The following is a 232,080-nucleotide window of genomic DNA, read 5'->3' on the forward strand; positions in this document are numbered from 1 at the left end:
CTTAGGCCCATTTATCTAAGGAATAATTATTGATAGTGGAACCACTGACCTACTGGCTGATTGATATGTTTCTGAAAGAATTAACATGAAAGGAAAATAAATAGGTTTTTTAGTAAATAAATAAAACAACTATCCAACTTTTCCTAATTTTATTCCTTTCTTTCTTTTCACTTAAATCTAAATCTAATATGTGGGAAAAAACAACCTTAGATCATATCTCTATTTCAAGTCTTAATAAACAATTTGGAAATTACTAATGAAATTAAACACTACATGTTGTTCATTTGATTGTATTTAGTCATTATAATTCTATTAAGTTATTATTGTGAATTTAAATTGGTCTCAATACTATAAAACAAACATAATGAAATAAATATCAAGTAATTTGTTTAACTTAAAAGAAATCTATAATGCAAGACATATGAAAGTTTGTAAGTATAAAATATACCTGATTGCAGATAATCTCAATCTATCAACCTATACCCAAATTTTATTTTAGAGTAAAAAGATGGATCTTGTTACACAATGCATCATATACTTACATACTTTTATAACCAAAGGATAATTGTTTTTTTTTTAATCTAATTTACTGTATAAGAGTAAACAAAAAGTTAATATAAATCCAATGAATGTGGAAATGCTAACAGATGGCAGTATAGCATCAATTCTATAGTCCCAAAGTCAATAATTATGTCTTATCTTCATCCAAAAGTGAGACCTGCACACATGAATTCAAATAAAAATGACTGGATTTTCAAAGATGCTTAAACTAACCTATCATTTTATATCTTATCTGTTCAAAAGGATTGGATTTTCAAAGATGCTCAATTGATTTTTTTTTATCAAAAGAGTACTAATCTATCATTTTATATCTTGTCATTTAGATATTAGTTATAATTTATTTGTAATATGTATTATTCCAAACTTGATTATTGTTATAAGTTCATAAGCTCATTTCTCTGCTAGGTCATAACACTGCAACTACCTTTTTATAGAACAAATGGAAAGCTCACGGATCAAAATAATTATTATTCAAGATCAATCATTGTAGTGTTTGGTTTTCTTTTCAGTTGAGTTGTTGAAGGTAAAGAGTTTCATGCATCAACTTACCTTGTCAACGATATCGTCAAGTAGCTGCATATCACTCTTGAAGGAGCCTGTTGAATTCTTCAACTTTAGAAAAACTATGGGTGACTGAGGATGGCTTGAAATAGTAAGCCCGGGAACATCGAAAAGACTCGCATTTATCGACCAAGGCATTTAAGAATGGTAAGGAATAATAATTGGCCTTAGTTGTTCATGAAAAATAGTTTTATTGTGTTAAAGATTACATTTCCACGGAAAGAGCAATGTTATTCCTCAATGATGCAAGGATGGTTGGGTTCTCTTCCAAGTAATTGGTGCATTCTCTATGTCCGCATATGGAATTCATGGCTCTATCTCAACTATCATAAACTTTTTTCTTCTTCAACTCTCCAAAGAAAGAAAGCCTTTGTGAACTTGGGAAAATTTTTTAATAAAAGTGAAATCTGGAAGGTGGATGTGAAATCATCATTATTATATATATATATATATATATATTTATATGATATAGAGTAAATGAGAGATCGAAAAATGGTCATAGATTCTCATGTTTCTCTTGACCAAGTGAGAGTGTGGACAAAGTCGGGCTCGGGTGTTTCGTTTGTAATATTTTACTAAAACTTTGGTTTGTTTGGTAGTAATACAAAGTTTTGAAGGCAAAGACTTTTATTCCTTGGTCTCATCATCATGGACAATGGCACACAACCATAAATGATCAGTGGCATCACAATTTGACAAAAATGGCAAAGATTCAAAGATGGCAGACCATCAATAGGGGATAAAGAGAAAAACACTAAAGACATTTTTAAAATTTTTTTCTGTTAACTTCTAGTGCTAATCTACTCGAGATATCAAATGGAACATCATTTGGCAATAACATCGAAATTCTATCGAATTATCGGTTATGGAAATTGAAAGCACAGAGCTTTCCTTCGTTCATTCATTCATTCAATCTTTCTTTCTCATAGAGAAAATTCATTGGAAAACATAATGAAGATGTGAAGAAGAAGAAGAAGAAGAAGAAGGTGCACACCTTTTTGAGATCCCATGAATGATCTCAAAGTCGGTTGCTTTTGCATCACGTATACAACGAACAAATAGAAGTAGTGAAAAGAATAATTTAAAGAGAATCAAAGGACATACCGGAACATCACAATATTCAGCAAGCTCTTATCCATAATAAGCCGAAAATGGTATCTTTCCCAACAATCCAGTGGGGCTACCTGACCAGGATTTTGCAACAGAGAAATACCATCATAAATAAAAGAGTAATCACAACTTAGAAAAGTCCATCAAAAGAAAAAGAAAAGGAATTGGGATGGAGTGTAAGTGAGCATGAGAGAGAAGGAATCAAGAGCTCGAGAGAAGTCACCGTGAACCTGGAAATTGCGGGTGAGGTCAGGTCAAGGAGGTTGAGGGCCTCGTTGACGCGGAGAGAGAGGTCGGTGCTGCTATTCTTCTCGGACTCCAAGATAGGGTTGAAGGGCCGCAAAGGGGAGACGGTAAGGAAGGTTAGAAGAGGGAGGAATGCAGCTCCAACGACGGCGGGAAGGGTGGCCGGGAGGGGAGAGAGAAGAACAGAGAAAATGGTTCACATGTCTCATGATTTTCAATGGAAGTAGAAGGAATGGCCACACATGAGTTGCCTCCTGATTAGTATCAGAGTCTTCAGCACCATGCATCTTCATCATCGCCCTCTCCTTTGGTGTATCAAGGTCCTCTCCATTTTTTTGGAGAGTTAGGGTTATGTCAAGTGTTAATTGGTTGTGTGAGTAAGAAATGGATTGTGTTTGCTAATCTTTAATATTAACCGTCGGATAAGATGGTGATAAGATTGTACTTTTTTTGATTTCAACCCTAGCTTAAAAAAAACGAATAGGAAAAATGTGTTCAATGGTATGCTCACTCGCAGGTTATGAGTGTTAATGTGGACCAGCGGCCAACACACCCAATCACAGCAAGCCAAATGTTAAAACTATGAGAAATAGTGATTTTTAGGGGATAGAATTAAGATGCAGTATATATATGGGATGACTATTAAAAAAAATTAACCATATTATACCAGAAACATATGATTGCGAGCCAACGCAAACAAACAAATACTAACACGCTTAATTGTTGTGGTTTATTTCTTCCCTCTCCGTCTCCGCGGGTGAATCGTGTTCCTCTTCGCGAGATCTCTTCAAAACCCTAACACTAGAACTCGCCCTGAGCTCCAATTCCAGGTTTGTTTCTTCATTGTTTTGGTTTATATTCCAATGTTTTAGATCCTGGATCGCTGATTTGAGTGGGGGTTTCTTATGATTTGATTTGAATCCGTGCTCTTCAACAGCTTTGTTTCTGTTCTTAGGATTCATTTGCTTATCCGATGGAATTCTAATCGAGAGTAACCTAATCCTCTTGTTTTTCTTCGCAGAACGAGCTTATTAAATCTTGTAGGGTTTCTGGATTTGGTTTAGTGATGAATTCGAGAAGGCTGCTTCCCAAATCTCTCCATTTTTCTGTTTTTTGAATGAGAAATCTTGATTTACGTTTTCATTTTGCGATGTATTAGCTATTTGTGTTATATAATCTAACCAAGTCTTTGATTAATGTTGCGATTTGTGATTTTGTTTTTCTTGGTATTGACGATGTTTTGCTAGTTATGCTGATCAATAGGGACAGTTAATAGATGGGTTTCTTGTGTCAAGTATCAGATGCTTAGCTTATTCACTAGTGGATGTTTAATATCCACTGTTCTAATAAATAGTTGTTGATATTGTGTTTTCCGAACTTGAAAATGTGAGGCATGTGTGATTTATATTTTGTATTAATTGATCAAAATGTCACTCAAGTGAATGGAATCTTATGGGAGGATTCTTCTGTTTGACTTGCATGGATCTGATGAAAAATGAATTTTTGGGGTGAGATGTGATAATCTGCGTCAGCATTGTTATTCACCATAAGCTCTTCAATTACTTACATGTGATTTGAATATTTGCAGGGACTACCATAATGGCAGAGCTGCTTTATTTGATGGCATTGAAGAAGGTGGGGGTCAGAGCCTCATCCTATTCTTCTCTCGTGAAATAGATGAGCATGAAAAATAAGAGAGCTATTGATGGGCTCCAAGATTGAGTCAATTTCTCTTAAGAGAGTAAGTCATTATTTCTGTTGTTGAGTCATGCATGTGTTTTGATTGATGGCTTTGTAGAGAATGTGTAGAAATTCTTTAAATTAGTTTGCCTCATGGAATTGTTTTTTCTACTATTTTTTAGTCACCTTTAGGTGCGACAATAAAACTGCTAAGTTTTGTACATTCACTTTTTTTTATTTTTATTTTTATGTGCAGACATTATTTTAGTTTCCTAGTGTAAACTAGAAAATCATGACTTTTTGTTGGAATTGAAGTTAACTTCTGTGCTACTTTTAGTAGCTACCTATTCAGTATGATTTTATCAGTTAATACTGGGATTACTAGCAACTATTATTCGAGAATTGCTCAGTGTAGTTTCCTCATCCTTTATAGATTCTGAGATTGACTATTCTTCTATGATTTGTATCAAATTTGTCAAGGTCGCTATATTGGCTTGAAGTTTCACATTAGGTACTGGACTGCCACAATTGCTAAACGTACAATCAATTTTCATTATGATCCTCTAAATTTAGCTCCCACCCAACTGCAAATGTAAGATATCCTAGCGGTAAACTTTATTGCTTTTTGACTTTTCTTTGTCGACGGAATTGCATTTATATCAGGTGTATTCAAACTTTGTGTGGGAAAGTGTATTATGGACAATGCACGTTAAAGTGTGATGAGCTTTTATAAGTTGATGCCATACCCGAGTAAAGTTGACTGATCCTTTTAGTGCTGACTACATCATTTAGGACTTTTTTACGGATTTGTTAATGTAGGTTGCTCAGCATCTGGGTCAGGACAGAAAGGTTCTTGACTTGGCAGGTATTTATTGTGCATGCATACAGATGATCTGCCTCGCTGTCTTATGGACTAATCACCTTTGTTACTTGAGTGGTAAATTTTTGTTCACTAGTGCCAAGCTCAAAAAGTATTTTTCTCAGAGATTTGAGGTGATATTGTCGGATTTATATCACCATAATGTCGAAATGGAAAGGGTAATAGGTTAGTTGCCAGTTTACAAGATAAAAGTTGGTTCCTAACATGCTAAGAAGATAGATAAACCCTAAGGAAAGCATTTTTATTAAAAATTTTATAGAAAGAACCATTTTGGAATTTTGCCTTGAGTCGTGTGACATTTTATAGGGAGCCAGCTGAGCGCACTAGCTATGTCTAACATGTAAAAATGCCTGCATAAGGATTTTATGTTGTATAAAGATAATTCATATTGTTTATTGATTTATTCATGAAGATACTTGAACTATGTACCACACTTGGGGCCCATGCCCTTAGCTTTCAGGTTTTGTATCTGCATTTTAATTTTATTCAATTATGTAGGAATTGTGAAATGTTACTTTGGAAACAAAAATGGCACAAGTAAAAATTGGTTTTTAAATGTTTGACCATGATTTTTTTGTGAAAGTTGTGATACGCAATCAGTTGGTTTTGAAAGCTTGATATGCAATTACTGAAGTAATGATTTGTTAATAGTATGTTGGAGATAATGGTTAGTCTGCCACAGTTCCACATTAATATAATAGATGAATACCTGGATAAAATTTCAGTTTCTTGTCAGCTACTGTGAATCTTGAACAAGCATATCTGTGGTTTTTATTTCATGAAAAAGTGGAATTTTTCATCTCATTTGCCTGTTTAGTGGGCCTAAACTGAATTATCAAAATAGCTCATTGGGACTTAAGCTATTAAGTTTATATTTGAACGGTTCAGATTGAAACCTGATGAGCTCAGGTTGTTGAACAGTGTTACATCCTGAAATTTGTGATGATTTTCCATTCTTTATCATAAGGAGTAAGCATGTTTTCATCCGGAGATTGATTTTGTTTCATTTTGTCAGAGTATTCTACTGTAATCCTTGTTGACATGTTATGTTCTCACTTCTCACAGTTGACAGGTGATATACATGAGGAGGTGGATAGTCACAACTGTATGCTAGACAGAATGGTACTCTCTCTCTCTCTCTCCAAACAGACACACATGAGTGTGTATATGCTTGTACTTGGAAAAGCATAAATATGGCTAAACTAAATTTTTATCAACTATAATAATATTATTAATTTAGTTTGATTTAACGATTTGTAAAAATAATCAAATTATATAAGATTTGTTTATTTTTTTGGTTGATTAGTTCATGTAGGCCTAGTACACTATGCTTTTATATTATTGAACATTTTATTTTATACAAATTTCATGATTGTGATTCAGCATGTCAAAGGCCCAAAACTACTTGTTCCAGAGCCTTCTCGGGTCCATGGTGGCACGCTCTTGCAGATCTCTGCAATGGTGAGAGGGTCAGTCGTCTTCCTCTTTGTCTCCTGCATCCTCTTCTCCACTCCTCCTCCCTCGCTGGCAGCCGCAGCTCTTCTCATCCTCTCCTCGCTGCTCGTGGTGATTGAGATCTCCACCCGAGGGCTCCCCGCATGCCTCTTCCAATTTAAAACTAGGTCTGATTCCTTACCTGCCTGCGTAATTTGGAAATTTTGTTTGATTTAATTCTGTATTTGTTCGAATTTGGGAAATTTTTTATTCTAGGGCTCGTTTTGTTCTCCCATTGAGATTTCTTTTAATTTTTTATTTGTCAGAGATTGTTGTAGTTTAAATGAGATTAATTGTGAATGAGGGGCGGTGGATTTATTGATTTTATGTGAAGCATTTTGATGTGTATTATTTCAGTTAACTTGTGTTTGAGTTTGATATTTGGGCTTAGTGTAGATTGTGACGAACTGTGAACAATAATTTATGGAGATTGATGCTGAGATTGTGGATAATTTATGCAAATTATTGAAAACATCAACCTTCTGCTCTCTGCGCTTTGACACGTGAGTTAAAGCTGTGATAGTTCTCATTGCTTTATTTAGGGTATGAGATGGTTGCTCAAGTTCTTCCTTTTTATGGAGAGAATTTTAGTGTATGGTCACTTTTATTAACTTATTTTTAAGTTGGATATTGATCTTTTAGAAATCCACCGAGTGCAAGTTTTGAAACCTAGCCATTTGCACTTAGAATAACTTGTGGCTGGTTTAGAGTGGTTCATTTTTACACTCATTTGTCATTATAAATGCTGATTTTCTTGTGCATTTTGTGAACAAAATTTGAGAAATAACTTCTTTTGAAAGCATCACACTTGGAGATACATAGATGTCAAGTAGAGCACTTTCGAAAAACATTTCATTTGCTGCATACAATGCTTACGTCTTGGGTTGGTTGTTTTCATTTAGATTGTAAAAATGGTGTTTATTGTCCATTATTTGATTAAACTAATTATATGAGATTAAACAGTCTGGTGAAGGGTGTAATAATTGTTGAAGACTATGAGATTTATAACTTCTCTGCAGGACTTCTGTAATAAATCTCTTGCTTTTTAGGGCCTGGTGCTTCATCAGGGAATGCTTCTTGGGTCACGTTACAATGCCTGCATGCAATGCTATCACAGTTGATACTGGTGTCTAGGGCAATATCACAACATCATGTTGGATCTGAAGGTATAATTTCTTATATTTATGTAACGCATGGAACTTAATAGTCTCTCAAATTCTACTGTCATATCTGATAAAGTTTTTACTTTTGTTCTCTAAGGTCCAATAACATTACATCAACCATGTACCTTTGCCCCGATCATATATCTAGAGTCAAGCTATTTGTACCTACTGTCTTGTGTCATAGATGCTGTATTATGAAGATTTAACTCTAATGTAACTTCAAATCAAGCATGTAATCAGTTCCTATTGGAAAGTTAAACTAAAAAGAAAAGGATGGAAGCTCTTTCCAAGCATGGCAAGGAATGAATATGAAAGCTAGTTTTATGTGTATTTTGTTGGAAGGAAGTTCCTTAGTGAACTAAATTTTCATGTATTTCACTTGGTTCCTATAAAACAGACATGAAACAATAGAACTTTTGCATTGATTTTATTGTTTCAATACTCAGTTCTGATATATTTCTTAAATACTTTCAAATGCACTGTTATTGTTGTTGTTGTTGTTGTTGTTGTAGTTATTCTATTTCTGTATTCACATTTCCACTTACTATAGTTAGCATCCTATTGTAATCTTACAGTTTGGTTCCATATTTGCAGATTTTTCCTATATGGGCATGCTGTATTGGGCTGTGTCTGCATGCAGCTTTGGTGTGCTAATATTGTGTTCGATGCTGCAAAACTTACCTGGTGATACTAGTTCACGATTAGGGGGAGTTCCGGCCTCTACATGTTCCTTATTCTGCACAATATTTTATATGTGTTCATGCTACTTGTCTCTGACAGCAAAATCATATGCTGGTATGCTTCATATCTCCTTTAAAACCTTTTCATCATTTAGCAGAATAATTATCATAGATGGTTGGTTTACTCATTACCTTGAGTTTGCAGATTAATTGATAATATTTCAAGATATAATGACAATACCTAAGAATTATTTCTGATTATATAACAGCTTGGCATGCAACAATGAATTTTAGCGTGGTATCTCTGCCATGGAATTGCTACTGTAGCACTTATCCGCATATTCTTCATAAGTTTCCATATTGTGCTTCCATAGGTGAGCATGTTCTTTAATCTCTCTCCTTGTCAACCTGTTGAAATTCTCAACAGTTTATGATTTTATTGATTTGATTACTATATTAAGCTTTAGGATGTGTAGGCAGTCATTTTCCAGTGGAATGTGCTTTTGCTTTTTGTATAGATAAAAACATTGGATGTTGGCATGTTATATATCACTCAATTCTAATCATATTATTATTATCTCCTTTTTCTAACAAAAATTTGGGTTGATTTTTCTTTTGTTGGTTAGTTCTTTCATCTTGTTATTCTGTACCTAAGAAGGCCGGAGCAACTTCCGTAAGTATTGAAAGACCCTCAGAGAGCATTAATGTAGCTGAGAATATACCATAATTTAGTGACAAAGAAAAAGACTTAAAGAAATACTTCTCGGTCTTCAAGAATTGAAATTGGTTTGATTTACCCAACTTAACCGGATAGCGTAAGTTAAATATTAGCTCAACATCTTTATTCCATCCATCCTCTTTGTTGTTTTATCACTATTGGCAGCACAATGAAAATCTTAAAGAGTGTTGATGCCAAGACAAAAAGAGAAATAAATGGCTGACAATGTTGTCAAAAGCATCTCGCCACAACAGTTTGGGGGTGTATGACTGCTCTAGGCATTGGCCGATTGATCCTTTATAGGTTAATTGACTGCCTAGAAAAAGGAGGCTGCTGCCTTGGCTATGCCGATCCGATTAATTCCTGCCTACAACTTAATCAGCTGATTAATTAAAAATATTTCAATATAACCCAATTTCAGTCTAATCCAATCCAATTGGGGCCAATTGCCAAGCTGAACCTGTACCCATCTGTCATTTATCCAAATCCATTAACTAACTAGTACCTGTTAAGAAACTTACAAGTTAGTTGATGGAGCATTACTGCTGTTGATAGGTGAAGATCAACAAGGAAGATAGCTCCGTGCATAAAGACTGGAGTTAGCAAAGACAAGAAAAATACCTACAACAATCCAAATGGAAAATGACAACATATGAGCACATAGAAGGTGATTCTGGAAAAATGGAAGAAAGAAAATGATTACTCGTTGAAGGATTATGAGAATGCAAATGGTAATGGAAAATGAGATAGGAGAGTAGACAGAGACACTAGAATCCTTGGATTGATACCTATGGGGTAATAGCTAATGCCCATTTTACATTTTTCTCTTTGGGTAAACTTAAGACCATGGTGAAAGTTTTGTGCTTAAATGAAACTGTTGACCATGCATATATTTCTTAGTTGATGAAATACTTTTGAGAATTGAAGTGTGTTTTGCATTTATTTGCTAGAGTTTTAAAATAAATTTTCTCAATATTGTGCAAGAAACTCATAATACTTTTTAATGTTCTATAAATTTTACTAAAATATCACCGCCTAGGCTCCCTAGGCAGTGCCTAGACAATCAGGGCTTGTACTGTCTAGGCACTGCCCGGCCACCTTTGACAACATTGGACTGATGGCGGCATAAGAAAAATACTATAAATATCATCATGGTCCACCAAGTCGTAAATCTTGCTCCAATCTCTATCTGTCTGAAAATGCAAAAAGGAAAGGGTAAGGATGTATCGTAATAACAGAATTGATGCCTTGGTGGTAATTTCTGTAAAGTACAAAACAACCTCCAGAACACTAATTTGACAATAGAACACATTCAAATTTTCAAGAAATGCCATACTCCATATGGTTCTATCACTTTTATTTTTACATAGTTGATGTATATATGAAAACACCCTCTGGATTTACCAGCATTATTTTTACTTGCTGATTGATTACTGTCTTTGGCTTGATTACTTCAACAGTTGTAGCTATTTGAATCTTCTCATGAGGAAGCACTCCTGGTCACTAGTGGTCTGGTTCTTTACTCTGGTGATATGCTGGCTATTTCCCTTTTCAAAGGTGTTTCTTTTCTTTGGAGTATTGCTGTTCCTTTATTCTTGCTCCCCGTCCTATCTCTTGAATGAGTTTGGAAATAAAGATATTCAGCAAGCTAATTTATTTGTGAACTGTTTGTCAGATTCTGTCATCCTTATTGTTCATGGAACATGCTTTTGTTGAATATGGAACTAAAAGTGAAATTCACATGGTTTTGCAGGTAAGATCCTTTAGAAACTCCCTATGTGAATTATAGTTTTCCTCCCAACATTCACTGCTCATAGTGATTTAGAGATGGTTCCTTTTCAATTTCCTTTCAGGGAATGTTACTTGGGATTCTCCTTTTCCCTTCATTTTACAAATCTGTCCTATACGTTGGATGTCTTCTAACAAGTTCAAACAAGTCTGGAGCTCAGCTAGGGAGAGGATGGGCATATGTAGGGATCAGCAGATCTATGGTGTTTTACTTTTCTCTGATAGCCATGTTGATTCTGATTGTTCCGGCATGGATGATGTTTGCTAGAGGGACTTTCTATATCCATCCTTTACAGTGGTATGCTTCTTTTGAATTTGTGCTAATTGATGTGAGATTCATTTTCCATTTAATATCTTGCTTTTCTAAAAGAGGCTTATTGCACAAGTGAATTTCAGTTTCTTTTTCAATTGAACCATTTAGTCTTACCGGTAGCGTTTTCCAGTTTCTGTCTTGTGAATTTTTACCCCAATTCATATGGCATTCTATTTTTTATGGTAATCTATCATCCTCACTTTGAGCACATGAGGGCAGCTTGACCTACATCTTGTGGTGTACCAACTCACTTACCATGATATGTATATGACTAATTGGCAGCAGTACTGTATGCTGCACTGTAAATTTTTTAAGTGCTTGACATTAGAAGTGCCTATCTAATTTTTAATATAATATGGCTTTTTGGCAGGTGGTGGTCATCTTTGTGTTCACGAACCCCTTAAGCGAACAACATTATGTATTTACTGGATATCTGTGATTTGTGCATCTGTTTTCCGCTTTTACAATATTTCAAAACAAAGCAAGATAGAGAGGATTCTTCTTCGGAAGTATTACCATCTGCGGCTGTGCTTGTGTTTGTGCCTGCTATGAGGTAATATAAAAATAAAATATAACCTGTTATTTATTTATGTGAGGGAGGATGAAGTGGATTGGACCTTTTGAACAACACTAGTACCACAGGGTTTCTGATTATTTTTATGGTGCTGTCATTCTTCAGCCAGCTTTTCTGGACCTTTTGAACAACACTAGTACCACAGGTCTCTATTATTTTTATTGTTCTGTCATTCTTCAGCCAACTTTTCTGGATCTCGATTTGGTGCTGCTTTGGCAGTTTTCCTTGATAATGGAAATGATTCGAGTAAGTTTTCAATAATTTGATGCTTATTGACATTATTAAGTCATTGACAGCTTTCGATCGCATGGTACTTGTGAGATGTTAGTACTTTATTAATGCTTTAGTCTTTACATATAAGGCAAATGCCATTGCAGTTGTAACCTCTGTAGTAGCTGATTCATACAGTGCCTGAAGCAGTTGAGGGTAGGCACATACAGTGTAGTATCCAGTGAGATGTTGTTTGAAGATTCATGCTAGTTTCTCTTGTTTCCCACTGCAGAACATTGAAGTGACGTATATTCCAGGATTCTAGAAGCAAGAAGGAATAAACATAATATAGCGCTTTAAACATGACTGATAAAAATTGTGTGTTTAAGTCCTGATTCCGGTTAGAAGCTGAAAGACAGTCCTGTCATGAGAAACTGATTTCTTGTTTTAGTTTTCTGTTTTCTCTTATCATCATCTTTGTGAGCTATTTCCATTTCATTACACTAGTAACTGCCCCAGCAGGCATATTACACCCGCATCACCTAATGAAGCTCTTTCCTCATAAAATCTTGTTATTCCTTTGTGCAGGTTTGGGCAAATCGCCTTTGGGTCATATTGTCATGCGTGAGATTCATGAACGCTTCTTTACTCGATCACCGTGACTCCAGAGATTCTTGTCATCAGGCTGTATGATATCTTTTCGCTAAATACTTTAAGTAGAGTTGATATCACTTTGCACGATGTAATGTTAATATTCCAGTTGGTCAGCACATTATTTTCCTTTTTAGTCATTTTTCTCTTCCACTGGCGCCTGTGCCCTCCCAAAATGGATGAGCTCTGGACATAATGATAGTAGCGGCTTGGTTCCTTTTGCTGGTATCTTAAGCTTAGGAGTGGGGACACAAATGGCAGGTATTATCCGTTACATGTTGCTCCTTTTGTCTGTATTTTATTCGTTTGCTTTTGAACTCTTTGATGAGCTCAACATTGGTATTTTATCATAAATAAATAAATAAATAATCAACTCAAAAGTTTTGGTTCTTCCAGGCTTCTATGGTTGGCCACAAGTATGGTGTTCTCAGGTGGAGCAAAACTGGCAGTGAGTAAATAACTTAATCCTATTTATTGTTTTGTGAAAATCTTCTTGTTGACTTTGTAACTTTCTTATTCCTGTCTACAGAGAAAAACTATCGAAGGTACAGTTGCTGGCATAGCATCTGTCTTGGTGGCATGTTTTGTTCTCCTACATCTTGCATCCGCTGGCTGCTATACTTCTCCCAGGTTCTCTCTCCTTCCCACCTTTTTCATGAATAAGAAGATAGGTTCAACCATGGACTACAAAATTCAAGTTCCAATATTTGAGCAGTTGTTGATAAATATTTGTTATTTTGTCACCAATATACCGTACTCGGAGTGAGAAAAAGCTCCTTCTTAGTAAACCTGATAGCCAATCAAGGGCTGTATAAAAGATGCTCCAAGAAATCTATACAAAGATAACCAAAAATTTCTCCAGAATATTGGTTCTATAGCTGTTCAATTTGTACCAAGATGAATGTAGTTCTTGACAGGTAGATCTTTGGAACCCTTAAATCCCAATTTGCAGATTTCTGTAGTATGAGTGGAATCAGTGGATGGACCTGATTGCTCCCCAATGCTACTTTGACTATTTGATGTGTTTTATTCTAAATACAGGACATGGTTATAAGGCTGTTTTTATTCCCATGGTTATAGTGGGTAATTTCAAAGGGTCACCTGACCAACTTTGCTTCCTTGTTCTTCTTGTTTCGACTTCTTTTTGGCCACAACTGGCTTCTGAAACTCATTTTCAACGTGTGCAGCACTGGGTGCCATTGCTTCTGGCAGTAAACATTGAGTGGCTTATTGGAGGCGATACTGCACAGCTTGATAATGCCTTTATTCCCTTGTATTCTACAGCCTTCTCTGCCTGTAAAATGTGAAACACGCTAATATTGAAGGTACGCACCCCAGTTTTGTGATATCCCACGCTCAAGGGCATTCCTCAAGCACCATAATGTATATAGGAAAACCTTTCTTTATGCACTAACGATACAGTTATATAGAAGGTTCTATTGTATCATAAGTTGGAACACTGATGGGCATAATATTCTTTTCTGTTGCATTTAATGAAATTCGTAATACAAAATAATGTTGGGACTGCTGTGAATTGTTGATGCAAAAACTTCAGTGACCTGGACAAAAACTTATTTGTTATTCCATCTAACTTTGGATTGCTACAAATATATATATGGACTTTGTATGTACCATTTCTGCTGATGCAGTGGAATAACTATTGTTGCTGGCTGCTGCCTACACTCCTGTGTATAAGAACAACATTAGCACTCTGAATTCTTTGGTCTATTATTTGTATCTTATGATTCCTTTCAAATTTGCACGAGCTTTCTTAAATTAGTTGAACTCTTTCTGCATTTATTGTAAATAAATATGTGATTTTTTTAGATGTTAAATTAGTTGAACTCTTTCCGCATTTATTGTAAATAAAGATGTGATTTTTTTAGATATCAAAATTAGTTGAACACTTTCCACATTTATTGTAATTAAATTAGTTGAACTCTTTCCACATTTATTGTAAATAAAGATGTGATTTTTAGATATCAAATGTTATTAATGGCACTGACATTAGGATTTTTTTGCCTACGAGATTCATTGTGTGCTCTGAAAGCAGAGATAGTGACACATCACTCAAGGGTATCTGGCACATTGCTGTCCCTTTTTTTGTCTTTGCTAGCATGTGATAATTCTAGTGGCCCATTTACAGCTTAGGTCTTGTAGCATTTCCTCCATGGAAAGAGCAAAGAGATATGTGCCATACGTGTTCAGCCATAGCTGTGATTCTGAAACTTTTAAAAATAAATGCAAGTGATATTGGCTGCGCAGCTAAAGCTTCCTATATAAAACGCCACTGCTCATATCTTTGTGCAATTCTCTCTCAGGATTTTTGATGCATTGAAGCTTGAAAGTTGAGGATCAATGCAGGAAGCTCTTCTCAGAGGATTGTGAACAAAGGTATGACCATATGAGCTCTAGTAACCTTAATTTTTTTATGGATATGTGTGCTGGTTAGTGCTTAAGCTTTTGTCTGTTGTGTAGTAATATGGGGCAATCCTCTCTTAAGGCCTTCAATGGTAATAGTAATGGTCATGATGCCATGACGATGGTGAGGATGTTAGTATGAGTTTAGTGCTTATCACCAGCTCATTTCCATTGATGTATCGGTTTCTTTTCAAGATGAGCTTGGATCATAACATAGCCATAGTTTGATTGTAGTTCAAAGACAATTTAGTGCCTCCTGAAAAATTTTGCATGACTTTTTAGAGTTTTTTTATCAGGTGGTTAACTCTATTTTTGTTCCACCTATATTCATAGTTTCACTCTTGGCAAATTTTTTAAATTAACGAGATGGACAGATTGGTCACCGAACCTCGAGCATCGCCAGGGCAATGATCTAGTTAATATACTAATTCAAATTTATTGGTATTTAAATTTAGGGTCTGTCATAGTTTTAAATCTATATAGTTTAATTGACACATGAATATGAACTTCATTCTTACTCGGTGCTTGACAAAGAGTGCAAATTGTGGAGTTGATCAAGTCAGCTAACTGATATTAGTGGTTCTGTTTTAATCACCCATGTGAACTTTTTTTTTATTTTTATTTTTTGTGTGGTTTTGTCTTCTTTTGCTACTAAATAATAATTAAAAAAAACAAGAAATAAAGTACTGTACTGCATAAATTAAGTTCAGCAAGGCACGAAATCTAGAATGTTGTGGCCTTTAATAGAATCAGAATCACTTGCATAGTTGCATGGTTAACCTAACACAAGGCCTATTTATTAACCACCACTATAGTCCATTTAGAAGATATTAAGGCCATGACTGGTATTGGATGTGGACACTAACCTGCCAAGCAAACCAAATTTTATTAGTTAATTGGTAGCCGGTTCCCATTAGAACCCTTCACAAGTGGTGAGAGTTCGAATCATGGGTGAGGGCACATTTCTGGGTGTGTAAGTAGCGGTTGTGTGCGGATGATTCTAGTACCCATGTGTGCGCGGGCTCTATCTCTACTTGATCCGTCGGGATTTCTATCTTTTTTAGCAGTTTAGCTGTTCATCTTGGCCAAGCTAAGCTCCACATAAAACAACAAGCAATAACCACAAGTAAGACATAATTAGGCAAAAGAAAACCACTCCAACTTCAAAGAATTAAAAATACATAGAGAATCAGACATCAGAGGAATAATAACCACCAATTATTCACAAGGGATCATGAGTCTTCGTATCTTCCTCTTATGCTAAATATCCTAGTTAAACAAGGAGAATCACTTATTGTGCTGGTCTGAATTAATCTTTTTCAAGACTCACATAGCACACCACTCATTTAAGAACATTCTCTAGTGAGAAATCGCTATATATATATACACACACACACATTCGAAAGTGATGGTGTTAAGACTTAATCAAATGGCTAAGGCTAAGTCTGTGAAGAAGCTGAAAGATGCAATACAAGCCTTGCAAAAAAGCATGTCATTCTCCCGGGGAGGTCAGTGGCACAGCCGGACGAATGCATGTCGGAGGATGGGATTGTGGTGGTGCCAAAGGATGTGAAGGAGGGGCACTTTGCCGTGTTGGCAGTGCATGGCGAGAGGCCACCGAAGAGGTACGTGGTATCTCACTGGTTTTCTTGCGGTTGCTTGAGATGGCCAGCGAGGAATTCGGGTTCAGCCAGGCTGGAGGTCTTGCTCTGTCTTGCAGGCCTTGTGAACTTGAGAGAATAATTAGTGATCTCTGAGTGTGTTACTCCTAATGCTATAGCTGATGCTTGTGTTTATGTGCCTTACTTGTGTTTATGGTTTTCTAATTTTGATTAGTTATGAATAAAATCTTATTCATTGTGTTGCTAATTTTCCAACAGGCAAAATCTTAATATAAACTTCCAAAATGTTGTTGTTGGCTTTTCTTTTTCAATTTTATTCAAACTACTATTAAAATCTAGAACTTATTCTAAGGCGACAACTCAAATACTCTGCATTTCCTACTTATTTCTCATGTTATTATTATTATTTTTTTAAAAAAGTGGATAAACCACATCATTTACTCTAGAAAAGAAAGAAGTACAATCACAAAAAGTCTAAACTACAGCATGTATCTCATGTTATTCTCCATGTTTTTCTTTATTAGGTTATTATTTATTCATTGAAAAACTATATATATATATATATATATATATATTCAAATATGTATCATTATTCATTGAAAAGATCAACATGGTTGCTCTGTCACATTGACCATCCTTAACCTGATATCATATATATGTATATTGTATATAATATCTGTTAAAAGTCCACAAGGATATACATATAGCTCGCAGATAGTTGCATCTTAACCACCATGCTTGTTTATAGGTGGCAGTACAGAAAATTTCTGGCTTTCTCACGCCGCGTGAAATATATCAAGCAGGACTTTTCAATTCAAAGAACACTTTAGCACAGTATTGTAGCATTCAGCACATATACTATAGAAATTGTGCTAAAATTGAGAATTTCAATATGTAATTAGCACAACTTTTGTACGGTTGTGTTGTTGCCTGTGTTATTCTTAAGACTTTTCTATCATTGTAGCATTGGTACTATAGTACAATGGAAATTTAGAACCTGTGATCAACACAGACTCAGCATGGTTATTGTAGTAGCCATACTAAATTCTAATTTTCAGGATCTCTATTTATCCCCTTTTTGAGTACAAAAACAGGATCTAAGACAAGATACTATCAAAGTTAATGAAACACACAAATAAGACACATTTAACGTGAAAAGCCCCTTCAATCTAGGGATGAAAAACCACGGGATCTTAAGGCCAGCTAAAACATATTCCCACTATGTCAACAAAGGAATAACAAGGTCTTCTTCTAGATTCAACTAGAGATATACAAGCTTAGTGACATCAACACATCAATAAAATGCTCTCAAGCTATAAATGTCATCGACACATGCATGGATAACAAATGTCTTCAAGAAGTGATCAAAAAGAAGATCAAACCAGGTAGATTATGAGAGTCACTTGCAAGATTTCACCACCCAAATTTTGGAAGAAATCCGGCACTAATTTGTCATCCGATCGTCTTGTTTTACTCAACTCCTAACCCTTTTTTCACTTCTTTCATCTTCTTGGTTTTTCACTTCATGTGTTAGCCTCTTACACACCTCTCATATCTTCCATAGTAACTCCAAATGTTGACATTGTTTTTTATCCTGTGTTTTATGTGGGTGGGACCCTAACCCATTTTCACTTCTTTTGTCTTATTGGTTTCTTACTTCATATGCTAGTCTCTCACACACCTCGTAAGTTTCCATAGTAACTCCAAATGTTGACATTGGTTTTTTTTTAATGGATTTTGTGGATGGGGACCACATTTATTAATAGGTTCTCCTAAATGGGGTTGACCTAACAATTATCCCTCTTAACACTATTTGGGGACTCAACCAAGTCTGCTCTTTGGCTACATGCGTAAAGCTTCTCCCTAGGCAAAGTCTTCATCAATATATCTGAACCATTCTCGCTAGTATGTATTTCTCTAAGTACAAATGCTCAGACTCCAAAATATCTCGAATCTAGTGATACCTAACATCAATGTGCTTGGACTTCAAGTGAAAACTTGAATTCTTGGAGAAATGGATGGCACTTAGACTTATAAACAATGCATTTCTTTTGTTGCATACCCAAATCTTCAAAAAAGTTCTTCATCCGCAAAGTTTCTTTGTAACCCTGGATAAAGTAACATACTTTTGTAGCTTTAATTGCTAAGAGATTGTTTCTCCTGCAAAAGTCATCATGGAACCTAATACAGACTTCCTGGAATCAATATCACCTGCCATGTCTAAATCTGTGTACCTATGTAGGATAGGCTCACCACTGGCAAAACACAAACATACCCTAGAAATACCTTGTAGATATTTAAAGATCCACTTCATTGCTGCTCAGTTCTCCTTTCCAAAATTGGAGAGAAATTTACTCTCAACCCCAACTGCATTAGCTGTGCTTGGTCTTGCACACACCATGGCATATATTAAATTGTCAACTGCAGATGCATATGGAAGGTTGCTAATTTTTTCATTTTCTTTTTCACTTGTAGGACATTACATTGCTTTGAACTAAGCTTGAAGTTGCATGCAAGTGGGGAACAATAGCCTTGGTCTTACTCTTGCTAAATCTTTTAAGCAATGTAGGTTTCTTGAGATAACCACAGCTTCCAATTCTTCTTGTCATGGGAGATCTTCATGCCAATTATTTGTTTTATTGTACCTAAGTCTTTTATGGCAAAAGGCTTGCTCAACTCTCTTCAAATCTTCATTCATCCTTGCATCATATCCTACAATAAGCATGTCATCAACATGTGTAACGAGAAAAATGAAGTCATTTATGGAGTGTTTCTTTATAAATAGACATTGGTTAGATGCAGCCCTGGTGTACCCATAATTCATCATAAATGATTTGAACTTTTTGTTCCATTGCCTTGGAGCTTGCTTAAGCTAATACAAGCTTCTTCAGTTTTACACACTAGAGCTTTTCTATCACTAAACATGATGTACTCATTAAATCACTGTAACTATTAAAAGGACGGTGCTTCCTAATAGATCTTCTTAGCTAATCTCAACTGGCGGTAGTGGTAGTGGTTGTTTTGCTTCTTCAGCTGACTTTACATTATTAGCAGGACGGGTTTCATCATTAGCTGTATCATCACCATCTTCTTAGACTTCTCCCCTTTGATCAACATTCCTCACAGGAGAAGGGATATGATCAAAATTAATAAGAATTTCAGTAGAGGAACTGGATATTTAACCCTTGTCGTCATCATCATCAGCCAACTGGTTTTCAAGGAACATTATATCTCTCCTCTTGATAATTTTTTTATTCATTGGATCCCATAATCTGTATCCAAACTTCTCATAACCATACCCCACCAAAATACATGGTGTTACCTTATCATCAAGCTCAAACTTTTCATCCTTAGGAATATGAACAAAAGCCTTGTAGCCAAACAATCTGAGATGATCATAGGATACATCTTCCTAGTCCAAACTTTGTTTGGCACATCATCATTTAATGCTGCTGTTAGAGAAGATTAATTAGGTTAACTGATGCTTTCATAGCCTTCCCCCAAAATGGCGTAGGAAGCTTCACTTTTGACAGCATACATCTGATTCTTTCTTTAATTGTTCACTTCATTCTTTTTGCTATATCATTCAGCGGAGGTGTCTTAGTAGGTTCTTTCTTAAGCCTGATTCCATAGAGTTTGCAATAATTCCCAACTGGCCTTATGTAGTCACCATCATTATCCGCTTTAGCTGTTTTCAGTTGTTTTCTAGTCTCCCCTTCATCCTTGCCATGGAATTCCTTAAAAGCATCTAGAACCTGAACTTTAGTTTTCAAAGCAGTAGCCTAGATCTTTCTTGAGTGGTCATCAATGAAGGCCACAAAAAAGAGTACTCCTCCAAGGGTTTTCTCTTACAAAGAACAGTGTGTATCAAATCAAGTATATTTGAAAAGCAACTCTGTGTGTTTTCCTAAGCAATGACTTTTCATTGATGAGGCCAAGCCTTTTGTGCCATAGGTCAATGTTTGGACTCATTATTTGAACTATGTTTGACTCTCCTTTGTGAAGTTTAACTTGCAAGACAAAATGTATTCGTCTTCATTCTTTTAGCAACCACTAGAGATCTTTCGTGAAATTCCATTTACTTTCACTAAACCAATCAGTGAAGCTCTCATCATCAAGAAGAGTTTTCTTGTGGGAATTAAATTTATGCGCATATCTAGAACATGCCTAAGATCTTTGAGTAGTAACTTGTACCCAAGATTAGTCTCCAACTAAATATTTCTAATACCCACAATCTATGATGCATCATTGTTCCATCTTTACATTCCTAAAGTTGCATCTAGAGTAGGAAGTAAGTAACGCATCATGAGGAGTAACATGGAATGATGCATCAGAATCTATCACCTAGTCACTCTTGTGGCTTACTAGACTAATGCGTTGTCATCACGGATAACACTGATATCACCTTTTGTAGTTACTATATTAGTTTCAATTTCATCTTTACTTTCTTGACTCTGTTTGTTCCCTAGAAATCTGCACTCTTTTTTTTTTCATGTGACCCACTCTATTATAGTGAAAACACTTGATGTTTTTCATGCGCTTTGACATGTCTTTGACTTTATCTCTGTTGTCACTTCTTTATGGAAGTCTGCTTTCACTTTTATTATTGGGCTAGCCCCATTTAGTGGGATCTATGAATAAGTGTGGGTCTCATCTATATAATTAAAAAAAAATAAAAAAAATAAAAAAGAAGCTATGCTAACATTTGGAGTTATTGTGGAAGTTGTGAGAGATGTGTCAGGGCTAGCATACAAAATGAGAAATCAAGACGAAGAAAGAGGTGAAAAATGGGTTAGGACTTGAGTACAGGAAGACGATGGAATGGCAAATCATGTGTTTTTAAAACCCACCTTTGACTTGGTCACCTTTTGAGTTAAACGTTACCATTCCTTTCATGTTCCTTGCATTTTGAGCCTTTGAATTGAATGTAAGCATGAAAATTAATTTAAACATACATGAACAAAAAAAAAACACACAATTAATATTCTCTTCTCTTCAAAACAAAAGACTCAAGGGAGATTTTCAAACATTTCCCCAAAATAAATAAATAAATAATAAATAAAAAGAGTGAAAAAAATACCCATCAAGGAATTCAGCAATGAAGGCAACTATGATACTTTGGAAGGAACTCTTTGAATTTTTAAGCAAATACAAACATTCAACATGTTAATTGCATGTTTTCTTTGACACATAGCATTAATTTTGGACTTTATTATAATTGTGTCGGTGATTGATGAAAGTGCCTAAGAAATATAATATTACTATTTTGATTTTTGTGTTTAGAGTAATAAAGTTCTTGATTAGTGATTAGCATGTAAACAGCATGGAAAGTACTTATAATCTAAATTTACCTTTAAGTTAATTAGTCATGAATAAAAGAAATTGTACACAAAAATTTATGAGTTACACCATTTTAATCATTGATATACTGCTAGTAAACAAAACTTATTAATGAAAATATTTTGATCGTTTAAAAAACCAATTGTTAAACACTGTATTTTAATAACTTATAATGAAAATATCAAAAGGCATGTGGCCTAACTAGTGGTATCTCGGGTCCCTTCATTTGAAAGAGATGCGAGTTTGATTCCCATTAATTGCGCTTCTTAGTTTCAAGAGGGTGAGGACACGTGGCAATTACTCCGTCCGGATACACTCCTGAGAGTTGCTTCTGACCATATCTCAAAAATAAATAAATAAATAAATAAATAAATAAACTTATAATGGAAATAATATCATACAGTAAAATATATTTCATTAACCAAAATAATCTAATCTCTGAAGGAAGTGGATGCCACCTAACATGAATGTGAAAGTTTATAATAACATATTATTATTTTTTCATATATAAATATTTTTTTTAGCAATATTTATACTTTATATTTGAAATTTATTTTTAAAAACATAATAACCAAATAGTTGCGATTATTAAACTTAACGGCTGGTTTAATTATATTTTATTTAAATAGAATTAAAAATTAATTCACAACTAGCCCACAATTTAAAATCTTTTTGCCTTGTCAAAAGTCGTCACCATTATAACTAACTTATTCATATATTTAACTTTTTATCAATGAATAATTAACTAACCAACTACAAGACTGTCTCTTTAATCTGCATATCTATAAAATGAAGACAATATTATATATATATATATATATAATGACGGAGCATCCCACCAAAAACATGCACAAAACTTCACTCTCCTACAAACACATAATATCTCTCTCTTATTGCATGCTTTTCAACTTTCAATGTTTTTTTTATTAAGGTTGAGAAAACTTAAATCTATTCTTTATCATGACTTTGCATGGCCGTTATGATCACTTACAAAGTAAACATGTAATAATGATAATTAAACAAATTAAACATTGGATGTATGCCTTAGGCGTTGAGAAAATTAAGTCAGATATATTATTCCTCACTTCCCATGCATGTCCACTATGATCACACACACAAACACACAAAAGTATAAACATTTAATAAAGCTGAGAAAGCTAGAGAATTGTCTAACATTGATGAGACGCCCACTTTATTATTTACTTTGTCAATCAGGATTCACAGCTTTACTTTTAGAATTATAATTAAGAGTTTTACATAATTGGCATGGAAAATAAAAATAGGGAGAACCATTGCACTATATATACAGTGTTTTCTAATTTTAACAGCTAGCGAGTGGGCTGGTGTGCGTTAAAAACCTCTTACCATTGCATTGTAAAGTACTATTTATTTATCGACCAGTTGCTAAAACTAGATACTGTATATTGAGTCCTAGTATGGATCTGTGCCCTGTGAGAAATTATATTCTCCACCCCTTTAGGTTGCATAGCAGAGGAATTTACTATCAGGAGGTTATTGTCTTTGATATATCATTTTGAGCACAAGTGATCGATCTTCATTATCACACGTATTAACATGTCCAATATGATAAATTTTTAAAAGGTCATTAAACCAGCATAACTAATACACATTTATACCTATCAGTCTTTTGACACTTTCAAGTTGTGAGATTTATCACAAATGTGTAATAGTTATAAATAAATAAATATAGTAATACGTGATTTGAAAAATATATATTACAACAATGGCATAAATATAGTAATACGTGTTTGTGTTTGTGTTTGTTGTTTTTTTTCTACTCTTTTCTTAATGTATGTGATTTACCCACTTTCATTTTTAGGAAAAAAAAAATAATGACAATCTAAAATTAATTACATGAATGTCATTCAACAACTTATAATACATTAAAAAGAAAAATAAACACATCACCGGAAAAAAAAAACAAAAATCCCAAAGCCACATTAATTGTTATTATTATGATTATTATTATTTAATTCTATCTAGATGAACATTTATTTCAATTAGTTAATATGATTTATGCCTTCTTAAAAAATAAGATTGCTTTGCCACATTATTATTTTAGATGAATATCTAACTTATTTTTAAGATATTAATCAATTAATAAAAATGATTAAAATCCGTCACATCCAATTAAATTCAACTAGCTAGGTCTTCATTTAATATCCTATCCTTCTCTCTAGTCCACTTTGTTTCTGAGATGACTTTTCCTTAATTCCTTTAAATATTAAAATAACATAATTCGCCCACCTTATGCATTAAAATAAAAGAAAAAGACAAACACGCAAGGGTTTAATATAAGCATGAGTAGCAATTATTATTTATCAACATGAGAAACTCAACTAGTACATCATCACTTAATTTGAGCTTCACAAGCACATCATATCATTCTGCGAAATTAAGGCATACAAATCATACTTCTGTTGATAATAATTAATCCAAAGACCAAGTCTGGAATAAATTAATTAACAACCCTGCAATTCTTGCGTATCTCTCCATTTGAACCAGTTAGAACGCTTATATTAATTCCCCATTTTGATCATTGAGTTAATGAATTCAGTCATGAAAAGACTACTATTACTACTGTAACTCTCCACCAAACTCTTTGTGGCAGCAACACCATCAGCACTTGAAAACAAACCTTGATCGGATGAAAGCAAACCCTTGTTGTTCAACAAGTTCTTGAAGTAATGGTTGTCGAAAACATCAGTCGAGTTCCGATCTAATCCCGTCGTGACATTGCCGTCACCATTTTGAGGACATAGCGTTTGTAACTCGGCAAGCACGGTAGTGTCCATCGTCGATTCAGGAGCTCCAGTGCCAGATAAATTGAATAGACGGTTGCTGAACACCGCACACCGGGCTTTACCGATTGTGTGACCGCCTACATGAGTTAAATTAATATTAATATAAATATATAAACTCGGGTTTTTCATTCTATTAGTTTTATTTGTGTACCTGAAAGGGAGACAACGACAGCTACATTAAGGCCGACGTTATTGAATTTTGTGATGATTGTGTTGATAGAATCTAAGGGATTAGGGAGGTTGGAGTTAGCACCGGACTGATTTGCTATCAAACCACCATCTCTTCGCCCTAATAATACTTTCCAACTATTGCCACCACTCTGTGAGTGAAAACAAATATACATACATATATATATATATATATATAGAGGACCCATCATCTAGGGACGTCCCTAGATTTCAAATCTAGGGATGTCCATAATAGCCATCGGATGGTAATCTGACGGCTCATATCCTTATGAACAGTAGAAACCGCGTTCTACAGCGTTATACAGTGATCATGAACAGTAAAAAAAAGTGTACAATGTCTATATAGACAATCAACCATTGGATGATGATTCAACGGCTAAGATTTAAAACGTCCCTAGATTTCAAATCTAAGGACTTACCTAAATGATCTTTTTCCATATATATATATATATATTCATATCAATATTTATTTAGTTAAATCACATATGCGTTGACAAAACAGTCATGGAAGAGAAGGCGAAGTAAAGAGGCACCCATTCTCATCTCAGTCTGGAGAGCTTTGAAGACTTCACGTCTCACAACTTTGAGAACGTTTGGACAACTTGAAGAGTAGAAATCAGTGCTCAATTGTGATTGAACACCAAAAACACTTAGAAACAAGACAAGCAATAAAGCTACAAACACACAAGCCTTCTTCATCTTCAATATTCACTCCTTAATTCCTTTCTTCAAGTTTCTAACTGATAATTAGTTTAATTTGATGATCAACTTCATCCATCAATGCGCATTTATAATTTTATAGACGTGTGGTGTAGGAGATTTTGCAAGTACACTCCCAGAAAAACATAGAATATTCTGAGGTATGTGTTTTACTAGAGTTAATTGATTAATAATGGGTAAATTTTTTGATAAGGCATCAAACTATAATTTTTTCTATTTTGGATCCGAATTTTAATTTGAATTAAAATTGTTATCCAACTTTAATTTTATTTCACTATATGGTCACTTCATGAAATATGGTCTTTTTATAATTTAATATTAAAAATTTTTTGTCAACAAATGAGATGGAATTGTTTTATTTTTTTAATATTCATAATAAATATATATAAAGAGGAAGTATATATAAGAGAAAATAAAAAATAATTCCGTGGAGTAATAGTAACTTTTGGGTTTTGTTTATGATGGACGACATAATATTTATTTAATTTGATATATATATTAATTATGTATGATTGATGACGTTAAGTAATAATTAATCTAAAACTTATTGTTGTCATCATTATAATCGCCTACATCGTTTTCAACACAATGCTTAATTGCCTTTCAATCATGTTTAAGAATTTTTTTAAGAATATTTCGGCCAATGCTTTTAGTTTTAGAGAAATAATTAAACAGTAATTACAAATTGATATATAAGTTGGGAATTTTCAATTTTATTTTGATAAAATATAAATGAAGATGATCCTTCAGATCTATAATCACAGCTATTTGGTCATTATATTTTTAAAAACAAAATTTTAAGTTTAAAATATAAATATTATCATTAACATTTTCATTACCAAAATTTTCTCATTAAAAATAGAGCTCTTTAGTCAATAGCATCCCACCTCTATTTTTGAAACTTAATATTTTATAAACTTCTTACTTCTGCATGCATTGTTAGGTGATATCTACTAAAATTAGAGATTAAAATATTTTGATCAATAAATTTAGCATACTACCACCTAAATGAGAAATTAGAATATTTTGACCAATAAAAAATTGTTTATAATTATTTATCATTTTCATTAAGATGTTACTTACTAATATATTTTACTGTAAAATATTGGTCTAATTATTCTCACTGATAACTTTATTTTTAATACCAAATAGTCTAATAATTAATGATTAAAATATAACAAGTAATACATTTTAGTGTACCATTTCTTTTGCTCATGACTAATTATTCTTAGATAAATTTAGATTACATGCTTTCCATATTATTATTCACATATTAATTAAAGGCACTAATCACGGAACTCAAAACCCTAAACACAATTCATTAAAATGGCATCATGTCTTCATGCACTTCAATCAATCACCGACATAATTATAATGACATCTAAAATGAATACAATGTATGCGAAATAGAAAATGTGCAACATGTTGAATGTTTGTATTTGCTAAAATAATTTAAAGAGTCCTTTCAGAGGAATATAACTGCCTCCATTTGTAATTGATGAGTTTAGAATGTTCTATTATTTTATATCATTTTTCTACCCATTACATATATATTACAGTTATATATTGGAATTCGATGTTTAATATAGTGTGTTTTGCATTTTCAAGCTTTAGACAACACTTAACGACGAGAGAGAGCAAAAAAAAAAAAGTATTCTAAATCCTAAAGGAAGAAGATGTAAATTTCTCGACATCAATTGAATAAGGACAAGGCAGATAGGATGGCTTATGGGCAGCTTACGACTTAACTTTACTGCCGTAAACCTCTTCCAGAGAAATTTGTGGGTATACTTACGCCCACAAAGAGGAGTATAAAGCCAAATCAGAAGACTTTATAGGCATGACATATGCCCGTAAAGGGTGACCGTGAAGACCATCTAGAGGAGTTTACGAGCAAAGCTTAGACGTAGGCAAGTTGTGTTGAACTAGGTGACCAATTTATATGTCTCTTTTCTCTTGCTAGTTTGATTTTACATTGAGTGTGTGTTGATAAGTGTACAACGTTCGTCTATTTCATATCAATTTGTATACTCAATTGGCATGTATTAGAACCATATTGTGAAATTTGATGCTAAATATAGTGTTTTGTGCATTAACAGGCCGCTTTATGACAATGCTTAAAGACGAGAGATAGCCAAAAGAAGCATTTCAGATTTTAAATGATGAAGTTGGAGCTCTCTCAACATCATTAGAACATGGACAAGGCAAACTTGGTGGCTTACAGGCGCCTTACGGTCGTCCGTAAGTCAATTCTAGAAGACCTTGCTGGCATGTTTATGGCCGTAAGGGGATTCAGAGCCAATTCAGAGGACTTTACGGGCAAAGGGCTACGCTTGTAAGGATCATCCAGAGAAGCTTACGATCACAGGATACGCCCGTAAGGACGGTCACAATGAGCAAAACAGTGAAGATTACGGTCCAACGCTTACGGCTGTAAGCTGAACCGCAACATAAACAGAAGACTTTACAGACAGTGTTTAGGCAGTGTGTCGTCCCGTAAAGCTCGCAACCATCTTCTCCAACTACCTTAATACCTAGCCTTTACGCCCGTAAGCAACCTGTAAGCAGTCGGATATATATAGAACTTATAAGGATTTTTAGTCCATTCTTCTATGATTTAGAGGCGATTCTTAGAGGTGAGGTTGAGGAAGATAAAGGGCGAATCTCTAGCACCTGGGGAGCAATTTCATAGGGGATTCAGCTCCACATTCAAGGGGATTGAAGATCGTAGTTGTCAAACTCATCTTGGTGGCGTGTGGAAGCTTACCTAGGGCTTCTCTGGCGATTCTTCATTGACGTGATTGAGAAGGGGGTTTTCATGGCTCTTATGTTTTCCTCCATTATTTGTGTCTTGAATGTTTGCTCTCTATTAATGGAGGGCTAATTCGTAGATGTTTGAGCATAGTTGAACTCTAGAGTTTATATTTTTGACTTTGGTTGTTAAATCTTTGATGCTTTAGTTGATTTCTTATTTGCAATCAAATCTATTTTAAGTCTGATTGTGTCAGTGAATGCTTGATTGCTAATGAGACGAAAGCTTAGCAACCATACTTGGTATTTCTACGTGATGAGAAAAAATTCCCACCTAGCATAGATTTACCACAATTCGAGATGATAGTGGGTACACCTCTAGTTAGGGTATCTAGGAGACTTTGTTTCGCATAATCCTTCCGAATAGATTGATGATAATTTATGTGCTCTTTGCAATCATGTAGAGCGGATTTTAGGAGAAATCACATTTCTGCTCTGTGTTCGGATTAGGGGTAATCTTTCTCTTAATAGAGAGATTATCTAAGAGAAAGATTATCTACTTAAGAGATTATCATTAGCCCACAATAAAATTTCATAAAGTGTTAATGTGATTGTGTGGATGTCTGTTTCAGCTTTATACTTATTCAGTTACACTTCACTTGAGAAATCAAGGTTTTGTATATTTTCGGAAACCTTTCGGTTCAAATAAGATTGCATGTTTAGATAACCATTGTCCTATATCTCATAATCCTAGAGAGATGATATACCCTGACATTGTTTTTTTCCTTGATTTCTCTCCTATTACCTCCCGTATTTTCTTATGTTCTTTTGTTTTTACTCACACACACATCACTCAATTGTTTAGGTTATTTTTCGGGTCTAGAGTGATTACTAGTATTCATCTCTTTCTCTATGGACCGACACTCTACTTTACGCACACTTTATTACACGATCAGCATGTACGCTTACATTCCTATTATATGTGCTTACATAGCATGAGAGATTGAGTAAAAATCACTACACTACTACTCCTCCAAAACAAACAATATGAAATGCAATGAGATAGTATAGTAGTAGTAGTTATAGTTAGATTGCTAGTATGAGAAAAGACTTCACACAAAAAAAATCTCATATGAGTTCCCATATGAGATACTAATAGTAGTTGTAGTTCTAGAACAAATAATATTTCAATATACCAGTAAAGAAATTAACAAACGATCAAGTTATAGATGCTTTAATTAGGTAAAGCAAAACACAATTTTATAAGTTACCCACACTTTACAATGTACTCATATTTTTCTAATATTTCAAACATCATCTGAAAGAAAAATATGATATGGTTAGATTATATGTGAAACACCAAAATTTTAAATATTGAATACGAATATATTGAGAACAATAAATATACCAAACCATCTCCCCCTGATAATACTTTCCAACTATTACCATCACTCTCTTCAAATGAAATAATTTTTATATGTATATATATATATTTATATCAATATTTATGTAATTAAATAATTTACAATTATTAAAAACTACATAAAACCAAAACAACAAGAAATATGGCTGCTATGGTATATATAAGTGTATCCCCAAAAGACACTATTCCATCACACTTATTCTAAAATTCGGTTTTTATTGTGCCAACAACACTAAATAAAGACAAATATATCGTACAAACAGAATATTAACATAGTTAATTATATTAACAAACAATATAATATATATGTTTATATGAATGGATGTAATTCTTGAGTCTGATGGTTCTTGATCTTCCAAATTGATGGGCAAGAATTTCCTAGGAGGTTGTCATGTGTTTTTAAAACCCACCTTTGACTTGGTCACCTTTTGAGTTATAAACGTTACCATTCCTCTCATGTTCCTTGCATTTTGAGTCAAGGAATTCAGCAAATGAAGGCAACTATGATCCTTTGGAAGGAATTCTTTGAATTTTTAAGCAAATGCAAACATTCAACATGTTAATTGCATGTTTTCTTTGCCATACAGCATTAAGTTTTGGACTTTATTATAATTGTGTCGGTGATTGATTAAAGTGCCTAAGAGATGTATTCCTATTTTGATTTTTGTGTTCAGAGCAATGAATTTCTTGATCAGTGATTAACATGTAAATAGTATGGAAAGTACTTGCAATTTGAATTTATCTTAAAATAAGTAGTCCTAAATAAAAGAAATTATACACTAAAATTTATCGATTACATTATTTTAAGCTTTGATAGAATGCTAGTAAACAAAACTTATTAACGAGATGTTTTCTTTGACATACAGCATTAAGTTTTGGACATTATTATAATTGTGTCGGTGATTGATTAAAGTGCCTAAGAGATGTATTCCTATTTTGATTTTTGTGTTTAGAGCAATAAATTTCTTGATCAGTGATTAACATGTAAATAGTATGGAAAGTACTTGCAATCTGAATTTATCTTAAAATAAGTAGTCCTAAATAAAAGAAATTATACATTAAAATTTATCGATTACACTATTTTAATCTTTGATAGAATGCTAGTAAACAAAACTTATTAACGAGAATACTTTGATCGTTTTACACACAAAAAAAAAAATCACTGTATTTTAATGACTTAATAGAAGAGAAAATGCCATTTATGGACATTCATAGAACGTCCGCAGACAAACACATTAACCCTTAAGGTGTTACAGTGAGAACTAATTATGACTTAGGTTGGGTTGATTAGTTTAGTTTGGGGTTTTAAAATGTTTGTTGTAGGTGAGTAGAAATAGTGTTGGACGGTTGAAATTTGTTCAGTTACTGTGCATAAATTGATTAAATGGTTCAGATCAAATTACTGTGCATAATTATGGGTTCGGTTGGGTTGATTAGTTTAGTTTGGGGTTTTAAAATGTTCGCTAGAGGTGTAGTAGTAGAAATAGTGTTGGACGGTTGAGATTTGTTCAATTACTGTAAACAAATTGATTGAATGATTCAGATCAAATTACTGTGCATCCCATTTTTTTTCTACTTATAAGCACAGTAATACTATAAACAGAGGTTGTTTGCATGCCATTTGGTAGAGAACTCTGTTTTTTTCTCTTTTTATAAATGTTTTATTAGCAATATTTATATTTTATAATTGAAAATTTATTTTTAAAAACATAATAACCAAATAGTTGCGGTTATTATTTTAACGGTTGGTTTAATTATATGTTATTTAAATATCATAAACAATTAATTCACAACTCGCCTATGAATCTGTAATCATTTTTTTTAAAAAAATAGATAAACGATAAATTTATGAATCTATAATCATGAAATAATTTAATTATTCATTAATTTATTTTTAAGAGAAACTTATTTAAAATCTTTTTGCCTTGTCAAGAGTCGTCACCATTTAACTAACTAATTCATATATTTAACTTTTTATCAAGAATAATTAACTAACCAAGTACAAGACTTTCTCTATAATATGCATATTTATAAAAAGAACTATATATATATATATATATATAGTTGCTTATGACGGAGCATCCCACCAAAAACAGGCACTAAACTTCACTCTCCTTGAGACATAAATCTCTCTCTCTCTCTCTCTCTCTCTCTCTCTCTCTCTCTTATTGCATGCTTTTCAACTTCCAATGTTTTTTTTAAGGTCGAGAAAACTTATCATGACTTTGCATGGCCATTATGATCACTTACAAAGTAAACATGTAATAATGATAATTAAACAAATTAAACATTGGATGTATGTCTTAGGCGTTGAGAAAATTAAGTCAGATATATTATTCCTCACTTCCCATGCATGCCCACTATGATCATTGATCACACAAACACACAAAAGTAAACATTTAATAAAGCTGAGAAAGCTAGAGAATTATCTAACTTTGAAGAGACGGCCACTTTATTGTTTAATTATGGCAATCACAGATTTAGTTTTCGGATTATAATTAAGCGTTATTATATAATTGGCATGGAAAATAAAAATAGTGAGAACCATGCACTACATAAAGTAGGTTCTCACTTTCCAATGAGTGGCAGGAACAGGTTTAAAACCCCGTGTCCACAGCGTTGTATAGTACCAATTACTCATTACTCACTAGAATTAACTGAGTGCTAGTGTGAATTTTCATGGGAGAAATTATATATTTCATCTCGCAAGAATTGTATGGCATGATTGATAAAAGACAAGGTTGTTAGACCCAGCCCGGATATTGACCCGATTAAAGGCAGGGGTCAGGGGTTAATGGGTTCGACCGGATCGAACCGGGGTTGAACTGGGATCAATAATAAAATATAAAAAATATTATAATAATTAATAATGAACAAATATAATATTAAAACTATAATTATAATATAACAAATTACTCAAATTTGATATTTAAATTGATAAATGACCTTATATGCACTAGTGTTTTCTAATTATATCATTTATTTTTAAATTTTTTTAAATATTTATAAATTTAATATATTAATATATAATTATTGAACTTCTCTCGGTGTTTTTTATTTATTTGTTTGTTTATTGGTTGATTTTGTCCTAAGAAATTTAATTTACTAATTCTTATCTTTTATATGGATGATACATTTTATCAATAAATTATGTAACTTACCCAATTTCAATTGAGATTTTATTTTGTTTTAAATTTTCTTATATTTTTTATTTAGTTAGAATATTTTATTTTTATATTTTATAATAAAATTATACTCATTTATTGTTTTATTTTTTTAATAAATTAAATTTTAGAAAGTATTTAGTATTTACATAACATATTAATAAATTTTATTTTTAAATGCTAATTTTTTTGTTGGTATGTTTATGATATATATATATATATATATTTGTAATTCTATTTATTGATTATAAATTAAAAAACAATATTAATAAATATACATGATTTTGTAGTTTCTAATGAGAAAATAATAATAAATTATTAAATATCGTAAAAAAAAAAAACTCTAATATTGTGACCCGATTGACCCGGCCGGGTCAACCGGTTCCCGATTGAACCGCCCGGGTCACCGGGTTAACACCGGGTTTTTCCATATCCGGTTCAATGGGGTATACCCGGGCCGGCCACATGGTCGGTTCCCGGGTTTTCCGGTTGAACCGGCCGAGCCGGTCCGGGTCTGACAACATTGGATAAAGATGATAGTATATATGTCGATTGCGTGATAAAGTATGTGTAAAACGGAGTATCAATCCACAGAGAAAGAAGTGAATATTAGTAATGACTCTATACCCAAAAATAATAAACAACGAGTGATAAATGTGTGAATAAAAGCAAAAGGACACAAGAAAATACGAGAAATGATAGGAGAGAAATCAAAGAAGAAAACGATGTCCGGGAGTATCCCTTTAGGTTTATTAAGCATAGGACATTAGTTGTTTAAACATGCAATCTTATTTGAACCAAAAAGTTTTTCGAAATATACAAAACCTTGATTTCTCAGATGAAGTGTAACTGAATAAGTGCAGAGCTAATACAGATATCCACACAATCACATTAATATATACTTTATGAAATCTTATTGTGGACAATGATAATCTCTTAAGTAGATAATCTTTCCCCTAAGAGAGAGATTACCCCTAATCCGAATACAGAGCAAAATGTGATTTTTCCTAAAATCCGCTCTACATGATTGCAAAAGAGCAGGGAAATTATCATCGATCCACTCAGAAGGATTGTGGGAGACAAAGTCTCCTAGATACCTTAACCAGAGATGTACCCACTATCCTCTCGAATTGCGGTAAGTCTATGCTATGTGGGAATTTCTTCTCGTCAAGTAACAATACCAAGTATGTTTGCTAGGGCTTTCTCCTTATTAGCAATCAAGCATTTAATTACAGATATGATTGCAAATAAAAAATCCAACAACCAAAGTTAAGAAAATAAATCCTAGAGTTCAATTATGCCCAAATATGTACAAATTAGCCCTCCATCAATGGAAGCCAAGCATTCAAGATACAAATAATGGGGGAGAACATGAAAGTCATGAAACCCCCTTCTCAATCTCATCGATAAAGAATCGTCGGAGAAGCCCTAGTTAAGCTTCCATGCATGCCGCCAAGATGAGCTTGAGCGACTATGATCTTTAATCCCCTTCAATGTAAAGCCAAATCCCCCTTGAAATTGCTCCCTAAATGTTGGAGATTTCTCTCTTATCTTCCTCAACCTTGCTTCCAAGAATCGCCCCTAAAGAATAGAAGAATAGAAGATACTCTAAAAATCTTCATAAGTTCTATTTATACCCGACTGCTTAAGGGGCGCTTATGGGTGTAAAGGCTAGGTCATAAAGGAGCTGGAGGAGATGACCGCGAGCCTTATGGGACGAGTTACAGCCGTAAGCCCCATCCATAAGGTCTTCTGTTTGTGTTGCGGTCCAACTTGCAGCCGTAAGCGCTGGACCGTAAGCTTCACTGTTTTGCTCCTCTGGATGGTACTTACGGGCATCTTTACGAGCATAAACCTTACGCCTAAGTTCCTCTGAATTGGCTTTAAATCCACCTTATGGGCATAAACATGCCTGCAAGATCTTCTGGAATTGACTTAAGGCCGTAAGGACGACTGTATGCATGTAAGCTACCCATGCCATTTTGCCTTGTCTTTCTTCTAATGATGTTGAGAGAACTCCAACTTCACCGTTTAAGGTCTGAAATGTTTTTTTTTGTCTCTCTCGTCTTTAAATGACACTGCTCTAAGCCTGTTAATGCACAACACACTATATTTAGCATTGCATTTCACAATATGGTTGTAATACATGTCAATTAAGTGTATAAATTGATATAAAATACATGAAAATTGTACACTCATCAAGGATCGAGGAGATTTATATCATGAGGTTATAATTTATGATATACCATCTTAGGCGCAAGTAGCAGATCTTCATTGCCCACATATTACATGTCTCACATGACAAATCCTTAAGAGGTGATTAAACTACCGTAATTGATGCACTTTTATATATATATATATATATATATATATATATATATATATATATATATATATATATATTTATCTTTTGACATCTTCAGTGGGTGGTGCTTGTAGCCTATTTGAAAAATAATATAAATAAATAAAGTAATAAGTGATTTGGAAATATAACAAGAATGCCAATCCAAAATTAATTACATGAACTTCATTCAACATCTATAATATTAATAAATTAAAAAGAAAAGCAAACGCATCATTGACATAAAAACAAAATCCAAAATCAAAAAGCCACATTGTTATTATTTAATTCTCTCTATAGATGAACATTTATTTAACATGATTTATGCCTTCTTAAATAATTAGATTGATTTGCCACACTATTAATTTAGATGAATATCTAACTTTTTTTTTAAGATATGAATCAATTAATAAAAATGATTAAAATCAGTCACATCCAAATTCAACTAGGTCTTCATCTAATATCCTATCATTCTCTGTAGTCCACTTTGTTTCTGAGAAGACTTTTGCTTTAATTAAAATAACATAATTAGCCCACCTTATGCATTAAAATAAAAGAAAAAGACATTCACGCAAAGTTTTACCAAGTATGAGTAGCAATTATTATTCATCAACATGAGAAACTCAACTAGGACATCATCACTTTGAGCTTCACAAGCACATTATATCATAGTGCGAAATTAAGGCATACAAATCATACTGCTGTTGATAATAATTAATCCAAAGACCAAGTCTGGAATAAATTAATTAACAACCCTGCAATTCTTGCGTATCTCTTCATTTGAACCAGTCAGAGGGCTTATATTCCCCATTTTGATCATTGAGTTAACAAAAGTCAGTCATGAAAAGACTACTATCACTACTGTAACTCTCCACTAAACTCTTTGTGGCAGCAACACCATCAGCACTTGAAAACAAACCTTGATCAGATGAAAGCAAACCTTTGTTGTTCAACAAGTTCTTGAAGTAATGGTTGTCGAAAACATCAGTCGAGTTCCGATCTAATGCCGTCGTGACATTGCCATCACCATTTTGCGGACATAGCTTTTGTAAGTCGGCCACCATGTCAGTGTCCATGGTTGAATCAGGAGCTCCAGTGCCAGAGAAGTTGAATAGACGGTTGCTGAACAACACGCACCGGGCTCTACCAATTGTGTGACCGCCTATGTAAATTAAATTTATATTAGTATAAATATATATAAGCTTGGGTTTTTCATTCTATTAGCTTTAGATGTGTACCTGAAAGGGAGACAACATCAGTTACATTAAGACCGACGTTATTGAATTTTGTGATGATTGTGTTGATAGAATCAAAGGGAGAAGGGAGGCCGGAGTTAGCACCCGACTGATTTGCTATCAAACCATCTCTTCGCCCTAATAATACTTTCCAACTATTGCCACCACTCTGTGAGTGAAAAAAAATATACATATATGATCATGTCATCGTCTATTTAGTTAAATAATATAAATATATTAAAAATTATGTATATATATACCAAAACAACAGAATCTCTTGCAGCTATGGCAAGTATGTCAGCACAAGACACTGTTCCATTGCATTCATTCTCGACGGCGGTTTTTATCGTGTCGACAACATCGAAGCCTCTTGCAGAGTTCAAATTAGGTGCGGCGAGCTTTTCACTGTCACTTCCATCTAGCAAAATTGATCCATCACAACCCTGACCAGCCATAATTCAAAGCAAACAATATTAAAAAGTTCTATAGAAATTACAGTCTAATGTATGTATATATGTATACTTACGTTGACAAAACAGTCATGGAAGTGAAGGCGAAGCAAAGAGGCACCCATTCTCATCTCAGTCTGGAGAGCTTTGAAGACTTCACGTCTCACAACTTTGAGAACGTTTGGACAACTTGAAGAGTAGAAGTCAGTGCTCAATTGTGATTGAACACCAAAAACACTTAGAAACAAGACAAGCAATAAAGCTACAAACACACAAGCCTTCTTCATCTTCAATATTCACTCCTTAATTCCTTTCTTCAAGTTTCTAACTGATAATTAGTTTGATGATCAACTTCATCCTTCAATGCGCATTTATAGACGTGTGGTGTAGGAGATTTTGCAAGTACACCCCTAGAAAAACATAGAATATTCTGAGGTATGTGTTTTACTAGAGTTAATTGACTAATAATCCTTTAAGAAAAGTTTTGCTTCTTTAATATTCATAATAAAATACAAATAAAACTTTCTTGGGTGGAGTAATAGTAACTTTTGGGTTTTGTTTATCTTTGCTTTCAGGTCAAGTATTGCATGGGTTCTTCATCATGCATGCATGCATGGATAGTGGTGGGCGGCTAAGTTCATGTTAATTTATTAATGAAAGGACGATATATGTAAGCTTGCAATAAGAGAATGTTGGGAGAGTTTATTAGGAATGTCTTTGCTTTGAAGGGATAAATATATAGAACAAGATAGTTGTCATTTGTCTTTTAGCATTAGCTAGGACATGCAGTAGTGCTACTAATTAAAAACTACTTGATTTATGTTTGTAGTGTCCAATTCAAAGTTGGCCGCTTGCATTAAGGTGATCAGAAGTTTAAATTAGTGTAAATTAGTGCTTGCATGTGTTCATTGTGTTGTTTAATTGCTTGTCAATTTAAGTAGATGTCCACTTTGTTAGAAGAGCTAGCTAGTGGAATATTCCATGCATTGGAGGTGCATGAATGGTAGAGGATGATTCAAGATAAGGTTTACCTATTTTTGATTCTAATGATTTTTTTTAATATGATAGTTGATCTTATCCCATTTCACAGTTTATATATAAATGAAACATGGATAAATAACTTAATATTTTGATATAATTAGAATGATGTGTGCATGTGATGATGGAAGTACAAATTGATGGGAAAGATTAGAAAAATACAGATTAAAAAAAGGAAAAAAAAAATCAAATTAATGATGGGCAAAGGCTACCAAGAACCAAAGAGTTATTGTAAAAAGGTTTATTTATTTATTTATTCATTTATTTTGAAAAATGCATAAAGTGTTCTCATGAATATGGACATAATGACCCATCATTTTTTTTTATTAAGTAGACAAATCATAAAATCAAAAGCATGCATGAATTTTTTATATATTACCACATCTTTTACTGTGAAGAGATTTAACTCTTTATCTTTGTTAATATGTAAATAACTTAGTGTCAATAGGGTTAAGGAACAATTAGTTATTTCATTATTTTCCTCCAATTAAATTTTAAACTAATTTTTATTTTTTTAATTAATTTTTAATTGTATATGTTGAATAAAAATGATATATATTGTATTTGTATACTTATTTAATTTTTTAAATATTTATTTAAATCGATATTAATCATATCCAAATTTGATCAATTTCAATAAGCCTTTTTCCCTCCCATTTAATGATTATAAGCTTTTACTTCACCAGTGTACTATAAATGATAGAAACAAGTGAAAGAAGCAGCACTCAATGGTGAAAAGTTAATAAGAAAAATCGCTACATTATAATTAAAAACTATTTCTTTTGTTCTTTTTTATCTGTCACAAATGCATGTTCTTCCCTATATGTCATTTTCTAAATATCAAAAATATTTAATATTATTTTTTTAAAAATTACCCTAAACATTTTATTCAATTTTCCTTCTTAAAATTAAATATGAAAAAAAAATACAAAAATATAAATTAATGATGATTTTGAAAAAATAACTAATTTTTTACAAATAAAAAGAACGGAAGAAATAAACAAATAAAACCGCAAATTATAAACACAAATCATAAATACAAATAATTATTAAAAAAACACTTAAATTTCCCTGTGTTTTTTTTTTATCCTTTCCTCTGTTTTCCCTCGGTGCTACAATCACAACAAGATACAAAATTTATCTAATATTTATGCAAAACATCAACTATCAGATCAACAACATTATGCCCATGAATGATCATTTACCTATTTTACATATAAATATAAACACGCAAAAAGACCACAGAGCAACTTGCCACAAAAAATTTCTCTTACAAAATCTTGAATATGCATCAGAGACTAGGATGAACAGATCCATGGCCGGAGCCCGAACTACTCGCCCGCTTCAACTGCCTCTGTTTCTGTCGATACCTCCATGCAACCTGAATGCGTATGGCCGCAATTGTTCTCCAATACGGAGATTTCGACCTGCATTCCAGAGTTAATCAAACATTACTGCAATCAATGTTTATGAATTATTTGTGTTTGGATTTTGTAGTTTCACTTCCTACCAAACTTGTATCAGTATCATCTGTAATTACCTCATTTCCCCTTTAACTTTCGGGTTTCGCAAGACCCGGGCGAACAATGCAGTGACATCTTCAAGATCTGCAGCTCGGAGCGCAAATGCTTCAACATTAGTCAAGCATCTAACCGTTCTACTCGACAGTAGTTGTGTTATTGGAAGCTTAATTTTCCCTTCACCTCCATCTGGTGATTAAAAGCAAATTGAATTTTTAGGAAACTAAAGCAATAGTGTGTGCATAAAATTGATACAAAAGGTAACATCCCAATATATTTAACTCGTACGTTTGCTGATAGAGAAGTGTTCGAGGCACCATGATAACAGCTCTTCACCGCATACATCGCCTTCTGACAAGGGAGCCGGAATTCCATCCTCTCCAATGCTCTCAAGCTTACCTCTCACAATGAAAAGCATTTTTTCAAGTGGTCCTCCTTTATACACAATATGACTTCCACCAATGAATATCTTTGGGATTAATTTCTCATAGATGGCATCAAGCAATGGCTCATCCATTTGAGAGAAAATACGAACCTGCAAATAAGTTTCACACTTGAGATAACCGATTTTGACAACTAGCAAGCAAAACACTGGAAGACTTACATTTTTTAGGAACTTGAAGAAATGTCGACGGATTTCTCTTTGCAAATCATCCGGTAGATTTTCCATCAGTTCTCTTTCATCAACCCCTCGAGTTGCCGCCCAACTAAATCGTTCAGCCTGTCTTACTTGTCTACATCATCATCATCATCATCATCATCATCAAATATAAACAAACTATAGAACTAGTTTACAACTTGACTAAAAGAACAAGAAATAAATTGCTTGTCATGGCTATGGTTAATATTTTAAAATGTGTACTCATGCATTTTTACAAACCTCCTTAGTTCTTCTGGCAAACGACGATGTCTCATCCACTGTTCGACATCACGTCTTCTTAGTTGCATTTCCAATTTTCTTCAAAAACAAACATAATGTATGTATATAAACAAAACAAATGAACTGGTTTGTTTGCATATTTGCCATCACTTGTGTGTAACAATTATCATTACTCTCTTGCCAATAATAATTTGGGCATACCTTCTTTCAAGACCTTGAAGAAAGTTCTGCATATTTCCAATTAGTAATGCGAATAGGAGCAGTCCCAATCCGACAATTGCCATGACAAACAAAACTTCTCCTTCAAAATAACTTGGGGCCAGATTGCCAGCCATTGTGCTAATTTGCTATCCACAAACAGTATCAGTAAAAAAGAAAATGAGAACTGAACTTGGTATCAGAAGAATTTCTAGAAACTGCAGAAATGAAATTCACAAATACGTCTTTCAACAATCAATATTGGCAGGATTTTGATTTCAACAAAAGTACAGTTTATCAATGAAACTAGAAGTGAAGAAATTAGTACCAGAAAACCCCAAAACAAAGAATAAAGGTAACGCCGAATAATGCTACGTTCTGCAGTCAAGAGAACAGCCTGCTGATACACTCCATACTGGAAACTGCCAGTAGTAGTAAAACAAGCACTAGCATTTCCATTATTTCGCCAATCTTGCCAACTCTCTCCTTTTGAATTAAACAAGTTGATATTGTTCCCACGTCCACAATCAATGAACATGTTACAATACTTAACATTAGATCCAGAGCATGCCTCATGTAAGCATTGATTTACCCTCTGCACAGAAGAAAGAAAATTCATAATCAAAATTAAAGGAAACGGGTAAAGCAAAGTTTATCATAGCTAAAATTTTATATGAAAACTAAGCTGGCGTGCTCAGTAACCTGTAAGCCAAAGAGGTACCAACAAGAACCCACAACATGTCCGGCCAAGACGAACAAGAGAAGATTGATGATGAAATTAACCCATGACGATTCGAATATGAAGCCACTAGTTGACTCCCCAGCAAGCAATGGGAAGAATCGATAAATTCTTGGAATATATTGCAGAAGAACAACAGCACGTATAAGATTTTTCGCATAATTTGCAGCTGATGATCCCAGATATCTTGGGATAACGAACAATATAATAACCTTGATCAAGGAAACAAGAGAAGAGATGTTATCAGTTTATCATAATCAAACAACTAATAGGTAATAAATAACATTCAAATTTCAATAGCTTGCAGTGATGAATACAGTCTATAATGAATTAAGTGATTGAAAATGAGAATCAACCAAATAAACTAAAATTCAATTAGTGTTAACTTTGGTGAAATGTTTACCTGAGGAAGGGGAAAGACATTGTACAGATCGAGCAGAAAATAACCACGAAGATAGTGAAGAGCAATTTTCTTAGGTTCAGCGACAAAATCCCCAGCACCAACAACACGAGACTCAGGATTAACATAAGCCAGCCTAAACTGCAGGAAATAATTCACTCATATTCAGAACAACAAAAACACAGAACATGGAAAAAGAGAAAGAAAGAAATAAAGAGTTGAAGAAAGACTATTTAAGAATCAAAGGCTTGAATGACAAAAATAAATAAGCAATTGTTACCTGAAGAAGCATGTGTAAAAGGTAAACAAAATCAGTCACACTTCGGACAATAGCGATGACTATTGCGAAAGACCAGTTAAGAACAATACACATGTTATCCTGTTGGTCATTGAAGACAATAGATGTTTGAAAATCTAACCACAAACAATTCAATGCAAACAAAATCCAAAATGTACCTGTTGTGTCCGAAAGAGGAAGAAGAACAATGGATCAACGAAGACTGCTAACAAACAAAAAATCACAAAACATCGGTTCCATTTTTGGACTACACCTGTGTGGGGATTCATAATTGGCAAATATGGACAGAGAAATGAAAACGATTTCCAAGCCCATTGTTCAGTTTCCCCATTAACATTGTTATTCTTCTGTTCAAGCAAAATCAAACATAAATTCTCAAACATTGTTCCACATCATAAACATGATAAAGTTTGTAATCAGATGAAGAGCATGATTATAATTACCTTATTATCAACCTGACAATTGGTAGCCCTTTTGGTTTTATAAACAGCAGGACATACAACACAATTAGGATCATTACATAAACCCAAAGGACCAGACCTCAAGAGGTGTTCATTTCTTCGGTTACCATTATCATCCATTGTTATTTGATGAATCATTCCGTTTTCCTGCTCTATACAAGAAGTATCACCAGAAGGTGTTATGCGTGATGTTACTCTGAGTAAAGGTCCAGTATGAGACACTAAAGCATTTTCCTCTTGATACAAAGCATTCATCGGTATAGATACCGAAGAACTTCGATGAACTCTTCTCACCATCTCAATATCATTAGCCATTTCTCAACTACCAAAGCAGTATGAAAACACCCAAACAATGAACAACACCTGAACAAATTAAGTTAAGGATTGAAAAATTGAGCATGTTGAATCATCAAAATGAGACTAACAAAGGATTGAACTGAAATAGAAACAAGAACAACATGAAGAAGAAACATGGATTGAAACTAAAAAAATACAAGCAATAAGAACATGAAAAACCAGGGATTGAGCTGAAGTACACATGGATAAACTAAATATTAGCATCAAACAACATCAAAAGCAAGGGAACAGATCAAACCTGGAGCACTTGATGATATATGACAAAGTCCACAAAATCGATTACAAGCAGCAAGCGGAGAGAGGGTTTAGTTCAAAGTAGTTGTGAAGAAATAGACTTATTATTTATTAACAGGAGCTTGGTAGCACTTGGCAGTCTTGTGATATAGGCAGCTTCTTTGGAATCTTCATACCGAGTCAAAGTCCAAGTCAATAAGGCATGCCCTTGCAAGGGGCGGAGCTAGGGGAGGCTAAGGGGTCATGGCTTTTTTTTTCTTCTTTTTTTAAATAGATAAATTATTTGAATAGTTACTTAATTATTGAGCCAATTTAGAAAAAATTAATTGGTCAAATATTGCACTGATTGCGAAGAAGCATAGCCCACAAAACCCTTCGCACTATCGATCAATCAGTTTGATTAATTGCTCGCTTAAAATCATCACCAAAATCCTCGCTAATAGGCTTAGCACTAAGATTGATGATTCGATTAACCCTACTCAGTCTGCTTTCATCAAAGGAAGATGCATCACGGATAATATCGCAACTGCTTAGGAACTCATTTTCTACATGGAAAAGCACCACCTTATGGGTCTTATTCTTAAGGTGGATTTTTCTAAGGCCTTCGACTCCGTGGATTGGGGGTTCCTCTTAGATTTGTTGAAAGCCAGAGGTTTTGGTGAAAGATGGAGTGGTTGGGTCAAAACCATTCTGGCCTCCTCTAAGGCAAAATTTCTCATCAACAACACTCAATGTGGTTATGTGCGATATCGGAGGGGGCTGAGACAGGGTGATCCTCTCTCCCCGCTGCTGTTTGCGCTTGTGGTGGATGTCTTAAGTTCAATGTTTAGCCGGGCCCTCAAATCTGGTGTCCTGCATGGGGTTCCGATTGGGGGGTCGGGGATTAAAATGTGTCGCCTGCAATATGCAGATGATCTTTTGGTTATGTCTACAGGGGGGTGGAGGATCTCAGGATCATCAAGTTGATTCTCTATGTGTTTGAGGGGCTCTTTGGCCTGGGGGTTAACTTCAAAAATACTTGTTTATATACCTCGCAAAGAAATTTAGAGCCTCCGCCTTTTTTTGACTAGGACCTTGCATTGTTCCTCTAGGGTTCTCCCGTTGACCTACCTTGGGATACCTATCTCTGGTAGGAGACCTAGGAAGCAAGACTGGGATATCCTTATTGATAAGGTTAGATCTCGGTTGCCAGCTTGGAAATCTAGATTTTTATCCTTAGGGGGAAGATTAACGCTCGTAAACTCTATCCTTACAGCTATCTCCACCTACTGGATGTCTTTATTTAAGTTGCCTTGCTGGGTGATTAAAATTATTGACAAAATTAGAAGAGATTTCCTATGGTCGGGTCCGGCTCATCAACATCCTAAAACCTACTTAGTGAGTTGGGAGAGATTGTGACCTAGAGATCAAGGGGTTGGAATATTCTTAACTTGGGGGTTTTTAACAATGCTCTTCTAGGTAAGTGGTGGTGGAAGATCATCTTGGGTGGTCGTTGGTGTGGGTAAGAGATTTTCTGAGAAAATTACTTTGGTAGGATGCTGGTCTGGAATCTTTTTCACAAGCAATATGGTAGAAGATCTGTTTTTTTGGAATGATATACTTAAGGTCTTGCAGGCCTTTCGAAAAAATTTAAGTTCAACTGTAAAAGGTGGTTCGTCAACACTGTTCTGGCTTGATAATTGGTTAGAGGGTCGTGCCCCTGCGGACATTTGGCCTCACATGTTTCAGGCATCTAGGGATAAGGAAAGTACTGTTAGGGAGTTGATCACCGGGGTTTTGGATTTCCCTCCTAGGGACTCCCCTAGAGAGCGTAATATGATTACTTCGATCTGTCTACAGAATAGCACTGTGAAGGATCTTCGACATTGGAAACTGTGCCCAAATGGGATTTTCTCTGTCAAATCCTTTTATCAATTTATGAATGATGGTGGGCTCCGGTGTAAGTGGACACCTCTCATTCTCAAAGGTGGTTGCCCTAAAAAGATTACTCTTTTTAACTGGTTAGCCCGGGATGATAAAATCCTCACCTTGCAGAACCTGGCTATCCGAAGATGTAATGTCCTTCATGACATCACTTGTGTGATGTGTCATGCAGAAGTGGAATCTGCGGACCATCTCCTTACACAGTGCTCGGTGGCTTCTCATATTTGGAGCTATTTCTGCTAACTGTTTGGTGCTCATCGTAACCCCAATTCCCTGATGGATCTATGGGGGAATTGGCATTCACAATTTAACAAATCGCTCATCTCTTGTTGGGATCTGCTCCTTCGATCAGTAACCTGGAATATTTGGTTGGAAAAAAATGCGCATATTTTTTACTGTGTCTACTCTTCATTTACTTCAATCATTGTTAAGATTATTCATATGGTGTTTTTTGTGGATGAATGCAGCTCCTGAAGCAAAGAAAGCAAAGTTGGAGGAGCCGAGTGGAAAGCTTAGGAGAAGCCTTGACTTTTTTGCTTCACTTGACTTGGAGCAGAGCGCTTAGTCTGATATGATTCCTTCCCTGAGTGAGGGCTAGTGTTTTTAGTTTGTTTGTGCCCTAGGGGGGGTCTATCCCTCTAGTGGCCTGTTGGTTCCTTTTTGTGAGATGTTGTGTTCGTTGTGTGGTTTCCCACTCCTGGTGGGCTGACTTGTGGCTTTTGTTGTTGGGACTGTATTGTGCTTCTGTGTTTTGTGTTATCTTAATGAATATGGTTTATCCACTTTTTTTCAAACTTAATTATTCGGCTTCTTCTATTTCAGTTACTAATCATATAAAATTTCAATTGAGTACCCAAAACTTATGCTAACAAAGTTAAGAGTAATTTGATATGGAATTACAGATGACAAAATTTATGCCACATCAGACATGTCATGTGACATAAAGTAATAATATTATGAGTCTTCATCTTTATAATATAATTAAAGGTAACTCTGTTTTAAATATGAGTTGAAATCTCACACACAAGAATGTCATAAGTTCTGTAACATGTTAAGCTACATGGACTGAGTATCAGATAAAACTAAAATTTAAAACTTAAATTTGGATCCAAATATCCGATCTGGTTTAAACCGGGTATCTGATTTAAACAGGTTGAATACAGGTCGAGTTTTTACCAATCCAAAAAACTTGACACCCGATTCAATTTTAAAAACTGGATTACTAACCTCTTGTATAAGTGTTTCAATTGAATGTGAATTTAAAGTTTTTGTACCCAATTGAAATTTTTTATAATTCAATTACTGAAATAGGAGTAGTCAAATAGATGGTGACTATTTAAATAATTTTTTTTAAAAAAATTATATATACATATATATTAATTACATATTACGTATTACATATTAATGCATATAATATAAAAATAATAATATTTTAAAAAATATATTTGTGAAAATTTATTACTTGGTTTGTTTAATATTTTATGAATTAGTTTATATAGTATATATTTTTTAATAAAAGTCTATTATTTGACCAGTAAATTGGTTATACAGTAGTAAAAAAAATTTCTATAAAACTTTATTGTTTGACAACTTGATTTTCTATAAATTAGTATATATATTATTAATATATATATATATATATTATTAAAATATTTATTAATTTTCCTCTCTAAAAATTTTTTTTTGCCGTCCTAAAAAAATTTCCTGCCTCCACCCCTCGGGCCTTAGAAAGTGCTAGAAATGGTATACCGAGGATTTTTTTTTAATGAATTTCTATTAAACTTCATGTAATTTTATTTTTGCAAGGAGGTTATTGTAAGATCGGAAGAAATATTGGTGATGGCGAACCAATCATTTTGTAAATTTTGCTTATTTTGACAATTTCCGCCATGTTTTTGGTTGATCTCTAATTATTAAATCATGATATATCCTCTTCAATGAAGACGGTCCCCTAACTTAAGAAATAGTCCCAGTATTATTATAAGTGTCTATTCAGATCATTTCATTTCATGAAAAAAATAAAAAAAATAGTTGAAATTATAAATTCATAAACATTTAACTTAATTTTACTTGTTTTTCTCCCTATCCACAATGCACATGTATTTAAGGTGAAAATACTGAACAATAATGAATTTAAATAAATTTGTTAGATTAAATTTAAAAATTAACCCTTCAATTAGTTATGTGGTTAAATAACTTATGACATATAAAGCTTCTAGAAGTTGACACATATAAACGGACGGAGGAAGTTTTTTTTTAACGATAAAAAATTTAAAATCAATTTAATTTTCGGAACATATATAGTGCATGAATTATGTGAAATATAAAGTTTTGAATTCTAAGGGTGAAATTCAAATCCTCCCAATTTCAATTCTAATTAAAATTGATCAAATGTTTTCTTTTCATCTGCAACATATGATTTGAACAAACTTAAGTTGGGATTCAATGATGATTATCAAACTTTGTCTTGATTTCTTATGTATTTTTTTTCTGGTGTTAGTGGGTGCTCTCTTCTAAGCATAGGCCCAATTGAAGACCCCCTTGACACTAAGACTGACAGAACATATGAATAATGTTTTTTTTTTTTGCAATTACCTCAAAATAATACCTACCGCATTTTCTCATCTCTTGTTTTTTATTATTGTATTGTGATTTTGTGTGCTCTAATAATCTTAAATTACATGTCTCTAACTTTGGTCCTAATTGTTGCATTTGTACTTATATTATTTTTTTTAATAAATTACACACATGATTTATCTATTTTTTTTTAAAAAAAAAATCCAATTTGTAATACAAAAGTTAGATTAAAAATAGATATATATTTAAATCATATTGTTAGTTTACATTGATTGGTGGAGTTATGGAGGAAAATATATCATTCGGTGTTTTCTGTGTTATAGTTATGTAAATGTGGCTCTATATCTCGGTCAGTATTTTTGTTATAATTTAACTAAAATTACATAAGTTTCAAAGTTATTATTTTCTTAAATATCAAATTAACCCAAATTATGTTTCAAAAACCGAGTCACAATGTCCAAACGATTAAGACATTTGACTATTATGAGGAAAATCGACAATTCGACTCCTTCCCAATGCACAATTGATGTGTAAATAGGGTAGGCGAGCATGATGATTTGTTCACATTATAAAAAAAAACCAGATTTTATTTATGAACATAAAATAACAAATAATAAAGAAAAAAAAGTTTTTCATTTTTGTTTTTAAATCAAAATGTTATACATTATCAACTACCTCTTAATATATTGGCATCGGATTCGTGCGTAGGGTATTCATGTCTTGCTAAAGCGGCAGGCTTGAACCTCAATTCACACATGAGGGCAGATATGTGTTGAGGTATTAATTTTATGTATGTGCATATCCCTAACATGTGATTTATCTACATTTTATTAAAAAAAAATGCTATACATTGATTTTATGTTATACAATATAATTTTGGTTTTTAATTAATCAGAAATTATAAATGTGGGTTTAATTAATATGCTTTGATTTGGGTACTTCTTTCTTTATTTCTTTCTTTCTTGTTTTTGTATGTATAACAAAGAACAAAAATTAAAACAGTTTATACACTCCTCTCTTTAAGCATATTAAATGTTAATTAAACATAATATTTATTTAAAAAACAATTTAAAAAAATTACTATTTAAAGTTATAATAAAAAAAAAATAGTTTCATTGAACTTGAGCAATACTACTCCTTTGATGGAGAACACATGTAAGAAGGACGACCAAAACTTTGGAGGAAAACAATGAATATATAGTTTATGAAATGATGAATGATTTTTCTTAAGTATCAAGCAAACCCACATGCCAAAATATAAAGCATATATTTATTTCTCTCAGATCAGATAGATGAAGATTTACTCAAAGATCATAAGGAAAAGTACAAATAAAGTAGTATTAGAATCATAATAAAGCATGTAGAGAAGATCTATGGAAAGATGACCAACAAAAGATAGACAATAACTACATAAAAGTAGAATAATATAGGCCATAGAAGCACTTGACAAGTGTTGCTCATTATCTAGGAGAGAAATATATATAGATATATTCATATATATGGGCAGTGACAAGAGAACCAACTAGCGTTAAGATTTGTACATTATATATGATCATGATCTTTTGTGATAACTTTTACATTAATATTGGAAGAATAATCAAACCTTGCTAGCATCATTCTTATAGAAAGAAGGACCATGATCAAATATATTTATAGTCACCCAAACTTTTATATTTTTTAAAGTATTACAATATTATTAGACCTTGTCTGTGAGATTCCAAAATCTAAGGTGCTAAGTCAATTTCTCCTTATACCATTTGAATGAGACTGATTAAATTCATATATATATATATATATATACACACACACATATATAGCCAGTGAGAAAAGAAAAAAAAACATGAAATACAGCGAAAAACATAGACGAACGTACATACATCAATAATTTCATTCATTCATTCATTCATGAGAGTATGCATAAAAATTTTCATAGAAAATTAATTTTATTCTATATATAATACATGGGAGAGGTTCACAATGAAACCTTCATCTCATCTAAATTAAGTTACACAAGATGGTAAATATAACATCTTAAACAACTACAAGTTCCCCAGATCATTTACATTAAGGGAAATTTGCATGACATACATATATAGTCTTAAACATAGTAATAAATACTGCCACCTTTCTCTATGTTAGGGTTCATGCTTATGCACTATTACATGTCTTGCTAATTAATTAAACACTAATTAAGCATGCTTGCCTTCATATGAATTTCCAACTGCCAAGAAATCTATGAACTCATGAACACCACCTTTCTCATTATCTTCCACCATCTTTTCCTCTTCACTTCTTGAACCATTCTTAGCATGATGATGATCATCACTTGAACCAACTTTCACTTGAAGAAAATCATAAAACTCAATGGAGCTCTCCACTTGATCATCATCTGCAAATTATTAATTAACCATATATAAACATCAAAAACATTGTGAAAAAGATAAATAATGCAAAATATATATTAAACATGTTTCATTACTTTGGATCATGTTTCTTGGATTCATGATCTTCTCCACCATTGAAGCAAAATTATTTCGGTTATCGAATTTCCTTAACTCCCTTTGTTTCATCAAAGTTCTCCCTGCTCTCCTTTTGTAAAACCTTGATCTCTCTCTGCACCTACGAGCCATGATCACATGCCAGTGGTTCTTCACTGCATTGTCCGTCCTACCGGGAAATAGGCGAGCAATCACCGCCCATCGGTTACCATGAATTCGATGCAAGGCCAATAGTAACTCTTCTTCTTCCTCTGAGAAAGGGCTTCGGTTGATCCTTGGATCCAACTGATTGAACCATCTCAACCTACAACTCTTACCTGGTTTTGGTTTAATTTTTTTTTCTCACTATCAACTTAACTATCATTTCAAGAAACTAACCATGATCAGATGTGATCAAAGCATAATTCCATGCATGCATTCATGTACGTACCTGATCTCCCTTCGAGCTTATCGGCGATCGCATTCCAGTTATGCGGACCGAAACGGGTGACTAACTCCTTGAGCTTCTCATCTTCTGTGGGTCTCCAGTGGCCTCTAGTGCACATGATCTAAATATCACCTTCCAAAGAAGAGATCAAGAAGAGAGATGCAAACAAGTTGAAGATTAATTAGGGCTTGCTTTCTAGTTCAGTGCTTGATGGAGTTGATGGGAAGCTTAATTAGAAGGAGAAGTTTGAAGTAGGTTAAAACTAAGAGAGATTTATGTGAGTGAAGGGTATATAAAGAGAAATTTGGAGATAGAGAGGAAAGTAAGACTTGTTGATGTGTTTGATGGTACTTGTAGGCTAACAACAAATGGTATTCTAAAATAGAGAAAAAGAAAGATAGATGATTAGGGTTGCGTGGTGGAGTGTGTTCAGTTCTCATTTCAACATCCTCAATATTTCTAACCTACAACCTCTATTTAGAACCAACCACATCTCCTTCTCTCATATATACATATATATATATATATATATGTTAATTTACTATTCATGTATTAATTTCATTGTTAACTAGTACATTGAAATATTAAACATATTCTAATAATAAATTAATGTTCTAATAAAATGTTTTTTTACTGTTATTATGTATAGTTAACTATTTATAGTCATTATGTTTTATATATATATATATATATTACTATGTATTGTCTAATTTTTATTAAAAATAAATAAATAAGCTGATGCATATATATTATTCTCTAAACTTTAGGAAAATGGTGGAGATCAAGGAAAAATTAATTAATGAACATGAGATGCTATTAGAGTTTCATGGTCTTCTCAAGAAAGAGAGTGTTGATGGAATAATATTGATTTGTAGATGTTGTTGTGTAGATGATGAAGGAAGAAAGTAAGTCTACTTCAATAGTTGGCCTAACCCTCTCATGCAAGGTTAAATGTAATCCTCTTAAAACTAAGAAATGGCTACTTTCTTTCCATGTCTTTAAATGGCAGGGAAAAAACCATTGGATAGTGGTAATTATCACCATTATGGAATAAATCCAAATATAGGCCAGATTAATAATCTTAAGAATTAGAAGGGAAAAGACAACCTAAATGATCCCAACATGAACTCTATCCCAGGTTTTTTATTTCTTTTTTGTTGGAAAAAACTACATATTATAATCTAAATAGGCCATATTTCTTTCTTTTTTTTCTTTTAATTTCTCATACCTTATGGTTATTTATGCAGTTAATTTTTCACAAGGATAACAATGCATTTGTATATATAGTGAGCCATATGTTGGTAAAAAGTTAACAAGTAATATATAACATTATTCACTATAGGCAACCAATTAAGCATGAGTTTTCATAATGAAGATTGTTAATATAAAGATAAAGGAAATTAAAAATGGTTTATATACATTTATATATATATATATATATAAGGAGGAAGGAATTAATGAATATTATAGAATAAACGGTGTACTTATTGAATGGTTTATAAACTAATCAATTTTTTAAGAATAAATAAAAGCATGACCATAATACATTAATATTCCCTAAAATAATCAACTACCTAAAGATATCGGGATGTTGAAGTTATTAATTATAAATAAAACCTAACTATATATATTGAAAAATATTTCTCTTATACCTACCATACCTAAGAATTGAGATTCCTTTCGTATTCTTTTTCAGGAAATAATTACGAAATAAGACCTAAGATTGTATTAATTTTTTCATTTTATATAAAAGTGGATAAAGGTATATTAATTTTGTTTCAATTAAAAAATATTTAATTTGTGGAGAAAGAAAATTAGCATTCTTTTTTTAAAAAAAAATTTGCAATAGATGTAAATGACTGATTTTTCAATGTGTTTGACTTAATCCATTTTATAATCTATCCAAATAAAAAAAAATAAGGTTCTTTAATCATCTTGGCAACTTAAATTTTAAGAAATGTTACAAAGGGAAAACATATAGAATAAAGGAAGAGATGACACCACTTGTAATCTTCAACTATACATTATATATGTAGTTAGGTACATGAAAGAGATTAATGTCTCAATTGAAAAGGATACATGCTTAAGAATGCATACTATACTAACTATGATGGAATCCATCACACCTTTATACTGTTATTATAAATTATCTATTTATAATTACTAATTACCATCATTTAATAGGATTAGACCACATCAAACAATTGATTATAAACTAATATATATATATATATATATATATATATATATATATATATATATATATATATATATATATATATATATATATATATATATATATAAGTCCATTTAAGCGTTGTCCATGTAAATACACAGGGAAGTCAAGAAAGAAAGTCTAAAGAACCAACTTGTTCACAACCAAAATTGATTGAAAATAACATCCACAACCATAAAGAAAAAGACTAACAATTTGTTTATTCTCCAAGTGAATAAATAATATTCTCATTTATATAATTTAAAGGTTTCAACATATGTAAAATTTTTACAAAGCTTGAAGTCTAAGTGATAACAAAATAAATAAATTATAATGTGACATGATTGACATGATAACACTAGTGAAGGTTCTTCACTTATTTGGCAATCTCTCTATATACATGTACATATATAGAATGCATCAAACCATGCATGGCCCTACTATGGAATCATTTATTCATCAAAGGTTCATATTTTTGTTGGGTATTGGGCTCCCGTCCTATGTGGAGAAAAGCCCAAATGGTCCAAGCCCATTAGGGTTCACTTTATTAAGTGTTTTTCCATCATATTAGGGTAAAGAGAATGAAAAAAATCTGGGGATATAGCCGCCGCAAAGATAAAACCGTGATTTTTCGCGGGGTTCGGATTTGTGCAGAGTAGCAAATTCAAGCTGGTGTTTGGAGGGTCAAACAATGTCCGATTGAGCTCGAAATTTGGTGGGCACGTTCGGGACTTGCAGAGCTTGATTTCCACCAGACGGTTTGTGATTTGGATTCTCCTAGCTCAAGATATGAGGGTCAAAACAGAAGCTACAGAATATTTCTTTTGTTTCCAATATAGCTTGTTTTAGCTATTGTTTTTGGTCAAGTTGTATTTTTATTTATGCTCATTCTTGAGACTCTCTTGTACCCTGAATTTGATTATAGTGGAGCTTGGATTGGTCAAGATTGACCCGTGGTTTTTCACCCTTGATTTAAGGGTTTTCCACGTAAAATTTGGTGTCTTGTGTGATTGCAATTTTGGTCTTGTTAGGTTGCTCTCCTTCATCTAGCAAGTCTGGGGATTGTTTATTTGTTTACAATCTATTGAGATTGTTGCTTAATTCCCATCAGAGTGGTATCAAGAGCCAGGTTCTCAATCTTTGTGATCATAGTGGTTTTCTTGCTTGAATGATGGAGGCGAATACAAACAGGATGATTAGTTTGAATGGAAGCAATTATCATCTTTGGAAAGGGAAAATGAAAGATTTGTTGTTTGTCAAAAAAATATGCACTTACAGTGTTTCTCTGCGAAGAGTCGATTCAAAAATCGATGAAGAATGGGCATTGCACATCAACAAGTTTGTGGGTTTATTCGTGCAATATGTTGATGATAATGTTTTACAATCATATTGCTAATGAGGCCCGAAGCCAAAAAAATTGTGGGAGAAGATTGAGTCTTTGTATGCTTCAAAGTCGGGGAAACAACAAAAGTCGTATTTGTTGAATTCCATGATGAATTTGAGATATAAAGAGGAACTTCCATATCGGATCACTTGAATGTTTTTGAGGCTTCTTGATCGGGTTATCGGGGATGAGTATTAAATTTGAGGATGAAATTCTTGGACTTTGGCTACTTTGAACACACTACGGATACATGGGAGACATTTGAGGTCTCAATAATAAATTACTGCTCGGTGGTGTGGTGTCTCTAGAGTCGATTAAGAGTAGTACTCTTAATGAGGAGATGAGAAAAGAAGGCTCAAGGTTCTTCTTCTCAACGAGAGGTTACCTTCATGAAGATCGGGGAGAAATCTTCATAGAAATCGAGAAAGGTAGAGATAAAAGCGAAGCAAGTCAAGTCCGAGATACTAAGGATGTTGAGTGCCATTATTGTCACAAAATGGGGCACATAAAAAGGAATTGTTTCAAATGGGCGAGAAAAACAAGGGAAAGGGCAAGCAGGAGAAGAAGGATCAAGATGGTGATTACGTATCTGCGCTACTTACGATGATTTGGTCTTTACTCTCGAGGCGATATAATTAACATTATATCGATGAGTTAAGGCTGGGTTGTGGATAGTGGTGCTACTTTGCATGTGGCGCCAAGGAAGGAATTCTTCACATCTTTCAAATCCGGAGATTTTGGCTCATTGAAGATGGAGTAGCTGATGGCATTGCAAAGGTGGGCGGCATTGGAGATGTGTATGCCAAACTACCATGGGTATGAAGCTACTTCTAAAAGATGTAAGGTATGCTCCGATGTTCGCTTGAATCTTATTTCGGGTTAGCGAGACTTGATGATGATGGATATGACAAGCTGCTTTGGTGGTGGAAAATGGAAACTTACCAAAAGGAAACATAGGTTTGTAGCCCGTGGAAATAAAGATTCTAAGTTGTATTGGTTGAAAAGGTGTTGTTCCTAGTGATGATGTGAATCTTTGTAGATATGGAGCATCTTACTTGTAGTACACGAAGACTTGAGTCGTATTAGTGAAAAAAAGGGATCTGTCTAGCTTGGCTAAAAATGTGCTTCCGGGGATTGAAGAATGCAAAGTTAGAGAGATGTTCTCAACTGTATGGCAGGAAAAACAAAAGCAGGGGTATCCTTTAAGAAGCATCCCTCTTCAAGGAAGTCGGAGTTGCTTGAGTTAGTACATTCGGATGTTTGTGGACCTTTAAAGGTAAAATCTTATGGTGGTGCCTTATACTTTCCGACATTCATTGATGATCATTCCGAAACTTTGGGTCTATGCTTTGAAGACCAAAGATCGGTGTGAAAAATTCGAGAGAATACCATGCCTTGGTTGAAAGGCAGTCGGTAAGAAGCTCAAATGTATCGGGAGTGATAGCGTGTGGTGAGTATTGATGGATCTTTTGATGCATCACTGTAGACAACACGGAATCAGACATGAGAAGACACCTCCCAAAACTCCTCGACAATAGTGCGGCGAGAGAGAATGAGCAGAACATTGATGGAAAGAGTTAGATGCATGCTTTTCGGAAGCAAAGTTACCTCAAATGTTTTGGGGTGAGGCATTGTGTGCGACAGACACATGTGATCAATCTTGAGTCTGTTGTGGCCTTAAAAGGTGATGTGCCAGATAAAGTATGGTTTGGAAATGATGTTTCCTATGACCACTTAAGAGCTTTTTGGTTGTAAAAGCATTTGTTCATATTCCAAAAGATGAGAGGTCTAAGCTTGATGAGAAGACTAGACAATGTATCTTCAGTGGGCTATGGTCATAATGATGAGTTTGGGTATAGGTGTATAATCCGATGAAAGAAGAAGCTGGTTAGAAGCCGTGATGTGGTATTCATGGAAAACCAAATGCTTGATGGCATTGATAAGGTGAAGCAGAAAGATCCCTTGAAGACTTATGAGTTAATTAATGCAGAGCCAGTTCATGTTACACCAAATCTAGAGGCAGTTGATATTGATGTTCAGAATGATGATCAGCAGCTTGGAGATGAATTAGATGTTCCAAGAATCGATGTGCAAATACAACCTGAGCAACATGAAGATGAACCTGAAGATCCACCTCAAGTTCCACTTAGAAGGTCTAACAGAGAGAGACATGTGTCCACCAGATATCCATCGATGAGTATGTGACCTTCACGATGAGGAGAACCCGGAGAATTACAAAGAGGCCATAGAAAGTGAAGAAAAACATAAATGGATTCATGCAATGGAAGATGAAATGAAATCCTTAGATGACAATCATACATTTGATATAGTCAAGTTGCCTAAAAAGCGAAAAGGGGCCTTAAAGAATAGATGGATTCTGAGGGTGAAATATGAAGGAAATTCAACATCTCCTAGATATAAAGCTAGATTGGTGGTGAAAGGTTTTTAGTCGAAAGAAAGGGGATCGAGCTTTGATGAGATTTTTCTCACTGTTGTGAAAAATGACATCTATTAGAAGCGTGTTGGGTTTAAGCTGCAACTCTTGATTTGGAAGTTGAGCAAATGGATGTCAAAGCGCATTTCTCCATGGTAATTTGGAGGAGGAAATTTATATGGAACAACTTTGAGGGTTTCAGGGGTGCAAAGGCGAAAAGAAAATCATGTGTCGTTGAAAAAGAGTTTGTATGGCTTGAAACAAGCTCCACGACAATGGTATAAGAAGTTTGAATCGGTTATGATTGAGCAAGGCTATAAAAAGACTACTTCTGATCATTGTGTCTTTGTGAGCAAGTTTCTTTCGATGGTGATTTTATTATCTTGCTATTGTATGTTGATGACATACTTATTGTTGGGGAAAGATTTTTCTAAAATTGACGAGGGTTAAAGAAAGCGACTCGACAACTCATTTGCTATGAAAGATTTGGGATCAGCAAAGCAGATATTGGGTATTAGTATTGTGCGTGATAGAAAAGAGAAGAAGCTTTGGATGTCTCAAAAGAAATATATTGAGAAGGTCTTTGGAGAGGGTTCGACATGGGAGCGTCTAAGTGCGTAAGCACTCCTCTGGCGACATTTCAAGCGAGTGTTAGTTAGAGTCCTTCAGGCTGAGACCGAGAAGGTTGACATGGAAAGTGTTCCTTATGCATCTGTCGTTGGGAGTTTAATGTATGCCATGGTGTGTACTAGACACGACATTGCTTATCTTTGCTAGCAATGTTAGCGATTTCTCTCAAATCGGGTAGAGAGCATTGGAATGCGGTGAAATGGATTATGAGGGTATCTTAAGGGAACTTCGAGACTTGAATCTTTGTTTTTGGTGGTGAGAAGCTTGTGCTTGTCGGTTATCTGATTACGATATGGTGGAGGCGTTGATTCTAGAAAGTCCACTTGAGGTATTTGATCAAGTTTGCGAGGGAGTTGTGGCTGGCGATCTAGATTGCAAAAGTGTGTTGCATTGTCCTGGCGGGGCGGAGTTCATTGCCATCACGAGCACGCAAGGAATTGCTTTGGCTTAAAAAGTTCTTGCTTGAACTTGGCTATACACAAGAGAGTCGTCTTATATTGTGATAGTCAAGTGCGGGTTTATCTTGCCAAGAATCAAACCTTTCATTCCAACTCAAAACACATTGATGTGAGGTATCATTGGATACGAGATGCATTGGATGCGAAGTTGTTGGAGTTGGCTAAAGTTCATACTGAGATGACAATGGTCGCGACATGTTGACAAAGACTTTGCCAAGAGGAAGTTTGAGGTTTGTCGTATGATCGTCGGGATGGCGGTCAGCCTCCACATAGTCGTGAGGGGAGATATGTTGGGTATTGGGCTCCCGTCCTATGTGGAGAAAAGCCCAAATGGTCCAAGCCCATTAGGGTTCACTTTATTAAGTGTTTTCCATCATATTAGGGTAAAGAGAATGAAAAAAATCTGGGGATATAGCCGCATAAAGATAAAAAGCAGCAGATTTTCGCAGGGGTTCGGATTTGACAGGAGTAGCAAATTCAAGTTTGGTGTTTGGAGGGGTCAAACAATGTCCGATTGAGCTGAAATTTGGTGGGCACGTTCGGGACTTGCGAGCTTGATTTCCACCAGACGGTTTGTGATTTGGATTCTCCTAGCTCAAGATATGAGGGTCAAAAGCAAAGCTTCTGAGAATATTTCTTTTGTTTCCAATATAGCTTGTTTTAGCTATTGTTTTTGAGTCAAGTTGTATTTTTTTATTTATGCTCATTCTTGAGACTCTCTTGTACCCTGAATTTGATTATAGTGGAGCTTGGATTGGTCAAGATTGACCCAGTGGTTTTTCACCCTTGATTTAAGGGTTTTCCACGTAAAAATTTGGTGTCTTGTGTGATTGCTGATTTTTAGTCTCATTAGGGTTGCTCTCCTTCATCTAGCAAGTCTGGGGATTGTTTATTTGTTTACAATCTATTGAGATTGTTGCTTAATTCCCATCAATTTTGTTTGATTAATTTCCTTCCATCCTTTTCATACTAAGCCATATAATTTATTAAGAACGCTTGAGAAGAGTCTGAAAGTTCCGCGAAAGTAATAGATCTTGATCTTGCCTAGAAGAATCTAGTTAAACTACTTGTCTTGATGCCATTGATAAAGCTACACAAGGAATAAATTCAATAACAGCAGAGCATATCATTGCATGTGGCTCACCTAATGTTATCCTCTTCACTCTTATAAATAGCAAAAAAAATCAAATAAATTTCTTATTCTTTCATTTATGTTTTATTATCTACTTAAATTTAGAGATGTCGAGAAATCAAATAGTTGGTGTTGGCATGGATTACTCTCCGATGAGCAAATTGGCGGTCCGATGGGCAGTTGAGAACTTTGTCAATATCGGTGATCGTTTTGTTGTGATTCATGTTTCTTCTAAGTTTGATCATCCTCAAAAGAATTTGTGGGAGAACTCCGGTTCACGTATAACTACATCTATACATTATTTATTTATTTATTTTAATGATTTTGTATTAAGATATTGAAGTTCTTATTGGTGAATTATGATTGGATCAATGATATCAGCATTGATACCCCTTGATGAATTTAAGGAGATGAACGTGTCAAAACATTATGGGGTGAACAAGGATCAAGAGATTTTGGATATGTTGGACACTGCCTCCAAGACTAGAAAGGTACTCCATTAAGCTACTTCTTAATTATTTATTTATTTATTTATTTTAAATAATTAAATATGATAATTTTTACTGGAAGTAGATAATAAAAATTACTTTTTAAAATTTTTGGTCGATGCTCATATTTGTTGAGTACACTCTTTTCTTTAATTATTAATATGAATACATCATGTATGATATATAATTTTTTTTTTTTAATTTGATAAAAGGTGATAGTGTTTTTCAAGATATATTGGGGGGATCCAAGGCTTAAGCTCTGTGAAGCAGTGGAGGATCTCAAGCTGAACTCTCTTGTAGTTGGTAGTAGGGGTTTAGGTGTGCTCAAAAGGTAACTTCTAATTATCTAAAAATTTATTAAAAAAATAAAATATTAAATATTAACTTTTTTTTAATTTTGTTAATAATTTTAACACAGGGTTTTATTAGGGAGTGTCAGCGATTACATAGTCACACATGCAACTTGCCCGGTGACAGTGGTTAAAGGATCTTTGAAGTTGAAATCCTAAATTTTGTATTTGAGAGTATAAAACTTTTATACAAAGTGATGTAGTTATATGAAAATAGTACAAGCTGATGTAGGTATGTATAAAATAAATGCAATAAAAGACTATCTAGTCATGAATAGCCAATGATTGTTTTAAGAAAACCATATATGATAAAAGCTTGCGTGCAAGTTTAATAAGCATACATACGATATGATTAAAAAAAAAAAATCTTAGACAATACCTTTTTAATAAAAAATTGGGTCAATTGGGAAAATTGCATTTTACTGTGTCAACCTCCAAGAATAAATAATTTTAAAATTTTTCATAACAAAACCAAGAAAAAAATCATAAAATTACTCATTATTTCTCTATCATACAATTATGATGTGAAATAAATATAATTATATATATATATATATGAGGGGTGGTATTTAGAATGTCATAAATTTAAAAACCTAGAGACGTTTCATAACAATTGTTAGATTATCATCTAATGGTTGTTGTTTTATTATAAATATAACTCCAGAGGTGTGGTTATCACTAATCTCATCTCCAGAGTTAGTAATGAAACAACAGTTATTAGATAAATAATCTGTAATCTGTTGTAAAGATGTTTTTAAATTCATTTTCTGAGAATATGTTTAGAAAATATATTATCTATATATATTTAATAAAGTGGATAGATCATGTGTGAATATATATAAATATATATATATATATATATATACCATCAGCAATTCATTGTGAGGTAGTGCACAATATAATTATATTTTCCTCCATTTTTTTATCACAAATTTTTCCCACCCAAAAATATATATATATATAAAAAAAAAGTAATTTGAGCATTGTGTATGATAGAACTTGTGATGGCAACTTAAAAAAAAAAATACATAATTTATTTCTCCAAAAACATGGAAACATGTGTTTGGGTGTTGACTTGAGGAGCTTCCTTGTGGTTGGTTCTGCAAATCCATGGGTTCTGAGGAGGGCTTGGAGCAGAGCTTGTTGTCAGAAGACCAGCACATACAGGTCTATCTATGTTCTCAGCCAATCTCTTTTAAGAGTTTTTTACTTGTTTGTGTGGTGAATGAAGGTCTTGGATTTCATCTTTTTCTAAGTGTTCATGTTTGTCTGTGAAAATAAGTCTAGATTTTTAAGCAAGTTGTTGGCTTTCAGTATGTGTGGCAAATCACTGGATTTTGAAGAACAAGAAAGGATTTTGAACCAATTTGTTGTTCATTATTATATGATAGTGTTTGTGTTTGAATATCATATATCACTCGAGTGAAACTGTCAATAGTTTCCTATTTGACTTTGTTCAGGGTTTCTTGAAATTGAGGTTTGGGGGCATTTATTATATGATGCAGAACTAGTGTTTGAAAGAATTCTTGTGCTGTTCATGCCAAGGGTGTGTGTTTATTTATTTATTTATCTATTTCTCTTTTGATGATATCATCAGATAGTTTTCATGGATGAAGGCTTGAACAAACATTTTGCAACTCCGTTCATTATGCATTTTCCTTTTGGGTTAGGACCGTTCAGATTTTTTTTTTGCCGAGGAGATGAATATCTTGATGCAATTTGGAACTGGAATAAGAATGTTAATTTTACTGTGATCATCATACTTGGATGTACAGAATGAAATTTGCAGACCATGTTCTGGAGATGGATCAGTAGACATCAACGGGAATCCGGCCTTGAGACATCACACTGGAAACTGGAAATCATGTCTTTTCATTCTTGGTATAATTAGCAGGACTACATTATACTTTTTTACTACATAATCTTCAATCTAGATATAATCTCATCAAATGATATTGAAATTATATCACACAGGGACCGAATGCTGTGAACGATTGGCGTACTATGGGATAGTGAAAAATCTCGTCACTTATCTCATTACAAAGTTCCATGAAGGAAATGCTATTGCCGCGAGGAATGTTACTACTTGGCAAGGCACTTGCTATCTAACAACTTTGATCGGAGCTTCTATTGCAGATTCATACTTGGGAAGGTTCAAGACCATAGCTGTTTTTTCAACAATCTACCTCATAGTAAGTTTAAGAAATCATCTACACTAAATTAAGAATAGATTTTATCGGCTAATGATCTTTTCTTTCTTCCCATTTTTTGTATGTGCTTAAGGGAATGCTCATACTGACTCTTTCGGCATCAGTTCCTGCTTTAAAGCCTCCTTCATGTGTTGGAATTGCTTGCCTGGATGCAAGCACAGCACAATATGCCATTTTCTTTATTGGTCTCTATTTGATAGCACTAGGTACCGGTGGCATCAAACCTTGTGTATCATCGTTCGGAGCTGACCAGTTTGATGATACTGATCCTTTGGAAAGAGTGAGCAAAGGCTCATACTTCAACTGGTATTACTTTTCCATCAACATTGGTTCTCTCATTAGCGGGACTTTGCTTGTGTGGATACAAGACAATTATGGATGGGGCTTGGGCTTCGGCATTCCTACAGTTTTCATGGCATTAGCCATTCTAAGCTTTTTCTCTGGCACCACTGTATACAGATTTCAGAAACCTGGGGGAAGCCCTTTTACAAGAAATTTCCAAGTTATTGTTGCATCTATTCGCAAATGGTACATTGCCGTCCCTCATGATAGTTCTTTCCTTTTTGAACTACCAAATGCAACTGCAGGACTAAATGAAATTCGAAAATTGAAGCACTCTTCTACATACAAGTACTTTTCCAACTTCTCTCAATTTTTTTTTTCTTATCATCATTGTAGAACATGACACAGATTGACAGATTCCTCGACAAGGCTGCTACTATTTGCAATCTTGATGTGAAGTTTGAGAACTCTCTAGATCCCTGGAGGCTATGCACAGTCACTCAAGTTGAAGAGCTGAAGATATTACTGCGAATGTTCCCAATATTGGCCACAGGCATTATGTTCTCTGCTATTTATGCTCAGAATTCATCGATGTTTCTCGAACAAGGGATGGCTCTAGACAAAAGAATCGGCTCATTTACAATTCCCCCGGCCACATTATCTAGCTTCGACGTAATCAGTGTGATCATATGGGTGCCTATATACGACAAGCTTCTCATTCCAATTGCCCGGAGACTCACAAGAAATGAAAGAGGGATCTCACAACTACAAAGAATCGGTATCGGTCTATTCATATCAATTCTCACAGTTACCGCAGCTGCATTAGTCGAAACAAAACGTTTACAGATTGCAAAAGCCGAAGGCATTGTACATGAAAAGGTTACGGTACCAATGAGCATTCTTTGGCAAATTCCTCAGTATTCCTTGGCAGGATTATCTGAAGTATTTATTTGCATCGGTCATCTTGAATTCTTCTATGATCAGGCTCCTGATAATTTGAGAAGTCTTTGTACTGCTCTTACTCTTGTTCTTGTTGCATTAGGAAGTTACTTGAGTTCACTGATCCTCAGCATTGTAATGCTGATCACCACAAGACGAGGAAATCCTGGATGGATTCCTGATAATTTGAATGAAGGTCATCTTGATCGATTCTTCTGGCTTCTTGCTGGCCTTAGTTTTTTGAATCTTATGGTTTATGTTCACTATGCCATGAAGTATAAACACAAGATGTAAGAAAATGTTTCAGTTCAGTTTTTCAGTTTCCCAAATGTACAATGACAATGTTGTTATTCTTTGTCTATCATTTTGCAAATTCATATTGCATTGGCTCTGATACTATGATTTATAATAAAGCCATTTTTAATTTTATTATTTTTTTGTTTAAGAAACTGATCTTAACTTTTAAGGTGTTCTTTTTCTTGTGAATATATACTTATAAAAATTCTCCAATTTTTTTTATGTGTAACAGATATTGAAGGTATTTCTAAACAATTAATATTTTACATATAGCTATATAGGTTTTTGGTATTATGTAAATAATTTTATTTTTCAAAAATATATTTATGTGCAAGCTATTACATTTATGTTCCTAATAAAAATACTTAGAAGAATATTGTGTTTTTTATTTTTTTTTATTTTATATTATTTAATTTTATAATAATATAAAAAAAATCACCGCATATCTTATTTATGTCTCAATCACACAAAACGTAAATTTTTATAATATATATATATATATATATAAACATCATAAAAAAAAAATTATATAAAAAAAAAAGCACAAAATGAATCAATATAATATATATGTCTAATTAGAAAATTGTAAATAATAGCACACGATCATCTCTTCTGATTTCTCTTCTTCACTCTGATGAGACCACGAATCTCGAAGTCCAAATGGCACTCGCTTCTTCATCCTCCTCGTCGGCGTGGTTTCCACTCCTCCGCACCGCCACCTTCTCCGGCGACCTCTATCTCGGAAAGCTCACTCACGCCCGCATCATCATCTCCGGCGTCCTTCCGGACGTCTTCCTCTCCAACAACCTTATCACTCTTTACTCGCGATGCAACTCTTTGCACGACGCCCGCAGCGTGTTCGACCAAATGCCCCACAGAGACTTCGTCTCCTTCAACTCCCTTCTCTCCGCGTACGCTCTCCACAACCACTTCCTCCCTGCCCTCCATCTCCTCCGCCTCATGCTTCGCTGCTCTCCATCGCTGCCGACCTCTCTTTCTCTCTCTCCTGTTCTCAAGCTCTGCTCTTTGTCTCCTGACTTCCTCCCGTCCTCGCTCTCCATCCATTCTCTTGCCGTGCGTTCAGGCCTTGAGTCTGACTTCATTGTGTCTAGCTCTTTCATCAATGTGTATTCAAAGAATGGCCTTGTTGTTGATGCTCGGAGAGTGTTCGACGTCATGCCTTATAGAGATGTGGTGTTGTGGAATGTCATGATCAAAGGGTACGTTCAGATGGGATTGCATAAAGATGCGTTCTTGATGTTCTCGGAGTTGCACCGGAGTGAAAGTCTCCAGGCAGACGACTTCAGTGTGCAGTGTGTGCTTGAGGGAGGAGAACCAAGTAGTTTTGTCGAGCAAGTTCGGTCATTTGGCTTGAAAAAGTGTTTGTTAAGTGATGCCATTGATGTTATCAGTTGGAATAAGAAAATGTCAGGGAATTCGAAGGCCGGTGAGCTTATGGCTGTCATTGATTGTTTTGTGAGCATGAGAAGGTTAGATGTGGGGTACGACAATGTTACATTTGTTATTGCTATCAGTGCAGTTGCAAGATTTGAGGGTGTTGATGTTGGAAGGCAGATACATGGATTGGTTTTGAAACATGGATTTTGCAAAGACGTTTCGGTGTCAAACAGTCTTATTAATATGTATGCAAAGATGGGTATTTGGGATAGTGCAAAGAAGGTTTTTGAGGCGATGGAAGAGTTGGATCTTATTTCATGGAACTCAATGATATCCAGTAGTGTGCAGAATGGTTTCACGGATGAATCTGTTGTCTTTTTCTTGGACATGTTAAGGCATAGTGTTGTACCAGATCAGTTTACAATGGCAAGCATCCTTCAGGCCTGCTCAGTGACTTCAAGAGAAGCAACTTTGCATGAAATGCTTCATTGTTATGCTTTGAAGACGGACTTAGTAAAGGATGATTTTGTCCTGGCAGCATTGATCGATGTGTATTCAAAGAAGGGGAGCATGAAAGAAGCTGAGTTGCTTCTCAGAGAAATGGATTGGTTTGACATAGTTTCCTTTAATGCACTAATTGCTGGATATGTATCAAATAATGACGACATTGAGGCATTAGAACTCTTTTCATCGATGCAGAGAAATGGTGAAAAGGCTAATAATTTCACTTTAGCTACAATTTTTAAGGCTTGCAGTGACTTGGTTGCCTTTGAAGAAGGTAGACAGATTCATGCTCATTCTGTGAAGCTTGGTTTGGATTCAGATTTGTGCGTTAGCAGTGGGATGTTAGACACGTATATCAAGTGTGGAAACATTGATGACGCATCAGCTGTGTTCAGTGAAATCCGTGAACCTGATGATGTTGCATGGACAACGATGATCTCTGGATTTGTGGAGAATGGACAAGAGGACTGTGCTCTCAATCTATTCCATCAGATGAGGCGCTCAGGACCACCAGCCGATGAGTTTATTCTGGCATCACTTGCCAAAGCTTGTTCCTGCCTCGCTGCATTGGAGCAAGGCAGGCAAATTCACGCAAATGCTATCAAGTTGGATCATGCATTAGATACTTTTGTTGGAACCTCAATGATGGACATGTATGCTAAATGCGGGAACATCGATGATTCTTACCAGCTATTCAAAAGCATGAGTGTTAAAAGTATCGCATCTTGGAATGTCATGGTGTTGGGTTTTGCACAACATGGCAATGGCAAACAAGCTTTAGATCTTTTCAGACAGATGATAGTTCATGGTGTTAGGCCAGATAAAATCACTTTTATCGCCGTTCTATCTGCTTGTAGCCATTCAGGATTAGTCTCTGAAGCTTATAAATATTTCAATTCAATGCAGACAGATTATGGCATCAAACCAGAGATAGAACACTACTCATGCTTGGTTGATGCTTTGGGCCGTGTTGGTCTTGTCAGTGAGGCAGAAAAGGTTATTGAAACGATGCCTTTCAATGCTTCCGCATCGATGTATAGAGCATTGCTTGGAGCTTGTAGGATTCAGGGAAACATGGATATTGGAAAGAAGGTAGCAACTAAGATACTTGAGTTGGAGCCATTTGATCCATCTGCATTTGTTCTTCTGTCTAATATATATGCAGCTGCAAATCAATGGGATAAAGTAAAAGACGCTCGGAAAAGGATGAAAGGCAGTAATGTGATGAAAGATCCTGGCTATAGCTGGATAGAATTGAAAAACAAAATGCATTTGTTTACTGTTGATGATAAATCTCACCCTGAAACTGCTGCCATTTACAATGAACTTGAAGATTTGATTAGAAGGATCAAAGATGAAGGCTATGTCCCAGATACTGAATTTGTATTGTTAGATGTTGAGGAAGAGGAGAAGGAGAAGGCACTCAATTTTCACAGTGAAAAGCTTGCAATTGCTTATGGTCTTATAAGTACTCCTTCGCCGCAGAGAATTCGGGTAATTAAAAACCTGCGAGTCTGCGGGGATTGCCATAATGCAATCAAGTTCATATCTAAGGTTACTGCAAGGGAAATTGTGTTAAGAGATGCAAATCGCTTTCATTGTTTTAAAGATGGTGTGTGTTCTTGTGGCGATTTTTGGTGATGCTAACAGTTCTTTTTTTTTGTTCAAGTGTAGTCTTTATGACAAAATGTAACAGTGAATCTGAGATGTAGTTCTCATGCAAAAAAAAAAATCCCATTGGAATTGGTCCAGAAATACAACAGCAACATTATTTATCATTCTCACGAGAGAAGAAATAAAGGTACAATTACATACAACGTTTGTTGCTTTTCATGTGCCAGGCAGGGCTTGTTATTCACAACATACATTCCATTCAACAACTTCAAATCATCGTTACAAAAATCAAAATTATAACATGATTATATATTGAAGCTGAGTTTGAGCCAATAAGCCTCGCACCTGCTGCTGTTCCGGAATCTTTCGTATACTTCTGCTCTTGCAAAGCTTTGTTTCTTTGTTTACAAATTCAATACATAAATCTGACGGGTGTAAGCAAATAAAACACCAATCGCTGAATTATTAGGCACGCACAACAGAGAAATTGATTGTCATGAACCTTCGTTCGGAGGGAACAAGCTTTCGGAAGTTTGACAAAATGAAAGAGTACTGGGTGAATCAATTCTGACGATAATTTCTTCACCTCCAGATTCATCACTGGATTCATCCTGGACAACCTTCTTTTTCCGCTTTCTAACTGGCAACGGAGGGAGTGGAGCCAATCTGGAATAATCTCTTGAGCCTATCCTTACATTCAGACTGCCTCCTTCGGATTGAACAGATAAAAGAGGCTGTGCGTTTGACGGTCTTGAAGGAACTCTCGGGTATGAATAGCTGTGAGAAGGTTGGCCTTGAGAGTTCCTACGGAAGTTCTTATTGCGCCTAAGGATGTCATTCACCTGCGGTTCAAATTTCAAAATAATCAATATGTTAGATGGAAATTTCTCAGAAATCTTGGCTAACAATTTTATAGATTGGAGCAGACCATGCTTCCATAGATACTCAGTTCCATGGCTTTAGCTGACAGACTATTTGATTTCTTATCATTTTCATTAGGACTTTGAAGATGGCTCCGAGCTTTATAGAAACTCTCCGGCCAGCTTAATAGACCAGCACGCTCTCTACTATGGGTTCGTGAAGGTTCCATCGACTGGGAGACCAATGAAGATCTCCTTTGAAGAGCACCTTCAGCCTCAGTTGATCCAATATTGAAGAAGATGACACGGGCTCTTGTTTCGACCTGATACCAGGAACCCTGATGACAGAAGCTTGAATTGTTGGCACCTGTATCAACTAAAGCAATGTTACCAGGGATGACAAAACCAAGATTAAGGGACATTCTTGATACAAGTTATTCAAGCAACTAATATTCCCATTTTTTATACAAGTTAGTAAATATAGATTTGGATACATAAATCCCGGTCTCTCACCCTATCAATTTAAGCTATTGGGTTGAATTGTCCCAATCCCAGGTAATATGTGTTTGGTTAACATCTAAAATAGTATCATAGATTGGTTAATTACTCAGTTTGTGACAATTGGCTAAAAAAGATTAGAATGTATGAAGAGACATTGAAGTAAATCATAATATTCTCACATCAGCTAAGTTCATGAACATGGACATGAATAATTGAATAAATAAGTCTAATATGTTTTTGGCTTGGATCTACCACAAGAATTGTCTTTAATGAATGAAACTTGCTTAGAACACTAAGTTTTCTTACTTTATTGTTCTATCGGACTACATTTCTGGTAAAAATGCCTTTCATTGACAATAGAACAAATGGAGCTAGAATGAGACTTCACAAGATAAGGCACAAACTTATTCTTCATGCAGAATATAATCTATGATTATATGCCGTGGCAAGTCATTTTACAAGCTTGCATATAACAAATGGACGATAAAAGCATCATTGTTTAATTTTGCTCATATGGTTATGACGTTAGAAGCAAGCTGCGTAATGGTTTAAATAAAATTGAGTCAATTTAAGAACCTGACGAATCCAGAGAGGAAGAACTTAGATCCGTGAAGGATAGAAACAATGCTGCCGGAGATGCAATCAATTCCTGTTTTGATCCTTTGGGCCTTAAAAATCCCTCTAACAAGAAGCCAACAAAATTTGGTTTTATTTCTATAGCCTCTCCACTAATGTAATTCTTCATTGTTGATCTTTCGGCAACAAGACTTCTCAATTCTGGCATTCCCATTTTTTCGAATATTTGGGGGAACAAGATTTTAGATATGGCAATGGCACTTTCCTGTCCAGTAAGAATGTGAACTGTGTCAGAATAAAAATTATGCCAATTATTTTAGGGCATCATAAGCAGAAAAAAAAAGAGAGAAAGAAAAAACATCTAACAGAGTTATCTTCCGGTATGTAAACTCAGTTGCAACAAAACATCAAATATTCTCTGCCAGTTGGGTCATGGACCAACTTGCCATACAATAGGAAGGCATCAGTCAGAAATTTCCCTTACCTCACACCAATACTTTTCCATTCATATATAAATTAATCCATCAAGAAAGACATTGGCTCTCACCTTCATACTTGAATGAAGATTTCAGACAGTCCATACGTTCACATGAATGTGAAGACTTATGTGTATTTTTCTGATAAGAACACAAAAGATACATTTTGTATGCATGTGTAATTTTCTTGTAGGAATGCACAATATGCATAGTCTATCTAAGACTTGTGTGTGCCTAATGCCTAATTGATAGCAAACATCTGGGAAGTACAGTAACTATAAAACACATCGCACAACAAGATCAGATGATAAACAAACTAAATGCTATACACACAGCACACCAGATCCTTTCTTGCAAGGTTAGCAGAGCAATTAACTTGAAAACACCAGCCTTTGACATCCCTTTTGGTGCATAGCAAAGTTAAGTTTAACAGCCACAGGATTTTAGTAAGTTTAGTTTTTTTATTCCTACCATAAGCAGACAAAAGAAAATAGTAGATGATGAAGATATGTCCAAACAATAACAATAATAATACCTGCCAAAGAAAGTCTTCAATTGCAGGATCTGATTTAAAAAGTGATAGTATCTTCTCGGTGTCAATAAAGAAACAGTGTACCACAGAATCTGTGATCATGTCACAGATATACGGTTTTCCAATTAACACTTCGTGCAGACCTAGTGTACTTCCATGGGTAAATGTTGGATGCAGTGCATGCTTGTTTTTAAGAACTTTGCTTTCCCACTGTATAAGAATAAGAAATAGCTTTAAAAATGAGTGCAAATAAAAAATTAAGTAGGCTTTGCACAAAACACTTTCTAAGATTTTACATACAGCACTAACCTTAACCACTCCAAGAGAAATAAGCCATATCCCATTTGGCTTTGACCCCTCCTTGTAAAGTGCTACACCACGGAATTTCATTGTTTCTTTTGTACAATTTTCAAGAGGTGCACGAACAGAAGAAGGTAGTGCCCCCAGCATGGGATGGGCACTCATTAAGTCACCTATCCTTGGCATTTTGACTAAAGGTGGATTTCTTAAAAGCTTCTTTAAATCAGTCTGACAAGATAATACAAGAAGGTAATTCTCCCAAAGCCAGAAGTACGTCAAATGACTGACAGAAACGGGAAATCAGTAAAGAAACATATATAGCATAGTAACAAATCCCATTACCTGTACAGCATCGTCAAGATGAACCACCTCCTTTTCCTCTAGCAGTCCAACACTCTGGAGATTTTGCACATAGTCACTCAGATGCTTTAATATTGAGTATGCTACTTGTCTTGTCTTCACAACACGAAGGACCTAAATGCATGTTCAAGAAGGATTATTAATAAAAGCACGTCACCATCCATAACCATAGCATTATCCACTTTCTTTAGCAAACCACCACTCCTGGCCATGATCAATAGCTCATCCTGTAAGCCATTACGCGCGCCATTTTTGAATAAAGACATTAGATAGTGACAAGCAAGAAATGGGCTATGGGTAGTTTCCATGAAAAATTTTATGTGTAATCATAATCACAATGACCAAAATTCCAAAGAATAGAACTATAAATAATTGGTCGATACACCAGTTACTAACCACAACAGCAATCAAGAAAAAAAGAAAAAGAAAGGCCTATTTATATAATATTATTGCTTAAGCATTTCATATATGATAGCAAATAAATTCTTAGTGGTGATCAAAGCAGCTAAAATATGTCACCTCAGGAAATGAAGAACGGACATCTTCCAAAAACCTCCTGGCTTCCTCCCCTTCTTCAGTGCTTTCATTGATGACAAAAGAAGCAATCTCACTATCACCTAGGGAAAAGGAAGAGGGTAGCTTTTAGTATTAAATTATCTATAGCATCATATCCTCAGTAAATTCTGTCTTTTCTAGGGTAAGTTCATATATGTTTTCTTTATAAAGAAAATTCATTGACAGAAATATGTGAAAATGCATGTTGGACATGAATTACAGGTTCAGGTGCTGCCATAATGTTCAAAAAATAGTCCAACGCAACCATCTCAGTTCTTATCCCTTGGATTGGGCTTTCACCAATGAAACTTAATTGAAAAAAATGAAGAAACTGAAAATTGGCATTTCTTGTAATAAAAAGTAGATGGTTTGCTTGAGACATTGGTTCAGATAATATTCTCATAAAACTCTCCAAATGATACGGATGCAAAATTTTATCTGAAGAACTTCTTTCCAAAATGTGGTAAATTACTTTGAGTGGGTCTGTGGACTAACTGAAATTCTAATGCAGGGAGTGTAAAATGGTATGAAGTCGTTATATAGTAGACATGAGAAGACAGCACAAAAGTAGCCAGTAAACATTCCCAGATGCTTAGGATACCTACCAATAAATTCATGAAGTTGCCTCCTTGCAATTCTATGAGCACGAAGAAATGCAGCGCAGATATAGCATGCTGACTCCAACCTTTGCACGGTAAAATAGGTAACCAGCCTTTGAGGGATTCTGCTTATATGAAGATATTTATAGTAACTTGGTAAATGCACACTGCGTTTTAAACCCCTCCAATCACATAAAGCCTCATTAGAGACCAAATCCATTGCCTCATCAACAGATTGCATCAAAAGATTTGCAGCCGTCTGGTTTATCCTACCCTCTTCAAGCATTCCCCAGTAAGCTGATTGCACGCCTGCCACAAGATAGTTTTTTATCTTAACAAATTAAATACAAATCAATACATAAAAGAGCATAGTGTAAACATATCATTCCTTTACCGGCCATGAGACAGTTCAGAATAAAAAATAAATAAATAAATAAATAAAACCTTCATTGAAATCATCAAAATCTTTTGAGCTATTCATTCAGATAGGAGGTATAACATTAATCATGAACATATATAATTTTTCTTAATTTTCTGAAACAAAGGTTCTATCTTGTTGGTCAAGAAGTTAAGAATTTTCACAAACTTCAAACTACATGTCAATAATTACTATGGAAATAAGCTCCTGCGTAATTTGTTTTTATTTTGCATCCAAACAGACCCTAAGTCATTAATTCTATCTAGACAGAAAGTAGACCGCTTCAAAAGGAATTCAAAATGTTTAGCATGGAACCGTTCATATAGCCTTCTCTCTTCAAACAGCCCAAAACTAAGAGAATTGCCAGCCATGGAAAACACCAGTATAATATAATTAAACTTGATTTCATAGATGATCATCTCACAACAGTCAAGTGTAAATAATGTACTCTGATCAGGCTTCCTGTTTCAAGGACACTAACTAACACACAGTTGTGATGGGTATCTTTGAAGATTGAACTACCTCCTAGAGCAGAGAGTTAATGTTTGACTGCAAAGAGGCATTGATGGCCAAGGACTAAAGATAGCAAGGCACTAAAAATAAGACAGTGAAATAAACCTTATTGGAAGAACCATATTTAACAAAGCAAGCAATTAAGAACATGACTGATAGCTAGGTAATCACATTTTAGCATGTATATCTTAAGTGTTATAAATACAGAAAATGTTGAAAAGAATATCATTTTTCTTGGTGAATAGACATCATAAAAAGAAGGATTTACCAATATAAAGATAAGGAAACCATGTATTGTTAAAGTAGCTAATAGTCTCACGTCGATCAATTTGGAAATATGAATTTGAAAATATAAGCCTAGGTTTCTGATCCTATTAGCTTGAGCTTTTGGGTTGAATTGGGCCTAGATAATATGTTTGGTTTGTAACTAACGTAAATGACTTCAACGGTGCAAAAACAAGTTTGCACTCTACATGTATAACCCAACCTAAAAGAAATGGCACTTTTCCGTTCAGAATCTCCGGATAGCTTACCATTTAAAAGCCGTATACGTATGTCTTTCAAATTCATGTTTTGTAGATGATTCTCACTTTCAGAAACATTATGAGGATGTGTCCGTTGCCCATCCAAGTCATTCAAGCAAGTGATATGTCTTTGCACAGTGGGCCAATCAGCAGGTCCAAGTTCTTCGTCATCACCAAGACCACCAAATGCTTCCAATGCTTTGTTTAACATCTCATGCTTGGTATAATTTAGAATGCGAATCTACAATTAAATGCAGTTAGGTAACATCAACTTTGATAAATAAAGAACTAGCAAATGTAACCTGAGATTTTAGAACCCAACCAAAATATTGGTTACAAGTGATCAAATACAACATTCACATTTAAGCGTCTCATTGTGTGTGTCATGTTACACCTATTAGATTGTTCATTTTGCATAGCCATTCAGTCTCTTACCCATTATCTCCTTGTCTTAGAGACCGTTTTGCCTCCATTTAATCTCTTTTCAGATATACCAAGCTGATTTAATGCCCCCACTAATCTTCTGAAACATAATCATTTATTTCTATATCCAGCCATTGTTTTCATGTTTACAATTTATCAATTGCCTAGCATTTATTACTCTATCTCAGACATTTAGCCGATACACCTAACTGAAACACAAGCATATATTTTCAACATTTAAGCATCATTCTAGAACATGACTTTCATCAGTCGAGCAATTTACTAAATATAGAATAATTAAAATTCCCATCCAGCTTCCTCATGAAGCAAATGGATATAAAAATATTAGATATTATGTTTGTGATGCTAAATGCTAACATTCAAACCAAAAATTCAATCATTACAAATTCCAAACATACAACAGTTATTGCCATTCCCAACTAAGAATATTAATGTTTTAAAAGGCAAAAAGGACTGTCAGAAGAAGGCATATAGCATAATAGACATCTTGCCTTGATTTGACTTCCAATTGAAAATTGACACTTTCTTTTCCCAAATATACATTCTGAACAGGTAATGCAAGGTGGTAACTTGGTATTCGATCAAAACAATGAGATGACATAAGTTTTAATTTTAAACCTTCTATTCATCCATAAAGGAAGAATACAAACAAGATTTTGTCTGACCTTTGTTGCTGAGAGTTTGTCCATGTCAAACAGATGTATGAAGAACTGTGCAGTCGAACCATTAACAATGAGTGTCAAGAATACAATCCCACCCGTAAAGAAAACAAACTGTTAGTCATGCAAACATTTTGTTAGTGACATAGATAACCAAAACTAAAGTTTCAACTTGGACAATTACACTAATAAAACATACCAAAATTCCTACTTCTCGACTGAGATAAGCTTGGTTGAAGCTGTTACTAGAACTCTGTGAAACATAACAGCAGCAAGTCATGAATGTAAAAAAAAGTCAAAAGAGAATGAACAGCAAGATAAGCTTAACCTACGGCAAATTGTCCTATAAATTGGAAAGAAAATGTCTCGTTAAGAATGTCAGGTTTCACACTAATGTGTTAGGATTATACCGTTTCTAAAAAAGATTTACCATATCTGTCCATTGAGTGCCTTAGGATTTAAAATGGAATTGCACTTGGAATTGCTAAATCACCTCCTTCCACAAATTTAAATTTGTAATCATTTGGGTCATCCCAAATGCCAAGGATTAATTTAAATCATATATTTCTTCTTTCCACTAAAGCCAGACATGGAGCTAGCTCACTCCCTTTAAAACAACTGTCAAACTCCTATTAAAATTCTCCTCAATTCAAAACCCATCAAAGGATTTAATTTTTGGTAATCCCTGTCAGAAAAATATTTCTTTTCAAAAAAATAATTACTTAATGAAGAGTAAACTATAGAGATATTTTCAACTTATAAAGACAAAAATTTTTGAAACAAGAGCTAGATGGAATACATAGAAAAATACAAAGAACAATGAGTTTAATCAAACACAAGATGGACTTTTCTTCAATGAAGAAAGAGCATGAGGGTTTATTTAATGAGGTGAGACTGTGGGTTTTGTTACAATAAGAAAATCTACGGGATTCAGTTAAAATCTTAGGCAAATCTCTCGTTCCCTTAGAAGAAAGCACCTAGCTACTTAATTAGGATTGGTTGGCATTCACTACTCTTATGTTTTTATTGTTTTATATGACATTTAGGAAACAAATTCTTCAAAATTTTGGTATTACATTATTTATTAATACCCATTCAGCATAATATATAAATTTTCAATTTAGTAACAGTATAAGCATTTCTGAGGGGGGCAGTGTGTTAAACTAGCCACCTAAATCAATTTAGATTTCAGTAGTTCAATCAAACTAAAGGTGTTCAAATGCAGAAACCATCACATCAACAAAATGAAATATTGGATAAGGGGAGATTCCATCAGCTAATCATCTTCGGGGTTTTCCCCTTTCTGGAACTTTTGAGATAAAAGATTGCCTCCGCTCACCACACACTAAATATAAAAAACAGATGGCATAACCATAGTTGGCAAAATGAATAGTGTTACTTAAATTTGAAACCCATACAACAAGATTAATCTTGTTCAAGATTCTTAAATAATCAGAGACTAGGTGCACAGCACAAGCGCGCACACACTCACAACATGCACACAGTCCAAAGCAGTGAAATATGAATAGGTTCTTGACTTGATATACCTGTAAAAATTATGTATGCAATAACAGTGAATGTCTACAGCACAGGCATTGTAGTGGTGATTGTCTACAGAAAATCTTGGATAAGCTTATCCAACTGCAAAGCAAATCAATTTCCTAAAACAGACAACCTAAATCAATTTGAAATAGGAAAACTTTCTCTCACCATGGAAATCCATTAAATAAATTATGTGAAGAAACCTTAAATGCTTAAAAATCAGAGAGGAAGAGTGATGGCAAGACAAGAAGCAAAGAAAATACTTACTCTAAATGAAAGTGACAGAGCAAGAGCCACAGCCCCTCGCAATCCTGACCAAATAAGTACAATTGCTTCTTTCCAGTTCAAACCATAGCCAAAATAACACAGAAATGGATATAATAACCCCACGACTATGATCCGAGAAAGTTGAACAAAAACATAGAGCAAAATGAGGTAGCCCCAGGAAGACCCTGAAAAAAAAATCCACATGGATATAAACCTCAGAATGGATGTTTATCATGACCATTCTCATGAAGATTGTAATCCTGCAATAAGATGAGACTTCCATTCAAACGGTGAACATGCTATTACAATTATCATTTCCTACATGATAGTGCATTAGTGCTAGAGATAATGTGTTGCAACTTTCTGAAAACCACTTGAAGTTGGAAGTTTGGAATAGAAATGTGAAGAATCTGATATAAAAGCAGCTCAGAATTTCTCAGCAAATGATTTAGATTGTTTACATAGATTTTTATAAATAAAAAATATTAAAAAATTACATTTATTTTTTAAAAAATTCAAATTTAAAAAAAAACAAAATAAATAAATAAATAAATCCAAAAAAAACCAATCTCCCGTAAGAAGATTCACGCAAAACAAAAAAAACAAAGAAAAAAAGCATGGCGGGTGCTCATGATTGGTTTTGTACAGGGAGAGAGGAACTTGTAAAACAAACAAAAAGGAGAACTAAGAGGAAGGAGAAGAAAAAGGAAGAGAAGAAAAAAAATCTCTGAACAAAAAAGAGGGGAAAAAAGTGGTGAGAAATAGAAAAAGGGTTTATTTGTAAAATTGATAGAAAGTGTGAAGAAAAGAAATTATTGAGGTTTGATTGGCAAAATTGATGGAAAATGTCAAAAAAAAACATTGAAGGTTTGTTTGCAAAATTCATGAAGAATGTCATACAAAAACTGATTGAGGTTATGCTCCCAAAATATGCAGCAAAAGGGGAACATGTTGGATCTGTTTGCAAAATTCATATGAAAATGTAATAATGTGAAAGATTCGGGTTTATTTACAAGAGTTGTTGAAAAAATGTAAAAAAAAGTGAGATTTGGGTTTATTTGCAAAAATTATGGAAAATGTGAGAGCTCAAGGATTTATTTGCAAAATGTAAAAAGAATGCCAAAGGTGATAATTTAAAGGGTCTAGTTGCATAAATAATGAAAAATTGTGAAAAGAGAAAGATTTAGAGTTTGATATGCAAAAAGTGGCATAATAGGGGCTGAAACGCAAAAAAATAGAGAAGGGTGAAATGGAAAAATTGTGAGAATGAGGGTATTTTGGTAAATTTGCAGGATCCTACCTTAAAGCTTACTATGAGGTCTTAAGGAGGCATCTATTGTCTTTTGACACTCATACAAGTGGATGGAGAGAAACTTCTATGAAGACTCTAAAAAGAGTTGGTGAAGACTTTACTATGAGGTCTTTTGACACTCGTAGGTATGAAAATTTAAATAAACTCTTTGAAACCTACTATGAGGTCTTAACACTCATGGGGGTGGATAGAAGGGATGAAATTTAAGAAAACCTCTTTGAAATCTACCATGAGATCTTGACACTCATAGGGTAGATAGAAAGGATGAAATCTATAAAAACTTTTTAAAGCCTACCATGATGTCTTGACATTCATAAGGATCTCTTTGAAGCTTACTATAAGATATCTTGACACTTATAGGAATGGAAAAAGAGTTGATGAAAATTATTTATGAAAACTCACTTAAAGCTTACTATGAGACTTTTTGACACTCATAGGTGTGGAAAAAAGAGTTAATAAAAACTCTCTTGAAGCTTAATCACTTGACACTTACAGAGTGAAAAAAGAGTTGAAACCTTTTCATAAAAACTCTCTTAAAGCTTATGATGAGGTCTCTTAATACTCATAAGAGTGAAAACAAAGTTGATCAAAAATTTTTTATGAAAACTCTCTTGAAGCTTGCTATGAGATCTCGCCATTCATATGAGTGAAAAAAAAGGATGAAAAATTTTTTTTATGAAAACTCTCTTAAAGCTTACTATGAGGACATTTGACACTCATAGAAGTGAAAAAAGAGTTGATGAAAATTTTTTATGAAACTCTCTTGAAGCTTGCTATGAGATCTCTAGACATTCATAAATGAAAACTCTCTTGAAGCTTACTACGAAGTCTCTTGACACTCAAAAAAGTAAAAAAAAAATTGATGAAAACTTTTTACAAAATCTCTTGAAGCTTAGTATGAATCCTCTAGACACTCATGGGAGTAAAGAAAAAGAGTTGATGAAAACTTTTTATAAAAACTCTCTTTCAAGCTTATTGTGAAGTCTTGACACTCACAGAGGTGAATAAGTGCAGTAAAAAATCAGTAAAAGCTCTTTCAAGCCTACTGTGAGATCTTAACACTCACAAAGGTGAATAGAAATGATAAAAATCACTAAAAACTTTTTTAAGCATACTATAAGATTTTGACACTCATAGGGGTGAATAAGAGTGATGCAAAAGAAAAAAAAAATCTATGAAAACCTTTTTGAAGCATACTGTGAGGTTTGACACTCATAGGGATGAATAGGAGCAATAAAAATTTATGAAAATTTGTAAAAATTCCTTGAAGCCTACAATGAGGTCTTAACACTCATAAGGATGGATAAAGCAATAAAAATTTATAAAACTTCTTCAAACATACTATGAGGTCTCGATACTCATAGGAGTGGATAGAGTAATGAAAATCTATGAAGGCTCTTTCAAAACTACTATGAAGTTCAATGTTTGACACTCACAGGAGTGTTGAAATTTTGTTTAGGAGCTACCTTAAAATCTACTGTGAGATCTAATGGTCTACACTCACATAGGTGTTGAAGCTTTATTTAAATAACCCTCTTCAAACCTGCTGTGAGATCTAATGCTTGATACTCACATGGGTGAAAAAAAGCCTTTGAAGAATTCTAAGTCAGTTATGAGATCCAATACTTGACACTCATAGGGGTAACAAGAATCTTTAAAGACTTCCCTTTAAAACTATTATAGGGCATAATGTTTGACACTCACAGTGGTGGATGAAGATCGACGAAAGCCCGGTAAAAGTCTCCCTAGGCCTACTGAGGCCCAATGTTTTGACACTTATAGGGGTGGATAATAATATAAAATACTTAAGCCTTTAAGCACCAAGAACAAAGAAGATCAAATTTGCGACTAATCAACATAAATACATCACAACTTGAGATTCAAGTGATATGCCAAGATGTGCAGTAAAGGAGCTCAAGGAAGGTCAAGATCAACAAGGGAAAGATCGAGATCAACAAGTTTAAGAGAGGTCTATTCCACTATGCTTTTTGCGAAGAAGTCAGGAGCACCAACCAAATTATAAGAATATAAAAATTGAAAAACATGATTGAGGAAATGTAAAACTCCTAATTTTAGTATTTTCACTCATGTTCGTGTGCTCATATGTTGTTTGAAGTGAATAAAAATTAATTTTATGTTTGCCCAATTATTTCTCATTCATGCTTGTTTTTTAATAAGAGTTTCCCACAACAAAGTCTGGGGTGATTAACATTAGGGGCTTGCCCCTAATGGAAGTCTTAACCAACAATCATCTAAAATATAAAAAGTTACTAAAATTTGATTTGTGATCCACATATCTTTAGACAGTCGACCTTAATTACAGACCTGTTGAGAATAAAAAACCCCGCATAGATAAACCCCCATCCATTTGCATAATCATAGTAAATGCTCATAAACCATACACATAAAATTTAGCAGCACATAGTTATTGCATCCAAAAGAAGATTCACAACTTGTTCACTAGCACTAATATGAGAATATTGACAAATACACTCACATTTGTTAGGATGAATGACATGGGACATAAAAATGATAAGTTTTGGAGTGTTTACTAATAAACATGATCTTGTCACTTTACATCTTGTATGATTCACCATCGGTCTGAAATGTTTATTTGGAGGCAAGAACAACTGCAACTATTTACTTATCACAGTTACTCACACTTCAGACTGATGGTGAATCATACAAGATATACCGTGGCAAGCTCATGTTTACCAGCAAAATGCATGTTTTGGAATTGTCTAAGTATATAGGCAAATTGAACATGCAGATCTTGCAACTAAAAGGACCGCATAATATTATAAAAATAACATCGTGCAGTCATAACAATATCATAGAAATAACATAAGCTAGAAATTTATATTATCAGGATTTTAAATTATATATTGTCCTAATTATCTTATCTTTCATTTATTATTTTCATGCCTATATATATTGAGGAATTGCATGTGAAAAGGTGTGGAGTGTGGAAGAATAAATTTACGTTATGGAGTTCTTTCTTCTTTGTTTATTCTATACATTTTATATATATATATATATATATTAAATTTTAACATCTTTCAGACAGCATAAGGAAAATCTATACTACTATTAGAAACATATAGCATGTCAATACCGTGTCGTTCAAAGTGGTTGTAATTGTTCAACACACCCTCGGCTATAACCACCCCACTGGACAGAGTGACAGTTGCACAGAGAGAATTTTCTTTGACAAAATCATAAATTTTAACTAAATTCAACTGCCACACAGGCAGCAAGCTAGTTTCAAAAACAATAATACTGTGATCAAAACCCATTCAAACATGCAACACAAGATGGACAAAATAGAGATCAAATAGCAGGCGTGATGTCTGTCATGGCTATGCAATACTGCAATCAGACCAAAAGAATAGAAAACATAGGTGAAAAATTCAGCAAATTTACATAATTGGAGAAGAATCAGCCTTCAATCATCAAAAGAAGCTCAATTGGCAGTTTCTATACAACCTTTTAGTTCATTTTTTGAAATTTGAATATTGTATCTTCTTGCACGTTACTAATGTTTTAGATTGCTATAGGCTTTGGTTAGATTACCTTGTGTCTCCAAAGCATCAATTAATTGTCAACCATAGTAAAAATAAAAATAAAAATAAAAATAAAAATAAAAATAACTAGCATGCACAGAATCCAAGTAACCAACTTCCACAAGAGTTTCACATAATCCTAATCATATAAAAATTTAAACTTACATTAAAAAATAACTAAAAATTGATCAACGATTTTTAGAATATTACCTCAAAATGAAAATCAATGTATTAGCGATGTACGCAACCATTTCCCTGAAAAAGATATTAAATATCAATAAAATCATGGTTAAAAACTCATATAATAATCGACATATTTGCAGCAAAATGTATTTAACACCTGATCCAATTAAGTAACTGTTATTTTTCAAAGCAAGGTTCACAATTTATCAAAACCGAAGCAACAGCCGTTTCTCATTGTCTAACTCTTTGAGAGAACTTTGGTGTGAACATTCTATTTGTCTTTATTTAATCCAAGACCATACCAATTTTGATAGTTGGCGGAAACATAGAGACATTTCTTCTATAATGTTAGATTTTATATTTTGGCACTAGTGGGCCCTATATGGGCTATATATGGGTTTAAGGGTCTTACACCAAAAAGTCTCAAGACTTAATGGCTCAACCCCTAAACCTATATATAAACCCATTACACTTCTATCACACAACCGATGTGGTACTATATTTCCAACACCCTCCCTCAAGTTCAATTGGGTTATTTTTTCCCCCAGTTTGAACTTGCTCAGACTTGTACACCATAGGTCTGTTTTTATCATGACTTGTACACTACTTTGTGTTTCAGAGGTCCTACACACATGGACTTGTACACTACTTGTGTCTCAGAGATCCAACTCACATGGACTTGTACACCACTTATGTCTCAGAGGTCCTTTTTTTTTTTTAATATATATATTGAGCTCCATTATATTTCTCTGATACTATGTTAGATTTTATATTTTGGTACTAGTGAGCTCTATATGGGCTCTATATGGGCTTAGGAGTCTTACACCAAAAAGTCTCAAGACTTAATGGCTCAACCCCTATACCTATATATAAACCCATTAAACTTCTATCACACAACTAATGTGGTACTATATTTCCAACATATAATATTGACCAATTCATAACATTGATACCATAAGAGGAGATGCAAAAACATTAGTCTTAGTCTACAGCAACAATATATTAAAATTCTTGTTCACATTCATCACCATAAAGGTAAAAATGTACAGAGTTTTAACTTGAAAGAATGACTTTGAGCATGCATTTCCTGCCATCTCATTGGAAAAATAAATTATCACCACAGGCACAATTTAAAAGCTCATCTTCCTTCCTTTTCCATTTTATTGTGTTTCACCATCATACTAAAGACACAAAACCACTGTTTCTATTTGCTTATTTCCTTAATTCTAATTTACACAAGTAAAAGTACCTCTGCATTAGAATACTATGCTGTTAAAAACTATAATAGAGCGCCAATTAGATTTATCATCACAAACAATTCATAATTCTAATCATCTAATGGAAAACTGTTGCGGATAAATTAAATACCTGTATAAGTAGATTTTAGCATGAAAGAAGTACAATGCTTATTTAGAAAGATATAACACAAAAAATACAGACTATATTAGACAGCTTAAATTTTATGATAAATTTTATGTGAGAGATGCTTCAAAGGATTCCAAAGTAAAACATACGGACAGATATAGAGAAGACGTGCATGTGTACCAACTATGAATTATTGATAACTTGATCTCTGCATTAGTATTAGGTTCTATGTTCATCTAACATGACTCTAGTATTATGTATCTTCTGCATGAAGAAGTCATCCCTCAGAAAGATGTTACAATTGGTAGAACCCTTAGTAAAAATGTGTTAGAAAATGACTATTTTACATTTGGAAAATGTGCAAAAATAATCAGCCATACCAAAAATGATGCAAACTTTTCTGGCCATCACCTTTGAAGGCAGTCCTTGCAAATGCAGCATAGAAACTGTCCATGTAATGTAATGTCATGAAAATGAATACACAGATTCAGAAAATATTAAGATTTGGTGACAACCAGTCCTCTTACATGCCCAATGTCATCACTGCCAAGACACCTGAAACTTCAGCCCCATCTTGAGCCTGAAATGTAAATCGGCAAGTCTCTAAGTAATCAAACTAGGAATCTAGAAAAATCATAGCTAGCTTTGGATGATTTCAGTTTAAATGCTCTCGTAAAATTGAATAAAAAAATGAGATTCAACATTATGATTATGACACATGGGAAGAACTTCTTGCGAAGAAACCAAAAACAACAAGGAAGGAAAATCACAGAGCATGGTCTTACAGTATAGTAAACAATGTAACTGACAGCAAGAGTCAAAGTAATCTCAATGACAGTGTCATTGAAGATAAAGCTGAGCCACAATGCAGATACTATTCCAAAAGCTATACCAATAGCAACACTGAAGAATCAAGAATAAAGTTAGATATAGCAAATCTTAAACATCAAAAAGAAGTGACAAACACGTACGCTCCAAGGGTAACTTGTGACAAAAATTTCACTATGCCTCCTACATTCAAGCTTTCTCCAATTACCATTTTATAGAAGAGCTGATACACAACAATGGCAGTCCTGAAACAGTAATATAATTTCTTCCAGTCAGCAAAGATGAAAACACTGGTTAGTTTGTCAGGCATGCTTCTAGGGGTTTTCACAGTTCAGGCCAATTTGGTTTTGGGTGAAATTTCAACCTGAAACGAATTAATTGGGTTAAATGCTTTCTAACCCAAACTAAACTGGACTTGTTAGAAAAATGGTTAGGTTCAGTATTGCTAGAGTTTTTATCGACTTGAGAGAATGAAAAAATAATTTTCTTCATACATGTTAAAAGTAGAAAGCAAGGGAGCTGGTAGTTAAATTTTTTATTTTGATAAAAATCATAAGTTCAAATCCCTTCATCAGCATTATACCAAAATATAATTTTATATATAAATCATAAAAAAAAAAAGTTTTAGAAATAATTATAATTGCAAATTATTTTTAAACATTAAATAAGGATAAATATGATTTTAATTATTTTAAATTATTAAATAAATATTTTTGTATAATTTTTAAATTCTTTAGCTTGGTTTTATTCTTTTTAACAACTCAAACTTAACTGCAGTTGGGTTTAGAAATCCCAAACCAAACCAAATCAAACCAAACTGCAAAATTATTTTTGGTTAAGTTCAATTCATTGGTTTTATCAAGTTAGTTGAACAGCCCTACATGCTTCTGTGGTTTAAATCACACAAAACAAAATAAAAAGAACATACAAATTTTACAAGCTTATGTACTGTGCAGCAATTATTAGCAGCCAAAATTTCACGTGTCTTATAACTATTGGTATAAAAAAAAAAACCAAAGAAATTCCCGATTGGTTCATCACCACTAAATGATCTTATAATACAAATTACAAACTGAATGCCTTAATTCAATTTTATAATTATGACCTAAAAATAGACCTGAAGGGATGCAATGGTCAATGTAGACAGTTCAAGTTTGAGAGAAAAGTGGCCAGAAGCAGGAATGTCTAGTTCTTTTTTTAATAAAGTCAATTATGTGTTTACACAAGAAAGCTATAAAGCCCTTTAGACAGTGCCATATCAAAAACAAAATGATGTGTTAAAAGGGCGGAGGCCAAAAAGAGTATAAAAAAAGAATAAATCATAAGCTGCAACAGTAATGTACCCATCATTCATCAAGGATTCTCCTTCAATAATTGTATTTAGCTTTTTACTTGCTCCAAGTTCTTTAAGTAAAGCTACTACAGCAACAGGATCTGTAGCACTGAGAAGGCCTCCTAGCAACAAAGATATCTTCCAAGTCCAGCCATAGGGAAAAGTCAACTGCAGAATGTTTAATGCAAGAATGAGAAGATAGGGAAAAGTCAACTATCGAATGGTCAATGCAGGGATGAGAAAATAGCTTCATATATTCTATACCGAAAAGGCTTTAGTGGGCATATACCTTTAAAGCTGCTCCAAGACAAAAGGTAGAAATTAGAACACCAGGCCCAGCAAGCAACACCATTTGCGCCATGCATCTCTGTACCAGGGGAAAAAATTTTAATGTCCTGGAATAACTTCCACTAAGTTAACTATTGTAGCAAAAAATCTGTTAATGAAAATAGCCCCGTTTAGAGGAGTCAATTAATGTCATCCTTTGCCAAAGATTAGAACATTTTTCTGCTGAAACACAAGAAAATAGAACCAGTTGAATTGCAGCTGCATGTTTGATTTAGATATCCAATTTTCAAAGTTTGGCCAGGCCCATATTATTTAAGAATGTTGTCAAGGTCATTAAGACTAATGCACAAGCAAGTTACCTAATAAAAAAAATTAATATAACATTGAGTCTAATAATGCACTGAATCAACCAGTTTATAAACATTTCCAGCTATACATGGTAAGCTCCACCATCAAACCCTAAGAAATTGAACTTCAGAAACTCGTAAAGAAGTTTCATGAGACAGGATTTTGTTTTAAAAAGAATCAATTGACAGCTGGTGCTCGATCTAAAGCTCAAAAATGAGATAGTTATTCTAGCACTATTAGAATCAGGAAAAATGGCAGGCTTTTCCAGCAGAATTAATCTGTTTTTCTTTCTATAGGGCACACATTTTACCACAAAAACATGCAAAATAATAATAACAACAATAGGCCAACAAGAAGTCAGAGTTGCCATATATGGCAACTTGAGATTGGACACATATGAGCCCATAGTTATCTCAAATAGCAGGTAAAGATTGTTCCTAACCCTTTATTCATTGCAAAAGTAAGTGTAACTTCAGGTTCCATCCATAGCTATTGCATGAAAACAAAAGATTCCCCTCCAAGAGCCAAAACCTCTAACTGAACTCTGTTACCAATTGAGTGATAGAGGTACAGAGATACCAAACAGGACGTGAAATTCCTTCCAAACCCCAAAGCTTCTAGAAATCCTGTAACTATTACAATCATTGCATTAATCTTTGAAGGTAAAGCTAGTGTTCATGCCTTTGAGTTAAAACAAAGCCATTGTCAACAGAGATTAAGTCACACGCCAGGATTTCAGCATTTAAATTGGAGAAGAGCTTACTTTTATCTGGTGCACTTCCATAGCAAAGGAGCTCTCAAAAAGAAGAGCAGGCAGAAACCCAAAAAGTAATAGATTTGGGTTGATGTTTGCCCCTGCATACTAACACAATTAAGTTTCTTATAGCAGTCCAAGGGCATGGAATGCCACAAAGATAATACCAAAAAGAATGATAGTTTTCACGAGCTCCACATCAACAAAATGAGTTTATACTTACACATGCGAATGCTATTTCCCACTCTTCCTCCTAATCCACTGTCTGTACCATATTCTGAAAACAATGAAAAAGTAACAGTTAAAGATTAAAATATAATACAGCATTTCTAAAACCAACAGTAGGAAAAATTATTACAATCCCAGTCACAAAGTTAAATGTTTAAGGTGATTAAATAATAGAAATAAAATGGAAACTTTTGAACTCAATGTGAAAAAACAGTGAACAATTGATTTCAACTTCCTTTAAGTAAAGAATTCCTTCCATGATATCAGTGTTACAAAGATTACCACCATAATAGTAAATCAATAATTATCAATAATTTTTTTATAATAATAAGAATTTGATCGTACTATTATTGATATTATGTTTTATGTAGGTCAAAGGATTACAAAATAATAAAAATAATAATAATAATAACAGTAATAATAATAATAATAATAATAATAATTACAACAACATCAACAACATCTTCAAATATGCCAAGATGGCTATATAGATCATTATCTCAATTTCTCACCAGCTTCTCTAGAAACATCTATTTTTCTTTCCCATCTGCTTGCCTAACTTCAAGTTTAGCCTCATACTTCACTTCATCATAACATGCTCACCATAACTTGAGGCATAATCGTTTTATTAAGTTCTCTGAAGATAAAACTCCAACACATGGCTATCAATGCCACTAAAATTACACTTCTTTATTCCAATTCAAAGCAGTACACAAAACCTCAATCTCCTACCACTTTTGATTTGTGCACTGAAACAAAATTCTAATAGTCAAATCTCAAAATAATCATAATCTTCCAAGAACTGTACCCAATACCTCTAAAGAACTCCAAGGAAAATTAAAACTGACCAAATTGCATGTTATACCATTATCTCACTGCCATTTCTGATCAGGACACTAACAAATACAACAGAGAGTTTAAAAATAGAGCTCAAGACCAAGCCCAATTTCAAAACCTAAAAGTAACCTGGGCCCCAAGTTTTTGGACCAAAGTTCAGACAGTCCAAAAAATTGAAATTCATTATTCCAAAGTGACAACAGTGACAAGTCAACAACAATAAAAGTTAAAGTGGAAAATAATAGCACAGGAGTATGACGACAGGCTAACCTGAATGAAAACCATCAACTTAGGTGTTTACAAGCAAACCGAGCATTCAAGAATCTAATCACAATCAGCCTTTGTACACAAAATAAGATTTGTGTGTCAGTAGTAAGATAGCTCTCATAAGTGCCAATCAAGATCAACAGGATGTCCCGAACTTTATTCAAGAATAAAGATAAAGAGAATCACTTTCAGAGGGAGAATGGAATGAGACAAGCATTTACGAAAGCAATGGTGACCGGATAAATAAAGCCAAAAATTGAAGAAATTCCTAACTATCCGTCATAATTCACCACAATCAATGAGGGCTCGAAATAAAGGCAAAGAATCAAACTTCCGCAAAGCTTTACGGCGTGTCAATCATAGAAATCAAGAAGAATCCAAGAAAACAAAAAATAGAACGCAAACCAAGAATCGAAATGCCCAATCCAAGCTAGTAAACACACATAGATTTGTGTTCTAATCAACAACATCCATTCAGAAAAAAACCAACGCAAGAAAATCACTAGAATGAGTCCAAACCAATAAAAAAGAAAGCTAACTTTTTTCAGTGCCCAGATGATCAAAGAAATCAAGAATAATCAAGAAATTTCAAGAATTAAAGGAATGGACCTAAAGAGCCGAGACCAACGCCAAGGAGGAGAAGAGCCACAGTGTAAGGGACCCGAGTCCCTCCGAGCAAGTGCCTAGAAGCAATACCAAGCACCAATGAGATTCCAACGAAGATCACAGCGTCCTCCGGCGCTCCAGAGCTGCCTTCTTTAGAGGTTTCTTGGCGAGGGAGCGGCCCCGACGCCAACGAATCCATATGTGTGAGAGAGAGAGAGACAAAGAGCAAATGAGAGAGCCTGGTTTATATATAAAAAATAAGAGAAGGGCTTTCTTGTAAATATCACTCTGATGCCATTTTATTTGAAGATAATAATTATAAATAATAGTCTCGGTATATACCCAAAAAAATAAATATATATATATATATATACTTGCATGATTGGTTTTATAGCCAACAACCTCTCCTGCTAAATGTTGTTAGTGTTTTGTTGATCAAACTACTTTGAATTTCAATTTACGTGCAAATAACGCTTGACTCGTCCATTTTAGAAAAAAATGTTTTATAAAATTGTTGAGAAATAAGAACAAAGTACATTATAGATAAGATTATATAAGATTTAAATTCTTGTCCTTTAAATTAGATAGAAATAAAATACTAATTATCTTGTCAAACATGGTGGTTTGTTTTTTCGATGATTTTTTTGTAATTTTTAAAAGTAAGAATTTTTTTTATATATTTATTTATTTTTAGCAGGAGCAGTTTAATATGTTAATCTTAAAACTTTGATTTAGGGAGTATATTTTGTAGAGATTCCATATAAAATTGGGAAAAATTACTTGCACACCATTTGAGAATGTACAAAGAACTGCTTCTATTTAAAAAAATACATATTGTTTAAAGATCTTCTACAAAAATTAAAAATAACATTAATTTTTTAAAAATTTAAAATAAAAATAAATCAAATTACTAAACTACCTTTTTAAGGCTGGAACCATATATTTTTACTAAAAAATGAATAAAACTCTTTTTTATCTGATTTATAAAATTAACAAATAATAATAATATATTAATATTATAAAGCAATAATTTAAAAACAACTTATATTTCAGAATGAAAAATTAACTAGTAAATCTCTCTAATATTTAGTGCGTTTTTAATACAAAAATTTAAGAGTAAAATTCACAACACCTACAACATTAATGTTTAACATATCGATAGATATCGTGTAGCAAGTGTTTAAGTTCACCAAGAAAATCTTGGTACCTATGAACCTCAGTAGCTTAGATTTCCGTACACGTGTAAATCTTTTGGACTTAACTTTTTGTATTTAAATGTAATTTAATTACGTTACCTACAAAATCCCTTCTTTCTCCTTTCTTGCCTCTAATTATTCCTCTAATTATTCACTATCCTGCCACTAAAGTGTTTGCGTTTGAATTTTCTCAAGTTTATTCTCCTTTAGTGACTTTTTTATTCATCTTCTCTTTTTTTTTTCTTGGTAATATTAATATTTTTTATAGCAAACTATGTAAAGATCACGTAAAAAAAATATATATAAATATAGAGTTAATATTTTTACGTAAATATGTCTCCATCCAATGTGAATTGAGATTTGATTATATTTTTTTTGAGAAAAAAATATAAACACCCGAGAACCCAATATCAATAATTTTTTTAAAAAATAAAATAGATAAATCACTGATTTATTAAAAAATGAATCGGTCCCAATAAATCAAAAGGTATATTTTTTTTTTTAATTCAAGACAATTACATTGAAAAAAACAAAGAAAAAGAAAAAAAATAATTTATTTAGAAATACGGATGGTTAAAACTTAAAAGGTAGAACATGCATCTTTTTTTTTAATTGATAGAACATGCAGTTATAGTTCAAGGGAAGTTGCTTATCAGAGGGACAAGTAAACTGTTTGCAAAGAGACCTGGGGGGACCTCTGGCATGGATTCTTATGTGCAAATGCATTGAATCCAGATTACTTTGAAATTTTGTCTCAGTGTTCTATCATTATTCTCATTTATTAAAATTATTTTTTAATAAAATACATAAATTACGAATTTATTTAAAAAAATAAATAAATAAGTACAGTAAAATAACATAGAAAAAAAAAAGTACCAACCAGGTTTTAGAGGCTCTCATAGCTGGTGAACCAAATTTATTTTTGAAAAATAAATAAATAAATAAATACGTTGCGTGAATAAACATCTAACGTATAGTTCTAAATGGGTCTGATGTCATCATTAATCATAAAAATAGTCACATCGATTCACTTGGTTTATGTTTTTTTACAAGCCCACATGACCTCATCCACTGAATCTGGACTATTCAAATGTTTGATGTATATATTTATAAAAAATTTATAACAAAATTATGATTTAATTATTTTATCATATATATATATATATTTTTCTACTTGTATATATTTTTATAATAAAAAATAATTGTGTTTATCATAAAATAGCAATAATTGAGTATAGGTTTGTTTATGGTATAAAAATCAATCATTTATTTTAAAAAATTACCGTTGTATCATCTTTTGCATTGTAATTTGGTTATCAAAATATAAGGAAAAAAATTAATGTTAAAAGGTAATTTTTAATATAAAAAAAATTACCACTTGTTTATTTAACAAATATGTTAATATTTTATAAAGTCTATTTACCAATAAAAATTTTATGAGTAATATGCGTTTTTATAATAAAATATATACAATAAATTTTTGTATAAAATTTTAAATAGGTCACATCATATCGCTAACCCAAAATTTAGCCCACCAACAGTGACACTTGACTTAAACAATTAAATTCCAAAGCATGACAAAACTTTAATTAGTGCAATAATTGACAATTTAAGTGATATGACAACTTGCCTCCATGTCCTTACCTTGATAATAAAATTAAATAAAACAAAATAAAGCATTAATAACTTTTCAGACCATACTATAAAACATTATCTAAATGAACTGCATGTGTATCTTAATAATTTTATTGTTCAACTCTATACTAAACAAGTGCCAATAATTCCGGCAAATGGAAAGTTTAATTTAATAATAAACTCTAAAGGTCAACCACTCAGGAAATCTTAAATGCACAAGGTGCTAAGATAAGAGTTGAAAGTTGAGCTTTGATTAACAAAAGTAATTATTTTATTTTATTTTATTGTCTTAACATTGTTCAATGTTAAGAGCATAAATATAAATATACAAAAAGATTCAACTATCAAATATGGTTTAGAAAATAATATTGTTTTGCATCACCATAGAACCAAGTACTTGACTTGTTCTTTTAATGCTTGATCCCTAGTATTATACATTTTAATCATGTAAAAGAGGAATAAATTTATGTGTCAATAAATATATATATATATGTTATGTATGTATTCTAAAATATTATAAGTTCAGTGGCCGTAGTTGGTCTAACATTGAATAACATGTATATATGATTTAAACAGCTAGATTAACATCAAATTAATATATAAAATCAACACATACAAGTATTGAATTTTGATTCAATAACAATAACAACACCTCAAGTGATGTATAAATTGATGTAAAAGGTTAACATAATAATATATATAAGGGGCTTTTGCAGGTGTACCACTAAAAAATTTTGAAATTGCATATTTACCCCTTAATAAAAGTTAATTACATACATACCCTTGAATAATATACATAATTGCGTATATACTCTTAGAGTTTAAATTAGTTGAAAAACTATCCATTAACAAACAACAAATATATAAAATTACCATTATACCGTTGCATATGCACCTTTGAAAAGGTTTTTTAAGTTGTACAAAGGTTATTTTGGACCTTTTATATATCTTAATCCAAGTTATAACCATAGTTAATCAAGTTTGATTACCGGAATCTAACATTAGGGGCATGTCCGTAATTACCTATATTTTTCAGGGGTATATATACAATTATGTTTTTTCTGAGGATAAATATACAATTATAGAACTTTTGAGGGGTTTATACCTAATTCTCCCTATATATAATATGACAATGATATCATGTGCATGATTGGTTTCTAGGACATACAATATCTAACATATGTATCTTTTTGGGAAGAGGAGCGGGGCGAACCCACTAGAGACCCCAAGAACATGCACAAGCATCGGTGGAACAAGTAGGGACAGGGCCGCGCTCACGTGGGTGCAGACCACCCATACACAATTACTATTCACAACTCCCAGAAATGTGCCCTCAGCAGAGAATCGAACTCTCATCACTCGGTGAGAGCTCTATCGGTGACTCGTGTACCACTAGACCCGAAGGTCGTTGGCAATATCTAACATATGTATCTTGCATTGTCAAATTGCTGAGCTATAAATAGAACAGGATGAAAGAATAAATCTAATTGATAATTATTCCATGGTATTGCCAAATGACTCCTCTTGTAGATCTTATTCATGGATTAAAAAGGAAAAAAGAAAATTAGTGGAAGAGCTCCTTTTACCTGTCCGTCTATGGTTGCCTAATTTTAAGCTTGATGTGATGGGAATAATAAAAAGGTGATAAGGATATATTTAATCAAAAACATTAATCTTAAGGCAAATGAATACTCATTATTTAACCAGACCGTAACAAAATTTTATGATTTAACAAATCGATTAGGCAACCATGCATTACGGAACAAATTTAATACTACAAAATATTTCCATTCAATTTCATAGGAAACACATTGTTCTGCAAATCAAAGTAATTTGATCTCATAAATAAGCAATGCTTGTTTTGATGAGAAACATGTCAAACAAGAATGCTAAGATGATTCCTAAACGAAACATACATATACACAATAAAACATCAGGGGAATACCATGCTTGTTGTTGCTGGATATAATACGAAACAGTGCTTATTCCCATCGACGAGCATTGCCTCGGCAATCATCTTCTAATGCTAGTGAGAGCATCTCTGTGCAGAATAGGTCATCAGGTTTCAACCATAGTGCCTGAACAAGGAGCAAATAACACCAGGTTTCAGATTGTGTACAAGACTTTTACAATTCAAATGCTACCGATTGGATTGGTTATTTTTGTTTGTTCGCACATGAGCAACACCAATTTCAATTAGTTTTGTAGAGAAAGAAATCTTGCAAACAAACCTTGTGGTAGTGGGCAATTGCAGCATCAAAGTTACCCTGTGAGTGAGAAAGAATAATCATCAGAAAGATTTTGGAGCTCAGAGACTTGGAGTCACAAAGGTCAACATAAGATTGTATCGAATGGCTTAAAATCTGAAATTTCAAAGTGATAGCAAAACTCATTGAAAAAAATCTTGTAGGCTCAAAATCTATACAGGATCCATAATGGAAATAAAATACTAGGAAGATTTGGAAGGTATTACGAAAATAGACATGATTTAAAATAAGGAGCCATTACTAACATCTAACATATTAGTGTTACAGGCAGTTTTGAAATTTCAGGACCATTGCCTGAAATGTTTGTTAAATTATTTTGAATTCTATGTTGAATTAAGTTGTCAAAAAGTTTTAAGAGTTTGGATGAGTTTTAGTTTAATGAAGACTTTTTTTGTCCTTTCTTGTTAGGAGTTGAGCCTTTTCTTTTATTAGGGAGTCAAAACTCATTTAGGTAAATTCTCAAATCTCTATAAAAAAGAGATTACCTTTCCTTGGGAATTAACCAATGAATTATTCTCAACTTTTTTAACTTAATGCTTCACTTAATGCTTCATTTCAAAGTGTGATTGCCTTTTCTTCTAGTTCTAGGTGTGATTACTAAGATTTTTTAATTCTCTAGGAATGATTGCCTAAAAATCCTAGGTGTGATTACCTAGCTTACCCTGCATCAATCCATTAATAGGTTTTGTCCATGCATAGTTGCAGTGTAATCCTATCTTCCATAAATGATACTTAATTTATCTCTTTTACAGCCATCAAGTGTAGTCTGAAGAATTTCTGCTTTTCAAGAAGCAGAAACTAAATAGGATTTAAAAGAGATACCTGTAAATGATATGTATATGCCAGCCCAGCAAATGTACTCAAACTTTGAGTGGAGAAAGTCAAGGCTTTCTCATAGTAGGACACTGCCTTATGGTACATCCTGAGAAGAAAATGGGTCACTGATTATGTATAATTTTTGCCAAATACCACATGCTGCTCAAACTAATATATTAAATTAAAATTCATATTCTGCGAAATATGTATCATAATAATGCTGCACAATACTTTAACTTTCTTTGTGCATGTGCTAGATTCACCAAAGTTGGTTCCCACATTTCGTTGAGTGATGATGCAACACGAGCCAAAGTCTTCTCAAACCACTGAACTGCCTTGGGATACCTAACAACAGAATAAGAAAAAGAGGAACACAGTAAGTTTGAGAATATATTGACGTCATCAAGCACCAGCTTATAGTAACAAAGATATAGACAAATTACATTACAGTGATAGATGATGCACATTCTAAAAAATAATCACGCTGGCAATGAACAGAATATACTTAGGTTTTAATATTTAACAATATAAAAGAATAAAAAACTGGATTTTCAGATTGTAAATCTGCTTACTCTTTCATATGATAAGCAACAACTCCAAGTTCATTGTACACAAGAGGGTCCGAGGGGCAAATGGTTTTTGCCTGCAGAAAATACTGAAAAAAAGAATTGTGAAATTTAGCAATATTCATAGAAGAACAGGTCAAAAATTACTCACCATATTAAGGTACAGAGATTATTTCTTAACACAAACACTTAAAAGGTAATTGGAAGTCAGGGCAGTAAACAATTGGTACATTGAGGAGCAAATTTGTGCAAGTCAAATAATCATAAAATTGAAAAAACTTAACATAGATAAACTCTTAAAGTATCATGATCAACCCTTTTTCTACAGTTGTACAAATTGACTTTTTAAAACTCAATCACTATCATGTCAATGGCCTACTCTGGAATTTCATTTTAGCATGCACAATAAGAACAAACAACATGACTTGCAATCACAAAATCACTTAAACACAGCCTTAGGAGACAATAACAAAAGGAGAAGCAGAAGTTCGTTGGCCATTTCTTCTAGTAAATCATTTTGACAAAGAAGACAAACTGAATGCAGGCGTCTCAAATCACAAATAATATGACCAACATTAAGCTCAAGCATGAAAGCAACTACAATAAAAATAAATATATTAAAAATTATTAATCAAAGCAATTCTTACTTATTATCTATTAGTAAACGGTTTAAATGAAAAGGAAAAAACAACCACAATCCAGTAGTACCTGTTCTGCAAGTTTAAAGTTGTGCGTTCGCATGTATTCCATTCCAATGTATAGCATTGGCAAATGACACCTGGAATAAGAGAGCAAGATTCAACCTGTAATGAAGGAACTGACTATCAAAATTTAAATTGCAAAGATTAACTCAATAAATAATGACTAACTGAAATCTTTAATTTAGTTATTTAATTGTCACTTAGTTTATTTACCAGCTTAATTTTATGGGCTATAAAATCTACTTGGTATTTCTAATTTATACTTATTATTTCATTTCATGAGGAATTAAATCGAACTTTCGCACAAGTCTGTGCAGCAATAAATATGCATGTGAATAGACAACTACAGATAGAGAGAGCATACCCAGGAAACAGACGTGCACCTGTGCGAAATGCAGCCATGGCCTGATCACTTTCCTCTTGTGCAGCATAAGCATTCCCAGAACCAATCCAAGCTGGTGGAAATGATCCATCAATGCTTGTAGCCTTGCTGAAAAATCATTTTCTTCAGTCAAACAAAACCATATGGTAAATTAACAATGCAACAACAAGAATAATAGAAACACAAAACCATGCAAGTATACACAAGTTTGGCTACTAATGATGTTGTGTATGTTGTGTATCATGGTATATGCATCTGGGCTCTGGAGTGATGTTGTGTATGTGTGCATGTGCATAGGGAAGGGTCATTTCAACAATATGGAACAAAAGAAATGCAGCATTTGTACAAATAGTAGGCAGAGAAAATGGTCATTACCCAAAATATCTCCGTGCCTGGTCATACTTCTTTATGCAGTAATAGTAACACCCAACAGCAAACCAGGACAGAGCTCTACCTCACAATCAAAACTAAATCTCATTAGGACATATCTAAAATCCTTGCATTCACATCAGAAAAAAAATACAGAGTGAAACAGAGCATCATACATTCATGAACAATTTGGCAAACATACAAGTGATAAGGAATATCTGATATAGGAAATGATACCTTCCTCGTCTTATATGTCTGAAAAACTTAAAAATATGATTAATTGACAGAAAACAAAGATATAGATTGTATAAGAAAATCTCCTAGAGGCTTGGACAATATATAAATTGCAGCTACAGAAAATCAGTAATTGCAGCAGAAGTCTTGAACATGTCCCTAGCAGTGCCCCAAGAGGTTTTAGTCATGCTTAGCAAGCTTCAATAAATATCCAACAATAAATAAATAAATGACTAGTGTACTTCTTAAAATCATATTTCAGGAAATTTCCATCTTGTGTAAATGGAAATTATATACATTTCTTTAATATTAATGAATGAAGCTTCCAACCCAAAAAATGGAAGACTTATAAACATCCTCAGGGTTCATGATCTGTTATGAGAAGATTCGTTGTAGAACAATCTACACACAAGAGAAAGACACATGAAAAATTCTCATTGATACTCCCCTGATTGAGGTGTTCCAAAGGTAAGAACTACTGCACAAAAGACTGATTTATCTCCCATCAAGAAAGTAAATTACACCATCCAGGAACACACATTGAAAGGGAGATAAAAAAAACGTCAGCCTTCCAATCTTACAAGTAGGTAATCTTTCAGCCAACTAAATTGAAAATGACACTCAATGTAAACCTACAATGATTATCAACCTAAACAATTATGATTAGTGGCAAGTAACAAAGCAAATTTAATAAACATACTCACTTTTGAGGATAATCTCTAACCAAATTGCATGCCATAAGATAAAGATCATTTGAATGACCAAGCTCCATAGCGGCAACTATATGAATTAATGTGCATTTTAGATGGAATGGATCTCTCCCTAGCAGCCTGAAATAAACAGGATTACAAAACTATTATTGTGATGCAACAAGGATGAATTGCCACCATACTCCAGGAACATTTAAAAGATTACATTGAAGTGAGTTCAAAACATTTTTGATATTCTCCACATTGATGATAGTATTCAGCTTTACCAGACAATAGATCAGTGTTACTTTTTAAAGAGTAACCAAAAGGGGAATCGGAGGCACCAATGCCATCCCTTTCAAGGTCCTTAAATTTGGCTTCCACAATGCTTTCTTTATCATGCTGAAAGTCACAGAAGCAATAGAACTTTAAAACTATATTTTTCATTGCAATTCATGTGTGTTCACAGGAATGTGTTGGTGTACCTTCTTTATTAAACATGAATAAAATGTTGATAGCCACCCATCATCCTTCCCAAATTGCAAAGATGACAAGAGACTGGACTCTGGAACATAAATCAAATCAAAATATCAAATAACCAACTACCAGATCCACCAAGAATACAAAGTCAAATAATAACTAACAAATAATATTAAATGATAGGATGCAACTAACTGACAGTGATGAAAACTGTACTTTGCATTTCATCATGTATTTTCCATATATGCAATTAGTAAGGGTGTATTAATATGAAGAACAAATATTCTATCCCGTAATCCAATTAATGTTGGCAAAGTAATTTCAGTAATTGTTATTGCTGAGTCTTAGATATGGATTACCTTCTTCACATGATAACATGTAATTATCTACTAAACATTCCAATGCCTGAAACAGATGAAAAGCACACAAGTATAAGATCAAGTAAACATAGCTACTCTTAAATGTGTTATGTCAAAAGCAACGTCAATGTAACAAAAGAGAAATTCAAGCATCCCCAACAAAAACTCCCATATAAATCTAATAAAATCCTAACATTTAGAGAGACTTGAACGCACAAGCTGCTTCAAATGCATGCTTGGGTTCTGGCCTAAAGAGTGAGATATGCCGTAAGACACAAATATCCGCCACTCCAGAATGTTATCCCTGATTTTGCTTTCTCCATGAATATTTGTATAAAACAATGTCTCACTGTCAGCCAACATCTACAATGGTAAATCACCATGTACTGCAACATATAGTGAAGTGTAAGTGGTAGTGTTACATACAGAAGCACATTGGACATATTGATGTTGAACCATTAAGATACAGACATCAATCTTATGTTGCTAACCTTGAAATGGCAAGTGTAACAAGACCCATAACCCATGTACCATGCTTTTAAACATGCTTATTCTCATAATAAATACTAGTAACATTTGCAGTGAGAGCATAAGCTGGGCAATTAGAGAACTTAAACTTACTTCATAGCATAATGGGTCAGCTTTCACGGCCGCTTTGTACCTGAGAATCATCATTAAAGCAAATGTAAGGAGCACATTTAAGAACTGAGTAATACCACAAATGTAAAGGAATTAAAAAAATAAAAAAATAAAAAAAAACCACATTCATCAAAAAATTAGAATAAGAAACCATGTAAATAGGTCATATCAACCTATTCAAAGCCTATAGCATTGCCATAAGAAGATGTCAAATGCACGCTACAACTTCATAAAGAAGCAGGCTACTGGGCACTAACTTATGTGCAAAGCACATTTATCACTGCCATTTGTTATAACATCTCAAGCAACAAGAAGAGAAAATACACACCATTGTCGAGCTTGAACACGGTTTTCCAGAGCTTCGTATGCTTTGCCACGCAAAAAACATATAGCTGCAATAATCTGCAGACAGGAGATGAATTACAAAGTTACTGCATCAAAGACAGAACAATGGAATATTATTAATATTGATAACAATTGGCCCACCAAAATACAATCATTAACTATATACCGGGTACAATATCACTGCAGAATTTCATTTAAGAAAAGTGAAGAGTTGCGGCACTGAAGTTGGTCTTTTTGATTGAGAAGGAAAGCAAGAATAGCATAGGATAACCTCAAGATCATACAAATGCAGATGATACTTTTATTAGTGATGAACTCATGAACCTACCATGTGATTAAATAACCCAGAGAACAAACAAGAGCACTGATTATAAGAACATTTCTATTAAGCTGGATACACTGAAAAGATAAAAACCCAGAGGTTTTATATGACTGTAAGTTGGAGAAGCAGCAAAAGTATTGGGCAAAGAATGCTGTTTAAAGAAGAAGAAGAAGACATATAAGTTAGAGAAGTAACAAAAATATTGGGCAAAGAATGCTATTAAAAGAAGAAGAAGTGTCTTCAACTCATGGTTGAGGCTAAAAAAAGTCCAAAAGTGGCCCTTTTTGGTGAAGCATCTACAAGAGACAAATGCAGTCAGAAAATAAATATTGACTGAAAAACAAGGGAAGTCTCAATATTAAATTATTCAAATCTAAACAAGCAATTAGATGAGCAATGACTAGTTTGAAACACTTATAAAAGGCATAATTTGTTGCGACACCTTACATTGATCTCATGATCTTCACCATCCTTATCCAAAGACATTGCACTTGAATCATTTTGATCCTGCACATTCCCATGCTCATCCACAGTCGCATCACCCAGCATTGCCAAGCACTGGTGCCATTCCTTCAACTCCTCCTAAAAAATAAATAAACACCAAAAAATAGCAAACTTTCAATGAACAAAAGAACCCAAAGCCAACGCACATCAGGTGTTCGATGAAAAGACCGAGAGATCACCAGCCAAACAAGATAAAGTTTTTAAGGAAAAGAATTTGAACAGAGCAATGGACACCAAATGTTCGATGAAAAGACAAAGAGCTCACCAGGCACTTGGCGGCGAGGTATCGAAAACGAAGATCATGAAGAAGCGAAGCGGAAGACGAGGAGGACGTGAGGAGGTGGAGAGCACGACGGAAATGGCGGCCAAGGAAGAGGGCCTGGGCTTGCATGTAGATGTCGGCGGGATCGGAAGTGGCGGCGGCGACCTTGTCGGCAAAGAAGATGGCCGAGGAGTACAAGTGCTTGGTAACGCAGTCGCGCACGATCCCGCGTAGCCTCTCGACCGCCTCCTCCCTCGTTCTCCCGAACATCATCTCCTTCTTGCTCGCACTCTCGGCGGTGTTTTTCGAAGCAAAGGAGCTTGGTTTGCTCTAGGGTTTGCTCTTCTCTAGGTCGAGGGTGAATCAAAAAACTCGAATGCCCTCCCGCCGATAATCAAAAATGGACTTTTACCACGATCTTAATGTCCACGTGTCATGCATTTATAACTAGTCTTTTTGGAGAAATTAGCATATGAACGGAGTCTTATGAAGGTCAAGTTTTTGAATATTCTTTTTTAATTGTTAATATTGAACCTGGTTTATGCTATTGGAACTGAATTTCTAGGCTAAAATATTTATTTTAGGATAAACTTAAAATCAATCTCCATAACTCATATAAGATGAGAACATAAATACTTGTTAAGCTTGCTTTATAACATGGTTCTGATTTTTCAAATGGTGATGTTAGTGAATTATTTATTTTAAAAAATTTGCTATGAAGTTTACATTAATAAATGCCATGTCCAAAACGCGTAAAAAAGGGATGATTTTGATATATATATGTATATACATATATTGAATTATTTGGTTGTTGATATTGGAATTTGGAATATTATTATATTGATTTATTTAGCTCATTACAATGATGATAGGAGTATGATATAATTAAATTATGAATTAAATTGCTATTTAAATATTTATATATGCTGATGAGTGTACAATAATATATTATTTCATATCATTTTGTACATTTATTAGGTTTATATTATGATCATATTTGTGAAATTCGGATTTAAACATAGTGTATTTTGCATTTTCAGGCTTCAAACAATACTTAAAAATAAAAAAAGATAACCAAAATAAGTACTCCGAGCCCAAAAACGAACAAGATGAAGCTCTCCGGCATCAATTAAATAAGTAAAAGTCAAACATGAGGGTTTACATGCAGCTTACGGCCTCACTTACGCCCATAAGCATCTTCTACGCCCATACTTATGCCCATAAGGGGAAGTTTAGAGCCAAACCAAAAAACCTTAAGGGCAGGACTTATGCCCGTAAGGACCATCCAGAGGAGCTTACGCCCGTAAGGCTTATGACCCATCTTCTCCAGCTCCTTACGACACTTCTTATGCCCATAAGCAACTTGTAAGTGTCCCGAGCATAAATAGACATAATGAGGGTTTTAGGGCATTTTTAGTTCAATCTTTGATTCTTTTATTAGAGCGAAGCTAAAGAAGAAAGGAGGCGAATATCCAGGGCTCCATAGGTGACTTTTGGAGGATTTTTGGATCCGACATCAAGGGGAAGATCATCGTATCCATCAAACTTACCTTGGCGAAGTCCACAGAAGGTTCTTTGGAGTTTTCCAACGATCTATCACCGACGCTATTGAGAATGGGATTTCTATGTTTACATTCATTCTTGTCAAGTCTTGTATTTTGGATGCTTTCCCTCCATTGATGGAAGGTTAATTTCTTAGATGTTTGGGCATAGTTAAACTATAGGGTTTATCTATTGCCATTGGTTGTGGATTTATTTAATTTACTTGTTTTTCTTATTGCAGTCTATTCTATTTTTTTAATCAAATTGCTTGTTTGAATGCTTGATTGCTATTGTGGCGAAAGTCCTAATTATCATACTTGATATGCTTTGTGACGAGTAGAAATACACATATAGCATAGACATACCGCGATTAAAGAAAATTATAAATAAGCCTATAAATATGATACTTCGGAGACATTTTTATTCTTCTAAGTGTGTTAATGAGAATTTTTGTATTATTTGCAATCATGTGGAGGGATTTTAAGAGAAATCACATCTCTATTTAAAAAATTATTGTTAACTCACATTGAGGTTTCATAGAGTATTAATGCAATTGTGTGGTGATTGCATTAGCATTGTACCAATTCAGTTATGCTTTACCCTTGAAAAAGGGGTTTAGTATGATTTAAGAAACTGTTCAAATAGAATTGCATGCTTCTTTGTCTTGCACTTTAGAAAACCGCTAGAGGGACACTATACCCGAACATCGTTTTTTCTTCTGATTTCTCTACTCTTTTATTATGTGTTTCTTACTTTTACTTCCTTTTGTTTACACCCATCACTAGTTTAGTTAGGCTAATTTTTGGAACTAAAGTTTCTATTAGTAATCTCATTCTTCCCTTGTGGACCGACATCCCCGTTTTTCTATCACTTTATTATACAATCGGCATGTATATACTTTATCCATATACAATGAATAACTAAATTACTCTTATTTATGTGGTATAATAACAAAATTTTATGATGCTCCTTTCATGTCATTGATAAAAATAAGTAGACCGCTCCATATATTTTATTAAAACTAAAATATAAAATAAAACCCAAAAGTCATTTTGATGGGTTTAAGATTTGATAGCATTTTTGGCATTTCTGTAACTATTCCAGTATTAATACCATTTTATCATTTACCAGGGGTTCACATTCTCATTTTCTCCGTCGAATTTGAACCAAAATTTATAATGAATATTTATGAACCAAACATGCCTTTCAGTTTTCAGCCATCAAACTTTCGTGGGAATCCAAATCAAATTCCCATGGACCCCAAATATTTTAAATTTTAAAGATTTTTTACTCAAGGGTTTTAATTATTGTGTCTAACATAATTTTTTTTACGAAGACAATCAACATTATTATGTATAGAGTGCATCAATTATTATGGCTTAACAGCCTCTAAGAATAAATTCCCTTGAGATAATATCACAATACACTGGAAATATGAATCAAGTAATCTTATATTATATAGTTTGATTATATATAGTAAAAATATCATGTCACATGATGTGGTAACTTAGCCAATATTACAATGATAATATCACATGTCAAACTGAATATGATTTTTTTTTTACATTACACATTTTTAATTCAATAAATTAAAAAAAAAGCTAAAAAAATCAAACAATTTATAAATCTGCATTTCAAACCTCCCAATGTGCTTTCATTTTTTCAAAATAAGTAAGTTTGGCGAAATAAACATGAATACCATGATTTTGGAATTATACATCAAATAATCCTATTAATGGAAATATAAGATTTTGTAAATCAAATAGACAATTGGAAAGATGAAACACTATTATAGAACATTGAGACCGTTAGTATAGAGTGTATAAGCAGTGCTGTGAGAGTAAATTTTCAAACCCTCACACGGAAGTGTGGGACTCTTCATTGGATTAGGATAAAAACATATGATAGCTTATCGCTCGGGTATGCTTTTTGAATCAAGTAACTCAATCTGTGATTTGTCCAATTGTTCCAAATAAAAAAAAAAATTATTATTGATCCAAAGACAACTTATTGGCTTATCAAGAGAAAGACTATTCTCAACTTAAAACTACTGGTTTAAGTAATATAGTAATATAGTTATTTTTATTGTAGCTATTGTGAGGATATAATTTTATAGGGGGCTTCATACGATTAATAACTCAACAAAATAATTATTAGCTATATTTCTCACTAATAAAATAGATAATTTTCAGATCACATGTCAAATTAAAACTATATAGGATAAGTTTAAACAAAATTCGTTTAAATATTTTCAAATCTAAACAGTCCAGTCCAAATATTTTCCTAGTTTGTTAGATTTTTTTTTCCCTCCAATTCGTTTATATAGTGTAACAAAGTAGAAAACTTATGACTCAATTAAAAAAGATTTTTTTTTTCATGCTAACAACAAAGGATTAAATTGCAAAAAATCCTTCACGGTACTTATTTGACTATACCTTATCTCCTGGCGAAATATATTGAATAAATATAAATATATTAAAATATTGTTAAAAAAATTAATAAAAAAAGACCCATTTTTTATAACAAAATAAATTTCAATTTTTCTTTTCAATTCGGACAAAAAATAATTATATAAAAAGCCATCATTTGTCTATTGCATCGAGTCCCTTCGTGAGGCTGCTCACCTCTCAGTCGACGTGAGCTCAAGCTCGATTCCCAGTTTCGCGAATGGTGAAGACACTGCGGGCTCACCTAACATATTCGTCACTGATTCCGCACTATCGCACTTTCTTAAAAAAATATATATATATATATAAAAAGCAATTTACTTGCTCAACATTTCTCCTTTTTAAAACTTTTTAAAAATAAATCCATAAAATGTTATATATAACATAACTCCTCAAAACATATCTGTCAAACAGTCAAAGTATAAAAATAAATTTCTGTAAATAAATTATTCCAAGATAAACAATTTTCAAAGAATTAAAGTACTTTTCTGTAAATAAAAATATACAAGGTGGTATCTGCAAAAAAACCGCGATATAATAACATTAGAGCCTCTCACTGTGAACCCTTTGTACAAGCCCTCGAGAAGACCATCTCTCTTCGTCTTCGTGTCGTCGGAGAGAAGCGAGATGGGGGTCGTCTCAATGGTCAGCGCGGCGGTGGTTTCGTTGCTGTTATGGTTCGCCGGAGTGGCGGCTGATGCGTCAGACCACCGCTACAAGATCAACGACCCTGTTCCGCTCTATGCCAACAAGGTTGGCCCCTTCCATAACCCCAGGTTAGGGTTTTGTTCTTCGTGCTCTTTGGTCTCGGATCTGTCACTTTGTTTCCAGGATCTTTTTGATTTATGTGTTTTTTATTTGCTTTTGATCCGCTGGAAATGGAAGAAACGATGGATGTCTTGTTGGGGGTTTTTAGCTCGTGTTGCTGGAATGGGTGGATTGTTTTATTTTCTTGGTTTTTGATGTGTTTAGTGAGTTATTTAAGATTTGAATTCGGACAATAGAAATATATATGAAGTAATGTTAGTTTGTTTGCGTTTCGCTTCTGCTTCTCCTTTGGATGCTGTTTTCTCTAGATTGTTTGCTAAAATTTTAGTTTTTTGTTTGCGATTTTTTTCGCATTCGATGATCTTACTTGTGACGTTTGGGGAATTTTTATTATTTTTTAACAGATTTGAGGAATCTTTGGATTTTTGGTGAGTTTGATAGTTATGATATCTGCTAGGGTGGTGATCAACAAGTTTATTAGTTGATTTTCTAGGCCTATGGTTGTGTTTTGCTTTCAATTGTTAATGTTTATGATGTAATTAACTTGTGGAGTCCATGAATGTGTGCAAAATAAAATACAAGGAGACGAATTCTTTGGATAATATTTTGCTTAGGAAGCCATTTGGGAAGTAAAGGTTACATCATTGAAGTTTTAGAGGAAGTTTGTATATACCTTTTTACCTTCACCATGATTTGTGAGATTTAAGAAATATTATATTGATAGAATGTATTGCCCTAATTGCACTTATTTTTCTCCTTTTTCAGTGAAACCTATCGGTACTTTGATCTCCCCTTCTGTTCTTCAGGTTGGCTTCTCATTTCAAGTTTGATAGCCTTCATTTCTTTCATTTTATTCTTTGTCGCGTAGCGCTATGGTTTCTTCATTAATTTGTCAAATTATGACAGAGGAAGTAAAGGATAAAACAGAAGCTCTTGGTGAAATCTTGAATGGGGACCGACTGGTGGATGCTCCATACAAACTTTACTTCCGTGTTGAACAGAACTCAAAGTTGGCATGCAAAAAACACCTAACTAAGGATGAAGTGGCCCAATTCAGGAGTGCAGTCACAAAAGACTATTACTTCCAGATGTACTACGATGATCTTCCCATATGGGGGTTCATTGGGAAGGTTGACAAGGAGGGCAAGACTGATCCAAATGATCACAAATACTACCTTTACACCCATATTCACTTTGATGTCTACTATAACAATGACCGTGTGATAGAGATCAATGTCCGTACGGATAACAATGCCATGGTGGATCTGACTGAGGATAAAGAGATTGATGTGGATTTTTTCTACTCGGTGAAGTGGAAGGAGACAGACACACCTTTTGAGAGGAGGATGGACTTGTACCAACAGTCTTCAGCAACGGCACACCACTTGGAGATCCATTGGTTCTCTATAATCAACTCATGTGTTACTGTCCTCCTTCTAACTGGATTTCTTGCCACAATTCTCATGCGGGTGCTGAAGAATGATTTTGTGAAGTATGATGTTTTCTAAACTCCCAAAACTTTCTTTTTTATCTATCTAGTTATTTATTTATTTATTTTATTCTTTTGCCTTGTGGTTTTGCAAGCAATGTAAGTATATCACATATGAAACTAGAATTGCTTGAAGATTCTTTAGACACTTTAGAAGGGAATATTACTTAAATCAAATGATTAAAATGACATCCCTGATGCACAAACCTGACTGAATTTTTCTCTTACACTTTGGGATCTCCATTCTTATTGGCTTCGTTGTTGCTTGGTTCAGTGTGTCATGTCTGCACAAATCAATCTCAGTTTTTTCAGTATCAATGTTTCTTGTTTTGCTAATTTTTAATGTTAAAGGTATGCTCATGATGAGGAGTCTGCTGATGACCAAGAAGAGACTGGATGGAAATATATCCATGGGGATGTCTTTAGGTTTCCGAAGCACAATTCAGTTTTTGCAGCTTGTGTTGGTTCTGGTACTCAGTTATTTGCACTGTAAGTATATTTGTCAAAACCATTTGGCTAAGAATTCTCACATATGACCGTAGCATAAAACTGTGATGCTAATGATTCTAGTTTATTGAGTACTATATGGTTTTGGATTGAATATAATGCAAACAAAGTTTTTTTTTGATTAATTTTTTCATTTTCTTTGCATTTGTTGCAGTGCAACTTTCATTTTTATTCTAGCCCTTGTTGGTGTTTTCTACCCCTACAACCGTGGAGCTCTTTTCACTGCATTGGTAGTCGTTTATGCACTGACTTCAGGCATTGCTGGTTTTACTGCTACCACATTATATTGTCAGCTTGAAGGAACAAATTGGGTGCGACCACATGTCTTTAGGCTCAGCTTATTTATCTATTTATTTTGCTAATTATCTATAAATATGTTAAGTGCTTCCGCATGCATTCTGCATCCATTAGTATATTATATGCATTTTTGCGCATGCGTTCTGCATCCATTAGTATCTCATATGCATTTTTAGTAGAGTTTTTAACTGCTAATGCTTTGGTTTACCTTTTCTATTGGCAGGTGAGGAATCTGCTTTTGACGGGATGCTTATTTTGTGGGCCCTTGTTCTTGACATTCTGCTTCCTGAACACTGTTGCCATTGCTTATAATGCTACAGCTGCACTTCCGTTTGGCACCATTGTTGTAATTGTTCTGATCTGGGCCCTTGTAACATCTCCTTTGCTTGTCTTGGGTGGAATTGCAGGAAAAAACAGCAAAGCAGAGTTCCAAGCTCCATGCCGCACTACCAAGTATCCTAGAGAGATTCCACCATTGCCTTGGTATCGAAGCACTATCCCACAGATGGCCATGGCTGGTTTTCTGCCGTTCAGTGCAATCTATATTGAGCTCTACTACATATTTGTCAGTGTCTGGGGCCACAGAATTTATACAATCTATAGCATTCTCTTTATAGTTTTTATTATACTTCTCATCGTCACAGCCTTCATTACTGTGGCATTGACTTACTTCCAACTTGCTGCAGAAGATCATGAATGGTGGTGGCGGTAAGTCTTGGTTCATTACTTCATTATCTTTTTTGATGTTTCTGCTTTATTCTCATTTTTTTTTATCATAATTAATGTGTAGGTAATTTTTTTTTCTTTTCTTAAGTGCAAGTAATTTTTATTTGATTTGAGATATAGCATGAATACTCTAGTTCACCCAAGGAATGAGCATCTGAACAACAGATTCATCTACTTGCCTGTTAGGGTTCGCACAAACTCCCAACAAAGCCAAACATGCTTTTAGCTACTTTGTACTCCTGCCTTAATTTTGTATGAGATGTGATGTTACAGAGGTTTGTGCCTTCTTTTTGCATCCAACAAGCTTCTGTTGGTATTATGTCCTTGCATTTTTTTGTACTTCAGGCCTTTGAGTTTCTACCTTGTAACTATTCCTCCCATCTTGACCCAAACCTCCCCTAATGGAAATCTATATTGCATTGCTACAATCTTGCACCTTGTGATATCTACTATTTTTAATTCAATTATGGATGGTATCTATTCAACTACTACAAGCTGCTTTTAGAGATTAAAAAGTGAGAATATTAAGTAATGAATGAGATGTTAGAATTCAAAACTATCATGTTATATGCCACAACGAGATCTAAATAAGTGTTTCATGCCTTTTCTTCTCCAAATTTAAAACAAATGGATGTTTTGATGACACAGTGAGGTATTGTAGGCCATTGTTTTTGGAGGATTGTAGAACATTGAAGATTAGCCAAGTCTCATAATTAGAGTACTGAATTGAAGGTTAATTTGTGCATAGACAGATATAATTCGATTATGGGTCAGCCCCTTTATGTATCTTCAAGTATTGAAGTTGGAAGTAAATGCTCTAGAGCTTTTTATTGATGGAATTGATACAAGGCAACTGAAAAGGCTCTTGAAGGTTGATAGTTGGAAGGATTCTTGTGTGGTGAAGGTGTTCTGTAATCCTTCTGGATGCAAGGAAGCGCAGACATGCTTCTATACTATGCTAAGTGTTGCGAGTTTTGTGGCTTGTCAATTAGGATGTTGGAAGCTGCGAAAGATGTTCAAAACTAGTCTAATGTGTTTTACAAAATTGAATGTGGAATATTTAGCATATGTTAAACCACTGGATTAGAAATCTTTAGAGAAGGGGGTTGAGTGTTATTGTCTAGAGTTTGTTGCAAGCATTGGATTAATCTATTATAACCTTTTGCCTTGCACAGCTATAATTCAGGATTTTACTCTTTCTGCAAAACTTGTCCAACGCAGTACAAGTTATGTGACCAGTCAAATATCTGATATTAGTTCAAATATGGCTAAGTTTGGACATACTTATTTAATTACCTGTTTAGTTCCCTTGACACCTAACCATTGTTGTCAGCACCTTCATTCCTGCTGCTTGGTTATTCTATACTGTAAGAACCTGGTAAAAATTAATGTTTAGGTTTGCTTCCAAGATTACTCTATGTGATCATAAGACACCATGCTAAAGCTGTAGCACAAGCACGAGCAATCATCCATGTTAATCCTTTTGTTCTTTGATATCTGTAAAAGGATAATTCCTAGCGGCATGTCTGATTGCTTCTGTGCAGGTCTTTCCTATGCGGTGGATCAACAGGGTTATTCGTCTATGGATATTGCTTGTACTATTATTATGCTCGGTCAGACATGTCAGGCTTCATGCAAACCTCTTTCTTCTTCGGGTACATGGCTTGCATATGCTATGGTTTTTTCCTTATGCTTGGGATGGTTGGCTTCCGTGCTGCATTGCTGTTTGTCCGGCACATCTACCGTTCTATCAAGTGCGAGTAGCCCAAAGAAAATCCAGATCAAGTTTGCTACAATAACTCCTTTTGTTGATCCATGTTATTATGCTTCAGTTATTGTGGCGAAGGGTGATATGCGGTGGAAATCTTTCCATGTCTATATTCTGCTAAGCCTGTGAAAACATAGACCTGTTGTTTTGTTTTAGCTTTGGAGAAGTTTGCAGTTCTAATCAGTATCTGTTAATATTTTGGAACCCCTGAAGGAATTAGTTTGCTTTATTGCCTACAAATTAGGGCACTTGCATTGATATCTAGAATTTTGGCACCGATGTTTGAAGTAAAATGACTTAATATGGGGAGATGTTGCACAGGTTAGGATTGGGTTTGATTGTTTGTCTGTTTATCTGTTTTTACCTTTCTGCCCTTTGAAAATATTAGATTTGTAATTTAGTTTTTTTAAAATTAGTTTATTATGTGTAGGTTTTATTTGGTCATTCTACATATGATATAAATATTTTATACCACGTGATTGTGAAATTTAGGGCATGTAAAATAATTTTTTTGTATGGAATTTTCTTTAAATATATTACTTTAAAAAAACACCCTTACCTCTTACAACTACGCTCAAAAGCCTATTTTCTTTAGAAATTATCATATTTTCAGATTTGCAAAATGTTCATCTCAAATCTTAACATTTTTATTTATATTTAAATAATTAAATTGTATAAAAAAAAGTTGGTAGAAACAACTTTATGCAGTGGTAGAAAATATGAGTAAATCAAAGCTAAGTTATACTTTCCAAATTGTGATCAATTTGTTTGTAAGAAGACAAACTTCGCCTTTTAAATTCTAATTTTATGGCTGACACTTACCAGCACATGACATGCTTAAAAATGAATGGTGAACAAAATTATGAGGAAGCATATAAATAATAACTAACTGCAAAAGTTGATGCTTTATTTTACACAATTTAAAATTTAGTGCCTGGCAAGTATTTCTAGATGTTTTACAAAATATTCTGGTCAAAAGTAAAGTAAAAAGGACAAAGGTAGCAGTTATAATAATAAAAAAAAACTTTTTTTTAATATTGTTTTATCCTCCCAATAACTAATCAAGGATTTACTTATACTAGTTAATTAATATTTCCATAAATAAGAAGAGTATTTCTGAATTTAATAAAGGGGATTTGTAATTTACAATGAAAAGTAAAGGCTGGTAATCTGAAGATATAACTAATCCTTATTCAGAACATTATTTCGAACCATTTCTATACCAAATTAATTTTATTTTCCACACAAATATAATATTAAATTAACTATTTGGCTATTACTTTATTTTATGTTTTTCAGTAACTTCGACCATAATAAATAGAATAAACAAGTAAATATCTAAATTATTTAAAAAAAAATACGCACACACACACACACAATTAAAAGATTTGATCAACCATAATATTGTTGTAGCATGATATTATTTAAAAAAAAAAACATTTTATGTGAAGCTTTTTTTATTTTGGGTAAATTACTTCCTAAACCATTTAATTTAGACTAAATTCTTAATCAGCTCATCTATTTTCAACTTTATCAATTAAAATTTGTAATTCTAAATTCAATTTAACATACATATGTTGCCCAATTTACCCTTAATAGATTTTTTTTTTGTTAAAAAACAAATTATCTAAAAACTTTTAATAAATTTTCAAAGAAAACTCTCAAATTCTAAATTATTTTTTTTATTAGATTAAAAAAAAAAATCTAAAAAAAAAATAAATCAAAATCAAAATCAAAATTGTGGGTGTTCAACAAGGTATGTCCCACTGCAACAAAGTTAATGGATAAGTATCAACTCTCTTTTTGGACCAACATGTGTCTCTCTCTGCTCATCACACATAGATCCAAAATGGAAACCCTAATCTTCATGCTTTGCCTTCTCTCTTTTTCCAACAACCTTATTTATTAATTATTATTATTATTTAAAATAAAAATAAAAATAAAAATTTCTTATTTATTCCTCATTTTACCTATTTTTATTAATTCCTTTATATATACATGGAAAAATCTATCCATCTTCTTCTCTCTCCTCTCTCTTCTCTGTCTCTCTCATACCCACGCAAACCCTAGACTCTTCTGTCTCTCTCCTCTCTCCTCTTTCTCTTTCTCTCTCTCTCTCTCTCTCTCTCTCTCTCTCTCTCTTTCTCTCTCTCTTCAAGGTAAGTATTAAGATTCTCTCCTTCGTTTTCTTCTTTCAAAGAGAAAGAAATAAAGCCCTAAATGGCCAATTTTTCCGACATTTTTACACCTTGTTTTTTATTTGGTTCTTTTTGTTTTGAAGTTTTGATTTTGAAAGATCCCGTCTTTGGAACGGTGAAAGGTTCAATCTTTTGGGGTTAATCGAGGAATGAGGATCGTTTTGGGGGATAAATTTGGGATTTTTATGTGCATGCATTTGGTTGTTGTTTTTGGTTTTGGAGATTAGGGTTTTCTTTTGATATGGGTTGATTTTCTTGGGTAGATCACTACCTTTTCGTTTGGTTGATTTGGTGCTTGAGTTTTGGTTCTGGATCTGTTTCGTTAGATGGGTTTTTCTTTGGTTTGATCTGAAGGTGCAATGTAGTTATTATTGTTATTTTTTTATGATAGGTTTTGCTGAGCTCTTGATTTGTGTTCCAAAGTTTAATTTTTGTTGAACATTTCCTTGTCTTTCCTTCAGATTTGATCTGTTTTGTAAGAGTTTGAATGCGTTTGACGAGATTTAGATTATAGGGTTTGTTCAGAAGAATGAATGTGGTCGATGAGCTTATTAGAATCATTGTTTATTTGCTCCTTTGTTGATACTCTGAGAGCATTTATAAGATTAGGGTTTACTCGTAGATTTATTATTTTCTTTTGTCTGAATTTTAGGTTTGGATATTGGTGCATCAATACTGCAATGTTCTTCTCTAAAGATGCCATCTTCTATGCTAACTGTTTCTTAATTTAATTCAATTTTTGTCCCTAAAAGATTGAATTTTTTTTTTTAGGTTTTGTTAGAGTACTTGTGCAAATGGGTTGATTGAAGCCAGTGAGAAAAAGCTCATTGTTTCCACTGATTTAGGTCAAGTTTGGAGGTTCTTCCAACTCTCCATTCATGGATGACAGTTTCCGGAATTGGTCCTACTATGAGCAACCAATGAAGGGAAACCTAGGGCTGCAGCTTATGCCCTCAGTTGTGGAGAGAGACACCAAACCTCTCCTTCCCAATGGATCTTTTATGCAGCATCCTGACTCTTCTGTTCCAATGGAGTTCATTAGGGATCATTGGATGCACCACAATAGAGATACCAAAATGCACCATGGTCTCCCCATGAACCATAACTACCATGTCCTTACTGATCCACCGGTCACCAATACTCTCCAAATGCTTCAGCCTACTGATGCTCTTAAGGATGATAAACTTCCAACGGTAGAAGATTCTGTTGCTAGGAATGATGCACCATTGAAGAAAAGGTCACAGGGCCGCGCTAGCAAGGCGCCAAAGGTGAAGAAGCCAAAGAAGGCAAACGATTTGAGAGATGCAGAGATGACTGGTTCGGCGCCACGTGGGAGGACTGTGAAGAATACTAATACTAGTTTGGTCATCAATGGGATCAATTTAGACATATCGGGGATTCCTACGCCTGTCTGTTCTTGCACTGGTACCCCTCAACAATGCTACCGTTGGGGTGTTGGTGGTTGGCAGTCTGCTTGCTGTACCACTAGCATTTCCATGTACCCTCTTCCGATGAGTACCAAGAGGAGGGGTGCTCGCATTGCAGGGAGGAAGATGAGCCAAGGAGCTTTTAAGAAGGTGCTGGAGAGGCTGGCAAGTGAGGGGCAAAACCTTTCTAACCCAATTGACTTGAAGACTTTCTGGGCTAAGCATGGTACCAACAAGTTTGTTACCATTAGGTAAGAAATGTAGCATGTCTATCAACTTTGCTAGGCTTGACCTCTGCGTTTAGTCAGCGTTTTGCGCGAATCGTTGGCTGGTGTTGAGGTTCCCTAATTAGTTTGTAGTCTTTTCTCATCCAAATTTACATGCATTTTGCGGTTCAGACATTTGGATTATCTGAAATGTTATTTTTTTTTACCTTGTTGTTTGCTATTTTCTTTTTTGGATCGATCTTGGTAACAGATAGACAGTATTCTCACTTCACTCTCTCTCTGACCAATGTTTTGGTGATGTTCTTCATGGTAATTCTCTTATTTTGTTATGTCATGTGTCTATATCATTTCCAATTTAGAACTTTGAGTTACAAAGTTCTTTACTAAAAGTCATTGCATTAGTGTTGGTTCTGGTTTGTGGTGTATAAAGCTTATGAGAAGGAGATGATCCTATGTTTTATTGTAGTAAATTCTTTATTCATTATGCTAGTAATTGATGCAGAAATAAACTTGCAGATCTACAAATCAAAGCAACAATCTATTGCCAAAATTAGTGTGAAAAACCAGGTAGATTGTAATGGTAAAATAGTACGAAATGTTACACTCTCTAGACCTTTCCTGTTTCTTCTCATTGTATTACCATGCAAGAGTAACTAAGAACCACCATGTGCAAGAGAGATAAGGCAGGAACCAAATGTATAGATTTGTTGCTACAACTAGGTAATGTTTCTGCATAATTAGCATCATCCAATTAATATGACCTTTTTTAAGCATTAGCTATAGAGTTGTAAATCTGCATAATTGAGATTTCCTATTCTACTTCATTGTTGTTGTTGACGTCAAGAACAAGTAGGCATCTATCTCTTAGCATGTTCTCTATCAAGTCATCTGGTTTCATTTATCATTACAGCAAAACATGGAGAACAGGGAGGCCTTCCTAATGGTCTAGAGTCTGTCCATGTGTGGTTTGTTCTGTGTTTCTTTCACTGTTATTGCACAAGGTTTTATAGAATTGAAAGTAGTGGTGCTTTCTTTATCTGTGAGTCTCTAAATTTTTTATCCTTTGTAATTCAGTAAAGCTAAAAAGTATGTAGGCTGAAAACTTCATGGCAATTTTATGCATGCAATGTTTGCAGTTTCTTGTATTCTCAGATTCTTTACTCTGCATTTCAACCAAATAAAACAGATTCTCTTGTTTTGCCCCCTGTTTTTTTCTATCAATTTTGTTGGTCTTTATGACAGGAAAATAGAAGAAGTGAGGCAAATAGATGAATGGTAAAAGAATGAGCTGAAACTGCTTTACGATTATTGCAAACTTGTTCACATATTAATATGCATTTACATACACAGCACCTTAAAACTGCATCCTAAACAAATTGAGACTGCAACACAATCATTAGAAGTTCTAAATTCCATGTTAGAACAATACTGTACAGTTTTAATTCATTTCTGTCAATCTAAATCTGAAGTTGAGCATGAAAACCAAACCCGAGTTCTGACCCGCTTAGTGATGCAGACGATGATGAGGTATCCTCTTTTGATAAAGCAACAAAGTTAAATGGTGTCGTCGAAAACCTTCCCCTTGGACCAGAGTAGGAATGGGGAGTGAGCAGCTCCGGTGTTCTGCCACCAAAGGAGTTCCGTCGGACCATGGGGGTCATGAATCCACTCCCATTTATCTTGCTTTTTCTCGGGCTTGGTTTAGATCCATATATTGATTCCTTTTCAGCAAGAAGCAAACTTTGTAGTTTTTTCTGATCCTGCAACCATCCAATGACAGTATAAGAAAGTTGACAACACAAATACTAATTCTTTCTTGTAATCAAAATTACCCGAAGTAGTTTTTTCTGCTGTTCTTTCTTCAACCTACTAAGTTTATATTCCTCCAAAATCGACACCAATCGTACCTATAGAATCACAAACCTCACAAGTTTTACCAATCTGTTGAAAGAGAATATGATAACAAAAAGCAAATATTAAATGGAAAGATAAAGGAAAAGAAAACTCACACCATCATAAAAGAAAGGCATATTATGCTCATCCTCCCAGACAAATGTTCTGGTTATAAGATTGTCAACCATAGCTGAAACAAATTCTTCAATTAACTTCTGGAAAGTCTCGATAGAAAGACGTGTATACTATTTACCTGGCAGCTTACTGATGATCACTCTTGCCTTCTCTGCCCGCTTTAGATTCAAATGAGCTCCTCTTCCAGCCATATACCTATTCTCATCCTGCACCTTGAAACATTTCATATATTAACACCCACTTCATATGATAATGCAGGTAAAAGATTGTAAAATGAAAATGCTATCTACCTGATTGTATTCATCAAGCCAATTTTCCTCATCACAAGAAGCCATCCATTTGTTTATCTTGTCCATAATTTCTTTCCTACTTAGAACTTCTTCCTTTGCTTTCAGTATCTGTGCCTCAATGGTGGCCACAAGCTCAGAAGAATCAACGAGATCTAAAATCACAATGCAGTTAGATGATAAACAAACACTGGATTTGTTGCAAATGCTTGGACAACATGATTCATACCAGACTCTATTAATGCAATACACTTCTCAAGTGAAGTGCTCATATCAGGTTCAAGATGTGCTTCTCTACATATCTCTTCCAGCTCAAGTCTCCTCTTCAGTACAATTTCCTTCATTCTGCTAGTCTTCAGTTCTGTCAGCCTTTGAACCTCGGCTTCAGCCTGTCAAGAGTATGATAACAGGCATATAAACAGCTTGTTTTCAATACTTTCATGGTGTATGGTGAATATGTTCCACACCTGCTCTATTGTTTCTAGAGAGAGTACTTCGGTAAGTGTGGCGTTCTGGTTCAGTGATCCAACGATGCATGTAAGTTTCTCAAAAGGCTTCCTTTCTTGTTCTGATGAATCCATCATATTCCACAGCTTCAGCAATGATTCCATGGTTTCTCGCAACTATACACCAAGCATGGATTAATGAAATATGACAAAGATTTAAGGACTAGATTTGGATCTGTATACAGTAAAAGAAAAGAGAATTATTTACCTTCCGCAGTCGAACTTCTTTCTCCTTCTTTAATTTCAAAACTACTTGAGTTAGACCATCTAAAATGGAATCACTGATATATGTGTATCGCTCTAAACCTGCCTCATGCAGACTGGGATGCACTTCATCAACAATCTTCCGAAAGTCAAGTCCTAGAACCGCGCAGAGTGAATGGATGTCATTAACACACTCAAGAACTTTGTGAAGACGGTCGGACTGAAATCAATATGTTGTATTGTCAGATGTCATGAAAAATTGATTATTATGAAACCATCAATATTTGCGGAGAAGAAAAAAGAACATGCAGTGATATTCATCTGAAAACTGTAACATGCTTTAAGAAGTTGTATACCTTCTCCTAATGTGATAAATTGATAATGGTTTGGAAATTCTTTACTGTTTGAATTAAGGTGAAGCAGCAAGATATTTCTGTATTTTGAATAAATCATAAGTCAGTTCATACAGCAATAGCTCTAGATTATCACATTGTAGATTGAACAAATTTAGTGCCGTGCCATTATCAGGTAAATGTAAGATTACAAAAAGGATACTAGAAAATAAACCATTTCTGAAAGCTAACTACTATGATCTCCTTCAGAATTTAATCTCATCATTGACTTACTCGAAAACTCAAAGCACTATTACTTTTGCATTTTTGAGTCTAGAGATATGGAGAATTAAGAAATCGTGTTTTCAACCAACTTGGGACACAGTAGAAGAAATACCTTCTCTTTCTGCAGGACTTGAAGTTGTGTTTGGCAATCATTGAGCTTCCTTAACGATAGATCATGTTCATGTTCCTCGATATTGAAGGAACTGTTACTAGTATTACTTTCACTGCAGTATCCTGCTATCTCCATACGAAGCTTCCTGATTTGTAATGACACAACAGAGAACTGCTTCACACGTTCCTCTTTCCTTACTCTCAGATCTTCTAGTAGCGGAGTAACCAAAGCAAGTCGCTTCTTCAATGATGATGACTTTTTCTCCATCTGTATTCACAAGTTAGATAAGCATTTTTTTTTCCAATCCTAATCAACAAAGAAAAAGAAATATCTCATTAGCCATGGGGGATGAGTAATTAATCTTTTAAACCTAAGGTTTTCCCCTGGACTTATAATCTCGTCCAAGTTGCTCCACAACTGTCCCATCTTGTGTTTGTATAGTATAATGATCACTGGCTTACTCCAAAAAACTGACAAGTTTATCAACATAGTGATGACAGTAATTTGTATCAAACAGATGTACATTACACATCATTATGCCTTAGTTATTAAAGTGAGTTAGCATTCATAAATATTTCAGGCAAGAGAATCAACTCAACATGAAGAGGATATATATTTTTGGTATTGATTACCTTGGACCACAATCATGGCCCCAATTGCTCAGCTAAATGAGGGGCATATGGCCAGAAGGAAGGGCATACCAATTGCTCAGATAAATGATGTTTCAATTATATATTTACATATGCTTTAAGAAAATTATGGACATTAGTGTGGTTAAAGGCTTTCAGGAAAGGCAAGCTTGCTTCTCACCCATTTAAATCAAGTATCCAGAAGATTTGTTTCCGCAAAAATGTTAAAAGTTTATGACAAGAGATGAACAATAATATCCCTACCCTTGTTAAGTGCAAAAACAATTGGACATGGGAAACTCCATGAAGGTCTTTTTCATTCCTCCTATTGGATATTCTTAGGTTACAACAAACAGATCTTAAATAATTCAAACCAAGCAACACATACTTGTGTATCAGAAGAAGAAAATCACAAGAATATATAAACATAATCTACAAACAGACTTAACATCAATCCTTGGCTTACATAATCCGTAACTCTTGCAACCTTATCATTCGCATGATAGATACTTCAAATGCATATAAGGAACGTAAAACCAAACAATTCCAACAGAAATACAGACCTGAAAGATGTGCACAAACAAAAATCATCAGCACATAACCACAACACCGTATAATGTTTAAAATATCAAATCCTCTCGGTAGTTTCAGACACATTATCCCATACCAAACCAGCACAAGAAACTGCAATTGCAAGTTGTAGTATTCCATTTCATACTGAAAAATTGCCGTATAGTATATTCTTTAGGATTGTCAAATCAGTTGTTCATCTAACTACCTGAAACAGGGGAATTAATAAAAGGAATACCTGTAATTCAAGATTGTGCTCCCCGAGAGAAGCCATGAGAGCTGCAACCTCTGCTTCTTTGATTGCCAATGAATGATGAAGTTGAGCCCTTAATTTGCTGGCTTCTTCCACCTTCCTTCCATAAACTAGTAAACACTCCCTCTCCAACTCCAAGAGCATTAGGTCTTTGTCCTCTTCACTCTCTCCCATTTCCTTCCATATGTCCTGCATCAGAGAGGTTCAACTCATTGAAAAATCAAGAAATATACTAGAATTAAAGCTCAAATCAAATAATATTCCAAAACGAGGAATCAAGAACTTCATAATAAAGAATTAAAGGAGCAATCCACAGAAAAGATTGAAAAAATGGGCAACCAGTAAGATTCTAAGAGAAGAAAACACAACCAAGCAATCACATAACACAAAGAAACACAAAAAAGATAACATTTTTAGCAGAAAAACACATCACAAGAAGCCTAATTTCTCACACCAAAATACAAAATACAAAATACAATACAAAGAAAACCAACACTTCAAATAGCACAACAACCCAGCATAAAGCAAACTTATTTCACTGAAAAATGAAGCTAAAAAAGAGAACTTTTACACTAAAGGTATGAACTTTAGTGAAGCTGAGAGAGTACCTCAAGCTCTTTAAGCAGAGAAGCACAGCTCCTCTCCATACTCCCTCCAAACCCTTCCATTACCTCCCCCATTTCCCAACCCTTCACACAGAGACACAGAGAAAGAGAGAGAGAGAAGCGAAGCAAAGTTTAGTAAGAGTTGTACTAGATCACAGATCTTAGCAAGCAAATATATAGCACTAGCAGTATTGAAGGAATATAAAAATAATAAATAAATAAATAAATGGAATGCTCAAGGACAAAAAAGAGTGTGAGATAAAGCTCAAAAGCATAAAATAAAAATGTAGCCATATAAAAGATGTTGTCCTTTTGTTCAAGATGATAAAGGTTTGTTTGTTTTTTAAAAAATTAATAATAAAGGAAAAAAAATAAATTTTGGTTTTTCACTAGAAGAAAAGGCATTGTTTGACTGATAATCAAAATATTGTTTTGATTTTGATTGACTGTGTTTGTTTTTTTATATTTTTGGCTTGTGATGGTGAAATGCCAACTTTCTCCAAGTCAAGTGTTAGAGATAAGATATGGATATCAACTCTGTACCATATTCTGTTATTGATGCAGTGATTAATAACCAAAGGACATGGAATTTTTTCTCAAGTTTTTATATAGATAAAATTGTCCAAAAAAACATTTATTTTTATTATAACATCAAACATTTTACTATAATTTAAGCCAGACATTGAAATTTATTATGCATAGTAAAGTAATTTTTTTTATTATGTAATTTGTGGTAAAAATTTGATATAGATTTTTGGTTTATGTTTTACTTTAGTTCAGTTGGCATTGAGATGTGACTTTCCATCTGTTTCTTCCAACCATTTCATGATGCTAAACACGTTATGAAGAAAAAATATATAAAACAAATCAAGAAAGAAGGAATAGTTCCTTCAAATAGTTGCAACTATTTCATTAATCACACCATGCATTTCTTCTCTAATTATATATATATATGCTCCGTGTTTCTTAATTATATTTTATAGTTAAATATTATATTAAGCCTATTGATAAGATAATTAAGTTAATGCCATTAGTCAAACCAAACTTGGTCAACTTGCTTCAATAGTTTAAAATGTTTCTTTTTTCTTATTTTTTATCTTTAATAGAAATTCTAATGAGACAATAATTGAAAAATGCTGGCTATCTTGGATTACGTAATTTATTGAGCTAATGACCTTTTAGTTTATTGACTCCAGATCTCTTGCGTAGAGTATTCGTCTCAGTTTAAATCCAACTCAAGCTGAGTGAAGGAGCATAAGCATTGAGACATGAATTAACTTCACGCCTATGCACACCCAAGCCATAGTTTGCCCATTTTATCAAAATTGATAACTAATGAATAAGAACTTAATTTGCTTAAAAAAGACCAATGTTTTTTAGCTTAGCAAATCAACAAACTAATTTAATTAGTTTGATCTAACTAAAATTAAAGTTGATAATGTGATAATAATTTGATATATAGGTTGGCATAAGGATAAGGAGATGATTGGAGGCCACATTTTAGGAAGACAACTTCTAATACTTTAATTTTATTCATGAATGTTGGTTTGAAGACATTCCATCTACCTACATTATTATTTCAAGTGAGATTCTTTGTGACAAATATTGTTAAAATGTTTAATTAATCTACTAATAATTTTATTTGAGTTCTATCGTTTGTTTCTTTGACTAATTCTTTACTAATTTGTTAAGCGCTTTGCAAAATTAATTAATTATTTTTTATCAATAATTATATATATATATATATATATATATAACAATAAGAATTTGTTAGGTAAGAGAGACATTCAAAAGAATAATGAATGTTTAGCATTCAAACAAGGCTAAGTTTGGTTAAGAGGTCTAGTCATGCATGCATCCATTCTTGATCCATAAGGCCATGAGTCCTAAGTCTTAGCTACCATTTTTATGGCTTGATGCTAACTCTTGATCAACAACATTGCAACTAATTAGTAGTTATAGACCACATGCCAAAGGGCCACACTTTAAATGGTTTTTCATTTCTATTGCTTATATATATATGGTTCAATTGTTTTTGGATTTATTTATTTTTTATTTATATATAAAAGAGTTGGACACTGAATGGAAATATCAAATGATTTATTTATTTATAATATCCATTGTTTGCATGCCCACTGGTCTCATCAACTGTTTGATTAAGTTCATTTTTCAAGTTCTTGGATTTATTAGATATTTGATAAAATTTTAATAATTGATTTTCATTAAAAAAAAAACTTGTCCAAGCACATTAATTTATTTTTTTATCAAAATACTGATTTAGACTCATAGATTTTTAAGAGCAGGCTAGGGAAAATTACTCTTTTATTTTTGTCTAGCGTTGCATCTATTGTTTTTTTTTTTATTATTTCTTTATCATCTTTTTTTATATTCTTCCACCGTTAGTGGATGTTGTGTTTTGGTTATTCTATATTTGTGTCAGTTTTTACTCTTTTTTGTTAATGAATGTAGTTTATTTATTTATTTTTAATTTATTCTGATACTTAAATCAATGTACTGATGTTGATATATTTCATTTATTTATTTTTCTGCATAATAAATCTATTTTTAGTAAAAAAATAATAAATGGTTTAATAAGAAACTTTTAATGGTGTTTATATTTTTTAATAGTATTTTGACTAAGCAAAGTTTCTATGATTTATCCACTACACAAAATACAAATATAGCCAATCATAGCCTCGATGGGTTTAATTTTTAATTATTTAAAATAAATATATTTATATAGAATATTATGTACTATTTTATGATATTCATCTCCACACATTAGTCTAACTCACCACAGGAAAAAGATATAAATCAATCACACAATTCAGTATTAAAGTCCAAAGGTATTGAACACAAGATCCAAACTTTGCCAACTTAAGTGTGACTGTTGGTTTATTGTAGATGCTCCTTTGTGTATGCTAATATCTATTTTAATTAATTATATTTTATTATTGAGTTAGATATAAATCAAACATACGAGATTATTATTAAGCCTAATTAATTAATATTACCATGAATCGAATGCTACAAGTCTATGATTCAACATAAGTTGAAACAGTTCCCATTATAATATTTGGGTCTACACTTGAATAGGATATAAAATCAAGATATATAATCTATCTAAATTTACATACTCAGATAAGATTGTCAATCAAAACACTTTAAAACAAACATTTTGAAAGAGGTTGAATTACAAGATTAATTATATAGGATACATGATGAAATCTGAATACCTTCATATATATATATATATATGTATATATATTCCATCACAACTAATAGCATCTGGTGTCCATTAGGATTAATCACATAATCATGTATTATATAATACCAATCTCATTGATCTCATTGTGAGTATAAAAGTAAAAACCAAATCTAATTATATGTACACTATATTAGAGATAGAAATAACATAATATTTGTCATTTGACCTAGTTGGTTCATGATATCCACAATTAATAATGATTAAAAACCAAATTAGACATTGATATTAATATATATATATATATATATATATATATTGATAGATTTGAGATTGCTTCATTAGATCACATTCATTCCCTTTTTCAATACCTTTTGAATAACACTACCTTTTTCTTCTCTCAAGCTTCATGTCTATAATATCACAACCTTGAACTCATTAACAACTTCACCCTTGCCACTTCACAACCTAATGGCCATAGTTTAGCCAAAGATTAAGATAGGAAAAAAGGAAGAACAAAATGAAAATAAAATAAAAAAGTAAAAAGAAAAAAGATGGACATATTGCTAGTGATTAATTAATTCCCCCATGTGAGAGTTTATTAGCATCAATTAATCATGCTCAGCTCCATGCCAGTCTGCTCTTCCTAAGGTGAACTCCAAGCTTGGAAATTTTAGTTTTCCGTTCGATTCTGGCGAGTTTTTCGGTCGCAAAAGATCGGTTTCTTGCATCTGCTCAAGTTTAAACATTGAACTTATATCTATATTCATGCCCACATTTGTTTATTTATCAAATATATATATATATGTTTGTATATATACCTGATCATTTTGAGATGAGAAGTCTGGTCTGAGAGTTTCCATGTTATTTGAGCTTGAATGCAACCAAGTTCCTCTGCAGAAAAACATCAAAATTAAATTTTGCATGAAATTTCATGTCTTTTATATATGTATATACATAGATGAACAGAGCTAGTTAGTTTAATTTCTTCAATGAGGGAATTAATTAAGAGTTCATATATGATTAAGAGAAGTGATCAAAAGCAAAGAAAACAATTAAGATCACTGTCACCCATAACATGCATCAAATGAAGAAGCATTGTAGCCCATAACATCAAATGGAAGGACACTTAAATGCTCTCTTCTATGATTGATTGAATGTAGTACTGTTATGGCAAATGGATTTGCTGTCCATACAACATATATATAACACATTTAACTGTGTTCATGGAAAGGGAAAGATATCAGTACTTTGAAGACTCTTGCTCATGTGACATATTTTCAAGAATAAAAAAAAAAGGCAAGTAGAGAGAGAGAGAGAGAGAGAGATATCAGAGAGAGAAGCATGCATTGAAAACAAGAATAAAGTAACAAGGCAAGGCAAGGCAAAATTTAGCACAACACTAGTCTGAAGGAAGGATCAAGAAGTGTGGACTTTTTGGTAACATGTGATTGCAGAGACTAAATAAAAATAATAATAATGCTGAGAAGGGAGGACATATATCAACAAACAAAGCAATGTGTGCTTTAATAATCCACCATGAGTGTACACTTGAAAGATAAGGACCAAATCTAATGATGAAATCTAAAATTGAAAGGAGAAAAGAAGGGATAAAAGCAAAAGCTGCCATGAGACCCCTTTTTCTCTAGTGATATGGTGGACGACGTGGGTATGTCAATCTATCCCAACCTTCCCTTCTCCTAAGCTTAAAGCTTAGACAACATGCAGAAATAGATACCAAAAAAAGAAGAAAGAAGATATGATCATCATCATATCTCACCTTGATGAGTTGCTCCAAGTACTGGTTCCATTGGGTTCTTGGTTGTCGGTGGATCGCCTGAAGTTGAGATCTCCTCCATTACCGGATATCAAATCCTCTTCACCAGACCCGTCCGATTGCCCACCTTAATTTGTTTTATGGCAAGATGAAGCATATATATATATATATATATATCTTAGATATATCTGAAATTAAGTTAATAATGCAAATGAATTTTATATATATATATATACATACCTGATGAGATTGTAGGCTTGTCAGTTGTCTTCACAGTTCTATACATCTGAAGAAACAAAGCTTCTTTAGTCACAAAGAGGCAACTGATCAGTCAAGTGTTGTCTTGTTTTATGGCTTTGTATTATTGTGAAATGATTACCACTGTTTCTCCTGTCTATTCATTCATTCATTCATTCATTCAATCACTCACTCACTCATTCATTCAACATCACTCCTTTCATTGTCTTTCGTACCCCCTTGAACACAAAGAAGAAGAAGAAGAAGAAGAAGAAGAAGTAATACCTGCAAATGGCTCTTGACATGAGCCAAAGTGAGATCCTTGACATCCATGAGCTCAAGAACAGACTTAGGAGTTGCCCCTAAAATTAACAGACAGAACATTAATCACATGAACTATATATGAGCAAAGACAAAGTATAAAACTATGAGAACATATATATATATATATATATATATATAGTACTGTTGAGTGGAGAGAGAATATATGAAACTTTTTTTTTATTATTAATTATTCAAAATAATTCTCATATTTTACATATCACTCTCACACTCTTATACTTTCTCTCACTATGCACACTCTCTCTAACCACTCACTCTCACTCTAACCACTCACTCTTACTCTACTTTGCTTAGCAACTATCTAAGCTTGCTTAGCTTTCTTGCTTCTTCATTGTATCATTAGCAATGGAGAACATGTATTTATAGGGTGTTAAGTCGGTTAAAGGAAAGTTTCATGATGCTTCTAATATGGCGGTGCAACTGATTGAGTTGGTGTGAGAAGCTTCAAGAAAGGCTGAAGTCGGTGATGGAGGTCTCAAGCTTCTTCTAGAAGCTTCATGCTTTATCACTCCCCTCGACGCCCGACTTCTCTTGAATTGATGCTTTCACGAGTATCCCTAAGCGTGCACGTAAATCTTCAAATTTCTTTGTCTTTGAGACTTTTTAGTGAAGATATCGACAACTTGCTCTTACGTGGGCGTCAGCTTCATGTGGATCTCACCTTGCAACACTTTTTCTCTTAGGAAGTGGTAGTGTACCTCAATATGCTTTGTCCTTGCATGAAACATTGGATTTTTACGCTGAGACATCTGCTGACCTATTATCACAATGAGTATTACTGTTCGATCGGTTGGTGAAGATCCTTTAGCTAGCTGCATCAACCACGTGCTTTCTTGTCTTTGCCATAGTGCTTTGCTCTATACTCGGCCGGTGGTGGAGAGAGATACGGTAGCTTGCCTCTTACTGCACCATGACACTGCTCCTGATCCCAAACTGAAGATGTAACCTGTAGTCGATCGCCTCGTGTCACAATCTCCAGCATAATCGGTCGCAATACCCGATTACTTGGCATCTTTCACCTTTACGATCACGAATACCGTGTCTGTAGTTCCTTTTAAATATCAGTATCCATCGAGCGCTTCCAAATGTGGCTTCTTTGGATTTTTGCATGTAACGACTTGCTACTCCAAGCTGCATATGCCAAGTCGGGGACGAGTAAGGGTTAGATAGATAAGACTACCTACCAGTTGTCGATACATCCTTGGATTTTCCAAGTCTTTCCCTTCTCCTGCACGAAGCTTGATGTTGGGCTCCATTGGTGTAGATAGTGGCTTGCACTCCAACATCCCATATGTTTCTAGTAGATCCTTTGCATACTTTTGTTGACATAGGAACATACCTTCCTTTGTCTTCTCAACTTCGAGCCCCAGAAAATGCTTTAATTCTCCAAGCTCCTTCATCTGGAACCGGATTGAAAGATTTTCCTTTGTGCACTGGATTTCTTCAGTGAGATCTCCGGTTAAGATGAGGTCGTCAACATACACCAGTACTATAGCCATCTTGCCTCCTGTGTGCTTGACGAATAGGCTCGAATCGATCTTTTCAATAACCTGTAGCCACTTTGTACAAGAAATTCTGCAATTTTCCCATACCATGCTCTTGGAGCCTGCTTTAAGCCATATAATGCTTTCTTGAGCTTGCATACATACTCTGGATGAGCCTTGCTCTCAAATCCTTGTGGTTGATCCATGTAGATGTCTCTATCAAGCTCTCCATGTAGGAAGGCATTCTTCACATCCATCTGCCAAAGCTTCCATCCTTTGCTTGCGACTAATGCCAATAGTACTACTTTGCACGTTGTTATCTTTTGCTCTTTGGATTTGAATGTCTCATCGTAGTCTATTCCATCTTTGTTGCGAGAATCCTCGTGCCTACAAGTCGAGCTTTGTACCTTTCGATTGTTCCATACGCTCGAGTTTTTCACCTTATACACCCACTTGCCGAGATTGGTTTTACTTCTTTCGGCCTTGGCACCAACTCCCACGTCGATTTTGCTTGAGAGTGCTATCTCTTCCTCCATTGCTTTCTTCCATTTATCACTTTTAAGCTGCTTCTTGATAGGGATGTTGGTTCTTCAACTTCCATGATTAGTCAGACATTTGCATACTTAGGATTGGGATGTCTTACCTGGATGATCTTCTTAAAGGTGGAGGCATTTCTTACGTGGAGTCTTCTTGACTTCTCCATGAACTCCACGTCTTCCATGGACTCTTGGTCTTTGATGATCTTGGACTTATGTCTTCTTCAGTTGTTGTTGGTATCTCTTGAGCTTGAGCTTGGTCTTGTAAGCTGTTCTTGACTATTGGCTCGGTCTCCTTCATATTTGGTTGAGCTGAATTTGTTGAAGGCCACCAAGGTGAAGCTTCATCAAAAGACCACATTCACGGATGTGTAGATGCGTCCGGACGCCGGATCCATGACATCTCCATCCTTTTCTCTCATCATCATAGCCAACAAAGATGCATCGTACCGCCTTCTTGTCGAACTTGAGTGCGAAGATGATGCGGTACAAAAAACATAACACACACATCCAAAGACTTTAAAGTGACTTCTTTCGTGGGTTTGATATTCCACGGTCTTTGGAATGGAGAAAAAGCCCATCTTCTCTTGTGGAGCGGTTGATGATATGAGTTTCTTTCGTTCTCATGCATTCAGCCCAAAATCTCCCTGGCACATTCTTGGCATGTAGCATACTTCTGCATATCTCTGCTATATGCCGATTCTTCCTTTCAGCAACACCATTTTGCTGTGGAGTGTTGGGGCAGGTCAATTGTCTTCGAATCCTATGCTCCTTCAGATAGACATGAAACTCTTGAGAGAGATACTCTCTTCCATTGTCAGTACGAAGACACCGTACCTTTTTGTTGAGCTCGATTCTCCATCTTCTCCTTAAACTCCTTAAACTTGGAGAATGCTTGATTTTTCTTTCATAAAGAACACCCATACGTACCTTGAGAAGTCGTCGATAAAAGGTCACCATGTATTTGGCACCACTTACGGATGATTGTTTGGTGGTCCAAATACGTCGAGTGCACCAACTCCAAAGGCTCCTTAGCTCGAATTTAGATTCTTTGGAAGGGAAGTTGATGAGCCTTACCGAATTGACACCAGCATGAAATTGTGTCGATTCAGTACTTCTATGTCGGACGAGGCCTTTAACCATTGACTTCTCCACCATCAACTTTAGCTTATGATAGCTCACATGTCCCGATCTTGCGTGCGGAGATCGAGCGTCTCGTTCTTCCGGGCCTTGTCTACATAGGCTGACTCTGCAGACATCACATAGATAGACTCCAGTTTGCGACCTTCCATTACTGGAGTGCCTGATGCCTGTAGATTACGGTATACCTTGACTTCTTGTGGCCCAAATACCACATAATTTCCTTGTGCTGTCAGTTGTGAGACTGACAACAGGTTCTTCTTCATCCCGGGAACATGATAGACGTCCTGCAGCTTAATTTGATTTGAATTGAAGCGCGGGGAGATAAGTGTCTTACCAATGTGGGTGATGGGCAGCTTGGAGTTATTAGCTGTCACAATCACCTGCTTCCCCTTGTACTTTTCCAGGCCCTCTAATTTCTTGATGTCACCAGTCATGTGGTTGGAGCAGCCAGAGTCGATGATCCAGTCATTCTCATAATTGATCTTCTTCTGCTTTGTTATTGCTGTCAAAGCTACCACCTCTTTCTCTTCTTGCTCCTCCACTTTGGTGGTGACAATAGCAAATGCTGCTTCAACATCCCACTCTTCTTCACTATCATACCGTACTTGATGTTTGGTATCTTGGAAGCTTCTTGATGTTGCTGCATTTCCTTGGCCTTTCTTCTTATGCCAACAGTCTCGTGCATAGTGCCCCTTCTTTCCACAGTTGTAGCAGCGGTCATCTCGACTGTCACCTCCTTTGGACGGACGGCTGCTGGTACTCCTTTGACTGCGAGCTCCCCCTGAAAAGTCAGTCTTTTCCTTTGGCCTCCTTTGCTGGCTTGTTTTGTCTTCAGTTGTAGGTCTCTGCTTTGGGTTGAATCGACCTTTCCTCCTACCACTGAAGAGTGCCTCCTCCTCTTGCTTCAAGGAAACACCGACCATCCGCTTAGCTAATGCTTCTTGATTAGCGAGCATATTCTCCGACTCAACAATGTTGGTTGTGTTGGCCCGACCTCGAATAGCGATCATAAAACCCACTTTGTATTCGGGTTTAAGGCCATTGATAATTATCCTCCTCATTCATCTGCTCACGATCTTCTCTTGAGGCGACACTGCAATCTCACTCGCATAATGATTTTTACCTTGGTGAAGTCTTGGTCGATTGTCATACTTCCTTGCGAGATTGTCATCGACTCACTTTCAAGTAGTTGGAGACGAGCATCATTCTTCTTGGAGAATAGTGTGGCGAGAGTGTCCCATGCAACTTTTGGTGTAGCAACATCTCTGATATACTCCAACAACTCATCTTCCACAAATTTGTTCTCAAAACAAACATCGCCTTACACGCCTTGATGCGCCACTTTCATGAGCTTCATCTTTTGACTTCTCGCCGCTGAGCCTTCTTCTCCTTTGATTTAGAATCACCGCAGACATACGCCACTTCTTCAAAAGTGACATCCGGGTGGAGTCGTTTCCGACCCACCCTACGACCTCCCATAGGTCCCTGTCCCTTGTAGATAGGGACTCTATGCGAGCCTTCCAATTTATATAATTATTATTGTTTAATTTCTTTAAACCACCGATCGTCACTGTGAACTCCATTGCTATGTCCGGGTCACGACTTCCGAAAGAAGCCTCCTCGATGAGAATACTCGGGTACTCTCACTTACTCTCGGTCGCGAACTTCTGCAACATCTGGTGAACTCCTTATGCTCGGGCACTCGTCGATGATCCGGCGAGAATCTTCCTTGTAACCTCTCTCGATACCGAAATTGTTGAGTGGAGAGAATATATGAAACTTTTTATTATTAATTATTCAAAAATAATTCTCATATTTTTACATATCACTCTCACACTCTTATACTTTCTCTCACTATGCACACTCTCTCTAACCACTCACTCTCACTCTAACCACTCACTCTTACTCTACTTTGCTTAGCAACTATCTAAGCTTGCTTAGCTTTCTTGCTTCTTCATTGTATCATTAGCAATGGAGAACATGTATTTATAGGGTGTTAAGTCGGTTAAAGGAAAGTTTCATGATGCTTCTAATATGGCGGTGCAACTGATTGAGTTGGTGTGAGAAGCTTCAAGAAAGGCTGAAGTCGGTGATGGAGGTCTCAAGCTTCTTCTAGAAGCTTCATACTTTATCAAGTACTTTCATGGCCACCGAGGAGCTCAACAGCGTGGACGAAGCGGGAATGAAGCGCAGTAGTCCACCGCATTCTTGGCGCACGCATGCTCCGTTTAGGTGGGAGCTTCGGCATGAACCTAGACCTCATCATACTATGAGAAGAAGCTTCAAGAGGCACCATGGCCAACTGGTGGAGCTGAGGCTTCACCGATGAACTCATTGGTGGAGGTCTCCCACCGATCGTCTGAAAATACGTTGCCATAGGATCAACGAAAGGCGATGAAGTAGGCGATGCTTGCTTATAAAAGGCCATCTTTTTATCAGTTGAGATGAAGGTGAAAGGGTTGTTGTTGTAGATAGGAATTCCCTTGATTGGTGTCTGGATGAATGGCATTCCATGGAAGTCTTGTGGAGGTGGAGGAGCAGCAGCTCTAGCTAAGCTTCCTTGTGGCCATCTTTGAGGGTTCTCTGAGGAATGGTTGGAAAGAGAAAGCTCAGTAGAAGCCGATGAACTTCCGGTGGCATCGATGGCGCCGGTGCTTGGGAGACTGATGTGGAGAGAGAGATCAGGGCCTGATATTGATGTTGTCTCCATGAATACTCCTTGTGACCTCATTTCTCTCCTTAATTCCCTTCAATCTCTAGACAAAAATTAACTCACCTTCTCATGATCTTCTTGCAAGACTTTGCATCAAGAGCAACAACAACAACAACAACAACTTCCTACTCTTTTCTATATATAAAGAAAGAGTGAGAGGTGTAGATATATTTGGAAGTGCTAAGAAATTAAAGAAGAGAGGAAGTGATGAAGGGGAGTATATGTTCTTCACTTCTTCACTTCTTCACTTGTTTGAAGAGTATTATATATGGGAAAATGACACTCAAAGAAAGATTGAGAGAGAGAGAGAGAGAGAGAGAGAGAGAGAGAGAGGGAGGTGTTGAGTTATAGTCTTACTCTCATGCATCAAAGAAAGAAGAGGGAGGGATCAAAAGAAGAAGGGGGCAATATCTCAATCACTTTGTCTCATAAATTTAAATGAGGTAAGTGGGTGGAAGCTTTTTCAGTCTCATTCTTTCCACCAAGAAATGGCTTTCTTTTGTCTTATTTTCCAATCAATAATAAATATCACAAATTTTTATTTTTATTTTTTATTTTTTTTCAGTGCAAAAAAATGGTTCATATATATATATGTTAAATTATCATGTGGTTAGTTGGTGGTTGATTAGGGTTTTCAGACAAATTAAGAAGGGAAATTGTTTGTACTCCATGGTTGGTGCTTCAAAAAAATACAAGTGATCATCTTAGCTAGCTAGAATGCCTAATGCTCCAAATATTCCATGATCTACTTCAATTCATTATATCCTTAGTTGACCTCATTATAATGAATTGATTTGAAATCCCATCAAGCCATTCAAGAGATAAACAACATGATTTATAATGTTAACCACACCTACCTTATAATATTAATTCTTTTTTTTTTTCTGAATGAAATGAACAAATCAAAGTTACAAGGCAAGATAGCATCACTATCTTAATGTTCTCTCTCTTTTTTATAGATGCCCCTTTTTTTCTATCCCTCTTTAATGCCATTCTCTGTTGTTCATGCTCTCATCTAATCCAAGTCTTCTTCATTTGTTCTCTCAAGTGTCACATCCTATTTAGGGAGGGGGGGAAGACTGACCCCAAAAGCAAGGAATCTGAGGCCATGCAAACATTGAGCCTTAATGACACAAAGCCTTTGCATGAACTGATTGGGTCTTGCCTTTAAATCCCTCCCCTTTCACACCCTATCTCTTACATGAAAGTTTTTAGAGCCTTCCCTTTTTACCATTTCTAATTTTAATTTAATGCTTCTTGTTATATACCATTTAATCCAATTTAGAATTTCTTATACAAGGCATATGATTTAGGAGGCACAATCATCGAATGCAAAATAAGGGTACTATTTCTTCTTTAAATGTGTTAAAGACTTTTTTCCACTAGTACTTAAAAGAGAAAATATGACAATGATATATGCCATAAGACATAGGGCATGAGTGATGGTTCGTTATTATTGATGTTACATTTGCTTAATTAATTTTAGTAGATTTTTTAAAAAAGCATAAATTTTTATTTCATCATCGGCTCACAAATGTCGTAGATGATGGATGCTTCATTTATTTGATATTAAATTCTTCAATAACCGATAAGAATGATTTTATTTTATTTTTGAAAAATTTTGAAAAGAAAATTAACAAAGTATTAGATACAACGTTATATTTATATAAAATTGGAATATAAAAATATCCAATTTTTATAGTTAATTTAATGAATCAATTAAATTGATAACATGATGCCTTTACATCAAAATAGATCTTATTCCAATGAATGTTTGTTGTGTTATGCAATACAAGATTTTGTTCCATGTTGACCGATACTATATATTCATAAAATATGTGACAATTAAAAGTGGCATATAATATAAATAGACATGTAACAATTGTAAATGATCAAAGAACATATGGATATTTATTTATGATAACTTAATTCCTCTCCTAATTATGGATATTTAAAAATATTAGAGAAAAATGGTTAGGAATTTGAATGATTAGTATAGATAAAAAGAGATGGAGTAGATTAACAATAGGACAAAAGATGGAATAAAACAGGCTAGCAAGATATGAAGGTGATTCATTGCCAACTTCATTCTGCCAAACATAGGATGCCATGTGTGGTCTCTCATGTTCTCAATAATAATTGATGAAAGATAGGCTCCACCCTTACCAAATTAGTCAAACATTAGGAATATAAAATGCATGCAAGAGATACATTGTCAATATTATTATTATTATTATTATTATTATTATTATTATTATTAGTAGTAGTAGTAGTAGTAGTAGTAGTTTTAGTCATGCTACTTATATAAGTAGAGAAGTGTAGAGAACTTTTATATACATTGTAACATTCCCAATGAGGCCCCATGGATGCCAAACATCCCATGTCACTCCATCTAACTCCAACCGAATATTAATTAATGAGAAAGTCATATTATTTAATGTTTGGATTTAATATCACTAGCTTGCACTCTAGTTCATGTATATCTTGACTTACAATCAGTTTTTTATGAAAGGTTAAATATTTTTTTTTCAACTTAAAATATATATAAAGGACTTGCATACCCCCACCAAAAAGAACAAACATTAAAAGAAATAGATATATATATTAAAAAAGGGAAAAGGCAAAGTAATATTGCAAAGATGAGGAAGTCACCTGCATGCACAAGCTCTTGAGAACTCAACACAAGTGGGAGTCTGAAAAAGGAAGGAAAAAGATGACATTGTCTCAAATCTCTAGCCTTTGTCTTACTCTTTCATTTTTAATACTGTGTAAAGATCTTCTAAATTCTTAAGACACGCATTTATAGTCCTCAAATACTTATAACTCTCTGAATTTTGTCAATTTACAAGTAATTAATAGAGATATGTTTAAAAAACTTTAATTTGAATTGACACACATGTGCAACCCATTTAATTAACAAAATTGATTAATTTAACATGTTTAATTTCTAACAAAGTTTAGATTATGTCCGGAAATAAGATTTTTTCTATTTTGTCCATTTAATTAACTTTTCATTAATTAGCAAACTCAAAACACTATAAGAAAAAATATTGTTTATTTCCAAGATTGAAGGAACCTAATTTACTTTAACAAATTAAACTAATGATCACTTTATAAGATTTGGATGGGGTTTCCTCAAGGCTTTAAATTGTGAGATGCTTGTGATTGAGACATGAAACTCAATGCTCTGTCTATCTTTATCTCTTTAATCTCTCTTTTGCCTCCTTTTACGTACCTGCATGCGTGTCTGCATGGCCCTTCTTCCACGTCTCTTTATGACCCACCCAACTTCTCTTCATTTGTATCATCCCATGTGTTCTCTAAACGTGTGTCTTAAGTTTTCAACTACATCCACACCTTCAAACCTTAAACAATCAACTTTGTATGTACATGAGTTTTTTTTTTAAGTGAATAAATCATTATCTTTGGTTAACATGATGCATTCTCTTCCACACATGCATGCATGTTCTCTTTTATATGCATGTTTGTGTGTGTGTGTACGTCGTAGGATAAATTAATACTTTTTTTTTTCTTTGGGAGTAACATATATTCTTGAGGTGATGCAAATAAAGGGAAAAATTAAGAAAAGTTGTTTTCTCATGATCACCACTGCTATTATATATTGACCTTAGATTTGTTAACATATAAAATCTAAGTACATTGATAAATAGGGTGATCAATATCAAAAAGAGATTTATAGTCCATTTAGAATGGATTTTTCTTTTCCTTTTTGGCAGAGCACTTGTTTTATTATATATTTTTGGCCATTTGAATGTATTTGTACTTGTAGAAAAAAAAAAATAATCCTGTAAACAGAATTCCAAAAACATGAAACATTATAGCCTAATCTTTGGCCAAAATGCTTTTTAAAATTTTTTTATGCAAAAAGTGCTTTTGTAATAACTAATTCAAAAACAAGAATTTTTTAATTTCTTAAAGAAAAATACCGAGAGCTTATCTTTTGTCTTTCTATCTTGTTGTTTTTTCAGTCTGATTTGTACTTGTTTTTTTTTATAAAAATAAAACAGTGATTTATCTATTTTATTACAAAATATGAAGTGTTATTCCTGATAAGTCTTATTTTCCACTAATACATTAATAATTCATCTAAATTTTTTTCTTTAAAAAGAAAAGGACAGCACAGAAAAAGGAAAGTTCATTAAAATAAAATCCGCATCACTTTACTTGCCTTGTTTTCATTACCCAAGAATGAAACACAGAGAAAACAACTAGACTCATTAATTTAAATTGAAGAGTGATAACTCAGACATGAAATGCAAGAGAGACATGTCAAGACCTTGTCCATTGAGACTGTACTGTGAGAATTGAATGCATATATCCAACTCTTATGACAGACATAACTCAAACGGTGACATTTACTGCAAACACAAACATGTCTTCTGGCGTTAAAATTATATACTACTACTAGTGATGAATAATGAATATCCATCATTCAATATCCATTCACTTTGTTTTTCTAATCCCCTATTCCCTCTCGCTCCCTCCTTCTCTATCTCTCTCTCTCTCTCTCACAGTCTCTCTCTAGGGGATATATAGTACACAAATATTGAGGCATTGATACATTCCTCTTAAGTAAACCACATGATTTATATATACTCCATTTTTTATATATGGATTAAAAAATGAGACTCATGGTCTTGAAAATTGGAACTAGCTAGTTGGCAGATATTTAAATGCCTTGGAATCTACAGAGTTTTGGGAGTTTTAATTTCTGCAACTTTGAGAAGTAGATAAATTGTGGGAGAGTGCATGGGGAAGGGAACAAGTGCATGAATTAATTGAATAATATATATATATATTGGCTCTAATCCAATTGCTGCATGCAGCAATGCTGTCTTTTCTTTTCTTGCTGCAGCTTTTTTACTGATATTTTTGTTTGACTTCCTTCTTTTTCACTTGCTTAATTATTAGTGAATTGTTTCTTCATCAACAGTGAAGTTGGTCATCAAGAGGAACTAACTTTGTACTTTTTCAGTCTCCTCCCTTCATCTATCTATCTATTTATCTATCTATTTATCTTATTCAAACCTACCACCCACTTAATTTATTGTTTTGTATTAAGCTTTGAAATAAATATGTAGGATCACATCTTAAGGTTGTCAAATATTGGATGACAGCTCATTTGTTGTAAGTTTAATATTGCAATACTCTCATTTGATTTTCAAGAGGTTGAAGTAATTAATTATTATTGTGAAATACATAAACATATATATATATATATATATATATATATATATATATATATATATATATATATGATGAAATGTGAATAAGGTACCTATTAGAAATGTGCAAATGAGTAGAGTTAATTTTTCTACACACATCTATATTGACACCATATATGTATTGAGTTTAGGTCATATGATCTCAGTAGGAGAAATATCTTATATCAAAAATACAGTACTAATAGAAAAATATGTCATTAGTATAAAAGATATATATTGATATCCATTTTAATTATATATTTTATTTTCAGAGTATGAAAAATGAGCACATGTGAGCATGTTCTTTGATTGTGGAGAAAAAGTCAAAAGTGTCAAGAAAGACAATGAAGGCTAACACTCACAGAGAAGGTTTGTAAATTGGTCTAACAAAAGAATGGCAAGATGTTGGAAGAGTTCAACAAGTGTCTTTTGTCTTTTCATTTTAAGATTAAAATGGACCAATTTACATATTCAAGTCAAAATACAAAATTTATTTATTTATTTGTTTTTAATCAACCTTTTAACTTTAATCATTCCATTTTAAGTTATGGCCAATTCTAATCACTAATCAAGCATCAAAATTTTATATTATTATCAATAATCACCATACGGTCTGTGTCATGACTTAATTTAATTTTATATCATACTTATTAATTTTTATTTATTTATTTATTTGGGGTATGTGGGGAAGGAATAATTTTGCAATCTATTGCTTTATGATTGAGGATGTGTTATGAGCGTCCCCCCAAACTTTTACTGACACAAAGAAGTGCTATGATGGCCTTATGATGGGCATCATCCCCAATGCACCATAACCCCACTTTTTTTTTTTTTCCTTTTGACCAAAGAGTTGACCATGTTACTAACTTAATCTACTACACTCATTTAATTCACAAAAATTATTTATAAAATGATTTGATTCATCAAATTAAACTTAAATTCTTTCTATATGAAAATAATTTTTTTTTTATAAATTAATGACAAACACTTTTTTATTATTTTTGCATTGTGCTTGAGAGGTTTCGAATTCGAGACCTTCTAAACATAAGTAACGTACGAAATCACTGGACTATACTTTGGTTCCATGAAAATAAATTTTGTTTTAAAAAAACAATTTTTTAATATAAGAAAAAGTGTGTGTTATTATTTGTGTGCATTGTGTAAGACGTAGTAGTAAATACTACATGACCCATGCAGGTACGTGGGCAAGGGTGGCCCCTCATGCAACGTCAAATCATCGTTTTATAGTTTTATAATTATATATAAATATATATAATTTTATCTAGCTTCAATTGTAGAGAGAGCTAGTGAAGGAGATAGAGAGAGAGAAGATGGTAGCGATTTGTGGACAGCTTTATTTGTGCTGCTTTTTATCCTTCCCCATGTACGTGCACTGCCCCTTCTCACATGCACATCTCTATCTCTCTCTTCTTTTAGACTAGTTAGTCCACGTGGATATAATCCTAATTATTAATTAATGACTTAAAATAGTACACCTTAATTTGTCATAAAATATCCAAGCATGTTCACTAGAATATGGAAATTAGGAGGTGAAAATCACATGCACTACACTCTTTCTCTTGAAGGAAATAATTTTTTTTTCCCTTTTACAGTAGCAGACAAATTTCCTGTATTTAAGTATCAGCTGTCAAGAGGCAAGTAAAGAGATGCATAAATTACAATAATTCATCAATATTTTAAGAATTTATTAAGTTAAATAGGTATCATATGAGACTTTTCTTGCCTTGCAGCTCTTCAAGGGAGGTATATAACTCCTACAGGGATCCACTGAAATTTGTTTGGACGGTATAAACAACATCTGGGTCGAGAATAGTGCATAAACATGATTGTAAACAGTATCATGGACATATGGTTTGAAATCCGCATCTACTACTAGAATAAGTAAATGTTGAGAAGAAAATATAATAGCTTGCAAGAAAATAAATATTTTTTAATTGTTTTTAATTGTTATTTTATGAAAAATAAAATTATTTTAGTATTTAATTTTTCAAACAAAGTAACTATGGTAATTTTGTTGATTAGAAAAATTTAAAAAAATACATTTTATATTTTATAAATATTTTTAGGAAAAAAAATTGTGATAACAGTTCTGCAGTGAAAAACTTTATCTGGTTAAATTTTAAAATATGTAAATCAAGGTTAAATATATGATTTGTAATTTAAATATGAATGTTTGGGTAAATATATATATATATACACACGTATATATTCAATATTTTTTTATAATAAATAAAAAATATTCAGTTATGTAAATTTCATAAGCACGGAAACCTAGTAACTAAAACACCCTCACCTACCACCATGCCTTTGGCACAGAATACCTAAACAATGATATAATTTTTAATTAAAATAAATATTGATATAAATATATAAATTTACATTTATATATCTGATCAGTCTTTGACCATCAATCACTTAAAAGGCAAATCCGAAGAGCAGAAAACAATGAATTAGGGTTAGGGTTAGGGTTAGGGTTTCCAATGGGCAGAAGAACATTCAGTACAATTAACACAACATCACATCAAACAAATATTGCTATAAATATACAAGCTATCAATTTATCCTAACCTCTCAGACAAACATCAATCACTCACAGAAACAAAATCCAAAGATCAGAAGGGAAAAAAAGAATGAATTAGGGTTTAGGTTTAGGGTTAGGTTTAGGGTTAGGGTTAGGGTTAGGGTTAGGATTTCCTATGAACAACATTCAGCATGAAGCAACCCACCACCAACCATTTACAGTACAATGGGGGAGAAAAAGAGAAGCTTTAACAGGTGTCACTTGCAAACATTCAAAAGGACAACCTTTGAATGCATTGATGTTTTGTTGTTGAGGTCTTGATCAGTGAGTGGATACAACACCATGAAACAGACTTCTCCAAAATCCCATTAAGAACAACAACAACAACAACAACAACAAGAAGAAGAAGAACAACACACACACACACACAAACAGAGAGCAATATATGCAAAAGTCTCTTTGAAGGATGTTGCAAAAAGATGGAACACATCAATGTCTTGAGCTAACTGATCACATGACAACAGTATGAGAACTTTCTTTGTAGGACCCTTTCAATGGCATATAGCATACATTTTGGCAATGCTTCCAACCAAGCATATCCACTCCAGAATAATTTTTGCACCAATTCTCAAGAACAGAGCCATGCATGAAATCCACTTCTTGCTTTGCATCTTATTCCCTTGGCTGTAACCAGTCAATCTTTTGTTCTCTCTGCCCACCACCGACACTTTTTCGACATACTTGTGCTCAATACAATGCCAATTCAGATACATTAATAATTCTGCAGAGTAATTCTACTTTTTTAAACTAAATCATCAATGCTGATATTCATATATGTGAATTGTTGTTTCTGATGTGAAACTGCTGCATTGTCTCCACATTAGAAGCACCAGCCTGTGAAATTTCAGTATTCACATCACTGTTGTCAGTGCTGGGGAATCCAGCCTGACCATATAAGTCCATGCTGTGCAAGCACGTCTTGCTTCCATCCAAGACATATACTACAACAAAACTAATTCAATCTATATAATAAACAATTAAACATTGATGAGAATTTACTGTATAACTGCATGAATTTTATCTTTCTAATTGATAACATACAATTATAGCATCTTTCTATGTTTCAAGGACAGAGCACTTGAATGAATGCTGCATCTTCATTGTATCTGACTCAGATTTGAATGTCATTAATTATTCAAGCTTTTGATACATGTGCTGCAATAATCTATCCTCTTTGATCTGTTCTACTCTCTTTTCAATTTATGTATATATAAAAATTAACTGATTGTTGACATTGCAGAAATAATCATAATTACTGCATGCAGAGGGGTTTAAGTCAATGCTAAAGAAAACAAATTCAAATGAAGTTGAAAATCATACACTTACATTGATGCTATCTGTGGAATGAAGTAGAGTGAGCAACATATATTTGGCTAATTACAAAATTTTGCAACTCATTTCATTGAAATTTTTTTAATATCATCATGTAAATGAATCAAGTCTTGCGTTGGAGACATTATTATCGATCATACAATAGGCATGAAATTCCTTAGACTTGACATGCAGATAGTATATACTTAAAATGATATCTGTAAAATAATGTTAAGAAGTTCAATCTGCAGAAAATACACAAAGTTCCTGAGCAACATTCAGAAAACATAGTGTAAAAACCTCATGAGTGTTTACTAAATTAACAAATTGATGTCATGGGCCTATGGCACATTAGTTTTCTTCATAATATTTGCAACTAAATATAATGTTAACCATTCCAAGGAAACAAAGCATACTCTGTTCTACAACCACATTGAGTTTATTGATACCTGACAAAGAAGAAGAAAACATATAAAGTACATGAAACTCACGATACAAAAGCTAATAATAACAACATAGCATCCAAAAGCAGAGATAAGCAATTGCTCACATTAATTTAATAATTCTAGAAATTCAAATGGCTTAGTTCTCTGCATCTGCTATTCAGGTATGAATCAGCTTCTTCAAACAAAAAGAAAAACAAGCAACATCTGCATCAAGAGAAACATAACATAACACAATACACAAACCCCAAAAGGAACAAGGAAACTGGAAGAATGGGGGCAAAGAAAGCTTACTGAAAGTGAAATAGTGATTCTATTCCCTCATTCACTAGTATATATGTTACATGTGTGTTATTAATAAATCCAAACATTTTAATAAAGTTTGCTCATGAACAGGAGAAAATATATGTCTTGATTATTAATATTTTCTGGATGAAAGATTTAGGGTTATATATATACACATATTCCTTTGTGTAAGGATTGATTCCATAATGACAAAGGCCACAAGGCACACTATATATAAATGCATGATTATTTATCAAAGGAAAATAATAATTCACATTGACCAATTTTTAAGATAATTGTTATTTGACTTTAATTGGTATACTAAAAAAAAGTTCCTCTAATTTTTTATGGTGACCATTGTGTTCCTACTTTTACCTCTACAATCCTTGCAGGCATTAAAGTAAATTTTCAATTTATGTAATACGGATGTGCTTTTATTTTATTTTATTTATTTAAATATTTCTTTTCTTGTTATTGTTATTATTATTATTTTTTAATCTTATATGTGTGTGGTAAAACTTAAATAATAATGCTCATTCTTTTTGCAAGAATTAAAATAGCAAGGGAAGAAAAAGAATGAAGAGAAATGAGAATAAGTTTAAAATATGTTAGTAATAAAGAGGCTGGAAAAAAAGTACCAAGAGAAAAAAGAGTTATGATAGAATAACTTATAAGCTAATAGATTTAACAAAATAACTATGAACCAATGAGTATGAGCAAAGGAGTTTAACAAAGTAACTATGCCTAATGAATCATTGATTTACAAGTGTCTCTGTATGAAGTTGAACAAAAATGGATTATACTGAAAAGCTTGTGGATTTAAGCTAATTGACAGAAAGGGAATATAAAATGCCTAAGGAAGGTTACGGAAACTTCATTGATTGTTATTTTTTTAATTTAAATATATTAAAAAATCATGGGCGGATCAATAGTGAGTCTAGTTTCAACTGTCTAACATTTAATTGGAACTTAATAACTGCACTTTCACCTGCATTGCTTGATCTTTTCACTTTATTTATACATACTATTAAATTAGATGTATAATCTACTCCGAAAGATCGATTCAAGGAATGATTTTAATTTTTTTTATAATATTTTAATTTTTATTTATATTACTTATAATATTTATAATTAAAAAACATTAATTACACCTAATTATTTATGCAATAAATATCCATAAGACCTTTCAAATTCAAGGTATAAAATAGTTTCTATAGTATGAGTTGTTTAATTATATTATTTTATATATGATATTGCCTCAAAACTCCTCATAAAATTTTATAAACTTTAATATGAAGCCGGAAGAAATGCCTAGTTATAACTAAAATTAATCACACATCTGAATTCTTGTAGCCTCATAGATTAATAATAATAATAATAATAATAATAATAATAATAATAATAATAAAAAGAAGTCTCAACTTCATTAGTCCTCTTGTGCCTACCCCAAAAGAGCGCCACCCAATAAATTTTTTAATAAACTATGTTTTATCTATTTTATAAAAAAAAATAATAAATAAAGGTCAATATGATTAATTGTATGTTATTATTGTCTTTTGAAACTCTTATTAAAAGGAATGATTTGTGATTACCTATAAACTTACAGGCACTTCAAAATTAACTATTGAGTGTCTTTTAGCACCTTGTTTATATAATAATAATAATAATAATAATAATAATAATAATAATAATAATAATAATAATAATAATAATACATCACATCAGCCGAACATTAAAAGGCTTCTCAACGATATATTTTGTGTTGAAAGTAAAACAGTGGGTTTTTGTTAGAAGACAAAAGTACTTAGATGGTACCCGCCCAGACGTTCCTCTTTATATTGATTAAGAAATCCAAGTCAATATTAAATTATTAATTAGGCCTAACAAGTTTGTTTATCATCTTAATTAAAAATAAAATTTGGGTTGGATTAGACCATCACTGCAAGATCTAGTCACACACAAATGAATAATAATAATAATAAATTTTATTCGAAATTCATGACAGACAACCTTGTAGTGGATCAAGCATTAACCATTTTTTTAATTGATTTGATATATTATTCTAATGAGAATGGTAATTAAATAAAGATTTCAATACCTTGGATCTATGACATTGTTCATGACTAAATCAGGTTGCTTCTGGTGCAGCTCCTGATTTACCTCACCCAGTTACACCTTAATTATAAGTGGTTGTTGATTAAAGACAAATTCTATACCGAATTTTTCTTGTTTAGTAATTAAAAACTTTCAATATTTTTATATGGTTTTGTATGAGCTGTAATATAAATATATAATAAAAAATATTTATTATATGTTTTATTTACTAAGAATGTATTTAATTCAGAAGTGATGCAAATCTAAAATTACCAATTCAATAAAAGTGTAAAATTCAGTTAAAAATCTTTATATTTAGTTACAGTGAAAAATATTATTTTAGTAACCACTTCCCGTGTTTAAATAGTAAAAGATAGAATTTGAAAAACGTGATTTCAGCGTTTGAGACTATTTAGTAGCACAAGCTGTAAAATTCAGATATTTTAGTAGAAATAAAAAGAATCAAATTAAAGAGAATAGTTTAAGATTCTTGGGCACTTTATCTTCAATTATTGTTTATTCTTTGGGATATACCACATGCGCAAGTGGGGAATGAACTTTATTATCGTGTCTCTCACTACACTCTTTCTTATCCTACTCCTATCATTCAATGACAAACCTCGCTCGATATCTAGCCGTACATTCTCAATCATGGATCTGATAATCTTACATTCGCGAGTCACTAAACTTTTGCGAAGAAAACGATGCTTACCTGCGACTTGTCTGTCCAATAGGACAAAGCCACGTACTCACAAAAAAAAAAGGGGTAAAACATGCCGTTTCCCGTATCCCACCTGCCGAGAGAAACGTTTCAATTTTAATTCAAAGCTATGGGCGTGCTAGTAAAATTGGAAATCCGAATAAGTTTAGAAATTTCCTGAAAATATAATATAAAATTAAAATCAAAAAAGAAAAAAAATGATGTTTTGGAATTAATTTTTTTAATAAAATAAATAAATAAATCACTGATTTATTAAAAAAAACCGTGTATGGATGACAAAACAACTTCATGTGAAAAATAAATAAAAACTATAAAAATTAAAAATGAGCAGACAATTACTAGAAGTGAACCTCTCTCCCATATATAACGAATAAATGGATTAGAAAAAAAACATAAAAAAAATATACAAATAAGTTGACAAAATTTCACGTAACAAGAGGCATGTGCAAATTATAGAGTGGAGTGGATCACTCCATAAAAAGATGTGAAATTAAAATGTCAATAAAATCTAATGTTTAAAAACTTTAAAAAAACATTTAAGGTTTTGAAGTAAATCTCTTCCAAAAAAGTTGTTGTGAGTCTTATATTATCATAAATAAATGCAATTGCTGTAGGTAGGGAAATTAATGTTGAATGAAATGTCAATAAATTTAAAATAATAATTAATATAAAAAATAAAAGAAAAACAGTCAGGTAAGCATTGATTTATCGTTATTATGTACATAAATAGAATCCTATCATTCTTAGTATGATTGATTGATATACATACAAATCTAAACACTATTACATGAATCCAAATAGTTTTTTTTAATAATAAAAATAGTGAAATTTTTGTGATTTATCATTTTTTTAAAATTTTCAACTTTAAATGAGAGGCCTTTCAATCAATCAAATCGAAACATTTAGAGATAATTTTAAATTTGATTGGTTATCAGACATGAACTTTGACAAGAAAGCAAATATTATAATATATATATAATAAAAAAAAATTAAATTGAATTTCATGTGAATAAATGAGAGAAGTCCCTAGTGATGGCAATAATAACCAAACCGACCAGTTCGGTCCTGTCCGATTTGATCCGAGTTTGATAGGTAAAAACCCAATTTAACCAAGTTTCAGGTCGGATCTGGTAAAACTCGACTAATATTGAGCCGGTGCAGGTGCGGGCATGGGATTTCTGATACTTGAACCTGACCCGAAATTCAATTAACAAATATATTTAATTATATATATTCAAATTTTTTTTGTTAGGCTTTTTTAAATTCCTATTATATGTTGTTGAATTTGTCTATTTTGTGTTGTTTTGAATATTTATTTTCAATTTCTACTCCATGATGTTCATTCAAGCAAATAAAACTATGATTTTGAATTGACATTTTTAATTTTTACTTTGTATTTTAATTTTATTTTAAATATTTTTAAATAGGGTCACAGTGGGGCAGGTACTCCATGGGTACCCGATTACGGATTACCCGTCAGGTGTGGGTGTGATTTGGGGTTTTGAAAACCCATCGGGTTCGGGTATGAGGTGGGGTATCGGGTGCAGGTGTCTGCACCCGTCCCTCCTTTCTAAAATCAAAACTATAATTGAAATGCATGTGAAGGTAATTTTTTCATTTGGCATAAATAGGAATATATGTAAAGTTACACACATTTTCAATTTTACCCTTACTTACTTTAATCAATAAAACTAAGAAAAAAACTAAAAACCATATAAAAAGTCAAAATTACACCACCAAATCCTATAAGATCATATGAACTCATTAAAAATCATTATTTAACAAAAACAAGTATCCCGAACAAAAAAACATTAAAAAAGTAAAAAAAAAAATTAAAAAATATCCAAAAAGTGATCCATCTTACGCTAGGGTTTTGGAAAAGAAAGAAAAACGGAGGAGTATTGCTTTAGGATTAAAAAAAATAAAAATAAAAATAAAAATAAAAAAGATTTTTACTTAAACTTGAGATAGTATTGAAATTTCATTTGTTTTACATTTTCACAGCTAATGTGTAATCTTTTTTAGACCATTCTCCTTAATAATTTTTTATGGTAAAAAAAAAATAATTATATGAAAACTGTTATTTTGCATAATTCATATTAAAACCAAACCTATGAAAGACTTTTACCAGCTTTAGTTTTTCCTTCAAAATTGTTGTTTTTCCACAAACCAAACAGCCAGTAGTTCTAGTGTTTATTTATCAAAAAATAAAAATAAAACCGAAGAATTCAGATATTAGCTAAAATTCTATGAGCTCAAAATTAACTTTAAAAGTGAGAAAAGTGAGTTGTATAAAGTGGCTCCCTACCCTCAACTTAAGTAATGAACTTTCACTTTTCGTATTTTAGGACAAAAGAACATAAGCAGTGTAACTTTCTCCTATTTCTCCACGTTTACCCAAAATGAACTCTCTTGCTGTTGAGATGATTATAAACTAAATTTAGGAATGAATAATTGGGCATTTTTATTAATGAAATTTCAATATATTATATATTTATCGTGGAATCGGGTTTCACCAAGAAAAAACCGTTTCTCTTCTCAGAATAGACAAAAAACATTGAAATAAATGAAAGGTTTTTTTGACTTTTAAACAAAGGCCTATAAATGAATGAGACTCATGCTTGCAAGTTTTTCAAACCCTTTTTCCTTCAATCTCTCCATCTCTTGCTTTCAAGTTTTTCAAAGCCTTTTCCTTCAATTTCTCTTTCTCTCTTGCTTGCTTTGAACTCTGTCTCTCTCTGTCTTTGTGAAATGGCTGTTGTTCTCCTCCATTTGGTAATTTTGATGAAGCTCTTCATGTTATCTTGTGGTGAGTTCCAAAGGTTTGATGAGAAGATAAAGAGTGATGGATCTTTGAGTATCTTTGTTGTTGGAGATTGGGGAAGGAATGGTAACTATAACCAATCTCAAGTTGCAACTCAGGTTCAACTTCTTTTAACTCCTCCTTATCTTGCTTTAATTTAATTATATATAAATCCATGCATATGAAAAAGATTAAAACAAAACAAAACAAAAGATGGAGCTTTATAGTTAATTTCATGTATTAATTAAAAGTTTTGAGGAAGAAGTCATGCTAAACTATCAAAAATGGTTGGTATTGGTATTTGTTTTATGCTTTGTTTTGATTATAATTAATTAACATGAAAAGAGAGAAATATAGAAGAAGGTTAAAAAGAAAGAAAGAAAGGGAGGTATTAATGAGGATGTGTGAAGACTAAAGAAAGAGAACAAGAATTTGTTGTCATGCATGACTCATATGGGATAAAAACTAAAAAGTGTGCTTCTGGCACTTCTTAAGGAACGTGTGGTCTGTATGGACTTGGAAAGTAGGTTGGGTTGCATCACATTTTGTGCACCAAGGAATCGTTTTCTCTTGTCTTTTAATATCCACCTCATGAATTAATTAGAAATGTTTCCTTATGGAATAAAACTACTAATAATAGATTATTATATTTTAAAACAAGACATATGAAGTGTGTTTAATTGGAATGAATGTAAAATGATGAACAGATGGGAAAGATTGGAGAGGAGTTGGGTATAGACTTTGTGATATCCACAGGAGATAATTTCTATGAGGATGGATTACAAGGAGTTTATGATAACCAATTTCAGCAATCCTTTACTGACATTTACACTGCCAAGTCCTTGCAAAAACAGTGGTATAGTGGTAAGAAAAGGTGACAAATAGCATGTTTTATGGTTATGTAATTTAATATTTTTTTTCACACTTAAAATTTCCCTTTTTTTTATATGTATTTGTTTAGCTTTGGTGTTCATTATGATTTTTTTATTTTTATTTTTCATATGTTTGTGTAGTTTTGGGAAATCATGATTATCGAGGAGATGTTTTAGCTCAATTGAGTCCAATTCTTCAAAAATTTGATAGCAAATGGTTTTGTATGAGATCTTTCATTGTTAATACAGGTAATAATTATAATAAATTTTAGTTTTTATTAATTTGATTGAATTAAATGTAAAAGTTGTTTTTTTTAATCTTATTTTATGTAATTTTTTTTAAAATAAAAATAAAAATAAAAATAAAATCAGAGAATGTGGATTTCTTCTTTGTGGATACAACTCCATTTGAGAGGAAATATTGGACTCACCCTAAAGATCATCACTATGATTGGAGGAATGTGGAACCTCGTGATCAATACATTGAAAATCTCTTGAAGGTATGATAGTTTTAAAAGCCCAAACTATAAATATGTATGTATATATATTAAAAACAAGAAAAGAAAATAAAAAAAACAAAGGAAAATGATAATGTTTAGGACTTGGACTTGGCGCTGAAAGAATCAAGGGCACCATGGAAGTTTGTTGTTGGACATCATACAATGAGAAGTGTAAGTGACCATGGAGATACACAAGAGCTCCTGCAAGAGCTGCTTCCAACTCTAAAGGTATTTACATTTCAATATAAGATCTCTCCATATGCCATATTTAAGATTTTAATGGAAAATAAATAAATTATCATTTTCAGGCTAATGATGTCGATCTTTATATCAACGGGCATGACCATTGCCTTGAACACATTAGCAGCCGTGACAGGTGAGCGTAAATTTTCGATATGAATATATAGGTTTGGATCTCTTCATTGACTGATCCTAAGTGATCGAATCATGTAAATCTCTGTGTTTGTTGTAGTCCGATCCAATATTTCACTAGCGGTGGGGGATCGAAGGCATGGAGAGGTAAGTTCACACCAAATGCCGATAAACTGAGGTTCTTCTATGATGGTCAAGGATTCATGTCCATGAAGATAACTAGTACAAGTGTGGATTTGGTGTTCTATGACATCTTTGGCACAAATTTGTATCAATGGAGCATGAACAAGCAACTTCTCACAGTCATGTAGACACCATATTTAATAAGATGAATAAGAGACACTGGTTTCTTATGGATCATGTTAAAGAGTACTTTTGTCACATAAACCATATTGCCTAATATTCATAAGATTTGCAAATCATTGGATGAACAACTCAATGAAAGCCAGAGTAAAATGAATATTAATTGAGAATGAATGGTTTGGTTTTAAACTCTTGTGAAAAATGACATGAATAGGGAGAGGAAAGACATGTAAAGAGATTCAGACAATGGTCACTACGGTACCTCTCGCACATGGTCCGCTCCAGCATCTGCTCATTCACCCTTGTATATGAGCCATATACAACACATGGTGGAACCACCACTCGGGACAATGTTGCCGTATAGATCCTTCCTGATATCAACGTCGCATTTCATGATAGAGTTGTAAGTAGTCTCATGAATGCTTGCGGCTTCCATCCCGATCATCATTGGTTGGAAAAGAACTTCAGGTCAACGGAACCTCTCAGCACCAATGGTGATCACCTGAAGTTCATAGCTCTTCTCAACTGATGAGCTGGCCTTCGCCATCTCCAGCTCCTACTCATAATCAAGAGCAATGTATGCAAGTTTTTCTTTAATATCCCTCACGATTTCACGCTCCGCTGTGGTGGTGAAAGAGTAACCACGTTCAGTGAGAATTTTCATGAGAGCATCAGTCAAGTCAAGCCCGGCAAGGTCCAAACGAAGGACTGCATGTGGAAGTGCATATCCTTCGTAAATAGGGACTGTATGGACGACACCGTCCCCGGAATATCTAGCACAACACCTGAACAAGTGCCCACCTGAAGGCAAAGAGATGCATAATGAATCAGTCGCATCAATGCTATAAAATTCATGTCATTATTCATTGTCTTTTCAAAAAGTCATTATTCATTGTGAACCAACACGGCACTCCTCATTCACCAACACTTGAAGTTACATACAAAAGATATACATGATCGTATAGTCAGCTAAATTATGTACATAATCAGACACTGTTTATATACAAAACCATGACATATACAATCCTAACAAAACAGTTCAGGGTTGCTCTCACAGAACATATACAAGCCTAGCAAGAGAGTGAACAAATGGTTCACAAAAATCATATAATTGGCTGGGATATACTTCAATCAATAACAGCTTAAAGCATTATCTTTTAGTTAAATTGAGAACCATTAATCACTAAATCTACACTCCAACAAATGTATAAGAACTTTTCAGAAGATAAACATATCTTCTCCATGGGATGTCATCCCAGTTATTCACAATACCATGTTCAATAGGATATTTCAAAGTTAGGATGCCACGCTTGGATTGAGCTTCATCTCCAACATACGCATCCTTTTGACTCATGCCAACCATAACACCAGTGTGTCTAGGACGGCCAACTATACTGGGGAAAACAGCCCTTGGAGCATCATCTCCAGCAAATCCAGACTAGAACAAACAGAACATGATAACAAATCACATTGTTGTAATAAATTCATGCTTTAGTGAAATTTTTAAGATGGTATGTCTATTCTTCAAATAGACATACCTTAACCATTCCGGTTTCATTGTCACACACAAGAGGCTGAATATCTTCAGAGTCAGCCATCTTCTATCTTTATGAAAAATAATAATAAAAAAAATGCTACTTTCAGAAGCAGAGAGTAGAGGAGATATCACATGACACACAAGAAAACACAGGTAAAGCTAAATTTATTTGAAGAGTGATAAATCTACAAGATTTATTCAGGAGCAACATATAAGATTGTAACAGAAATGCGGTTTATTAGATTCCTAAACTGCTACTAGCACATCAGCTTCCTCAAATTAACAAATGGTGAATTTGAACAAATAATCTTATTTATCTTATGAAGATCTCCAATCCAAGGACATATGCATTACAAGAAAAGAAGGCACCACAATGACATACCCTGGTGTTTCAATCATCAAACATATTAAACAAAAATGACATTTATATTATAAATTTCTATGCAAATCCATCAACCACACACTCAATCAATGAACTAAAGAATGCATATTTAAAAAAGAAAAATCTCATCATAATTTACAGCAAACCTAGTGATTAAAGAAATCATACAATACAAGTGTTCCTCAAAAGCAAGAGTATGGAACCTTAGATTTCAGCAGCCGTGGTGGAGTTGTAGCTTGGGAATGGCGCTCTGTTATTCCGGGGTTCTCTGTTGGTTCTGGTCTGGATTCCTGTTTGTTTGGCGGTATTTTGCAAATAAAAACGACCCGAAACGAGTGGAACCCCGGCTCACTCGCCGCCCGGATTTATCAAACCCCAAGCCCGGTTTTTTATTTTATTTATTTATTTTATTTCTGTGATATTTTTTCCCTGATCTATGACCATTTGTCCTATTAAACTAAAGATAAATCCAGTATTTTACCTCATGTTCTGCTGAGAAAATAGATTGCTACTTCAAGTCTATGCATAGAGTAAGAATTACGGTCATCTGACACGTAACCACATTTATAAAAATCAACTCAATAAAAGCTATATATTACATGCATATCCTCCTAACCACAACATATCTAAACATAACTTCAGATGGCTCTTCATACTTGCAGTTCCTGAAACCAACTTCGTTCCATTATATTACTCGCATGATATTCAGTGTTAAGCATTACCTGAATATCGCAACCTGTATCAATGACTCGCAGTTCCTGTAGATTATTGAGCAAATTTGTGTTTTCAATAACTTGCCATTCTATATATGCTCTCATATCCTGGAAGATTAAAATGGAGCCAGTTCAGCAACAAGCACAGCAAAAATGAAACTATAAAAATTCCAGACTACAAAAATAGAAAAGATGGGGTCCTTCCTAAGTCTCAATTTCAACAACAAGAATAAAAAAAAAAAAACAGACAAAAGGAGTGTTTGAGCAACTCCTCTCCCCTGCTTCCAGCTCTTTACAGTTGTTGTGCCAGACTTGTTTTGGGTTTTGTAGGCTGTTCTTCCGGGCTTGCACTCCAATGAAGGAACACAAACTCATCAGCATATCCTCTTTGGTTTTCTCTATGTATCCATCTATTTAGAAGCAGTGGTTGCAGCTTTGCTAGTCACTTTCTTCTTAGAAATTCCACCCTGCTGGTCTTCCTTACCATTTGGTAGCCTTACACCAGTACTGAGACCATTGTCCAAGCTCCCATTGCAATCCAATCTAGTCTCTGGATCATCAGTTTTATTCCTCGGAGATGCATTGTTGTTTATGTGATGCTTATCCACACCATTCTCATGTTCAGTCGTCTCTGGAGCGCAGCTAGTTTCATGTGATGCTGGTGGTAGAGGCGGTTCAGCAATAGGTGATGGGGGGGAATGGCCAGACCCAGATGGAGGGAGGAAGACTCCAGTGCCAGGAACTGGTAGTCGAGGAGAAGGGTGTCGTTGTGTAGCTGCCCCTGTCCACCCTGCTGATGCTACTGGCACTGGGATGGGTGTAGGATAAGTCACACTTGTAGGGGCGACTGGCGCAGGGGGTACAAACATTGGTTGAATCCCATTTGGAGGAGGCAAGTGTTGAGGCCTGATTGATGGAGCAGACAGAACACCAGTAGATGGAGCAACTCCAAAGTGTTTGGGACCCAGTGAATGACGAGGGAGCCCAGGAGATCTAATTGGAGGTGGTCCCCAGTGAGAAGGTGGAGGTGTAGCAGATGGAGGGAAGCGGGGAAGATCAGATGGAAGATTCTTCCTTGGTTGAGACTTTCCGAATGTCAGTAGGATTCGGTGTTTGCGAATCGACGGGATGGCATGCCTTGCCAGATCGGCACTTTTACCTTGCATCACAAGCAGATCCCTGCCATCATGGAAGACAACAAGGTAGACAGTAAACAATTGATGGGGTGCAGAAAGATCGTAAAAAAATCATCAACTGATGACAATGAGGTTCTGATAAATGAATTCTTTGGCACTTCACCTATAATAATCATACCATCTCTGTAATACAGTCAGGTAGATTAACCAAGAGAAGGAAAACAAATAACAGTGCAATGATATCATGGTTGATTTACTTAATATCATAGCAATAGCCCGAGATAACTTTCTTAAACCAATCATAAGATGCAAAATAAGAGAAGAATAAGGCAAGGGACCAATAACCTACCAGCAGTTTCTCTTGCACCTTATCATTTTAATGAAAATTTCTGAATTTTGAATACTTTATTTCAATTTTGACACAGAATATAAAAATCGGGTCTGTTTCAATCTAGATGAAAACAAAAATTTAAAACAAGGTTATAACGTGACCCTCATAAACAAGAGTACAAGAACAAATAAAGACAGGTTGCAGCCAAGTCCAAAAGAAAGTTAACATGGCTAATGTTAACTTTCAAAATAAACCTCGAATTGTTCCTAACTCGAATTACCTAGTTGAGGGTGTGGGCATCCATTTCAAAATAAGACTCTACTATCCGCATACAAGCGCATCAACTAGCTACAAGATCATACAGTCAAGGGACCCGGAATAATCTTATATTATCAAAATCATAGCGAAATTTCTCCAGATAGAAACAAGAATAGCGAAAAAACAAACATAACAAGTGAGTTAAGAAAAAAACATACCCTGGTGAGAGTGATAACTTGAGAGAACCTCTATATTCTCCCCGAGGATCAGCCACAATAGCTCGACCTAAGACCATGTCACAGGATGTTAAGAATAAACTACTAACAGGCCTACCGAACCAAGATGGCCACAGGTGAGGATGTGAGTGATCTCCCTACACAAGAAAACCAAAAATACAGGTCTATATTAGTTTAGTTACAATGCGGATGTGACCACAGTCATTATGGAAGTCACCCACCTCATGGAAAAAGTCAATAACACAAAAATCAGGTTTAACAGCCAAAATTTGCAGCTGAACTGCTCGATCCAAAACATCTTGGAGTAACTCAGGAATGTCCTCAACCTTCCCATCTGAAAATTAAGATTTAGGATCCAAAAAACTTAAACAAAGCACAGAGACATCAAAAAGAGCCATCAGCCAGGCTATAGAAGCTTACCTCTTGAGGTTCCAGATGTATTTTCATCTTCTAGAGGGCCTTCGGCAACTGGCACACCCAATTGAATAATTTCCCTTCCGTGCCCCTTCATCGGCCTCTTATATAGGGCAAATGTTGGCCCTGATTTTTAGCAATCCACAGTCAATAGGAATATCCCAATAAATATGAGAAGTGGAAATTATGTATAACTTCATAACAAGGTAAAGAATTAAGAATTTTCTACTAAACAAGCAAACTTTTATATACAAGGCATGATAAGACATGAAAGAGAACACAGCACTAGCATGCCAAATCATACTTCTGACAGTCATGACAAGCCTAAACAACTACTTGAATGGCGGTCTGCAATATTATGCTATCCAGCTATTTGGTAAATATAAATTCCTTCAATACAAAGTAGAAATAAGTTAACTATACTGATATAACTCTGCGCGATACTCTCCCCCAATAAATGATGCCATGAACAACAAAATCATCTTCAAAGTTAATCTACAAAGCAATACAGAGAAGCAAGCCACTTAGTCACTGTTTTGATTCAAAGGGTATGAAGAGCAAAATCTATCATATATAGCTTAATGACACTATGTCAGTTCGAGATAATATTCTCACATTACTGCATATTACAAGATAATTCTTTTAGATTACCACAATTAGAACTGTAACATTGGTAATATTGATGGTAATATGAAATTATTAACAATAAAATATTACCAAAAAATTTAATAATCACATTACTATCAAAATAGGTGTCTATCTTAGATTTCATGGTGGTAATCTAAACTAAAATTTTTAAATAATTTTACCCTTGCATTTGCCATAAAATGTAATTTTAAATGAAAATATGGTGAGAAATTATTAATTATCATAAAATAGACAATTTTGCCTTCATCCTTATGACGTTGTACTTATAATTTTTAAAGGATTTTGCTCTCAGCCAATAGAAGTTACCCATGAGCCTATACTTTTGTTTTATGCATATTCATTTTTATATTAAATATTTTATTGGACATACTTAGCAAGGAATGGAATTTTTTTTTGCAAAATTTAGCGAATAATTATCATTTTAAATTTACATTTTATTACTTATTGTACTCATATTTTAATAATTATGTGTATTGACTATGTTATAGTTGATATATATTAAATTTGCTTTGTAATTTTAATTACTATGTTCTATTTCTATTTTAAATTTGCTGAAAATTTTAAGTTCAGGGGTATTTTGGTAATTTTGACACCATACCACATTGATTATTATGATTAACCAAATACAATAATGAAATATTACTAGTAATATGAGTTCCCAACCAAGTATGGCTATATCAAATTGTTGTAATATTTCCAGACACACAATATTCCCAACCTTATTAAGGTGATAATCTCATTATGTAATAATATATTATTACCATGAACCAAATTACCCCTATAAATTTTATTAAAACACATTTCAAAATGGTAGCCGTACAAAAACATCATTGTGCTAGCATATATACAAGCTCTTGAGAGTGAGCCATCTATGACAATAGAGATTTACGTTCATATCAATAACTTCTAAACTATGGCAATTATCTCAACACATGGCCAACTTAATGTTCAATTGATGATATCACATTTTAGATGCCATCTATATTCTCATGATGGAAATCCTAGAAAACGATATCTGATTGTGCTGACCATCTATATGCATGATGGAAATCTTTAATGGTATACCACTGTGATGGCATACATACAGCCAGGGGAATGAAGCTAATACAAGTCAATGTAGAAACACCCATATTTTAGCTTACTCGGATACTCTCCTCTGCGACCTGCAGCTCGCAGGTCATTAGCCAAAGAAACAAGTTTGGAAACCTCCGAACTATCAAACAGTTGGTCATACAACTTTAGACCTTCAACCACATTTACCTACAAAATAATGAACAAACTCTCCCAGTGTTAGACTGCTATATCAGATCAGGATTATAAGGCAACTTCAATTTCAACATTGAAGGAACATGTACGTTGAAAAGATATATGTCCATTAAAACCAAGAGAGAGCATACCATCCTCCCATCATTTGTTTCATTTGCCACAAATGTTTTGGGAACTGAACTTTGAGTCTGCTTCTCATCTTGAGCTGGAATTTTATCATCAACATCTTGCAGATTAGCCTCATTGCTCACCCCTGAGTACAACAAAAATACTTTCAATTTCAGACCTCTAGTCTAGGAAGTGAATTTTTCTGCAGTGAACTGAATTCCAATACAAAGAGGTATTTGTAAGGAAACTGTACTTACATTCGGAACAAAAGACAGGTAAGCAACAATAGAAAAGGGCACATTGATCAAAGGGTAACAATCAACACAACAGTATATTAGATAACTCCTAGACCAAAAGGGGATAAGATTCTGCACCATTTTACATCAACTTTGAAACTCATACAGATCTAAATCTTTGACAAAACAATGTCAAAGCCAAGAAAATAAATCATACTGACCGAAAAAAAAAAAGGAAAGAAAAACAGCGTTTCAACATTGCGCATGGTAAAAGATTCAGCATCTTTCAGATTAATTTGAAGATGTAACCTCGCAACTACCTCAAAAAATCATTCTAAGCACAAATTCATAACAGTGAATGCAATTTTTCTCTTTAACCAAAGTAAAAATATTCTCTGCAGTGATCAGCCAAAAGCTCACCAGTTAGGTGCGGTTTATTATGATCATCCTTGATGGCAGGCTCCAACTTACCACACTCAGTTCCAAGCGGGAGTTGTCCATCCTTTGTGCTGTGATTTGCCTCAGAAGTATGACTATCATCAATTCCTGCATGTTGACAAATGCATCAACCTATCTATGTTCCTTTGAGTAACTTATTAAGAAGAGATATCTATTAAGCACAATCTTATCCATCATACACTGACTGACAAATGAGACACCAGATACAAACAGGTTATGTAAAGCCACCAAACCATTCAGATGTTCACAGAACCCTAACGCATCATGACTGGTGCATTGAATAGGATGATGAACCATAAAAGATTTGAACAGAAACTAAAGATTTTATCAGCTATTCTCTTACTCGACCTTTTGATGTGTCTGCTTTCCTTTATGGGCTATTGTAGTCAAGAAAACAAAAAAAAAAGGAGTTTTTAATTTATCATCTTGAATTCACATTCAAAGAACATCTTAACCAGATACTAAAGATAACCAAACAAAAGCATAAAAAGAGTTCTCTAACATCAATAACAGCATTCAGTGATACGTCATTAAATACATACTAGATTCAATATAAACTTGGTCCATATTCACTATCAACAATAGGCTTCCATGTTCTCATATTTACTTACCAATTTTATTAGCCATTCTCTTATGGTTACGTTCCCACAATAAATGGCCAACATCAGTCAAGCGGTTATTCCTATTAATATGAATCACCTAACTCATGGAATAAATACAACACTTAAAAAACAAATAAAAGTTTGCTGAATAAATCTCTCTAGCCATAATACCCTAAAGTTTGTATATGGTAGCAGCAATTAATATATTTACTGCCTTATGCATATGCATGCTTCTAACAAAGGATAGATAAAGAACATAAAACAACAAAACCACGTTACCATGCTCATCATTCACCTACACAACATTGCAGTTTGCATCCACACACCAGAATAAGGTGGCAGCGATTGACAGCACACCTTTACACGTAAAATTTTTATTTTCAATGAAAATCTCAAGACAACGTGTAATAAAAGCGATCATAATCCATTCCATGAGCAGAAGTTACTTGGTTTAGAACACTATGATGGAAATAGAAAGGCAAGCAGTTTCATAAACGTTTAGTTAATAAAACCCAAACAATTATTTGTATACCTTCATTTTCCTCTGCAACCACAGAACCCTTCACTTCCAATAGGTGAGTTTCTCCCTTCTGCTTCCCCTCCTCACTCTTCTCCACCTTTTCTTCTCCTTTATCCCTATCACCAGGTGATGACGCTGAAGAGTTATAATTCTCTCTGACATTGTCAAACCGATGAAGTTGCCGATGTCCGAAGCTTGGCCTTCTAAAATCCTTCTCAACTACTTTAGGTGGCTCAAAATGCCTCTGCTGGTGCTTCCTCCAGGAAGCATGTTGCAAAGCATTTACAACATCTGCTATTGAGTAATAATGCTGCATGTGAAGCACTGGTGTCCAATTGTACCTCCGATGATGGATGGCACCAAAAACATGGTCATACTCCCCGGGCTCGCCTGTGGCCCTAATATGGTGAACCAAAACATCAATGATAGCATTTGCGGCAGCAAACTCACAACGGAGCCACGACATAAACGCCTCTCGTTCAGCAGCAAATCCCCATTGCTGTCCCGAGTGCAAATCCCCACCCCCCGGGAACTGCATTTTCTCAGAAGGCACAGCCGTCGTGTTTCCCGAAGGCGCAGCCATTACCACTGCTCTCACTTACTACACTCCATCTCAAGATCCAACAATTCCAGTTGATAAAAATACTGAAAAACCGATCGAAACTCTCAAAGATGATCCCAGGAAATCAACGGATAAGCTTCGTTGTAAAAAAGTTAAGTTAAAAAAATCAATTTTTAATAAAGCAACGAGTAATCTAAGAAACTGCAAATTACAATTGGTCTAAACTTGCTGTAGCAAATGATTTCAACCAAGAAATCCAAGAAAAAACAATCAGAACAAACCAAAGAACACCAGGATTTTAACAGATAAATATAAATAAACGATCAGACTCCAGATCAAAATCCAAGAAGCATAATCTCACGCAATGCAGGTATAATTCAGACTATCAGAACCGATCAAACACAGATCACGACGATAAAAAAGAACAAGAACACGGAAACCAACCAACAGAGGTCGAATAGCAACGATCTGAGAGCAGCACGGATTCAAGCCTCAGCAAGCGATATACATCAGCAGAGAGGCTGAATCAATGAGCCAAAACACGAGATCGATCGATCTGGAGCTCGATTTAAAGATCTCAAGCGATCAGAGACCAGATCGAGGGGGCGAGAGACGGAAGTTGGGATCTAGGGTTTGGGGAGGGATTAGAGAGTGGCTTGGAGAGCACGCATCCGCTGCCGCGGCGATGACTGCTGGTGAGAGAGAGAGAGAGAGAACCGGGCTTTTGGAGGGTGGGGGGACCTGGGAGGAAGATTCGTTGATATTTAGGGGTATTTATGGAATTTCACATGGATTTAGCTCGTGTGTACGTTAGCGTGTACATTTGATCTCGGGAATTACAACGATTCTGGCCGTCAGATCTGATCTTGGTGCTGATCTCATCGGAGTTGATGATCTCGAGATAATGGTTTTGCTTTGAGATAGGGACAGATGTAGATTTACGGTGGATTGGGGGTCGTAGGGGGAAAGATTTGTTAGGTAGCGCATGGGTGAACTGAATCTTGGGATTGAGTAGTGCTCTGATCTAATTTAGTACTGAACTAAATTGGAGAAATATGGATTATTTGTTTATTTTTAAGTTTTTTCTTAATATATGATAATTATTTATTTCCACATGTTATGTATATTAGAATTTATTTATTTATTTTATTTTTGTTATTTTAGATCTAGTTTGTGGGAATATATGTGTAATATTGAATTGGATTATATTTTAATAATATGATTATTTATTTATAAATAATTTACATATTGAATAATATTATTAAAAATTATTTTTCACTGAGCATGAATGACTCACTTGTAGAAATTTCATTTATTTACATATAAAAATTACGACCATGATAGAATTTAGCCATAATATTTAATATTTATTCGGATAATAATAATTAGGTATTATCTAAATAATAAAAAAATTAATAAAAAAAAATCTTAATATCAAGTGTAGATTTTAAATTTTAAATCTGTTAAAATGGGTTTTTAAAAGATTTTTTTTAATCCAATGAGCCGTATTCATTCCCTATATATGTAGATTTTTATTATCTTATGTAACGTTTAGTCAAAATAATAAGTTTCTAAAATATTAATAATAATTTTTTTTAATAAAATTTTTATTAAACGGGATGTCCAACTGTGAAAAAAAAAAAGAAAATATATGTAAAGGCTGTAAAAAAAATCTCTATCATAATGGGATACCTTCCCGTAAAAAATCTAGTAGTTATTTTATTTAAATTAATTATATATATGATATAAGTTATAAATTATATTTTAAATCAATCTATGATAAAAGAAAATTAATAATTATAACCTAAAGTAAAATGAAAAAGAGGAGATTTTTATTATATATTAATATTTCCGAAAAGTAAGAGGGCGGCATGGAAAGGATAGCTCTTTTAATGACTCCATTTAATAGAGATAAGAGATAAGACACATCTCGAGGTATGTAGTTGGGAGCAGAATAACCGCACAATTGCATCGAGATGAGAAAAGAGATCATATCTCGAGGTAACTCAGACACACGGAGCCAGTCAAATGGAAAGCATAGTTGAAAGTTCGTTAGGATCCGAGTGACGATTGAATACATTAGAAATGAAACCGATTGGACGCGAATTCAATTGACCGGTTGGAAGTGTAAAGCACGCTTTGACTTATAAGTCCTTTTTTTTAATTTTTGGTCGGTTGATATTTATTTTTATTTTAGAGTTTTGTCCTTGTAGATCTTCAATTGTCAATGTTCTTGGTTGTATCTAGAGCTTTGATTTTTCAACTTTATATTCCCATTTTTCCTCTGATAGCAACAATATAACAAAGTTATTTATATAATATATAAATAAACAATGAAAATCCAAAGCTTGCAAACAATGTACATTGTTAAGAACAGCATGCATTATGCAATGTATCAAGATCTATAGATTGTTCTATGCATAAACAAGAATCAATGTATCAAATTGCAGACTGCTTCTTGTTGCCGTACTTTTGCCGGCCTCGACGGCCAGCTCGGACATGCTCAATTCCATGGTGATCAGTAATGCATTCCGGCAGAGGCTTAGAGTACCTCACAACATCGTAACAATATGAATAAGTCATGTATTTCCTTCGGAAACTCTCCATCTTTAATTTTTCATCAAATGATACTGTCATTGTACCAAAACCATCACTGTAGAAATCATCACAAGCAGATGAGTGATCAGTAGGGTCTACAACACAACCTTGTAGTATGAGATTGGCAAATTCCGCGACGTAAGGGGCGTATTTGTAATTGACCTTGTATCGACCACCGCCGGTGGCCCAAGTTGAACCATCCCAAATGGTGACATATAAAGACATTGGTTTGGATGGAAAGGCACCACCAATGTATTGGTTTTTCACCACCTCTCTGATTGGAACCTTGTCAATGTAAAATCTGCAAAAAAAAGTAACATTAAAACTGATGAATTGGATTGTTAAGTTTCAGGAATTCAACTCCATAAGATAAAAATATGCATTGGTACATAAGTTTTTCTGATGATTATATTCATGAAGAGAAGGAGACAGATTAGCATATAATTACTAATTATATATATATTTCAGATCATTGAAGAGAATGTGTAGAGTTTGACAGAGTGATTACTTACATGATTCTATCAGAAGTCCATAGGATGGAATAGTTATGGAAATTATGGGTTGGATTAAACCAGAGGTTGTACCTCTCCTCTCTTCCTATTGCAGTGCTGCCATTGCCATAAACATTGGTTTGCACCCTCCATTCTCTCCCTCTCACATTACCTAAGAACTCGAAATCGAGCTCATCATGCGTCTTCTCAAACACATCTCCGTTTGACATCTGCGCCAATATTCGGTTGAACATCATCATGGAGATTAACTATAAATATAATTCAAGTATATGTCTTACAAACAAGTGAGTTGCATGGGACAACATTGAGAAATCAAATGACTGTTGTAATATGGTTGTGAAAGCATTCCTAATAATAGTAAACAAATGCTGGAATTAATAATTAGAGAAGAGATCAAATTCAATAAAATACAAGTGAAGATCATCATCCAAATTGCTAGCATGGATGAAGAATTGGAAACTCACATAGAAGGCTACAACAACACCAGCAGTGTAGTGAGAAGGGAGCTTAATGGAAGCACTGAAGAAGCCATGAAGAAAGAGATCCTGGGAAGCAAAACCAGCACCTTGAGCATCACAGAAGAAACAGAAAACCAATCAGACAAAAAATCTAAACAAAATAAAAAACATTTAGAAATAAAAAATTAAAGAGAAGCAGAGAAAACAGAGGTAACCAGTCCTCTCATCAAGAGAGATGTGAACAGTGTTGCCATTACTGAGGAGCATCAAGTTGGTGTCTCCAAAGAGCTGTGTGTATCCTTCTTCAAAGGACAGCGTTGGGAAGTCTTGGATTAAAATGCTGGCTTTGGTTCCATTGGAGGTGAGAAACAGAGCAAACAAGATGGTCAGCAGTAGCAGAGATGCCATGGAACTCATTTCTCTGTCTCACAGACACACAAGCATACATAGTACTTATCTGATGTATATATATATTGGTAAAATAATCACAATAATAAAAAATATATAATAACAAAAAGTTCACCACTGTCTTCTCACTTCCACACAAGTGTTGTTCTTTCCCATGTGAGAAGGAGAGCTACAAGTGGCAAAGCTTGTGTGGAGGGTATGGTAGCATTGTCAATCACGCAAAGGTTTGCAACTTGACTTCCAAGAAAAAGATAAGGAAGTGGTGATAATGAGGACAATAGAAAAGAGATGGCACAGTTCTAATCCTTTTTAGGGCTTTCAACGTAGTGGTCAAAGGACACTGATAAAAGAATAAAAGAATCACAAAACATTAAGTAGTGGGAGTGCGGAAAGGTGTTTTGCAAGTTGATCATGTGAAGAATTCATCAGCAGTAGTGTTTGTCACCATTTGGGCATGCATCAGGATTTAAGTACAATGCCGTGCACTTTGTAATGAATTTGATGAATTTCAGAGGAAAAGAAACATATATACATTTTCAGAAATCACATTCAAGTACAATAATTTGTTGTTTAGTTTAAAGAATATGAGTTTCTCATGAATTATTATTTACTACAGTATACATGGTAAAGTTTAGGGCAGAAACCCAAATATGCTAACAACAAAATTTGAAATGAATCCAGACATCCGTATATAAATTTGACAATCAGAGGAGTGAATTAATCAAAGTTAATAAACAAATGCGATGCGAATTCAATCATACAAATCAGTGCAATAGATCATCACTTCCATTATTTCCCATATGATGTTTTAATCAACAACATCAAATTTCATTCTGTGATACTGCTACAAATCAGGTTCTTCAGATGGAACAAAAAACTAAAATATTAATGTCAGAGAATCAAGAAACAAGACAAAATTCAAGAAGCCATAAAAATTTGCAAAAGGAGCTACACGTAGCTAAGAAAAAAGAAAACACAAAAAGGGAGATTTGCGGGTTTGAGCGGCTAAAGTGGGCAAGGCTGTCAGCAATGCAGTTGAAAAGAAGCCATAAATATATTAATGTCAAGCAACTGAAATTAACAGAAGGCAAAGAAAATTCTCAGCTCCGAAGTTTTTTAACTGAATGGACTAATTACAAGATGCTAAACACCCATACAACAAAAGACTTGTTATTTCATTACATTTTCGAATCAAAGATTGTGGGTTCAAATCCATAGCTTGTCCAAATTTCTTAAAAAAAAAACTGCTTCAAATGGCTTAAAATGCTCAATAGAAACACAGAAAAACATCAGAGCATTTGAAATTTACCATCACCTATAACATTTACAGCAGTTAACAAACTTGTTGAGGCGACCACACTGATCATATGGACAATTGTAACTGTTGGATTTGACAACAAGACCAATTATTTTATTTATTCACAAAATGGTACCTTGAGTCTACGTAGCTTTCCACATCCCATAAGAATGAACCAAAGGTTATGGCCTCTAAAATAAGCCTTTTCAAACCTCCAAAGCTCATCTTAACAAGTTCATCCTGGGAGGAATTAACACTTCCTGGAGGTGTCATAAGAATCTCCGACTTGCCAAACAAGGCTTCAGTTTGCTTCTCTATGATGTTGAACGTCTCCTTTGACCTTATTGTGGCATACCTACGTGTAGTTTCCATATCAAATGTCATGACATAGGTCCACAACCGAGAGGGTTTGTTGCCAAAGCTTTGACTGTTGGGACTGAAGCTAGTAGATGACCATGAAGATAACTCTGGGTGAAAAATCCCAGATTGAGCAGATGGACTTGATTTACTGGGCATGGATTGTTTGAAAGCAGACTCCTCGTCCGATCCCCAAGGGAGTGCCTTCATAGACTTCTCAAGCTGGAACCTCTGATCAACTCTCTTGAGAAAATAACCAAACATGATCGATGCTGCATAGACTCGCCCAATTTGGAGTTTGTTTATGGCCACAATCATATTAGAGTCGTCCCACCCCGGACCCAGAATCTGGGTCATATAGTTTTTGATCATCTCTAAAACCTCAAAGGAATGGAGACACTCAAATTTCTTCTCCTCAGAGGGCCAATCATCAACTTTTCCAAAAGAGTCAGATGATTGGACTAATGGTGGAATCAAGAAAACATTAGCTTCCACAAACTTCTGAACAACCAAAGCATAGAGTATCTCCTCCAAAGTCCTTCTCCTTTCTTTAGCCTTCACCTCAGCAATCCTCCTAAAATTAACAAAACACCATGTCAGACTTGCCTTGTTCCTATAGCACACTCAAGAATTTAAAGAGTTTGGGAAAGTCCTAATTCCACAAGTATACAACATAAAACGTAATAAGTGCATAGTTCCAAAATTTATCAATAGTCACATTATGGGTCACAAGCAACTGAATACCACCGCTGTAGACAAAATTTCTAACTGTACCTCAAAAGAAAAACAGAAAATCCAAATGGACACTAAAACAAATAAAAAATTCCAACCAATCACTAATAAAATTGATGTTTTTCTATTTGTATTTGGAAATTCCCAACCTAAAACATACAAAGTAGAAGGGTTCATAGTTCATCAATTCACCTGCAAAACAAAAAACAATTATAGAGAAATTATCTATCTCCATATTTTTTTTTTCTTTTTTACAAAAGAGTGTGAAAGGGCAAGATAGGCACAGAAATGAGATAAACACAGAGATGCAACAGTAAAAAAAACACTCTACAGTACTGGAGCGTGGGTTTCCAACCCGCACCAGTGGTTCTCTCTGTATATAAATGCTAAAAGTAACTCAAAATCTCTCCACGTTTAATTTTTCAAGCAAGAATCATATAATGTTATAAATTATAATATCAACAGCATTGGATTTAGCAACACAAAACAAGAGATTGAAATTATATGAATTTCCATCACTCCACACCCAAAGTCTAATATACTCAAACAATGCAGGAAACTGTCTTTATTCTACTATTGTATCAAAATAAATCATTCACATATTCAAAAGGTAGTATTTTGAAACATTACCTGTATAAAACTAGGTCAGTGCCAGAGCTAGAGGATTCATCCCTGTTCTTCTCAGCTTCACGGGCTGTCCGCAGCTGCTCAAGCTGCTGATCCACGGCAGCCGAGAGCAGATGGGGATGGCTTATCAAAATCTGGGACAAGAACTGCCCAATTGGCGACTCCAACTGCAGCGGAGCTATCGGAGAGGAAGAAGATGATGCCCTGACGCGCAAACTCCTTCTCGAGTTTACCAAAACCGGATTCCTCCTCAGCTTCTGGTCCACCGAAACCAAACCACAACCCTAAACTCTCAATGAAAAGAAGTGGTTCAAAATCTCTTTTTTAAGAGCTCTTCTCGTGTTTTGAATAAAAAAAAAAAATGAAATATAATAAAAAGAAAGAATTTGAGGAATCTAACCTTGGACCAAGTGGTTGAAATTTGGGATTTTAGTCCAAGTGAAGATTTGGAGGCGAAATCACCAAATTGGCAGTAACATGGAGAAGGATTAAGCGCCAACAAGGCCTCCATGGATCGAATTCGCTCTCAAGAGTCCCCTCAGCCCTGGAATCGAATCAGAATCCTATAAATCAGAATGAGATTTTCAGAGAAACAAAAAAGCCAACCTTGGCTCCGATTTCCATCATACTCTCTAACGATTGAACAACAAAGGAGTCACTAAACGAGAATTTTGGAGAGAAATGGAGGCCAGATATGGGGATTAGGGTTAGGGCTGGGAGGTTTATCGCTTGCAATGTCCTTCGATTCAGGAGGCGGGGGAATGGTGAGGAATTTATAGTGGACCGTTGGCAGGGATCTAGACTGAAAGCTTAACCTCCACCTTCGCACTTATTTACTAAATTGCCATTTATCCTAAATTATTATATATATTTTTTTAACTCTTGCAAACACCTTAGATCAATAGTTTTTACAAACCAGTGCATTGGCAATATGCACAGTTGACTTCCTGAACTTAAGTGTTGTAGTAATAATATTTATGTATTGTTTTAACTCCATACGCTATTTATCGAGTTCGAATGGGTCCTATGTAAAAGATGCTATATTTTTTTCCTCCTGAAAATTTTTAAAATCACTTATAATACATCTTAAGAAGCTGTCGATCTATTATAACTAGTGTACCTTTTCTTTTTTTTTTTGAATAATAGATGACAAACGCCTTTTTTTTATGAATATAAATAGTACTAAACAGTACTGGAACCTGGATGTACAGTATATAAATAATATATGAATTCCGGGTGAACAATGTATGAACAATACGGGGAACAGTACTGTTGGGGGGAGAGATTTGAAACCATGACCTCCCCCTTACACTTTGATGTCATACCATTGAACTATCCAATGGTTCTAGTGTACCTTTTATATATAATTTTTTTTTCATTAAAGAAAAAATTTCACCACTCCTAAAACCAATAATACTTCATTTTCCTCTCAAACAAAAACCTACCATTCTATTTTTTTCACTTCTATGGATTACCTGCATTAATAATAATCATACAATCAATTTTATAATTATCTAAAATAATTTTTTTAAAAATATTTTTCTATCAGAATTTTTCTTTAATATAGATGTTTAAAGTTTTAAATGGATATATTGCATCATTTGTTTGTTCTTGCTGCATGATTCAAGATAACATAATTTTCTTCTTTTTTTTTACCCATATTATTATTATCATTATTAAAATAAAGTGAATTGAAAATATATCTCTTAGTTTAGGTTATTTATGTAATTTCATGTTGGGTGATATTTGTTCACAAGAAGTGTGAGTGTGTGAGAGGAGTAGTCTTGAAGCTGAGTTGGAACTTTGAGAACTTCACATTTTATTCCTCATTTTGATTCACAAACTCCAAGCCACAAATTAAGAAGGAAATTAAAAAAAACAAATTCATTTTTCCATTAATTTTTTCTTCACACACACACACATATATATATATATATAATTTTAAATTTGATATGCAATTCTTTGCCACAAATAACACAGAAATAACCTGGGAAAGAAAATAAAAAAATTTGATTAATTTTGATATAATATTAAACAGTTTCATTCAACTTTCGGATAAAGATTAGACTCTAATAATTAAAAATAAATAAATAAATAAATAAGAGAAAGAATTCCAAACCTTTTGAGGCCAAATCCATTGAAGAGGGCTGATTGCGGATATAAATGAAATTAAAACTATTTAATCAGAATTAATACTTATTATATAAATGTAATTAAAAGTTTTTGCACTCAATTTTCTTATACTGATGGGGGAAATATTTTAAAATTAAGTTTTACAAAAACCCAGTTTAACACTTTAATTTAACTTAATTTAATTAGTGTTTAACACTCAGAATAAATAGTCAATATTGGGTTAGTACAACGATTAAGATATTTATTCTCATTTGAGAAATAGTAGGTTTACTTTTCACACAACACATGCTTAACAAGGTCTCTTGTACTACACATGATACTAAGAGATTTTCCCAGAGCATAATGAAGATATATATTTATTCTCATTTTTCGAACACATGATACTAATAAAAGTGATCGGCCAACTTGTAAAAAAAAAAAGACAATAAGAATAAAGACAAAATAAACCATTATTTTTTTAAACAATAATTAGTACGAAACTAATGTGTCAACTAATTAGATAACATTTTTTTTTTTAATAAAAGTGTTATTTTTAAAAATAACTGATTTATTTTTAAAAAGTATAAGGTTATTCATGACATTATTATTTTTAAAATTAGCGGTAGAAAATAATAGCTATTCAACATCGGAAATCTTAAAATGAGGCCATTCAACAGTATTTTCATAATTAAATACGTAATATTAAATTTTAAATATGTGTGCAAAGAGAGAGCCAGAGTAAAGGACATTTTTCATTGTTGTCCGAATAAAAGTTGATCTGGTTGATCATATAAAAAGGTAAAATATTATTTTGTTATAATAAAAGCAACCTTTTCCCATCTGTAAAACATTTGAAATTTTGAGCACTTGATTGCATAATTTTTATTTTAAGGGTCAAGGGTGGTCCATCATAAAATTTCATTTATCTCTTAATAAAATCAATGTTTTTTTCTGGTATAACCATCATTCTTTGTTAATTATCAAAATAACCATACCCAAAATATATTCATCAAATTAACCATAAAACCATCACATCAATCCCGTCTCATGATCTCACCATCCATGTGTTTATAAAATATAAATTATTAGGTTTTTTTTCAAAAACACTCTTTATTTTAAAAAAATACAAATAAAAAATATTTTTATTTTTTAACCATTTTCTTGAGTTATTATTATTAAATATTTATTATTATTTTTATAAAAAACCAAAATAATAAAATAATTTTTTTAAGGGGTTTTATTTTAAAAGATATATTATTTTTAAAAATATATTATTATATTTTAAAAATACCCTATTTAAGTTGTTATTTATTAAACACTTTTTTAACGATATTTATTTTAAAAATATATTATTAACCCTAATCTCATTAGATATAATTTATACTATTTATGTAAACAACTTGGACATTATAGAACTACCAACACGGAATAGAAATATGTAATATAAAAACATTGATGAATGTATTTTCTATTTGTACTTGAATGCAATTATTGTTTTCTAAACTAAAAAAAAAGTTATTCGTTCAAAATAATAATAATAATAATATAGGTGTACAAATAAGTTATTAATAATAATAATTTTGAAAATTTTAAAAATGTATAAACCAATAATAATAATAATAATAATAATAATTTTTAAAAATAAATCCCGTTAAAAAGTTTTTAATAAATAACAACTTAAATAGGGTGTTTTTAAAACATAATAATATATATTTTAAAATAATATATCTTTTCAAATAAATACCGTTAAAAAATTATTTTTTATTTCTTTATTTTATACAAATAATAATAAATATTTAATAATAATAACTTAAAAAAAGGTTTTAAAAAATAAAAATATTTTTGATTTGTATTTTTAAAAAATAAAGGGTGTTTTTGAAAAAAGACCTAATATTTTTTTATTTTATAAGCACATGAGTGATGAGACGAAATTAATCTGATGGTTTCATGGTTAATTTAGTGAATATATAGTAGGCAAGGTTAATTTGAATTTTTTTTTAAAAAAAATGGTGGTTATAGTGGAACAAAATATATATCGCTTAAAATTGATTTTTTTTTTAACATATATATATATATACTCTTCTACTAAAGATATTTACAAATTACATAAACATGTATTTTTGTTAATAAGAGAATTAAAGTTTTATTTAAATTCTTACAATACTTTGACAAAGTTAATTTCCATTTAAATGTAATAAAAAACTAGTTCAAATTCTTAATTATATATATACAAAATATTAATTTAATCGCATTTAGGATTTAAATGTGATGAATAAAATGCATTTAAAATTATATATATAAATATTAATTCAATGACCATCAAGAAAATTTAATAATATGTGGGATAGAGGGTATACATGATTTTGATTTTATTGACGTATATAAGTACAATCAGCCAAATTTCCTTTATTAAAAAAAAGGAATTTCTAAAATTATAAAATAAAAGCAAAATTACAGCCCAAGGTCAAGTGGGCCTAATATGATGCATTTTTGTATTCACAACCTTCTACTCTGGCTAATTATCACGATTAATAACAATATCATAAGCACAATATACAATTATAATAATCATGACACCTAAACATAAGGAGATTAAAAAAAAAGTTTTTTTCACTGTTACACCAATTATGGTGCATTTCAAACCTTTGAAAAATAAATCCACTATCATATAATTCTGAAATAGAGAAAAAATGTTTTTCACAAAACCGCTTACAGAAGATCAAGCACATTACGAGTTGAAGAGTCAAACTCAAAATTTCTCAACTTCAATACAAGATTAGTACCGTTGACTTATGCTCGGGTTCTCAAAACAAAACTTTCTGATTAATATATAATATCAAGATGCATATTATAATTAAAATAATATAATAACTATTGTTGTCATTTAGAAATAAAAATGAAAGGTGAATAAGCCAAGAAGCAATAATAACATAGAATGAGATTGAAGAAGAAGAAGACATCACTTGAAAAGAAAGCATAAGATGAGAGATTGAGAGGACTTGAGAACTTCGCTTCATAATCTGATTCACATCAGACCAGCATGTAAAGCAGCCATGTGCTCATGCATCCATCCATCCTGCCAACTTGTTTTGCTTGTCCTCATCCTTCATCCCCCAAAACAATAACCAGAATAATAATAATAATAATAATAATAATAATAACTTTATAAATAACTTTTACATTTACTTCTTATCCATTACATCATTATCATCATCTTCCTAAATGATTATTAGTAATTTGAAAATTATTTCACACTCTTGTCACACAAGTCCATATAAATTTGGATAAAAACTAATTAACCATGATTAAGAAAATATAAGTAACATTGGTTATGATATTTAGTAAATATTATTTTTTATTTTTTACATCATTAAGAAATACAAGTGTTGGTCCCAAGATTCCAGTATCTTCTCTCCAAATGCCACTCATGAATTGGTCCCATTTTCAGCCTGAGCCACCTTTGCAATTTGATCCCTTAAATATATAATTCCATTTTTAAAGTTCCCATTTAAGTCCCTAAAGTCCAATTATTCCCAAACATGAGGGTCTTTCTGCAAAAATAAAAACATATTAGCTGCATTCCCTTACCCGAACCCGCCGAGCTGTCTCCACGTCCGTATTCTAACTCAGCATCTATATGTACCAACATGGAACTCTCAAATCCACCGTAAATATTTTTCGAGATCAGCACCTGATACGAATCTCAAAGCTATTCCAGGGTATAGATTTAACCTTGTCGTGCGGTCAAAACCACCAAAAGACCGCAAGTTATGGCGCCCAATCCACGGGACCCACCCATGTGCTGTTGCATGTGCATTGGTTACTGATCCGCTACAAATTCCAATCTTCTTCTAAATAATACAACCAATAATAATATGACATGTCATGATATCGTCAATATGTCTGTTAAGAACCACACAGCTAATCCTCCCAGCTTCGTTCCCTCTCTCTCTCTTTAGCTCATTCCCTTGCTCTACTTCTCCGCTTCCCCTTCTCACGAGACTTGCTTCCCGTCACCGCCCGGTAACCATGCCAATCTCTCACCGCCACCATCTTCACCACCTTCTCCTCCCTCTCTTCCTCTTCATCCTCTCGCCGGCGTCGTCCCAAACCGACGCCGGCGACCGCGCCGCCATGCTAGACCTCGCTCGCGCCACCGGCGCCACCCGTTCCGCCCTCTCCTGGTCCCTTTCCGCTGACCCCTGCACGTGGTCAGGCGTCTCCTGCTCCTCCGGCCGCGTCACCTCCATCCACGCCGGCAACCGCTCTCTCTCCGGCACCCTCCCTTCCTCCCTGTCCAACCTCACAGCCATTACCCATCTGGAGTTCCAATCGAACCGCCTCTCCGGCCCTCTCCCCTCCCTCCCCTCCCTCTCCTCTCTCGACACTCTTCTTCTCCACTCCAACTCCTTCTCCTCCATCCCCTCCGACTTCTTCTCCGGCCTTACCTCTCTTCGCGCCGTCTACCTCGACGACAACCCCTTTTCTCCATGGCCCTTCCCTGATTCCCTTTCCTCCAATCTCCAGAACTTCTCCGCCACCAACTGCAGCATCAATGGTCATATCCCTGACTTCCTCGGCACTGCCTTCCCAAGCCTCTCCCATCTCGCTTTAGCTTACAACCTCCTCCATGGCTCCCTTCCTCTCTCCCTCTCCTCCTCCTCCCTCCAAACTCTCTGGCTCAACAACCAGCGTGGTCCCTCTCAGCTCTCCGGCACCATTGACGTTATCGCCAACATGACCTACTTGACCCAGCTCTGGCTACACTCCAACGAGTTCTCCGGTCCCTTGCCCAACTTCTCCTCTCTCACCGCCCTACAAGACCTCAATCTCCGTGACAACCACTTCACCGGCCCGGTCCCCCTGTCTTTGACCTCCTTAACGTCGCTCAAACGTGTAGCGCTCACCAACAACCTCCTGCAAGGCCCGGTGCCGGAGTTTAGACCTCAAGTTGAGACCTTGGATCTTGTCGCAAGCTCTGAGAGCTTCTGCTTGGAAAAGCCCGGAGCTTGTGATGCTAGAGTGAGTATACTGTTGACCGTTGCTGGGGGCTTCGAGTACCCCGAGAAGCTCGCAGAGAGTTGGAAGGGGAATGACGCTTGTGATGGTTGGCTTGGCATCTCTTGCGACGCCGGAGGGAATATCACAGTGGTGAACTTTCAGAAGATGGGACTCAACGGTAGTATCTCCCCAGCTTTCGCTTCGCTGACCTCTCTGCAAAAGTTGCTGCTTTCTAGTAATCATCTCACCGGCAGCATTCCTCCGGCGCTCGCTCAAATTCCGTCGTTGAAAGAGCTGGACGTGTCTAACAACTCCTTACAGGGTAAAGTTCCCAGCTTTCGCCAGAATGTGCTTGTGAACACTAAAGGCAATCCAGGGATTGGCAAGGATGCCGCTGGAAGAACTCCGGCGAACGGTAGTGAACCAAGTGGTGGGAAGGGTCCTGTCGCCGGTGAGGGAGGGAGCGGTGATAATGGAGAGAAAAAGTCCTCATCATCTTCTTCTCATGTGGGTATCATTGTTGGTTCGGTGCTCGCCGGCGTTTGTGCTCTTTGCGTTGTTGGATTGCTTGGCTTTTGCTATTACAAGAGAAAGCAGCAACCTTTCCGACGAGTTCAAAGCCCAAACACTACTGTGATCCATCCCCGGCATTCAGGTTCTGACCCGGAGACCTTGAAGGTCACTGTAGCGAGCTCTAGCATCAACGGTGGTGGCACGGCAGCAAGTGAGACTTATAGCAGGACAAGCAGTGGACCAAGTGATCTCCATGTAGTTGAGGCAGGGAACATGGTGATCTCAATTCAAGTATTGAGGAATGTTACTAATAACTTCAGTGAGGAGAACATCTTAGGCAGGGGAGGATTCGGCACCGTGTACAAAGGGGAGCTCCATGATGGCACGAAGATAGCGGTAAAGAGGATGGAGGCCGGAGTTATGGGAAACAAGGGACTCAATGAGTTCAAGTCTGAAATAGCAGTGCTCACCAAGGTGAGACACAGGCATTTGGTTTCTCTTCTTGGATATTGTTTGGATGGCAATGAGAGGCTCTTGGTTTATGAGTATATGCCTCAAGGGACACTTAGTAGGCATCTGTTTGATTGGAAGGAAGAGGGATTAAAACCATTGGAATGGAAAAAGAGGCTTAGCATTGCACTGGATGTTGCTAGAGGAGTTGAGTATTTGCACAGTTTGGCACATCAGAGTTTTATTCATAGAGATCTTAAGCCATCTAATATTCTCCTTGGAGATGATATGAAGGCTAAGGTTGCTGATTTCGGTCTTGTTCGACTTGCGCCCGATGGCAAATGTTGCTCTGTTGAGACTAGGCTTGCCGGCACTTTCGGTTATCTTGCTCCGGAGTATGCAGGTATGCATGTTTTCCTGTCTGGCTTGTTTTTTTTTTTTCCCTCTAATTTGAATTTATGCATGCATGCAATTGTTTATGAATGTGCTTGATATATTGCACTGTCATTGTCTGTTAACGTTGAATATAAGTTGCAAGGATTGATTGATTGATTGATTGCGTTATCCTTTGTGTTTGACTGACAACCATATTTTGTCAAATAGGATGCAATTGTTTGTCAATGTGTTTGATATATTTCTTTGTCATTGTTTGTTAACATTGTATAAGTTACAAGTATTGATGGATAACCATACATTGTTATGTAATTGAATTGATTTACATTAGCCTTGTGCTAACAAATTCTTGATCAATTTGGGCCAGTAACCGGGCGAGTGACAACGAAGGCTGATGTTTTCAGCTTCGGAGTGATACTCATGGAGTTGATCACCGGTAGAAAGGCATTAGATGAGACTCAACCGGAGGAAAGTGTGCATCTAGTAACATGGTTTCGTCGAATGCAGCTCAACAAGGACACATTCAAGAAGGCAATTGATCCTACAATCGATGTCGATGAAGAGACCCTCGTGACCATTAGCACCGTTGCAGAGCTTGCTGGTCATTGTTGTGCAAGAGAACCGTACCAGAGGCCGGACATGGGGCATGCTGTCAATGTGCTCTCCTCCCTCGCCGAACTCTGGAAGCCATCCGATCCTGACTCAGAGGATAGCTATGGTATCGATCTCGATATGACATTGCCTCAAGCTCTCAAGAAATGGCAGGCATTCGAGGATAGCGGTCACTTGGACGGCGCAACATCATCCTTTTTAGCTAGTGTTGATAACACACAAACTAGCATTCCGACAAGGCCGCCGGGTTTTGCAGAATCATTCACTTCTGAGGATGGAAGATAGATAACAAAAATTATCAGAATGTTTTCATTCCATTCTCTTTGTTTTAGTTTCTTGTTTGACATTGTTTTTTCCTCTTGGGAAGTTTGTTTCCCTCCCTTTTGTTCATGAATGCTGATCTTTTTTTTTTTTTTTAATTTTTAAATTACTTTAAGCAATGCTGGTGATATGTATTTCCTTAAATTATTCTTCTCTTATTTGTTGCTTGATTGATTCTGTTTTTGTTTGACAAGTTATCAAAAGGATTGAGAAAAATGAGTGTTGAGAATTATGGAACTCTTTTTGTGTTTTCCATGAAAATGACAATTAGCTTCTTTCTCTGCTTTGTTGCATTTGCATGTTATGTTATGTGTCATTGATAGTGATTTGCCAATAAAATGTTAACAAAATTTGTTGAGACAACATATCTCCAACATGATATCATTCCATTTGGAGCTTGATTTATGGTGGATTTGTATTTTTTTTAAAAAAAAATTATTTGTATAAATTACTCAATTGTAGGAAAGATTAATAATCAGAGTTTTTTTTTAAAATTTTATTAAACTATATATATATTATTTTTTTGGATTTTTTTTTTTAAAGATTTGTTGGACATTATCATCTAGTTTGGTGGAAGTGGTCCAGCTCACCATGTTTATGAATATAAAAAAGTTTAGCCAAGTCTCAAGCTTTATGGGTTTGTGGTGCAACTAATCATTTGAGAATACTTTTTAAGAAAGATAAACTTGTAAATCAGAATCTTCATAACATGTATGATGTATATCCATCTAATTTTGTTCTGGCTCTAGTTGTCCATCTCATACTTTACTCTAAATATTTCAAAAGGAAAAATCAACCGAATATACATTCTTCACAAATTATTTTATTAAAAATTAATTATAAATATAAATAATATATTAAAACGAAGATTTTTTAATTTTTTTTTAAATAGTGGGGCCCACTAGAGGCAAAAAGCCAAAAAATTGCATCCAAAGGACACCCTGTGAATGGGTGTGTGTGAAACTTTTAGTATTTCGTAGTGTTTGGTGGATGAAGGCTGTTATTCAACATTGACACCATTTATGAGCTGTTATTTATTTATTTATTTATTTATATCTCTTCTTTTTTTAATTTTCATTTTTAGTTTACATTTTTAGATTGCTTCAATCAAGGAACTACATCCGCTGCATTATATTAACTAAATTGGAGCATGCCTTATTCTCACTCATTTCAATATTTTTATAATTATATGATTGTTTTTTATATTTTCTTAAAGAAGACCATAATTATCTCTCTATTTAAATATATCATTCCACATAACGCTAGTGCATTCGTATCATATATAATTATGGCAAAAAAACCTTTTCTTTCTTAAAAACTTTGTTCACTATTATTTTTATTTTATTTTTTTTAAATCGTCTTTTTTTAGATGTAACATAACATATGTATGCATGATTTCATTACACACATATGCAAAATATATAAATTTCATGAAGAAATATAAGTATTTTGGTGACTCAGTCAACAATCTTTTAATTTACTAGTGCCGTTTATATGTATAAGGTGCTCATTTCATGCGGGGATGTGTTTAAATCTCCCATTTCGTGATTTTTTTTTATGGTTAATATTAAAAAAATTTAATTTAAATCTCAAACTTTTATGTCCCGACTTTACATAAATAAAAAAAATTAATAATCTACAACATTTATCAATCTAATATAAATCACAATTAATATTAAAACTTCAATTAATATCATTTCGTTCCCTAATCACTAATCAGTTATCAAGATTTCAATCATTGATTGCCCATATTTTTCAAAATAAATTTAAAAATAATAAAAAATGATGTAAATGAAATACTTGATTTTAATATCATTAGAATACATAATTTTTACTTAGTGTTAATTTGAAGTTTTTACGGGATAATAAATTATAAGATGAATGATTGGTTTGCAATTTTATTATAATATTCAATTAAGATTGGGCCCTTAACTTCTCAACCCATTAGCCCATCAACTATTAATGTCAAAGAAAGAAATTAGCAGAACAAATTCCATTTTATTTTTAAAATCGACTTCTTGGCCACTGAACATTGACTCCAACGAGAATACAAATTTTAAAAGATATCTATAATTATCAATTATATATAAATAAAAAAAATCAAGCTAACAATCTCATGACACTGATTTTTTTTCCGTAAAATATTCATTTCAGGAAGACATGTGGTGTTGAAATATTAACTCTACTCGTAATCTGCAAACCCATGACTTCTCTTAAATAATGGCCTTAGTTTTTATTTGTTAAAAAATAAACTAAAATAAAATGTAACAATTTATTCAAGAAAAAAAAAATCTTACAAACGGATTAAAGATATATGAGTTTTATATATATTTGGTAATTATTTTGTTTCAAAATTACCCTAACACTCTATTTAATTTTTTTTTTAATTTAATACAATAGAAATACGAAAATATAAATTATGGGTAATTTTAAAAAAAATACTAATTTTTTTATTAAATTATATGAAATAACCAAATTTTTTGGTATGTGAGATTAGATTATTCACGATAGATAAAAAAAACAGAGAGAGTATTAGACATGGACACCAAATACAAGACATCAAATATAAATAACAGATTAAATAAAGTAGAAAAGAGAAGATTCAAAACTTCTTTAATAATCAAGGTAAACAAAGACGAATAACTAACTTGATTTGATATTATAGATTGATTCGAAATCTGATTGAAGTCATACTGAGTTTTGTTGAATATATAAACCAGTTTTTACCTTTTCTTTTGAACATGAACTGAAAATATTTAAAATTAAAATTATTTTACATATAAGCCCTTAAATAAAAATATATTCAATAATGGAATAAACCCAGTCGGTGGTGGTGGTGGTGGCCATACAGAGCGCCGCAAGCCTACTGAAGTGAGTGCGTGAATTTCGCTCGAATTGGCGGGAAAATGTGCAATAGATGGAAGGGCCCACCCAACATCTTGCGGACTCCTCTCTCTTTTTGACACGTGTCAGTCCCCCCCACTGAACCACTATTAGGACCGTTCATCACGTGAAACCTACGACCAACTGTATCCGACGGCTCAGGTCACTTTTTAGAGTTTCAAAAAGAAATACACTGTTGAGATGGACGGCTGAGATCGTTTCTCGGTTCCCGCTCCTATCCTTTAGCTCTCATTAACCTCTCTCTCTCTCGCATTGAGTGCGTTTTTCCCCCTTTGAATAGAATACCAAATGTGGTGTATTTTATTTACTTTTTTTATTAAAAATAAAAAAAACATTTTACAGTATAAACCTTGGGAAAATTTAAAATTATATAATATATTTCATTTCTCTACTTAATCAAATGTCTTGAGGTTAAATACATAGCTTATTGATATTTTTTTAAAATTATATATTCCATGGGAAATACAAAATTTTATATAGTAACCTCATTTAAATAATAAAATAATATATAATAACATAAAATGCACTTAAACTCAACATAGTGAGAAATATGTTTTGTATGATATTTTTATAGTAACTCTAAATTACAAAAAAAAAACCGTTATCTTGTAATGCAATGCAATCAAGATATATATATATATTTATATATATATATTAATTCATGATCACAAAGACATCGCATTGAGACAATTTTTTTTTGTTGCACTTTAAAACTCCGAAAATTAGTGCAAGTAATGGTGCATCTAGACTAAACTCACAATCTAAATTGTAAGATTTTTATTTTTTTAGAAAATGAGGGTTGATTGTAAGTTTTCTATACTTATTGTACAAAAATAGGTATTAATAAATTTTATAAATAGAAATTTCTTATTATTTTTTTATATTTATGGAGTTAATAATATAGTAGAATTACATATCTCATATATATGCTGTATTGTCAATCTTCTGAAGCTATTGTGTTATTTTTATTTTTTTTAATTTATCTTTGGGACATGTAGTGAACTTTGTTGAGAAGAATCAACAATTATGAAAAAATATTTAAAGATTCAATTTCATCACGTGTTTTAACGTACACATGGGATTTATGACTTATGTTATTATTTATTTATTTCACTTATTTATGGAGTAATTATATTTTACCTAAATACTTTCCTTACTTTCCTTAATTTAATACTTTCCTTATTTATGTTATGAATAAATTTAGGCAAAAGAACACAACATCTTTCCATATATGAAAATTACAGAAAAAAAAAACAAACAAAAGAAAGATTTTCACATATCCATGAAAAAATTGTCTAAATTTATTTTAATTTATTAAATCATTAAATATATTTTCAAAAATTGGAAATGAACGATTAAGATGCTTCAATCACCACGTGGCGTTTTTTTAGTGGTTGGATTATAAACACTCGTTTCCCATTCTCAATATCGTTTTTGGAAAACGTTTCCCCCAAAACCCTGAACCTCTCTATAAATTCCAAAACCATCATCACATCCCAAGCTTTTGCTCTCTTTTATCCCTCTTTCTCTGATTCTCGCCGCCAAGAAAAATGGTAAATCTTTGCGAATTCTCTCAAATTCTTGTAATTCAAACGTTGTTTTGCAATAAATTCATCCGATTTTGCAGAGATTTTGCATGTTTTTTTTTTCTCATGGTTTTGTTGGGGATGAATTGAAGGCGGGATTTGGTTTGCAATTCAAGAAGCTGAAGGATCGGAAGAACCCCAAATGGCTTGGATCGCTGCTGAAGAAGAAGTTCTTTAGGGTTTGTGAGGATCATCGGAGTGCTCGGAAGAGTGAGATGAACATCTACTGCATCGATTGTGACCTCTGTATGTGCTCTCACTGCTTGGTTTCGCCGGCGCGGCCGTCCGGTGGTCATCGATCGCATAAGATCCTTCAGATCCGGCGATATATCTATCAGGATGTAATTCGAATTCTTGACATGCAGAGCCTCTTGGATTGCTCCGGTGTTCAGGTTTGAGATTTTTATTTTTTTTTGGAAGTAATTTCGATTTTTTTTAGTGGATTTTATTGTGTGTTTGATTAATTTGGGATTTTTTTAATATTTATTTAATATTATTAAGGATTTTGTTTGTTTTTAAAACAAAATCCGGAGAGAATTTTTTTAGTCCTTTTTTAATTGCATGATTAGCTCTTTGATTCTCCATGTTATTCTTAGTGACGAAATGTGAAAAGAAAAAAAAAAAAATTCTTATTCCTTTCTTCAATTTTGTAATTTTTATGATTTAATGTTAACTTTTTTAATTTTTGGTGTTTAATGATTTATTGGATTTTATTTTTCGCAATCATCAATACAAATGTTAAAGAATTAATTATGCATCAAATTAATTAATCAAAGTTCATTGAATTAACACTTTCAATTTAAAAGTCTCTTGAAATGAAAATCCCTTTTTTTCAATTTTATTCCCTGTTTTTTTTTTTTCTAAGAATTACAAATTTATTTTCACCCTTTAAAAAACTTTAAAATTTCTGTCAAGATCGCAATTCAAATAGTTATGATTTTTTTTTAAAAAAAATTCAAACTTTTCCAGATTTTCTGATCATAAATCACGGACTTTTGAATTAGTAACAATTAATTCTCTAGCAACTAAAATTTAGGCGGAAATTTTTTAAATTCAATATAAAATCTAATTGTTATATATTTATATGTATGTAAATTTTTTTTTTTTTGGGGGGTTTTGTAGCCGTACACAGTGAATAATGCGAAGGTGGTGTTACTTAGACGTAGGAAGCAATCTAAACCGTCGAGAGCTTCCACATCATGTGAGATGTGCGGCCGAGCTATCACTGATCCCAATCGTTATTGCTCCATCGCCTGCAAGGTAATATAACACAAACCTCAAGGGTATTGCAGTCATTTCGTCTTTGTTTATACAATGCATTAATACAGGTTTCAAAAGGGCCAACCAAAATGGTTCCATCTTCACCGTCAATCTCATCTCTTGATGGTGATCACGAGGCGGCTGAGGAGATCTCGTGCTGTGTTTCCTCAATTGAACCCCAGCCATCGGATTCGAGTGAGGTGGCGATGAGGAGAAAGATCAACGATCGTAAAGGCATCCCAAAGAGGGCCCCATTGTTCTGAATCTGAAAGGGGAAATTATATATATATATATATAAATCTATAAATTAAAAGATGTCGGCATTTGGTGGAAAATAATTATTAATTTATTGAGCAGGGTTTTGTGATTGCGGATTTATGTTTGGGGAAGTGTGATGATTGATTGGAACTGGGCCGTTGGATGGGAAGAGGTTGGTGTGGTGGCCGACAAACAGCCGTGATTCGTTGGGTCCCGTTTTCCGATGTTAAGTGCCGTCATTTCGTTGGATTGTTGTTGCTAAACGGGTCGGGTTTGGTTCGATTTCTTGATCTGAATCCGCGAAATATATATATATATATATAATGCATCAACTCAAGTTACTCAACTTTACTCATTTTACTAATGTATTATTTTAAAAATACAAAATAAATAAGTATAAAATATTTAAAATTAATCAACAATGTTATTATTTATTCGCACTGAGCTTTTTGTGCATGATATGATGTTCATGCTTTTATTGATGAGATGAGTTAAAATTTTAACCCGTGAAAGTGATTTATGTGCATTCATTACTTGGTTTGTCTTTTTTTTATAAAAAAAAATACTAATTTTTATTAATAATAAGATTAAATGCAAAATTATTTTGTGAATTATAATATTGACGAATATATAATAATAAAAACAGGGTTAAATATAATTATAGCTTAAGAGCCAAATCCATCCATAAAACCTACAATGGATATGTAGAGTGAATGGGCCCACATATCTATCTTCAATTTATTATATCTAAGATGCCGAGAGTAGAGGAAATTTTTTATTTTCTTTTTAATTAATTTATGATTTTCATTGTTAGACTTTTGGAAATATAAAAATTGGACCATAAATATGTGTATGTATTGAAAGTTTTTTTATATTTACAGATTTATCAAAAACATTAAACAATATTGGTGTCACAATTTAGTTATGGAAATAACATGGAGATTTTGGTTTGTATTAATTTGTTTGTATTTTAAAATACTTAAATCAAGTAAAAGGAGAGTGGTGGTTTGCTTGCTAGAAGAATTGTTTGGTTTCATTTATCTGGGTATTAGTTTATTTTATATGTCATGGATTGTATTATACCAGAATTTTGTGTTAATTTATTATTTAATACAAATACATTTATATTATTATGAAATAAAAGTTATCAATCTTCAATAATTTGCAAATGTAGGACTTTAATATAAATGTATCAACTAAATCAAGCAAAAAGTTACTAGTTAAAGGAGAGTTCAAAAACTATTATTTCTTACCGTATAAATTCTTTAAGAATCTTACATTTATTTTTGAAAAATATTAAATAAATTGAAAATTAAATAAAGACAAAAATAAGATTTTAAAGAATGGCAAAGTTCTACAAACAATCAAAACGATGGTAAGATAATAAAAAAATATTGACTTTAAGACTCATTGGAAATAATAATGGTAACTGATCATCAGGTGAAGACTTATAACCAGGGAAGATAATGACAATTGTCAACTTTTCCAAGTTCTTTGCTTTTTCTCATCTTAAAAAAAAAAAATCTTATGTTAGGTTAAAAAGCTACTTATATTAATATTTTTTTTATTATATTTAAGTTGAGAAAATTGTATTCTCTCCCCCATTGATCAATTGAAGTATGAAAGTCTCCTACATTGTAGACATCGTGAGAAGTAAGGACAGAGCAGGAGATCAGATAGAAAGTTAGATAGTTCATAGGGTTGCAACTAAGAGCAAGTCATTTTTTACATTTATTAACCTCTCGTCCCCGATTAAGGGTGTGCGGGTTAGACAATTAATTTTCAATCTGTATGCACGCCCCTAATCTATATAGCACTTATCGTTTTCTTAACAAAAATAATAATAATAATAAAAAAATACAACCTCTCAAATACCAATTTCTTGATCAGTGATTAATAAATAATAACCATTATTTTTTCTGTCAAAGATAAAAGTTTCTTAAAGGTGATAACTAAAAATACAATAAAATGGTAAAAAAAAAAAAAAATTAAGTAGTCAAATATTTTGGGGTTGTATGTAATAATATAAAACTAAAGCAGGGTGTTGACGGTAAGAATTTCCAATTTAAAAAAAAGGGTAGTTGCGGTATAAAAAGCAAGTCGGTTAAGAACAGTGCTTGAGAGGGCGCCAAAAGAAGGGAAGCGTCTCTTGGTGTCGTTGCCCTGCTGGACTGGACCTCTTCGGATGAGAACCCTAATCCCTTCCTCTTTATAAACCCTAGTTTTCCTCTTCGGTGTTTGGATCTGTGAACCCCAGTGGCCGGCCGTTCACAATCCGATCTTGCTCAGCTCAGACTTCGTTTCCGGTAATTGATAGTGTTCCATTCCTTTTTTTTTTTTTTAAAGTGTTTTTGATTGTTAATTTTCCTGTTTGTTTTTTATGATTTTATCTTCACTCAGTCATTGGTTGAATTTGTTGATGGATATTGATTCTTGATGTTATTCAAATGATTTTACTATATCAAGTTGTTAATGGTTTACCAGCGTTTAATCATAGAAACATTATTATTGTTGTCAGTGAGTTGTTTTTTTTTTTTTAAATAAACAATTTTCTTATATTGAATATTTTTCCATATACTGAGATGCTGATATTGCTTTCAGAGAAATTTCTCATAAGACAAATATAAGGTTCTCTTGTTTGATGTATCTGTGAATTTTGTGTTGAATGTTTGCTAGGAATTAACTAATTCGTTACAACGGTTGATGTATTTGTGAAGCTTGTACCGAAATTTTATCAGAAAAGAACCAATTCATTTATAACTGTTCAAGTAATCATCTGTGTTGGTTTGTGATAATAAAAGATATGGTGATCAATTTAAACTTTGAAGGTCAAGAATTTGGCATATTGAAAAAAATGAAGACTGCTAACTAATGAATTTTTGTGTGTGTGTGTGTATATATATATATATATATATATATATTGGAAAAATGTGGACAATCCTTGGAGGGAAAACTCTTGCGTGCTGTCAGAGAATCTTTCATATTAATTACAGAGAGAAATATATTAAATAGTATAGTCTGTGGTGCTTTATCACGCTGGTTTCTTTTCTGGCTTGCTAGGCTCTGGTATGAGGATCAACACAAAGATGTCCTATTGTACATTGTGTTTCACATTAATGAAAATCACACGTATTGCTTAATTGAGTTAGTTCAATTCTATTCTTTGCCTGACATGTAAGAACTCCTATAGGTAATTCAAGTATGATATTTGACTTCTAGGTTTTGTTTTTCATAATTACACTTTCCTCTGCTGTTTCCAGTATATATTCTTTAAATTTTTATATGTGAGACGATGATTTACTCACTTTCTTGCTAATTATACTTTCTTGCTTTTGTTTGCTCTCATTAAAGCTAATGAGAATTTCACAGATTTAGCTGTAATTCTTGTGTAGCTAGTATTAGGACACTGAAACCCAAGTATCCAATTTAATTTTCTACTACATACTACATTATCTTAGAATATGATCAATGTTTTCATGTCTAAGTGATTATTTCCTCTCAGGTTTTTCCTCAGCATGACCAATCTTCGTCTCCAAATTCTGCTATTTGTTTTGACATGTTTGTATACCCAGAGCTTTGGCCTTTCATGGCCATTTTCTTATTCTGCTTCCTCCACACCTCCTCCACACTTTCATGGTGATACGAATGCATTAAACGGAATGGTAACTGAGTTTTCCATGGATGATGTTGGTAATGATCCAAGGGCGGTGAAGCTGATTGAAAATGCTAAAGAGAGATTGTTGTCCTCCAACTCATGTTGGCAAAGCGCGTACCAGAATTTGTTCGCCGGTTGCTCAGAGATCCTTTCTGACAAGGAGAAGCAATCAAGACTGGCCTGGCTCCTCACCGACTGCTTCCAGAAGGACTCAGGGAGGCCAACATTGCCTTCCTGTAATTCTGGTGGTCAAATGCTTACATGTCTCAAGAAACTAGATGATGCTGAGCATAAGGTTTATCTCGAGTTTTTTCTTGAGACAAACTCTATCTGCCACCAATTACAGTTAAGTGTGAAGCATCTTGAAATAGTTTCTTGTATTGCTTTTAGTGAGTTTGTGATAATGTACATGATTTTTTTTGTGCAGGGCTAGCGCATTCAAGCATGATACAGAGAGATTGGTCAATGGGTTGGCCAAGTCAGCTAGATTTGCAGAGACTCAATTGAATTCAATCATGGATAAGTCGGAGAAATTGCTTCAAGGTTCTAGTGAGATTCATGACTCATTAACTTCTATAGATATTAAAACAGAACGAATGGCTCAAACATCAAGGGAGATTGACTCCAAGATTCAGGATGTTTTGAAGCACTCGGAAGCTATTTTTGAGCAGTCAAGAGGAATATCAGCTTCTCAGTCGGAGTTACAAGAAAGGCAGACTGAGCTGAAGGTGAATTTGGAGTCAGGGATGGCTTTGGTGCGAGAATCATATGAGAGTTTGGGTGATGGAATTGACAAAGTAAGGGTACAAACAGTTGAGATTGAAAAGGAGATAGTGGAAATCGGAGTCTCGATGTCTTCAAAGATGAAAGATCTTCAAAGCACCGCTAATGATATTGGTAATGTTGCTGGTATGTCCTTGGACAGACAAAGGCAGCTTCTCGATGGACAAGCGACAGCCCTTCAAGGTCTTGATTTCCTTACAAAATTTCAATCTCAAGCTCTTCAAGAAAGCAGGTACTGCATTTAGAAATACTATATTGTTCTATTAAAATGCAGGTTGGGAATATTGAATTATCGCTGATTTTTTTGAACTTGTATAATAGGGATGCCTTACAAAAATTAGCTGAGTTTGGAGAGAAGCAACAAGCAGAACTTCTTAAGAAACAAGAACAAATTCAGCACGCTCATGATCGTCTAATCCAAAATTCACAATCAATATTGTCTGCTCAGGTCTGTACATATCCCACTTCTGATCTTGCCTCGCTTTCTTCATTATGAAAACACTAACATTTCCAAATTGGATTGGATTACTTTCTGATGTGCAGGAGGAGTTTGAAAAGAAACAAGCTAATGTTTTTGCTGCTCTCGAGAAGCTCTTCACATTACATAACACCTTCTTAGCAGAATCTCGCTTCATTAAATCATTTCTTTTTTATTCTTGTGTGATATTTCTTCTTTACATGCTTACAAGCACAAAGCAGACATTCAGCATTAGAGCACGCCTTTATATAGGTATGCATTTTTTCTTACTCATTGGTCATTCAAATAACATTTTTTCTGAGCATATAACCAACTACACTATTACTCTTCTGCAGGACTCTGCATAACATTCGTGCTAGAACTTGTGATAATTCGACTGAGTGACGGTGATTTACTCCAACAAACTTGGATAACATCACAAGTCTTTGTTGCTAGATCCTCGTTTCTTGCAGTTGCCTCTATCCAGCTCATATATGCAATCTTCACTTACAGGTATGCATGTTATGTATGTGCAAACATCAATTTAATTTGTTTCCACAAATACAATTCTAGAAGCATGACAGCAAAATTATCTTGTGAATTCTGCAGAGATTATGAAGTATTGAACCATCAATTGTTACAGAAATTAATTGATAAGGTTAACATCATGGAGTTAAACTCAGGTTGGCACTTGGAACAATTTTTTTATTATTTATGTATCATTTGCATTGTGCCAGTACTTACATAACGTATCAATATCAATTGTTCTTTGCATGCAGGCAGGGAAGTTATTGTCTGTGAGTATTGAAACTGATAGCTGCAGCAGCAATTTGAGCCAATATTCATGGATTGACAAGGAGTTGCTTGAAGATGTTGATAGTAAAATGGATCCTAATTATATTTTTCCAGAGGAAGTCTCTGAAAATTCCATTACCACTTCGATTACAAGAAAGTATGATCTCCGGCCACGAAGACGGTTACCCAAATTATACTCTTGACATTTTAAATATTTTTAAAAAATTATTACTAAGAAGAAAATATATATACCATATTAATGAAGACTTGTAATTGAAAATTTACATATATATATAATTATAATATATTTGTATCATTAATTGATAAAAACCGTGATGGAGTTCATAGGTTTTTTTTCATTATTTGCATAGATTTCTCTAATTGCCTTGTCAAAGGAAATTAGGGATGCATAATTTTATGAGAGGGATAATATGATTTTCTTTTTTTTTCTTTTTTTTTAAATAAGGTGGATAAATCATAAATTTAGTTGAAAAACAGGAATAACGAACATATAACACAAACAGACAAAAAAACAAAGAAGAAAACGGAAAAAACCAAAACCACAAAACAACAAAGACAAACAGGTTAATAAGAGTGCATCACCAACGGTGTAACAATCCGAGAACCACAACAGATAAAAACAAAGAAATACCAGCGAAAGACCACCCACTAAGAGGCAATAAAGGTTATCTCAGTCAAACAAAGGAGGATCGCTCTTGGGTTTGAGTGGGGGCCAAGTTGTTGATGAGATCAGCTGATCTGCCGCTCAGGAAATTGAGAGAGCGCGGAATGAAATCATTGGAAATTTGGCGAGTCCAGTTTCTAGCTACGGAAAACCAGACAAGAAGCATATGAGAGATTTTAAATAAAATCGATGCTGTTGAAAGTAGGTGTGAGTTTGGAAGCAAATGAAAGTTGAGATTAAGCATGCAAAAAAGCCCAAATGCGATTAGTAAAATCAAAATGTAACAGGAGATGGTCAACTGTTTTTCTGAGTTTTTAAAACACAGAACTCAAGTATTTGTCATATTTGGAAGTTATAATCTCTCTTTGCAAGATTAGAAAGAGAGAATTTTGCTTTCATTAATAAGCCAACAGAAAAGTGTAACTTTGGTTTGGCAATCCATAAAATCTCTGTTTTCATTTATTGATTTGATGTGATTTATTTCACAAGCCTTGATGCATTTGGGTGAGGAAAGATGCCATTGGCCCTTGGGCTAATAAACGCACAACACAAATCCAGATACTTTTAATTAGGCTGAATTTTGTTTAATTATTTAAACAAAAATCTCTATATTTAAAAATCAGCACAGCAACAATTTATTTTAGATGGTCATGAGTCATGACGATCTGGTTTTGCATATGAATTACGGACTAGACCAACAAATACAATGTATCAATGGTTGATCCGACCAGAGATTCTAAATAAAGCACATGGTTGACCGGTCAACAACCCAAAGAGACATGATATGATTCACGGACTAGACCAACAATGTATTCATGGTTGATCCGATCCAAACTCTAAACAACTTTAACAAAGCACATGGTTGACTTGTTGATCTGAGGCTATATATTTGAATGTGAAGAATATTGGTAAGAATTGTAATTATATATATATATATATATATTGTGTTCTTTTGATATTGTTTATTATTTTCTTACTTTGTGAGGACCAAGAAGAGCATATTTCACGATAGGTATATAGGGTATTATATATATATATATATTATTGGTCAATATTTTTGTTTGGATGAAAATCATATATATAAGGTAAATGTAGTACACACATCATAATAACAGTATCCAAACCAAATTAATGTTATTGTTAGATATATGTATGTATATTAGATGTATGTATATATATACATACGTATACCTGTACATTTAGCTTCTATATGAAGCCCCATGATCACTAGTTGTATATATGAAACATGCAACTGATCTACTTCTTCTTCTCCTTTTTCATTCTTACTTCTTCTAACATGGTATCAGACTAGGTTTTCTTCTCCGGCCACCTCTCCGGCCATCTCTCCGGCCAGTCCTTTCTTCTTCCCTCTTTTCTTACACCTCTTCCTTTCTTCTCTAATTCATACATACATACCAAAAACGCCCCACTGCCTGACCTCACGGCCCGACCCATGCTAGCCTACCCCTTCTCCCTCGACCCTCGCCACTTAGCCCCGCCACGACGGCCCTCCTCCTCCCCACTTGACCCTCGCCTCGACCACTGGCCCCCTCCCCCGCCTCCCCGCTAGCCTCTCCTCTCCTCTCCGCCCAGATCTGCCCAGCCCCGCCAACTCCGCCGCCCAGCACCACCCGGCCCCGTCCAGACCTCGCAGACCCAGACCTGCCCTGACCACCACCTGACCCCGCCTAACTCCGCCACCCGGCCCAGCCCTGACCCCCGCTCCCTCTGGCCCGGCCTCGGCCTCACCTTGACCCCTGACCCCAGCGCCCGGCCCTCCCGCTCACGGGAAAATCAAAATCATCTCACCAGCCCTCCATTTTCCATTTCCTTGAATCAAGGCTTTGTGCCTTTTTCCAAACAGATGATGCCAAGCTCAAAGATGCTCTCTGTCCTCAAAAACAAACACATGGATTTGATTATCACTGTACACTTGTGATTAAAAAAAAAGAAGAGGAAAAATTATTATTATTATTATTATTATATCTATAATTAAATATGGATGGCTATGGATTCAGTGGGGTGCTATCTGAGATGCGTCATCGCAATCTCCATCATTCAGATGTTGTACTTGATGGCACCAACTACATTGCATGGCGGCTCACTCTCAAGCGGATTCTCGATGGCATTCGCGTTCTTCGTCACGTTGACGGTACTAGTACTGCCCCTTCTGCTCCTTCTATTCCTGACACCATTTCTTCCACCGAGGCCTCTATCCTTCTCACGGCCTTTGAGCAGCAGTTTGAGAAATGGGCTGCTGATGATTCTACAGCTAAGATGATAATTTGTCAGACGGTCACTCTTGATATTCGTACTCAGATTGCTGACCTTCCCACTGCTCGGGAGATGTGGGATTATCTTGAGCGTCGCTACTGTGGTTCCAGTCAGGCGCAACTTTACACATTATATCAGACTCTCTCTAGTCTTCAGCAGGGCGAGGATACTGTCGACCAGTTCTATAGTCGGTATTGTGCCTTATGGCGTCAGATTGATGCTCTGACTCCTCCTTATTGTGCTGCTCATGCTGCCCAGATCCTTACTTGTTCTGAGTCTTGCTCTCGTCGCCGTAGTCATGATGGGACACGGCGTATGTATGAGTTCATTATGCGCCTTCGTCCTGAGTTTGAGCAAACTCGGGCTCAGTTACTGCATGCCCCCTCGGTCTACTCTTTGGATGATGCCTTCACTTTTGTTCGTGCTGAGGAAACCCGTCTCCGGGCTTCTATTACAGGGGGAGGTAGTGCTCTTGCTGCCCCTCGCCTTTCTCCAGTCTCTTCGTTTTCATCTACTCGACCCCCGGCACCTTCTGTCTCATCTCGGCCTTCTTCTTCTACACGGCCGAAACGCAGTATGGTTTGTCACTACTGTGGCATGTTTGGTCATCTTGAGCGTGAATGTCGGAAGAAGCAGCGTGGACTTCCCCGTGCTGTTCCTTCACCAGCTCTTCTACCGCTGCCTCACTCCAACCAACAGGTTCATTCTGTTCAGGGCTCTCCTGCTCCACCATCTCCGGCTACATCATCTTCTTCATCTCTGTCTCCTGCTGATCATCAGTTGTTGGCGATGTTTCGCCAGTTTCAGCAGTCTCACCTCGCGAATCCCACTGGTCATGCACGGTCAGCTCAGGTTCCACCTCCTGCTCCAGGTAGTTCCTGTCCTCTATGGCTTCTTGATTCTGGTGCTTCTCTTCACATGACTCCTGATGCTACTTATCTTCATCATTCTCGTCCACCATTACATATTACACGTGTTCGTACTGCTGATGGCACCCTGCTTCCTATTTCCTCTACTGGCCATTTTTCTTCTACTTTCTTCTCTATTTCCTCTGTATCTCATGCTCCTCGTTTATCCATGAACCTTATGTCTGTTAGTCAGCTTACTGATTATGGCTGTCAGGTTATTTTTGACTGTACCTCATGTCGTGTGCAGGATCACAGTGGGAAGGTGATTGGAGCTGGCCGCCGCCATGATGGAGTCTATGTGTTAGATACTCTTCATCTATCATCTTCCGCTAAGGATGTTCATCACTGTCATACTGCAGTTTTATCTCATCATCTGTGGCATCATCGTCTCGGTCATTTGTGTCACTCTCGTCTGTCATCTCTTGTTCGTCTTGGCGTCCTAGGAGCTGTCTCTCCTTCCTCTGATGTTGTCTGTCTTGGCTGTAAACTTGGTAAACAGCTTCAACTTCCTTATCCTATGAGTGTATCTCAGACTACTGCTCCTTTTGATCTTATTCATTCTGATGTTTGGGGTCCCGCTCCTTTTGTTTCTAAAGGAGGTAACCGCTACTATGTTATTTTTATTGATGACTACACTCGCTTTACTTGGATCTACTTTATGCATAATCGTGGTCAGATATTGTCTATTTATCGATCTTTTATAGCCATGGTTCACACCCAATTTGCTGCCTCAGTCAAGATCTTCCGATCTGATTCAGGTGGTGAATACATTTCTCAGGCTTTTCGTGCCTTTTTGTCATCTGAGAGCACCTTGCCTCAGTTATCTTGTCCTGGGGCTCATCCTCAGAATGGGGTAGCAGAACGCAAGCATCGTCATATCTTAGAGACGGCTCGTGCCCTTCTTCTTGGTGCATTTCTTCCTCCTCATTTTTGGGCTGATGCTGTCAGTACGGCTGTTTATCTAATTAACCTCCAGTCTTCCTCTCCTCTCCATGATCGCAGCCCGGGAGAGTGTCTTCATGGCACACCTCCTCGCTATGATCATCTTCGTGTTTTTGGTTGTCGTTGTTTTGTTTTGCTCTCACCTCGGGAACGGACCAAACTCACCGCCCAGTCTGTCTCTTGTGTTTTTCTGGGATATAGCCTTGAGCATAAAGGTTATCGTTGCTATGATCCTGCTACCCGTCGTATTTGTATCTCTCGAGATGTCACATTTGATGAAGCTAACCTCTTTTATACTCCTCCTTCTTCTACTGAGTCTCCCTCTCCCTTGGTTCCTCTCTCTTTTCTTTTCCCTCCCTTTTCTCCTGCAGATACTTCCCCAGTGCCTTCCTCTCCTCCTCTTCTCACTTCTCCAGAGCTTCTTAGTCACTCCCCTCTTGGCCCTTCTTCTCCACTATCTGCTGAGTCTCCTGCTGTGTCTACCAATTCTTCTTCACTCCCTCCTGCTCACCCGCCAGTTCGTTTACTTTACCATCATCGAGATCCCACTGTGACTCCACCTGTGCCGGTCCTCTCTGACGCCTCCCCTACTATTGATCCAGCTCCTGAGGTATCCTCCCCTCCTTACTCTTTACGAGATCGCTCCACCTTACATCCACATTGCTCGTTATGCTTCTTCTAGCACTAGTATCTCGGATGTCATTGAGCCGGTACCTACTGAGGCGGTTCGATCCCCTGAGTGGCGGACCGCCATGACTGAGGAGCTTGATGCCTTGTCTCGGACTCACACATGGGATATTGTCCCTCTCCCCGCTCATGCCATTCCCATTACTTGTCATCTGGATTTATCGGGTGAAGACCCGTTCTGATGGATCTCTCGAGCGCTATAAAGCGCGTCTTGTTGCTCGCGGTTTTCAGCAGGAGTATGGTCGTGACTATGAGGAGACTTTTTGCTCCTCGTAGCCCATATGCACTGCTTGTTCGTACATTAGTTCGTTTGCTGTCATTTGCTTCGTCGGTGGGTTCTTCATCAGCTTGATGTGAAGAACACCTTTCTTCATGGGGACCTGAAAGAGGAGGTCTACATGACTCCTCCCTCCCCGGCCTTGGTGCCTCCCGGATCTGTTTGTCGTCTTCGCCGTGCTCTCTATGGTCTCAGCGGGGCTCCCTCGTGCCCGGTTTGAGAGATTCAGATCTGATTGTTGAGGGCTGCTGGTTTTACTTCGAGCATCCATGATCCGGCAGTCTTTATTCATTCTTCACCTCGTGGCCGGACCATTCTTCTTCTGTATGTGGATGATATGATTCTTCTCGGTGATGATTACGCTCATATTACTTTTGTGAAGCGAAAGCGTGTGAGACCTTCTTGATGACCCGATCTAGGTCCGCTCGATATTTTTCCGGGTATCGAGATCACATCTCATCTTGATGGTTATCGATTATCTCGCAGCGTTACACTCTTGATCTCCTTGCTCGCTCCGGCTTGACCGACACTCGTCTGCCGCTACACCGATGGAGTTGCATTTGCGACTTCGTGCTTCGATGGGACTCCCTTACGGATCCTACTCGCTATCGGCATCTTGTTGGTAGCTTGGTATATCTTCTGTTACACGTCCCCGACATCTCTCATGCTGTGCATATTCTCGATCGGTTTGTTGCGGCTTCCACCTCCATTCATTATGGACATCTTCTTGGCAGTCCTGCGATATCTTCGTGGCACTTGTCTCGCGTGGTTTTGTTCTCACTCCCACCCGATCCCACTCTTCGCCCTACAAGCCTATTCTCGATGCTACTTGGGCCGCTCCCACGATGATAGGGTCTCGTCACCGGCTCATCGTATCTTTCTAGGGTCTTCCCTTGTTGTTTGGAAGACTAAGACAAAGCAGATCGTTGCCAAGTCCAGATCTCGAGGGTCGAGGTTCGTGCTTTGGCTTCTACGATGCAGGAGGTGCTTTGGATTCGCTCCATTCTACAGGATTTTGGTGTACCGATTCATTATTCTATTCCTATTCACTATGACAAGATCAGGGAGCCCTTTAGATTGCTCGCGATCCGGTCAAGCATGAGTCGACCAAACACATTGGTGTGGATGCACACTTCACTCGTTGTCATGTTCGTGCTCATACTCGTGTCGCTTCATTATCTCGCCTCATCGAGGGTTCGGTGGTCGATTTCTTCACTAAAGCCCAGACACGTGATCAGCATCTATTTATGTTGTCTAAACTCAAGACACATGATCCGCCTTGAGTTTGAGGGGGGGTGTTAGATATATGTATGTATATTAGATGTATGTATATATATACATACGTATACATGTACATTTAGCTTCTATATGAAGCCCCATGATCACTAGTTGTATATATGAAACATGCAACTGATCTACTTCTTCTTCTCCTCTTTCATTCTTACTTCTTCTAACAGTTATAACATAAAGTGAACGTATACAAAGATAAGATATAGTAAATGAGATAAATAATTGAGAAGAGTTTAAGGTTGAATGTGGAATATTATTAGAAGGTCCACTGCTGTTTGGGATATCTTGATGCAATTGAAAGTTAAATTATTTTTATATAGTAAAATTATTATTGGTCTACTCTATAGATGCAAATTGCAAAGATGACTAATAAAACAAACGGTATTGTTTATCCATTTTTATTAAAAAAAAAAAAACAAAACAAAAAAACAAAAACAAAAAGGACAAAAAAACGTGTTTGATCACGTATATGCTTTTACTGAGTTCTCGGTCCAAATTAAGTAATTCCATTTCTTGGTTCAACCACTTCATTCTTGGGAAAAAGAAAGGGTAGCAAGAGACCAAGATTAAGAACCAGCATAGCAATTACAATTCTACTGACTAGGTCCATGGTCACAAACATGTGAAAGCATGTCTATATATACATGTATATTTACACACATTCAACATATACAATAATTTTAAAGAGAGATCTAGTGCATAGAGATCAAATTAGACATGAGCATTTGCAGAAGAATGCAGTGTAACGGACTTGTGGTTCTCATGCTGGTGCTTGTGATCAGCTCACAAGCTGTGTCTGCGACAAGACCAATGCAAGGAGATCATCAAGTGTGGCTTCATGGAGGTCATGTTGTTTCATTTGATAAGATCCTTGAGAAGGGCACAACTACGCCATCAGGACCTTCAGGGTGCACGAAGGACCCTAACCACCAAGGTGGAAATTGTCCTCCAACTCCCACAAAGAATTAGATGGACGTACGTTGCATGGGCCATGCATGGACGTGTATGTAGCGCATGATACACCACAGAAGATAGACTAGCTGGTCACTAAGGAATTAGAATAATGGGGATCATAGATGGTCATTAATTATATATATTTGTTATTGTCATGTAAGATTATATATATATATATATGTTTGAAAGAAAGAAATAAAAGCTTAAATTAAGTCTTGCATGCAATTGGGTAACATGTAGGCATGGTTGTACTGTTTCTTGTATGAGCATATTTTATTTTCTTTTATTTGGTAATTATATATATATATATATATATATATATTGATATAATAACTAACAATGTTTATGAGAACTAATTGTGGATGGTGGTCTAACAAGCTAGGAGTTGTTAATGAATAGTTGAACACCTAGTCAACATCCAATCAAACACCCGCAACTTTAGTTTTATCAATTTTGATGACTAAATTTAATAAAAAATTATATGAATTAAAATTAATAAATTCAAAGTTCAATTATAAATTTATTTATTTTTCAATTTACTTCAAAATAAATTCAAGCAATCAAACTTTAAACCCAAATATTATTGTAAAATCTGACAAAATACTATACCTTAGGATCTACTAACATATATAAAGTAACTCATGTTTTGATGTGTGGTGTTGTCACCTTAATTTATAAGATCTAGCTTTCTACTATCGATATTGTTACTATGATATAAGAAGTAATAATTTATTAAAATTTTAATAATAAATTTTATAACAAAAAATTCAAGCATTGCCAAAGAATTCATAGCTTAGTGGTATTGGTTCCAATGAAAAAGGCATTGGTATGGGTCAGATGATCAATTTTTTGTCAATCCGCATGAGCCCATTAAACCTACGTTTATCACAATTATAACTAATAAATAAATAAAATAAAAATTAATTGATGCATTAATATGGGGCTCTTTGAAAATTCCACAAACTTTACTAAGGAAAGCTTCTTAACGGGTAATTAAGTTGTATGTCTTTGTAAATTTGTCTTGGTTTTACCAAGTAACATAGGTCTTCAAGTGTCTGTTAACAATAGCTTAAAATTTTTAAGGTACGTATAGTATATGACTTATTATAGAAAGCTTTCTTAATATAAATTTATTTTGTCTTTCATACTTTTATTAACTTGTCAAAACATTATTGAATTCTTAATTTTTATTTTTTAATTATTTTTAACTAAAATACTAAGTCATACTATTTTTTTTTTAAAGAAAATTCATCGTTATATCTTATAATATCACCCGATCGAGGCCCACGTTTGTACGGATAAATAACACAAACAAGTCAATTCTAATACCATGTCAACTGAATATTCATTTGTTTTTAGTAATTAACCTACAATGCAGGCAATTGCTAGCAACATGACTTTATATAGTTAACAAACAAACAAGTTGATTCTTTATTAATTAATTTCCTTGGTTCAACCTAGTTATTAGCCAGCTAACATCCATGTTCCTCTTAAAACGGACCATATTATACAAACCGTGTGTTGACAGGCTTGAAATGCTTGGTTCAAGTCATTCCTTTTATTTGAAGAAGAAGAACAAGAACAAGAAGAGGAATAAAGTACAACAACAATTTCATTACATCTTTCCAAGTCCATGCATGGTCAGATGACCAAGTATCTATAAATGCATGCATGCTTGGCCTTTCATATATATTAACACAATTTGAAGAGATTTCAAATATATATATATATATACATAATTAATAGCAATCATCATCACTAGATAATATATATATATGTACAGTGAAGAAGAAAGAAGATGATGAAGGGATTTTTGGTTGTGATGTTGTTGCTAAGTAAAGTGTGCTCACAGAAACAGAATAATCTATTCCAGAACAACTATAAATAAAAACCATGGATAATATATCCCCGTATAGCAGTTTCCTGCCAAAGGACTTGAATAGTTTTAGATAAAATTACTTTTTAGTCATTGATACTTTTCAATTATCACGGTACAATCCCTCTTAATTAAGTTCTTGAATTGCTCAAGGGTAAATGCGTAATTTTATGCGATTTTTGGATGAAAAATAATTCTTTTATAAATAAAACAATAAAAAAACATAGACATTTTAGGAATATGAAAAACTTAAAAAACTATCCAAAGAATAAGTGAAAATTTTGGAGGGAGCTGGTCTTACTTTCCTCTTGTTTTTTAATTTAATTTAATTTAATTTATTATTTTTTTAAAAATTGCATAGCCCCTAAAAAGTGGAATAAATAAAACTATATATATTGTAGTAAACAAATTACAATTTCATTTCAATCTTTTCCAGTTAAATAAAAAATTTCAGTTTATCTGTTAACTTGGAGATAATACACAAATAGTGGTGTTTACTGGGCATAAATGCATTTTCTGAATGACGTATTTTCACAATTATGAATGTTTTTATAGAGGTTTATATGCAAATTTCCCTTTTTTTACAAATAAGGCCCTGCCAATCTTTATAATTAACTACATAATGGTTCATTAGCAGAACTATAAAAATCTAATCTTGGTTTTCCGTTGAGGGAGAAGTGAGCGAGATGGTGCACAGTGCGTACGATTCGGTGGAGCTGGTGAAGGCCTGCCCTGCCCGCATCGACGCCGTGGTTTCGTATGGCCCCAAGCTCCTCCTTGGCTGCTCCGATGGCTCCCTTCGGATCTACTCCCCAGCCTCCCTCTACGACGAATCCCCCACTGCTGCGGGTGCTTCCGATTCCGAGATCCGGCGGGAGACCTACACTGCCGAGCGGAACCTGTCGGGTTTCTGGAAGAGAGCTCCGTTGGCCATGGAGGTGTGCCGATCTCGCGATCTTTTGCTTTCCCTGTCAGAGTGGGTAGCCCTGCATCGCCTCCCTAATCTTGAGACTGTCGTGGCTGTTGGGAAGACAAAGGGGGCTAATATTTATAGCTGGGATGATCGGCGGGGGTTTCTTTGTGTTGGGAGGCAGAAGCGAGTCGGCATCTATCGCTTGGATGGTAATTTCTTGAAAGCCTTGAATTTTTGTGATTCTTGGATGAGTTTTGGTACCTAAAGCGGATTTTGGACTGTTGAATTGGTTTTTTTAGCTGCGTATTGGTATTCAAGAATGAATCTTTATGCATTATTGTTTTTGTTGATGATTTTAGTAAGAGCGATTTTATGAGTTAAAGATGTTGTTTTGCTATAAAGATTCCTTTGTTGGTAAATTCGTTTTACTGAAAGAGGACTCTGCAGAGCTATCATTGAATTTAGGTCAATAGATGCATATAGGTTTAAGTTTTTTTGTCTATTATCTGGAAGATTGATATCTGGACTGGACATTGGATCTTTAGAAGGGTCAATTTTTTAGTTTTCGCCAGATAATTCTTCTTGGGGTGCTTGTGCTCTGTGTTGCATGTTTCAAAATTGATGTTTCTATGAATTTATGTGTCATGTTTAAGACATGATGTATGGCATATGCACCTTTTGTGATATGATTATTTACTTGCATGTTTTTATTATCAATCTTATTTGTAACCATATATTGGTTTCTCTGATTTAGTTATGTAGTTCCTTCATAACTTGCTGTTCTAATTCTTTTTTGAGCAAGGAATGTGAGTTTAATTTTTTTGTCAGCCAGGTGGTCGAGAATTTGTGGAGGTGAAGGAGTTTAGTGTGCCTGATGTCGTGAAGTCTATGTCTTGGTGTGGAGAAAACATATGTTTAGGGATTAAAAGGGAATATATGATAATGAACAGTACAACAGGTGTGCTATCAGAAATATTTCCTTCAGGAAGGATTGCTCCTCCTTTGGTTGTCCCTCTTCCTTCTGGGGATCTTCTTTTGGGGAAGGTACTTTATTTTTATGATACTCTAGCAGTTTTATTTTGCTTTCTTTCTTGATTGGCGATGTAATTTCTTCACCTACATGAATTTTGGAGTAGTTTTATCTTCAAATTGCAGTCAATTCACATGATTCATTAGAAGGATATTAGTAGTCTTCTTCCTTTATATTCTCGCATTTCTTGAGCAAAAGTATAATACAGAATCTACAAGCTCTACACATATGCTATATTTGTAATTTTCTTCTGTACGTCAGTAATCGATAAGGATGGATTTGTTCTTTAGGCATACTTCTGTAGTGACGAAAAGTTGTGGTACATATAACTTGGACACTTGTCCATACTAAATTTGCTATAAGGTATCCATGTTTGTTATTTTCATTCTCCTATCTGTAAGTATCAATTGAAGGTCAAAATCTGGTAAAAGGAATGATGGTATTCACTTCCATTTGATGTAATGGTTTTTCGTCAAATTAACATATTAAAAGGGGTTTGAATGTTTGCGTAATTTGGAAGATGTTGAAAATATTCCCTAGGTGTGAATTCTGATGTATATGCAGCTACAGCTGTATCACATAAGATTCATAAGACAAATGTTAGGTATATAATTCAAATTCGATGCCATGCACTTGTTTCATTTAATCTTATTTGTCCTAAATCACCAGGATAACATTGGAGTTTTTGTCGATCAAAATGGAAAGCTTCTACAAGATGGTAGGATATGTTGGTCTGAGGCTCCTGCCTCAGTTATTATTAACAAGCCATATGCTTTGGCTCGTTTACCAAGACACATTGAGGTAATTCCTAATTTATTACAGATAGATACTTTTCTGTACAAGGGTCAGTTAATAAATGTTTGTGATGTGAATTTCACTTTCTACAAGTTTTGCAGATACGATCTCTTAGAGCCCCTTATCCATTAATTCAGACAATTGCTCTTCGGGATGTTCATCTCCTCCTGCACAGCAGTAATTGTGTGATTGCTGCCAGGGGTAATTCTGTTTATGGTTTGTTGTCTGTCTCTCTCGGTGCACAGGTATAACTCTCATTGTTTTTCTGGGCAGTTATATTATGATTGTTATTCCCTTGTTTTCCATACCAGTTGTATTATGGTTCATTGGATAGGCTTTATATGCACAACAGAGATTCCTGCAATGTTGATCTGCTGTCATTAATTTAGAGAGCAAGAAGTTAAAATCTCTGACAAACACTCTATTGCTTGAAAATAAATCTGAAACTAGTCTATGTATAATGGTGAGTGGATAATTTCGATTACGCATGGCAAATAAAAGACTATTTGATCAATTGCTTCAAAACATTTCTACAAGCACTCATATTATTTCATTTCAGAACCTTGTCTGAGACATAAAGAGCAGACATTTATCCTTCCAACTTCCTATTTACAGCAACATCACTTTCTTGTGTGGCCTTTAGATTGTTCAATTGACTGCATGTGGAGAGTTTGAGGAGGCTTTGGCCTTGTGTAAGCTGCTTCCACCTGAGGATTCTACCCTTCGGGCTGCGAAGGAAGGCTCAATTCACATAAGGTATCCTGATATTTTTTGAAATGTTAACTTTTATGTGGCTGTTAGAACTGGTAGAGGAGAACGAGAAAGATAACTTGAATTTGAAGTTTATTATAGTAAGGTTGATAGAAGAATTTGGTTGTGTTAGAGGCTTGCAGTGGGTTGAAGATGTAGAACATTCAGGGAAGAGTCAGATGATGTTAAGTCAACTCATGCATTTATACACTATTAATGCAGATGTGATCTTCTTATTGCGAATTATGTAAATGGTATATACTTTCTCTTTTTGTTTGAGTCTGCATATGACTGCCTGCTTCAATCATTTGAGGAGGCCCCATTAATACTTGTAAGACACTACACGTGATTTATTAGTGATCATAGGGCTTACAGGTGCTGTTCCTTTTAATTGCATCATCAAGGTAGGGAATTGACTGGTATCCCTTGACCAGAGCAGGTGAAGGGAGAATTTGATTCTTCATTCTATTTTTTAAGGTTATGGTTCTGATGCATACAAAAGACTGGTAGTTGCAATTACATTACTGTTACTGTAATTGCAATAAGTAATTGTTATTAGAGTAACAGTACGTTTGGTCACAACTATGAGTTCAAAAGACAGGTCATAGCCCTAATTTTACTTATGTTAATTATCCCTGTTTCTCTTTAACATGTATATCAATATTTTCCAGGTATGGGCATCAATTGTTTGACAATGGGAGCTATGAGGAGGCATTAGAGCAATTTCTAGCGTCCCAAGTGGATTTGACCTATGTATTGAGCTTATATCCGTCTATCCATCTTCCGAAGGCAGCAAACATTGCTGAACCTGAGATGGACTTGCCAGATGGTTCTCAGCTTGTGAGAGTTTATTCTGATGCTTCAGATGAAATAGAATCTTCATCTTTCTCACAGCTGCAGGAACCTGATGACAAATCAATACTTGAGGCCAAGAAAATGAATCATAATGCTCTAATGGCTCTTGTAAAGTATCTGCAGAAGAAAAGGCATGGTATTATTGAAAGGGCTACTGCAGAGGTAACAGAAGAAGTTGTCTCGGATGCTGTGCAGGATAGTATCATGTCATCTGATCCATATAAGTCAAAGATCTCAAGCAAGGTGGCGAACCAATATTCTCTAATTTGCTTTAATATCTCACAACATGTTTTATTATATATGTAAATGGATATTTATTTGCATGCATTATTTGGATATATGTAAATATTCCTGCAATGGCAGTTCAATCTTTTTTGGTTTCGCAGATTATACCTTCCTTGATTTTATGATGATTAGGTATATCTCACAATATGCCTTTTTTTATTTTTTTTATTTCTGTATTTGTTGCTAGGGCTGAAATTTCCCATATGTATTTTGTAGGCCAGCACTTTTGCTTGTTGAACTTGAATTACTTATGCACCAGCTTTCAGTTTGAGTAAAATTGACCATCATCATGAAGATAGCCTGCAATAGCTAAAAGTATCTATAAATGGGAAACTTTTAGTAAAGACCTCTTTTGTATGATAATGCCAATTGAATTGATATTATATGTTTAAATGTATTTTAGTTGAAGATGCAATCATCCAAACTATAGATGCTGTGGTGAAAGTAATGCCATTATCTTTATTTATCTGATATCTAATATCTAATATCTAATTAAGTTTTAATTCCTTATACAGAGACGAGGCCATACTCATGCCTTTTCAATTGCAAGGGAGAGGGCAACTATACTGGATACTGCACTGCTACAAGCTCTTCTTCTTACTGGACAATCAGCAGCAGCGTCAGAATTACTGAAAGGTCCCAACTATTGTGATTTAAAAATAAGTGAAGAGTTTCTAAAAGAAAGAAATCAGTTCACTCTATTGTTGGAACTTTACAAGTGCAATGAAATGCACAGTGAGGCTCTCAAGCTTCTTAATCAACTAGTTGATGAATCGAAGTCTGACCATGCAAATTCTGAACTCACCCAGAAGTTTCGGCCAGAAATGATCATTGATTATCTTAAGGTATGATCATTTATCTTCAAAAGATATTTTAACAAAACCAAGCTGTTGAACAAATCCTTAACTTAATCAATGCAAGATATCTTACATCCTGTCCAATTGTTATTATACAACTTTAAGCTGATTTTTTAAAGAATTTTCATCCTATTTTATACTCTTAATGACCTATAGGTTCACTGCAGAAAAGAGTGTCAAAATCCATATTGTTGCAAATAGGTTCTTAATTAATTGATTTGTTAATAGGTTATGAATGTCTACAATATACTTGAAATACTTGATCTTGATAATTACATCTTTATCAAGCTAGGGTTTCTAGATCATGAGTAGTTTTATGTTACTTATTTGCATATAGGATGCTATGTATCATAGATTTACCCATTTTTATGTGAGCATGACAATAGTATGTGAACAGCTGAAAAGTCCCTGAGATGTATTTATTGTTGCTTGAAGTACACTGGCTAGCAACAAAATGTTAAAGCAGATGCAAATCAGTTTTAAGCATCGGTAGTATAAAAATCTATTTCTATCATCTCAATTAGATATGTATTGGCAAATTCAAGGTTACTCTAAATAACATAGTTCTTGTTTAAATTATTCTGTTTCTACTTTCTTAAATGTGTTTTTCCTGAAATTTATTCTTCAGTATGACTCACATTTATCCAATCTGACATTTTGGGGATCATAGTAATATTTAAGAACTAAAATTTCTGGAGGCAGTTCAATTCTAACCCAAGCTTTTTCTGTTTGTTGCATGATCTATCATCACTTTCGCAGCCTCTTTGTAGGACAGACCCTATGCTTGTTTTGGAATTCTCGACAAATGTTCTTGAAAGCTGTCCAACAGAAACAATCGACCTCTATCTGTCTGGCAATGTTCCAGCAGACTTGGTAAACTCATACTTGAAAAGGCATGCTCCAAAGTTGCAGTCTACATATTTAGAGCTTATGCTTTCAATGAGTGCTAACGAGATCAACTCAAATCTGCAAAATGAACTGGTAGGAGATTCTTTTCATATAATGTTTTCATTTTGACATTTTTCTGTACTGAATATGGATGTATGCATTAAGCAAACTTTTGCCGGCAGGTCCAAATATATCTTTCAGAAGTACTTGACTGGTACAAGGATCTTTCTCAACAACAACAGTGGGATGAGAAATCTTACTCTGCAACACGTAAGAAGCTATTGAGTGCCTTGGATGGCATATCAGGTTACAATGCAGAATCTCTTTTGAAGCGACTTCCAGCTGATGCTTTATATGAGGAGCGTGCAGTATTGCTTGGAAAAATGAATCAACACCAACTTGCCTTATCTCTATATGTGCACAAGGTATTTCAAACCACCCAAATTGTTGATTATTTTTTTTTTTTTGGAATTTGTGCTGGATAATGTAAAAAATCCATGTAACAGGAAACACTAAAGGTAACTTCTACGTCATTTTGCTTCTCTTTGTCTTTTACTTGGATGTAATATTGAGAATGTCAAATCCTTAGGATGTAATATCAGCTTTTGGGTTCCTATGCATGTAGTGTTGAAAATTGACTTGTTGGTAATGGTAAACTTATTTGGTTTCCTGTTGTATTATGCAGCTTCAATTACCTGAACTGGCACTTGCATACTGTGATCGTGTTTATGAGGCAGGGCTTCATCAAGTTTCTAAATCATCATCAAATATATACCTTACACTTCTGCAAATTTATCTGAATCCTCAGAAGACAACTAAAGATTTTGAGCAAAGAAATATAAATCCTATACTGCCCCAGAATGTTGCCAATCAGAAGTCTGGCTCTGCTAAAACTAAAGCCAGCCGTGTTGCTCGAAAAGTTGCCGAGATTGAGTGGGCTGATGATATACGCATTAGCCCAAGCGGTACTGATAGTGGCCGAAGTGATGGAGATGGGGATGAGATCAGTGGGGAGGGTGGTCCTATAATGTCAAATGAAGCACTTGATTTGTTGAGTCAAAGATGGGATAGGATCAATGGTGCTCAGGCCCTAAGGCTGTTGCCAAGAGACACAAAACTTCAGGTATTAATTGCTATAAATAATTCTTGTGCAACCTTTCAAGACTCCTGACCTATCTATGAATTACTGAAAAGTTGATTGCCTTATTTGCTGCTTTCTTCGAAGCAAATATTTTCAATAGAATTCCAAGAGGGTTGTACCAATACATCCTTATGATCATTTGATTTGATTTTATTTTTCCTTTGGAACGTAAAACTTTGGCATGCCAAGTCATACAGTGTCTAACAGTTTCTATTTGGATTCAAGTAGACTGGACATGGGTGTCAGTGATCTTCTTCTTCTTTTATTAGTTATTTATAATAAAATTACTTTTAAATATTTCCATTAAGTTTCTAAGTTTCTAAAGCAGACCATGTTTCTTTTCATTTTCTGCTGGTGCATATAGCATTTACACTTCACAAGTTTGATTTCCCTAAGGTAGTTTTTGTCCATGATCAAGTTGTGTAAACAGTTGCTTTCCAAAAGGGTAGCTTGTTGGCCATCAAGCTCCTGATAGTGTATATGATGAAATTAGCATTAAAGAAAGTGATCAATCCTCTATACAAACAGATCTTCTGTTAGCAATATGTTTCTTGATTGCATGCAGCTGTTCTTTCATGTTCTTACTCATTGTGTTGTTCTTTACTTTGCAGAACTTGATTCGATTTCTTGAACCATTATTAAAAAAATCCAGTGAAGGTCGTCGCAATTATTCAGTTATCAAGAGCCTGAGGTTTACTGAGAATTTGCAGGTTTGTATCAATGGATCATGCTGGTTTATCCTGTTGTGAACTTACAGCTGATTAGGTTTAAGTCTATTAATTTCATTGTTTATAGAATCCACGGTAAAAGATATTTTGGGAGATGGAAATAATTCAATTGTGTCCAAGCTCCATTTATGTGGTAATGAACATATGACAGTGTTGTCATATGGTTTATGGTTGCAACATGTTTGTTGTAGAGAGTCAATAAGGCACTTTTCTTTGGGCAAAAGAAGTAGCTTGATTGAAATTAAAATATCAATTCAGGAACTTGTTTAGGAAACTAGTGTCTGTCTAAGGACTGAAGGAGCTTTTGGTAGATTGGTGACACAAGAGACAATCAATAATCAGTTTCAACCACAGGCTGACCCTCTTCTTTTTATCTTCTTATTGATTTTGTAGTTTCTGTTGCTATACAATATCATGTGAGAAATGTAGTTAGACAGAAGATATGGTTTTGCAGTTTCCAGGACTGCTGCAAGCCTGCAACAAATTTTAGAAGTACAAGAGAGATTATGGCACTTAGCTTATGTATACATTCTTAAAATATCTTCTGAAATGGAGCGTGGTGTAAAATATATTTTTTTATTACCAAGGAAAGGGCACTTGGTTTTGTTGCCACAACGCTCAAGGGCTATGTGTTTTATATTCCATTTATCGATGCAAGTGCAATTATTTCAAGACATATGAAGGACTTGTTCTTGCATAAATTCTTTACTAGTCAATCGGGCAGATTCTCACTTATCATGATACTGATGTACTGTGAAGTGGGAACATTGGGCCTGCCTTCAAAAGTGAAATGGATTTGATGAATAACATCAATTTTCTTTTATATTTTCTTTTTATTGTGAAAGTTTTCACCACCTTATTTTGATGTGCATATATATATATATATTGATATTTTTTTTCATTGCTATTTATGCTCAAATTAGGAATGTAATGATCAATATTCTGTTATTTGAAATTATTCATGTCTTGACCAGTCTGTCCACATCAGTCATTTCCTTGACAAAATTGCTTGATATATGTTTATAACCACAGTTGGAATGCCAAACAGGTAAAAGAGGATCTCCATAAGCAAAGAAGAACAGTGGTGAAAATTGATGGGGAGAGCACTTGTTCCCGTTGCTACAAACGGATTGGAACCAGTGCTTTTGTGGTCTATCCCGAGGGCAAGACCCTTGTGCATTTTGTTTGCTTTCGGGACTCGCAGAGTATCAAGCCTGCCAGGGGCACACTACTAAAGAAGCAATTTTAGTACATTTAAGCTCCAAGTAAGATATTCCTATTTCTTTCGAATTTTTAATCATGAACAAAAAAACCCATGCGTCATGAGTCAACATCTTTGCGATCCTGCTTTCTGAAGTTATTCCTCTTTCAGTTTTCCTACTTTTATAGGGTCTTTATGTCTGCAGTGAAGTTTGAAATTTCGGTCACTTTTCATAGTTCACCTTTCAATCTCTTTTATTTTCCAAAGTTTATAGGTCATCATCAAAAGATTGGACTTTTCGTTCTTTTTTAATTTATTGTTTTTTATTTATTTGCAAGCGTCAGGCTCATTTAAGCTTTCAAGTTGTGAATGCTCTTCACATGGAGAAATGACAAATACTGCAATATAATTAGCTATTGTCAAGGGCATTTCATTCCAAGCATTGTTCTCTAAAACCTTGTTTCTGTCATCTACAGGCGATATGTACTTGTGCCGGTCTCTGCTTTATGCAGTGAGCTTGATTGTATAGCTCATTCATTTTCAGATAACAATGCTGACTCAGTTTTCATACTGTTTCATCAGTAATCAGATTCTGATAGCCGGGAATGAGATAATCACACAGCTTGTAATAATACATATGAGTTTGCTCCACTGCTTGATTAGCAGCTTTGTCTGTTGGTTAAATGACAGTCAGGTTTGGGTTTACTCCGACGATCTTTGATTTGCAGCATTCCCTCTGCGATGTCCCGTTACGGAGCGGGAGATCGCCGTCTGGTGAATATTGGTTTCTACCAGTCCAGTGACCTTTCTACAGTCCGGCAGATTGATTTGTGTTTGTTGTTTCCAAAGAGCTGCAGGGACATACTTGAGTTTCGCCTTGATTGTAAATTATTACTCTTCCAGTTTTATGTATTTCCTGTAAGCACATTGATTTGTGTTATTAGTGATTGTTTTGATAATGTTGGGGTTTGTTTTTGTGCAAGTGAAATGTTATATTTAGTTTATTATCTCAATTGCTCATGTTTGTTGTTTAATTAAGTGATAAATTTATGTCGATAAATTTTAATTTAATTAATCAGTAATCTCTTTTCTTGAATTAACTGCCACACTTGCCCATTGAGAAGCAGTCAAGAAATGTGATAAAAAAGGAGAAAACCAACAGCTAAAGCAACGGTGGTTTCTTGATTAATATTATATATAAATTATATAAAATTTATATAAATGAGTGGGTCTTGATTCTAATTTCAAGATTAAGGTCCAGTCCAACCTTGAAATTTGAATGGCGAAAAAAAAAATATATATATCTATGTGCATGATTTAGTCTTTCCATCAGATATGACTGGGTTAGGCATTCAACAAAAAATCTTTACTATTTTTTTATTTATCATGGAATCTAAATAAGGAAAGGGTGGAATTTTGGAAAGTTTAACTTTATCAATAGAGTTATCCATTTTGCTATGTACTTCTATGTGTGTTTATTTATATTCCGGAACTTTTTATTTGTATTAAATATAATTTTTCTCAAATTTAATTTATTTTATCCATAAGTGGTCGTTTTTTAATAAATTGTGATTTATTTATATTCACAAACTTTCTATTTGTATTAAATTTAATTTTTCTCCAATTATTAAATTTGCTTGTTTGTCTTGTTATCATTTTTGAATAAATAGTGGTTTATTTATTTTTATATAAAAAAAAATAATTTGTTTCCTTTTTCTTGGCTGGTGACCATACTTCTCGTGGTTCGCGGTCCCTTTTTTAGAGTTTTTTTTTAATTATTATTTAATACATTATGATTTATATAAATTTTTAAAGCAGAATTATACCAAGCTTTTCAGAGAACAAATAATAAAAAGAAAACTTGTAAATATTTTTGGATTTTTTTTTTAATGCACTCCAATTCATCCGCCTCCACTTTCTTAAATTTTGTATTTCATAACTTTATTAATTTTCACATTATTTTCTATAGTTGTATGAATCACGAGAAGTAAACTCATTCTATGGACTATTTTTCAAATAAAAACTTTACACATAAATATTTTTCATACTTGGCTATACATATATATATATATATAGCAACATCTTCATTAATGGCGGACTCTTCCAAAGGTATACTTTTTTATGGTTTTATGGTGGGAAAAGTTGGTTCTTTTTCCACTATGATGGATGGGTTTATTTAATAATATCTATAATTTACACCTTTTAATCAGTTGCCTCTTCAACTTTAATCTTTGACAAACACCCACATACAAAAACCAATGAATTTCTTTATATTATAAAATAAAACATAAGAAGACACAACATGCATAACAACTTCTCCATTGTTACACTTGAAAAAAAAAAATTGAAAAACTCCAATGAACATTCTTATGTTCTATTATTATATATACACAAATTAATCAATCAATGGCTCAAACTTCTCCAATAAGAGAATAAATAAGCTTAAACATATATGAAACACAGCATAAATAAATTAACAAGAAAAAAGAGAAAACACAACCAGAGCACTTCCTTGCATGCATGAGCTTGCACAAGCATGCAGAAGCCATGGCAGTAGCTCAAGGACATGAACCACTAGTGTTGTTAGGATCATTGGTACACCCCGAAGGCGTAGACGGCGTCACCGGGCCTTTCGGTAAGGCTTGCAATGCTAAAACTCTATCATTGAGTCTCGGCTTCCATTGGTCACCGTATAATATTCTCGCTGCCGATGAAGTTTGTGAGCTCCCTACCAACAAAACAAGCACTATGAATATTATCACATATTCTCTTCCAAACTTGGCCATGGTCTCTTGTTCTTGATGTTGAATTAAGTTCTTTTCTTTCACCTCTCAATGTGTTTATATAGGTGGATGTGTTGATGAATAAGTCTTGTTCCAAGACTAGTAATTAAGATGCATTCCAACGAATTAAAATTGTTACACCTAATAAAATTAAAAATGGTCTTTGGACTAGACCTTGGTGAAAGTTCTTTGTTGTTTCTTGTTAGAAAGTTGCTTAGGTTTATGCATGGGGTTCTAAGAGTTTGAACTCTTGTTAGTCATACATGAGGTTTGACTTTGGAGGGTTTAATAAGGAGAGGATGGTATAACTTTCTTTCTTATTAGGATATGAATTTTGGTCAAATGGGACCATTTCCTGGTCAAAGTACTTGCCCTCCTCTGCACTCTATGATAAACATGAGGGAAAGTGATAACATGATGTATGGGCTTGAATAATGGTTCAATTTCTTTTTCTTTTTCTTTTTCAATATGATTTGGTGCACATTAATTTGCAAAATGGTAATTTAGGTTGTATTATTGATATCAGTGAATTGAAAAACAAATTGTAAATAGTGTGTGGGCTTATATATATATATATATATATATGAATAAATTTATTTTTGTGAATCAAATTTTATTTAATGGAGTATAAGTTTTCATTTTAATTTAATTTATTTTTTTTAAGGTGGATAAACCACTGTAGGTTAGGCATCCGATCTTGATGTGGCAGAGTTTAGTCATTTCACTACTCATCACCCAGTCAAACATACTGGTGGCACACGCCAACCTAGTCAAGGTGGCTTGTATGCACAGGAACGGAGTTAAATCGCTTCCGTGCACGGCACATGCTTTACTTACTGAAGGTGTAGAGTTAATTTCTCATAAGCTGTCTGGAGATCAACCTCGGATTTTCTCTCACACAACTAGAGACCCTTACCGCTTGACCTAGAGGTCATTGGCGAGTATAAGTTTTTATTTTTATTTTTTTAATGTAAATCTTTTTTAAATATATATATATATATATATATGTTAGAAGAGGTAGTATCTACTTTTCTTTTTAGCAGAAATATGTGGCATACTAGTTTTTTTTATAATACCAATTCACTGATTTAATAAGATTATTTGTATTTTTTTCCTCAAAGATTTCATTAATTTGATTAGTTGCATATCAATTTTAAAAAAACATGATATAATAAAATGTCTATAGAGACCATCAAAAGTCACCTTTGAATTGCACCAATTTAATTGAATGGGCGGCTATTAGCATCCCTAGTGAGAGCCAAGCACATATGCGCTTATATTGTTGCCATATTAGACCATTTCATGGTCTAACCAACTTGCAAGTGAGTCCATGATGTTTAGCTTAGGTCTTACATTAGAAAGAAATGGAATTATTTCAATCTTAGCCACAATCAATGAGAACATTAATTGGACTAATATTTAAGTTGAAGTATTAGTTTTGGACTTAATCACCTAAACACGGAAAATTTCATCTAATACCAATTAATATTTAATAGGACTAAGATCTCTACTAGTCTTGATATTATATATTACTCAAATCTCTAAGCTTATTAAATGAACCAATTAAAAGTATTAAATAATAAAAATTAAATTTGTTGATACTTAATCCAACGCATTCAAATAAGAAAGTTTATGATTAAATTTTAGGGAAGCAAATATTAAATTTTTTATTATTTTTTCTCAATTTAAAAGATTGAATGAGACAAAGATGTGATTTATTCACTTCATTAAAAAAAAAATAGAATAAAATTGCATAACAGAAAATTTTTAGAGTGCTATCATTACTTAATAATAATAAAAAGTTAGGCCGCCATCACCACCAATTGATATCTGTTATTATCTTCCTTAGGCCAATCTAAGGAGGATATTGTATGCATTCTATTATTTTATAATAATATTAATTAGAACACAATTTTATTCGTTCACTCATTGATCATTCTCTTTGCCGAAAGGTTTAATTAATTGCTAAGTTAGAACTTTCTTATATATGATCAGGTGGCATATATAACACGCCTCCTCAAATACCATGTGACACTCGTTAACAATGTTCTCTAAACTCACTATATATATTTATATACTTAATAAATATTAGTTCAATAGTGGGGACTTTATGGTTTAATTTGACAAAGAGATTGATCTCTAGCCAATTAAATTTCTATATTAATTATAGTTTGGAATATCACTTTCATTCTCTTTTGGAATGGCAATTGGTGGCTATGGTTAGAATATCATTTTCATCATTCTCCATTCATATTGAAGTAATGAACTCCATCTCTCACAGCATCTGTATTGACCAACTTTACTAATTAGTTAGCATCATACTTCCAAGTAAAATTAATTTTTATTCACAACAAATCTTTTTAATTAATATTTGTTTAAGTAATTAATTAACATGATACGCAAGCCATCATCTCAGCATCATGGAAGGACCAAATTAATTATTAATTAGCATGATACGCAAGCCATCATCTCAGCATCATAGAATTAAGGACCAAATTATATAATTCATGTTGAATTGAAAGATCAAGATATATATATATATATATATATAAGCATTTTTATTTACAAAATCAAAATATATAAACAATCACATTGGTTAGAATTCAATGTGATTTCTGACAACCAATCTTTCAAAAGATAGATGCAGAGGAGCAAATTAAAGACAGCTCCAACTGAGAAACAAGAAGAAAATTACATTTCTATATATATACACGTCAATCACCATATATATCTACATAAATCTTTAAAAACGAAAAAAAGAAAAAGAAAAGAAAGAAGGAAAGAGAGAAAAATATGTGGTTTATCCACTTTATTTAAAAAAAAAAATATAAAAAAAAAGAGAAAATTACTAATAATAGAAAGATAATATATATTGTTTGAGTAATTAAAAAAAGGAAAAAAAGAAAACAAATGTACTCAAATGTTAAAGATCTCAAGTAAAGTTCCGTCAAGGTGGCGACGGGCAAACGCCGTCCCGGTTAGTGGGGTCGTTAGAGCAGCCTGACGGGGATGATGGTGCCACAGGACCTTTCTGATCAATCTCCTTTAAAACTCTTTTGTTGATGAACATCCATTGATGTCCTTCCAGTGGCCTTCCTAAACATGAAGTACTTTGTGAACTCCCTACTAACAAGATAACAAGTACAATCCCCATATACTTAACCATCTTTATCTCTTTAAGAATGCATATATCTATGTTTCTTATATTAATTAGTATTAACATGTGTGTATATATATATATGCATTATAAAAGGTGTAATTCATTGTGAATTTTTCCATAGTCTGGTCAAGAAAGTTATGTTTGTATATATATATATATATATATATTGGTTTGGTAAACTAGTTCATACAAGCTTGGCAATGCAGGCTTCCTTGTCTCTTCAACCTTCCACTTAGTATTACTATGTATGGTTTATAATTAAGTTCAATGCATCTTGGATTGGACTACTTTTGTACTTTGATTTTTTGAACCATCTCATTCTTGAATTCATTGTCTTTTTGGGATAAGGAGAAAGGAGTGAGATAGTGGGATTAAGTCAAAGTATGTTACAAAACCATTAAGGACCGGTCATGAATCATGATGGTAGTAAGAATGACTGGGAGAGGGTGGAGGGAGTGTTTTGCCCTCCATGCCAATAAGTCTTTCAATATTTTCAAATGTTCATGCATTTATAATTAGTAATAATTCCTTTATTGTATTTGTCAAATTTGATTAATTACCTTCTGATTAAGGGATCTGCTCTCGAAAAGAACGTTTTAAAGCACATGTTTTTTTTTCTTAACCTTTATATTAGAAAATAAACCACGAATGATTTATTTACTTTTCCCATGTCATATATGTATACACACAAGGAAAATTAAAACATACCATTATAAAAAGTAAATAAACAGACTCATGAATGAATCTCTATGACCAATACAATCAAATGGGTCAGTTCTCAATAGCTTTGTTTCTTTCACACATATTGAATGTACAATGTAAAAATTTAACTAATAATACTTCAATATATATATATATATATATCTAACCACAAATATATTCTCTCTATATATAACTGTTACTCTATCAACTGCTTCCCATGCATGCATATATGCATGTTATTACGTAATGGTTAATTTGACTTAATTTGGGGGACAATCTCCAGTTCGGTGATTGGGATCGTTGGTGCAACCTGAAGGTACTCCCGGTAGAGGTGTGGAACCTTTGGGGAGGGACTCAAATGCAAAGGCACCTTCATTCAACCACACTACTTTATGTTCTCCTTGAAATGGCCTTGTTGCAGACAGCCCTTGTGAGCTCACTAGTAACAACATCACAACCAAAAATTCCTTCATCATCTTCATTCTTCTTCACTATATATATTATCTAGTGATTATATCTTAGATCTCTTTAAATTGTGTTGATATGAAGTTTGAAGGTGAAGGCCAAGCATGCATACATTTATAGATAATTGATCATCTGACCATGGACTTGGGAAAATGTAATGAAATTGTTGTTGTACTTGTTCCTCTTCTTCTTCTTCTTCTTGTTCTTAATTCTTGTTTTTATTCTTGTTCTTCTTATTCTTCAAATAAAAGGAATGACTTGAACGACCATTTCAAGCCTGTCAAACACGGTTTGTATAATTTGGTCCGTTTTAAGAGGAGCCTGCTAGCTGGCTAGCTAGCTAGGTTGAACCAAGGATATTAATAATAAAGAATCAACTTGTTTGTTAACTAAAGTCATGTTACCACCAATTGCGTGTATGCAATGGTAGGTTAATTACTAAAACAAATGAATATTCAAAATTTTATATTAATTTTTTATATTGATTTTATCTTTTAGGTTGAATGAGAAATATATTGGTTGACATGGTATGAGAATTGACTTGTGTTAAAGCCTTTTATCCGTACAAATGTGGCCCTTGAGTGCTATATTATAAATATATAAAGGTGAATTTTCTAAAATATTAGTATTTCTTTATATTATAGTCAAAATAAATAAATATGTGGTGACTTTAATGCTATTTTTTCTCTGGAGGACAAATGGGGCAGAAATCCAAACTTAGCGGACATACGTGATGCTAACACCTTACTGTATGACCTTTGTCTTCATGAACCCTCGGCGTTTGGGAGAAGGTTTACTTGGACAAACCGGCAAGAAAACCCTTTATGGGTTAAGTTGGATAGGTTTATTGTTAATAGGGCTTGTGTTGACCGTTTTCCGAGGATGATTCAGAATTGTCTTCCGAGGCTAGGCTCGGACCATGCCCCAATCAGACTTGAGGTGGGGATGCATTGTGCCAAATCTAGATCGTTCCGCTTTGAGAATGTTTGGACTACGGTGGAAGGTTTTTCTGAGTTGGTGTCTAGGTAGTGGGTGGGATCCAATCCCAAAGGTTGCGGTGCCTTTGTCTTGGCTAAGAAACTGGCTTGGCTAAGGGATCAGCTCCGTAGATGGTCTAAGGAGAGTTTTGGCTTCATTAAACTTCAGAAGCTTTTGCTGTTACATGATTTAGAGCTGATTGATGTCATCAAAGAATCTAGGTGCCTTAGCTTTGATGAAATTATTCAGGAGCGCGGATTGACGGAGAGTTTAGTGGAAATCCGTAAACAAGAGGAAGTTTACTGGAAGCAGAGATCTCAGGTACAATGGTTAAAGGAGGGGGACGAAAACACAAAGTATTTTCATTCAGTGGCAAATGGGAGGAAAAATATCAATTTTATTCCTTCTATCAATATTGGAACTGCCTCCTTCACAGATGCTAGGGAAATTGGCAAAGTTTTTGAACAACATTTTAGGGCTCTTTTTGGTCAAAGAAGGACTTTTCGTTTCAAGGTGGAGCTATGCAATCTTTTGAAGAACAAAGCCTTTGTGGACTTATCCTCTCTTGAGCGTCCTTTTACACTGGAGGAAGTGAAAAGAGCGGTCTTTGACCTAGGAAGTGACAAAGCCTCAGGATCGGATGGTTTTCCTATGTTTTTCTTTAAAACCTACTGGGAATTTGTAAAAGGGGAGGTCATGCAACTTTGCGAGGATTTCTATACTGGAAAGGCGAACTTGGAACGAATTAATTGGGCCTGCATTGCACTTATTCCTAAGGTCTTGAGCCCGTCTACACCTTGGGAGTATAGATCCATTAGCCTAATTAATTCTTCATTAAAAATCATCAGCAAGATTCTGGCCTCAAGACTTATCACGGTGATGGACTCATTGGTGGACCACACACAATCTGCTTTTCTTAAAGGGAGGTGTATATATTGCTATGGCGGAGGAGGCAATTTTCAGCATCCATAAAAGAAGACTGAATGGTCATATCCTCAAGGTGGACTTCGCTAAAGCTTTTGATTTAGTTGATTGGGATTTCTTGTTAGAGCTCCTGAAAGTCAGGGGTTTTGGACCCAAATAGTTAGGATGGATATCCTTGCTCCTCAGCTCTTCGAAAGCCTCTATCTTAATCAACGGGTCCCCTATTGGATATGTGAGGTATCAAAGAGGATTGAGACAAGGTGATCCTCTGTCGCCGCTGCTCTTCGTGCTGGTCTCAAATGTGCTGTGCACTATGTTTGACAATGCGCTGAAGTCTAAAATCCTGATTGGGGTGCCATTGGGTGAGCATTGATGTATTTGCAACTTGCACTACGCGGATGATCTTTTGGTGATGACTGTGTGTGGGGCTGAAGATCTCAGGGTGATCAAGCTGATCTTTCTGGTCTTTGAAGGGCTTTCTGGCTTGGAAACTAATTTTTATAACTTCAAACAAATGATCTATGACAAAAGATAAAAAAAAAAATGAGTAATTAACAAGAACTTCTCCTCACCAAGTTTATGGTCATGAATCGTGGAACTTAAAGTAGGCATATAATACATACAAGCACGTTTTATATAGCGGGGAATATAATATCTGATCATGCATGATTTTTTTTCTCTATAAGATGATATATATATATATGTATATATATGAAAGAAATAAAGAGTAAACTATATTTGCATATGTGTGGCTACTTGAACATATTTGTCGGTTTATTTTTCCTAATTTACTTGGAAAGAACTGATCAAGTTGAATCTATATGTATTTATGGGAATTTTTTTCACACATTTTTAATCCTTTTACCACGCCTCATTCAATACAAAACCTTTGGACATCCTGGTTACAATCTCTTGATTCCTCTTCCAGACATATCTGGGATCTCATCTCCCGAACTATTTTGTGGAACATTTGGCTAGAACGAAATTCCCGCATATTTCAGCTAAAAGCTTTACCGTCTTACATTGTCATCTTTAGATCTGCTAACATGCTTCTCTCATGGTTATCTACAGACTCAGACAGTCATCTGCAACCCAACACCGATGCTTCACAGAAAATCAAGCGTTCACTCAACTTTCTTACCGAAACAGTTTCCCACCAGGCCGACAACTCGGCGCCTGACATTGCACATGAGTAATCCTCCTTCTTCTCTATCCTGGACGGACCTATAGCTCCAGACGGCGCCTTTCGTCGGTCCAGTGTTTATTTTCAGTATTGTTCTTTGCTGCTCCTCTGTTTAGTAATATTTGTCTTTACTCACTTCTGGTGAGGGGCTCTTTGTACTGTTTTATTCTGTACTGTTGTCCTTTAGTTTTTCAATAAATCGGTGGTTTATCCACATTTACTTCAAAAAAAAAAAAATCTATATGTATTTGGTCTTTGAGATAATGATCTTTATATGCAATATAATTGTTTTATCTTACTAAGGCTACGTACCTTTTAACTTAATTAATCCAAAACGCTCACATACATTGGAAGATATTGGAAGACTCGTTGCCTTAATACATTGGACATCACTTCTTACAACCTTCAAAAACATTACATTGATTAATTATGGTAAAATTTAGAAGATTGATCCTTGATGGTTTTGTGACACTGTGTCTTGATTCCTTTGTGTCACGTCACTCCTTCCCCTCATTCCCAAAAAATAAGATTCTAAGAATGAGTTGAATAAATGAAAGTACAAATTAAAACAGTCCAATCCAAGATGAATATGAAGCCTTAACATAAATTTAAACAAGCATTAATTGAAGCTAGCAGTTGTAGCATCACATACGTACGTTCATTAAATTTTTGAGCAGGGCCTAGTGAGAGAAATTAAAAAAGGTACTTATGCATCATGTTATGCCTATACATATTTACCGCATAATATTCATTTCCAAGCTAGAAACAAGCTCATGTTAACCAACATGAACCAGATAAGATGGTCATTTGACTCATGAGTCATGACAGTCTGGTTTTACGATTCACGGACTATATATATAAGGGTTTAAAGTTAAACTAATTACATATATATAATATTTTTAGAAGGTCCACTGCTGTTTGGGATATTTTGATGCAACTGTAAGTAAGTTAAATTATTTTTATATAGCAAAATTATTATTGACGTACTATACATCATGCAAAGACCAATGAAACAAACCGTGTTTGACATGCTTCTAATTAACAAGTTGTCTCTCCAAATTAAGTCTTCCATTTCTTGGTTCAACCACTTCATTCATGGGCAAAAGAAAGAGTAGAAAGAAACCAAGATTAAGAAGAAGCATAGCAATTACCATTCTACTGACTAGGTCCATGGTCACAAACATGAAAGCATGTATATATATACATGTATATTTACACACATCAACACACACATTTTAAAGAGAGATCTAGTGCATAGAGATCAAAACATGAGCATTTGCAGAAGAATGCAGTGTAATGGATTTGTGGTTCTCATGCTGGTGCTTGTGATCAGCTCACAAGTTGCGTCTGCAGCAAGGCCAATTCAAGGAGATCATCAAGTGTGGTTTCATGGAGGTCATGTGGCTGCATTTGATGAGATCCTTGAGAAGGGCTCAATTAATTCATCAGGACCTTCAGGGTGCACAAATGACCCTAACCACCACGGTGGATATTGTCCACCTACTCCCACAAAGAATTAGATGGACGTACGTTGCATGCATGGGGCCGGGCATGCATGGACGTGTAGAGCATGATACACCCGAGAAGATATATAGACTAGCTAGTCACTATACATAGGGAGATTAGAATAATGGGGATCAAATTAAGATGGTCATTGGTTATGTTTGTTGTTGTTCTGTAAGATTATAGATATTAATTCATATATATTTGAACGAAAGAAATAAAGCTCAAAGTCTTGCCTGCATGCAATTAAGTAATATGTATGCATGGTTGTACTGTTTCATGTATGAGCATATTTTATTTTATTTTATTTGGTTATATATTGTGAAATAAAAACTAAAGTTATGTTTTTGAGAACTAAGTGGATGATGGGTCTAACAAGCTAGGAGCTGTTAAAAAATAGTTGAACACCTAAATTAACTAGCACAACATCAAACACCGAGAGCATGGGATTGGATATCCGCAATAACTTTAGCTTTATCAAATTTTATTAATTAATATTAATAAATATTTATCTGACTTAAAATTAATAAATTATATTCAAAGTTAAGTATATATATATATATATATTACTTCAAAATCAAGCAATCAGATTTTAGACCCAAATGATAGAAAATCTGAAAATTAAAATACATATCCAAATACTGCTAACATAAGCTAGGTATGGTTTTGATGTCTGCAAATTATTTATCTTAATTTATAATATCAAGTTTTTTATCACCTAGGCGTTCATATTATTGTGGTGGGGTGAGAAGTAATAATTTATTAAGTTTCCAGTAATAAGTTTTATAAAAAAAAAATTACAACAATATGTGCTCTTTAAAAATTCCACAAACTCCACTAAAGAAATTAAGGTTTTTCAGTGGGTAATTAAGTTCTATGCTTTTGTAAATTTGTCTTGACTTTACCCGAGTAAAATAAGTCTTCAAGTACCAGTTAACAATATATGGGTTAAAACTTTTAAAGTGGGATTCATTAGAGAGAGCTTTCTTAATAAGAATTTATTTTATCTTTCATATCTTTTACCTACCAATACATTATTGAATTCTTACTTTTTATTTATTTATTTATTTATTAAACAAAAGGTGGATAAACCACATGTATTAAAATAAAAATAACAAAAGGTACAACAACCCTTCCACTAGCTGTGGAAACAAAAGGTGAGAGAATAGAAAAGGAGGAACAATGGGTCTCCTTCTGACCCAAAAAATACACAAGAGCTACTCCTCACCGCTAACCTGATCCACCTCAAGCGTGGGAATGACCTCCACCTCCTCAGAACAAGGTCCAGCAAATTCTAAGCTGCGCCTGATGGAGGAGATAGGATCAGCAAGCTTCACTCTCAAACTTTCAGGAGCTGCAGAGAACCAAGATAACATCATATGAGCAATTTTCATCATGACAGCACAAAAGCTTTAACAATTCAATCCCCAAACACCCGAACCACTGGGTGTAAGGCAGATCTCCAGTATCTCCACAAGAGAGCCATAGACAAGGGAAGTGCTGGTAACTGAAGGAACTTACTGAGGTACTACCAAACCTCCCGTGAGAACTGACAATTTAAGAAAAGATGGTCTACCGTTTCAACATTGGAATGGCATAACACACATGTGTCTGTCGGTAGCCTATTACATCGACGCCTAGCAAGGTTTTCCAGAGAGAGAATCTTGTTCTTCCAAGCTAGCCAGTTAAAGATGTTAACCTTCCTTGGGTAAGGACCTTTCCAGAATGAGTTTGCAAGGGGGCACCGTAGTCCTCCCTCATCTAAGAGGCAGTAGAAGGACTTGACAGAGAAGGACCCGTTGGCCGTCAGACCCCAAACCTTTAAATCACTATCACTCCTCGTCGCCAAGTTTAGACTAGATAGGAGCTGCTCAACCCCCAGGGTCATTCGCGAATGGCGGGCTTCCAAGTAACAAAGCCAACTCCTGAACCGTTCCGTTAGGCATAGGAGACGCAAGGAATTCTTCTGGCCAAATGTACATCGACGCAAGTCCATTGAACCATCTGTCCTTCCAGAAGAGCGACTCTGATCCATATGTGACCTGAACCGAGACACATCCTCTAAAAGCAGGGAGACAACGGGATATACCTGACCAAAAGAAAAAGACTCTCCTATTCGGGACCCTAAACAAGTCCCAAGTAGGAACATTGTAGTTGAACCGTAGAATATTCGCTCCCCCCCCCCAAGTGCGAATCAGACAGAACCTTCCATCTCCATTTTCCAAGCAAAGCCATATTGAAGGAAGATAACTCCAAGATACCCCAATCACATTGCTTCTTCGCGTGACAAATGTTCTTCCAAGCCACAAGTCGACATCCAAGATGATCGATGTCTGGTCCAGACCATAGAAAATCTCTTCTAATCTTGTCAATTTCTTTGATCACCCACTTTGGTAACCGATACAAGGACATCCAGTATGTCGGTACCGCCAATAACACCGAGTTAACAAGGGTGTGCCGACCTCCAACTGAGAGGTAAGAAGATTTTCAGGAAGACAGTCGCCCTCTGACGTTGGCAATCAAATTCTCTAAATCATGTTTACGAGGCCTTCTGTCTGAAACAGGAATACCAAGGTAGGTAACTGGGAGAAGGCCCACATCACATTTAACCGTTTTAGTCTCACTAACATGAGGAAGTTGATTCATATTAGTTAAACGAAGACAGTGGTAATTGCTATGTTTCTTCCTAGTTTTTCTTGATAATTTGCCATAAATCATGTATTAGAAGTTATAAAATTAAAAGAAGGCTTTATTTGGTCTTCTCTTTGAAAATGTGCATCTTTCAATTTTAATTATCACTCCTCCCCTTCACAATGACTTACCTCATTAACTCTTAATTGGCTTTCTCCATTTCATATTTGTTTAAGTTAATGAAATTTATTTATCTACATTTTTTATATATACATATATTCAAAATTTGAAAATTCCTCCTCCAATGAATAAATATTTATTTTCCATAGAAATACATAAACTACAACTTTGTTAAGTATCACAAACACTTTGAAAATGTATTTCTCATCATTTTTACCCCTTTGTGATGTATCTAATTTTAATAAAAATTCTTATTTAATTAATTTTTTATTTCTAAAACAGGATATGTACCTAAATATGTGTGAGCAGCTCATTAAACTATATCACAGAACAATTAATGACACGCTTATTAATGAACAGAATGTGGGGCGGTTGGGGCGGTTGAAAACTTGAAAGGAGAAGTGTAATTCTTTTTGGGAAAAAAGAAAGGAGCAATTCATTAAAGTATAGCACAGTACAATTAATGACATGAGAATTAACAGAATGTGGGACAGTTGAAAGGAGAAATGCTTGTTCTTGATCAACGCAATATTCTTCGCCATATGTTCAAACGTCCATGTGTTTGAGTGTCTTCTGATTATAATTAATTTGTAAATTTTGTTTTTATTCTGACTCTCACCAGTAATACAAATAAATTTTTTAAATTTATTTGTTAATAATGTGACATCTCATGTCATGTCCTGCAACCTCATTTGAAAAGTTATATATATATATATATATATATATATTGACTGCATCAAAATTTAATTGATTGTAACGTAAATGTATGATTTTGACTCATTTAAACATTTAAGGTTGAATATAATTAATCATTTAAAATCCCTATACATCACATATATGATATATATATATATATATATATTTAGTGGATAAACCACAAATTTATTAATAAGAAAAGGAAGGAACAAAAAGAACAAAATACAGAAGTAAGAAAAACAAAAAACAACAAAAAAACAAAAAAAACAAGCTGACAGACAATAAAATAAAAGCTGGTATCCTCACCAGGGATGAGAATAGCAGTGAACAGGACTAGGATAAAAAAAGCAATAAAATGGAAAAGGAGGAAGATAGCGAGCTGGGCTGACGAAGTCCACCATCTGGAGACGAAGGCCAGTCCAGCTACAAAAGAGAGGCAGATTACTCCCGGTCTGTGGTGTGCGCCATTTCACCAGTAGTGTCCGTGGATCTGGAGCTCAGGAAGTTAAGAGAACGCTTGATCTTCTGAGCAGCATCAGATGGTTCCTGCTGAAGAGGCACCGAGTCTGCAGTGATCCAAGAAAGAAGCATGTTAGCTGTCTTATGGAGTATAGAAGAAATTGATGAATATTTTTGGTTAAAAATACGACTGTTGCGTTCCAGCCAGATGTTCCAGAATATGGCTCTACAGCATAGATCTGAGAGAGTCCTAGAGGCAGAATTTAAGGAGGGAATCCAAGTGGTCCAGATGTTGTAAACAGAGCATGGGAGAGTAGCAACATCTAACAAACCTTGGAAGAAGGACCAAATTCTCTCCGAAAACGAACAATTAATAAAAAGATGATCTACTGTTTCTGAGTTGTTTTGACATAGAATACATGTGTCAGTAGCATTAGGATTGCAACCTTTAATAAAAAGATTATCTAGAGTAAGAATTTTGTTTTCCCAGGCAAGCCAACAAAATAGTGTTATTTTACTAGGGGTATTTGTCTTCCAGAATTTGGAATAAAGTTGACTGTGAATGCCTCCATCAATTAAGAAATTATAGAAAGATTTGACAGAGAAGGTTCCGTTATTATCAAGAGACCAGGTATAAGAGTCCTCTTGATCAATTGTACAGTCTGGAATAGAGTTCATTAATACGGTAAAGTCATCAACAGAGGTTGTCCTGAATGGATTACAATCGGAATTAATTATATGTATAAATTGTCTTAAAGTAATCCAAGGATAAGAGCAGTCCAAGAAAAGTGATGTCCAACGGTCTTTTGGGGATTGACCTTCAAGCCATTTATCAAACCAGAATAGAGTTTTGTTACCATTTCTAATTGATTTGGATATGCAGAATCGAAAAGAGGGTAGAATGGTATTAATTCCAGCCCAGAAGAAAGATTTATTTCTTGGTGGATGATGATATAGAATATCAGGAGCATCTCTTATCACATAGTTTGCAAAGACAATTTTTGTCCAACAGGAGACCGGCTTGGTGATGAGCTTCCACCACCACTTTCCTAATAAAGCATTATTGAATATCTAGAGATCAAGGATACCCCAACCGCCCATGCAACGGGGTCTACAAATTCTTTTCCAGGCAATCAACCTTATACCCTTAGACCCCAGATCTGGACCCTTCCAAAGAAAGTCTCTCCTAATTTTATCGATTTCAAGGATTACCCAAGCTGGTAATTTGAAAACAGACATCCAGTAGACTGGGAGAGAAGATAAAACAGAGTTGATGAGGATAAGACGACCCCCAAGGGAAAGATAATTTGCTTTCCATGAAGTGAGCCTAGAACGAATGGATTCGATTAACTTTGTCCAGTCTTGTCGTCTAGGTCTTCGACCTGTGAGTGGTATACCCAGGTATGTGATTGGGAGACAATCTCTGTTGCAATTAAGTATTCTAGCTGAGGAAAAATGTGGTTGGTAACCAAAGTTAGTGGAATATAGGCAGCTTTTAGAATAATTAATTGAAAGACCGGAACAACCTTCGAAGAGATAAAGTATTAATTTGATAATTTTAAGGTCTTCATGCCCTCCCGCTGAGAAAATCAGAAGATCGTCTGCATATTGTAGTTGACAGATGCTGTTTGAATGATCAAGTTGAACTCCAACTAATACTTTAGAATCGTCAGCCGCTAAAGCAAAAAGCAGAGGGGAAAGAGGGTTACCTTGTCTTAACCCTCTTTTGCATCGAATATAACCTTGAGGTGAACCATTAATTAGTATTTGAGTTTTAGCAGTTGAGAGAATGGTGTGTATCCAAGAGATCCAACGATTGCCAAAACCTCTTGCCCTTAGAATCTCAAGAAGAAAATTCCAGTCTAGAGTTTCTTTTTTTGAAGATTAAAAATCACTTCTTGGTCAGCGATTATGTTATATGCAATACATCTGCCCTTTATGAATCCAGATTGAGAATTGTCAATTAGATCCCCCATCTTATAACTCAGCCTAGTAGCAAGAATTTTGGAAATGATTTTACAAGTAGAGTTAATAAGACTGATGGGTCTAAAGTCGGAGACCTCAGTAGAAGCATTTGATTTGGCAATAAGAGCAATGCGAACCCAATTAATTCGTTCAAAATTAATGGATCCATCATAAAAATCATGACACAGGTTGATGAGGTCCTCCTGAATAAGGTTCCAGTGTTTTTGGTAAAAGAAAATTGGGAATCCATCTGGTCCTGGGGCCTTATCCGCGTTTAAATCAAATACGACATTTTTAATTTCTTCAGTTGAGAATGGAAGATCAAGAGTAGAAAGATCAACTCTATCTTTAAAATTAAAAAGATAATGGCAGTTGAACATGAAACGATGAGTTATTGGGGTGCCAAGTAGGGCTTGAAAATGTACAGTGAAGACTTTCCCAATATCATGATTTCCTTCTATCCAACTCCCGTTACTTTTAATTCGGGGAATAAAATTTTTATTCCTTCTGCCATTAGCAAGTAAGTGAAAAAATTTTGTGTTTGCATCTCCCTCTTTAAGCCATGTATTTCGGGATCGCTGCTTCCAATAGATCTCCTCTTGTTTTAGTAAAGTGTATAGTTCAGATCGGATATGGGTTAAACGATTGGAATCATCCACAGAAAGTGTCCCTCTTTCATGCAAGGAATCAAGTGAATTCAGTTCAGAGAGCAAAGATTTTTTGTGGATGTTGGAAGCTCCAAAATTTTCTTTTGCCCAACGGTGTAGATTTGATTTTAAAAAAGCGAGTTTTTTGGAAATTTTGTAAGCACCGCAACCAGCAAATTTATGATTCAACCACCAATCTTGGATTAAGTTTTCTAATTGGTCATTGGTATACCAAGATTTTTCAAGTTTGAATAAGTTAGCCCGAGTGGGATGATAACCAAATTTCAGGTAAATAGGGGAATGATCAGAACCAATTCTTGGTAAAGCACTTTGGTAGGAACTGGGGAATATCAACGGCCAGTTGTGAGAGTAGAGGAATCTATCTAGTCTAACCCATATTGGATCAGATTGTCCATTAGTCCATGTGAATTTTCGTCCATGTAAAGGAGGATCAATAAGATTGAGATCATCTAGAAGCTTTTGTGAATTAGCAATGTCCCTAGGATTAGGGTCTCCTTTATTTTTATCTTCCAAAGTGAATGAAGTGTTGAAGTCTCCACATATTACCCATGGCAAATTGTGTAAGTTTCTTATTGTGTGAATTTTGTTCCAGAAATCAGTCCTGATGGAGTTTGCATTAGGTCCATAAACGCTAGTGCAAACCCATTTAATGTTTGTGAAAAGATTTGTGAAATCAATAGTAATGGAGAAATTTCCTTTATGAATTAGATTACCATAGACCTGGGCACTATCCCAAGCAATAATGATTCCACCAGCGGAGCCTATGGCAGGGAGACACTCGAAAGAGTTCAGTCTCGAGCCACCAATAGATCTCCAGATGGAGCTATGAATATCTTGTAGTTTGGTTTCTTGTAAACATACAATATCAGCTCGGGAAGAAAATATGATGTCTTTAACTAAATGGCGTTTAGAGGGTCTGCCAAGACCACGAACATTCCAACATAAAACAATCATTAAAAACCAGTAGGGTTCTAGCAGTTGGATCTCGAAGGAGACCCAGTTGAGGAAGATAAATTTCCAGCCCTATCAGATTCAAGTTTACGAACATTGTCTAAGCATTTAAACTTATGGTTAGGAGATCCTTGGAAATTAACACCACAAGCATTGCTATAATTAAAGAATTGAGCATCAGTCCAGGACGAAAAAATAACTGCATTAATGGAATTAGACGTACCGTCTCTGGGATCATCCGGGACTTTTTTCTTTGATGATCTGAGTGGATGAGAAATAAACCCAGCATCTTCGTTCCAACAACCAGAAGGTTTCTTATTGCGATTGCTCCTTCTAATTTGTTCCTGATTCTGACGAAGTGTGGAAGACTTTGCAGGTTGAATATTAGGTAGTGAGATGTCAGGATCCACATTCGCATGATTAACTGGAGAAGATTCCTTCTCAATGAGTGAAGAGTTCCCGGGTACAATCGAATGATCCACAATTGGTTCTTCCTTGAGTATTTCAGCTTCTAACTGAGAGAGGTTCTCCTCACTTAGAAAATGATCATCCTCTGCTATCACATCTATAGGAATGTCGTCTTCATCACCCCAATCAACTAGCTCTTCATCAGAATGATCATTCAAAGGGGTGATAGGGGGGATGGATCCTGAGAGTAGAACTTATCTGAGTTGATACAAGGGATCAAAGACCAACCGCCATGAATAAAGATCCATTTGTATCCATCTGGTATAGAGATCGTCGGTGGTCGAGGTTTCAAGTGAGTAGGTAAATTGTCAGTGTTGGAAATATCAGGATCCAGCGGGATAGAAATCTCCTTTCCTTTAGATTTAGGTAGATGATCAGAAATTGAATGATCATGGATAATCTCTGTATTATGATCCGCAATTTGATTAAGCTTAATCAAATTTGGAGTTGGATTCACTGAAATTGGATGAGATGAACCGGTTTGAGAATCAAAAGGAATAGCCTTATCCCGAGGCAAACTTGATTCAACAAAAGGAATTGAAATGATCTCAGTGGGGAACATATCACGAGGCAGTGCCTTCTCATTTGAGTCCACGGTTTGAGCTAAATTTGAATGGGTTGCATCAATTTGAGAATTAATGGGCATAATCTTATCCCGAGGCAAGATCAGATCGGTAGAGGAAGATGATTTAATCACTGTAGAATTCAAATCCCGAGGATTGATCTTCTCATCCTGTGCAGTTTCATTCAACTGAGAATTCTTCTCATCCGATTTTGAATTATTGAGAGAATCAGTGGAGATACGATCTCGAGGCGAGTCCGTCACCAGCATGGTTCCAAGATGATCCGAAGAATCATGATCACGATGCACACCGATGGCTGTTACATGACTGGCCATCACGTAGCCGCTGTGCATGAGCAGTGTGTCCCCTTCCTCGTTTCTCTCGCGAGAGATCGGAGGAATCTGGGGGACCACTGTAGCACGATCGCCGGAACTCCGACTCCCCTTAGGGAAGAGCGAGTCGTCTGAGTTCTCAACAGTGGATCGGGTTTTAAACGTTGAAGCTAACGGTCTGACTGGGTTATTCTGAGGAGCAGGAGCATTTCCATGAATAATCTTCCAGCGAATGATCGGAACACCGTCGTCTTCAAGCCGGACTTTGAAGCTTCTCACACCGTCGTCTTCCATGATATATCTTGCCAAAGGTAATTAGATCTCATAGAAATAAACAATCTTTTTTTCTTTTGAAAAATAAATATACAATCTCCTCTTTGCTTTCTTAATTTATTTAGACCTAATTAATATGATAGATAGAAACGTTGTTTTTACTGATAAAACTCAACAATTAATGCATACCAATTATTATTATTATTATTATTATTATTATTATTATTATGTACTTATCTTATTGATTGTATTTTAAATATTTTTTTTTTTTTTGAGAAAGGTGACAAGCATCAGAATTCCAGGGACGTGCACGTATGGGGAGCAAGGCTCAACACCGAACCACCTGCTCTCACCTTACGTAGAACATGAGGTTCGATTCCGGATTCTTTCCGAAATGAACGCCCTACGCAAGAGACTCAATACCAATTGACCCAAAAACCGTTAGTTGTATTTTAAACATCTCAAATGGCAGGAAGCTGCATCATTTTTTTTCGTGATTGTTTTCATATTTCTTTTTGTTTTTTATCTTTTTTGTAATTTTTTTCTAGTATCATTATCATGCACATGCGTTGTACTTTTGTATGTGTGTGTGTTTTGTTTGTCATGCTATTGTTTTGTTTTTGTTATTTTTTTAATAAATTAATGATTTATATATCCATAGGATGATTATTTTTTTGTTGGAACTTTCAATAAATTTTACTTATTTGTGAAATATGCATGCCTTTTCCTTTAAGGCCACCAAAACACTTCTCAGTTCTCACTCGTTTTCTCCCTTTCAAACAAGAATATATATATATATATATATATAATATGGCATATAGTTTCCTGTTAGATGATATGTATGTGTCTGCATTTCACATAGCTGATATGGTAATTAAAACCAAGATGTACATAGATAATATAATATATAACAAATTCAGCATTTCTGTTCTTACAAAATAAATTGGGAAATAAACAAATAAATGCTCTGCATGAAACACTAGTACAGTAATTTAAAGCTTTACTTCTTACAACTAACTGTTTATGAGTCTATAATCATCATATCATATATATATTTATATATTTATATGTATATGTAGTATGATACTATATCTAATTATAATAAAAGCAAGACATGATAAATGATATCCTTGATCGGTTATGTGTATTACCCATGCAAATCTAATTAATGATGCTTAATGAGAGGAGGGCAGTGACTTCCATTGCTGGCATTAGGGTCCCTGGTGCAACTTGAACTTCCAGGTGGCACGGAAGGGCCTCTCGGCAGGGACTGAAATGCAAAAACTCCTCTACGGAACAAAGCTTCATCATCTCCTACAAATGGCCTTGTTGCATGGGTAACTTGAAAGCTCCCAAACAACAGCACCACCACCATCAGCATTAGAAAAAAAGCTCTATAATAATAATAAGACTGCATTTTTCTTTTTCTACTCTGAGTTATGTTTAAAACAAAATGCATGTGATGAGAGTATGCATATATATAGATATATATATATATAGAGAGAGAGAGAGAGGAGTGCAACGGTAATTGATATGCTTCTTCTTACCTATTGTCTCTCTTTTTCTCGCGGGAATGGAAGCTTTGAATTCAAGGAAGCGATCAAAGTTTTTCGGTAAAGAAGTCTAGTGGAATTTGAATTACCAATGTGGAGTAGTTGAATGCAAACGCATTTATATATAAATTAAATGGTAAAGAATTAATTTATGCAAAAGGGTCAATTAATTGATTAATATTGAAGGAATTATAGAGACCTTTGCAGAAGTGGAACATCTAATGCTCTGCAACAGACCGCATAAGATAATATTACTTGACGAGAATATGTCATCGGCTATATATGCCCTTTACCATTTATTTTTTATGGAAAAGTTGGTAGCTTTTGTATACATACATTCACATACATATATATATATATATATATATATATATGTATGAACATATATGATAAGAATAGCCTTTTTTTTTCTTTTACTATATAGTTAGATGCGCATATCTATTTAATAGATGTTCATATTGCATTACTCTCAATGATTTATTTGCCTCATTTAGTTTTTATCTTAACCTTGATGTTACATGCACCTCATTTTTATTAATGTAATTAATTATGTGTGTTTTATCTACATTAACTGGTTGGGTGATATTGACCAATTATGGTCTTATCACTATTACTGTAATAGGCTGGTGGGTTGTACTGGGTATTCGTGCGCGAATCAACAGTTCGAGTATCATCATGGGTGGTTGTCTCATTGCTCCCATGAATCTTCTGTAATGGATTAATTGACAGTGAAGTTAACTGCTCAAACATTCAACTCAAGGAATGAAATTTCAACAGAATTGATATGCAGTTAGTTCTGAATTACAGATCTGAGCTAACAATCACCATATATTCAAGGTGCAGCATTCAGTCAGAAATTGCAATCACAAGTACGTAATCTCACACCTCATTTTATTTAATAGTGTGTTTGTTTGGGTGTATTTAATTTTACATGTAAAACCAAATACTTTATTTTATGAAATTTATTATTTGTTTGGGTGTATCTGCAAACCCTAATGTAATTGGGATTACATTACAATAGTTTTTTTTCGTGTATTTGGTTTTGGGCGTAAAACCAAATCCTGGGAGTTGAAAACCAATGTATATATATACATACATGCATATGTATATAGAAATATACACACACATACACATACACATACACATACACATACACATACACATACATATATATTTACATATTTATATAAACATATACATGTATTTTTACATATATACATCTATATACTCATATATGTATATACATACATATATATATGTATAGATATATATATACTTATAGATATACTTGTACATATAAACATATATGTATATTATCATATACGTATATATATACACGTACTTATACTTATACATATATATATACTCATATACATATATGCATATATACACATACACATATATTTATACATATATACATATATGCATATATGCATATATACACATATATACACATGTTTTCCAATTCCAGATTTAGAAATGCTTCCAAACAAACATAAAATTTTATAATACAGTAATTTTAGTTACATCCAACCAAACATAACATTTGACTGCACTATATTTTGAAAACTAAGTATTTTCATTTACATTGTAACTGGAAATCCACTGCATTAGGAATTACATCCAATCAAACCCTACCTAAAGGAAATTCTTAATTCAAACTAAAAAGTTATACTTTCAGACATGCAACAACTCTAGATCAGATATAAGATATATATACATATATATATAGTCTCTTTCCCGTCAAAAGTATTGCATGAGTCAACCATTGGATAGCCCAATGGTATGACACCAAAATGTAAAGGGGGAGGTCATGGGTTTAAATTCCTCCCCCGGTAGTACTGCTGTTCATAGACTGTTCAACATAGTTTTTAATATTATTCTTGTAATGTACATATACTGTACCTCTGGACTCTAATACTGTTCGGTACTGTTTATACTCATTAAAAAAAGAGCTTATCGCCTATTATTTTTTTTTAAAAAAAAAAGCATTGCATGAGAACAATTAATCAAACCTCAATAACTGAGAAGTCTTACAAATCATCTAGAAATCCAAAAGATCAGCTCCTCCGATTTCCAGAGAAAACCCAAACAGCCCTGCTGTCAAGCTTGAGAGAAACCAGGGCCTTCCACTCGGTCCAAAAGCCAACTACCCCCCTTGCCAGGAATAATCCCTCTTTTCTATTCTAATTCTGGCCGGTATAATGTACGTACCCCGCAGCCGTGTGCTTATCCGTCTCTCACGCTTGCGTGTTTCCATCTCCGGACCCCTGGCCACCACATGCCCCTTCTTTAATTGCTTCTTCCTCATTTCTGTTGACCAGTTTGATTAGTAGCATAACATTTTATTTATTTATTTTTTTTGATAAAAGTGGCAACATAACATCTTCACAAACATGAAAGTTTGCAATTATATATATGGTTAATTTGAATAAAAATTATATATATGCACAGACATCTGCCTAGTGTTTTTTTGGAGGGGACATGGGGGACCAGCACCTTTTGTTGGTACATCAATAAGTGATGTATTTAATATTGTTAGCCCTCTATACCATTCAAATGCCCATTCCTCTATGATTTACTTCGTTTGCTCTCATCTTTATTTTCGGTATGTTTTATACGTCTCTTTTGATTAATGTAAATATTATATAGGTTTTATAAACATTAATTATACACACACACACACAACACACAGAGCCATAATGAGGTAAGCTCAAAATTCAGTAGCTAAACCTGATAGAGCTTTTTGGACTTAAAAATTAGTTTAGATTTTTTTTAAGCATAATTTGATTTTTTTAAAAAAAAGTCAAATCAAGCTCGAAATTAAAATTGATGTGATTTTATTTTTGAGAATTTTAATTTGATTATATTTATTTTAAAATTAAGACCTCATTTATAGTTTTACACATTAAATTTTGTTTATTATGATATATTTATTTATTTTGAGTTATCTAAACCTCAAAATAAATTTGGACGAAAGTCAAAATTTTAAACTGAGTTTGAGCTTTTATAGAGCTTAGAGAAACTGCTTACAATTAATATTAATAGTAATATTAATATTAAGTAATTAATTATAATAAAATGGGCAAACTGTGTCTTAAAGGCATGCACATCACTGTAAATTGATTGTCTATCTCGTGCACATTCACCCGATGGATACATGGATTGGGTTATAAATTCGTTTCCATAACTAATGATGGCATCATTATATTTGGTCTCTTTTGAACCCTCATCAATTAATAAAAGTCCCATATATAAAACACTTTTCATAGTAAAATCAATACCACCAAATCATATATTGTTTGGTACTACTAACAAATAGCTTCACTGAATTCCGTTACCATACAACTATAGTCATATATATATATATATATATATATATATTTCTTTGAGGAGTCGATCAGACCAAATATTTTGAAAATTCATCATGCAAGAGCATTAAAAGTCAAAATGACTAGGAGAAAAATCCTGAGCCCCAGCATCACAAAATTAGGTTGGTCAACTGGACTAGGCTTTGTCGGACAAGGGAGCAAAGAGGATGGAACATCCTTAATATTGCTAACTTCAACAATGCCCTCCTCGGCAAGTGGTGGTGGAAGCTTATCTCGGGAAGACGGTGGTGTGGTGAGGCTATTTTTCGTGAAAATTACTTTAAGAGGGCCCCTTGCTGGAACCTGTTTCAGAAACAGTGTCGTAAAAGATCCTTTCTTTGGAATGGAATCTTTCAAACATTACCTGCCTTCAGGATTAATATTGTTGTGTCTGTGGGTAATGGGGCTACCACACTTTTATGGTTAGACAATTGGGTGGAGGGCTGAGCACCCACTGACATTTGGCCTCTCCTCTTCCTCGGCACCTCCAATAAGGACGGTACAGTTAGGGACTTGGCTGGCAGAGGTGGGGGTCCTCCTCTGGGTGATTTCCCTTGTATCAGAAGTATAGTACTTGACAATTTTTACATCAACCAATCCCTAGCTTTGGATCGGAGGCATTGGAGATTAATAGCGAATGGTGTTTTCACTATTAAATCCTTCTATAACTTCTTGAATGATGTGGGACTATGTTGTCGTTGAACCCCTATCATTCTTAAGGGGTATTGTCCAAAGAAAGTTAGCCAGTTTAATTGGTTGGTCTGGGATGATAAGATCATGTCCTTAGAAAACTTTGCACTGAAACGATGTAATTTTGTGCTAACTACCACGTGCGTGATGTGCCACGCAGAGGTAGAGTCAACTAATTATCTATTAATACAATGCCCTGTGGCTTGCCACATTTGGAATTACTTTGGACAGCTATCTGATGCCTAGAATAGCCCCTGTTCCTTGCTTGATTTATGGGGGAGCTGGCGTTTTTCTCTTAAGAAACCCATGTCATTGTTTTGGGACTTACTTCTTAGAGCTATTACTTGGAACCTATGGCTTGAGAGAAATGCTCGCATTTTTTCTGCTACTTGTGCCTCAAATGCTACCATTATTATTAAAATTATTCATATGGTACTGTTGTGGTTGAATGCAGTGCCAGATTCTAAAAAGGCAAAACTAGCTGAGCCAATAAAGAAAATCAAGCGGAGTCTGGAGTTCCTCATTACTAGGGATGTGGAGCCGGCTGCCCCTCCAGAGCGTGCTTCTTCCCCGGGAGATGCCTAGTATCTGAGCAAGTGGTTCCTTAGAGAGTTTCTCTCTCTGGGTGGGGCCCTTTTGTTTTCTGTTTTGTTGTACTTGGGTCTCTTGTTGCTAGCGTCTTACGCTGGTTTTGTTCCTCTGTTGTTTGTTGTTTCATACTTTTTTCTTAATAAATATGGTTTATCCACTTTTTTTTTTTAAAAAAAAGTTAGAAA

At 34.2% G+C, this 232,080-nt stretch overlaps 22 protein-coding genes, 1 long non-coding RNA gene and 2 pseudogenes across 34 annotated transcripts; 13 read left to right on the plus strand and 12 right to left on the minus strand.

Annotated features, from left to right (window-relative positions):
* The first annotated feature begins 7,633 nt into the window (after positions 1 to 7,633).
* Positions 7,634 to 8,666, plus strand: LOC120262367. The gene is made up of 3 exons (XR_005536766.1): positions 7,634 to 7,698; positions 8,290 to 8,490; positions 8,645 to 8,666. It is a non-coding gene; the product is annotated as an uncharacterized LOC120262367 (long non-coding RNA).
* Positions 8,667 to 10,314: 1,648 nt separating this feature from the next.
* Positions 10,315 to 13,929, plus strand: LOC120260243 (dolichol kinase EVAN-like). The gene is given in 13 exon segments (XM_039267683.1): positions 10,315 to 10,347; positions 10,560 to 10,673; positions 10,769 to 10,846; positions 10,947 to 11,200; positions 11,587 to 11,729; positions 11,949 to 12,014; positions 12,065 to 12,078; positions 12,567 to 12,665; positions 12,767 to 12,886; positions 13,026 to 13,081; positions 13,161 to 13,253; positions 13,813 to 13,898; positions 13,901 to 13,929. Coding segments are annotated over 13 exon segments (1,185 nt in total).
* Positions 13,930 to 24,403: 10,474 nt separating this feature from the next.
* LOC120260244 lies at positions 24,404 to 25,725 on the minus strand (annotated as a pseudogene).
* A 10,301-nt stretch (positions 25,726 to 36,026) lies between these two features.
* LOC120260703 (peroxidase 59-like) lies at positions 36,027 to 37,436 on the minus strand. The gene is given in 5 exon segments (XM_039268255.1): positions 36,027 to 36,257; positions 36,259 to 36,587; positions 36,664 to 36,829; positions 36,921 to 37,103; positions 37,187 to 37,436. Coding segments are annotated over 5 exon segments (978 nt in total). The 5' UTR covers positions 37,397 to 37,436; the 3' UTR covers positions 36,027 to 36,167.
* Positions 37,437 to 39,276: 1,840 nt separating this feature from the next.
* Positions 39,277 to 43,327, minus strand: LOC120262266 (probable cyclic nucleotide-gated ion channel 20, chloroplastic). 2 transcript variants are annotated; one of them, XM_039270353.1, is made up of 13 exons: positions 43,239 to 43,327; positions 42,626 to 43,006; positions 42,341 to 42,526; positions 42,165 to 42,263; positions 41,888 to 42,025; positions 41,448 to 41,696; positions 41,074 to 41,340; positions 40,749 to 40,894; positions 40,548 to 40,625; positions 40,272 to 40,401; positions 39,956 to 40,202; positions 39,688 to 39,856; positions 39,277 to 39,574 (listed from the first exon to the last, which is right to left on the minus strand). In XM_039270353.1, exons 2-13 carry the CDS (start codon positions 42,956 to 42,958, stop codon positions 39,439 to 39,441), a joined length of 2,178 nt encoding a protein of 725 aa, XP_039126287.1. In that variant the 5' UTR covers positions 42,959 to 43,006; positions 43,239 to 43,327; the 3' UTR covers positions 39,277 to 39,438. The 2 variants fall into 2 exon arrangements, with proteins under 2 accessions (XP_039126287.1, XP_039126286.1); XM_039270352.1 differs by having other exon boundaries at positions 42,341 to 42,529.
* A 6,397-nt stretch (positions 43,328 to 49,724) lies between these two features.
* LOC120261793 (transcription factor MYB52-like) lies at positions 49,725 to 50,991 on the minus strand. Its single transcript, XM_039269778.1, has 3 exons — positions 50,663 to 50,991; positions 50,214 to 50,549; positions 49,725 to 50,123 (listed from the first exon to the last, which is right to left on the minus strand). The coding sequence occupies exons 1-3, from the start codon at positions 50,775 to 50,777 to the stop codon at positions 49,924 to 49,926; spliced, it is 651 nt and encodes a 216-aa protein (XP_039125712.1). The 5' UTR covers positions 50,778 to 50,991; the 3' UTR covers positions 49,725 to 49,923.
* An 8,008-nt stretch (positions 50,992 to 58,999) lies between these two features.
* LOC120262132 (universal stress protein PHOS32) lies at positions 59,000 to 60,108 on the plus strand. Of its 3 annotated transcripts, none has more exons than XM_039270194.1 (4): positions 59,000 to 59,191; positions 59,294 to 59,403; positions 59,631 to 59,731; positions 59,819 to 60,108. In XM_039270194.1, exons 1-4 carry the CDS (start codon positions 59,020 to 59,022, stop codon positions 59,907 to 59,909), a joined length of 474 nt encoding a protein of 157 aa, XP_039126128.1. In that variant the 5' UTR covers positions 59,000 to 59,019; the 3' UTR covers positions 59,910 to 60,108. The 3 variants fall into 3 exon arrangements, with proteins under 3 accessions (XP_039126128.1, XP_039126129.1, XP_039126127.1); XM_039270195.1 differs by having other exon boundaries at positions 59,613 to 59,731; positions 59,830 to 60,107; XM_039270193.1 differs by having other exon boundaries at positions 59,613 to 59,731; positions 59,819 to 60,103.
* Positions 60,109 to 60,738: 630 nt separating this feature from the next.
* Positions 60,739 to 63,558, plus strand: LOC120262117 (protein NRT1/ PTR FAMILY 8.3-like). 2 transcript variants are annotated; one of them, XM_039270176.1, is made up of 6 exons: positions 60,739 to 60,917; positions 61,526 to 61,631; positions 61,725 to 61,942; positions 62,034 to 62,590; positions 62,659 to 63,121; positions 63,285 to 63,393. In XM_039270176.1, the coding sequence occupies exons 1-6, from the start codon at positions 60,861 to 60,863 to the stop codon at positions 63,294 to 63,296; spliced, it is 1,413 nt and encodes a 470-aa protein (XP_039126110.1). In that variant the 5' UTR covers positions 60,739 to 60,860; the 3' UTR covers positions 63,297 to 63,393. The 2 variants fall into 2 exon arrangements, with proteins under 2 accessions (XP_039126110.1, XP_039126109.1); XM_039270175.1 differs by having other exon boundaries at positions 60,740 to 60,917; positions 62,659 to 63,558.
* Positions 63,559 to 64,103: 545 nt separating this feature from the next.
* On the plus strand, positions 64,104 to 67,254 carry LOC120261224 (pentatricopeptide repeat-containing protein At4g33170). Its single transcript, XM_039269014.1, has one exon. It carries the CDS (start codon positions 64,139 to 64,141, stop codon positions 67,019 to 67,021), a length of 2,883 nt encoding a protein of 960 aa, XP_039124948.1. The 5' UTR covers positions 64,104 to 64,138; the 3' UTR covers positions 67,022 to 67,254.
* Positions 67,132 to 88,326, minus strand: LOC120261223 (sodium/hydrogen exchanger 8). Of its 3 annotated transcripts, none has more exons than XM_039269009.1 (23): positions 88,036 to 88,326; positions 86,318 to 86,371; positions 86,104 to 86,195; positions 84,994 to 85,071; positions 84,715 to 84,872; positions 83,515 to 83,616; positions 83,329 to 83,446; positions 83,071 to 83,123; positions 82,924 to 82,989; positions 81,206 to 81,250; positions 80,548 to 80,603; positions 76,121 to 76,305; positions 74,511 to 74,564; positions 74,318 to 74,425; positions 73,218 to 73,449; positions 71,760 to 72,062; positions 71,119 to 71,216; positions 70,582 to 70,713; positions 70,249 to 70,467; positions 69,943 to 70,149; positions 68,932 to 69,196; positions 67,923 to 68,221; positions 67,132 to 67,836 (listed from the first exon to the last, which is right to left on the minus strand). In XM_039269009.1, exons 1-23 carry the CDS (start codon positions 88,229 to 88,231, stop codon positions 67,489 to 67,491), a joined length of 3,468 nt encoding a protein of 1,155 aa, XP_039124943.1. In that variant the 5' UTR covers positions 88,232 to 88,326; the 3' UTR covers positions 67,132 to 67,488. The 3 variants fall into 3 exon arrangements, with proteins under 3 accessions (XP_039124943.1, XP_039124944.1, XP_039124945.1); XM_039269010.1 differs by lacking the exon at positions 88,036 to 88,326 and adding an exon at positions 86,835 to 87,159; XM_039269011.1 differs by lacking the exons at positions 84,994 to 85,071; positions 86,104 to 86,195; positions 86,318 to 86,371; positions 88,036 to 88,326 and having other exon boundaries at positions 83,580 to 83,616; positions 84,715 to 84,850.
* Positions 88,327 to 92,631: 4,305 nt separating this feature from the next.
* Positions 92,632 to 100,189, minus strand: LOC120262521 (anaphase-promoting complex subunit 6). The gene is made up of 16 exons (XM_039270657.1): positions 99,802 to 100,189; positions 99,480 to 99,614; positions 98,694 to 98,767; positions 98,348 to 98,387; positions 97,727 to 97,772; positions 97,373 to 97,452; positions 97,114 to 97,289; positions 96,903 to 97,028; positions 95,971 to 96,045; positions 95,578 to 95,703; positions 95,221 to 95,290; positions 94,519 to 94,601; positions 94,178 to 94,291; positions 93,953 to 94,052; positions 93,095 to 93,130; positions 92,632 to 92,941 (listed from the first exon to the last, which is right to left on the minus strand). Exons 1-16 carry the CDS (start codon positions 100,069 to 100,071, stop codon positions 92,846 to 92,848), a joined length of 1,647 nt encoding a protein of 548 aa, XP_039126591.1. The 5' UTR covers positions 100,072 to 100,189; the 3' UTR covers positions 92,632 to 92,845.
* Positions 100,190 to 104,354: 4,165 nt separating this feature from the next.
* On the plus strand, positions 104,355 to 109,474 carry LOC120262520 (transmembrane 9 superfamily member 3-like). Its single transcript, XM_039270656.1, has 7 exons — positions 104,355 to 104,563; positions 105,321 to 105,361; positions 105,462 to 106,047; positions 106,396 to 106,533; positions 106,706 to 106,862; positions 107,072 to 107,556; positions 109,119 to 109,474. Exons 1-7 carry the CDS (start codon positions 104,415 to 104,417, stop codon positions 109,336 to 109,338), a joined length of 1,776 nt encoding a protein of 591 aa, XP_039126590.1. The 5' UTR covers positions 104,355 to 104,414; the 3' UTR covers positions 109,339 to 109,474.
* Positions 109,475 to 111,363: 1,889 nt separating this feature from the next.
* LOC120260934 (protein Barley B recombinant-like) lies at positions 111,364 to 113,399 on the plus strand. Its single transcript, XM_039268526.1, has 2 exons — positions 111,364 to 111,501; positions 112,312 to 113,399. The coding sequence occupies exon 2, from the start codon at positions 112,419 to 112,421 to the stop codon at positions 113,220 to 113,222; it is 804 nt and encodes a 267-aa protein (XP_039124460.1). The 5' UTR covers positions 111,364 to 111,501; positions 112,312 to 112,418; the 3' UTR covers positions 113,223 to 113,399.
* A 1,064-nt stretch (positions 113,400 to 114,463) lies between these two features.
* Positions 114,464 to 119,211, minus strand: LOC120260932 (65-kDa microtubule-associated protein 6-like). Of its 2 annotated transcripts, none has more exons than XM_039268523.1 (11): positions 119,009 to 119,211; positions 118,386 to 118,589; positions 116,949 to 117,215; positions 116,224 to 116,439; positions 115,977 to 116,132; positions 115,739 to 115,898; positions 115,513 to 115,664; positions 115,341 to 115,434; positions 115,204 to 115,277; positions 115,027 to 115,101; positions 114,464 to 114,954 (listed from the first exon to the last, which is right to left on the minus strand). In XM_039268523.1, exons 1-11 carry the CDS (start codon positions 119,078 to 119,080, stop codon positions 114,652 to 114,654), a joined length of 1,773 nt encoding a protein of 590 aa, XP_039124457.1. In that variant the 5' UTR covers positions 119,081 to 119,211; the 3' UTR covers positions 114,464 to 114,651. The 2 variants fall into 2 exon arrangements, with proteins under 2 accessions (XP_039124457.1, XP_039124459.1); XM_039268525.1 differs by having other exon boundaries at positions 115,341 to 115,428; positions 119,009 to 119,209.
* Positions 119,212 to 122,604: 3,393 nt separating this feature from the next.
* Positions 122,605 to 130,944, minus strand: LOC120260341 (transcription repressor KAN1-like). Its single transcript, XM_039267784.1, has 6 exons — positions 129,869 to 130,944; positions 124,510 to 124,586; positions 124,228 to 124,273; positions 123,991 to 124,114; positions 123,032 to 123,104; positions 122,605 to 122,941 (listed from the first exon to the last, which is right to left on the minus strand). The coding sequence occupies exons 1-6, from the start codon at positions 130,458 to 130,460 to the stop codon at positions 122,822 to 122,824; spliced, it is 1,032 nt and encodes a 343-aa protein (XP_039123718.1). The 5' UTR covers positions 130,461 to 130,944; the 3' UTR covers positions 122,605 to 122,821.
* Positions 130,945 to 145,748: 14,804 nt separating this feature from the next.
* On the plus strand, positions 145,749 to 148,030 carry LOC120261227 (purple acid phosphatase 17-like). The gene is made up of 7 exons (XM_039269020.1): positions 145,749 to 146,045; positions 146,634 to 146,790; positions 146,940 to 147,047; positions 147,171 to 147,298; positions 147,398 to 147,526; positions 147,607 to 147,674; positions 147,771 to 148,030. The coding sequence occupies exons 1-7, from the start codon at positions 145,875 to 145,877 to the stop codon at positions 147,979 to 147,981; spliced, it is 972 nt and encodes a 323-aa protein (XP_039124954.1). The 5' UTR covers positions 145,749 to 145,874; the 3' UTR covers positions 147,982 to 148,030.
* Positions 148,031 to 148,149: 119 nt separating this feature from the next.
* Positions 148,150 to 149,571, minus strand: LOC120261228 (annotated as a pseudogene).
* Positions 149,572 to 150,675: 1,104 nt separating this feature from the next.
* On the minus strand, positions 150,676 to 158,112 carry LOC120260866 (RNA demethylase ALKBH10B). 2 transcript variants are annotated; one of them, XM_039268441.1, is made up of 9 exons: positions 157,826 to 158,112; positions 156,832 to 157,464; positions 155,659 to 155,784; positions 155,026 to 155,147; positions 154,771 to 154,888; positions 152,987 to 153,106; positions 152,788 to 152,900; positions 152,549 to 152,703; positions 150,676 to 151,784 (listed from the first exon to the last, which is right to left on the minus strand). In XM_039268441.1, exons 2-9 carry the CDS (start codon positions 157,400 to 157,402, stop codon positions 151,016 to 151,018), a joined length of 2,094 nt encoding a protein of 697 aa, XP_039124375.1. In that variant the 5' UTR covers positions 157,403 to 157,464; positions 157,826 to 158,112; the 3' UTR covers positions 150,676 to 151,015. The 2 variants fall into 2 exon arrangements, with proteins under 2 accessions (XP_039124375.1, XP_039124374.1); XM_039268440.1 differs by having other exon boundaries at positions 156,832 to 157,517.
* A 1,587-nt stretch (positions 158,113 to 159,699) lies between these two features.
* Positions 159,700 to 162,269, minus strand: LOC120261138 (probable xyloglucan endotransglucosylase/hydrolase protein 27). 2 transcript variants are annotated; one of them, XM_039268875.1, is made up of 4 exons: positions 161,165 to 162,269; positions 160,956 to 161,056; positions 160,564 to 160,700; positions 159,700 to 160,280 (listed from the first exon to the last, which is right to left on the minus strand). In XM_039268875.1, exons 1-4 carry the CDS (start codon positions 161,364 to 161,366, stop codon positions 159,821 to 159,823), a joined length of 900 nt encoding a protein of 299 aa, XP_039124809.1. In that variant the 5' UTR covers positions 161,367 to 162,269; the 3' UTR covers positions 159,700 to 159,820. The 2 variants fall into 2 exon arrangements, with proteins under 2 accessions (XP_039124809.1, XP_039124808.1); XM_039268874.1 differs by having other exon boundaries at positions 159,701 to 160,280; positions 160,492 to 160,700; positions 161,165 to 162,266.
* A 359-nt stretch (positions 162,270 to 162,628) lies between these two features.
* On the minus strand, positions 162,629 to 165,107 carry LOC120261137 (UV-B-induced protein At3g17800, chloroplastic-like). Of its 2 annotated transcripts, XM_039268873.1 has the most exons (4): positions 164,977 to 165,107; positions 164,771 to 164,914; positions 164,374 to 164,654; positions 162,629 to 163,585 (listed from the first exon to the last, which is right to left on the minus strand). In XM_039268873.1, the coding sequence occupies exons 2-4, from the start codon at positions 164,879 to 164,881 to the stop codon at positions 162,769 to 162,771; spliced, it is 1,209 nt and encodes a 402-aa protein (XP_039124807.1). In that variant the 5' UTR covers positions 164,882 to 164,914; positions 164,977 to 165,107; the 3' UTR covers positions 162,629 to 162,768. The 2 variants fall into 2 exon arrangements, with proteins under 2 accessions (XP_039124807.1, XP_039124806.1); XM_039268872.1 differs by having other exon boundaries at positions 164,771 to 165,107.
* A 5,318-nt stretch (positions 165,108 to 170,425) lies between these two features.
* On the plus strand, positions 170,426 to 173,992 carry LOC120261237 (receptor protein kinase TMK1). Its single transcript, XM_039269031.1, has 2 exons — positions 170,426 to 172,849; positions 173,207 to 173,992. The coding sequence occupies exons 1-2, from the start codon at positions 170,512 to 170,514 to the stop codon at positions 173,734 to 173,736; spliced, it is 2,868 nt and encodes a 955-aa protein (XP_039124965.1). The 5' UTR covers positions 170,426 to 170,511; the 3' UTR covers positions 173,737 to 173,992.
* Positions 173,993 to 178,178: 4,186 nt separating this feature from the next.
* LOC120262000 lies at positions 178,179 to 180,112 on the plus strand. Its single transcript, XM_039270037.1, has 4 exons — positions 178,179 to 178,229; positions 178,355 to 178,654; positions 179,385 to 179,522; positions 179,591 to 180,112. Exons 1-4 carry the CDS (start codon positions 178,227 to 178,229, stop codon positions 179,783 to 179,785), a joined length of 636 nt encoding a protein of 211 aa, XP_039125971.1. The 5' UTR covers positions 178,179 to 178,226; the 3' UTR covers positions 179,786 to 180,112.
* Positions 180,113 to 181,917: 1,805 nt separating this feature from the next.
* LOC120261918 (protein GAMETE EXPRESSED 1) lies at positions 181,918 to 185,726 on the plus strand. Its single transcript, XM_039269937.1, has 8 exons — positions 181,918 to 182,086; positions 183,283 to 183,780; positions 183,863 to 184,450; positions 184,540 to 184,666; positions 184,762 to 184,948; positions 185,032 to 185,188; positions 185,285 to 185,358; positions 185,459 to 185,726. Exons 2-8 carry the CDS (start codon positions 183,296 to 183,298, stop codon positions 185,671 to 185,673), a joined length of 1,833 nt encoding a protein of 610 aa, XP_039125871.1. The 5' UTR covers positions 181,918 to 182,086; positions 183,283 to 183,295; the 3' UTR covers positions 185,674 to 185,726.
* Positions 185,727 to 196,023: 10,297 nt separating this feature from the next.
* On the plus strand, positions 196,024 to 205,765 carry LOC120260944 (vacuolar sorting protein 39). 2 transcript variants are annotated; one of them, XM_039268536.1, is made up of 13 exons: positions 196,024 to 196,485; positions 197,109 to 197,320; positions 197,976 to 198,107; positions 198,203 to 198,346; positions 198,745 to 198,857; positions 199,523 to 199,949; positions 200,507 to 200,836; positions 201,608 to 201,829; positions 201,919 to 202,161; positions 202,422 to 202,859; positions 203,489 to 203,587; positions 204,654 to 204,870; positions 205,283 to 205,765. In XM_039268536.1, the coding sequence occupies exons 1-12, from the start codon at positions 196,050 to 196,052 to the stop codon at positions 204,852 to 204,854; spliced, it is 2,997 nt and encodes a 998-aa protein (XP_039124470.1). In that variant the 5' UTR covers positions 196,024 to 196,049; the 3' UTR covers positions 204,855 to 204,870; positions 205,283 to 205,765. The 2 variants fall into 2 exon arrangements, with proteins under 2 accessions (XP_039124470.1, XP_039124471.1); XM_039268537.1 differs by having other exon boundaries at positions 196,271 to 196,485; positions 197,105 to 197,320.
* Positions 205,766 to 212,835: 7,070 nt separating this feature from the next.
* Positions 212,836 to 215,014, plus strand: LOC120260245. Its single transcript, XM_039267685.1, has 3 exons — positions 212,836 to 212,919; positions 213,018 to 213,820; positions 214,747 to 215,014. The coding sequence occupies exons 1-3, from the start codon at positions 212,836 to 212,838 to the stop codon at positions 215,012 to 215,014; spliced, it is 1,155 nt and encodes a 384-aa protein (XP_039123619.1).
* The last annotated feature ends 17,066 nt before the right edge of the window (positions 215,015 to 232,080 follow it).

This window comes from Dioscorea cayenensis, chromosome 5 (assembly GCF_009730915.1).
Source record: "Dioscorea cayenensis subsp. rotundata cultivar TDr96_F1 chromosome 5, TDr96_F1_v2_PseudoChromosome.rev07_lg8_w22 25.fasta, whole genome shotgun sequence".
Classification (NCBI taxonomy): domain Eukaryota; kingdom Viridiplantae; phylum Streptophyta; class Magnoliopsida; order Dioscoreales; family Dioscoreaceae; genus Dioscorea; species Dioscorea cayenensis.

Coding starts and splice junctions, on each gene's coding strand:
- LOC120262266 (XM_039270352.1), bottom strand. CDS start 42,958: ATGGCTAATGATATTGAGATGGTGAGAAGAGTTCATCGAAGTTCTTCG. Junction 42,264..42,340: donor TCCTCTTTCGGACACAACAG/GTACATTTTGGA, acceptor AATGACCAACAG/GATAACATGTGTATTGTTCT. Junction 40,203..40,271: donor TCTTCAAGTTCCTAAAAAAT/GTAAGTCTTCCA, acceptor ACTTATTTGCAG/GTTCGTATTTTCTCTCAAAT.
- LOC120261793 (XM_039269778.1), bottom strand. CDS start 50,777: ATGTGCACTAGAGGCCACTGGAGACCCACAGAAGATGAGAAGCTCAAG. Junction 50,550..50,662: donor TAAGCTCGAAGGGAGATCAG/GTACGTACATGA, acceptor AACCAAAACCAG/GTAAGAGTTGTAGGTTGAGA. Junction 50,124..50,213: donor TCCAAGAAACATGATCCAAA/GTAATGAAACAT, acceptor AATAATTTGCAG/ATGATGATCAAGTGGAGAGC.
- LOC120262132 (XM_039270193.1), top strand. CDS start 59,020: ATGTCGAGAAATCAAATAGTTGGTGTTGGCATGGATTACTCTCCGATG. Junction 59,192..59,293: donor GTGGGAGAACTCCGGTTCAC/GTATAACTACAT, acceptor CAATGATATCAG/CATTGATACCCCTTGATGAA. Junction 59,404..59,612: donor CTGCCTCCAAGACTAGAAAG/GTACTCCATTAA, acceptor ATTTGATAAAAG/GTGATAGTGTTTTTCAAGAT.
- LOC120262117 (XM_039270175.1), top strand. CDS start 60,861: ATGGGTTCTGAGGAGGGCTTGGAGCAGAGCTTGTTGTCAGAAGACCAG. Junction 61,632..61,724: donor ATCATGTCTTTTCATTCTTG/GTATAATTAGCA, acceptor TATATCACACAG/GGACCGAATGCTGTGAACGA. Junction 62,591..62,658: donor AAGCACTCTTCTACATACAA/GTACTTTTCCAA, acceptor ACAGATTGACAG/ATTCCTCGACAAGGCTGCTA.
- LOC120261224 (XM_039269014.1), top strand. CDS start 64,139: ATGGCACTCGCTTCTTCATCCTCCTCGTCGGCGTGGTTTCCACTCCTC.
- LOC120261223 (XM_039269009.1), bottom strand. CDS start 88,231: ATGGATTCGTTGGCGTCGGGGCCGCTCCCTCGCCAAGAAACCTCTAAA. Junction 72,063..73,217: donor ACGTATACGGCTTTTAAATG/GTAAGCTATCCG, acceptor ATCTTGTGGCAG/GCGTGCAATCAGCTTACTGG. Junction 71,217..71,759: donor GCAACTTCATGAATTTATTG/GTAGGTATCCTA, acceptor CCTTTTCCCTAG/GTGATAGTGAGATTGCTTCT.
- LOC120262521 (XM_039270657.1), bottom strand. CDS start 100,071: ATGATGTTCGGGAGAACGAGGGAGGAGGCGGTCGAGAGGCTACGCGGG. Junction 97,773..98,347: donor CTGACCCATTATGCTATGAA/GTAAGTTTAAGT, acceptor CATCTGTTTCAG/GCATTGGAATGTTTAGTAGA. Junction 94,292..94,518: donor GTTGCTTATCATATGAAAGA/GTAAGCAGATTT, acceptor TTCTGTTGTTAG/GTATCCCAAGGCAGTTCAGT.
- LOC120262520 (XM_039270656.1), top strand. CDS start 104,415: ATGGGGGTCGTCTCAATGGTCAGCGCGGCGGTGGTTTCGTTGCTGTTA. Junction 104,564..105,320: donor GGCCCCTTCCATAACCCCAG/GTTAGGGTTTTG, acceptor CTCCTTTTTCAG/TGAAACCTATCGGTACTTTG. Junction 105,362..105,461: donor TCTCCCCTTCTGTTCTTCAG/GTTGGCTTCTCA, acceptor AAATTATGACAG/AGGAAGTAAAGGATAAAACA.
- LOC120260934 (XM_039268526.1), top strand. CDS start 112,419: ATGGATGACAGTTTCCGGAATTGGTCCTACTATGAGCAACCAATGAAG.
- LOC120260932 (XM_039268523.1), bottom strand. CDS start 119,080: ATGGGGGAGGTAATGGAAGGGTTTGGAGGGAGTATGGAGAGGAGCTGT. Junction 115,665..115,738: donor TATTGCATTAATAGAGTCTG/GTATGAATCATG, acceptor TTGTGATTTTAG/ATCTCGTTGATTCTTCTGAG. Junction 115,435..115,512: donor GGCTTGATGAATACAATCAG/GTAGATAGCATT, acceptor AAATGTTTCAAG/GTGCAGGATGAGAATAGGTA.
- LOC120260341 (XM_039267784.1), bottom strand. CDS start 130,460: ATGAGGTCACAAGGAGTATTCATGGAGACAACATCAATATCAGGCCCT. Junction 124,274..124,509: donor ATGTCAAGAGCCATTTGCAG/GTATTACTTCTT, acceptor TTGTTTCTTCAG/ATGTATAGAACTGTGAAGAC. Junction 123,105..123,990: donor ACTTGGAGCAACTCATCAAG/GTGAGATATGAT, acceptor GTTTTTCTGCAG/AGGAACTTGGTTGCATTCAA.
- LOC120261227 (XM_039269020.1), top strand. CDS start 145,875: ATGGCTGTTGTTCTCCTCCATTTGGTAATTTTGATGAAGCTCTTCATG. Junction 146,791..146,939: donor GCAAAAACAGTGGTATAGTG/GTAAGAAAAGGT, acceptor ATGTTTGTGTAG/TTTTGGGAAATCATGATTAT. Junction 147,299..147,397: donor ACATTGAAAATCTCTTGAAG/GTATGATAGTTT, acceptor GATAATGTTTAG/GACTTGGACTTGGCGCTGAA.
- LOC120260866 (XM_039268441.1), bottom strand. CDS start 157,402: ATGGCTGCGCCTTCGGGAAACACGACGGCTGTGCCTTCTGAGAAAATG. Junction 153,107..154,770: donor TCGCAGAGGAGAGTATCCGA/GTAAGCTAAAAT, acceptor GCTAAAAATCAG/GGCCAACATTTGCCCTATAT. Junction 152,704..152,787: donor TTATTGACTTTTTCCATGAG/GTGGGTGACTTC, acceptor TTTCTTGTGTAG/GGAGATCACTCACATCCTCA.
- LOC120261138 (XM_039268874.1), bottom strand. CDS start 161,366: ATGAGTTCCATGGCATCTCTGCTACTGCTGACCATCTTGTTTGCTCTG. Junction 160,701..160,955: donor GTGTTGTTGTAGCCTTCTAT/GTGAGTTTCCAA, acceptor ATATTGGCGCAG/ATGTCAAACGGAGATGTGTT. Junction 160,281..160,491: donor TGGACTTCTGATAGAATCAT/GTAAGTAATCAC, acceptor TTTTTTTTGCAG/ATTTTACATTGACAAGGTTC.
- LOC120261137 (XM_039268873.1), bottom strand. CDS start 164,881: ATGGAGGCCTTGTTGGCGCTTAATCCTTCTCCATGTTACTGCCAATTT. Junction 164,655..164,770: donor TTTCAACCACTTGGTCCAAG/GTTAGATTCCTC, acceptor TTGAGAGTTTAG/GGTTGTGGTTTGGTTTCGGT. Junction 163,586..164,373: donor ACTGACCTAGTTTTATACAG/GTAATGTTTCAA, acceptor TGTTAATTTTAG/GAGGATTGCTGAGGTGAAGG.
- LOC120261237 (XM_039269031.1), top strand. CDS start 170,512: ATGCCAATCTCTCACCGCCACCATCTTCACCACCTTCTCCTCCCTCTC. Junction 172,850..173,206: donor TCTTGCTCCGGAGTATGCAG/GTATGCATGTTT, acceptor AATTTGGGCCAG/TAACCGGGCGAGTGACAACG.
- LOC120262000 (XM_039270037.1), top strand. Junction 178,655..179,384: donor TGGATTGCTCCGGTGTTCAG/GTTTGAGATTTT, acceptor GGGGTTTTGTAG/CCGTACACAGTGAATAATGC. Junction 179,523..179,590: donor ATTGCTCCATCGCCTGCAAG/GTAATATAACAC, acceptor GCATTAATACAG/GTTTCAAAAGGGCCAACCAA.
- LOC120261918 (XM_039269937.1), top strand. CDS start 183,296: ATGACCAATCTTCGTCTCCAAATTCTGCTATTTGTTTTGACATGTTTG. Junction 183,781..183,862: donor TCTATCTGCCACCAATTACA/GTTAAGTGTGAA, acceptor TTTTTTGTGCAG/GGCTAGCGCATTCAAGCATG. Junction 185,189..185,284: donor TATGCAATCTTCACTTACAG/GTATGCATGTTA, acceptor TGAATTCTGCAG/AGATTATGAAGTATTGAACC.
- LOC120260944 (XM_039268536.1), top strand. CDS start 196,050: ATGGTGCACAGTGCGTACGATTCGGTGGAGCTGGTGAAGGCCTGCCCT. Junction 196,486..197,108: donor CGGCATCTATCGCTTGGATG/GTAATTTCTTGA, acceptor TTTGTCAGCCAG/GTGGTCGAGAATTTGTGGAG. Junction 201,830..201,918: donor CAAATCTGCAAAATGAACTG/GTAGGAGATTCT, acceptor TTTTGCCGGCAG/GTCCAAATATATCTTTCAGA.
- LOC120260245 (XM_039267685.1), top strand. CDS start 212,836: ATGCCCCAATCAGACTTGAGGTGGGGATGCATTGTGCCAAATCTAGAT. Junction 212,920..213,017: donor TGTTTGGACTACGGTGGAAG/GTTTTTCTGAGT, acceptor CTAAGGGATCAG/CTCCGTAGATGGTCTAAGGA. Junction 213,821..214,746: donor TCTGCTTTTCTTAAAGGGAG/GTGTATATATTG, acceptor TTCCTCTTCCAG/ACATATCTGGGATCTCATCT.